The 242,861-nt window shown below is 44.6% G+C and overlaps 5 protein-coding genes, 1 long non-coding RNA gene and 4 pseudogenes across 11 annotated transcripts; 4 read left to right on the top strand and 6 right to left on the bottom strand.

Annotated features, from left to right (window-relative positions):
- The first annotated feature begins 18,076 nt into the window (after nt 1-18,076).
- On the top strand, nt 18,077-48,388 carry SMU1 (SMU1 DNA replication regulator and spliceosomal factor). Its single transcript, XM_043453143.1, has 12 exons — nt 18,077-18,227; nt 21,312-21,522; nt 23,051-23,203; nt 24,512-24,622; nt 35,330-35,458; nt 36,908-37,027; nt 38,319-38,435; nt 39,057-39,184; nt 39,992-40,118; nt 42,120-42,287; nt 46,502-46,654; nt 47,883-48,388. Exons 1-12 carry the CDS (start codon nt 18,202-18,204, stop codon nt 47,979-47,981), a joined length of 1,542 nt encoding a protein of 513 aa, XP_043309078.1. The 5' UTR covers nt 18,077-18,201; the 3' UTR covers nt 47,982-48,388.
- On the bottom strand, nt 28,463-37,942 carry LOC122431730. Its single transcript, XR_006266612.1, has 3 exons — nt 37,822-37,942; nt 32,380-32,390; nt 28,463-28,475 (listed from the first exon to the last, which is right to left on the bottom strand). It is a non-coding gene; the product is annotated as an uncharacterized LOC122431730 (long non-coding RNA).
- LOC122431729 lies at nt 29,471-30,211 on the top strand (annotated as a pseudogene).
- A 4,063-nt stretch (nt 48,389-52,451) lies between the features above and the next one.
- On the bottom strand, nt 52,452-62,883 carry DNAJA1 (DnaJ heat shock protein family (Hsp40) member A1). Its single transcript, XM_043453144.1, has 9 exons — nt 62,731-62,883; nt 61,527-61,668; nt 61,222-61,399; nt 58,832-58,936; nt 57,953-58,180; nt 55,909-56,023; nt 54,781-54,896; nt 54,384-54,484; nt 52,452-53,686 (listed from the first exon to the last, which is right to left on the bottom strand). The coding sequence occupies exons 2-9, from the start codon at nt 61,656-61,658 to the stop codon at nt 53,468-53,470; spliced, it is 1,194 nt and encodes a 397-aa protein (XP_043309079.1). The 5' UTR covers nt 61,659-61,668; nt 62,731-62,883; the 3' UTR covers nt 52,452-53,467.
- A 21,852-nt stretch (nt 62,884-84,735) lies between these two features.
- APTX (aprataxin) lies at nt 84,736-100,328 on the top strand. Of its 5 annotated transcripts, none has more exons than XM_043453635.1 (8): nt 84,736-84,829; nt 90,631-90,767; nt 92,068-92,114; nt 92,357-92,659; nt 93,267-93,326; nt 94,128-94,354; nt 99,045-99,148; nt 100,050-100,328. In XM_043453635.1, exons 2-8 carry the CDS (start codon nt 90,635-90,637, stop codon nt 100,202-100,204), a joined length of 1,029 nt encoding a protein of 342 aa, XP_043309570.1. In that variant the 5' UTR covers nt 84,736-84,829; nt 90,631-90,634; the 3' UTR covers nt 100,205-100,328. The 5 variants fall into 5 exon arrangements, with proteins under 5 accessions (XP_043309570.1, XP_043309574.1, XP_043309571.1 ...); XM_043453636.1 differs by having other exon boundaries at nt 84,778-85,354; nt 100,017-100,328; XM_043453634.1 differs by having other exon boundaries at nt 84,779-85,354.
- Nucleotides 100,329-130,797: 30,469 nt separating this feature from the next.
- On the top strand, nt 130,798-146,785 carry LOC122431627 (annotated as a pseudogene).
- Nucleotides 146,786-150,325: 3,540 nt separating this feature from the next.
- LOC122431626 lies at nt 150,326-150,887 on the bottom strand (annotated as a pseudogene).
- Nucleotides 150,888-150,945: 58 nt separating this feature from the next.
- Nucleotides 150,946-151,316, bottom strand: LOC122431685 (annotated as a pseudogene).
- Nucleotides 151,317-156,693: 5,377 nt separating this feature from the next.
- Nucleotides 156,694-180,884, bottom strand: LOC122432065 (L-gulonolactone oxidase). 2 transcript variants are annotated; one of them, XM_043453797.1, is made up of 13 exons: nt 180,717-180,884; nt 179,635-179,736; nt 177,452-177,577; nt 176,114-176,208; nt 175,645-175,735; nt 174,234-174,242; nt 172,752-172,937; nt 164,761-164,868; nt 163,900-163,976; nt 161,547-161,696; nt 160,576-160,740; nt 158,444-158,534; nt 156,694-157,676 (listed from the first exon to the last, which is right to left on the bottom strand). In XM_043453797.1, the coding sequence occupies exons 1-13, from the start codon at nt 180,717-180,719 to the stop codon at nt 157,548-157,550; spliced, it is 1,332 nt and encodes a 443-aa protein (XP_043309732.1). In that variant the 5' UTR covers nt 180,720-180,884; the 3' UTR covers nt 156,694-157,547. The 2 variants fall into 2 exon arrangements, with proteins under 2 accessions (XP_043309732.1, XP_043309734.1); XM_043453799.1 differs by lacking the exon at nt 174,234-174,242 and having other exon boundaries at nt 180,717-180,883.
- Nucleotides 180,885-188,042: 7,158 nt separating this feature from the next.
- On the bottom strand, nt 188,043-242,493 carry EPHX2 (epoxide hydrolase 2). The gene is made up of 19 exons (XM_043453463.1): nt 242,280-242,493; nt 234,866-234,950; nt 231,641-231,800; nt 229,959-230,149; nt 227,903-228,025; nt 223,407-223,481; nt 219,362-219,457; nt 218,759-218,837; nt 216,798-216,832; nt 214,531-214,557; nt 212,768-212,853; nt 207,620-207,731; nt 199,036-199,107; nt 196,758-196,791; nt 195,460-195,562; nt 194,017-194,086; nt 190,352-190,432; nt 188,648-188,706; nt 188,043-188,516 (listed from the first exon to the last, which is right to left on the bottom strand). Exons 1-19 carry the CDS (start codon nt 242,378-242,380, stop codon nt 188,438-188,440), a joined length of 1,668 nt encoding a protein of 555 aa, XP_043309398.1. The 5' UTR covers nt 242,381-242,493; the 3' UTR covers nt 188,043-188,437.
- Between the last annotated feature and the right edge of the window lie 368 nt (nt 242,494-242,861).

Here is a 242,861-nt window from a genome sequence, read left to right as displayed (position 1 = left end):
GAACACTCTGCCTCTGATTCAGGTGCTGGGGCTCCTCTCCATCTTTCACAGGCCCTGGACTTGGTGACTGGTGGGCCTGGCTGATGAGCTTGGCCGTGCTGGCTCCACGGGGCCTGTGGAGCCTCCCTATCTTGGACCTGCCCTGTCTTGCACGTTCACTGTCCACACCCTCCAGATCTTTTCGGGGCTTTTCTTCATGGGAGACAGGGCCTGCCAGGCCTTTCCCTGGCTTGCTACCAATACTGAGTGAGCACATGTCTTAGCACACTGCTGGAGTGACTGGCTTCAGGAGGATGAGACAGGAGAGGAAACTGAAGAAGGCCAGTGTTGACTGGAAGCCCAGTGTTGACTTGCTAGGTGACCACGGCCATATCCTCTCTGGTCCCCAGCCAGAAACTGGCTGAGGAGGATGTGAGCGCCCACTGGGGCTGCTGGCTGTGGTTCTAGGAAAACTCTTTGGGGTGGTTTATTCCTCCAGCCCTCTCTGCCTGTTTGAGGTTGCTGCTGGGCACTTAGGCCAGGATTCAAGGCCAGAAACAAAAGTCCTCTTTGTTAGTCCAGGAAACCAGGAAGGGGGAAGGTAGAAGGAAGGGTAGATCCAAGGCACCCCCAGGGTCAGGGCCCAGAGTCCAGAGTCCAGAGGGAACTGGACTGCAAGCCTTCCTGGAGGGACTTTATACTTTTTCTTCTTCCTTGTCTTATCACCTGGACTAAAGCTGCAATAAATCAGAGTTCAGCTCACAAGGTGAAACACAAGACTTGTGCCCAGGGCATCTGGTGGCCAGCCTCCTGCTTTCCCACGGAAGTTCCACCAGAAAACCACCACCACCATCACCGCACTTGTTGAGAGCCTGACTGAAATTATGATGAATCTATGAAACCACCCAGGCTTCCCGGGTGACTCAGGTGGTTAAGCATCTGCCCACAGTGCAGGAGACTTGGGTTCAATCCCTGGGTCAGGAAGCTCTCCTGGAGAAGGGAATGGCAACCCACTCCCGTATTCTTGCCTGGAGAATCCCATGGACAGAGGAGCCTGGTGGGCTACAGTCCTCGCGGTCACAGAGAGTTGGACACAACTGAGCCACTAACACTTTCACTTTTCTTTCTATGGACCACTATAAGCAGACTTGATCTCTTTTATTTATAAAAGATAAATGTACTATAATCCTCTTTTGGTTAGGTCTTCTTTTTATTTTTTTAAATTTTTTTGGCCGCGCCATGCTCTTTGCAGGATCTTAGTTCCCTGACCAAGTATTGAACCTGGGCCCAGGCAGCGAAGATGCCAAGTCTTAACCACTGGACTGCCAGAGAACTCTGGTTTAGGTCTTCTTTATCCTTAGGGTTCTTACACTTTTTTCCCCTAGGTATTTGGTATATATATATATTGTAATAAATAATGTTGTGGTTCTTTAGTCGCTAAGTTGTGTCCGACTCTTTGCAATCCATAGACTGCAGCGTGCCAGGCTTCCCTGTCCTTTACTATCTCCCGGAGTTTGCTCAGATTCATATCCATCGAGTTGGTGATGCTGTCTAACCATCTTGTTCTCTGCCACCTCCTTCTTTTGCCTTCCATCTTTCCCAGTATCAGGGTCTTTTCCAATAAGTCGGCTCTTTGCATCAGATAGACAAAATATTGGAGTTTCAGCTTTAGCATCAGCGAATATTCAGGGTTAATCTTCTTTAGGATTGACTGGTTTGGGTTTCCCTGGTGACTCAGAGAGTAAAGAATCTGCCTGCAATGCAGGAGACCCAGATTCAACCCCTGGGTCGGGAAGATACCCTAGAGAAGGAAATGGCTACCCACTCCAATATTCTTGCCTGGAGAATACCATGGACAGAGGAGCATGATGGTCTACAGTCCACGGGGTTGCAAAAGAGTCGGACACAACTTGATGACTAAACCACAACTTAACTTAAATAATTATCAGCACCAACTTAACTTGCTTCACTCCTATCCCTACCCTGTCTCGGATTATTTTGAATCAAATACCTGACATTATTATATTTCATTGTCTATCACTAAAAGGTCAGTATTCTTTCTAAAACCCAAATATAGTAATTAGTAATAATGCCTTAATATAAACTATTCAGTCAGTGTTCAAATTCCTCCAGTTGTTTCATGCATGCTCAGTCACTCAGTTGTGTCTGACTCTTCACGACCCTAAGGACTACAGCTTGCCAGGCTCCTTTCTCCATGGGATTCTCCAGAAAAGAATACTGGAGTGAGTTGCCATTTCCTCCAGCGGATCTTCCCAACCCAAGGATCGAACCCACATCTGTGGCTCCTGCATTGGCAGGCAGATTCTTTACCACTGAGCCAGCTGGGAAGCCCCTCCAATCATTTGGTATGTTTTTATTTATATATATATTTTTTCAGAATCCTACCTTTTCTATTGAAGGGTGTTTCCACTGGATATAGAATTGAACCTAGAAATTATTTTCTTTCAGTCCTTTCAAATAAAATTCCATTGATTATTGCTTTCCATTGTTTCTTATAAAAAGTTATTTGTTAGTTTCATTGTTGCTTCTTTCTTTTTAATGAACTTCCCTCGTAGCTCAGCTGGTAAAGAATCTGCCTGCAATGCAGGAGATCTGGGTTCGATCCCTGGGTTGGGAAGATCCCCTGGAGAAGGGAAAGGCTACCCACTCCAGTATTCTGGGCTGGAAAATTCCATGGACTGTATGTATAGTCCATGGGGTCGCAAAGAGCCTGACATGACTGAGCGACTTTCATTTTCTTTCTTTTTAAGGTAGCATGTCTTTTTTTCCTCTGGATGCTTTTAAGATTTTCTTTACTCACTGGTTTTGAGAAGCTTTGCTGTGATGTGGCTAGGTATGGATTTGTTTTTACTTATCCTATTTGTATTTCCAGGACTTCTTGAATCTCTGGCTTAATGTCTTTTTTCCGCTTTGAAAAGTTTTCAGCCATTAACACACCCTTCAAGATTTGCTTTTATCCTGTTCTCTGTCTCTTCTTCCTGGAATTTGAACTACTCATGTGTTAGATCTTTTCATCACACCCTTTGTGAATTGTTCCTCTTCTGTATTTTTTGTACTTTTGTCTCTCAGCATGTATTTCTGGTTATTTTTTAATGACATTTTCCAATTCATGAATTCTTTCTTTAGCTGTCAGGTGGTCTGGTAATGCTGTCTGTGATTTCTTATTATTGATTATTATATTTTTAGCGCTAGAATTTCCATGTAGTTTTTGCTGTTTTCTCCAGTCCTCTGTTGATACTCTCAGTCTTGTCTTTAAACGTGGTGAAAGTGTGTTAGTCACTTAGTCGTGTCCGACTCTTTGGGACCCCAGTGACTATAGCCCACCAGGCTCCTCTGTCCATGAAATTCTACAGGCAAGAATACTGGAGTGGGTAACCATTCCCTTCTCCAGGGGTTCTTCCCAACCTAGGGATCAAACCCAGGCCTCCTGCATTGCAGGCAGATTCTTTACTCTCTGAGCCACCAGGGAAGACCTTCAACATGTAAACATAGTTAATTTAAAGTCCGAGTCTTATAATTCTAATATTTGGAGCCCTTGTGGAATTGTTTCTATTGTTTATTGTTTTTGCTGGTTTTCAGTTAATCTTTATTCAGAGTACACGGGCTATTGTACTTGCAAAACACAAGCAAAAAATTGTTTACAGCAACACTTTGAGGCCTAAGATGTCTTTCTTCAGAAAGGATTTAAGTGTGCTTCTGCCAGGCTCTTGGCACTCCAGAATTACTTTATTTCAATTTCAACGATTGAGATGATTTAAAGTTGATCCCCATGAGAGCCCATGCACTTAAAATTCATCCTTACTTCTAGGGTTCAAGCTTTCAGTATCTTAACCCAAGGGAGATTCATCAGAGATTCTCACTCTGGCCGTTCCTAGCCTTCTCTTCAAAAACAAGCCATCTGTCTCCTGGTTATCTATTCTGGTACTAAAACATATCCCCCACCCCTACACAGGGAAAAAGTGATCCCAAACCCCAATTTATTATCTGTTCTGTGCGTTGTAGCAGATTCATTTTATATTTTCCATTGTAGGTGGGCTGGGCCAAACTGCAAGAAGTTTGGAAACTCCATTTACCTTCTGAACCTCAGTTTTCTCAAGATGAGGACCGAGATGTGCTCACTCGATTTGGCAACATGAAGTCATTGACAGTCTTGACATGAGCAGGTTTTGTGGAATGAAAGGCAGATTGAAATAGGTTGCGAGTTAATGAGGTGAGGGGTAGAAATAGTATTTGGGGAGCAACTTATTCTAGAAGCCTGGCTATGAAGGAAAGCAGAAAAGTGACATGGGAGGCCAACAGGGATGATGTGGGTCAAAGAACTTTGAAAGTGAGAGATACCAGAGCATGTTGGTATGTTGATGGGTATGCTTGCACTGATATATGGGTACATATTTACCACCATCATGAAAGGTATATTTCATACCCATATTGACAGGTAAATTCATAACTTGGCTTTCCATATCTGCCTGATGTGTTTTTTTTTTTTTTTGGCCAGAAGGTTTAATCCAAAGATTGTCCTCAGGCAGGATACATCCTTGTAAAGACCAGACCTACTCCCATAATTTATGTTTTAAGATAACAGAATTAGCCAGAGGGTTTAATCCAAAGACTGTCCTCAGGCAGGATACATTATTGTTATATAATCCTAAGGAATGTAGAGGAAAAAAGTAAAAAAGTTTGTCCTTTCTTCCTCCTTGAATATCCCAGACCTCTCTCTCCTTGGGGACCCCTAGACTTCTTATCAACCTGCCTAGGAAATGACTCTCTCATTCCCCCCTTTTCTTTTAGGAGAATTATGTTGCCTAGGGAAAAGGGGCGTCGTTCTCATTCCATAACTGCTTCCGAGCTGACAAGGGGCGTTGTCCCTAAATTGGTGAGGCAACATATTCTCCTAATCCTCATAGTGAGGATGTCTGATCCAGGGGCTCTAAGTAATAGTTGGAGGAGGCTGTGGCACTCATAGGAGCTTGGACAACTATTTGTAAATTAAAAGCTTTTAGACTGTTAGAAAACCCCATTATACAGTTACAGACGTAAGGCAAAATAGTCATTAAACCAAGTTAAAATCAAAATGAAAAGTCACATTATGTCCATAGTTACATCAGTCCATCTTAAGGTTGTTAGATGTCATCAGTTTAAGAAGAGGTATCACATGCGATTGTTGAAGTTACTTGCAGACTTGGAGAAAGTCCTTTCCTTGAAGTGGAGATGTCCACCATGGAACGCCTTCCACTGATGAAGAGGGGAGTGCTCCGCAGACCCAGCAGTTAGACCGATTGTGGAATGCAGCATAGGAGCGAGCCCAGGACAGGAAGGCATTGTCTTGAGGATCAAACGGCAGACTCAGGATTTCTGGAGTCAGCAGAAGTAGGCTCACATAGATTATCGGGCCCATCTTGTCCTGAAGGATCCCGGACGAGCCCCCAAGATGAAAGGTTGTTACTGAACGATGAGACGTGGGATTCTTGGCCTATGGAGGAGATGAATTCAATCCGGGGCCAGAGACGAGGCTGGATCGCTCAGAGCTTTTGTGTAATAAAGTTTTATTAAAGTATAAAGGAGATAGAGAAAGCTTCTGACATAGGCATCAGAAGGGGGCAAAAGAGTACCCTGTGTTTTTTTTTTAAATTTTACTTTATTTATTTGGCCACATTGTGCAGCTTGTGGGATCTTAGTTCCCTGATCAAGGATCAAATCTGGGCCCCAGCAGTGAAAGCGCCGTGTCCTAACCACTGGGCTGCCAGGGAATTCCCTGCCTCATGTGTTTTAATTAGTATGAGTTGAAGTGCATGGGTCCTGCCACTTTAGGAGTCCCAACTCTGGCCCAGCCTTTATCATCACATCCATAGCTGCTCTCATTTCCTCTTCTACTCACTCCTACATCATCCTTGGCCCTAGATTAAGTCCCCAGCCCCTTTAACTAATCTGATGCTTCTAACTAGGGTTCCTACCGTTAGAGTCAGCAGTTTTCAGCCCCTTCTAAAAACAGGAAGCCACCAGAGCCCTTCATATTTATTATGTACCATAATAAATTCTCGGAGTTGGGAGCTCTGCAGTGGAAATTTAAACATGTCACTTCTCACTTAGCAACACTCCTCAGCTCCTTATTTTCATCTGGCTGAAGACTACCTGTCTCTCCAGCTTCACCCCTCTCCCTCTTGCTCCCACACTGCAGGCTGCTGTGTGGGCTAAGGCTGACCTGTCCGGAAAGAGGATGCTTGGTTTGGGGAAGGCAGGGGCTCTGGGTGTCAGAGCTTGTTTGGCCAGCCTGAGCCACTATCCCAGGGCTACCCTGTTCCCCGGGGAGGCTCTGCTTCTCTTGGTGGGGAGCCCCTGGGGTGGCACCTGAGCCAGAACTCCAGTGCCAGGGAGACGAAGGTAGGAACAGACACCCTGGACCGGTGAGCCGGGCTGGGCCGTGCCAGGCCCTTTGTTTGTAACTTGGGAGAAGTTTCAAGTTTCTGTCTTTTTTTTCCCTAAGAACTGGGAATGTGCCACATGGGCACCACAGAGGCCAGAATCAACAAGAAAAACAACACCCTGGGGTAAAACCTGTTCCCTTAAGTCACAAGACTGTGGGGTGTGTGTCAAAGGTTTCATGTCTGTCACATGACTTTATGTATATATGTATTTCGTAATTGAGTATAGATACCATGAAGGGCCCTGTGGGGCTCCTGGGCACAAGGTCTTTCTGTGTGCCCCATTTCTTTGATTATAGGAAATAGCCTCTATTCAGCCTCATGACCTTCCCTGAGTTACAATGGGCAGATTCAAGCAGTTGTTAATTAGGGAAGGGTGGGGATGTGAAGTGGCTTCCCAGGAGGCGCTGTGGTAAAGAATTCGCCTGCCAATGCATGGGATGCAGGATGTGGGTTCAATACCTGGGTCGGGAAGATCCTCAGGAGGAGGAAGTGGCAACCCACTCCAGTGTTCTTACCTCAAAACTTCCATGGACAGAGGAGCCTGGTGGGCTACAGTCCATGGACAGAGGAGCCTGGTGGGCTACAGTCCATGGGGCCACAAACAACTGAACAGGACTGAGCAAATGAGTGTGTACACATGCCCGGGAGTGGGGTTGCTGGGTATGGTAGGTAACCGGGGACATGAGATCAGAGAAAAACAGTCAAGAGCAGCCCTGGGGCAAGATCCCCATCAAAGGATACACACGACAATATCTTTGAGCTGTTTTGCAGAGACTGAAACCCCCTCCAGGTGGGAGAAGTTAATGATTAATGATGGTATGCTGCCCAAGAGACTGGAGACCCCAGACCAGTTGAACCTGAAGGTTGATGATGTAGACTCCTGCTTACCTCACCACCAACCCCCTTAGAAGAATATCCATGCGCTGATCATGCCTTCTTTGAACAATTACTGTAAAACTTCTCACCATCTTCCCCAAGTGGGAACACATGCTTTGAGGGCATTAGCATGCTGTGTCCCTGTTTGCCTGGCAAAACAACACATCTACCTTTTTCTACTTCACCCAAAGCCCTGTCTCCGAGATTGGTCAGACATACGTGCAGACATTGCTCAGTTATGTCTGACTCATCGGAGACAGACTCAGTTATGTCTGAGCACTGGTGTACAGAGAAGCTGAGCTTCCAGCATCAGTATGTGCCCATCCCTGTGTCCCCGGGTGTCCCCGTGTGTGTTGTCTGCTGGGAGGGAGAAGAGGTGAGGGTCTGCACTGTGTCCTGTGTTTGTGTTTCTGTGACGCCTGTGTATATCTGCACGTATGTCTGTATTCCGTGTCTGGGGTGTATCTGCTATAAGTTTGCTTGAGTTTCTCAGCCTTCATATGTTCATATGTACTTAGCCCCCAGATTCTAGGCTTCCGCGCCAGCACTTCTTCACTCTGCTTCAGCCACTCCCTCTTTGTGGTCACGTCCCGAATCTCATCAGCAGTGGAAAGGGCTCCACCTCAGAAGTCTCAGCAATCCAGTATTTCAGGCTCTGATGTGCCCTTCTCTCTCTCCAGTTCTCTCACACCACACTTGTCTTCTGCCTCGGCAGGGCCTTGGGCAAAATTTTCGTCGCTCCCCATCTCTTCGAGCCTTGACCTCCAGGTGTATTCTTCAACGGCTCCCTCCTCAGCACCTTCACTGTTCTGTACCACATGCTCAGTTATGCCTGACTCTTTGCAACGCTATGGACTGTAGCCCGCAGGCTCCTCTGTCCATGGAATCTTCCCAGCAAAAGAATACTGGAGTGGGTAGCCATGCCCTCCTCCAGAGGATCTTCCTGACCCAGGGATCGAACCCATGTTCCCATGTTTCCTGCACTGCAGGCAGATTTTTTTACCCACTTAGCCATTGGGGAATCCCTCCCATTTCTACCCCACCTGGCTAATCCTCAACTAGGTAGTGGAACCTCACTGGAGAAACAATCGGAAGGTCGGGGGAGGAGGCGGGGAGGGGGTGGATGAATCTACACACAATGTGTCACCTATAACTGCTGCTGGGGATTTCTCTACCTGGTGCAAACTGCCTTCCCTCTCCCACTTACAGATAAGGCTTTTCCCCTGCTGCACCCCTTTCCCCCACCCCAAAGGCTTCAATTGATCTCAGCACAAATGCCTTGCCTCCCAGCACCTCTCTGAACACCTCTCTGCCTGAGGTCAGTGGGTGTGAATCTCTTCCATTTCCTGCCCCCTCCCACCTCCAAACTTGCCTGCAACTGCCCCCATTCTCCCCTCCTTTTCCTGTATCATTATGTCCCTCCTCACATTCAAGGCTGTATTGTGCGTGCTAAGTCATTTCAGTTGTGTCCGACTCTGTGACCCTATGGACTATAACTTGCCAAGCTCCTCTGACTGTGGGATTCTCCAGGCAAGAATACTGGAATGGGTTGCCTTGCCCTCCTCCAGGGGATCATCCAGACCCAGGGATCGAACCCTCGTCTCTTATGTCTCCTGCATTAGCAGGTGGGTTCTTTACCCCTCGTGCCACCTGGGAAGCCCACATTCAAGGCTAGATCCAGGCAAAAGAATCCAGCTCAGTTCTGTTCTGTCAGTACTCTTTTAATCAAAAGTGACAGAATCCCAACCCAAAGCTGCTGAAGGAGGCAAAAAGGGACCCTTTACCAGCTCACACAACTAGGATGCCCAAAGTTGTACCCTATTTAGGAACAGCTAGATCCAGGAGCTCATGTGATATCGCCTGGACAATGTCACAATGCTGTGCCTGAGTTTCCTCGTCTGTAAAATGGGATATTAGTGGTCCTGCCTACTCACAGTTTTTGTGAGAAATAGAAGCCATCATAAAGTCAGATAGTGGGACTTCTCTGGTGGCCCAGTGGTTAAGAATTTGCCTCCCAATGCAGGGGACATGGATTCAATCCCTTGTCAGGGAACTAAGATCCCACATGCTGTGGGGCAACAAAGCCTACATGCTGCAACTAAAGAAGCCTGTGCATAGCAATGAAGACCCAGCACCCAGCCAAAAAAAAAGGAGTAAGAACTCAGACAGCTCTTTGGTAGCTCTCAACTCTTTTTTTCTCTGTGCAGCAGGTTTCATTCATTTCTCTGCAATCTGACTTCCTTTGTTCCTCAGTCAAGTAAAGAAAGTGCCCCCCCCCCAACAATTCCTCAGCATATCAGGTCAGTTAGAATGAGAATATTTTGATCCCAGTTCTTAATATTTGGAAGAGAGAATTCTATCAGCATAGTATGGGTCAGTGTCCACCACTGGGCCATTCAGGAAGGGAAACATCTGGAAAAACGTAGCTGTAGACGGCCCACCCCTGAGTGAGAGTAGTTGGAAGGGGAAAGGAAAAAAATTGTGAATTGACCAGACAACCCAAAAGATGTGTGGAGAACAAAGAAAGTTAGATTGCAGAGAAAAAAAATGAAACCAGCTGCATGGAGGAAAAAGAGTTGAGAGCTACCAAGGATGTTGTCTCGTCAACTCAAAATTCCCCACACACATCCAGGGAATGAGCCTGGATCCCTTCCCTCCAAGTAGATAAAAGCCAGTCAACTCAAAATTCCCCACACACATCCAGGGAATGAGCCTGGATCCCTTCGCTCCAAGTAGATAAAAGCCAGTCAACTCAAAATTCCCCACACACATCCAGGGAATGAGCCTGGATCCCTTCCCTCCAAGTAGATAAAAGCCAGTCAACTCAAAATTCCCCACACACATCCAGGGAATGAGCCTGGAGCCCTTCCCTCCAAGTAGATAAAAGCCAGTCAACTCAAAATTCCCCACACACATCCAGGGAATGAGCCTGGAGCCCTTCCCTCCAAGTAGATAAAAACCAGTCAACTCAAAATTCCCCACACACATCCAGGGAATGAGCCTGGATCCTTTCCCTCCAAGTAGATAAAAGCCAAGCATTCCAGGTATCTAGATTTGATCCTTATTCTATGCCTTAGAGTCCCTGGAGGTTGATGGAAATTAGTCTGATAAGGAGATCAGAGACGCTTTATTTAAGAAAAGGACAACAGTGGGAACTCCCTGTGGGAAAGTACAAGAAGCTGCAGGAGCTTGTCCTGGCCTGGACCTGTGGATTCCATGCGCATAGATTCCAGATCAAAAATATGTTAAGGGAAGCCTCTGGAAGTTACAAGTGCTGACAAGTCATGGTGTGGGGAGACAGGCGCTCCAGCTCTGGCCTCCCATCTGAGCCTCAGGCTTGTGAGAAGCATCACTTTCTTTGTAAACAAAGGCAGTGCTAGCCGTACACCGCCATTGTGGCTTTGAGTCTCAGGAGCAGAATTAGCCAACAGGGACCAGACAATGATTCCTGGGGTCAAGACAAAGTGGAGGATTACAGGGGACCATCCATTCACCCCCCTGGTGGCACAGGAGAAGGATACAAACCCTATTTGTGAGAGACATCAAAGAGGGGAGGAGTGCTTCCCTACAAAACTAACCAGTACTTCAACTTGACTTTTAGTATGAATTTTCTTATTGTGTTAAGAAACATAAAGGAGTAGGGCTTTTACAATTCTTAATATATATATCAACAATAACAATAATAATATTATAACAATAAACCCATGTGAAGTGAAGTCACTCAGTCATGGCCGACTCTTTACAACCCTATGGACTGTAGTCTACCAGGCTTCTCCATCCATGGAATTTTCCAGGCAAGAATACTGGAGTGGGTTGCTATTTCCTTCTCCAGGGGATCTTCCTGACCCAGGGATAGAACCCAGGTCTCCCACATTGTAGGCAGATGCTTTATCCTCTGAGCCACCAGGGAAGCCCTAAACTAAACTCATATAGTGAAAGGCAAAAGAGTCACACAATCTGAAGAGAAACCAGAGTATAAGGAACTCTTAATCAGTGCTTACTACATGCCAGGCAGGGCATTAAGTGTTTTATACAGATTAGCTCATTTAATCCTCATAACTTTTGAGGTAGTACTATTATTATCCTTATTTTACAGCTACCTCACACTTTACCTTGCTTACCTCATGGCTTCCTCCATCTGAAAAAACTTTCAACTGCTTCTATTTCTAAGTACCTGATTGCTATACATTTTCTAGGTCATAAAACTGACTTATTTTTGAGTCAGTTCAGGCTGTAGGATGCTGGTCAGCCTATGGTTTGTTTGCTCTTGGGTCTGGTACGGGAAGCGGATAGAAGTTACACGGTATAAAACACGAGTGCCTATGGTTGCCTTTTAGGTGGCGCTGTTGGTGAGGCTGTTTTCTTAACAAGTGTCTCCAGGATAGGCTTCTGTAGCTGAGGTCTGGGCCAAGCCTTGTGTCCTCAAGCTAGAACTATTCTTTGTGCCCCGTCAGTCCCAGGTCATTGCTGTCCTTGGAAGGCACCTTTCCTTTTCTTTTCCCCTTCAGTCCTATACACTTGGTCTTGGTTAGTCCGCTGAGGACAGCATCCTCAGTCATTGGTCAAAGAAAGAAGGGAAGGGACCAGAGCCAGCATCGGTGAGTTTTCACAAGCTTGGGACTCCCTCACTGTGAGATCTGGGTGGGGCTCTTCAGTCCCTTTTTCCTACTTTCTTGTCTGTGTGATGGGACGCTTCAGTGCCTCCTACCAGCCTCATCCAGACAGGGTTGGCTGTCCACCCAAGGGTCATCCCACTAGCACCACCTACTCTTCCTTGCTGGATGATATGCGATTGTGTTTGGATGCTCAGGAAAGTGGTCCCTTCATGGCTCCAGGGGGCACATGTACATGCTTAGGCCACGCATGGTAATTCCAACCCTTGCCAGTGATGGCTTTCAACTTGACAATGGACATATGATGATGCCTTGGTCAAGAGACCAGCTGAAGATGGCGTTTCTGGGAAAGGCGTTTGTCCCTGGTAAAAAAAAGTATCCATGTGGGGAGTTCCCTGGTGGCTCAGTGGTTAGGACTTGCTGCTTTCACTGCCATGGCCTGGGTTCAATACCTGGTTGGGGAACTAAAATCCTGCAAGCAAAATAAATAAATAAATAAAATAAAATCCTGCAAGCCATGCAGCGTGGCCAAAGAAAAGAAAAAGAAAACAAGCTATCCATGTGAAGATACTCTTCTTTTGACTCTAGAGTGAGAGCTACATTGCAGTCTCTGAAGAGAACAGGCTTGCTCTTTGGGATTTACAGGAAAGCATGTTTTGTTCCAAGCTGGAACATGTGGCCTTTATTCAAGTAGGTATACAGAAAAGGTCCTTCATCATGGATGATGCAAGAATCCCTGTAGGAGTTGGGAATTTAAAAAGAGGAAGTTGAGTTAGAAGATCTTTAAACCAGGCCAGGAACAGGTAGAATTGTGTAATAATCTTTCTCTAGTCTTTGCCATGTTATCTTGATGAAATTGGTGTAGTTTAATAGAAAGGGCCAAACTGTTGCCCCATTTTAGCAATCAAATATTTACCCTACCTTCTACTTTCCCTAGACCAAGGATCTCTCTCCCATAAACCTCTCTCTACTCCCTGATACCAAACAATGTCATCTTTTCTGTGGTTGGCCTGCCCTCTGCTGGATTGAGAAGATGGGTTGCAGAAACGTGGACTTCTGGGATGGGCCAGCTCTCCAGAAAGGACATGATCAGGAGACTGGATTTCCTTTGGGTTCATTCTAGGCTATTGGTTCACCAGAAGTTAGGTCTGCGGGGCTGTGACCCAACTCTGAGTGTGGGGTAGTAATCTTCCTAATGAACACAACCGCCTGGTTTAGAGGTTAGAAAATGTGTGTGTTGTATGCCTGTTTGAGTTTCTTTATTCATGTACAGATGAGGAGATGTAAGAGACCTCATTTGTCTAGTGTTAAAAATAAACTTTCTAGACAAATTGATGGTTAGCAATTGTCAAAGCTTATCAACTTGCTAATAAGGGATTAGCAAAATAATAAAGCTTATGCTTTGGGTATAGAAAGGCTGTGGAAACTGATGAATTATGTAGCTTGGATACAGAAGACTTACATAAGCAGCCAGTTTGGGGGGAAACTCCCTAATTAGATAAAGCTTGAAGTTTGGTTACAAACAGTAACAAATGTCATAATCAACTCCCTTGTTACAAAGGAAATGTGGAGGAGGATTTGTGTTGCCAGGGACATTGGCTGTCAGTCAGAGATTAAAAATCCAATGTATCAAAGAAGTGAAGAATGAGGATACATCTACGGCTGCTACCTGTAATCATGAAGTTTCATTTCTCAAGAATGGCTTCTGAGGATCTGATTGCCATGGGTGCATAAACCACAGACCCTGTAACAAATAATAAGCTCTGACTTGAAACAGGCTACTTTGTACCAGGAATTTTTCTCAAGCAGCAAAAGCAGTGCAGCTAGAATATAGATTGTGTGTGCATGCTCAGTCACTCAGTTGTGTCCGACTCTGTGCGACCCTATGGACTGTAGCCTGCCAGGTTCCTCTGTTCATAGTTTACAACCTCCCAAACACCAAACACCTTCCCACACACCTTTTTTCCTTTAGTTTAGAGGAATTTTTTTTCCTGAAATTAGCATGATCAGAGATTGAATTTTTCCACACGTTAATTTTTCAGATAAGTGACATTTGTGTACTGTAACTTTTCGTCTTGAAAACTAAAAAAAAAAAAAAAGATCTAATTTTTACATGTTTATGAAAAAGGAATTTTAACGATGTAGAATAATGAAAAGAAAATACTATTTGTCCAGATCTCGTTACCCAGATGATGTTAGGTGAATAACATCCAAAGAACCTTTATGTATGCATATAATAGCAGACTGGGTAGATAGGTAGGTAGAATAGGCTCATGAAACTCTTTTTGAAAATCTTGAGTCTAGATATGTTTTGGAGTTTGGAATTTTTATATTTTGGTAAGATAATATGGTGTATATATACTGTATATCTTATATCTCCCAGCAGGATCTAAGTGATACATAATTTAGTATATTAACACTTCTGCATAAGAATGTTCACACTAAAAGATTTTTAAAAGACTGCAAATAGCCTCACTTAAATTCAGGACAGATTTTGCTGCTAAATGACTTATAAAGTATATAAAACATTCAATTTTCACAGTTTTTTAAATTTCAGAATTACAGATAAGGAATTGTGGACCTGTGTTTTCATAAATGGGATGATACGACATATGCTATTTTTTAGAGAAAAAGTAATCAATTTAATTGTACCTATAATTGACAGAATAAATAGAAACTGAAGTGAAACCAAAGGAATTGCCGTACTTCACATAAATGTTTCTTTATTACAAAAGATATTATTTTCTAAAATATCTTTCCAAGGTTAAAAGATGAGAGTAAGGAAAATAATAAGAGATTGGAGTCATTCTCTTGGTTGGAATAATTTCTGGCAGCGATCTTCTCAACATGTTTGAGTACTATTAGGCTTATGGCCATCCAAATATTCTGTAACTTTTTCTTTAGTATCGTGAAATTCAAATAACATAATCTACTCATATAGATATTGAAAATATTAATATAAAGCCTAATATGTAGGAAAATAAAAATAAATTAATTTGTTATAAAATATAGTTATATGGATTTCAATATTTAAATCCTTGGGCATTACTACTAAAGACATAATGAAGCAGTGAGATGCTTGCTGTGTGTATAATTAACAAGTTTAGATTTAATATAAATTATAAGAAGAGGAGCCATTCCATTCAAAATGATAGCAGAGGTGTGATGGACACTAGACCAAAACTTGGTATTAAGTAATTATATTGCCGTACACCTGAAACTAACAAAACATTGTAAATCAATAAAAAATGTTTAAAGTAATTATAGAGAAGACTTATTTGTATAAGCAAAATAGAGAAGTAAACTTAATGCAAGTAAGAATAACCTGTTAAGTACTAGGTAGAGAAAATGAAGGCATACGCTAATTGTTGAAAATGAGTAGTGTCTTCTTTTCAAGGAAGCTGTTATAATAATTTTCTATGTTGCATCATGAGATGGGATAGTGAAAAAATGTCAGAAATCATACGCCTATCTCGATGCCTGACTACACGTTGGAACAAATATTTTGACTCTTAAGACCTTTGATCTTGGAGATCTTGGAGACCATGTCTTTCACAAGTTAATGGGAAACTGAGAAGATATGAAAGAAGGAGAAGTATTTAAGAGTTTACAGAGAAGTTGTGTGGCAGACCTTTGGGGAAAGTATCAGATAAGACTGGAAACCGGTAGAAAATCTCCAGATAAATCATTTCAATGTGTAATTTGACAACATAGATTTCTTATCACTGTGCTGCAAATTTTAAAAAATTGTACAGGATGGCAATAAAATATTTTTAAAAGTAATCTTTATGAAATTCATTGATATATCTACATTTCATTTGACTCTACTAATTTAATGATGTATGGTTTCAAGTCTATTAAAAGAAGTCTCAAATCTCCCTTTACACATTTGCATCTGGTTTCATTCTATTTCCAGGAATTGTACCACTGCTGTGAAACCATTTTCAACCAAATACTTAGTTGGAAAAAAAGGCTACAAATAATTTAGGTCTTTCCAAGAAGTGAGTATGCAAATCTGGAGTCTCAAACTTTTCCTAATTAGATTAATTAAACTGTGTTTTGGCTTCAAAATCTTTCATTTGTTTAAACTCAATAAACTTTTCCTGCAAATATTGCCTGATTTGCAATGTATTAATCAGCCCTATCTTTTATTAATTTATTTAGTTTTAATTGGAGGATAATTACTTTACAACATTGTGTTGGTTTCTGTCATACATAAACATGCATCAGCCATAGGTACACATATGAATTCCATAGGTATACATAGAAATTCCAGTTGAGCTATCTCAAATCCTAAAAGTTGATGCTGTGAAAGTGCTGCACTCAATAGGCCAGCAAATTTGGAAAACTCAGCAGCGGCCACAGGACTGGAAAAAGTCAGTTTTCTTTCCAATCCCTAAGAAAGGCAATGCCAAAGAATGTTCAAACTACCGCACAATAGCACTCATCTCACACGCTAGCAAAGTAATGCTCAAAATCCTCCAAGCTAGGCTTCAACAGCACATGAATCAAGAACTTCCAGATGTTCAAGCTGGATTTAGAAAAGGCAGAGGAACCAGAGATCAAATTGCTAACATCCACTGGATCATCAAAAAGCAAGAGAATTCCAGAAAAACATCTACTTCTGCTTTATTGACCATGCCAAAGCCTTTGACTGTGTGGATCACAACAAACTGAAAAATTCTGAAAGAGATGGGAATACCAGACCACCTGACCTGCCTCTTGAGAAATCTGTATGCAGGTCAGGAAACAACAGTTAGAACTGGACATGGAACAGCAGGCTGGTTCCAAATAGGAAAAGGAGTATGTCAAGGCTGTATATTGTCAACCTGCTTATTTTAACTTATATGCAGAGTACATCATGAGAAATGCTGGGCTGGATGAAGCACAAGTTGGAATCAAGATTGGCAGAAGAAATATCAGTAACCTCAGATATGCAGATGACACCACCCTTATGGCAGAAAGTGAAGAAGAACTAAAGAGCCTCTTGATGAACGTGAAAGAGGAGAGTGAAAAAGCTGGCTTAAAACTCAACATTCAGAAAACTAAGATCATGGCATCCAGTCCCATCACTTCAAGGCAAATATATGGGGAAACAATGGAAACAGTGACAGACTTTATTTTCTTAGGCTCCAAAATCACTGCAGATGTTGACTGCAGCCATGAAATTAAAAGACTCTTGCTCCTTGGAAAAGAAGTTATGACCAACCTAGACAGCATATTAAAAAGCAGAGACATTACTTTACTGAGAAAGGTCCATCTAATCAAGGCTATGGTTTTCCCAGTAGTCATGTACAGATGTTAGAGTTGTACCATAAAGAAAGCTGAGGGCTGAAGAATTGATGCTTCTGAACTGTGGTCTTGGAGAAGACTCTTGAGGGTCCCTTGGACTGCAAGGAGACCCAACCAGTCAATCCTAAAGGAACTCAGTCCTTAATATTCATTGGAAGGACTGATGCTGAAGCTGAAGCTCCAATACTTTGGCCACCTGTTTCGAAGAACTGACTCACTGGAGAAGACCTTGATGCTGGCAAAGATTGAAGGCAGAGAAGAAGGGGATGACAGAGGATGAGTTGGTTGGATGGTATCACTGACTCGATGGACATGAGTTTGAGCAAGTTCCGGGAATTGGTGATGGACAAGGAAGCCTGGTGTGCAGCAATCCATGGGGTTGCAAAGAATCAGATACGACTGAGCAACTGAACTGAACTGAACTGATACATATGTCCCCTCTCTCTTGAATCTCCCTCTGACTTTCCACCCCATCCCACCCATCTAGGTTGTCACAGAGCACTGGGTTGAGCTCCCCGAGTCAGACAACAAATTCCCACTAGCTATCTATTATGTTTACGGTAATATATATGATTCTACTGTACTCTCAATTCATCCCACCCTCTCCTTCCTCCACTGTGTCCACAAGTCTGTTCTCTACGTCTGCCAGCCCTATCTTTAAATCTAAACTAACTAAAAATTTAAAAGGCAACATTTGAAAACCAGTCGTTTAAGAACAACTCTTTCTTTAGGGAGAATGAAAAATGCTCTAGACCAGGCGCTTAGGTTCAGACTTCTGAAAGGCCCTCGAAGCTCCGCCCCGCACAGCCCAGCCTGCAGGCCCCGCCCCGCAATGCCCCGCCCCACACGTAGTCCTCGCTCCTCTTCCGTACACACCGCCTCCAGAGCGGGCGTCGACGTCGCCGGAAGTGACATACGTGGGTCGCCGGAGGTGTCGTTGGTGCGTTGCGCGACTGGGCTGAGAGTGGAGTGGGGCCTGCGCCCGGAAAGACAACGCTATGTCGATCGAAATCGAGTCCTCAGAGTGAGTCTCGTGGTGTCGGATGTTCGCGAAGTGGCCGGGCCGGGAGTCGATGAGTTGAGGGGTGGACGCTGCTCGAGGGAGGCGTCCGAGAGGTTGGGCAGTGGAGGGGTATTTACTTCCCCACAAAGAAGCTTCTGGGATCTGACTGCTTCAGAGGCGGGCCCACAAAAGTAGCGAACGGAAAGCCCAAAGCCCGGTGGAAGGCGGCGCGGGGCTAGGGGTAGGACGTGCCCGCAAAACCTGAGTTCTAGCCCTCGCCGACTCCTGATGCGCCCTGAGACTGAGCAGATTAGCCATCCAGTCAGGACTCCGGTCTCATCTGCACAGGGGGCCGCACTCTTAACCTGCCCTCTCTTCCTGCCCTCTTGAGCACGGTGGTTTGGTGTGCTTACACGGCCCTCTGGTTTCTTCTGCCTAGCTCTTTATCGGGTATTGTCACCGGTTGCCCACCCTTCTAGCCTGTGTCGGCGCCTGGGGGCTGCTTTTCATCACAGTCTCGGTTCCTAGTACGTCGTAGAGGCTCAATAATTGTCTTTGGAATGAAAGAACGACTAGCTGTTTTATCCGGTTCCGTGTGGCGCTGAATTTTGGTTGGCCAGTGAGCTTTGTGTAGCCCCAAGGGAGGGACAGAATGTGGAAATTGGGCCAGGAGAATGATAGATTTGGGGGAGAGGGGTACTAATGAGTGACTGAAGAAAGTCTTCGGTGAACTTCTCCAGGACTCCATCCTCTACTTGCTCTTGCCAACGCTTAATAATTAAATCGGCAGACTTAACATGAGTTAAGGGAGATGACTTGTCCTCAAGATCCGCCATAGGAGGAAGGGAGGTTTATTCATTCAGGAAATATTGAAGTCTGCTGTGTACCTGCTCTAGACCCTGGGAATATGGTAGTGAATGAAGCAGACCAAAGTCCTTGCCCTTATAGAAAGAGGAAGGAAAACAGCAGACAAAAGCAGTAAGTAAAATAGGTTTACAGATGGTGGTAAGTGTTGTGGAGAAAAGTGAAACAAGGGTGATGGAGAGTGCTGGGGATGAAGACAACTAGGAGCTGGCAGGAATTGGAAAGGATTCCATGCTTCAGGCCCTGAATTAAAAGTGAGAACAGATCATTCTCCCAGCCCTGAGCTGCTGAATGTTTTTTTATTATCAATAATTGCTGTGTTAAATATTTTCTCTGCTAGTCACACTGTAAGCAGTGTCATCTTCTCTTTGATCAGCCCTACAGACTGATCTGTATACCCTACAGAGTAGGTATTTTTCTTAACAGATGAGGAAATAGGCAAAGAGACCTTAACTGACTTGTCCAAAGTCACAGTAAGTGCAGAGGTCTGATTCAAATCCCAATCTATCTCCAAAACTTTTAACTCTTACGTATTACACAAAGAAGAAAGTGAATTTGATTTTGGCTGTAGCAAATAGGAGTTCTTTGCAAGCATGGTGTCTCATTGTGGGAGTGTAAATGGAAGTGTGCTGTGGGAAACTGTGGCGCTGGAACAGCAGGATCCAAGCTGGGGTCTCTTAACAGGCCCATGAGAGAAAAGACCACTGTGAGTAGCAGTATTCAGTTCCCTTCTGCAAGAACTATTTTTAAGAAGAGGGGGTTTGCTTTCTTATCTGGGCTATTGGAAGGACTGATGCTGAAGCTCCACTACTTTGGCCACCTGTTGCAAAGAGCCGACTCATTAGAAAAGACCCTGGTGCTGAGAAGGATTGAAGGCAGGAGGTGAAAGGGATGAGAGAGGATGAAGTGGTTGGATGGCATCACTGGCTCAATGGGCATGAGTTTGAGCAAGCTCCAGGAGAATTATGAAAGACAGGGAAGCCTGGCTTGCTGCAGTCCACGGGTTCACAAAGAGTCAGACACAACTGAGTGACTGAACAACAACAATATATGCTCACATGCCACCCTGCCAGTTTGAATCTTCCTTTTTCCACTTAGCTCTGTTTCCTGGCCAAATCCTCATCTGTAAAATGGACATAAGAGTAAATGCCATCCTCATAGGGTTGTTTTGAGGAGTAACTGAGTCAAAAATGCTTAGAACAGTACCTGATATATTGTGAACACTGGTCAAGTAAACATTGGTCATTGTGTTTTGATTATTATTTCTTTCCCAGGAAAGAGAACAGACTAAATTCCATTCTGAAATCTCTTCCAATCTGGACAGTGTGACCCCTGATGCTCGTGCTGTCCAGTAGAAATATGCATGAGCCATATGTGTACTTCTAAGGCAAGAGAAGAACAGTGTAATACAGCAATGTACATGAACTTTTACTGTCTATATAAAAAATTATTCACCAGACTCCTTAATACTAAGCCAAAGACCAAGAAATTTTAATTGTATATATTTAACTATAAATGACTTGTAAATTTTCTGAATGCTGAAATGCTGAAAATTGTTGCTTGTTCTCTCAATATTTGGAGATTGTCTGGGTCCTCTTTCCCTTGGGAAAGTGTATCCACATGTTTTTATTTCACTTGTCCTGAAATTTTAGTAATAATGGCAGTGGGTAGGTGTTATTTTTGTGAGGACACAAAGCTTTGTTTTGAATTTACATCTAATATAGCTCTACTTATTTGTGTTCAACAAATCCCTGTTAAGAAGGTCTCAATTCATATTTTTTTGCTGTCATTTAAAAATGGACCAAACCATCCAGTCATTTAGAGTATTCTGTGTCAGCGAGTAGACTAGGTTTAAAATATTTTCCTAAAGTGTGCAACAGTGGAATCATATGAGTTAACAAGAAACTTGGCATAATAAAAAGATCTCTGACCTTGCTAGTGTGAGAGTCTTCTTGGTACTATCTTGCTTTCTGACTGAGAGCCACGGGACAAGTTATTTCCCCTCACTGAACCCCAGTTCTATGTACGGGTTCGAAGTAGGAACTGGGTGATCCCCAGGGTCTTCTGTAACTCAGATTCTATGATGTGGGGGGTGGGGGAGGGAAGGTTTTACTCACATGATAAATGGAAAGCGGGTAGTGAAAGGAGGATGGCTGCAGAGAAAAATAAACTGGGCCTAGTTTTGTGGCATCTTTGGTGAGTGAGGATCCCTGAGCTGAATGACATGCTTGTTTCTTTCAGTGTGATCCGGCTCATTATGCAGTACCTCAAGGAGAACAGTCTACATCGGGCGCTAGCTACCTTGCAGGAAGAGACAACTGTGTCTCTGAATACAGTGGACAGCATTGAGAGTTTTGTGGCTGACATTAATAGTGGCCATTGGGATACTGTTTTACAGGCTATACAGTCTCTGAAATTGCCAGACAAAACCCTTATTGACCTCTATGAACAGGTAAGAGTGGGGATGATGCTGATTCCTGGACCTGGGTTTATTGTGGGCCTCCCTGACCAGAGAGCATCCATAAGCATTTCTGCAAGTGTTTTGGGCTGTGACAGCCCTTAAAATTTACTCTCGAAGCTTGAGTGTTACTCTGTGTTTTTTTTTTTTAATCTTTATTTTATTTATTATTTATTTATTTGGCTGCACCGAGTCTTAGTTGCAGCATGCGGGATCTAGTTCCCTGATCAGGGATCAAACCAGGGCCCCCTGCATTGGGAGCGTGGAATCTCAGCCACTGGACCAACAGAGAAGTCCCCACTACTCCGTATTTTTATCTCTCTTGGAAATTGGTATTATTTCTCAAGTAACCATTAAATGATCTATTCTAACATCAATCATTCATACACCAAATAGTGTACTGAAGTTTAGTTCTGACACTAACCACCACTAACCAACCACTAACTTGTTGGTGTAGACCCCACAAGTTAAGGGCTCAGTCCTCTATAGGACTGTCTTTATTTCACACACCAGCAATACTTTGATGTCTTGGGCCACCCACACTTCTGACCAACTGGCCACAAACTTAAGGGTCCTCATGACCCACTCAGAATTGATATTTTAGTAGAATGACGCAGAACTCAGAAAAGTGACATAGTGATGATGGCAGTTTTATTATCAAGGGAAGAGATCATTACCAGCCAAATAGAGAGACATGTAGGGTAAGGTTTGGGAGGGTACTGAACCACAGTTTCCAGTGCCTTCTACCCATGGAGTTAGAGTTAGTCTGTCGCCTGGCATTGAAGTATTCATCAACCAGGAAGCTTCATAATTTTTCATTCAACCTCCAGTTCTTTTTTTTTTTTTTCAACCTCCAGTTCTTTGACTCTCTTTGGGGTTGGGCTAGTTCAAAGCATCAACAACCCTCAAATCATGTGGTTGGTCCTAGTGGTAACCAGCCCCTATCCTGAGCCGTCTCCATAGCGCTAACTAGGTGTGATGCAGAGGGCTCATGAATAACAAGGGTATTTATTAGTGGGGAGATTCCAAGGTTTTTAGAAGTTCTATGCCAGGAAACCAGTACATAGATCATAAAATTGTTTAACTGTACAATAGAGCTGAGTAGACTTTCTGGAAATAAGAATGTTGTGTGATTTGAAGTGAAAATAGGGAAATGGGTTTGTTTCTTTACAATCCATGTGGGTTTAGTAATACCCTAAAGAAAATTTTGGTAACTGAAGGACAGTTTCTCTGGAGCTCATGGATATATTTCCATCTTTTTAGTTTTTTTTAGCATCTTACATTTGGAATAAGAGACCTGAGAGGAGGGGAGATTGGTAGATAAAAAGGACGGATGGAAGTTATTATTGTATAACTACTTTAGTTGTCTGCGTGAAATTGCCTATGGAGAGGGAAAAGGGCATTTCCTGGTTTGTGATTTGGAAATCACTTTGGCAGACCATTTCTGTGTTGGAAATTGTACTGAAAAAGAAAACGAGTTAAGAGAATGCATTGAAACCGCCGCTTTCTTTCAATTTTACAGGTTGTTTTGGAATTGATAGAGCTCCGAGAATTGGGTGCCGCCAGATCTCTTCTGAGACAGACTGACCCCATGATCATGTTAAAACAAACACAGCCAGAGCGGTATATTCATCTGGAAAACCTCTTGGCCAGGTCTTATTTCGATCCTCGAGAGGTAAGACTGATAATGAAAAGAAACTGCTGTTAACTTTGAAAACGTGCAATAATGTGATATTTTTTCAAACCATGTTATTGGATACTTTTTATAATTTGTTTTAATTTTTACAATGATACTTTTTTGTTTATTTACATTGGTTGAAATTTGCATATATTAAAGAGGGTAGTCTTGTTCATTTTCTGAGTACTTGAGGGCCTTCTCTTTTGCGCACACCGCATCATATAGGATTATGTGTTCATTAGTAAAAAAGCAGAAAGTTTATTCTTGTGTTATTTCTATTATTAGCCTAAGTATCTGCCCAGAAGCACTGCTCTACTGTTGGTGTGTTCACTGTGCATTTGTGTCCTTAGCTCTTAACAACTGCAGTTTCCTTTTAGTTCTTTTATTTCTTAAAAGCTTATGTTTCTGTTTCTCAGCTGCTTATGCTCCTGGTAGAGCATTATGATTGATACCATTCTTCAAAACTCTTAGATATAGTTTCATTCTTTCTCAGCCAGCCTTTTACCAGAAGCTTTTCTAAATAGGAGGAAGAAGAATTTAATAGGCCCTGAGTAATGGAAAGTTAGAGTAAACTCAAGGAAACCATGAGGATAAAAGAAGGAGTTTAGATTGCCAGGACAGAATTTAAGTTAGAGTTGTTTAAGAACTTCTGGGAAGTCATTTGACTGAAAGAAATTATTAAAGATTATAAAAGAATGCTTGGCTTTGCAGATTTTTTAAAAACTGGAAAAACAACTCTGACTTTTACATAGTTTATTATTATTGACGTATACTTATTACTATGAGACTCTTTGACATATATTTGGGCTTCCCTGGTGGCTCAGAAGGTAAAGTGTCTGCCTGCAATGCGGGAGACCTGGGTTCGATCCCTGGGTTGGGAAGATCCCCTGGAGAAGGAAATGGCAACCCACTCCAGTATTCTTGCCTGGAAAATCCCATGGATGGAGGAGCCTGGTAGGCCACAGCTCATGGGGTCGCAAAGAGTCGGACACGACTGAGTGACTTTGCTTGCTTGACATATATTTATTATTTACTATTTTGAGGCTCTTTTCAGAACTAACTGTGGATTGGCTAACCTCAGTTCTGTCTCAGCTCATGCTTTTGAAATGCAAGTGGGTAGAATTGAGACATCATTTTAAAAAACTAATTAATTTGATTAATCCTCTGTTTAACTGGGTAGTTTCTTTTTATCTTTTGTGTTTTGAATGTTTCTGCTTCGTTACTGTTGCTCTTTTTCAAAAAATAAGCACATTTATATCTTTTTCCATTTCTTGGAAATGATGCTATGCCCCTCTCCTTTTTCAGGCATATCCCGATGGCAGTAGCAAAGAGAAGAGAAGAGCAGCCATTGCCCAGGCCTTAGCTGGGGAAGTCAGCGTGGTGCCTCCATCTCGTCTCATGGCATTGCTGGGTCAGGTAATTAGTCTTTGGAACTGAAATTCCTGTGGACTCCTGGTAATGTTTCTTGTGTATAAACTCTTATGTATGAGCTAAAGAAATTAACCTAAGAACTGGGAACTACCTATAGAACTGCTTGTACCAACAGCTGTGCCGTGCCACATTCGTCCTTCCTAGGAGTGGTAGTGCAGATTAGTGGTTACGGGTGTACACTCTGGAGACGGATTTAGAGTAACAATAAAATTGATTGTCCTATCTTGACATTGTTGATCATCGAGTCAGAACACCGGAAGAAATATTTGCCATAGTTAGAATCTGAGCTCTCTCACTTACCGGCTGCGGTATTGGACACACTGCCTAACTGTTTTGATCCCATTTACTCATCATGGTGTTGTACTAAGGATTAAAGGAGATAAAATGTACTTAAACCAATTGTATATTGACTGGCACCTTGTTAATACTTGGTAAATGGTAGCTGCCAGTGGTGTTTCTTTTTTATTTATTTTTTTAAGCAGTAGTAGTAGTATTAGCATTGTCATTATTATTTATAAAGCTGTCTAGAGTGTTAGATGTTACATAAATAGCAGAGTTACAGGTCATTAATAGAGATGTAAATAGCCTGTTTACACTAAATCTGCATTTTGAAAGGGGCCAAAAAGCTACTGTTAGAGGCTTACAGTGTTTCTGAAATTCAAAAATAAGCTGCTTTATTTCTTAATTTACTTTTTACCTGAGTGATAGATGTGCATAATTTAAGTAGTACCTCAAGGCTTTTACTTCCTTGGTGGCTCAGATGGTAAAGAATATGGTGGGCCACTGTTCATGGGGTCACAAAGAGTCAGATACGACTGCGTGACTAACACTTTGACTTCTCAGGGCTTTTAGTGAGAAAATAGTTCCATCTGCCCTGTTCTACCGTCTTACTTCCCACAACCATTTTTAACTCTTGGCATTTACCTTTGTAGCTGAATATCATGCTTATAATGTCATATTTTGATTTTTTTTAGAAAAAGTTTTAAACATTAACTGTTGACTTTAGTGGAAGATGATTTCTCTCTTACCTGTTCCCCACAACATGCACACATTCTTCTTTCTCTGGATTTTCAGTATAGTTATATCACAACTTTTGGTTAAATCATTTCAATGTTTATATTATCTTTACATCAATATTGTTTGTAGACAAAAAATAACTATTTAATTTCTTATGTAATTTTGATGATTCTTTGCACTAATTGCTTAATTTCTTTCTTTTGCCTAGTTTTCTGTGTAACTTTTGCTTCTTCATCCTGTATCATTCCAATAAGTGTAAAAATTCTCCCTTTCCCCCTGCTTGCTGATATTTTCCCTGAGGCCCTTCTCTCTCTTGTTCTCATGGTTTCCTGCACAGTGATTGTACTGGGAGTTGTTTCATCTTCATACTGAGAGTTCTGGGTCATATTTTTCAGGAACATGTTTTCCTTCTCATAGTTTAGAACCTTGTTTTAATGGAGTACTTCTGGTAACTTCCTAAGAAAGGGTACACAGAGGTAAGTTTTTGAGTGTTTGCTTGTGTAAGCAATGTCTCTTACCTCTTTTTTTTTTGAAGGTTTTGTTTATTCTGAAATACAAGAAAAGTTGTAGGAGTCCTACCACCCAGAGTTTACATATGCATGTTAACAAATTGTTTTGTTTCATAGAATTTGTGCATCTTTTTTAATGTATACATGAAATATTTTTAATGTTAACGTCTTAGAAAAAAAACTCTTTTATACTATAGTTAAGAGGTAGTCACATTCAGAATCTCCACAGAAGATAATATCAGGAGAGGCCATGTGTACATTCATTCTACAAGTATTAAGCACCTGATATGTGCCAGGCATTGTTTAGATACTTATGATATATCCATGAAATAAAGATGTCTTTCTTGGAGGAGTTTATATTCTTGTAGCAAAGATGGACACTAAATAGTAAACAGCATTTAGCAAATTATGGTATGATAGTAATGACTATTGTGCTTAGTCGATCAGTTGCGTCCAACTCTTTGTGGCCCCGTGGACTAGCCCGCCAGGCTCCTCTGTCCATGAGATTCTCCAGGCAAGAATACTGGGTTGCCATGCTCTCCTCCAGATTATCTTCCCAACCCAGGGATCGAATCCAGGTCTCCTGCATTACAGGCAGATTCTTTACTGTCTGAGTCACCAGGGAATCCCAACAGCTATTAGGATAAACTAAGAAACTTAGAGGACATTAAGAGAGGTGAGGCATGGTAAGTACATAGGCAGGTTGCAGATGTTTGTTAAGGGAGAGTGTTCAGTTCAGTCCACTTGCTCAGTCGTGTCCAACTCTTTGCAACCCGATGGTCTGCAGCACGCAAGGCCTTCCTATCCATCACCAGCTCCTGGAGTTTACTCAAACTCATGTCCATTGAGTCGGTCGGTGATGCCATTCAACCATCTCATCCTCTGTCATCCCCTTCTCCCGCCCTCAATCTTTCCCAGCATAAGGGTCTTTTCAAATGTCAGTTCTTCACATCAGGTGGCCAAAGTATTGGAGTTTCAGCTTCAGCATCAGTTCTTCAGTGAATATTCAGGACTGATTTCCTTTAGGATGGACTGGTTGGATCTCCTTGCAGTCCAAGGGACGCGCAAGTGTCTTCTCCAGCAGCACAGTTCAAAAGCATCAATTCTTCGGCGCACAGCTTTCTTTATAGTCCAACCCTCACATCCATACATGACCACTGGAAAAACCATAGCTTTGACTAGACAGACCTGTGTTGGCAGAGTAATGACTCTGCTTTTTAATATGCTGTCTAGGTTGGTCATAACTTCTTTTCCAAGGAGCAAGAGTCTTTTAATTTCATGGCTGCAGTCAACATCTGCAGTGATTTTTGGAGCCCCCCAAAATAAAATCTGTCACTGTTTCCATTGTTTCCCCATATATTTGCCATGAAGTGATGGGACCAGATGCCATGATCTTAGTTTTTTGAATGTTGAGTTTTAAGCTAACTTTTTTACGCTCCTCTTTCATTTTCATCAAGAGGCTCTTTAGTTCTTGATTTTCTGCCATAAGGGTGGTGTCATCTGCATATCTGAGGTTACTGATATTTCTTCTGCCAATCTTGATTCCAGCTTGTGCTTTATCCAGCCCAGTGTTTCTCATGATGTACTCTGCATATAAGTTAAATAAGCAGGGTGACAATATACAGCCTTGACATACTCCTTTTCCTATTTGGAACCAGCCTGCTGTTCCATGTCCAGTTCTAACTGTTGCTTCCTGACCTGCATACAGATTTCTCAAGAGACAGGTGAGGTGGTCTGGTATTTCCATTTCTTTAAGAATTTTCCATAGTTTGTTGTGATCCACACAGTCAAAGACTTTGGCATGGTCAATAAAGCAGAAGTAGATATTTTTCTGGAATTCTCTTGCTTTTTGATGATCCAGTGGATGTTGGCAATTTGGTCTCTGGTGCCTCTGCCTTTTCTAAATCCAGCTTAAACATCTGGAAGTTCACGGTTCACATATTGCTGAAGCCTGGCTTGGAGAATTTTGAGCATTGCTTTACTTGTATGTGAGATGAGTGCAATTATGTGGTAGTTTGATCATTTTTTGGCATTGCCTTTCTTAAGGATTGGAAATAAAACTGACCTTTTCCAGTCCTGTGGCCACTGCTTTGTTTTCCAAATTTGCTGGCCTATTGAGTGCAGCACTTTCACAGCATCATCTTTTAGGATTTGAAATAGCTCAACTGGAATTCCATCACCTCCATTAGCTTTGTTAGTAGTGATGTTTCCTAAGGCCCACTTAACTTCCCATTCCAGGATGTCTGGCTCTAGGTGAGTGATCACACCATCGTGATTATCTGGGTCGTGAAGATCTTTTTTGTATAGTTCTTCTGTGTATTCTTACCACCTCTTCTTAATATCTCCTGCTTGTTAGGTGCATACCATTTCTGTCCTTAATTGTGCCCATCTTTGCATGAAGTGTTCCCTTGGTATCTCTAATTTTCTTGGAGAGATCTCTAGTCTTTCTCATTCTTTTGTTTTCCTCTATTTCTTTGCATTGATCGCTGAGGAAGGCTTTCTTATCTCTCCTTGCTATTCTTTGGAACTCTGCATTCAAATGGGTGTATCTTTCCTTTTCTCCTTTGCCTTTTGTTTCTCTTTTCACAGCTATTTGTAAGGCCTCCTCAAACCACCATTTTGCCTTTTTGCATTTCTTTTTCTTGGGGATGGTCTTGATCCCTACCTCCTGTATAATGTCACAAACCTCTGTCCATAGTTCTTCAGGCACTCTGTCTATCAGATCTAATCCCTTGAATCTGCTTGTCACTTCCACTGTATGATCGTAAGGTATTTGATTTAGGTCATACCTGAATGGTCTAGTGGTTTTCCTTATTTTCTTCAATTTAAATCTGAATTTGGCAATAAGGAATGAGCCACAGTCAGCTCCCAGTCTTGTTTTTGCTGACTGTATAGAGCTTCTCTTATCTTTGGCTGCAAAGAATATAATCAATCTGATTTCGGTACCGACCATCTGGTGATGTCCATGTTTAGAGTCTTCTCTTGTGTTGTTGGAAGAGGGTGTTTGCTATGACCAGTATGTTCTCTTGGCAAAACTCTATTAGCCTTTGCCCTGCTTCATTCTGTACTCCAAGGCCAAATTTGCCTGTTACTCCAGGTATTTCTTGACTTCCTACTTTTGCATTCCAGTCCCCTATAATGAAAAGGACATCTTTTTTGGGTGTTAGTTTTACAAGGTCTTAATAGGTCTTCATAGAACCATTCAACTTCAGCTTCTTCAGCATTACTGGTTGGAGCATAGACTTGAATTACTGTGATATTGAATGGTTTGCCTTGGAAATGAACTGAGATCATCTGTCGTTTTTAAGATTGCATCCAAGTACTGCATTTTGGACTCTTTTGTTGACTGTGATGGCTGCTCCATTTCTTCTAAGGGATTCCTGCCCACAGTAGTAGATATAATGGTCATCTGAGCTCTTTTCCTCCCTGGCTGCTTGAAGATCAGCCGCCATCATGAACGACACAGTAACTATCCGGACTAGGAAGTTTATGACCAACTGACTGCTTCAGCGGAAACGAATGGTCATTGATGTTCTTCACCTTGGAAGAGGCAACAGTACCTAAAACAGAAATTCGGGAAAAACTGGCCAAAATGTACAAGACCACACCAGATGTCATCTTTGTATTTGGATTCAGAACCCATTTTGGTGGTGGCAAGACAACTGGCTTCGGCATGACTTACGACTCCTTGGATTACGCGAAGAGCGAGCCCAAACACAGGCTTGCAAGGCATGGCCTGTATGAGAAGAAAAAGACCTTAAGAAAACAGCAAAAGGAACGCAAGAACAGAATGAAGAAAGGCAGGGAACTGCAAAGGCCAGTGTTGGTGCTGGCAAAAAGTGAGCTGAAGATTGGACAACAGAAGGAGTAAAGATTCTGCAGTGACTGTATCTGTGGTGATTGTGCAGATTTTTCATGAAAGAGAGAGTAAACTAAGACCTTTTACATGTCAAAAAAAAAAAGTCATCTGAATTAAATTCACCCATTCCAGTCCATTTTAGTTTGCTGATTCCTAAAATGTTGACATTCACTCTTTCCATCTTCTGTTTGACCACTTCCAATTTGCCTTGATTCATGAACCTAGCATGCCAGGTTCCTATGCAGTATTGCTCTTTACAGCATTGAACTTTACTTCCATTATCAGTCCCATCCACAACTTGGTGGTATTTTTGCTTTAGTTCCGTCTCTTCATTCTTTCTGGAGTTATTTCTCTACTGATCTCCAGTAGCATATTGGGCACCTACCGACCTGGGGAGTTCATCTGTCCTATCTTTTTGCCTTTTCATACTGTTCATGGGGTTCTCAAGGCAAGAATACTGAAGTGGTTTGCCATTTCCTTTTCAGTTCTTGTCAGAACTCTCCACCATACCCATCCATCTTGGGTGGCCCTACATGGCATGGCTCCTGGTTTCATTGAGTTAGATAAACCTGTGGTCCATGTGATCAGATTGGTTAGTTTTCTGTGATTGTGGTTTTCAGTCTGTCTGCCTTCTGATGGAGAAGGATAAGAGGCTTATGGAAGCTTCCTGGTGGGAGAGACTGACTGAGGGGGAAACTGGGTCTTGTTCTGATGGGTGGGGCCATGCTCAGTAAATCTTTAATCCAATTTTCTGTTGATGGGTGGGGATGTGTTAAGAAGGCCAGGAACAGAGCCTTAGGGTGATATTTTAAAGAAAGTTATCACTGGTGGGAATGGCATAATTTGATCTGGTGCCCCATACTCTTCCACCATTAATAGGGCTTCCCTCGTGGCTCAGACGGTAAAGCGTCTGTCTGCAATGCAGGAGACCCGGGTTCGATCCCTGTGTTGGGAAGATCCCCTGGAGAAGGAAATGGCAGCCCACTCCAACATTCTTGCCTGGAAAATCCCATGGACCGCGGAGCCTGGTAGGCTACCGTCCACGGGGTCACAAACAGTCGGACATACCATTAATATAATAGGCTAAATTTCATGCCTAGCTTACAAACTGGGTATGGAGCAAGGGCCTGCTCAGCTTTTTGTTGAGAAATCATGCATAAACTAAAGAAGGGTGGGGATGGGATAATGGGTAAGGTAGTTGGTTCAGTATTCAGTCAGTCTTTAGTTCTTACACATAGAAATCAAGTCCCTACAATAGGGAAACTGGGAGGAGAGTGCCAGTTACTTTGTTCCTGAATTGTTTTTGTTGTTGCTGGTGTGTTAAAGCATAGTTGATTTACATTGATGTGTTATTTTCAGGTTATGGCAAAGTGATGCTGTTTTCTTTTTCTCTCCTTCTCTCCTGCCCTCCCTGTTTCCCCCTCTCTCTCATTCTCTCTCTATGTATTTATATATATGTGTATATACATATATGTATGTGTATATACATATATATAACTGAATATATATAATTTTTAGATTTTTTTTCTATTATAGGTCATTATAAGATGAAGATATTAAATACAGTTCTCTGTGCTATACAATGGGTCTCTATTCAAATTTTTAAACTATTTTCCTCCCTACTGTGTCCCTACTTTCTTTGAGTTCCTTTTTTTCTACCTGTTTGTTTTGGTGCCAGTGTTTAAAAAAAAGCTTCCCTCAGATTTAAGAGTGAAGTACTGAAAAGCTGAAAACTGTGTGGGGAGGGATGGAAGGTGGAGTTTGAGAATTGATAAGATTGATTGAGTGAAGGTCCTCATGTGTCTGTAGATATATTGTCTTGGACTGATCAGCTTTTCCAAAGAGTAGTCTTCTAGTTTCCTGCCTGGGGGTGGAGGTTAGAGAAATCTCCCTGTTCAGCATACAAGCTTGCACTTAATCCCCCTGTTTTCATGAAGCTTCTTACTTACACTCTGCCCCTCAGCTCCGCCTTTTTCCATAACCTGGGATCTCAGCTGTTCCAGAAAATTGACCATGCAGCTTCTCTTGAGGCTTGGACAAGGCAGTCACCTGATGCATAGAGTTGAGATAGGTCCCGGATGCTAATTGCTCTTCATTCAGATTTTATCATTGCCATATGCCCTGCCTTGTCCTTGAGGGGATGTGTGGCTCCTTCAATTCCTAAGCTTTTTTGGAATTTGCAGGGTATTTGGCTTACTGCTTATGGCTTCTTCATCCCCATCTTGTGTAATTAGGTTTCATTTTTATCTGTTCTTCTTGGTTTACAAGCTGGTCCATTCTCTTTGCAGCTTCTTAAATTTAACGTTTTTCTTCTGCTGTTACTTTTTTCATTCTCTCTGCCTTTTGGGGTTATGTACCTTTTTTATTCCTTTATTATTGTCACTTCAGTGGGGTTCCTAGAAAGAGTGGAAATAAACTCATCTTGTCCTCCACATTGAATGGTTAGATTTGAGGAGTGAGTGAGGCTTTCATTCTGGGTTGCCCTTTTAGGATTCTGGCTTCACTGACTTGGTGGAGAATATAAAAAGAAGGGCAAGTTTGTTAGGATGAAGCAGACCATCAGTGTGGGATGTACTAATTTTGAAGTTCCTATGAGACATACAGGTGGAGATGTCCAGTGTATGTACTGGGATTTGTGGCTCTGAACTTCAACTTTGAGGTTTTGGCTATGGCTATAGATTTGGAAATTGCAGTAGTAATTGAAGCCGTATATGAAAATATGACTACCTAGGAAAAGCACGTAGACTAAGAAAAATAAAAATTTGAGAAGAAAGCCATAGGGAACACTTAAAGTCCATACGATGAACAGAGAAGGGAACAACCAGAAAGATGAAAAGGGAAACCAAGAAGAATAGTATTAGAAAAAGTAATAGGAGTTTCAAGCAGATGAGTGGTTATTGTAGTTGAGAGCAGCCAAGATCATGGAGAAGATTAGGGTCACAAAGGAGTCTGGTTTTGGTCATAGGGATATCTGAGATGCGCTTCCAGTGGAAAGATGGGGACAGAAGCTATGTTATAGCAAATTAACTGAGGTGTGAAGACAGCACGTATAGGTGACTTACGAAGCTTGGTAGTTAAAAGAAGGAGATGAAGGTGATGCAGAAGGAAGAGGGCCATAGTAGCTGAAGAGCAGAGGGCAAGAGAGGGGTTTTTGTTTTTTCCTTTAAAAGATGGGAGTGCTTTGAAACTGCAAGGTAAAGAGTGCAGAGAGTACCCATTGATTGGAGATAAGTCCTCTGGTCATTACAGTAAAATATGAAAAATAAGCAAAATATGGATTTTGAAAAGAAAATAGAACAGTATTTAGAAACAATATAGTGATCATAGAATTAATTTGAAAATTTAGTAAATTTGTGAGATATAAAACATACAGAAGTTGATTGCATTTCTGTATATCAGCACTAGCCAGTTCAAATATTCAATGAGAACAGAGTTCTTGTTTATACAATATAAAAATTCTAGCCCTAACTTTTGTGAGAAAAAATGATTTTCATTTTTTAAAAAGGCAGAATCCTTTCAAAGCTTCCAGGACAAATAAATTTGAGAAGATGATAAAACATTGATTTTCCTGGATAAGACTTGACACTTGATACCAGTTCACAATGGGTTTAGAACTGTATCACAAAAGAATTCTAGTATTCATCTGGAAACATAAACTTAGAGAAGTATATTCATGAAGAAATTTTGGGAAGAAGAATGTTGAACATATTAGCCCTAGAAATAGTGAAGCATTTAACAGAGGTTCGTAGTTTAGATCATTTTGGTAGTCAGCATCCAGTGCAACAGCAGTGCAAGAAATTGACCCTATTATTTATCAGAATTCAGTACATGGTAATGAGACTGTCACAGAGCCTACGGACAGGAAGAATTACTTAGCGTATGGTGTTGGGGAACCTACTTTAGAATAGAGGAGAAATGTCACATAAGAGTCTTCCCTCATATTTTATAATCATAATTTCAGATATATATTTTAAGAATATAGATCAACTTAGGTAGTAATATATCAGACTTCCTATTACAGGACTTCCTGTGATTTAGGAAGTAGACACCAAGGTTAAGGTCAACAAATTTCATTACTTGAGAGTTTAACTTAGATGAAACCTTTAAATCTATAATAAATAAATAGATAGATTGGGGGAAAAAATTCTTTTTGGGAAACACGAACAGATACAATATCTTGATCACATTACAAAGCTTACACATTGATAAGAAAAATGTGAGCCAACTGTAGATAAGTGAACAAAGAACATGTGTAAACAGAAGATGTATATGTCGTTAACAAACGTATTAATAGAAGAGGTCAGACTAATCAGAGAATTTACTAAAGTAGGGCATAGTTTTCCACTCATTAGAGTTTTTAGATGACATCCAAAATTATTGAGTTTTGTTGCTATAACAAAGGGAAAAGAGAATAGTCCCTGTGTAATGTAACATATATTGTTTCATCCCTTCATCAACTCTAGAAATTAGGCTTTTCTCTGGACTTTTGGTTGGCAAATTAGGGATTCAGAATAGCTCAGTTGACAAACTAGGGCCGTCTGTCTCCAACGTCCATGGTTTTTCCATTCCCTATAATGCAGTTGTGATTGCTATTGTAGTTGTGTCTTTTTGGGAAAACATTTTGGTAGTGTGTCTAAAGAGCCTTAGCTGTTTGTGTTCTTTTTTCAATTCAGTAATTTCTGTTCTAGGAATCTAATTCTGGGGGAGAATATCCTGATAATAGAAAAAGCCTTACATCCAAGGCTATTCACTGCAACATTATTTAGATGAATGCAAAAATTAGAAGCAATATAAATGTCCATTAATACAATAAGCTATGAAATATCCACTAGTAGAGAATATAATGTTAGAATAGAAAATGTTAGTTATGTTGGTTATGTCATAGCATGATATAATGATAGGTGAAAACAGGGTATAAAATTTTACATAAGGTGTAACTATAGCTATATAAATTAAACATGTTGGGGGAAAATACTAAAAGGTAACATATGAAATGCTAATTGTAGCTGTGTTTGGATGTTGGGAACTATGGGAAATTTTTGTTTTTCAAATTTTATTTATAATAGGAGTCACACCTATTAAGAAAATGGCTGTAGAAACTTGGACCCATTAGCTCTGAGAATCCCCTCCCACCCTGAGATCAAGCTCTGATCCTAGAACACACAGAATAGCCCAGGCTGTGTTGTGTTTGGATGGCCAGAGATGGTGAGTCTGGATGACTCACACTTCTGTGAACCTCACCCTTTCAGGCTTTGAGCAATCAGGACCAGGTTTTAAAAGCACCCAAGTGGATTTCTCTTCTCATAGGCATTGAAGTGGCAGCAGCACCAAGGATTGCTTCCTCCTGGCATGACCATAGATCTGTTCAGAGGCAAAGCAGCTGTCAAAGATGTCGAAGAAGAAAAGTTTCCTACACAGCTGAGCAGGCATATTAAGGTAGGAGCCTTGGACTGCCCAGTTGGTAATCACTTGTTGGGGACTCAGCCTGGCCCTGTGCCAGTAGCTTGGACTGGGGAGTAGAAGTCATTCTTCAGCTCTGACAACATTCATGGTTGCTGCTGGTGACCACTGAGGTCCCTTGTGGCCTGGCAGTGGCACACCTCAGCTGCATCACCAAGTGGACATTCATTGGACATTGACCCATCATCCGCCCTTGGACTTTCTCCCAGGAATCCTGCATTTGGAAAAATGCTTTAGCTCTTAGGTTAAACCTGGGACTAAGAACCATGAACTCTCTTATGTAATTTTCCTGTTCAACATTTGTGTTTTTGCCTGCTATATGTTTGGCAAAGGACTAGGCATGGACTGGAAAGTGGGCTTCAGTGGTGTTTGATGAAAATAATTTTATCATCTTAATGGCTGGTTCTTGGCTGGTTCTTGGTGTTTTTTGGTCTAATGAAGTAATTGTTGCAGTTCCGAGAATTTTAATTGTATTTGCTGCTTCACCATCTCCTTTTTATTCCAATTTCTTTTTGGATTTGTGCTCTGATTCAGTTTATAGATTTAAAAATATTTCATAACATCTTTGGCTTAATATTTTGAATTTATCTTTTCTGGATTATATGTTCTGACTTGCATGTAAAGATATTTTTGAGCAGCACTTTTATTTACCTTGGTAAAAGCCTTGCGACAAATAGAAATCTATTAAATTATGCTGCTGGACTAAGATTTTCTATTTTAAACACTTCCTTTTGGGGCATTTAAAATGGGGCATTTAAAATGAGACTCATAATAGAGCTTTTCTCTGTTCTCATCTGTCTAATGTACTGTAGTTTCCATCTGTTAATGGAAACATCAGTGCTGATAAATGCTCCGGATACATTTCCCAAGCATTTCTGTCGGCTCTAATTAGTTCTCTTTGAGTTAGTCAGTCACACATTATCACTTGTTCAGATTAAGGTCATGAGAAGAAACAGTGATAAAAAATTTGTTTAAAAAACAATGAAGGAAAACAGCCATTTATTTTGAAAAATTGATTTATTTTCCCCCAGATTACAAAAAAATAGGAACATATGCCATATTAAGTTAGTGTGAAAATCATGTTAACAGTGGCTGATTCTGGTAAAAACTTACTGTTTGAGTTAACAGGATTATTTGTTCTAAGTCCTTTGCTAAAATAGTTTCTTTTCTTTTTCCTTTGGAAATACCAACGTCATTAAAAAAAAAAATCAAATTACTTTCAATGGTGAACCTCAATGTTAAACTGGTTGGAGAGAATATATCAAGCATTTCTTTGTGTCTGGGTACAGAAACACCCTTCCAAACTCCATAATATAGGCTGGCTATGACTCTGTGCTAGGGCCGAGCTCTCAAAAGATTAATATGGGAATTGTTTTAAGGCCAGTAGATAAAAATGCATCTGTTTCATTGTTTCATTTGAAACAGTTTGGTCAGAAATCACATGTGGAGTGTGCTCGATTTTCTCCAGATGGTCAGTATCTGGTTACTGGGTCCGTTGATGGATTCATTGAAGTATGGAACTTTACAACTGGAAAAATCAGAAAGGTAAAGTATTTTAAATATATTAATTTTTCTAGTAGGAGAATTATCTGTTACTGTTTTTAAGTTATCTGTTATAGTTGCAATTTAAATTTACTTTTTGAATGCGTAAGATGTACATCTGATAAAACATTTTATAAAACAGAACAGTTATTCAGTAAAGGCTCTTGTTCCCCACTTTTGTCCCTCAGCCAGTCAGTTCCCTTCTTTGGTGCACCTAGAGTTACCAGTTTCTTATGTAATCTTTATGGAATATTCTATGTGTATATGTAAGCAATTGCTTATTGTTTATAGTCTAACCTTTTAGTAGTACTAACTGCATTTCTGTCATCATGAATGAAGTGGAATATCTTTATATGTGAAAAGCCACCAGTATTTCCTAGTCTGTGAACTCTGTTCATATCCTTTGCCCATTTCTCTTTTGGACTACTTCTTACTGATTTGTAGGAGGTCTTTATGGTTTGAGGAAATCAACCTTGGTAATATGCATTGCAAATATTTTTCATCTTTGACTTTTGTCTTAATGTATGGTTTTGCTTTGTACAGGTAATAGTTTTTTGTATCATCATATTTTATCCATCTTTTCTCCCATGGTTTATTCTAATACTTCTGTGTTTCTTTTTGTGTTTAATTTTTGACCCATCTGGCATTTGATTAGGGTGATAAAATTGGCATAGATCCAGCTTAATTTTCCCAAATAGCTACTTAGTGACTAACCACTGATTTAAAATGTATTTAAATCTTTATGATAGAGTACTAAATTCCACTCCATGTGTAGTGGATTTATGAGTGGTTTTCACTTTCTACATTGTATATTTCTTTACAGTTTGCCTTTTTTTCTTTTAACCATGAAACAGTCTCACTTTATAATTAGAAAAAATAAAGATACTTCATTATGAACAGTAATGGATGATAAAAGAAAAATAAATATAATAATCAATACATTTTAGGGAAGGTAGCTGACTATGGAAAAATGTTTCTCATGTCATACCGTTAAATAAATTCAGATTTATTAAAGATGTACAATATGAAACTGTAGGGAAATTTGCCGAGAAAGGATTAGTAAGCAAAAGATGTAGGCTGTTATGTTTGTATTTTTTATATTTATTTGAATTGTGTAAAAAAGGTACTCCCAGTGTTATCAGTTGTTCATCAGGATAACGTTCATGACACTACTATTTGCTTTGGAGGTTTAATCAGCACAATCTACTATCCTGCTTCCAGTAAGTTTGCAGAGACCTGGGGTAACGGGTGTTTTTGTGTTATTTTGATAATTGCTTATCATTGTTTCCTTTAGGATCTTAAGTACCAGGCACAGGATAACTTTATGATGATGGATGATGCTGTTCTCTGTATGTGCTTTAGCAGAGATACAGAAATGTTAGCAACTGGTGCCCAAGATGGAAAAATCAAGGTATAAATTAGAGACATGAAGTCTTATATGTAGACATTTTGAGAATTCTGTGAAGAGCTAGTCCCTACATGGGGTTTTTTAACTACTGTTTATTGAGCATCAACTTTATGCCAGTCATTTTAGTTTTTCTTATTTAATCCTGATAACTCCTCTGCTTAGGGAGGTCCAATAATTTAAAGTCACACAGTTGGTGATAGATTTGGGACTTCAGATCTGCTCGTGCCCTTTCTGCTGTGCCACTATAGCTTACCTTATATGGTGTGTGTTGCTTTGGGGTGGTGGTCTGCAAATGCTTAGCAGTTGATCAGCTATGGCTTGTATTTAATTGCTGGTCAGATACCCTGGGCTAGATAAAATACAGAAATGGTCTCTGCTAAGTGAAATTAGAGTCTAAATTTTTGTTTTAATAATTTAAAAGGAAAGAGGTTTAAGTTTCATAGGATTCAAGTTGTCATTGTACTTTGAGAACCAGACATATCATATTCAGCTATTGGCATGCATTTTTAATGTTGTTTTTAGTACCTTAGTGAGCCCTGTATTTTGCCTGGCTCTGCAGAGTAGGAGGGGGACATGGGACACTGTATTTACAAGTTTTTACTATTCTTTTTTTAAAAAATAAAGGTATGGAAGATTCAGAGTGGGCAGTGTTTAAGGAGATTTGAAAGGGCACACAGCAAAGGTGTCACCTGTCTAAGCTTCTCTAAGGATAGCAGTCAGATCCTTAGTGCCTCTTTTGACCAGACAATTAGGTAAGTAAAAATTTCCAAACTGCCCTCACTTTTGTTTGCTATGATGAAACTTCAGAGGAAGGTACTAGTTTGTGATTTCTGTATTTTCACTAGGATTCCTTTATATGGACAGTGAGGGAATAAATGAGTAATAAATAAATGTGGGACCTTATTTCCCCAAAGTACAGCTGACACAGTGCTATTGTGTTATCCATTTGGGTCTTTACCCAGAAGAGAGATCAGAAGGGGATTTTAGCAGCACTTCATGGGCTTCCCTGGTGGCTCAGAGGTTAAAGCGTCTGCCTGCAATGTGGGAAACCTGGGTTCAATCCCTGGGTCGGGAAGATCCCCTGGAGAAGGAAATAGCAACCCACTCCAGTATTCTTGCCTGGAGAATCCCATGGACGGAGGAGCCTGGTGGGCTACAGTCCACAGGGTCGCAAAGAGTCAGACACGACTGAGCGACTTCACTTTCACTTTCCTGTTTCTCACAGTGTGGTCTGTGGACCCACCTGTATCGGAGTCACCTTAGAGAGCATGTGACAAATACAGATTCTTAGGACCCAGCAGAGACCTAGAAGTCTGTCGCTGAACAGAAGCTTGTGGTATCAGTGGCATATTTTCTTCAAGCCTCTCTGCAAAGCTTTTGGTTTTGTTTGATTGTTAGACATAAAGAAAATACTACTGCATACATAATTGCATAGTCCCTGTTCTTAATATTTTAACACATGAGCTTCTGTAATTCATCTAAAATGCTTTCAACACTTGGTTCCAACCACAGTGTACAGGATATTAATTGATCTTTTCATTTGCTTTTATTTGTGATAGAATTCATGGTTTAAAATCTGGAAAAACCCTGAAGGAATTCCGTGGCCACTCCTCCTTTGTCAATGAAGCGACCTTCACACAGGACGGACATTATATTATCAGTGCATCCTCTGATGGCACTGTAAAGGTTAAGTATTTGCTACTCATGTATTTTGGGTTGTCTATTCCATTTTTTCTATTTTGCCCTTTGAGGAGTTTTCAGTGGTGATAATGGTGATAATTATGGTGGCTAAAGTAAACTCCGGGAGTTGGTGATAGACAGGGAGGCGTGGCGTGCTGCGATTCATGGGGTCGCAGAGTCGGACACGACTGAGCGACTGAACTGAAACCTCTTTACTCTGTATTTTAGCCATAATTGAGATCTGTGACAATAATCATAATCTGTGGGTAATTCCTGTTGGCCTAGGACCTCAGATCTCAAACCTACAGGCTATATGATATACAGGAAAAGGTGTAGAGTTCTAAACTTAACTCCTGTTTACAGTGGTTACATCTGACTTTGCCACAAAGTCAAATGGTCTACCTGCAACAGTCAAATTCATGAAGGGCTCAGTAGCAGAATAAATAGGTCTCTTTTATTGCACAGCTTCACCCCACACCCGGCCCCCCACATTAGGACCTTTCTAATAGCATTAATGAGGAACAAGATGGGTGTAGAGTAGAACTAAGTCCTCTTAGTTACTTGCTATCTTCAGCTCTCAGCTGAAAGTAATAGATCTTCAGTGCCTTAAGAGATTTACTTATTTCAAGAGAGGGCGTCATTTCCTAGAAAAGATGGGCAGTCCAAATTGAAAAGTGCTAGAGATCTTTGAGACACTCCATTTACATTGTACATCTGCTTTTAAATTGCCTTTTGTAAATGAATGTTCTCTGGCAGAAGACCTAAACATCCTAACACAGATCCCTAACAGTCAGACCCCTTTCTGTGATGGCTTGGGAATTGAACCAGAAGTCTGAAGGTAGGAGATGTACCCTTCCTTAGGATGGAACGGAAATACACAGAGTTCTTGGTGCGTTAGTCACGGGGTTTGCCCTCTCTGCTGTGAATATGGGCCTTACAGCCTATAGGAATGCCACTGGGAGGTAGCTTGTACAGGTCTCTTTGTTTTGTAGTCTTTTTCTTTAGTTTTTTGCAATAGGTGGGATAAAATATCTGACTGACTTTTTCGACAGAAAACTCTAGAAGTCCCTTGATCACTGAAATGTTCATTCTCTCCTAGGCTGCTGGGCTTTAGAGAGGCGATTGGGGGAGATGATACAGTATTTATTAAGGAAATAAATATTGAGACAACTAGTGAGGCAACTATTTCCTCCTTTCTCTAGGTATTTATTCAACATCCATTTTGTGCTAGGCTCCATTGAAGGCACGGAAGAAACACAGCGTAGTCATGCCTTTGAGGTTTTTACATCATCACTGCTCACGATGTGCGTGGTGTCCAGACACAGGCTACAGTTGATTCATCCCTTCTCTAAGCATGTCTCAGACTTCAGTAACTATGATGTCTGATTTATCTGCGTCAGTTCATAATAGTGCAGAAGGACAAGGTGAAAAGTACTAGAGGGGAGAACTATTAGAAGAGGTGTCAGACTGGGAGAGGGCATCCAAGTGGCCAAGAGTAGCCTCCGCCTCATGGGTCCTTGCTTGTGACTGTTGACATTGTGACTTCTGTGGAGTGGTTCTCAGTACAAACTGAATCATTTGTGGAGCTTTTAAAAAATACACAAAGCTACATACATCCCACACTAGACCCACCAAATTTGAATCTCAGCATCCTGAGTATATAAATTTAAAAAACCTCTGGGACCGGGTAGCTTTCTGGTTGTTTATGACAGTAGCAGTGTTGACACATAGCTAATTTCAAAGTTAGGGAACTTGTTAGCCAAGAGAAATTTTGTACGAAAAGAGCATAAATTTTCTTTCTGATTTTTTTTTGTTTTTATCAGTTAATCAGCAAATAGGGGAGTTCTTTTGTATATGGCAATGCTAGGTATTTGGACTTTAAGCAGCTTTTTTTTTTTTAAATCCTTTTTTTTTTCTTTTAAAGTAACTTAATTCTCAACCCCCAGACTTTAGAAATTGCTGCATCTCCACCCCTGAATGTTTATGCCTTATATTTTGGTGTTGTAGATCTGGAACATGAAGACCACAGAATGTTCAAACACCTTTAAATCCTTGGGCAGCACTGCTGGGACAGACATCACTGTCAACAGTGTGATCCTGCTTCCTAAGAACCCAGAGCACTTTGTGGTTTGCAACAGATCCAACACAGTGGTCATCATGAACATGCAGGGACAGGTGAGTGCTCAGAATGTGCCTTTCCTCGGGCCCTGTGGGCAGGTCCCTAGTCAGAGAGACTTGGTCCTACACATTCAGTTTAGCATCAGGTATCAGTTCACGATTCAGAAAACCAGATACACTGTTTTTTAGACACTTATTTAAATTTTAAATTCTACTGTCTACAAAGCATCTTTCTGGCATCTCAAAAGTTAGCTCCTTTTCCTGGGATGTTTGTATACTATGGTCTTTCTTTTGCATCCTTTGGATAAATTAAATTCTCTCTTTTTTTTTTGGTTTGTTTTTTTGGCTGCTCTGGGTCTTCATTGCTGCATATGGGCTTTTTCTAGTTGTGGCAAGCAGGGGCTAGTCTCCAGTTGACGTGCATAGGATTCTCACTGTGGTGGCTTCTTGTTGTGGAGCGCAGGCTCGAGCAGCTGAGCTTTAGTTGTTGCCGCTCACAGGCTATGGAGCAAGGTTTCAGTAGTTGTGGCACACAGGCTTAGTTGCCCTTCGGCATGTGGGATCTTCCCAGACCAGGGTTTGAACCCGTGTCCCCTGCAGGTGGCAGGGGATTCTTAACCACTGGATCACCAGGGAAGTCCCCTGGTCTGTCTTTAAATCTTCTTCAGAACCTCACTGAAGATTTTAAGGTATAATAATTCCTCTGTGAGGGAAGGAGACACAGTGTGTGGGTTAAGAGTTTGGGATATCTGTTAGCTACCATATGATCTAAGGTGGAACTCCAGTAGAAGAGCAACAGTGTCTTCATGATGTGTGTTTGTAATCAGCACACCTGCTGGTTCCCAAAGAACCACACTTTGTAGCACCAGGGACATGAGGAGTATCAAAGTTGAGGTCTCAAGCCCTTGGATGTGTTGTGATGCTACTGAAATGTTGACCTGGGTACTTGGGGATCTTGCTGAGCATGGAGAAGACCCAGGGGCTGGTGTATGGAACTGTCTTTCCATTGCTTGAGTCCCTATAAAAGATAAATTGGTGGTGACAAACCCATGGTTGAGATGGCTGGTCCTCAGTACTGCTGGGACACTGCATAATAGCCATAGCTGCCCACTTCCTAGTTTTCTGCTTGACTTTTTTTTTTTCGTGTAACAGAGTTTTATTCAAGTATAAAAAGGACAGAGAATGCTTCTGACACAGACATCAGAAGGGGGATGGCGAGTGTAGTCTTATCAAGACCTTATATACTTTTACCAGACCCACTCCCGCATCATAAATCTTAAATTAACAAGAATAGAACTAACAATAGAGAGGTCTTACCAGACCCACTCCCCACAACATACATCTTAACATTACAAGATTAGTCAGCAGGTTCTTGTTAAGAAGGAGATACATTGTTCTAATATAATCATTAGTATAGAGTTTTAGGAAAAACATAACCTTTGAGCCATTAGCTCTGGGCTTAAAGAAAAAATGTTTTATGTGACTAAGATGAAGGAATGTGGGGGGGGGCGGAGTTTGTCCTTTTCTCCTCCTTGAAAGTCCTGGACCCCTTCCCTCCTTGAGGACCCTGGATTCCTTATCAATCTACCTAAGAATTAGTCTTGTCATTCACCCCTTTTTCTTTTAGGAGAATTATGTTGCCAAGGGAAAAAGGGGGCATTTTCATTCCATAACTACTTCCTGTTGGGATGGGGGCATTGTCCCTAAATTGTTGAGGCAACATATTCTCCTAATCCGCATATTGAGGGTTTCTAATCCAGGGACCCCAAGTTGAAGGAGGTTGTAGAAGTTGTATCGGCACAAACAACCATTTGTAACCTAAAAGCTTCTAGACGGCTAGAAACAAATCCCATTATACAGTCACAGATGTAAGGCAAAATAGTCATTAAACCAAGTTAAAACGTAATCAGAATTAAAAGTCACATTATGTCCATACTTAAGGTACAGTGAGTTATACCAGTCCATTTTAGGATTGTTAGACGTTTTCAGATTAAGAAGGGTCACATATGATTTTTTTTGGTTAATAGCTGAAGAAAGTCCTTTCCTTGAATGAGAGAAACCCACCACGTGAAGCCTTCCAGTGATGATGAAGACCTAGCATTTTGCAGACCTAGCAATTAGACCAATTTTGGAGACTAGATCAGGGGTCACCCGCCAGAGTTCTCCTAATGTCTGTTGAAAGATTGAAAGCTGAGTCACATAGTAAATTCTAAGGCTTCAGGATCTATGACAATATTGGTGCACAAAAATGGTCTGCCATAGAGACAGTCACTTCCTAGGGGCATTTCAAGCCCTCATTAAAGCTATGGGTAAAATTTTAAACCAATTATCTTGTGTTTCCTGAGTTAGCTTATGCAGATGCCTCTTAATAATGTCATTAGCCTTTTCTTCCTTTACAAAGGAAGTAGCCCACTGAACTTTCCATCTGGGATTCCTGACTTAGAAACCTCATGCTCGCCAGCAGCACTTCCATCCATATAGCGTTTGGAGGCACAGCTATGACAGGGACTTGCTTTTAGGACTCTGGCCCCATATGGAAGCAGCCAAGAGAGATGCTGCTGAAGCTAGAGTTCCACCTCATTCCCGAATGTGCTCCTAGCAAGTCTGGGTTCTCATGACTATTCCAAGCTTGGGGTCTAAGTAAAAGTACACAGTAACAACATGGATCACAAGTCCCTTGAAAGTCTATGATCCAGCTGATTAGGTTAGTGATTCTAATTCCCCAGGCAGTCATGGAATGGTCAAAGAGACCAGGAAAAGGTGACTGAGAAAGGGGAGTTTGGTCCACATGCTTCACTCATTTCTGGCCGCTCCTCTCGCAGGGACACTGGGTGCCTTTTGGCATTGGCAAGTCGGTATAAACCCCTGACAAAGCTCCCCATTTTGGAGCAGCCTTCAGTCATTACGAGGCACCCTGAAACCGCAAAGCAGGGCTCTGCTTAGTATGCTTGCTTTGTACTTCTTTCTGAACGTCTCAGGCTCTCAGTCAGTCACACACACAGGCACGCCGTAGTTAGTAAAGGAAAAGGACACTGAAAGAACAGGCAGGCTAGAGCTCTGCGTTCCTTACCTTGTTTTGAAGATCCCAGATGAGCCCCCAAGATGATAGCTTACGGTGAATGATTCGAATTCATGATCTCCAAAGAAGACTTAGCTTCGGGACCAGCAACCAGGCTTGATCACTCAAGAGCTTTTGTGTAGCAGAGTTTTATTAAAGTATAAAAAGGAGAGAGAAGGCTTCTGACATAGACATCAGAAGAGGGATGGAGGGTGCCCTCTGCTTGACTTAATTAAAAAGTTAAATTAAAAAAAAAAAAGTTAAATTTTTTTGGATTAATAAAGAAGTTACAAAAACAGGGCAGAGAGTTCCTATACACCCTTCCCCTGCATCCCTCAATGATAACATCTTACATAGCCGTTGTAGCATGATCAAAACCAGGAAATTGACATCAAAACCAGGTACAAGACTATTAACTCAAATACAAGCCTTATTTAGATTGTCTTTACATCCATTCATCTTGAGGTGGACATGAACAGCTCTGTGAAATTTCATCTCGTTTTATGTAACCATCACAGTAAAGGTATAGAACTGTTTCATCACCCTCAAAGAAACTCCCTTGTGCTGTACTTTTATAGTTAAATCCCTCTCACAACCCTAGCCCTGGCAGCCACTGAGCTGTTTAAATCCCTCTCACAACCCTAGCCCGGCAGCCACTGAGCTGTTTGACACTACTCTAATTTTTCATTTTGAGTATAGTAGATAAGAGTCACACAACATGTAACCTTTAAACCTTTTGATATTGGTTTCTCTCCACTTGATTTATGATGATTTAAGTGGTATGTAAAATAGATCAAGCAAGGTCTTCAAGAGATAGAGTTCCATTATGAATGGGGAGGACATCTCATTCTGTTAGAAACCAGAAACTAAGGGGCATGGGTCACAGAGCATTGAGAACCAGTAGCATGTGGATTTAGGCAATTGTGTATGGTAAAGAATTTGCTTCAGGATAAAATGGCTCAATAGATTAGAGAGTAGGATTGGTGACCTGGGATATGGAAAGTGTAAATTTCTGTCTGCCACTGACTTACAATAGCTTATCTTTTGTGTATTTCCCACTCAAGAGGATTTAGCACATGTGAACGGAATTGGTAATGTAATTATAAATGACAGTAAACCAGAGTACAAAATAACATAAAAGTTGTCTGTTTCCCCTGCTGCAGCGAACTACTGCTAATCCAGATGTTTTTACTTGGGGCTGTGTTGTACTTAGATTGTCAGAAGCTTCAGCTCCGGTAAGAGAGAAGGTGGTGACTTTGTGTGCTGTGCCCTCTCCCCCCGTGGCGAATGGATCTACTGTGTAGGGGAGGACTTTGTGCTCTACTGCTTCAGCACCGTCACTGGCAAGCTGGAGAGAACTCTGACAGTAAGTATTACTGACTTAAGGCCATCTACAGAAATCGTTAATGCTTGTATCTTTCTGAACTCGGAAGTAAACCTTTTTCAGACTGCTGTTCTTGTGAATCTTGATGTAAAAATATGTAAAAATGTCATTAAGTAAAATAAACAGCCCATAAGTAATTGTATGGAATTACCTCCTGTATCTGGAAAAGTCATCCTTCAGTGAGCCCTCAGCTTCTAGTGGGTAGGATGAGTGTACATAGAGGAGGAGGAAAAGGAATGTGCTTGTCTAGCCAGCTATAGTTAAACCTCCTCAGGGTGGTTGGAGAGTGACAGATACAGCAAGTTCTCTGCATGTGCTTTCAAAGGCTAGTTACTTGTCAAAATAATTAATGATTTTTTAAGCAGCATTGAGTTAGTAACAAGGAATAATTAACGCAGTTGCTGTCACACTCTACAAATTTCAGTGGCCTAACAATGAAAATTGCATCATCCTCCTCCATCTTTTAGCTGTGCCATTTGGGAAATGTGGCCTTTAAATCTTAGGAGAAAAGATAATTGAAGGGGTTACACTGGATGTTTTAAAGACTCACATCTGGAAGTGGTTTATATTATTCTGTCCATCATTCTTTTTTGATTAGAATTAGTGCTGCCAACAGCCCAAATGCAAAGGAGGAGTGGACAGGGAAAATGCAGTCGACTACAGTTGGGAAGAAGAAATGGTCTGGTGAATGTATAAAAAAAATCGTAAACATTAAGAGAACATTAAGAACGTAAACACTGAGAAGTCATCTCATGTCAAACTGTTGTTGAGTGAACTTTTGGTACACCAGCCTTGTGAAGCCTCCTCCAGTAGAGTGCAAAGATGTGAACAAAACAGAATGAGGTGGCCAGTATCCTCTAGCTGAGGAAAATAGTGAATTCACTCGGTTGAAGGAATTGTTCAGTCTCAGCCACTGTCTTGGCCTAATATTTGCAAAACGGATGATGACTGGGACCAGCTGTAGTACCAAGAGTGGTTTGGCATAAAGTGTGATACACACATTATGAAGAACAGTACAGAAAATGTCATCAGCCATCTGATAGCCTCCTTTTGAGTTTTTGGTTTGTGTGTTTAACTCTGAGGCTCCCTTAGGTTTGATTCCTTTGGTGAGAAGTAGAAGCTTCACTCTTACCCACCGTTCAGCTCTGGAAGCTTCTTCAGTGATTTGTTAGCGACCTCTGTACCCTGATTCTGTGCTTCCCTCTTCCAGGTTCACGAGAAGGATGTGATTGGTATTGCACATCACCCTCATCAGAACCTGATTGCTACTTACAGTGAAGATGGACTGCTAAAGCTTTGGAAACCCTAATTCAGCTTCTCTTTTTAAACTAGTTTGAGAGCATGTACTTAAAACGACATACTCATGTGTTGCTTTTTTTTTTTTTAAGGCCAGCTTTTCTAAGCAAATCGTCTGAATTAGGCACAAGAATAATTTTGTGAATTCATGTTTAAGTAGCAGTTACCTTTTTTTATATATTTTCAAGGTATTCACTCTAACTGGGGCAGTCACTTAATGCTGTCAATCTTTTATGCAGAGAGTGAAATACCGGTATTCTTAGGGAAAAACTGTACTCACTTTGATTATTTGAAATGCTTTGATTGAAATGGGCTTCTGGAAGTAAAACTTGTAAATAAGGAACTATGCTAAATTCACTAGCTGTTTACTGTCCCACCTTTTTTTTTTAAAGATGTTAATAAACTTTACACCTTTCTGGAGGCTTTGTTTTTAAATATAAATAAATGCCCATCTAGTTAACGTATTTACTTAGATAAAGTACCCTATTATCCCTGAAATCAGTTTCCCATAGGATCTCATTTCACTGCCCTCCCCAGGGCATTCATTTTTTCTTAAGTGCAGGATCCACTATGAGAATTCAGTTGTCATATTGCCTTTGTTTGCAGAGGAGGGTTTTTGCATTGAAAGTGTGCTGCTGTTAATGAAAAAAAAAATTTTAGAAAAGAGATTTACAAAACAAAAACTCAGCAATATTTTGCATGTGGGTCTTTTCTGTTTAGCCGATATATGTGGAATGCCTATGTTGATGTGTGAAGATACTGTGCTGGGTACCATTTTCAAGAAAGTGAGCTTTTTTATGGAGGCCTTTTATGCCCCTTAATTTCCCCAATTAGTAGGTACAGGTGAGTGAGGAGAATTTTGCAGTCTTAAAAACCTTTGTCACTTGAAATACAGCCTTATCTGTATCAAAGATGAGCAATGCCTAGCATGTAAAAATGTTGGCTGAATAATTCTTTGGCTGAAAAGATGGCTGAAATCCATCTTTCCCAGTTACACTCCCCAAATTTGGTCTTTTTACCACAAAACCTGAACTTTCCCCCAGAATGTCATTTGGTGTCATTTTGCGAGTTGAACCATAGCCATGAGTCTACATGACTGTAGCCTGCCATTCCTCTCAGTGAAGAGCAGCTTTCACTTAAGTAAAAGAATTTTAAGGTGGAGAGAAAAGAGCTCATGCAACCATTCCTTACAAAAACCAAGAAACCAGTTTGATTTAGCCCTCATGAACTGGCAGTTGAGAGGCATTCTTTGTGCCAGGGCTCATGGAGAGCAAGAATCTAGTCAGCACCGGTACACTTACTTTTTCTAGGAATTTTTAGCAAACATCTCTTCTGCTTTTGCATCTAATGCTCAGGATGGTTAAAAAGACCAATTTCTGTCACAGGATAGGGGAAAAGCAGCAAGTTAACAGGATTAGTGGTTGATAAGGGGAAATCCGGAGTTGTTTTGATGATTGGGGAAGCATTATCCAGATCTAATGGCTTAGGAAAAGTTTTCTGGAGTTGACTGTGCAAAGGACCATCAAGAGCTCAAGGTGAAGGGCTTTGGTGATCCTAGGGGGAGCCTTTCCAGGCCCTGCAGTGTGCCACAGGTGCAAGGCACGTGCTGCACAGATGGTATGGTCCAGGGAGGCCAGGCAGAGGAGAGGACTAGACAACAGGCCACTAAGTATATTTTCTTAAGGAAGTTAATGCACAAAACTGGGGAGGGAAAATGTGCCTTTCCCAAGTCTTTTTTCTTCCAGTCCCTTCCTGGTCATCTCCTCCAGTAAAGGCGGCAGGGGGAGCCCTGGGGAGAGGCAGAGGTGGTGGAGGACTTGGGTTGGGCATGGCTGAGCAGTGTGGGAGGGAACAAGGGCTCCTGGGCCCTTGCTTGCACCCCCCCAACCCAGCACCCCCAACCTGGGTTCCTAGAGAGCTACTACAGCCCATGTATTTGACACTCCTCTCTAGCACTGGGAACTCAAAATGCACATATGCTTGCTCAGTTGTGCCCAACTCTTAGGGACCCCATGAACTGGGTCCCTCAAGGCTCCTGTCATGGGATTTTCCAGTCAAGAATACTGGCTCATGTTACCATCTCTTGTTCCTGGGGATCTTCCTGTCCCAGGGATTGAACCTGCATCTCTTGGGTGTCCTGCATTGGCTGGTTATCACTGCACTACCTGGGAAGCCAGAAATTCAAAATATATGGCATTCAAGTTAACCCCTGCCCCCCAAAAGGTTAACTCCATGAGCTGTTCCATCTCCCACTCAATTGTTGCAGTAATGACTCTGGAAAACATTTAATGACCTAGTATTTCACAGCAGTTGTTTTTTTGAGTCTTAGGTATAATTCAGTGTTCTGTTAACTATTTTTCAGCTTGTATTTCTACCACTATTTCCTGAGTCCTTCCTATGTGAGCAGTGTTGTTTCTCAGAACTGCTTTATGAGCGCCAGCCTATTCTGAGTCCCATGATACAAGTGAAGAAACAGGTTGCCAAAGGTTTTATACTTACTCCTAGAGCTCACACACGTTTTCTTCCATCTTAAGGTTTGGATAGAGGCAAAGAATCCATGGGTGTTTCTCCACATTTGGTTAAGACTTATCTGAACACAGGCGGTGAGAGGAGTGAAAAGAGCATCCAAATACAGCAGTGGGGTTCAGCAAGCATGTGCAAACTTGAGAACCAGTAAGTAGACCAGGGGTCCTTTTCAACATCTTTAAGGCAGGTGTTTCAATACTTGTTCTGTTGGTCTTTGAAGATGGCTGAGATAATCAAGTGAAGTGATACTGTTGGAAAAGCAACATTATTGCTGTACTTTGCTCAAGCATGTTTTACTCGCTGTGCCTTTAGAACCTATGCTTCCTTTCCCCACATTATTTCACAACAGGAAACTACCAGTATGTCTAAGATAGGAAGCTCCCTCAGTTTGGAACAGACTTGCTATAGCAAGGGCTGCCATTCTTTGCCTCTTCCACACAGCAATTCTAACAATGGTATTACTGTTCTAGTAATTTAATGTAACTATATCCCCATGGTGGTGGTGTATGGCCTTGGCTGTATATAACCATCCTGGCTGCTTAGGGTACACACAGCTCAACTATACCAAAATATGTTTTAAAGCTTCCAAGGTAACTTGTGGCCAAGGTTGAGAGCCAGTATTATACACATGAAGAACTCTAATGCTAACTTCACAAGATTTGTCACCACGTTCCATCTACTAAGACCCTCATGGGACATAAAATTAGCTTTTTATTCCCTGCAAGTATGAATGGACGGGGGAGCATCATTAAGGAGGCATTAGGGCTGGGGTCAGGGAGCTACACTTCTGTGAATGCACTATTTCTTTGATGACCTTGGCTAGAGTTAAAAAAGAACTTTTGGTGTTTGTTCTTACAGACTACAAACCTGTCAAGTTTCTGCCTCTCCAGGTTATTACTATTTTGTTCTAGTGATGTCTAAAAATTTTTTTACTGTGGTCAAACAAAAGTAAAAGCTTACTCAACCGTTTTGAGTATGTATAATTCAGTAGCACTAACCTTATTAACTGTTGTGCAACCATTATTGTTTTCAAACTAAGTCTCCATTCCTCCCAGCCCTCGGTAATCTGTGCGCGATGAATCTGCCTAGGTAGTTCATATAAATGCAAGGCCTTTCTGTCACAAAGACATACATAACACATTTTGTTCATTCACCTGTTAAAACACCAGCATCAGGGTCTTTTCCAGTGAGTCGGTTCTTTGTATCAGGTGGCCCAAGTATTGGAGCTTCAGCATCAGTCCCTCTAATAGAATGTTCAGGACTGATGCTGAAGCACCAACAAGGTACACGGTTCTCATATTTCTTCATATTCTCACTTGTTTCCATTTTGGATTACTAGGTACAAAGTGGTATATTTCACCGAATTTTCATTTTACTTCCCTCATGACTAATAAATATTAAAGCCCCATATAACAATTTTTGTAGTTTTTAAAATGTATTATAAGACAGGTTTATCGTGGAGTTTTTTAGACCAATACTTTGTTTTCCTTTCTGAACACTTGCCTTCCCACAGATTAAAGAGGGATAACACAAGAATGATAGAATGGGGAGAGGCTATCAATTAAGACTGTCAGTATGAGAGGAAATCTGAATGTGTGGGAAATAAGCACTTCACACCGAGTTTCAGTCTGCTCTAACTCAAGTGCTGTAAGGGGAAGTTAGGTTGTGGCGTACACGTCCACGTTAGAACTGTTTAAGGCTCCTGATTACAAGAGATACAGAATCAGAGTAGAACAAGCAAAAACTCGCATTCCACTTCAGTGTTGGCAGAAATTTTTAAGCCCCCCCAATCCCATTTGTTGCTCGTTACTCATCCCTCCACTTTCACTCCCCACCCTTGTTTAGTAGTATTTTTTTGGTGTTATTAACTTTAGTTAAATGAAACTAGTTAATCTTAACTAGTGAAAAGCCAATGCTTTAACCTGGGAAAAAAAAGCCTGTGGTGACACACTGGACATGCTTTGTAATCAGTATATTAAAGAGACAGTCATACATTTCAAGAGTTGCTTAAATTCTGATACCAGATTTAAGCTTGTGAACATGACTTTAAACATACAATTAAAGCTATTCGTCATAATGTGCTATACTACCAACATTAAATTACAGTTACTCTGGAGCATAAGTTAAATGGTTTAAAGTAAGCCTGTAACATACCTACAAGAACACCTTCCTAGCTCATACATGCAAATTACTTCTCCATGTAAAGGTCTCATCACTCTAACCTCTAAGTTGCCCTGCTCCAGAAGTCACTACTCTAAGGCTTACTGTGGTCCAAAGGGGTGGGGTGGGGGGAGGAGTGGCAAAAAAAGTAACCAGGACCAATAGCTATATATATTAATAAAAGATGGCACAGCAGAAGAAGGCAATGCAATTCTACAAGTGCAAGCCCTCAAGAAGCAGCATGTTATGATAAACCCCTTCTTTACAAAGGTATCATTTCTATCACTGATACCACAGGCTAAATTAAATTATACAGCATGCCATCTTCAAATAACAATTGAGGCAACAGAATAAATGCAGAAGCATCACAATGAATCCCACTTACTACAACTATACAGACCAACACTTCTCTACATTAACTTCTTTGTCTGACTGCCAGTTAAACACAGTTTTAATTTCATAGCTTAACAATTAAGGGTCATACACTGAAGTCAATACATATAACCTGGCATTTCAGTCTAAGCTATTCCATGTACATAGCTGAAATCAATTACAAAGTATGGCCTAACAAATGCTAGGGGTAATTTTTTAAAGTCGTTTTTACAAGTATTAAACTTATCTTGCACACTGAAGTCATCATACATACAGGAAAGCCAGAGCTTTTATATTCGAGTTTATTCTTCATTTAACTTTTAAACACTACTATAGTTGAATATTAAAACAAAAGCAAGTAGTGAGCATATTATGATTATAGTCCTTCACTCAATCACTACTGCAATAAAACCCCAGCAGTGAGTGTTATTCATGGGCCTACTAAGAGGTCTGACACTGAACACCACCCCGGGGATGATGTTCATCATCCTCATATGCTTCTCCATTGTAATGGCGCCGTCTTTCCTGATTTGGATCAAAGTCCACTAATTCTACCTGGTCCATTTCATCAGTCTCTTCTACTTCCTTCCTCTCAGGCAGAAGTTTTTCCAGCAAAGAGAGTTTATCAGGAGAGAGAAAGCCATTCTCAGGAAAGTTTACCTATAAAATGAAAATTTAAATGATTTATTTCATTCCTCCTTAGACAAATTATCATTGACCCATTTTCCCCACAAAACACACTTGTAACCACACAATTATTTGGTAAATTGGCCAATCCGAGGTTAGTTAGAACAAATGGTCAAATCATCTAGTATTCTGAACCTGAGTTCAAAGTAAAGTCTTAAAAAAAACCCTACTAAATAGTAACTGCACTGTAATGATCACTTCTATTCATCAAATACATTTTAACAGAACCCAGCCTAAAACACATTCTAACCCTTCTTAATGGATATTTAAAGAAAACTATTCTTAAAACCAGAAAGCAATTTTTAAAATGTTAAATTTGTGGGTCTGAGGTGACTCAATTTAAGGTTAAGGGAAATGGCTGGACTGCTTGAAGAACCAGAGCATTACAGTATTTTGTCAGAAATTCACACTAGCTAACATGCTTCTGTTGTACTTTAAAGATACTAGTAGTAGCCTTTCATTAGTAAAATACCCACTTGCCATGCATCCCCTTCCCTGCCCCAGTGATGCAGATAAACCAACTTGATACAAAGAATGTTCAACATGACAGGAAAAATATTAGATCTAGACAAGAGAAAATATAAATCTGGCACTTCCGGCAATTCAGAAACTTACAAATTTTAATAAGCTAATCATTCTCAAACATTTCTGAAGTACTTTCTAAGCTTACCTTAAATTCAATGATTAGGCGACCCTTTTCATATGGCCTACGATAAATTGGCATGCCTTCATTTAGCACACACTTGATATCTCCATGCTTGACGATCTGACCTAGAAACAGTAAAGCCAAACTCCTTGAATACAATCATATTTTTATGAGACAGGGGAAGTAAAGAACAGAGGAACATCCTAGCTCACTGACAGGAATACATCTATGTGAAACAATCCTGGTTTCTATAATTTCATTTATAGATTTTCTAGGGGCTCACAAGAGAGTCAAGAATGCACAATTTCAGCTCAGCTCAAGGATGGTTATGTTCTGAGCAATACTGAAACGCCACTTTCCTCTATGCCTGTACTAGCAATGAACACCAGAATAAAAAGAAACACTTATCTAGTTACCATACCTGGATGAGAAGTGATGACTATGGTTCGGTTGTCAAGAGTAGATATTGGCTTCTGGAAGCCACACAACGCCTCAACCAGCTGTATGTCCATACACATGAAAAGATCTTCTCCTCGTCTGTACAATGGAAACATGGCATTTGCTTAGGGCTTTCAAACCACCAATGATTCCAAGTACCAAAATAGGCAATTCTGCTCTTAGAAACAAGTGGTATATTTCAAAAGATGCCCTTTCTTCCTCATTTTTAAAATGACCTGAGAACAGGGAACAGCAAATACATGGAACCTGCCAGCCGAGTTTCCTGGACAAGCTTCAGAATCCCTCCACACATTCTAGGCAGTGGAACACATCTCTGACTGGGTCCTGGATAAGTCAGGGTCTATGAAAAGGGGACATGGCCAATTTCAAGGGAACAGTAAGATCTCTTTATTGATGTACATGAATTAATATAGTGCCTGGCACATTGTGAACTCAACCTTTTATAACATTTCCTCCTCCTCGTGCTTGCTTTCTTTTCCAGTTCGTATTAGTAACATCTTTTCATCACACAGACCACTCTCCAGAAACACTGAGGATTCATCTCAAATGACAGCATCAAAATTCTGAGCTTGACAGCATTTCCCATTACTGTTGAGACACCATTAATTCAAAACCTGTTTTTTTAAGATGTCACTCCCAACAGTTACTGTAGTCCTATTCCAGTCAAATGTTGCAACCAAGCTTATCACGAACTCAGGAAATAAAGAAACTGGTGAAAGCTTTAAGGCACATATTTCAAAATTAGTTTTGAAAAAAATGTATTAAAATTGGGAACTAAATTTTGTCCTAGGATGCAGTCCCTAATCCACCTCCTTATACAACACATCATCTAATTGAAGCATATCCTTCAAAAACCAGATCAGGCAACAATTTATATAAATTTAGACACAAAATCAGAATCTGATTCTTTGAAACATTAATGATTTAACAATCACTTATAAAAGACATACATAGCCTCATTCTTCTGCTATACTTTTCTAGGTTACTTCAAAAAAGTGTTCTAAAACTGAGAAGCTCATTCAAGTTAGAGGGGGGGGGAAAAAATCCCTAAAAGGCAAGATGTCAGTTTGAGTATTTTATAAATTTTTACCGAGTAAAAACAGCATGGTCCTTCTGATCTAAAACAATGATAATATCTCCTGGCTCCAGTCCTGGTTCTTGGTCTCCTTCACCATGGAATGTTATCTTCTGGCCATCTTTCATGCCTAAAAACAAAAGGCTAATTTTACACTCTTAACATCTAACTAAGGTCAGTGTTTCTACTAAGAAACACAAATGCATGTTTGTGTCTAAGTCTCTGTAGATGCTCAAATTGTAAAGAATTTACCAAAAATGCACACATGCTCAGATCAATCCAATTTCTTACTAAAGAAAGTGATCATAATGGAGAACACAAATTCCAGAGGCAAACAAATCAAGCCTCAAATCTCAGAGCTGCTATTTATTACTAGGCATTACTAGGATTACCCTGGGGAAGCAAGTTGCATAACGTTCCTAAGCATCAGCTTTCCCACAGAGACCTACCTCTCCATCACAGCTCTTGTGAAGAAAAAGGTCTATGCAGGCACCAATCAGTGACTGGCAAACGTAACCATAAATGCTTTACTATTTTATTACTTTAAAAAACACTTAGTCAAATTATTTCTACTAAATGTAACAAGCGTTAAGTCAGACTTTCTTCCCTTTATTGTATTAGAATATGAAACTGAAAAATTTTTAAAATCCACACTATTTTCACTGAATGATTTTTAATCTTTTAAAAAAGAATAATTTTTTTAATCCTTTTTAGAAATTTCAGACCATGTGGTTAATGACTATAATAGAGTCAAGAATAGAAAAGTTTCCCAATAAGCAAACATTTCTTAAAGGTCAACATCTTTACTGAGATTTCTTCCCTCTGGCTCAGTTAAGTTCAGTAAGAGCGAGCTAACACCTTTACAAAAACTGCAGTAATAGCTCTGGATTTCCTGAACCAAAGATCACTGAGGTCACCCAACAAGAGCAACTTTGTTTTAGTTTCTATCCTGTTAAGTATTAAATGTATACAAAACAGCCAACAGTAGAACAAATCCCTATATAACATCAATCTAGATCCATAATTACCAGTTCATGACTATTTCATGTATTACACACTTTTCCACCCACATTTCCTACATATATTTCAAGTAAAATCCAGACATACCAATTAACCCTAATACTTTAATATGTACCTCTATAAAGAGATGGGACTTACACTAAAATATTAGTATTATACACTGACAAAAATAAACATGTCATTCATGGCTAAGTAACTGTCTTGCTACACTAGTGAAGCAATTAAACTCAGATCTAAGTTCTACCGGTTGTTCCAACAAGGTGCAGGGGCTTTCCTGGCAGTTCAGTGGTTAAGACACTCCTCTTTCACTGCAGGGGGTGCAAAGGAGGAACTCAGATCCCACATATAGTGTGGCATGAGGTGGTGGCTGGGGGTGTTTAGGCAAGTGTAGCATTCATAAATGGTTTCACTTAGTACTAAATTCCCTCCTGAGGGCATTTCATTGGTATCAAGGAGGGAATTTTACCAGACAGGGAGACATTCAAAACCCTACCAAACATGGACCAGTTAAGGAGAAAAAAAATCAAGGAAGAGGAGTACTGAGTCACATGGGGGTCTATTATTGCAGGGGCCTAAATTAATGTATATATTAGATGTAATAATAGTTTCATTTAGAAATAGCCAAGTCTGAAGGATCCATCTATGTTGATTATTTCATACTAAATTCAACAAAATTTACTCTGGGGCTGTATATACGTTTCTAAATTTCTACAATGAATATGTACTGCTATAATACATTTTAAAGGATTTTTAAATAAACTGACAAAATTAAGCAATAGGCAAAATAAAGTAAATCCTAAGAATATTTAAAGAAAATTTTAGGTTATCCAAGAGGCAGGAACAGGTATGTTTACCTAATCTGTAGAAATCATTACAAATACTCATAGTCTAAGTTCTTACAAATCAGTAAATCAAAAACACACCTATTCTTTACCCCAACAGTTCGTAACAAACTATCCCCAATTATGATAGTTTTAAGCAATTACAAACTGTAGAATTAATATAATTAATCAAAATAGAGAAGTGGCTCAGAACTCACCTTTGTCAATATGAACTTCTAGAATTTTCTTTTCTCGAACTATCTTCCTTCCATTGCAGCTTTTACATCTATCTTTAGGGCTGATCCGCTCCCCATGGCCCTGGCACTCCATGCAGACAGACTGAATTTGCTGAACCATTCCAGGTCCTATCTGATGAATTCTTATTTGCATTCCAGTACCTCGGCAATTGGGACAGCATTCTACCGCTCCTTTCTTACCACCTCGGCCTGAACAGTTTAAAAAGCATGTTTGAATTTAGTGTTGAACATAGTGATTAATGTTTTCAAGATCTGATGGAATGCTGCTTTAAAAAAACAATTCAGGCTTTTTGATAAAATATTGCCACATCAGCTTCAGTTATCATTATAAACATCTTGATTGCTATTTTTCCTCAATGAACTATTTCAGTATTTTGGATTTTAAACATATGCTCCCAAAACACAATTCTTAAGAGTACTTCAACTGTGAAATGAGAACATTTTAGTTTCCTTTCATTATAAAACATTGCATTTTCAACAACTTGTTTAAATAAAAAAAAAAAAAAAAAAACCCCAAAGATCCACATCACAGTCAGTAATTTCACAGTTGACTACCCCAAAAGAGAACATTGCTAAGTATTAAGATTATGAAGCCACTGGAGTGCCTCAAGTTCTAGAGGGGATAGGAAGTACTCATCTCTGAACAATGTTGAGTAGAAAGACACCAAATTACATCAATTCCACCTGCATTCAAAACACACACATTAAAGTGCTGATAATTTGCTGTTATTTCTGAAAGAGGTTCAGGTGGTTTTCATATTTGCACAGCGCAGTATCTGCCAGTTTTATAGATCCAGAAAGGTTTCAGTTCCATTTTTAACAACGAATGTTAAGACATACCTTCACATTTGTCACAAATCACATTCTTTTGCAGAGCTAGTTTTCTTGTTGCACCATTATATAAATCTTCTAAAGTTACTGTAAGTTGATGCACAACGTTTTTACCTAGAAAAAAACATTCCTCATTTAAAATACTGCTTGCAAATAGCCCTTGCAGCAACGAAGACCCAGTACAGCCAAAAATAAGTAAAATTTTAGAAAGCTGCATCCTGTGTTCAATGCACTGTAAAAACGGGAAAGGAAAATCAAAGATGAGCCTTACAGGGTTCACATATAATCTAACTGTGGTGTAACTTCAAATAAGGAAAACCAGGTGAGATTAAGTAACATATATATGGATATAGTTGTGGCCCTCCTACATTTATGGCAACCAAAACCATCAACTGCAAAAATCACTTGAAAAAACGTTATTTGAATAGACACATTTCACAATAGTTTAACCCAAACTGTTTTTCTGTCCTAGTATATTCCTTGACTCATGTATTATATTGAGCGACATGACCAACTACATCATCCAAAAACTCTTCAGCACACTAAGGTTGCAAAAACTAATCAAGTTTGGCCAGGGAAGCTGATATATTTATTCAGTCTCCAAAGAATATCAATTCCTACTTCTTCCTGAAGTAGGAACTGCACATTTACTGCTGAGCTGACTGTTTAAAGGCTAGGTTTCTCATTCTTTACCACAGTGCTTTCCAACAGAACTTTCTGCAGTAAGAGAGAAGCTTTATACCCTGTGCTAGCCAATACATAGCCAGTGTCACATATTGTTATTGAGCTTGTAAATATGGCTATTACAACCTAAGTAGCTGAATTTTTATTTTTCTTTGAAGAAATCTAAATTTTATACTGCCAGAAGCTACAAAGGAGTGGCATAGCTCATCTAGAAATGGGAAGTGAAAGGTGGAGATTATGTAAGAACAGAGGCTAAAGAAATGCAGTGACCTGTCAATAGTTAATAAGTTCCTAGCTAGTGATTCTTTCGCAATGACTTTATCCACCAGAAAATATATCTTTTGCTTAAGTTAAACAAGCTCTTGAACTATCTCCACAATATGTATAATGAACATTTTTAGTTTCCAATCAAAAGTGAAGTACCATTAACTATAACCTTCTGCTCCTGAACCCACCTTTTGGTTCTGTATCACAAATTCCACATAATTGGTTCTGCCATGCTAAAAGCTACCCTTCTTACTTCAGAGCTTTATAGACTTTAGAGTACAGGGAAGGAACAAAACTTCTGAAATTTAAGCAAATCTTTTTCAATATCATACTACAGAGTACATGTTTTCTGTAGTATGATATTGAAAAAGATTTGCACGTTTTCTGTAGTATGATATTGAAAAAGATTTGCTTGAATTTCGCCAATCGACTTTGATTGGAAATTGTTTAAATTTCTTAAAAAAAATAGTAAAACATACCCATTCCAAGAAAATCTGAATAAAAATATCCAGTCGTGAGACTTCTCTGGTAGTCCAGAGGCCAAGATTCCGTGCTCCCAATGCAGGGGGCCTCGGTTTGATCACTGATAAGCAAAACTAGATCCTACAAGCCACAACTAAAAAGATCCTGCATGCTGCAACTGACACCCTGTGCAGCATTAAAAACACACAAATTCCCAGTCTTTCTGAATCCAAAAACACTCAAAGAAATTTAATAGCCTGCCCATTTCTTCTATAATGGGTTCTACCCATTAGTTTGTATAAACCACAGTGGCAAGAGTAAGATGAACTCTGACCAGAATACTGTACTCCTATGAGCATATTTCTACAGTCCAGAAATCACATGTTAAAGGCACGTATTTTGATGTAATAAAACTTAAGAAAGCTTAAACAGACAGCAGGCCATTTGGAGGCAATGAACCTGTGTTCCAGTGAAGATTGATGCATGGCTATATAGGACCTTGAAAAAATTTACTTTTCACAGAATAAATCCACTGCACTTCCCACTGGCGTTGAAGATCAAATGAAATCTGTGAAAAAGGTTTTGAAAATTATGTTCCTAGACTTCATGAAGCCATATATACTCCCAACAACTTTAGATACACTTTTTAGTACTTAACTGGCTTAGCTATTTTTAGTTTCACCAAATCTCATTTAGAAAACTATTACCGGAAAAAAAAAACAACTATTACCCGGACTTCCCTGCTGGCCCAGTGGTGAAGACTCTGAGCTCCCAATGCAGGGGGCCCAGGTTCGATCCCACATGCTACAACTAAGACATGGTGCAGCCAAATAAATGAATTAAAAAAAAAAAAACTATTACCATAGGTTAGTGTACATTACACTAACAAGTAAACAAGCGTTTATTAAGTGAATTCTCAAGAATCTGCTTTAACTAAAAGGGCTAACTTTAGTTTGCTACATACATGTAGACTATGTTATTCTTACCTCTCCTCTCTCTCTGCATCCTGCCTCCTCCTCCGAAAAACATATCAAAGATGTCCATGGGGGAGCCAAAACCACCACCTGCTCCACCTTCTTTAATTGCCTGTTCTCCTCCTTTGTCATATAATTCCCTTTTCTTTGCATCAGAAAGCACTTCGTAAGCTTGAGAAATCTGTTTAAACTGTTTGAGAAAAAGGGGATAAATTTCACTCATAAAGGACAGCTACTATATTAAACATAATTTCACGTTGAATTGAAATACTATACACCTGACAAGGACTCAACTATGTTATGGGTGTACTACTTGCCTTCTCGCCTTCGTTTGGGTTCTTATCAGGGTGGTACTTCAAGGCCAGTTTCCTGTAAGCCTTTTTCAATTCTTCTTGGGTGGCATTGGGTTTGACCCCCAAAACATCATAGTAAGTGGTTTCTTTCACCATTTTCTACAGCCTAAAACAAGAAAGCTCTATTTTAACCGACTTTCAACTGATTTAATTAATAAAATCAAGAGTTCAGGGAAATCTGTTCTTTGACAAGTCTGATAAGACCACCACCTTCCTTAAGTTTCACAGAAAAAGTAACAATTCCTCTGGTAACTCACCCGTAAGTCCTAAGAGACTAACACCTAACAATTATCAGGGAATAATTCAAAAACCTCCTGTAGCGCTGGTTCCCACCTCGAAGGGTCCATACTAACGCGACTATCATCTGGATTCTTTCTGTTTTCCTTCCCAAGTAGCGACAGAAGGCAGTACAGAAAAGGGGTATTAACAAGTTCAGTCCTATTATTGTCTTTGGTAAACCTGATAAATCATACAGTTACAAGAAAAAACACTCGGGCACAAAGCGGGGGGGGGGGGTAGTGTTTTACAAAACTGATAAAGAACACCAGCTCCCCTCCCCCCTCAGTCTCTTTCTCAATCACAGGAGTAGCTCCTCAGTTTTGACCGAACCCCTCTCGCCCCCACAAGCCAACGTAGTTTACACGTTGTTAGGTTTTCCCTTGCATTCAGGTCCGACCGTTACGGTTTCCTTCCTTTCCCCTCCCAGGATGGAAGGGGTGGGAGAAACCCAGCACTCAACAAAGAGGAGGAGGAGAGATCAGAGAAACGAAAGCCGCAGCCTCCGCCCGGCTCCTCCCGCATCCCCTCGGCCCCTGGGTCCTTTCGCGCGTGCGCGCAAGATCGCCCCCACCCCACCCCCCACGCGACGACCCCCCACCCCCACACCGAGCGCCGGCTGAGGAAAAGCCGGAGGCGTCAGATCCTTGGAGACCTCAAGGAGAGGTGGAAAAAGCTTCAGGAAAGGTCTCGGGCCCACTCGCTGCGCGCCGGTAAGGGTTGCCGGGGCACCCCCACCAGCCCTCCAGAAGGGGACTCGAGGATACGGGAACCGACAACCCTCCCGCCCACGCGGAGCCAACCGCCTCCCGACCGCGGTTCTATCCAGCTTCCCGGCGCCGCCCGTGGCGCCAGACTTGGGACGAGGGGACGCGCTAGGGCTGAAACTCACCGGTGAGCGGGCCGATGCCGGTGTGGGGGAGCGGAAAGGAGCGCGTTGCTGTGCGCAGCTCGGGCAGCCGCCGCTCCTCCGCTTTTCACCCAGCGTTCTGGAAAGTTCCGGCCGGCTCGCCGCAGCGGTCGCCTTTTGTAGCCGAGCCCAGGCGCGTCACCCGCCGGAAGTCCCGCCCCTCCCTCCGCTGCCACCGCCCCGCGGTTACCTGGGCAACGGCGCGGGGGGGGGAGTTCGGGCGGGGAGGAGTTGTGCGCAAGGGCCTTGTGGGGATGGGCGCAAACCTGGGTTCGCAACGCTCGTGGAACTTTCTGGATCCCCTTCTTCCAGCTAGTGGGCCCGCGGGAGCCGGGATTGCCTGGGAGCGCTGCAATTCTGGGTCAGCTCCGTATTCCCAGACCAGTGGGGCCACCGCCGCTGGCTAGAACACGCAACACTTGGGAACAGGGCCCCGGGCAGGGGCCGTGTGCTGCAATGGAACCTCTCAGAACAAAGCCCTGCTGCTCCGCCTCCCCGCCGGCGCCTCTTTCGTCTCTTTCCTCGCCTCAAACCGGCTTAGTTTCTTAGCCTTGAGGTTCTGGGAAACCGCCGGCACGAAATGCTAAGCAGGACGGGCTTGGGACCCCGAGCAATCAGACGCTCAGTCCATGGCCTCGTAATTTGCGAAACTGCTAAACTGGAAGAGCTCTTTGTGCGAGTCTAGACCCCTATATACACTTTATTTTCATATATAGGGGTATATCTTCAACATACGTTGGGCTCAGGCAGCACTAAATGAGGAAACGTTTGCAATACTATGGTGCAAACCTTGGGCCTTGGAGTTTCTGGCCCGTCGTTCCTCCGGTTTGGTTAGCCCTGGACACAGTAACACAAAAGAATGACTAGCAAATAGCATTAATTGTTTGACGTAACGTGTTAAGTGCTACCAGTCTGTGAATATGAAACTATAGCCTGAAATGGGTCCTTTGGGCTTTTCTAGTCTTGAGCGCGGGACTCAGTGGAAATTGGGGTCTGTATGCTTCAGCAGCAAACACGGGATGACCTGGCACCGAGGAAGACGGAGATGCAAAGTTGAAAAAGCCCGCTTCACGTCGTTTGAGATGTTAGTAGGGAGACACACAAGTCGACGAACTGTAGGGGAACCCCAAGATAGAGGTCAGCATGGGAGAGGTCTGATGGGACAGAGGAAGCTGTGGGGAAGTCGCAGTTGAGTTGTGAAGAAAGGAGTGTTCCCAGCAAGGACGCAGTGCAAGGGAAGGCTGAGGTTAAGGTATGAAAGAATATGATATTTTTAGGGAATTGCAGACACTTGGATACAGACAGAGCTGACAGCTGGAGTGACGGGAGGTGAGGCTTCAGAGGAAGTTGACAAACACCCACTGGTGTATGTTCCTGAACTAAAGATTTTAAACTACCCTGGAGGCATTCCCCCATACTTAACACTTTATTATTATTATTTTTTTACTTAACACTTTAAATTGTAGCTTTCTGCATTTTCCGAAATGCACTTTTTCACGTGTCTGTGCTTGTGCTAAGGCTGACAAACACCTAACATTTCTACTCTTAGATGTTAGGTTTTTCTCTATCACCTTATGTGTAAAGGGTTTTGTTTCTTTAAGCATCCATTACTAAAAGTCTAGTATTGCCAGGAAGTGAGCTATAACTTGATAATATAAAAATCACTTAAGTCATTTATCCACCCCTCAAAGATAAATGCCAATAAAAGAAGAGCATTGAGGTGCTGAGTAGGGGGAATCTTGGCTTGTCCAGATGAGTATCCCAGGCAGAGACGCCAACAATTGTGAAAACATGAACAATTACTAGAGAACAGTAAACAATAAATATCGTTCATGTGTTATGTGGGCCTTGAAGTCCTCCAGTTCCTAATTTAGTGTAATCTGTGTGTTCGTGAATCCAACACTGGTTAACCACATGAAATACCATCAGATGGTATATATCAAATCACTTCAACCAAGTTTCTGTGATCAGTGTTGCCATGGCTAGTGTTTCTTAAATGTTACCATGTTTAGTGTTTCTTTTTGCCTGAGGAAACCAATTGAAATTCCCACAAGTTTTAGAAAGATGCCTGTGTGCTCAGTCTGTTCATCTCTACCTCTTTGTGACCCTCTGAACTGTAGCTGACCAGGCTCCTCTGTCCAAGGGATTCTCTAGGCCAGAATACTGGTGTGGGTTGCCATGCCTTACTTCAGGGGATCTTCCTGACTCAGGGTTGGAACCTGAGTCTCTTAAGTCTCCTGCATTGGCAGGTGGGTTCTTTACCACTAGCACCACCTGGGAAGCCCCTTTAGAAAGATGAAAATTTGATAAATACAAACTTGGAGATACCTTCTTGGGACTGAAACAGTAAGACTGAAATATGACACTGAAAATATTTTTAAAATCTGGTATGTGTAATTCCTTTTCTTTCTGGTTGCTGTGCTGTGCTTAGTCATGTCCAACTCTTTGGGATCCCATGGACTGTAGACCGGTAGGTTCCTCTGTCCATGGGGATTCTCCAGGCAAGAATTGGCATGGGTTGCCATGACCTCCTCCAGGGGATCTTTCCAATCCAGGGATGGAATCCAGGTCTCCTGCCTTGCAGGCAGATTGTTTACCATCTGAACCACCAGGGAAGTCCAAAAGTACTGTCGTGAGTAACTTATCCCTTCTCTAGGGGATCTTCCCAACTCAAGAATCGAACCAGGGTCTCCTGCATTGCAGGCAGATCCTATACAGCTGAGATACCAGAGAAAGCCCATAGAATATTATAAGTTAATTCTTTATTAAGAATAAAATAGAACTTTTTGGTTAAAAAAAGAAAACTATTTATTTGCTTGTATGTGTATAGATTATTTCAGAAAGATACCCCCAAACTAATAATATGGTTTCTTCTGGAGAGAGCTAGGTGCTGGAGAGAGGTGAATGGAGAGGAAGACATTTCACAATATACCTGTTTATACCTTCGGAGTATTAAACCCATTTGACTGTAGTACTTAATTAAAAAATTAAGCTTAGAAAAGTATAAAATTTCTTCCTCCCAATTCAAGCTTTGAACTAGTATCTTGTCACTCCAGAAGCAGTTAGGTGATTCTTAATTTGTGTTAAAAAAAATCATTACAAAGAATTTACTAGAAATAGGATCATACATGCTGCTTGCAATTTTCCCCTTTCATTTAATTTATTGTCATCTTATCGTGGCAGGACAAATAAGTCTAGCTTGTTATTTTTGACGAGTGTGTAATGTTTAGTACGCAGGCACTTTAACCATTCTGCTATTGATGAGCATGGTGACAGTTTACACTGTTCTGTGAACAGCGTTGCAGAGGAATTCTCACATACAGCTTTGGGCACTTCTGCAAGTATTTCTGTAAGACATCTGGAACTGAAATTGTTATGTGAATGTGAATGCAGATTTAAACTGAATAAATAACTTTCCACATCAGTTTGTGCCTGTCAGTAATGGCCAGTGTGGGGAGTTCTGTCTTTTTTTGTCTCACCTAAGTTTAAAGGTTAAAAAGTGATATCTATTGTTTTAATTTGAGTTTCTTGAATAGTGTGATTAACATCTTTCAAATGTTTACTGACTCTTCTGTCATGTGTCTATTCTTATCATTTGACTGTTTTTCTGTGGTGTCCCTCCACTGTTTTAATGATATATGATAGCACTTTTATGCTTAGGATAGTAGTGTTAATGTGTCATATGTGGCAGTTATTTCCTCTAGTGTTTTGTAGCTTTTGATTTACTACCTCTATATACTTTGACCACGTTAAGTTTTTAATTTTTTTGCCATGCCATGCAGCTTGCAGGATCATAGTTCCCCAACCAGGGATTGAACCTAGGCCCTATGCAGTGAAAGAGTGAAGTCCTAACCACTAGACTGCCAGGAAATTTCTTGAAGTTTTTAATTTTTATGTAGGTAAGTTTTAATTCTTTCTTTTTGCCTTCTCATTTCCTTTATTCTCTCTGCTTGTCCCCCTCATACTTCTTCATTTGCCATGTTTAAAAGCCTTCACCAATCCAACCTTGTAAATATGTTCTCCCAGGTTTTCTTCTGGTACTTTCCTGGTTTCATTTTTCATATTTAAATCTTTATTCCATCTGGAAATTCTTTTGATGTAAGTACTGAGGATTATTTGTAATTAGCTGAACTTTGTTATTCTCCAAATGGTGAACTGGTTTGCCTATTTTAATATTCCATTTCTCTTAATTCATGTGAAATGCCATTTTTACATGTACTAAATTTCCTTAAAATACATTTTAGTGTCTGGTAGGCCTCTTTCCCCTCATTGCTCCTTCTTTTTACAATTTTCCTGACATTTTCTAGTATTTTTCTTCTGTTACATGAGCTTAGGAGTATTTCTGGCAGATTCCCTTAACGTCCTAGTGTGATTTTGATTGTGATTACAGTGCGTTTATATACCAGTCAGCTTGGGAAGAATTAACTTGTTCATAGTGTTGAATCTTCCTCTCTGTAAACAAGTTATCTTGCTGTGTCTTCTGCATTGGTAGGTAGATTCTTTACCGCTGAGCCACCAGGGAAGCCCTTGTTCTAGTTTGATTTGCATTTATTAATAATTAGTGATGTTGAACATCTTTTCATGTGTCTACTGGGCATTTATATGTCGTCTTTGGAGAAACGTCTAGTAACGTCTTATGCCCATTTTTCAGCTGGGTTGTTTGTTTTGTTGTTGTTGAGTTGTTTGAGCTGTTTATTTATTTTGAGATTAACCCTTGTCAGTCACATCACTCACAAATATTTTTTCCCATTCTGTAGGTCTTTTTTTCCCCATGGTTTTCTGTGTAAAAGTTTGTAAGTTTGATTAGGTCCTATTTGTTTTTATTTCTATAGCTTTGGGAGACTGCCCTAAGAAAATATTTGTGTGATTTATGTCAGAGAATGTTATGCTCTCTTCTAGGAGTTTTATGGTATCACGTCTTATGTTTAAGTCTTTAAGTCATTTTAGAGTTTATTTTTGTGCGTGGTGTGAAAGTGTGTTGTAACTTCATTAATATGCACGCAGCTGTCCAACTTTCCCAGCACCACTTGCTTAAGAGAGTCTCTTTTTCCCCGTTTATATTTTTGCCTCCTTTGTTGAAGATTAATTGACCGTAGGTGTGTGGACTTATTTCTGGGCTCTTTATTCTGTTCCAGTGATCCATATGTCTGTTTTTGTAGCAATACCACAGTTTTGATTGCTGTGTACATTAAAAAACAAACAGGTTCTGATCATTTCTTCTTAAAGGTGCTTTTTGTTGCTATCACAAATGAGTTGTATGAGCTTTTGGTCTCCTTTCTTACCATTATAATGTATTTCAGTAGTGTGCTCTGTAATTCTCACAAGATCACAGGTATCCATGGAGATAGCTGGAAATAACTGGAGGCATGGTAGGAGCCAGTTTCATAAGGGCTTAAGAATTACGTTAGAATTTTTTCTTGAAAGCTCTTGAGAGATACTGGAAGAGTTTAGGGATAGGGTGATATAACCTCTAACAGCTGATTTTTCACGGGGAGTGCCTGTGAGGCACTGTGCTAAGCTCGCTGTAAATGTCATATTTTAGTCACAGCAACTTTGTTTTACAGATAATTTGATCATATTTACATTTTAGAACAACCATTTGGATGTTAATTTGGAGGATGGATTCATCGGAAGCTTTTATGATGAGAGACGAGATTAAAATTGGTAAGGCTGGCACTTCCCTGGTGGTCCAGTAATTAGGACTCCGTGCTTCTAATGCTGGGAGCACAGGTTCAATCCCTGGTTGGAAAACTAGGATCCTACAAGCTGTGCAATATGCCCCCCCCCCACAAAAAAAATAATAATAACTAAGGCCTAAGGCCTATATAGAACTGAACTGAACTGAAGGGCTATATAGTAGAAATGGAGAGGGAGGGAAGTATAAATATAAAGGTAGAATCTGCCAGGTCATGGTGACAGGATGCTAAGCTGATGGAGAAGGAGTCATGGCTGACTTCCAGCTTTCTGTCCTTAGCAAGAGGATGGTTGGGGACGCCCTTTCTGAGATGGGGAGACCTAAAAGAAGAGAAAGAGGAAACTGTGATGGGGTCAGAGTTGGAGGGGAGGAAAGATGAGGGGAGTTTTGGGGGTGTAGAATTACTGCTATACTTTTTTTCTTTAAAAGTAAAGAAAAATTTTATTAGAAAGCACAAAATGGAAAGTAAATTCTAGCTAAAATGCAATTTTAAATGGTTGTATGAATTAAATTTCTTACAACGCTTAGGTTTCAACTGACTGGGAGGCCTAGTGGGGTTGGAAATTTTCTTTTTGAGTGTCTCCGATTTGTTCTGGTTTTCCTCTTTATCTCTAGGACTACGCATGGTCTCTGTCTTCTTTATGAACTGTTCTCCCTTCCAACCCCCAGGTCCCCAGTTGTTGGTTTTTAAATAGACTTTTAATTTTGAAACAGTTTTACATTTACAGAAATGTCACAAGGATAGTACAGAGACTTCCTGTATACCTAACACCCAGTTTTCCCTATTGTTAAATTAAAATGGTACAGTTGTCATAACTAATGATCTAAAATTGTTACTGATACATTATTATTAACCAGAGCCCGTTCTTTTTTTTAAATTGAGACATAGTTGACATATGATATTATATTAGTTTCAGGGGTATAACAGAATGTTTTGATAATTGTATACACTGAAAAATGATCACCATAGCATCACCATACAAAGCTACAATTTTTCTTTAAAAAAAAAAAAACACATTTACTTATTTGTCTGCATCTGGTCTCAGTTACGGCACTCAAGACCTTTCATTTTGGCGTGTGGGATCTAGTTCCCTGCATGTGTGCTGTGCTGAGTTGCCTCCGTTATGGCCAATTCTGTGATCCTAAGTGCTGTAACCCGCCAGGCTCCTCTGTCCATGAGATTCTCCAGGCAAGAATACTGGAGTGGGTTGCCATTCCCTCCTACAGAGGATCTTCCCGACCCAGGGATGGAGCTCGCATCTCTTACACCTCCTGTGTTGGCAGTTGGGTTCTTTACCACTAAAGTCAACTGGGAAGCCCTCTAGTTCCCTGACCGGGGATAAAACCTGGGCGCCCAGGTTCACTTCCTGTTTGGGGAACTAAAATACTGCAAGCTGCAATGCATGGTTGGTAAAAAATGATTGAGAATTTCAGGATAGTGAGAGCAGAGCATTAAACCAAGCATGAGGCCCTGTGTGACGGCCCATCACGCAGCGTGTAACTGACCCTGAGTGGAAGTAGTCAGTAAAGAGGGCCAATATTAAAGCAGCGGACGTGGGATTGGAGACTAGAGAGCTGTAATGCAAGATACTAAAGAAGTAAGCCTAAGGAAGTGATTGATGATTAGATGTGGCAGGTGAGTGGGTGGATAAAATACAGAATGTTAAGTTTCAGATGGGATAATGCTATTCACTGACAAGGAAATCAGAGAAACCAGGTTAGCTTTGAGGGGAAAATCATGAGTTCAGTTTTACACATAGTAGCATTTAATATACAAGTATCTACAGAAAAAGAACAGGAGAATACAGTTAGAACTGATAGTACTTATGTATCTCTGATGTTGAGGACCAGGTAGGAAGTGGTCGTTGGTTGGGGATGTTAGCCTTTTAGAGAAAGAATCCATGCATTTCTTGTATAATTAAGAAATAATATTTTTATTCATGAAAATCAAGTCACAAAGTATTATTGTGTTTCTAAGAGAAATGGGTTGAATCTGAAAGCAAAAGTTTATAAAAGTTTGTAGTAAAAGAAAGGCATTTATGATAGAAATAGATTTGTAACCACCTATTTTCTGTTTCCAGTAATACACAAAATTCAAAATAGGCTCTTAGTGTCCTGTTCTGTAATTTATTTACTGAGCACCTACAGTCTCTGGGTTGCTCTACAGGGTGTATAATTTTAAAAGTTTACATTAAATTTTATTCTTATGTTGTATCTCTGTGTGATCTTGGGAAAATGACCAAGTTTCTCTGAGTATAGTTTCCTTATTGATAAAATGGAGATGAAACTAACTTTACTGGGAATGTGAGAATTAAATAGGACTATAAGAAAAAGTTCTTTGTAAACTCTAAATTTTGTAAATTCATATCATGTAGCTCTGCACCCTTCTTAGTGAGCCTCCTATCTCCTTCCCAGTTTCATTTCCCACAGCCTTCCTTCTGAAACTGGTTTTCTTACCACTTCCTGAACATGCCTTGGCACCTCATCCCCCTTAAGGCTTTGTTTAAATATCACCTTCTCAGTGAGGTCTACAATGTGTGCCCTATTCAAAACCGCAGTCTGCTCTTCCTCTTTAGCTCTTTGTCCCCAATCCCACTTAACTTTTACTCACCTTCACACTCAGAACAGATTCCTTACCTATTGTCTGTTCCTCCTCTACCCCCTTCCCAATAGAAATGAGATTTCCTTTGGGTAGAGATCTTTGTTTGTTTCATGATGTAACCCAGGCTTCCCTGGTGGCTCAGATGGTAAAGAATCTGCCTCCAGTGTGGGAAACCCAGGTTCGGTTCCTGGGTTGGGAAGATCCCTTGGAGAAAAGAATGGCTACCCATTCCAGTATTCTTGCCGGAGAATTCCATGGACAGAGAATCCTGGCAGTCTATATAGCCCATGGGGTCTCACAGAGTTGTGATGGAGCTGAGCGACTAAGCACAGCCCAGCAGCAATTGACTATCACTTTACTTTTTTCAGGCATATAGAACACTGCCTGGTACAGATTAGGTTAGGTACTTAATACATATTTATTGAATGAATGAATGCATGAATATGCATTGTGCCAGACTTTAAGCCAGGCACCAGGTAGATGTGGAAAAGCAAAGATGGTTCCTGCCCTCATGGAATATCCAGCCTAGCACTATAGTGGTTCTTCTGCCTGTCTAGGCTGCCCTCCTGCAGGAAATGTCAGGGTGACTAATTGCTGAGTTCAGAGCAGGCTTTCCTCTCAGCAGTGAGCATTTTTCAGATAATTTTGCTTTTAAGTTGTTTTTTTCTTTTTTTAATTCTAACAGAAAGGAAGAGGAGGGAAAAATAGAAATGTCTTCTCTTTGTGTTAGTTGCTCAGTCATGTCCAACTCTTTGTGATCCCATGGACTATAGCCCACCAGGCTTCTCTGTCCTTGGGATTTCCCAGGCAAGAATCCTGGAGTAGCCATCTCCTTCTCCAGGGGATAGTCCCAACCCAGGGATCAAACCCGAGTCTTCTGCATTGCAGGCAGATTTTTTACCGTTAGTCATTCTAAATTAAAAGTCAACAATTTCCCCCAATGCAAGGCAGAATAGTATCCCCTTTAAAGCACCAGGCCTTATAGATGGTTGAAAGAGGTCATTGAGTAGAGCTGGTTTACTTTTTTGTTCTTTTTTTTTTGCAACTTGAATGAAAAAGGTGGTTGTAATTTTTCATGCTATTGAAGAATGAAAAGATATGCAGTAAACATGCTTATTGGGGCTCCCCAAATGGCTAAGTGGTAAAGAATCTGCCTGCTAATGCAGGAGCTGCAGGAGACCCAGGTTTGTTTCCTGGGTTGGGAAGATTCCCTGGAGGAGGAAGTGGCAACCCACTCCAGTATTCTTGCCTGGGAAATATCATGAACAGAGGAGGCTGGTGGGCTAGAGTCTATGGGATTGCAAAGAATCAAACAAGACTAAGCAGGCATGCACAAACATGTTTTTTGCTGTTTTCTTTTAAATTACAAAATGCTTCATCTGTGAGATCCTGACCTATTTCCTAGGGTCCCCTCTATGCAGTTGGTCAATATGAGTTTTTATATTGCTAGAACTCTTTTCTGGGTGTCTGCCTGCAAGATGGAATAAAGAATTAAGGAAGAACACTGCTGCGGAGGTATGCAACTGAAATAAATGATTTTTAATATCCCTTCCAAATGGAGACTATTGACTTTGATAATTTAAGTTCTTAAATCCTGTTTGTCCTCATTTATTTGAATAATTCATTTGATAACATTTTGTGTATATATGTCTTCGAGGTAACTATTTTAATTCTTCACCTTAATTTGCTATAAAATATCTTCTAACTTGAGTTTGATATTCCATCTTAATTTCTTTGTCTGCAAGTGAATTTTGATATAAGCATTATAAGCATGAATTATTTTTCCCACGATCTTTTTGTGAGAAAAAAATTGATGAGAAGAAACTTGTGGAAGTAGCCTTGATCTCTTGTGAACCGTTTCAGTGGTGCCCCATAAACCGATGATATGACATGATGTAGAACTTTACTGTGCAAGACTTTTAGTGTTCTCTTGTACTAGGTAACAACTTAATTTTGTTTAACAGTTGTTGCATGGTGAATAAATTCTACAATATCCTCACCAAACCGAAGAGCCATACAAAAGAGAAACTCCAGAAATGACCCCTCTGCAAAGTCTTCTTTAATGCTCTGGATGATTTATAAGCCCTCCTGTTCATCAGCAGCACCCTGTAGACACAGTTCTATCATAGCATTTACATAGATGTATATAATGTATTATAAATATTGATGCCAATATCTTCTTTTAGAAAGGGTTCATAGCCAATTCCAAGGATACAAGAAAAGCCTCCAGAATAAAAAATTGCACACATACACACAATACATGATGCCATAAATTAAAGTGCAAAAAAAAAAAGTGCAGAGAATGAATAAATAAAAACATGGTTTTCAGGAAGAGTGAAGAAATAAAAACGACAAAATAGAGCCAGGGACAAAGTTAAAAATACAGATAGGAATGACCTTCACATTTGCTACAACTGGGCCATGAATTTGTCTCTAAGCTGACAGCCTCCTTGGTCCCACAATTCATGGTGTCCATAGATAAAAAAACAAACCCGTTACTCTGGAGAAGTAAAACTTCCGAGAATTGAGGTCAGATTGGGCTGTCTCCCAGGGATGCTCATGAAGAGAACATTGTGTTGGATGACGAGCAGTGTCCTTGACAGCATCCCTGAGAGGGTGTCTAGTTCACAAGGGTGTCTCTTGCAGCCTGATGGCAGCACACCAAAAAGTGATTCAGTGAGTTAAAGCGCTATTTCTAAGGTGGAGCATTCTCAGTGATCATCTACCTAGTACAGTTACTGGCATATAGCAGGTGTCAAAAAGTATCTGTTGAGTGAATGTCAAGTACGGAAGATGAAGCTCAGAGACTCCCTCTAAAAGGCCCCACTCATCACCAAGACTTAACATCTTGCTCCCCAACTCTGCACTCCTTTTGTAGCTATCAAGCAATGTAGTCATGAAATAGTTCTTCTACTGTTGGGGTAAATTGCCATTTCAGTTTGGTTGGAGCATTTGTGTGTGGGTGTACACACTTGCTGGTGGTGATAGTGATCGTTTTGGGTTAAGAAAGTACTGTACTCATCACACTGGGAGGTCAGATTGCTGGCGACCTTCACGTCGTTATTGGCTTGATCCAGACTCCCACACCCAGGCTGTTCTTCAGAGCAGGGGCAGGGCTGGCGACGGCACTGCAGTGGGCCTTTGCCATTGGTCTCTGTGCTGAGCATGAGGAAGACCCAGTAACAAGTCACAGGAGCACTGGCATTAAAAGGGACTCAGTGGAGAGCTCACAGCTCCTGAATCAGGGTTTCCTATAGCCCAGTAGGGTGACTGGGATTGAATTGAGCTCCCAGGTTGGGGTTCAGTCATTTTAGCTGGCAGAGTTAGAGGCTTAGGGTAGGGCCTTGTATAAGGGTCTCTCTTCCTGGTGTGTGTCACCATCTCTCATTTCTGAATGTCATCATCTTCTTGTCATTCATGTTGTAAAGGTGTTTTAGGGCAGGAATGTGTCCCTGTGTGCAACTTTTCACCTGTATAATCACAATGGTGTCTTCATCATGGTGAAGATATTCTTCATCTTCTGGTGTGTAACCTTACTTTATGCTTGCTTCAATAGCAATGGCACTACCAGACCTAGAACAGGAAACTGGGAGAGAGAGTGAAGTGGCAAAGAATATGGATTCTGGAAACTGACTCCCTGGGTTTGAATCCTGGCCCTGCAACAAGCAAGTTACTTCTTATTCTTGTTCCTCAGTTTCCTAATCTGTAAAAAGGGATAGTAATAGTACCTAGCTCATAGGGTTATTGTGAGGACTCAATTAGTTAATACCTGTAAATTGCTTAAAACAGTGTCTGTATGTAAATATTATATAATAATGTTTGCTAATAATAATAAAATAAGTAATACTGTCCTATTTGAACAGAACTAACATAACTAGTACATCAGCATAATATTGATTTATTAAAATATTGATTGAGTGCTTATTATGTGCTAGGGTCTTTTCTAGGTCCTTGAAACAATGTTGACCACGATAGACATAATCCCTTTCCTCATAGAACTAATAGATGAATGGGAGTACAGACATTAAACTAACAATTACAGTAGTATAACTGTGCACCGGCATTTCTCTTATTAGAGAAGTCGACCCTTGACCCAAGGTTCAAGCCTTGACCCAAGGTTCAGGCATTTCAGTCTTAAGAATTCCAATATACAGTAGGAACAATGCCTCTTTTGTTTTTATTTTTATAAAGTAGATGTTCTAGTTTTCTAATGCTATATGACAAAATGCCCTCCACCCCCCACCAAACTGGTGGCTTAAAATAGAGACAGTCACTTATTTGCTCAAAACTCTGCATTTAAAGCAAGATTTATCAGAGATAGCTCGTGTTTGTTCTGTGTGTTGACTACTGAGATTGCTCAACCAGGGTTGGAGGGTTCATCGAGGCTAGATCAGTCACGTGCTGTCTGCTGGCTGGGAGATTAGCTGGGGCTGTTCATCAGGACCCCTGTGCTCCTTCATGTGATCTCTCCCCATTGCTAAGTTGGGGAGAGATCTCACAGCGTGGCAGCTGGGTTCTGAAGAGGAGCACCCCGAAAGGATAAACCACAATGTGCAAACACTTATTAAGGCTCTGCTCACATTCTGCTTCTTAATGTCCCATCAGCTAAAGCTAGTCCCACGTCCAAGTCCAAAGTCAGTGTGGGAGGGAACTAGACAAGGGCAAGAATTCTGAGACGTAAGAATCAATAGGGCCTAGAAGAGTAATAGACTGCCATAGAGACAAAGGCTAAATCTCTATTTTCTGAAAGAATTATTTGTCCTTTTTCTCCTCCTCAATCACATGTGCTATACCCCCTATCTGTGAGATCTCCCCTATTTGGAGAGTGGTTAAAAACTTCTGTTACAGGCCATATAATTTAGGCCAATGTTATTCTATGATAAGTAGATGTTTTACTCTCATTGAAAATATGGTGAAAAAAGAAAGAGTAAATTTATCTAAACTGTGTTATTTTGATACGCAGAGCTGGATCTTTATTAGTGAAGAGTGATAAGGTAGGAGGGTCCCAGGGTTGTCTGAATAGTGTAAAAGTGTAGACATACAAATTTGTTGTGTATGCATGCATGCTAAGTTGCTTCAGTGGTATCTGACTCTTTGTGACTCCATGGCCTGTAGCCTGCCAGGCTCCTCTATGGGATTCTCCAGGGAAGAATACTGGAGTGGGTTGCCGTGCTCTCATCCATGTGATCTTTCTGACCCCGGGATCAAACCCGCATCTCTTAGGTCTCCTGCATTGGCAGATGGGGTCTTCACTACTAGCACCATCTGGGAAGCCCAAATTTGTTGTCAAGAGGAGCGAAAAAAACATGGTCAGGAAAATGCCACTGGGCATCCGGTCTGAATATAGTGAGAAAGACAAAATGGGAGAAACTGCAGCTAGGTCAATTTCACTGACTCACCTTTAAGAGTAGCAGAGCTCAAAGGTAAGTCAGTGAAAGGTGAATGGGGGCTGGAGCTGAGCTCTCCACACTGACAATCTCTTAAACGGAGGGGCTGGGTCTGGCTTGTTGCCTTGTCTGTCTTTAACACCTAACTCACTGCCTAATACAGAGGAGGTACTCCAAGTGGTTGTTGAATGGATGTAGACATTGAGGTATGAAGAAATTGCAGGTTGTAAACCATTCCCTCTCTTTAATATCCTGGTGTCACAAAATAATTAGAATGAACTTTTAAAAATACGTACCATTTACATGTAAATCCATGGCTGATTCATGTCAATGTATGACAAAACCCACTACAATATTATAAAATAATTAGCCTCCAACTAATAAAAATAAATGAAAAAAATAAAAAAATAAAAAAACATACCATTAAAAAAAAAATTTGTCACTCTGGAAGTCATTGGTGGTACTGGGGCTCAAAAAGCACTCTTCTGATTAAAATCCCTTGATGGCTTCCCATCCCACCTAGATATCCACATGGCTTCCTTCTTTTAAATCTGTGCTAAAAAAAAAAGGGGGGGCCTTCCACAATATACAAAATATCCTCACCACTTTCTATCCTGCTTTTTCTTTTTTTAAAAAAACTTATTTGGGCTTGCCTGGTGTCTCAGCCATAAAGAATGCACCTACAGTGCAGGAGACACAGGAGATGCGCGTTCAGTCCCTGGGTTGGGAAGATCCCCTGGAAGAGGGCATGGCAACCCACTCTAGCATTCTTGCCTTGAGAATCCCATGGACAGGAGCCTGGCGGGCTACAGCCCATAGTGTCGCTAAGAGCAGACACAACTGAAGCAATTGAGCAAGAGCATGAGGGGGTTAGTTGTGGCCTGCAGGGTCTTTCACTGCAGCACGCAAGGACTCTCTAGTTTCATCACACAGGCTTAGTTTCTCTGTGGCATCTGGTATCTTTGTTCCCTGCAGTGGAAGGTAGATCTTAACCACTGAACCACCAGGGAAGTCCCTATCCTGCTTTTTCTTTATAATGTTTATCCCTACGTGACCTGTATTTCTTTTTTATGGTCTGCCTCTCCCCACTAGATTGTAAGCTCTTTGAAAGCAGAAGCTTTGTTTTGTTCACTGTGGTATAGGCCCCAACACCTAAAACAATGCCTGATATGTCAAAAGTGCTAAAAAAGTACTTGTTGAATGAATGAATAATGTACCAAGCTATGGAAGGCTAGGCTTCATTGATTTCCTCCAGCTAGAGGCCAAGACCCTGGAGACTGTGGAATGCAGGTGTCTATGTGGGTTTCTACAGCCACGTCCCTCCTACTTGACCAGTGGGAAGAACTCATCTTGACTGTGTCAGGAGCCCAGGCCCTCCTGTTTGGAGTTACTGTTAACCATCTGTAATTGTGAGGTTGAGGGCCTAGATAGTGCAGGATTCATATAGTTTGGGAATGGTACGAAGGGCAGACCTATCAATCTTTAAGTTAGTTTTTCAGCTTCCAATCAGAGAACCTTGACTGAGTGGGTTCAAAAAATGGAAGGAAAGCCCTGGTGTTGGGTATGTGGCTAGGTAAGGAAAAAGTGGTAGATAGGATTATGAGAGAGAGATAATATCTCATTTAAAAGTAGACACATACTGAGTTTAGGTCTGTGTTTTGAAATATTTTCTCTAGTTACATGCAGACAGATTGGAGGAGGCTGAAGTGAATTAGGGAGAAAATAAGAACATTCCAGAGAAAATAGCATGAGCATCTGGGAACACAGTGGAGTATAGCAGTTAGGCCAGGGCTTCATAGGGCTATCTCTTTTTTTTTTTTTTTTTCATAGGGCTATCTCATCCATCTCTCTAGAATGCTGGGGAGGAGCGATGGAAGGGTAGGAAGTTCAGGATTGTTGGTACAAGGCTGGCAATGAAGAGACAGTAGAAGAGAAGCAGGGTAAGTTAGAAGGGCTTCCTGTGACTTTCTTCTTAGTATGAGACATTAATACTAATAGTAAGAGACCACCAGGACATCTGCAGTTTACACAAAAGAATTTCTGAATTGATATAAAAGTTCTAATAGGAACCATATGAATGCTAGTACTTGGGATTACAATGATGATGCCATAAAGTCTTGGAAAGTTAGATTCTTGAGAGAGTTAAGCTATGAAATCAACACAGGGTGGGAGAGGTTAACCAGTACAGAAAGTAGGAGTTGAAAACAATAAAGTATAAATTATAGGTGGAAGGTTTTAAAGTAAATTGCAGGGTATAGTTTACAGATACATTAGCATGTTTATACTGTGATGAATAGAACAGAACTTCTCTACTGGTGTGCCAATTATAGGTGTGACTCTAAGAATTTAAAAATATTATCATTATAAACTTAATCAGAAATTACATAGCTATTTCACCATGAATGTCAGAAAGGTAATATTCACGGAAACACAGTCAAGTTCCTCATAAAAGTAAAAAAAATATTTTATTTGGATATTTAGCCAAAATCAATACTATTTTCTCAAGTCTATTTAAAATTATTATTCCATGTAATTACAAAAAAAATATTTTTTTCCACCAAGTTCCTCATAGAATTTAAGATGACCTCAATATGCTCTGCATACATAATTTTATCTTTATGCCACAACACCAATAAATTGGAAAGCAGTAGGAGTTGTTAACTTACCTAAAAAGAGAATACAAAATATCATTAGAAGTATTCATTACTTATTTCTAATAAAATATCATTAGAAAATATTCAGGAAGTGTTTAGGTTGGATTCCCTCAGAGGCAGACACTGAGGCAAGGATTTGAGTGCAGTTTGTTTTGGAGGGGATCCCAGGAAGCACCAGTAGGGAGGGGAGAACTGAGACAGGGCTGGGAGGGCAGCAGGACAGGCGGGCTAAGGTGCACTTTACCCCTCAAGACAACTAGGGCGGGCGAGCCTCTTGGAGTCAAGTAGTATATGCTTCAAAGTTGTTTCACCCCACGGGTGTGGAAACAAGTTACCCTTCCACTTCTTTCCATCATTCTCACTACTACTCCCAGGGGCGTAAATCCCCTCCCTTCTGGCCTGTATGCAGTTCAGAGAAGGCTTTTGGGCCAGAGGAAGCCAGCAGGTAGGCGCAGGTACGCACAGTGACAAATTTTTAGATACGTGAAAGATGCAACTACGCTTATGGCTCACTAGGTTTTGATGCTTTAGAGAAGAATGTGCCTTGTCTTGTGCAGTTGATGCTGCTTCCAAAATAACTCTTAAATCATCCCACTTCTATATTCTTGTCCAGGCTGCCATCCTCCTTTGTGCTACATCAGTAAACTAACTGCTCTCATTCTCTTCTCATCCTCCTCTCAAATCCATTCTTCCTCACAGCAGCCACTGTGATCTTCATAAAATGAAAATCAAATGATGTCACTCCTAGGGTTTTTTCATTGACTATAGGATGAGCCCACATACAGTTCCTAAATGGTTTACTATCCGACCCCTGCTTAGATCTCACCATTTTCCTTTTGCTGTCTACGCTTCAGCTCCACTGGACTTCTGTCATGCCTGAAAGAATGCTAAAGGCCCTTCGGTAGGGCTTTTGTACATGCTCTTTCCTCAGGCTGGCTCATTGTATTCTTCTACCAAGTCTTCACTTGTCTGTTTCATTTTTATCTTTCTGGACTCAATTTAATTGTTCTTTCCTTAGATAGGTCTTTCCTGTGTGTGAGTTCAGTTGTGTCCAACTCTTTGTGGCCCTTTGGACTGTAGCCAGCCAGGCTCCTCTGTCCATGGGATTTTTCAGGCAAGAATACATTCCTGACACTTTTCTAAAGTCCCTCCCACCACACCCTCTCTCCTGCATCGAACACACAAACTTTCCTAGCTATATTTCCTCTCAGAACTCTGTATTTTTCCTTTTGAGAAAATCTCTGAATTAGATTGCTGCAGCCTCCCCAGATAAGTCCTCTGGCTCCAACTGCCTTTCCCTTAGGCCAGGAGTCTCAAAGAAAGAGGGGCCTTCAGGGGGCCAGACGGGTTACAGAAATGAGTGGGTGGAGACAATGGTAACTTGAGAGCACTTTGCAGCCACTCACAATTCCAGCTATTTGTTGCCCAAATTTGCTGCATTTCTTGATTTGATTTTTTTTCCTAAGAGACCAAGAATCCTGATTTTCATGCAAGATCTTCTAATGTCTAACTGTTGGAGTTGAAAAAAGTTAGCCTCCGCCAAGTGAAATAGCTAAAACAAATCTTGGGATGGGGGGAAAGAAAGTTGAAAGTCTCACACCCCCTGATTTAAAAAGTTATTACAAAGCTACAGTAATCAAGACTGGATCAATGGAATACAATAGAAAACCCAGAAATAAACCATCACATGCATGGTCAAATAATTTTTAAGAAGTATTCCAAGACCAATTAATGGAGAAAAGACAGTGTTTTCAACAAATGGTGCTGGGAAAACTGGATATCCAAATGCAAAAGGGTGACATCGGATGCTTACTTTACACGACATAAAAAATGAATGCAATCCCACTACTGGGCGTATACCCTGAGAAAATCATTCTAAAAGATACATGTGCCCCAGTGTTCATTGCAGCACTGTTTACAATAGCCAGGACATGGAAACAACCTGGATGCTGAACCACAGATGAGTGGCTGGAGAAGCTGTGGGGCACGTATGTGATGGAGTACCACTCAGTCATAAAAGGAACACAGTTGAGTCAGTTCTAGTGAGGTGGATGAACATAGAGCCTGTTATACAGTGAAGTAAGTCAGAAAGACAAATCTTATATATTACTGAATATATATGGAATCTATAAAGATGGTACTGATGAACCTATTTGCAGGGCAGGAACAGAGATGCAAACGTAGAGAACAGACTTGCGGACACAAGTCTGAAAGACTTGTGGACGGAGAGGGTGGGACAAATTGAGAGAGTAGCGTTGAAACATGTCTACAGGACCATGGGTCAAATGGATCGCCAGCGGGAATTTGTATGACACAGGGAGCTCAACCTTGTGCTCTGTGACAGCCTAGAAGGGTGGGAGAGAGGTTCAAAAGGGAGGGGACATATGTAAACCTGCAGTTCATGCATGTTGATGTATGGCAGAAACCAACCCAACGTTGTAAAGCGATTATCCCCCAATTAAAAATAAATAAATTTAAAAAATGAACTCAAAATGGATCAAAGACCTAAATGTAAGACCTAAAACTGTAACACACAGGGGAAAAGTTTCCAATAATTTCTTTGCTATAATTCCAAAAACACAGATGGCAAGAGTAAAAATAGATACATTGGACTACATAAAAATTAAAAACTTATGTGCAGGGCACAGTTGACAAGAGTGAAAAGGCAACCTATGAAATGGGAAAATATATTTCCAGGTCATATATCTGATAACATCCAGAAGATTAAAAGAACTTCTACAATGCAACAACCACAAAATAACATGATTAAAAATTGGGCAAAAGACTTCAACGGACATTTCTCCAAAGAAGATATACAAATGGCCAACAAACATATGGAAAGTTGCTCAACATCACTAATCACTAGAGAAATGCAAAATCAAAGCCACAGTGAGTTATTACCTCCCCTCACATCCAAAAAACCCAAATCAGAAAATAAAAGCATTGGCAAGAATGTGGAGAAATTGGAAAGCTTGTGCTCTGTTCATGGGAATGTAAAATGGTGCAGCCACTATGGAAAACAGGTGGTTCCTTAAAATATTAAAAACAGAATTATGAGTCAGAAATACCACTTTTGGGTATATAGCCAAAAGAAATAAAGGCAAGATCTCAAAGAGATATTTGTATAACCATGTTCATAGCAGCATTATTTCTAATAGCCAAAAGGTGGAAGCAGAGGAATAGCGTAGTGTGTGCATGCAATGGAATGGTTTTTAGCCTTGAAACAAAGTTTTGACACAGTGAATTAACTTTGAGAACATTATGCTAAGAAGTAAGCCAGTCACAAAAAGACAAATACTGTATGATTTCACTTATATGAGGTATGTGGAGTAGTCAGACTCATGGAAACTGAAAGCAGAATGGTGGCTTCCAGTGGCGGGGGTAGGAGGAACTAGGGAGTTGTTTGAATTCTGGTTTTGCAAGATTAAAAAGTTCTAGAAATAGATTTCATTACAATGTGAATGTTCTTTAAAAAAATTTTTTTTTGGCTGCAGCATGCAACTCGTGGAATCTTAATTTCGCAACTCACGTTCCCCGCATTGCAAGCTCAGAGTCTTATTCCCTGGACCACGAGGGTCAGACTAGGAATATTCTTAACACTACTGAACTGTACACTACTTAAAAGTGGTTAAGGGTGAGTTTTATGTTATTTGTATTTTGCCACAAGTAAAAATTAAAAAAAATTTATAAAAAAAGAAAAAACCCCGAAGCCCCAAGCATTTATCATGGGTTATGGCATGCTGCAGTCCATGGGGTAGCAGGTCGCAAAGAGTCGGACACAACTGAGCGACTGAACTGATGGTTTGACGCTTTTGCCTTCCATCAGTGAATTTCAAATTTAAGCACCTATTAGGAAAACCTGCTGGACTTGTTGAACATATTGCTGGGCCTGCCAGCAGTTTCTAAGACAGTAAGCCTAGTGTGAGAACTGAGAATTTGCATTTCTAATAATTTCCTAAGTGTTTTGAGGCTACTACTGTTGATCCAATGATTACACTTTTAGGGTTACTGCATTAAATAATCTGGAGTGGGTTGCCATGCCCTTCTCCAGGGTTCTTCCCTACCCAGGGATCCAACCGTCTCCTGCATCGGCAGGCCGGTTCTTTATCACTAGCACCACCTGGGAAGCCCAGCACACACGCAGCATTAGATAATACCGCAGGCTTATTCGATATTAATTTTCTATATATGTGTTTGTGATAAATCTTTGATTCTGGAGTTCTTGAAAATTTTAAGTGCCCCCCCATACCCTTAAGCCATGCATTTCCTGGGCCAGTAATATGCTATAGAGAAAGGGCTAGACCTAATAGGCTGGACATTTTTGCACAATATATGTTGAATGACCAATTGGAATAATTCAGTCCAATTTTGAATGCAAGACACACATAGTCAGGTCAGGTATTTATAGAGGCTAAGAGAAGCTTAATTCTGTGTGTGATCGTGGTGCTCAGTCACGCCCAACTCTTTTCTACCCCAAGGACTATATACCCGCCAGGCTCCTCTGTCCGTGGGATTTTCCAGGCAAGAATACTGGAGTGGGTTGCGATTTCCTTCTCCAGGGGATCTTCCCAACGAGGGATCAGACTTGCGTCTTCTGCACTGGCGGGCAGACTCTTTACCACTGTGACTCTTGGAAAGTGCCTAATTCTGAGGGAACAACAAAACTGGTCAGGTCACCAAAACAGTCTCTGTTTGCCTGGGACAGTGTGAACCACATTCCACTGCCATGAGGCCTGTGCAGCTGCTAGCTGCTCCCTGTGCCCCTGCACTTCCTGGTGTGCGCTTACTATAAACCTGCTTCTTTTCAGCTAACAGGGGCAGCTCTCCCTTGTTTCCTGAAGATCCTCCTATTTTTGATAGCTGACATCTCCAGTTCAGTCACTCAGTCGTGTCCGACTCTGCGACCCCATGAATCACAGCATGCCAGGCCTCCCTGTACGTCACCAACTCTCAGAGTCAAACTCACGTCCATCGAGTTGGTGATGCCATCCAGCCATCTCATCCTCTGTCCCCTTCTCCTCCTACCACTAAATCTCTATGTAAGGAAACGATATTTAAAAAGAGATACAATTTTTCCATCTGCCAGAATGCCTTCAAATTCTTGCAGTTCATGACTCTTAGGGAACATCCTGGAACTGTCATAAAAATCAGTAAACATCTCGTTCCAACATCCTGCTTTTCTCCTCCCTGACAGCCTCAGCTAGTTCATTCAGTGAAGACAGCATTAAAAAATCTTAGCAGGTTTCTCCACCTCTGGCCCCTTCAGACCTTTCCCAGAAAAGGAGAAAGCCGATTGTAGCTTCGAAAGGGTGCGGGAAAACTAATGCCACAAGCAGGTACTGTCTACAGCGGAAACGGTGGCTTTAAAGGTAGTGAGCTTTTCCTTACGAAGGGAAAATCAAGATGCTGCATAGCTGCCTAGAAGCGGCCACCGAGAGGATAGCTGCCTGAAGTGTCTCCCGATTCAGAGATTAAGAGGTGATTGGGGAGCCGCTCTCGGATAGAGGGGAACTGGGAGAACTCGTCGTTTTTTGGTTAACTGCCAGGAACCAAACTTGGACTGAGGCCCAGTTCGGAACCAAATGGGGCGGGTACTTCCCTATCCGGGCATCTGGCGAGATCCTCAGTCAGTCTTCCGACACTGGAAACGTCACAAGTTGCGCTCCAGTTTGTCTTGCAACGTCATCCTGCAGCGCCGGAAGTGGAGGAGTAACGTGAGCTTGTCGGCCTCAGCCGTCTGGAGGTAAGGCGGTTGCCGGCCTACCTCGTTTGCCTGCCGTGTTGAGAGCCGTGAGTGTGGGCCTCAGTCGAGTCCGCTGCTACCCCAGAGTAATGTTCCCTGAATAACACTCTCACGGCTCTTTCCCGGCAGCCTAGCAGGCGTTGCTCCACCCTCGGGCTCTAAGGCCCTGGGCTTCCCATTTCCCTCCTGCGGTGTTTCGGCGGCTGGCGGCGCTTTTGTTGGTCTTCACTGCACTTCGCGTTGGTTCGCCTGTGCGCCTGACACCTGAACCTAGCTTATTCGGAACACAAGCAGAAGAAAGATTAGAGAGTGGGTACTGTCTGACCCAAGGAGGCTTCGCAGCCTGTCAGCAGGGACTTTGTTTTCTCCAGAAACGCTCCTTGAGAGGAACTTGAGGGCCCTTCACAGCATCCACAGCTGGCCTTGTAGGAAGACCAGAAGAATCAAGCCTTTTCTCGTGCAGACCAGTGTTAGCGGTTCAACAAAGCAAGGCTATAATTTCCATGTGGAATTAATGTGGTCCAGGTTTGGAGCCTTTTGAGAATTTGAAATATATCGGGAGCCATTAGAACACTGGGGACAGGACTCCTCTCTTCAGGGAGACAGAATATTTGTGTCCTGTCACCTTCGTTGCAAGCAGTGTTGTCGGATGATCTTTTAACATTTCCTTATCATGTTTTCATCCTACCTTTACTATTAACGAGAGTGGTAATGGTGTTGAATGCTGGTTTTTTTGCCAGATGCTGAACTTTTTACATCTTAATTTAGCCCTTGTGACAACAGTGTGGTGTACAGCCATAATTAATATCGTTTTCCAGCTGAAGAAATAAAGACTTAGCTTAAATAACTGGCCTCAAATTATACAGTGAGTGGGGATGGAGGGAAGATTTTAACGCGAGCAGTTGTATTTCAGAGGTCTGGATGTTGTTCACAAATTTACATTGATTGTCTTCAGCTGTTTCTCAAGTGCCCAGTTGTTATCTGCTATTTTAGGGAGAAAATTGAGTTTATCCGATGTGCTTTCCCTCAAATTTCTACCCTTGCTTTCTCTTCATACACTCATCAAGGTTCATACCACCTATCTATACCTTTCCTTCAATATCAGAGGATGAGCTGTCTCCTGATCAAAACAAATTCCTTTACCTTTACTTCTGACCTTTCTTTTATATTTTCCCCATGAAACCGTGCTTTCATTTGTCTTTTCTTGTCTATGTCCCAGTCGTGTATAAACAAGGTCAGATTACTCAGATCCCTGCTCCTTATCCTCCAAGCCAGAAAGAAAAAGTTCCTGGTGATCCATCTTCCTTTAGCTCGCATACAGTAACTCTCTTCTTATCCAGACGTTTTAAAGAGTATTCTAAATTCTGTATCCAACTCCTCACCTCTCATTCCCTTCTGTGGTCTGGCTTTCAGTTCTATTATTCCCCTAAAATTTTATACAGTAGTCACTAGTGACTTATTATCAAACCAAATATACATTCTTTAATCATTACACTTCCCTGGTGGCTCAGATGGTAAAGAATCTGCCTGCAGTGCAGGAGACCATGGTTCGATCCCTTGGTTGGGAAGATCCACTGGAGAAGGGAATGACAAACCGTTTCAGTATTCTTGTTTGGAGATTCCATGGGCAGAGGAGCCTTGTGGGCTACAGCAATCTGCCTGCAGTGCAGGAGACCAGGATTCGATCCATGGGTTGGGAAGATCCCCCAGAGAAGGGATTGGCAACCCATTTCAGTATTCTTACTTGGAGAATTCCATGGATAGAGGAGGCTGGTGGGTCACAGTACGGTCACAAAGAGTCGGACATGACTGAGCGACTAACACTTTCGATCATTACTTTTGCTGCTTTTCAAACATGGTGATGCTTTTTACTCCTTTGCTTTTCAAGACAGTACACTAAGCTGATTTATTCAACAAACATTTACTGTGATATACAGATGAACACATCAAAGTGCCTCCTTCCCTTGAAGAACTTACATTTTAGCTTTTTTTTCCTGAGTGCTTCCCTCACCAGTAATTTCTCCTGTGGATAATCTTCCCTCCTTGTCAAAAATGTTGGGTGTTTCCAAGGCTTGTGACTTTGGCCCACTGTTCTTTTTATGCTGTACACACCGCTTGAATGAGCACATCAACTAGCATGGCTTTAACTCCTTCCTGTATGCTCCCCAATTAAAGTGTCAGCTTAGACCTCTGCTGAGTTTCATTCTCACCTCTGGCTACCCTGCTGGACACCTTCGCCTGCTAATCCCACGGACTGTTCAAATATTGTCTTCTCTGCACTTACTCTTAGCACATCCATCACTGTCTTGTTGATTTTATCCTCTAAGTATTTCTCAAATCAGTTCTTTTTTTGTCGGTATTACTGTCTTACTTTGAACCTTCTTTCACCTGAAATATGATGGCCTTCTAACTGGTTTCCCTGCCTCTAGATCAATTCCCTGCATAACTATTCTTTACACTACCTACCATCCTCCCAATGATCCTTGAAAACAAATCTGAGTCAAAGTCCTGCTTAATAATATTTAAAGATCTGTCCTTTCATTCATCCTATCTTTTCTCTCATTAAGCAAATATTTATTGTTTACTAAATTGCAAAACCCATTCGAGCTTCTAAAGTTTGAACTTCTCAACCCATCACCCAGGGCTCTGCTTCATCTGGACCTGCCTGCATCTCCAGCCTTGTATGGACCTCATACTTTAAAAGGTTGCAGCAGCCCTGAACTGCTTCTTCATGTGTGTACACTGTCCTATTCCTTTTGACTGGAATCTTCTCTTCGATTCCTTCCTCCACTTCCTGCTCCTCAGCTAATTAGGCTGCCCACTTTGACCTAATTAACCCAGTTCATATATAAGTCTCATTTTAGGCCCATCTCTTATAGGAAACCTTCCTTGACACCTCCTTTCTCCAAGGCTAGGTTGGGTATTCCAGCTTTGTGCTCCCACAAAAACCCTTTTCATAGACCAGTCATTATACCTTTCACCTTTGTTGCAGTTGTCCTGTAACAAATCTCTGTCCTCCACAAGACTTAGCCTCTCGAAGGCAGGTATGATGTATTATAGTATTATACCTGCATCATACAGTACAGTGAGACTTTTGCTGTCATAGAGCTGGCAGTTTATGGGGTTTTACTGGATGGGTTATATTGACAATTCAGAAACAGCCATCTTTCTGTGCTCCCCATATTCTAAAATACTTCATTCCTAGAAGTTGGAACTGTAGGCTGAAATGGACCAAGATACTGCTTAAGGTTAGTTACATAAGCATTGTGTCATCACTGCTTCAGCCTCTCAAGAAGTAGTAAATGGGAGCATTATAACGTCAGAACCTTAGGGAGACTGAAGCACCTGAGTGTGTGTGTGTGTGTGTAGGGCAGGAGGGGGAGTTCCTCTTATTCTGCAAAAATCAGTCATGCTCTCAGCTGCCCATTGGATTCCTTCCTGTCCTTGCTCTTCAGCTGTTCTCTCTCCAGGCTCCTTTTTATTATTCCTGTGAGTCGTCAGTCACCACATGATATGTTTCCCAATGCTTAATGAAGACGTGCTTCACTACTCATTAATCAGTTTCCATCAAGTGCAAACAGATCCCTTTGAGCACATAGCATGTAAAAGTGGGGCTTGCCTGTAGCACCATCATCGCTTGATGCCCTGGGTCAAGGATTTTAGATTTACAGCTGACTCTTCATGCTCTTGCATGAGCTTCTTCACAGAGGAGCTGCCTCTTAGACCTAACACTGGCCCACATTACGTTAACAGCCTCCTGACTGATAGCTGACTCTAGATTTCTCCACTCCAGCCTGCCTACACACAGCGTCATTTCACTCGCTGTGCAACCCAGACCCTGGCAGTGATCTCCTGTGGATTGTTAAATTTCATGGCCTATTACTGTTCTTTCAACACCTTTGCCTTGTTTTGGTGACTCTCTGGGGCAGTTCCTCTGGGTCAGCCAACCAAGATCTGCTGCTCACTCCTCACCCATGGCTTGTCACTATTGAAATCTGTACGGTCACAGATTTTGAAATGGAAAATGTCCCTTTCAATGTCCAAGTGCTTTTTGAAATGGAATGTCCACTCCCACTCCTTTTCTTCCTTATCAGTCCCCTTGGCTCTTGGCCTTTTCTCCTGCACAGTTTCCGAAGCCTGCCCTGATTACTGCATGTCCTCAGCACTCATTTGCTCACTCTGACTCGCGTTATCCTATCTTTGTAAATGGTAATGAAACTCCGATGTTTAAAAATATGGTTTCTTTTCCCTTCCCTTTGGATACAAAGCTTGTGGAGAGGGGCTGATTAAGTGCTGCCTTGCCTGCAAGAGGCATTTCTCAGAGAGAGGACATTAGAGGCTTCAGCATTGATAAGCTTCTGAAACTGAGGGAAGCGTCCCAAAGATCTAGTCCTGTCCCTCTCAGTTCCGTGCTCTGCCTCCTTACGTGATCTCATCCTCTTACCCTAAATTCTATGACATATTGATGCCTCTCAAATATATACATTCAATTAAAGACAAATATTTCTGTTTTGTGTCAGGGCTGGTCATAACTCTTAGAGCTTTAACAACCTTTGCCTTTATAAGCCTCTGATTCTCTCTCTTCCTTGAAACACTTTCAGGTTTACTTGAAACTGTGTCTCCCGAATTGCAATTCCTAAGACTCCAAATAAAACACTTTGTAGTCTCAAAAAAAAAAAAAAAAATTATTCCCCCCCATCCCGTCCCCTCTTTGAGCTTTATACTGTATATCCCAGTGTGACTCTAGCATCTTCCATAGACAACTTAATCTAACTGTGTTTCAATCTGAAATCATCCTTTCTTCACTTGTCTTTTATCCCCAAATTATGTTTTCTGTGTATTCTTCATTTTGGTTAATGAGTATTTCCAAATTAAGCATCTTGGGTGCTGTCTCCCTTGTTACTCCCGAAGTGCAGTCAGGAGTAAGTCACCCTCACAGTTTTTCCTGGCTTTTTCCTCTTCATCCTCTTTGTTCAGGCCTCTTCCCTCTCCCACATTTCTTCTCTTTCTCTTCTACTGATAACTCTATGTCACCATGAAAGTTGTTTTACAAAAGTACCAGCACCTGTAGTAGTGTCAGTGCAGGTTGTGTATCGAATAAAGGTGCTATAATCACACTTTAGAAATAGTAGGTTTGTTTATTTAATATGACAATCTTCTGGCAGATGGCAGTACAATGTATTGTTCCAACATCTGTATGTTACGACAGTTAAGGACTAGAAACCTTGATACCTGTGGAGAACATCCTCTGTTCTTATGTCCTCAGTTCTCTGTCAGGCAAGCTTGTCCTTTAAAACCAAGTGTAAATATACCTTCCTCATGAAGCCTTTTTGACACTCCCTACAGGAGTCAGTCATTCCTTTCTCAGGGCTAAGGCCATATGGCTACTCCCTTATAGTGGGCATTGCATTATGTTGTAATAATTGGTATATGAGTCTGCCCTGTTGTACTCTAGGCCCCTGAAGGATGGGGACAGTGTTTCATCATTCTTTGATCCTCAGCAGGTAGCTTAATGTCCAGCATGTACAGTATATCAAAAAACATAACAAATATTTGATTGCATAACATGATTCAGGCACAGAAGTAAATATGTTACCCACTTTATCTTCTTTGATCCTCACGACTCCTGCATGAGTCCTGTTATTATCACATTTTATAGGTGAGGAAATTCAGACTAGGGAGGTGAAGCCACTTGCCTCGAGAATGAGCAGCCGGGAAATGGCATGTGTGCTGGTGCTGGGTGTGGCCCGGGAGGACAAGTTCTAGTTTTTCCAGGGCTTCTCTTGTGTTTTGTCACTCAGAGTAATGACGCGGGTGTGCTGGCTGGTGAGACAGGACAACCGGCACCAGCGAATCAAACTCCCACATTTGGAAGCTGTCATGGTTGGGCGCAGCCCAGAGACCAAGATCACCGACAAGAAGTGTTCTCGACAGCAAGGTAATTGGCCCCAGGATTGTGGAGATTACTGTGTTTGGTTCCTTCAGATAGTGATCATCAAAGATGCACTTTCCCTGAATGCTACTGATGAAAACCTTTTCTGTGCCAAATCAAAACTCAGCAACTGAGCTCTTTTGGCTGATGACAGGGCTCTGTGCACTCCTGATTCCACCCTCTGAAAGTGGGTTCATATTCAGTGTTGGGAGCAGGCAGGTTCCATCCTGTACTATGGGGTGGTGGAGCTGAGTCCTTGCTCCGCTTTGCCCAGGGAGGTTCCTCACTGGGCAGGGAGACAGCTGAATTCTGGGATTTCCAGGTTGAAACCATGTCTGAGAAGTGATGGTTTCATCCTTTACACTTTGCTATACACAGAGGGAGCTGTCTTTAAAAGATGATGGCACCTGGCTCTTGGACTGTCTTTTCTGGAATTTAATGAAATGAAAGTCCTTAGGAAGAATTTTTACCGTGTGCCTCATTTTTTTTTTAACCTGTAAACTCCAGACGTGCTCACTGCTCTCAGGCCTCCCCTGCAGTGCGTTCCCCATGGCAGGGGTTCTTGAGACTTGGAGTCTGCAGCAGTGATCCTAGCTTTCCCCACATGTTAATATAAATGGGCAAAAGACACCGCTTCTTGCTCTCTGTCCCCATTGTCATGACAGCAGCTGTAAGGGTGTGTATGTCAGCCCATCCGCTGCCTGTCCTCCCTGGAGAGAAGCTAGGATGTCTCTCCTTTGCTCCCTGTCTCTTGCCAGAATTTTTTTGTTCACATCTCTGAACCCAAATGTTTGGTGTTAACTTCTTCCCACACATGCTCAGATTGTTCTGTCCCAGCAGTCCTCTGCACTCCTCCTACCCAAGGCCAGCTGAACTTCAGTTTCCCAGGAATGTATCTTTTACCTCTTTCTCTGTTGAAGGGTTCCGATCGTGTCATGTAATAGAAGTCTGATTTGATCCTGAGCTATAAGAGCTTGTGAGGGAATTGGGTTCCATTCCCTGATTTCAGAGCCTATAATCCCGAGTGGGTCAGGGGCTCTGAATTAGGGAGACTTGTGAGGATTCAGTGACTCTGCCTTATAGAGATACTAGCAGTGCTTGAGGGAGCATGCACACTGTTGGGTACTGTATGGAAGAACCTGGAGCCCTAGTCCCCTGAATAATGAATGATTTTGCTCATGGGTCTTTGAGGAAACCCTTGTCACATTGCTTCCTAGAGGGAGGCTTCATTGTCTTGTAGGGATAATAGGAACAAGTTGCTGGTTCTTCATGGCATTTGGGTTTACCTTTTTTCAATCTCTTTCAGTACAGTTGAAAGCAGAGTGTAACAAAGGCTATGTCAAGGTAAAGCAGGTATGTCTGTTTGTATCTTGGATTTCCATGTTCTACTTGATGATTGTCTTACACTGTTGACTTTAGAGTGTCTGTACCAGCCAGTAAAGGCTCCTTGGTCATGTGTGGAAGTGACAGAATAACAGAAGTGAATATTAAGCATAGTACTGGGCATGTAGTAAGTGGTGAACATAGGAGTAGCTGTATTACTAATGATGTTATATTACTGCTGCTATTATAATCATTTTCTGATTACTCCATAGGTAGGGGTCAATCCCACCAGCATTGACTCAGCCATAATTGGGAAGGACCAGGAGGTGAAGCTGCAGCCTGGCCAGGTCCTCTACCTGGTGAATGAACTTTATCCGTATATTATAGAGTTTGAGGAAGAGACAAAGAGCCCTGGCCTGGAGACTCACAGGAAGAGAAGGAGGTCAGGCAGTAGTGATCCTGCAGAAAGGCGTGCTGCCCCGGAAGCTGAGCCCCGCCCAGGACTGGAACCTGGGAGCAGCCCTCGCCAGTGGTGTATGCCTCCAAAGAAGGAGAAGGATGCCTCCACCAGAAAGGTGAGGGAAGAATGCTGGGCAGGTGGCATGGAGAGCAAATAAAATGTAATATTGCTTGTTTTGTACGCAGTCAAGCCCAGACATGCGTGAGGGATTATTATGATGAGAGAGTCACTTGTTTATGTCACCAGTCACTGGGATGAATATCCCTTTGTGTACTTTTCTCTTGAATTCCTTAGGTAAGCCACTTGAAGGTAGGGTGATAATGGCAGTGTGCTTCACATTGAGCTTCTAAAATAGGTCAGTCATCTGTCTCTCTGTACAAGGTTAACATTGCAACACTCTTCATAGATCCCGTGATTCACATCCTGATGTCAAAGTGGAAACTTAGGTTGTAGATGAAGTGGGAGAGGGGGAAGAAGATGCAATTCACACTCTGGTGTGTCCAGCCTCTTGTCTAGACATGCAGCTCTGAATATGGGAAGAGAATGGGAATAGCTTATGGTTTATAAAGGAAAAGATTGAGGTAAAGGGATTAATTTAATTCTTAAAGACTGACCTTACTTCCAAGTTTGGTTGATCTTTGCTGACATCCAGTGTTAACTAATGCCAAATTTAACCATCTTGTTTGCAATTTACACTGTCTTTTTTTGTTTGTTTGTTTTAGGAATCCTTGGGCCACTGGAGTCAAGGCTTGAAGATTTCTATGGAGGACCCTAAAATGCAGGTCAGAATAAAATTTTGGCATCAAAATACTTTTCACATTGTAAATGATCACTCCACAGAGGTCATAGCTACAAATGAAATCAAAGGAGATCAAATGAGATTTGTTTTACTAGGCTATTTTGTGAGATCAAGTGGTTTTTCTCATTGTCAGTAAGTTACAACTGGAATTCTTTAGAGAGAAAGCTAAGTTTTTCAAATGAGTGTCTTCTCTGCATTGTTCTTCCTAAACTTCTGGGTACTGTTATGGGACGTTATGTTAAACTTAGTGTGGTCCCTTTCAACAGAGTGTCAGTTACTGTATGGTGACTATAGTTATGGCTGCCCTGGGATTAATAGACATCATCCTAGGAGGGGTCTGAGTTCTTAAGTTACAGCCTGGGATGACAGGGGGCAAGATCTGATAGGGCTTCTTGGAACACATGTGTGAGTCATGTGATCTGCTGGGCTAGAGTGGAGGAGAGTGATTTGAATTGAGACCTGCAGGGGCTTTGCATCAATTCCACAGGAACTGTTCAGCAGTGTGCCTCTTTTCTGGGCTCTGTGCGTTATAGTGACCGAAAACACAGACAGGAGTCAACTAGGCCCGTGTTAGCGTTCTAGATGTCCCACGTGGTGACTGTGTGACCTGGCGCATGACGCAGCTCATCTGAGTCTCTGTGCTCTCATCTGTCAAAATGGGGGTCCTAAGACCCTCTTCACAGGATTGTGGCAGGAATTAAGTACGTTAGTGAACCTGACAGTACCTAGCACGCACAAGATGTCCTGGTGACGTCTGTTTCCTTCTCTTGTGCCCCTCTGCTAGGTTTACAAAGATGAACAGGTGGTGGTGATAAAGGATAAATACCCCAAGGCTCGCTACCACTGGCTGGTCTTACCTTGGGCCTCCATTCCCAGTCTGAAGGCTGTGACCAGAGAACATCTTGAGCTCCTCAGACACATGCACACTGTTGGGGAAAAAGTGATTGCTGACTTCGCTGGGTCTAGCAAACTCCGCTTCCGTTTGGGCTACCACGCCATTCCCAGCATGAGGTAAGCCTTGTGGGGAGTGCGGGTGTGTTCTGGTTCCATCTCGGCGGACAGATGAATTCAGCCTGGGTCTGCTGAGTGTGCTGGTCACCCCGAGGTTCAGGGGATTGGGTGGGGTGTTTCCAAGGCAGGTGGGCTGAAACTTGCATGCTTTTGCCTGACTTGCTTGCAAGCCTTGAGTTCCTACTTCTGCTTATAATTTGATAACATACAGTTCTTTGTTCTTCTCAAATGTAAACTCTGAGAGCCTAACTTACAAACCACATGAAGCAGCTTTATTACCTTCAGGTGAAGAACTGTCACCTGAAGGTAATAAAGTGACTTTTACCAGATTTTTCAGACGTATCAATAACCTCTAAATGATTAGGGACCATTGCTTTGAAGGAGACAAATGTCACTGACTTCTTTTATGACAGCTTAGATCTCAGATTTAAGATAAAATGAGAAAAAAGTGTAGAGACTGTTATCTTTTGGCTCATACCTGGAAGGATTCAGAAAGGAATGATTGATACTTTTCAAAGAATGCAAGCAGGGCAGATCTCCCAATTCTTTTGAGTTAAGCAACAAGTGGACTAATGGAATTTCTGAGTTTTTGTTTTGGGGTGTTTTTCTTGGGGGGGGGGTGTAAAATATACATAATGTAAAATTTATTTTAACAATTCAGTTGCATTAAGTACGTTCACATTGTTGTGCAACCATCCCCACCATCTATTTCTAGAACTTTTTTTCATCTTCCTCATCTACCCCTCATCTACCCCCAGCCCCTGGCAACCACCATCCTACTTTCTGTTTCCATGAACTTGACTACCCTTCACTTTCACTTCAGGTACCTCATGTAAATGGAATTATATAGTATCTGTTGTTTTGTGGCTGGCTTTTTTCACTTTAGGGTAGTGTCATCAGGGTTCATCCATACTGTAACATGTGTCAATTTCTTTTGTTTTATTTAATCACCCAACATTCTTTACATTTTATTAGGTGGATAATTGTGACTTAGGTTACTGGCCACTTGAACACATGAAATTTTTGTGCTACGTTTTTTCCCCATCCATACTCTTTGTTTTAAATTGAGGCATAACTTACATCCAATAAAATGCACAGTAAGATCTGTAGTTTAATCAGTCTTGACAAATGTATATGCCATGTAACTATGACTGTGATCAAGATAAAGAACACAGAACTTTTCTATCATCTCCCAGGAAGTTCTTTTGTGCTCCTTTTTCTTTAATCCTCCCCTTAACCTCCAAGTGCTGTTCTCATTTTTTTCAGCATAGATTAGTTTTGTCTCTTCCAGAACATCGTATAAATGAAATCATACAATGTCTACTCTTTTTCTGTCTGGCTTTTTTGGGTCAGTGTAATAGATTTTGAGATTCATGCATGTTGCATGTATCATGGATATACTTCATTTTTTTGTTCTTGTGTAAATACCTAGAAGTGGAATTGCTAGGTCCCAGGGTAGAAATATGTTGTATCTCATTTAAAAAATATTTTTAAATATTGTTAAAACCTTATTCACAACTATAGGGCAGAAAGTCACGCATGATCCTATTCCCCTAATGCTGCGTACCTCATGATGACAGCCCTTGACCACAGAACCCTTTTCACATAGCAGTCGTGGTGTCCACACCCTTTTCGTATAATAGATGCTAAGGAGATTGCTAAAGGCAAGAGCTGTGACTGGTGTGAGTGGGAAGCAAAATGAGCAGTAAGTTGTCAGACACATATCCTTTTATGATCACTTTTCAGAAGTTTTTTTTTTTCAGAAGTTTTAATAAATTAAACCTAGGAAGGAAAAAGTAACAAAGTAAATATTTTTTCTATTGTAAAAGTAATATATTTTCAATTTAGAAAATATAAATAAAATATGAAGCAGAACAAAGATCTTCCATCATATCACCGCTAATTAAACTCTAGACCTTATTCAAATTTCAGCCATTATCCTTTCCATTTTTTTTCTGCTCCAGGATCCCACATTGCATTTATTTGTCGTCTCCCTGATCTGTGACAGTGCCTCCTCCTGTTCTGGTTTTCACGACCTTGACACTTTTGATGAGGACTGGCTAGTTGTTTTATGGGATGGTTCTCAGTTAGAGTTTGTTTGATGTTTTTCCATGATTAGATTGAGGGTTTTGTTTTTTTTTTTTTGGCAAAATACCCCAGAAATGATACTGTGTCTCAGTGCATCATATCAAGGAGTGCATGATGTCGATCGAGACAGTTGTTGCTCCTGATGTTCACCTTGATCACTTTATTAAGGTGGTGTCTGCCAGGTTTTTCTACTCAAAGTTGCTATTTTTCCCTTATAATTGATCAGTATCTTGGGGGGAGATGTTCTAAGATTATTCTACTAAATTTTTTTCTCCTCAGACTTTTGCCCAGTGATTTTAGCATCTACTGGTGGATCTTGCCTGCATCAGTTATTGTTGTAGTGTTTACTCCATGGTAATTTTATGTTTCCCTCATTCCTTCTAATTTATTAATCGGAATTTTTCTGTGTGGGAGAGTTGTCCTTTCTCCCCCATTACATATTTATTCAATACATGTATGGACTCATGGATATTTATTTTATTATATAGGTTTTAATTTAATCTGTCTCTAGTTTCTTGCTCATATTGTTCCAGCCTTGGTCATTGGAAATTCCTTTAGGTTGGTTCCTGTATCACTTTGACATGCCCCAAACGTTTTTTGAGCACACCTTTTTTTTCTGTCCCCTTGCTTTTTGTAACAAGGTATTCTAGGCTTATCTTATATTTTTCCTGTTCTTGCTCTGGAATGAACCACTTCTCCAAAGAGCCATAGTTCCTTTTATTGAAGAATGACGTAAAACAAAACTAGATCATGAAGTTTCTGTAGAGAGAAATGGTTGGTTCCAGAGTGTCTTTGCTTCTAGGTTCTCTGAGCAGATGGAACTAGGAAATACACACATGAATTCAACCCACACGGATACATACACCCCTCTACTTATTCCTCTGTTTACCAACCTGTGCATGTGTATGAAAAATGTGAGTTCATGCTGATACTTCTGATCCAGTCCTGTTTCACAGGTTCATTGTTGTCTTCTCCTTTCCTTTTTTGTGATTTCTTTCTCCAGTAGTGAGAAGTTTGGCTCTCATTAGCTACAGTTAATTCACTTATGTATTCATTCCCAGTATAAACATAAAATAGTTGCAGAATTGCTTATCTACACTCACGTGAGAAAGACATTTAATCACTAGAGTACAGTATTTGTATAGCGTTCTTTTTATCTTTACAGAATCAAGTCAAAATACTGTTTTCCAAACTTAATTAGGTTAGTTATTTTCTTTCTGACCTCCTTCAGTGTGGTTCCCCAGGTTTATTTGTTACTGCTTGTACCATTTTAAATTCCCACAAGGTACTGTTTGGTTTTGATGATTTATTGGGGGAATGTGAAATATTATTGATTCTGAGTCAAAGCTGTACAAAAAGTCATCCTTCTTGGTTTAACAAGTCCTAAAGAGAACTGTTGGTTTTCTACCTCAAACCTGTTTTTCCCTTAAGCTTCTTCATCCCAGCAAGTGGCACCTCCCCAAACCCACATCTAATCCATTAATTGTTCCTGTTGGTTCTGTTCCAGAATATATTTAAAACTGGATTGCTTCTTGTCATCTCCACCTTTATAGCTCCTGTCTGAAACATGATTATTTTTGGTTTGGACTGCTGTGGCAGCCTCCTAACTTCTCTCATATCCATCCTTACCCTTCCTATAGTCCTTTCTCTACACAGTAGCCAGAGTAATCTTTTAAAGTATCAAGCAGGTAATAGATAATAGCATATGTGTGTGGGCCAAGTCACTTCCGTTGTGTCGACTCTATGCAACCTCATGGACTGTACCTGCCAGGCTCCTCTGTCCATGGGATTCTCCAGGCAAGAATACTGGAGTGGGTTGCCATGTCCTCCTCCAGGGGATCTTTCTGACCCAGGGGTCCAACCCACATCTCTTATGTCTCCTGCCACTGGCAGGCGGGTTCTTTACTACTAGCACCACCTAGGAAGCCCAGATAATAGCATTCCCCTGCTTAAAATCCTTCAGTGGTTCCCCAGTGTAATCAGAATAAAATTCAAACCCTCTGCTAACCTATAGGACCCTTTATGATCCAGTTCCTCCCTAGTGCCTGCTCCTTGTTTCCAGCCATTCCGGCCATTATTTTTCTTTCTGCCACTCAGTTGCACAAAGCTCCTTTTCATACCAGGGCCTTCACATGTGGTCAGTCCACTTCCTGAAACTCTTTCAGATCTTTGCTTTCTCAGCTCAAATCTCTGCCTGGGAGAGGTTTTCCATGAACATCCTAGCTACTTGAAGAGACGGCTTCTACCCCCTAGGCACTCTCCGTCCCATCTCCCTGTTTTGTTTTTTTTTAGCATTGTTGCAGTAACATTTTGAATTTTCCTTGTTCATTTGTTGACTTATTAATTATTTATCTCCCTTCATTACAGCATAATTTCTCTAAGGACACAGGCCTTTCCCATTTTGTTCACTGCTAAATTCCCAGTGCTAGAACAATTTTTGGCCCTGGTAGGTACTTCATGAGCAGTAAATATTCTTAAGTGAATAGGTGAATGAATGGAGTTAAGTGGAAACACTGTCAATATTTTGCATACTCATACTTATACTTTTTGGCATTCTGATTAAGCTAGCTTTAATGGTAAATCTTTGTTTCCTCTCATCTAGCCATGTACATCTCCATGTGATCAGCCAGGATTTTGATTCTCCTTGCCTTAAAAACAAAAAACACTGGAATTCTTTCAATACTGAATACTTCCTTGAATCACAAGGTAAACAGTGTTGTTTACTTATTTATTTTTTTAACAGTGTTGTTTAATTTTTACCTTTGTTTTAGTTTCTCAGCTATTCTTATAATTGATTCAGTTGTTTCCCTAAATAATAACTTGGCTTCAAAAACTAACATACAACTTTGTGTTGCCTATACAGAGAACCCCATTAACAGAAACTTGATCATTTGGATTTTAGTAGGATTGCCACTTTGCTGTGAGCAACCTTCTTGGGGGATGTAGAATGCTGTTATGTCGGAATCAGAAAAAATTCAATGGGGGGCTTAAAAGGTTGTCCAGAGAATTATTGGAGTTCATGGATCTGAAAGCTCTGAACAGTTTTTTCTTTCTTTTGCCAGCAGCTAGGAGGAGCTTGGTGGCTGCCTTCTGTCAAGAGTGGCTATTTAACAGGGGAAGCCTGTCTATATGTAGAAAGGAAGAATTTTCCATTGTGTATACTGTGGAACTTAAGTATGCTGGAATGTTAACTATGACCATGGGCTAACTAGGGTTAAAGCCCTGTGATAATAAGCCTTTGACATAGTAACATGGATTGCTTAGAATGTATCCTAAAGGAATGTTAATTATCTCAGAAATAGGTTGCTCAGGGAACTCCCTGGTGGTCTAGTGATTAGAACTCCATGCTTTCACTGCTGAGGGCCCGGGTTCAGTCCCTGGTTGGGGAACTAAGATCTCACAAGCTGTGTGGTGCTGCCAAAAAGTCAAACAAACAAAACCCATTGTTCAGATTTAGAATCTGACCAAGCATAGTTTCCCAACAGTGAGTGTAACCCTCAGTTTACTTGATTTAAGGATACTTGGCATATTTGGAATCAGGTTTTCCTTTTTTTTTTGTATCTTGGCTTTCCAGAGTAGCTGGACTCTGAACATTTTTCCCTTGCAGCTGTGGTTGAGATGGTGCAAGAGGCTGGGAGAGTGACCGTCCGAGATGGGATGCCCGAGCTCCTGAAGCTGCCCCTCCGTTGTCACGAGTGCCGGCAGCTGCTGCCTTCCATCCCTCAGCTGAAGGAGCACCTCAGGAAGCACTGGTCCAAGTGATTCTGCGGAGCCTGACCTTCTGTAGCACGTGTGCCTGATTGTTGAGAGCAGATTCCTGGCACCTGTTCTGGATTGCATGTGAACTTTCATTTCTTGAATTAAAACATGCATTTTTTCTTTTTTTTACAAAGCTTGTTGTATTTCTGAGTACACAATATGGCATGACCTGAAATAGTTCAGGAATTAGGAATTTGGGTTTGTCATGGGGGTGTTCTCTGGTGAGGGTGGCAGGGATGGCCTGGCCCACCATCTCCAGGAGTCATGTCAGGTCTGAGTAATGGGGAACAAAGCCTTGTTCAAACTGACCAAACACAGAATACGGAAGCAGAGAGCTGCTTATAAAGTCCTGTTCTTTACATTTATTCTCTCCTCAGAGGTAGGCGGTGCCGTTTTATCAGAGCAGACATAATGATTTCTTGTTTGCCCCGAAGGCACTGATTGTTCTCAGACCCTAATCTGGTCTGTAATCTCTCTCTCTCCCTCTTCCGTAGGGGCATTTTGTTTCGCCTGTCCCCTTCATTCCTTTCCACCATTCAAATGCTGCTTTCTCAGGAAGCCTGTCTCATCAGTTCTCCTTCACTCTGAGCAAACAGGCTGGTGACAAGGTATAGGGATGGAATTTTCTTCTAATATCAGGAGCACTTGGATGGTAAGGAGATACTCAGCAATATATTTGTTCCATTTCAGTGGTCAAGTCTTCTTGGTTGGCCTGCTTGGATCTGTTGTCTGATTAGGTAATTGAAAACTATCAGGAGTTCAGCTAGTAGTCACAGAGTCGGTTCTGATGCACAAAAAGTAGTTGTTGAATGAAAAAGTTGCGTAGAACCTCGTGGTTTCACTTTTCCCTCAGAACAAATTTGGATAGAACAGTTGGATTAAGTTGATTTATGGGTAACATCAGAACTAAAGGTGAAGGGAAATCTAAAACATTATTTTTGAACAATTGATCTATTTGGTGATGTGACTTTTTTGCTTTGTAAAAAAAAAAAAACAACTCCTGCGGGCCCCCCCCCATCCCCCCCCTACCCCCGCGCCCTCCCCATCCCCCCCCCCCCCACGCCTCCCCGCACCAAATCTTCTTAACAATAACTTCTCTCTGAAGAGAGGAAAACCTTAATCCATGGAGACCACATTTGACCTGGGTTTCTTTCACAAATAAACAAGATGCCATGGTGGTTTTTTGGTTGAGTATGAGTACAATTATAATTAGTAGTAATTAATGATTACAGCAGGTAACACTTGTCCAATTTCTTTGTTTCTGGTATTATGCTAAATACCTTTATCCAGATCTTCTCACGGTGTGTAACTCTGGGGTAGGCCCTATTGTTATGCCCCTTTAAAGGATGAAGATCTAAGTATCTATAAAAGATCCTGGGCTCCATGGTGGGTCTTGATTCTAGTGCACAGAACTCATTACATTCCCCCTCAACTGAACAGTAAAATGTAGTACTAACCAGCAGGTGTCATAGGCCTGCAGCGGCCTTGGGCCTGTGCTGATCGAAACTTTCCGTGACTCCTGTTGATTTCTCTGAGGCCGGTCAGTTCTTCTGAAGCCCTGTTTGTCCAGCATTCTTCATCTATGTCCGCTGCTACTCTTGCACTCTGGGCGTGTAGTCCTTACCTTGTCAGCCCAACTTCTCCTTAGTTCCTTCTGTCTGGCTCCACTCTGGGCCTTTGAGCCTGTGCAGTTGTCCTCTCCTGTGCTGATGCTGCCTCACCTTGTGGCCCATGGCCTTCTGTCCTGACTCAGCTGTGGAGGGATGTGGCTTCATAGCTTTTCCTTCAGAGTCATCGGGTTATTAGGCACTGTAATGCTTGTTGGTTAAGAACAGACTCTGGATTCAGATCTGGGTCCCAAACCTGACTGAGATACTCAGAGCTGAGGGATCTTAGGCAAGTGACTTACTTTCCCTGAACTTCAGGGTGATAAGGATTAAATAAAATAATCCATATAGAAGACTTAGCATAATATCTGGCACAGAGAAGGTAACTGGAGGCCTCTGCTTTTATTTTGTTGAGGCGAGTGGTGGGGATGGGGAAGGGGTTCACTTGATCTAGCCCCGTCTCTACATCTGAAGCCTTTAACCCCAGAGAAACTGTTTGTAAAGGTATAGAGTATACCTTCTATGGACTCCTGAGATCGCAATTACTAGTTTCTTTTTTTTAAAAAAATGTAAATATCTGAGTTTTACCCCAGAAGTATTGGATCACAGTCCCCTGGGCCTAGGGCTCTGCACTACTTAACCAACATTTAAAGTTTGAGAATCAGAGTGTAAAGAGCCCTTGGCTTCAAAATATCTTCCACGTCTGAAGCTTCCAGATTAGGCTGTGCCCTGCCAGGACACAAACTGCATTTTCCAGTGGGCTTTCTGGGCCAGTTGTGGGCCTTGCGTCCTTCTGCAGGGTCAGTATTACTTCAGGATCCAGGAAATCCTTGGGCATTACATGAGGGAGAGTGACTGGCGGTAGCGACCAGCCCTCCCTTTCTGGAGGGGTTGGAGGGAGCCCCTGTGGCCCCGGGTCTTAGGGGCCAGGGTGAGATGATGACTGCTCCTCTTCACTTGCTCTCACTCCCCTCTTTCTGCCCAGAGGCCAGTCCTGGAGGCTTGGCTTGGAACCTTGATTAATGTAGCTAGCTGGAGACTCAGAGCATTTATGTTTTTCCTCTTCTGAGTTTGTCTCTTTGATATCCAGGGTCAAACAGTCCCTTCGAGAACCAGACCATACTTGGGATGATCAGTAAGAGTCTCTACAAGTTCAGGGACATCTCTTGGAGCTCGACGTCTGGATGCCCATCACATACATTGGATATGGCTAGGTTTCTGAGATTCAGGGCTCATTTGTGACAGAACTGGCCTAATTGTGTTTTTCTGTTCCAGTAATACCTACTTGGAGACTTCCAAAGAGCTCTTCCATAGATGAGATTTAAAAAAAATGTACATGATAGGGAGTTCCCTGGTGGTCCAGTGGTTAAGACTCTGCGCTTTCACTGTGGCGGCCCTCCCAGGATAATGTATATATACACATTTTATATAAATTAATAGTTTAAATAAAAAAAATAAATTAATAGTTTATATAAGTCCTGAAGTGCTTCCATAGACTCCCTAGGAGTGGTGAAAAGGGTCATCACCGTGTGTCTGGGATTTCGGGAGGTATCTGGGATCGCTGTGGAGGACCAGGGGCCAGACTCCATCTCTAGGAGGTTTCTGGGATACTCCCTTGGGTGTCAATGCTCCTCCCTCAGCCCTTTGGTACATGCACATCCCGGGGGCCTCTGGCCAGAGATGGAATTGGGGCCCAGGAGCTGCTGGCTCAATTTAGCCACCACACTGCTGCAGGAGTCCTGGGAAACAGGGAAATTCTCAGTGGGTCTGAGGGGTTTGGAAACCTTGGCTGCCAGGCTCATCATAAACTGTCTAAAAGGCACTGAATGTACTTTACCCTAATCAATGTCCAAGGGAAAACTGTACTGATCGTCTGCACAGATAGATCCGCTGCATCGTGATTGTATGTGAAGACAGTGGGAGCGGCAGTATTTCTTATGTACAGTCTGTTAACAGTACAAACTGTACTGAAGACCCAGGACAGCTTGTAGCAGCTTGTCCTGTTAAAACCAAGGCGGAGATTCTGCTGGGGCCCCGGCCAGTGCACTTAGAATGAAGGGAACATTTAACTAAGCTTCAGACAAAGTGCCCAGTGAACTTTAAAGATATTGCAGAAGCATACAATTTGATTTTCTACCTAATCAATAATGTTAGCATATCAGTATTAAAATCAAGATGAGAACATCTGGTAAACTGCAATCACAGAGACTGCGTCTCAGACAGTATAACATGTGAGATATGATGAAGGAAAATTGGAAGTGAGGTGACCACCTCTGAATTCTCTTTTCAGCAAGGCTACTCGGTGAGTTTGAATAATAGCTCTTTTAGAAGAACAAATATAAATAATGACTTGTAAGGGCCAGAAAAAGTATGCAAAATATTGAGGTGTATAAGTCCCATGTCACTCCCTCCCCCAGGTGGGCTATTGTTGATATTTTTTTTTAATCTTTCTTTTTTTTTTCTTCAATTTTTATATTGTTGATATTATCACTAGAAAAAAATTACTTTTCTTTGCCTATTTAACCCAGATTTATCATTGTGTTGTAATTGGGTGGAGTCTTCTCAAGGTACAGGGCATACTGGCATGAAAAAAATAGACCAAAAGCATATAAGTCACGTTTGTGATGCCAGATCGTGTATTTTCTCCCTTAGGAATGTTCTCTTTTATCTTGATTCTATGATAGCCAGGCAAGGCAGAAGCTTTGTTAAAATAAAGCAGTTGAATATGGATGGATCCTTACCAGTCAAGAAGTCACATTTATAATGAATTCTGTTGCTGTACGAGACGGTGGGTAAGATATGATAGAGCCGAACTGGAACCTGAAACTGAGCAAGTGAATGTCTTACATGAGAGTGTGAAGAGTAGGTCTTAAACCAATGTAAGTCGCAACCTGAGGAAAGGGCTCTCAAAGTCCTTTAGCCTCTCTGAAATGGAGTAATCTATTATTCATATCTTAATCTGTTTTTTTTTTTTTAAGGCAAACAAGCTATCACCAAGGAATGAGCTTTGAGTCTTAGAGTCTCCTAATGATTAGGGTTCTGATGCTTTCAATTCAAGGAGGGGCTGATAAGTGAGCATTGTGTAAGCAATTATCAAATGACTCATCAAATCAGTGACATCCTCAAACCGCTGCCAATTCCTCTGTTGGCAGCTGCCTTCTACCCAGACCTCAGGGAAGGAAACAACCTGGGCTCCAGGCAATGGCAAAGGAGTTCTAGGATTCTGGGCCACTCACTACTCAATTCCTTTTCCCTGTTCCATTTTGCAAATTTATTTTGAGACCATCTATTTCAACTTTGTCATTTTTTAGAAGGCTGCTGGGACCTGGAGGTTTAAAGGGCTCATTTAGCAGTTTAAACCAGATCTTGGCCTGTATTGGAAGTCTTCCTGACTCTTCCCAGATGCTCTCAAGTTACTGACATCTTATTTAAGATTAAGGAATGGCATCAGGGCTAAATCCCACTTGTTTCTTGTCATACCTCATAATATTTTCTTTTTCTAAAGGTAGAGTAGGAATAAAAGGATTTAGGCTTGTATTGGAAGCTCAGCTCTGTTCCACATTAGCTGTGTGATGCTGGGGTAGTTATTTAACTTCTCTGGTCAGAATTTTATCATCTGTGAAAACTGAGCTAGGAAGTGTAATCCCAGGTTGACTGTGAGGATTAAACAATTATCAGTGTGAAAGGCTCAGGTACTCCGATGGTCTAGCACTCATCAATCCTAGTTTTCTCTACTAAACTCTGACCCCCATCTGACCGGTGAGGCCTTAACGAGTATTCTCTTGAGTAACTTCTTTTTCCCTTCTGGTTTTGGTTTCTCATATTTAAAACCAGAGCCTTGGGCTGGATAATACCTAAAGTCTCTCTTAGCTATAAGAGGGACTTACAACTTTTTAATTTAATTTTCATTTTTTAAGGTTTTAAAAATAGCATTTATTTCTAGAAGCTGACATGTGCATAATAAGAAAACAAACAAAAAAATACAGAAAGCAAAAAAGTCATCCATAGTCACAAACAATTTAGCATTTGCTGTGTGAGGGCCTTACAGCTTGCTTCAGGCCCTGGCTACTTAGCTCCTGTTGCTGTGTCCCCAAGGTCTCCTTTTTTTCCAAGACCAAAATTGGCAGATGAATTTTCTACAGCACAGAGATTCTTTACATCCCTGCCTTGACCCTAAAGGAAGTTTTAAAACAAGTCCACATCTGCCTCACTTTATACTGATTCTGGACCCTTGATGGGGAGCACAGGGCATAGCCGAATCTAGGGGTTTAAATGACATCATTAGAACTTTGCGTTGCTTGGTTCTGCTTTCCTGTGTTGACTCTCTCCAGAGGGCAACGAAAGTAGCCTTGGGCCTCAGAGAGAGAGGACAGTCCTTGTCCCTGACATTTCTGCCAAAGTGGAGAAAGGACCCTGACTCTTCTTCTTAGGTCACATACTTGGCTCTGGACTAACCACTGTATCTCTTAGGAGGATGACGCACTCTGGCCATCTTGAGGAACAGGGCCATCTTGAGGCGTGAGAGGTGGAGGGCTGTAGGACTGATGGCCCCACTAGACTTACGTGGAACAGGGAAGAGCAGTTTACAGAACAGTGTATGTTTACCACTCACATGGGCTGCACACATCATCCCAACACACTCATCACTCGCTTCACCCCATGCCATCGTCTTGGGATCTGAGACTAAGAAGGAGGCACAGTCCTGGGCTTCTGGCAGCCACAGATCGAAAGTAGCATAACCCCCTGCTCCTACTGCTGGCCTGTACTGTTTGCCTTGATTGGAGGGAAAACTATCATATTCAAGTTGAATAGTGACTAGCCAAGGACCTTTTGCAGAAACTTTTCTAGAAGCTGTAAGATGTACTCCTAACACTGACTAGAGTTGCCAGGGTCCTAAGTCACTTCCATATGCTGGCTCCCCAGTAGACCACTGGCTTCTGCTGCTCTTTCATTGGTTGTATTCTGGGGTGGGAGGCCAGGGCCAGGGCAGAGGAAGGGGCTTTGGGAGTTGCCTAAAAAGTCAGTAGAGCAGCTGGATTTTTATTTGCTACTGAGAGCATTCCCATTCTTGTTAACAAATTCTCTAGGTTAGCAAATACTCAGAGGATTGCTTAGTGACTAGGGACTGGAAAAACCTTTACTTTTGCTTTTAAGAAACCATGAAGGGGAAAATATTTGTGACAGAACAAGGGGAGGAAATAGGTCACATACTAAAGTGTGATCCCTCCAGCTTATCAGGCATAAGGGAAGAGACCCAAGATTTTGAAGAGAGGTCCCAATAGGCACCACTCTCTGAATACCCCACCTGAGAAGCTATTAGTGTATGTCTCACATGAATGAAAAAAGGTGCCCTCTGCAAATGAAAGTTTTTCGCTCACAGCCACCCCTGACTCTGGGGCTCATGTAGGTCACAGATGTGCAGCCTAAGAGGGTGGGGACCTTGTTTCTCACCAGAACACGAGGTTCTCTAGAACAGATGCTATTTCTTTAGTTCTCTGCTATGTACGCAATACAATTCAGTGTATCTGCAACTTATTAGGATCCCAGTAAAACTGGGATGAAGGAATGAAACCATGTGTCATACTCTGAAAAACACAGAGAAAACAGCTGCTGCTGCAGCTGGGTTTAATGGTCAAGTGTGTGGTCTGTTGAGACTGCATCTGGCTTTTGGAAATGTTCTGATAGATATCCTGCTACCAGTCTGTGAGCATAGTATATCACATGGATCATAATTAGCAGAACATAAACATGTTACTGGTTTCTCATGTAATGTTACTGATTATCATTCTTTGCTAACCAAAAAGGAATTGAGGCTCTTGGGGTCTTCCATATCTTTTCTATGAAGCGCTGTTTTTTTTAGAGGGTTTATTATCTTTGGCCACCAGAGGGCAGTCTTTGAACAGTAAATTTTTTTTTTTTTTTTTTTTATTAGTTGGAGGCTAATTACTTCACAACATTTCAGTGGGTTTTGTCATACATTGATATGAATCAGCCATAGATTTACACGTATTCCCCATCCCGATCCCCCCTCCCACCTCCCTCTCCACCCGATTCCTCTGGGTCTTCCCAGTGCACCAGGCCCGAGCACTTGTCTCATGCATCCCACCTGGGCTGGTGATCTGTTTCACCATAGATAATATACATGCTGTTCTTTCAAAACATCCCACCCTCACCTTCTCCCACAGAGTTCAAAAGTCTGTTCTGTACTTTTGTGTCTCTTTTTCTGTTTTGCATATAGGGTTATCGTTACCATCTTTCTAAATTCCATATATATGCGTTAGTATACTGTATTGGTCTTTATCTTTCTGGCTTACTTCACTCTGTATAATGGGCTCCAGTTTCATCCATCTCATTAGAACTGATTCAGATGAATTCTTTTTAATGGCTGAGTAATATTCCATGGTGTATATGTACCACAGCTTCCTTATCCATTCATCTGCTGATGGCATCTAGGTTGCTTCCATGTCCTGGCTATTATAAACAGTGCTGCGATGAACATTGGGGTGCACGTGTCTCTTTCAGATCTGGTTTCCTCAGTGTGTATGCCCAGAAGTGGGATTGCTGGGTCATATGGCAGTTCTATTTCCAGTTTTTTAAGAAATCTCCACACTGTTTTCCATAGCGGCTGTACTGTTTGCATTCCCACCAACAGTGTAAGAGGGTTCCCTTTTCTCCACACCCTCTCCAGCATTTATTGCTTGTAGACTTTTGGATAGCAGCCATCCTGACTGGCGTGTAATGGTACCTCATTGTGGTTTTGATTTGCATTTCTCTAATAATGAGTGATGTTGAGCATCTTTTCATGTGTTTTTTAGCCATCTGTATGTCTTCTTTGGAGAAATGTCTGTTTAGTTCTTTGGCCCATTTTTTGATTGGGTCATTTATTTTTCTGGAATTGAGCTGCAGGAGTTGCTTGTATATTTTTGAGATTAATCCTTTGTCTGTTTCTTCATTTGCTATTATTTTCACCCAATCTGAGGGCTGTCTTTTCACCTTACTTATAGTTTCCTTTGTTGTGCAAAAGCTTTTAAGTTTCATTAGGTCCCATTTGTTTAGTTTTGCTTTTATTTCCAATATTCTGGGAGGTGGGTCATAGAGGATCTTGCTGTGATTTATGTCGGAGAGTGTTTTGCCTATGTTCTCCTCTAGGAGTTTTATAGTTTCTGGTCTTACATTTAGATCTTTAATCCATTTTGAGTTTATTTTTGTGTATGGTGTTAGAAAGTGTTCTAGTTTCATTCTTTTACAAGTGGTTGACCAGTTTTCCCAGCACCACTTGTTAAAGAGGTTGTCTTTTTTCCATTGTATATCCTTGCCTCCTTTGTCAAAGATAAGGTGTCCATAGGTTCGTGGATTTATCTCTGGGCTTTCTATTCTGTTCCATTGATCTATATTTCTGTCTTTGTGCCAGTACCATACTGTCTTGATGACTGTGGCTTTGTAGTAGAGTCTGAAGTCAGGCAGGTTGATTCCTCCAGTTCCATTCTTCTTTCTCAAGATTACTTTGGCTATTCGAGGTTTTTTGTATTTCCATACAAATTGTGAAATTATTTGTTCTAGTTCTGTGAAAAATACCGTTGGTAGCTTGATAGGGATTGCATTGAATCTATAGATTGCTTTGGGTAGAATAGCCATTTTGACAATATTGATTCTTCCAATCCATGAACACGGTATGTTTCTCCATCTGTTTGTGTCCTCTTTGATTTCTTTCATCAGTGTTTTATAGTTTTCTATGTATAGGTCTTTTGTTTCTTTAGGTAGATATACTCCTAAGTATTTTATTCTTTTTGTTGCAATGGTGAATGATATTGTTTCCTTAATTTCTCTTTCTGTTTTTTCATTGTTAGTATATAGGAATGCAAGGGATTTCTGTGTGTTAATTTTATATCCTGCAACTTTACTATATTCATTGATTAGCTCTAGTAATTTTCTGGAAGAGTCTTTAGGGTTTTCTATGTAGAGGATCATGTCATCTGCAAACAGTGAGAGTTTCACTTCTTCTTTTCCTATCTGGATTCCTTTTACTTCTTTTTCTGCTCTGATTGCTGTGGCCAAAACTTCCAACACTATGTTGAATAGTAGTGGTGAGAGTGGGCACCCTTGTCTTGTTCCTGATTTCAGGGGAAATGCTTTCAATTTTTCACCATTGAGGGTGATGCTTGCTGTGGGTTTGTCATGTATAGCTTTTATTATGTTGAGGTATTGAACAGTAAATTTTTAATTTGTCCTTTATTCCAAATCTTTTTGGGAAAGTTTTATGTAATTCTTCTATACTTTATGTTTGCTTTTCTTTCTGTTTTTATTTTATTTAAAAATTTTTTATTTTTATTGTTTTTTTTTCTGTAATTCTTTTATATTTTAGAATCAGTGTTTTAAAATAAAATATAAAAAAAATAAAATATAGAGGGATTTTAAAAATAGGCTTATGTGTGTTTAATTGATCTCCTATTTAAGATAGAAGTTTGGCAGAAAACCACTGTACAGGTAAGAATATAAAACACACATGATTGATAGGGGAGGCCATTTGCTTTGGGGTTAACTAGACTAAAATTGGCTAGAGTCAGGGTTGAGGTCTGATTCTGGCACTTATCAGATGGGGATCTTGGACATGTCAAGTGCATGGTAGACACTGAAAAATATGCTAGTTCATTTCCTCCCATTTCTTAAGTTGATCCCAAGGTTAGTAACTTCTTGTTTCTATCACATATATACCTGGAAGCAGCACTAGAAACACACACTTCTCCTGGGCATATCTTTGAAAAGTGTCTTTATTTTTATTTATTTATTTATTTCTAATTGAAGGATAATTGCTTTACACTATTGTGTAAGTTTCTACCATACATCAACAAGAATCAGCCATAGGTATACATATATTTCCCCACTCTTGAACCTCCCTCCCACCTCCTACCCTATCCCACCCCTCTAGATTGTCACAGAGCCCTGGTTTGAGTTCCTTAAGTTGTAGAGCAAATTCCTACTGGCTATCTATTTTACATATGGTAGGGTATAGGTTTCCATGCTACTCTCTCTACTCATCCCAAGCTCTCCCCCCTGCCTCCCCATGTCCATAAGTCTGTTCTTTACATCTGCATCTCCTGTGCTGCCCTGCAGGTTTGTTTGTTTGTTTGTTTATTTGTTTTTTCATTTATTTTTATTAGTTGGAGGCTAATTACTTTACAATATTGCAGTGGTTTTTGCCATACATTGACATGAATCAGCCATGGATTTACATGTGTTCCCCATCCCAATCCCCTCTCCCACCTCCCTCCCCATCCCATCCCTCTGGGTCTTCCCAGTGCACCAGCCCCGAGCACTCGTCTCATGTATCCAACCTGGACTGGAGATCTGTTTCACCCTTGATAGTATACTTGTTTCGATGCTGTTCTCTCAGAACATCCCACCCTCGCCTTCTCCCAAAGAGTCCCAAAGTCTGTTCTGTACATCTGTGTCTCTTTTTCTGTTTTGCATATAGGGTTATTGTTACCATCTTTTAAAATTCCATATATATGCGTTAGTATACTATATTGGTCTTTATCTTTCTGGCTTACTTCACTCTGTATAATGGGCTCCAGTTTCATCCATCTCATTAGAACTGATTCAAATGAATTCTTTTTAATGGCTGAGTAATATTCCATTGTGTATATGTACCATATGAGCATCTTTTCATGTGTTTTTTAGCCATCTGTATGGCTTCTTTGGAGAAACGTCTGTTTAGTTCTTTGCCCCATTTTTTTTTTTTTTGGCCCATTTTTTGATTGGGTCATTTATTTTTCTGGAATTGAGCTGCAGGAGTTGCTTGTATATTTTTGAGATTAATCCTTTGTCTGTTGCTTCATTTGCTATTATTTTCTCCCATTCTGAGGCTGTCTTTTCACCTTGCTTATAGTTTCCTTTGTTGTGCAAAAGCTTTTAAGTTTCATTAGGTCCCATTTGTTTATTTTTGCTTTTACTTCCAGTATTCTGGGAAGTGGGTCATAGAGGATCCTGCTGTGATTTATGTCAGAGAGCGCTACTAAGGTGGCCGCCATCTTCCTCCTCCTGCAGGTAGGTTTGTCGGTACATCTTTCTAGATTCCGTATGTATGCGTTCATATATTTGTTTTTCTCTGTGACTTACTTCATTCTGTATAATAGGTTCTAGTTTCATCTACCTCATTAGCATGGACTCAAATGCATTCCTTTTTATGGCTGAGTAATATTCCATTGGAAAAGACCCTAATGCTGGGAAAGATTGAGGGCAAGGGGAGAAGGGGATGACAGGGGATAAGATGGTTGGATGACATCACTGACTCAGTGGGCATGAGTTTGCACAAACTCAGGGACCTAATGAAGGACAAGGAAGCCTGGTGTTCTGCAGTTCATGGGGTCGCAGAGAGTCGGACATGACTTAGTGACTGACAGCAACAATGTTCTGTTGTATATATGTACCACAGCTTCTTTATCCATTCATTTGTTGATGGACATCGAGATTGCTTCCATGTCCTAGCTATTGTAAATAGTGTTGCAGTGGACATTGGAGTACAGGTGTCTTTTTCAATTATGGTTTTCTCAGGGCATATGCCCAGTAGTGGGATTGTTGGGTCATATGGTAGTTTTGGGCTTCCCTGGTGGCTCAGACAATAAAGAATCCACATGCAATGCAGGAGACCTCGGTTCAATCCCTGACTTGGAAAGATCCCCTGGAGGAGGGCATGGCAACACGCTCTAGTGTTCTAACCTGGAGACTCCCACGGACAGAAGAGCCTGGCGGGCTCCAGTCCATGGTGTTGCAAAGAATCAGACACAACTGAGCGACTGAGCTCACACACACCGTAGTTTTATTCCTAGTTTTTTAAGGACTCTCCATAAAGTGGCATTATGTTTACAGTGACGTTAATTCTCTGATGGTTCAGTATTAGAGGAAGCATTGTCAAAGCGAGATGAATGATCCAGGGAAGAGTGATGTGTGCATTTTTCACAGGCTAGTTTCCCTCAAAGTCTCTTTCTGATAAATTAACTTAGCTTCCTCTCTGTCCTCCAGCTCTTTCATTACTTCTGTCTTTTAAGCAGGCAAAATAAGTGCCCCAACCTCAAATAATACCAAAATATTAGAGCTGGAAAGAACTTGACAAACCAAGGCTCCTGCAACTTTGATGGAGTCACAAATTCTGAGAATTTGGTGAAAGCTATGGATCCTCTCCACATATGTACTTTTTATACAAATCAATAATATTTGGATTTTCTAGGGTAGAGGTTCTCAGCTGGGGGGGGGGGTGTGTGTGTATCCCTTAGACCCTCAGCTGCTGTGTGTGTGTTTGTGTATATGTCCCTTAGATTGTTTTGAACCATCTGGTAGGGCCTTTTTCCAAACCACATACAGAAATTCTTTCTGTTACTAATGGGAAAACATGTAATACTCCTGTATTTTGGAGGCAGACAAATGTTTAATCTCTTGACTTAAGAAGTTATTAAAATTCTTTAGTCTTGGAGAAGGAAATGGCAACCCACTCCAGTATTCTTGCCTGGAAAAGTCCATGGACAGAGGAGCCTGGCGGGCTGCAGTCCATGGGGTTACATGACTGAGCATATGTGCACCAGGGTGGAGGGAGATGGGTTGGTAGCAATAAAGTGGTAGAACTAAAAAAAAATAATAATAAAATAAAATAAAATTCTTTAGTCTAGTAGCCTCTGATATCCCATTGAGTTGTTTGGGACACAGAAGTTTTGTTTCAACACCGGTGACAAACTTAAGTCTTTATAAATACCAAGAATGCTGTTTTTGTTTTCTTTTTGAGGCCACTCAGCTTGTGGGATGTTAGTTCCCCAACAAGGGATTGAATCTAGACCCTCAGCAGTGAGAGCACAGAGTCCCAACCACTGGACCTCCAGGGAATTCTCTGAACACCAAGAATGCTTATATTCCTAAACTCACATTGAGACAGTATATACTGAAATATTAATTGGTAATCTCTGGATGATGAGGATGTGAGTAACTTAAATTTCATTATGTTGTGCATATATCTAATTAGCTACTGTGAATGTGTATTTGAGGATATGAGAAAAACCAACTTTTATTAAAAGTCATAGGTCACAAGGGAATGCAATCAATATTTAGTTATTTATATTAATAGCTAGTAAAGCCAAAAATGGCCAATAATTTTAACAAGTCATATCAGTTCTTCAGGCCTCTACAGACTGAAAAACATCCGGCAAGGCCGCATTCCAAGCATTTCACAGGCTCACTTGGGCCTTAGGATGACACAAATGAAGGTAATTCATGTTCTGGGTCTGATTTCTCTATCACTAGGTTTAGAAGAGTAGATCTTCTCTGTTTGCCCACAACCACAATCGCTTTTTGCAGAGATATCAACTACATTTTGTTCAGAATTGTTGTACACAGCAACTTCCTTTTTGTATTTACAAATGTCTTTCGGCAGCCGTTGAAGTCCCACGATCTCTCTCGTGTGTTATGTGGATGTGGCACATTATTAACATATTAAGTTTCCAAATACTGAACCATCCTTGAGTTTTGGGAATGAATCCTCTTGGTTCCTAAGGGCTACTTTTAGTGTTGACTTGGACTCAAGGAGACATTTTTGATGGTGTGGGAATGGGTGATAAGGTTTATAGATTAGCTCGTGTGTGAGTGCTTTGTGGGCTGGAAACCAGACTTCAGACATAAAGTACCATGAGAAGTGGAGGAGCAAATTAGACCTGAATATCAGGAGGAGAATGGTCAAGATTTTGGTTTTAGATATCCTTTGTGGCAAAGAGTTCAAGTAGTGAGAGAAGTGGAGAGGTCACAAAAAGAAGTTAGAGAAGCTAAATCAATCTGCTTAATGGGAAGGTGAACATTTGGGGAAGATCAGCTCAGATGATAAGTAATCTACCTGCAATGCTGCAGCCAGCCAGTATATATGTTACTGGCTCTTATACAGTTACTCTTCCAGATGAACCTTCCCTCCAACTTGTCAGATTTTATTTAAAAAATATCATTAGGCTTTTGTCTTTGATGATTTTTAATTTATCATTTAAAGGGAGGTATATTAACCATATTGGATTGTCAGAATAGATTCTGATGACAGGAGCTAGGTCTCTAGTGGATATTATGGTTGTGTGTGTATGTATGTATGTAGAGAATGATGGTGGTGATGGGAGATAAAACATGGAAGGCTTTCCTTTATAGTGTCATTTCAATAGGTATTTTAGAGGAAAAAGCAAATTTACTTGGTGAGTCGGCTCTGATGAATTTTATGAGACAAAACAATCTATATTTAAAAAGGAGTCAAGGCCAAATGAGCCAGTATAGTTTGATTTACATTAAAGTGTGAATATATTATAAAATCAGTGAATGCACATTGAAGAGTTGCCATGGTAACGGTGATGTTCATGAAGTGATTTTAGATCCTAGATTCTTGAATAATGGCATGCCTCTTTATTTACTTCAAGGCATCTTTAGTGTTCTCTCCTTCTCTCCCTTGTCTCCTCAGAGGCTGGAACACAGGACAGGGACCTGTACCTGGTACAATTCTTTGATTTCAATTATTTGATTAAAAATTTGAAATCAGTTTTTAAATTCATTTAAGCAGAAAAAGCATATATATTGGTCAGATCAAAGGATGGTTCACAGAGTTGAAGGAATGTGAAAGAGGGGGTCTTCAGTGGGGTCAGGATTATGGAGCAACTCTAAGAACCTGGGAAGCAGTAACATGACATAGCTTCATCAGGGCAACCAGGAGGAGGAGTGAACTTGTATCGTTTTTGGTTTTTTATCCCTTTGTTCAAGGCTCAAATTCTAGCAAGTTTCTGACCTGCCTGGTTTACAAAAAATGTGTATATCCCCCTCCCCCTCCACCTACCCCCCGACATTTGTTTTTCGTGTAGAAAGTATTCTTACGGAGAGATTCTCATAGTGGTTTACAACCTCTTTCAGATTATGAATCATGAGCCACAGGTAAGAGACCAAAGATGGTCATATAAAAATGCCAGTTTCAGATGGAGAAACATCGAGTGCTTGAACAGTTTTACTTCTACGTGCAGGTTTCTTAAAACTTGTCTTTCTGTGGGACTTTTGTTCACACTCATAGAGCTGTGTTTTCTTGCTGTCTTGTCTTATTTTTCTTCACTCCTGAATTTTCACTAGTGAATTTCATTCATGAGGGTGTTCTGTTCTGTTTTCTTCCAGAGACCTCCACTGTGGCACCTCCCCCAGCCCTTCCTCCCTCATGGACAGTGTCCAGAATGCTATATATTTCTGGACGCCACTTTCCCCTTTCCTTCTGTCCTGTTTCCTTAGTGTATTCTTTTAAAGTCTGGCTACATATGAAAACTCTTCCCAGAAGAATGATGGCAGGTGGGGCATAGTTGCTCCCCCATAGCACACACCCACGGCATAAGGCTGAGCTGTCCCATCCCACCTGCAGACTTAAGAATGTGAGAATAAATGCTTCTCATTGCATGCCTCTCTGTTTTGGGTCAATCTGTTAAGCAGCATTTTAGGGGTAATAGTTAACTGTTATATTAGTTTTTTAGCAAATGTATTTTCATTTAAACTGGACTTCATGCCTTAATCTTCGTGCATATTTTATAGAGTCTCTTGCAGGGTAGGGGCTTCCCTGGTGGCTCAGACGGTAAAGAATCTGTCTGCAGTGTGGGAGACCTGGGTTCTATCCCTGGGTTGGGAACATCCCCTGAAGAAGGGAACAGCTACCCACTCCAGTATTCTGGCCTGGAGAATTCAATGGACTATATAGTCCATGGGGTTGCAAAGAGTCGGACATGACTGAGCAACTTTCACTTTCACTTTGCAGAGTAGGCAAAAAATGCTGAGCAGAAGGTATTTTCTGGGGTCCTCTCAGTATATACCAAGGGGCAAAAACCTACTATGTGCATGCTGGTTTCACACACTAAATAATCAGTATTTTTGTTAGAGAAGTGAAGCAGATTCTGGAAAGCCTTTATACACCACGTAGTTATCCAGAGTTTTTCCCTGCTGAGTACCTTGTCATCATGATTCTAGTATGGGTTGAACTGTGGCTCTGGTTAGTATAGGCTCCTTTGATGGGCTCTTGAAACTCTGCTTAATATGCTTTCCAGCAGATTTTCAGGCAGAAGTATTCCAAGGGGAAAGTCATCAGCATGTTCTTGGAATTGTCCTGTCTCTGAGTTCAAAACTAGTTCGTTTCTGTTTCATGTCTAGAGAAAAAATTAGTGTTTATTAAGAATCCCCTTATTGTGGCAGCAGACAGTATATAGAGGAGTGCTTATCCATCATGCATGTCTTCCAGGAGCTCATTCTTTGAGAAGACAGCATGAATTTTATTTTAACGTCGTTATTGTTTTTTATGCTTGTGAAAAATCTGCTTCTTATAAAATAGTCAAACACATAAGTAGATAACATTGAAAGTAAAAGTCTCAGCAGTCCTATACCTTAGGAAGATGACTCCTGATTCCTTAAGATTTTTTTCTAGGCATATGCAAAAATATGCTTTTTTCTTTTTTTAATAAAAATGGGGTTACACTATAAATGCCATTTTGCAGCTGGTTTTTTCTACCTAAAAATATATTTCAGATCTCTTTCTTGTTAGCTATTATTCTAGTTTTGTTATTTTTAAATTTTATTTAATTTTTTAAAATGTTTATTTAATTTTCTTCACAGAACTATTTGTAAAGTGATTCTCTTTGAGGCATAATTTTGTTTTCTTTTCAAGGATTGTATCCTAAAGCAACATAATTGGTTTTTTGCAACTGCTGAAAGCAGTAAAAACTTGGAAGAAAAAATTAAAAAAAAAAAGTTGGATGACCAAAGTCAGTGCTAGTAGGTCCAAGCGATAGAAATTCACAATCTTTCCTCAGGACTGGACCTTAGTCTGAGCCAATTTTTTGCTTTTACTTCACACTCAAATTTTTTACCTTAGTATAAACCCCTTAGTTGAAGTTAGAGGGGAGATGAATTGCTAGAAGCCTGTGTGATGAGGGCAGCAAGAAGTGACAGGTGCCATTCTGTTTGGAAGAAGAATTCAGAAAAAGACATTTCAAAAGATCCAACAGTTTGAAAAAAAAGGGTTATCTAGAGCATTTTATTGATAGTATAGACAGAAAGTATCAATTGTTTTTCAGAGTTCCTGACGGCAGTCCTAGGAAGAGAGCTTATATTCATCAAACTCCTGAGCCATAGGAAATGTTTCATTATTCATCTTTCTGTTGAAACAGGAAAATTATTATGCATAAATATGTGTAAAATTAAAAACTTAAGTGTTTAAAGGGGAAGCTCCAGTTATAGGAAGAAGTTAATAGGGAAGTTCTTTCTTTGCCTATTGAATAAACCCAATCGCCTGTTCTTTTTGTCGGGGTGGGGAAGCAACGTGAGCCCCCTTCCCGGGCTTCCTTGCAGTTAGGTTGGCCTTGAGACTGAGTTGTATCAAGGGGACGTGAGCAGAAGTAAAGGGCACCTCGATCCGATCTGGCTCACAAACAACATCCTTCTTCATTTTCTCTTGTCTGCTGGCGGGACTCTGATGTTCAGGGCAACCTGAAAAGCCAAGTGGTGTAGATGGCAAGGGCCTCCATCAACCTGGCTTCTCTTCTTTCTGCTTATCCCAGGCTGGTTGGACTTCTAAATACGCAAGAAAGTAGTTTTCATTTTGTTCAGCTATTGAGAAAATAGGTTTCTCTTTCTTTATAAATGCATTACTTCCACTAATATAGAGGAACATAGTCCTACCCCAGGGAATCTGGAACTCTGTGGAGATAGTCCAGCTCCACTTGATTATGTTTGTGTGTGTGTGAAATCTGATTACTACTAAGACGTGGTGACAGATGGCCCTGGTGATACCTTTGACACACTGCCTTCCCCACTGTCCAAGCCAATGACTGATGACTAGAATCCTGCAGGAAGCCCAGTTTTCTAGGTCTGGGCATCACTAAGTCACTGGTTTTGGTCTTGAATGGGGTCTCAGATGTCCTGGCAAACTTCAGTCTTACAACTCTTGCAATTCCTGGAAATAGTCTGATTCACATCTTCCTTGATGACTTCCAATATAGTTTTGTAACTTTCAATCTATATCCTCCACATTTCTTCTTAACTTTATTCCTAGTGGTTATTCTTTATATGTAAAGATATTCTGTTGGCAATAGGAGTGTGATTTATATTTTTCATCTGTTGCTAATAAAAAGTTAGTAACTTGTTTCATAACTAGCTCCTTAATGAACAGTCTGATTAATTCTGATTAGTTCTGATTGATTTCCCAAAGTTTTTAGACAGACTGTCATGTGTTAATTCCTCTCTCTGATAGTAATACTTTCGTTTTTCACTGCCTTCTTCTCACTCCCATTTGTCAAAATATTCAAGGCAGTGTTAAATGATATTTGTAATATTGGATATCCCTGTCTTCACCCTAAAATATATCTATATTTGTAAGAGGTTTGATTTCTCATTTTCTGTTTTTCTATTCAGGGATATATGAGTCTTGTTAAATGAAGAAAAATTGTTCTCTAAGTTTAATGCTCTATAATGGATTACACAACATGGAAATTATCTGTACCTTGAAAATGTGTTATTTTCTTTCTTTTTTTTTTTTTTGAAAATGTGTTATTTTCAAATTATGTCTACTGGGGTGTTAGAAAATCACATAGATCTTTTTTAGGAAAAAGGAAAATTGTAAGAACAGAAATAGGATTTTCCCCTTCAAGAACGGAAGTCAGCTTAACAGTAAAGTGCTGTTAGCTAGATTTTATTTATTTTTTTTTTGTTAGCTAGATTTTAAAGGTTCAAGAAAAGTCTCCAAGACAAGTGCATTTGCTTTGACTGAAGTATTCTCCAGCTTCTGCCCCGAGAAGAAGATAAGAACTTTTCTAATCCTAAAAAAATCCTGTTAGTTCTTTTCCTGTAGCTCACAATAAAGCCTTTGTTTCATCATTATCTCTGGCACCTATGAACCATTGTTTAGAAAATTATATTGTTATTATTTTAAACTCATGTTTCTTTTTTTAAAGATTTTTTTTGATGTGGACTTTTTTATGAAAAAAAAAAAAAAGTCTTTGTTGAATTTGTTACAGTATTGCTTCTGTTTCATAACTAGCCCCTTAGTGAATAGTCTGATTAGTTCTAACTAGTGGTTTTTGGTTTTTTGGCCATGAGACACGTCGGGGAGGCCTGTGGGATCTTAGCTTCCCAGCCAGGGATCGAACCCGCACCCCCAGCATTGTAAGGCAAAGTCTTAACCACTGGACTGGCAAGGAAGTCCCAGAAAATGTTATTAGTTATTAGTGGTTTTTATGAAGAGAAATAATGAATGGTTCAAACATTGTTCAGTGTTGTAATGATTCACAGTAAATTTCCAAGAGCTTCCTTAAAGGTGAATTATAACCAACATTTATATAAAAACACATTCCTGATTTCTTCTTCAACAGTAAAAAAAAAAAAAAATCTTTGCCCCCTGAAACTTAAACACAATGCAATAAATAATAGAGTGAATAATTACATGCTCATAGACAACCCCAAATTGCGATGTAAACTGAACTCGTTAAGTCAGTGCACAAAATGGAGGTAGTATAAGCTTCTTTGGCACCGGATACATTGAGAACTAGATGCACACTTCTCAGCTGTGGGCATTACCCACTTTCCTCAGCCTTGTGCTCTGCCCGCCCCCTTCACTCCACCCCTCCTTTTTGAGAAACTCACTTGCAGAGAAACCCACTCAGCCTCATCTCGCGTTAATTAACTTCCTTGACTTTCTTTTCCCTCTCCATCATTTGCCCTCCCCAGGGCTAAGCTTGAAAGCAAGTGAGGTCACTTGTGTTTAGCCTTAGGTTTTTAATTAGGAGAATACAAGAAATAGAGGATTGTCTGTTAGGTTTAAGAGAGTGTTCAGTGGACAAAGGGAGTGTATCTCAGGTCAAGTTGAAAAAATCTTTCCCACTGGTGTGTTCTGCAGTTCTTGACTCTGTGAGAATACTTTTTTTTTAGCCTGATGTGGGCACTTGAAGGAGCCCCAAGTCAGTGAAGGGTGGGAAAGGCTTGTTTCACCCCAACAGTCTCTCTCCCATCATTGAAATTCTCCTCACATATTAGTCTGGTTATTTTCTTTTGCATGTTCACAAGACATCTATGGCCATGAATCACAGTAAGAGGCTCATTATAAGAATGTGCCAGATTACAAGGTATTTTCCCCCTGTAATGGAAGATTCAAAAATTTAAAATTGTAGTGACTCAATAAGCTTCAGAGCATGATTTTTGAAGCCCCGTACCTATTTTTTGCTAATGTAAACTGGAGTTTTTACTATAAAATTAATTAAAATTGTTATTTAATTCAAGCCTTCTCAAATTTAAAACAATTGTCCCTACAGAGTTGTACTCTTCAAACTGAAATGAAAGGTACCATAAATGGATGCAAAAAGGGAATTGCAAACACAGGTGCTACTTTACTACTTGTGTGTGGAGTATGTGGGATGTGTATGCATGTGTGTGTGTGATTTGTGTGGCAAGGGTGTCTTGTAGTACATGTGTATTTATGTGGTGGGTGTGTGGTTTGTTGGGTATATATGTGTTATGTATATGTGGATTGTACATGTGTGTATTTATGTTGTATTTTTTGATGATGAGTGTGTATCATTTGGTGTAAGTGCATGGTTTGTGTAGTATGTGTATGTGATGAATATTGTGTGTGTGTGTGTATGTGTGTGTGTGGTGGTCTGCAGGGAGCTGAGACCCTGAACTTAAGAGTTTTTATTTTAAAAGTATTTCTGCATTGAGATCAATTGGTAAAGTCTTTTCAAATGTTTCATTTCCCCAGAAATCATATGGAACGTGTTTTCTTGAGAACAAATGTTTGTTTTTCAGGAAGAAACTTCAAATGTTATAGACTGCTTTAAGTGAAAATGATTGCTGAAGTACTTTAGTCTCAGCAGACCCTGTAGTTTAATTTAGCAATCAAAGGCACTTGCATTCAGAGTTATTATGCTCAGAGCTTCCAGAGGTCCCATCTCCTCTGCTTCTGACATGAACTCCATTTCCCCTGTTCTGCTGCAACCATTTCTTTCTCTCCAGAGGCAGTTGTGGGGGACGAGGAGCTTATTTTGGCATCTGTCTTCACTAACCCTGTGCCCTCTCCTGGGAGACAGTGTAGCTTAGAGGCTAAGCATGAAAGCTCTTGAGTAAGAATGCATGGGTCCAAATGCTGGCTCCACCAACTGGGTGAGGGCTTAATCTTGATGAGTTTCCTCATCTGTGAGATGGGGTAACAGTGGTTACTTACCTTGCAGGGTTGTAGGAAGGCTTTCATGAGATAATGATGTAAGCATAGTGCTCGGGAGATACTAAATATTCAGTGAACACAAACTTTGGTGACAAAGTGGGTCTTACATGGATCTGGCCGTGCTTCTATAGGTATAGGAGAAGTAGAAGCTGCTAGTGGACCATTTCTTCCAAGATTTATGGTGAATTTATTCCATTTGGCCTGCATATACCAACTATATACCAAGATTTATGAGTGACCTCTCAGCTCTTGCATCTGATTTGTTGGTGGGGTGATGAATGCTTAGAAGGGATTTTTTTTTTTTTTTTTTTTTTTTTTTTAGAAGGGATTTTTGAAGACACCAGTGATTCCAGGTCTGGTCCAATGTTAGGGCAACAAGTCCTCCAAGCAAAAGTGCTCTCCCTCACATGTTGCAGCTAGTCTACCATCTGTCTCCTGCTCTGGAATAGGTAAGTGTCTCAGCACTGGTGAACAGTACTTTGAAAGCATTAAAACCCCCCAAAACTCTGGCATGTTATATAAGTTACTCTGACTAACATGCAGTTATTTGGCACAATTTTCAGATGAAACTTCACATTTTGTTCCTGCTATTTCAGGACCCCTCTGTAGACATTAAAGTCTGAGCAGTGTATCCAGTAGAAAGTTCTGGGTGCAGAAACAGAGGATGTGGATGTAGGGCATCTGCTTTTCATTTTGTCTTGGGCCTTCTCTTGGTGGAGGAATGCAAATTGTAGATTCTGGAGACATGTCAGGTGGTTGGGGGTGGGGATACCTACAGAGAAATACCTGGAAACTTAAGACCTTGTACTTGTCTAGCACTGCCGCTGCTCCCAAAGAGTTTTGTGAAGACGTGGAGTGTCCAAGAGCTAGAAAGAGGCCAGTGGGGACTGTTGCTGAGTCCACCATACCAAGATCCACTCATCAGGACGGGGCAGCCCTGCCGGGTTTCCATCAGAACCCACATCTCCCTCTTGCTGTTTCCTGTCTTGTCTCCCTGACTGATGTCTAGGGCCCACAGGACCATCTCTAGGATTCCCTCTTTCAGGCAGTTCTCAAGCAGTGCTAATGAGAAAGACTTCGGCTTTAATCCCAAATTTATCCCACCTCCCCTCAACCCCATTCACCTTGCAAAAGGGTTTTCATTGTTTCTCCAGTAAGATTTGGATCTACATTGGTAGAAAAATGGGTGCACTATAAACCAACTACACTTCAATTTAAAACAGCATGACAAAATAAATAAATAAATAAAAAAGGATGACTAACCCAACAGAACAAGGAAATAATGTGAATAAGCAAGTCACAGAAAAGGAAACTTTACTTTAAAATGAATAGCTGAAAACTATAAACAAAGATAGTAAGAGAGTAAAATGTCAGTTTTACCCACCAGAGTGGCAAAAACTCAAAAGGACAACTACATCCAGATTGATGGTCTCGTGGGAACTGGGTTTTCTCAGAGACAGTGAGAGTTGGTGCTACCATCAGCCTGTTTATATTAACATTAACATGACATATTCTTTTACCTTACAATCCCAATTTCAGAATCTCTTATACCAATAAAAGAATAACAGTGAAGGCAGTTTAAGTAATATTTCGCTAGTTGTAGGTCCATGAAAAGCAACTCAAGAGAGACTAGCATCAGATCTTTTCCCAAAGAGATCCTATTTGGGAAAATAAGGGAAGCACAGTGGATGGACTGAATGTTTCTGGACTTAGGGAAGCCCTGAAACAGCAGTCAGGATGCCTCTGCATCAGCTCTAGGCTAATTTTATCACTTCTGATTTTATTATCCATTATTTTTCTTATGACTAAATACACCCAAATTATAATTAGAGCCTGCAGAGTGATTCTTAATTATAGGCCATGGAGTATTTACTGCTCTCATCCATTTCTAGCTTGTTCCATTTCCATCAGCGGTAGCTAAACTGCCACGCTGCTGGCACAGAGCTGGACTGTGGTGGTGGTGGTGGTGGTGGGATGCAGAAAAAAGACACCACCCAGCAAGGGAGAGACAGTGGGCAAAGCTGAAAGAGATGAACAGATAAAAGTAAAGTTCTTTACTTTCTCCTTGCCCCCTCCTCGATGGTTCCCCCACTCCAAGAAAAAACATCAAGCCCCAAACCCCAAACCTGACCGCCTAAGTTCGTGATAGAAGAAAAATGACTAAACAGCAGTGTCTGCCAAAAAGATGATGAATTCTATATGAATCAACCAAGTCACTCAGCAGCTAAATAAAAGCTTATCTCGAGTGTTCTGGCAGGGGAGCAAGTGGTCCTGCTCTGGCCTGTGGTCAGTCCTCACCGGTATTGGCAGGCCCAGGGCTCAAGAGAGGTAACCTGCAGAAGGCCAAAGGGTTGGGGAAGAATATGCAAACAATGACAGAGCAGGCAGTGACAAGCGTGGGGAAATGCTGGGAGAAATGACCAGATGCCTTTGAATAGCTGAAGGGCTAGCAGTGGGGAGATGGATTGGGTTTTCTCTGTGTGGTTTCAGAGGTCAGACCTGGGTTTGAGACTGTCCCTTGCAGGAGCCAGGCTCTGACGTCACCAAGTTCTATAGACAGTTTTCTAGATGACTTTGTGCATGTGGGTAGTGAGCTCCCTGTTATTGGGAGCATCCAAACAAAGGCAGGATGACTACCTGATGGGAATGTGGCAGTGGTGGTGGTGGTTGGTGGGGAGTTGAGAATCAAGTAGTGGAGTCTAAAAAAAAAAAAAAAAGAAAAAGGTACAAGAGGACTTCCCTGGCGGTCCAATGGTTAAGACTTTGCGTTCCAAAACAGGGAGTAGAAGTTTGATTCCTGGTCGGAGAACTAAGATCCTATATGACCTGTGGCCAAAATTGAAAACATAAAACAGAAGCAACGTGGTAACAAGTTCAATAAAGACTTAAAAACAAATTTTAAAAGGGTACAAATGAATGCATCTACAAAACAGAAATTGAATTATAGATCTAGAAAACAAACTTATGGTTGCCAGGAGTTAAGGGGAGGGGAGGGATCAATTGGGAGATTGGGATTTACAAATACACACTACTATGTATAAACTAGGTAACAAATAATTACCCGCTGTATAGCACGGGGAACTCTGTTCAATACTCTCACCTCTATGGGTGAAGAATGTAAAAGAGTGGATATAAGAATATGTGTAACTGATTTACTTTGCTATACACCTGAAACTAACACAAAACTGGAAATCAACTACAGGTCAATAAAAGTTAAAAAGAAAGAATCAACTATGGGGTGAGGGCTGCACCAATTGGCCTCCATGATCTTCTTAGACTATTTAAAATCCAGCGATGCATTGAAGGTGCACTCTTTTCCTTCAAGTTTTATCTTCTGAGCCTTGTGTGCTTAATAGCAGGAGTCATCAAGTAATTCCTCCCAGAGGACCACAGTTGAAGCTGTGAATCACATTCTTTTCTCCCAATCCCGTCTTCTCCCTTCCCCTACTTCAGTTGACTAAGGCAGATCTCCTTGCCTTGTCCTCCAAAGTCTGATTTTTCAAAAATATAATTATTACAGATTTGTGCCTCCTGTATCGGATGCTGGGGGAGTCACAGAACAGAAAAGTTACAAGGAGCATGCTCAAAGAGAATCCTTTTGGCCTTGGGCATTGATAGGATTCTAGAGAGGAGGCAATTTGCGTAGAAAATGTAGCTGTTACTGATAATTAGACCTTTTCAGGAAGATAAAGTGAAGCCCTAAGGGAGAAATACTATTGCAAATTCTGGCTGGATTTTTTTTTTTTTTTTCCTTTTCCTTCTGGGCCAATGATCTTCTCACACTTGGCATTGCTCCTGGTGAGGTTGAAGAGGACCTCAGAGATAATACATTCCAGATTCCTTACTGTCCAGGAGGAAGAAACTGAGAACTGAGGAGCGGGGGTGGAATGTGAGGGTTAAATCTTTGGTCTGGCCAGGGTCACCCAGAGCCTCCGGACAGAGCTGAGACTGCCTCAGAATTCCATGCAACGCCCCACCTCCACTTTCCCCCTGTTTTTCACATCCCTAGAAGCTCCCTCTGTGCTCCTTCCTGAGAAGGTGGGAGGCGGGTTTCTAGTCGCCCCTGGACCTTGAGCAACCAGAGACTGGATCTGAAGCTGTATGTTGAAAATTATGAGCAGGAGAACTCAGCCTCTGGTCATACAACTCTCCTCTGAGCCCCTCAACTTGCTGGTTTTCAATTGGCGAGTGGACCATACTGCCCACACCTGCCCTGTGCCCCCATCTCCCCCCAGCCAGCACGAGAAACCCTCTCGAGCCCCCAGACCTTTCTCTTAGGGTTCAAACATCCTGGATCAGAGCGCCCGATCGTTTCTTCCCCAGGAAGTATTCAGGCTATGCCCGGGCAGCTTCTGGGCTGCTTCTCTCCTTGCTAGGGGGTGCCATGACTGCTCTGACCCCTCTGCCCCATCAAAGCCCCCTGCCACAGGGAGTCTGTTGGCAAGCTTCCTCCTGCCAGCAGAGGGAGCTTGGGGCTGGTGATCAGTTCCCTTTGCAAATGGGACCAGCAGCATATCTTGTGAGGCTCCATGCTCGCTGAAAACGCAGGCCCCTTGTTCAAAAACTATTGAGAATTTCAAGACTTGGACAGTAGCTTATCAGACAACGCATGGGGCAGCAGGGTCCCATGTTCATGACGCCCACCTGGTTTGGCTGGGTCTCAAGTGCATGGGGACAATACTTACTTCAACTCTGGGAATCAAAGAGCCAGGGGGCCTTCTAATTTTCCAAATGAATGTTCTGTTCATCCCTAAGAACCTGTTTCTGTTTCCTGCAGCCTAGCAGGTCTGCCAAGGGACCGCCAGGTCACTGTAGTGGTTTGGGAAGCCATCATTTCATACTTTCTGTGTTGCATCACAACATCCCTCTCCATCACACCCCCGACATCTCTGATGCTGTTAAATGGAGCCAGAGGAGTGGCACATATGAAAAATTAACGGTCAATCGGGCAGCGGAACTGTGAGGTTTCATTTGGGAGTAGGCACCAGACGGGCGCGGAGCATCGCTCCACTGCTGCGGAGCTGGGCGCTCGCGGTGCACGTTAATTCACGCTCTCCCCTCTTGGGGCGCCGTGCCCTAGCTCTGAGCCCTCTGGGTGCGACCCCGCATCCAGCGTCTGTCTCCGCCCGAGGCTTTCGAGGTGCCGAAGCGCCCCGCTACGCCCCCCGCCTGGTACTGTACAGGACCCACCTCCCCAAATGCCCACCCCCCCGCATCTCCGCACACCCTTCCCGCGCCGGCCCGGAAAGCTCTCGGTGCTGTCTACGGCATTCTTTGGGCCTAAGTCCTGCAGGTTTGGAGCCAGTCCCAAAGTGGGCGTATGCGCAGCGGAGCGCTATAAACACGCGAGCCTCATCGTGCACTGCACGCGGCGTCGCCAGGAGGAGCCTGCGGGCGGCGCTGACGGGTGAGACGTCCCCTCTCTCCCAGTCCCCTGCGCCGAGCCCCGCCACCCAGAAGATGAGCTTAAGGGTGGGGGTGGGGGGCCGCCAGGCGAGGAGAGGGTGGTCGCTGGTAGTCCCAGGGCTGTCAGAGGGGCGCTTTGGGTGGAGTCGGAAGGTCCAGGGAAGGGAGGTGGCTGGAGCCCCATCGCCAGGGAACAGAGTTGGGGCCTGAAAATTGCTGGGGTCGGCGCACAGGCCGGGACTCGGGAGCCCCTTCGTTCATGAACTCCAATCACAGTTCTGCGGGGTAAACAGGATGAGTGTTAGTGAACCTCCTTTCGTGAAGATGGGGAAATTGACATTTGGAGAACTGACGCTGCTGCTGGAGTGGCAGAGCTGCTTCCTAACGCATCAGAGTACATCAGAGAAACGTCACACAACCTCCTTCAGATTTCAGACATCTGATTCAAACGGTCACATCTTGTAGATGAAAATCTGGAAGGATAAACAGAAAGAAAAAAATCTCCAAAGATAAACAGAAAACAGGTATCAGAATTGGGATTAGAACCCAAGTCTTGACCTTTCAGAATTTCTGGACTTATTGAAAAAAGAAGCTGATTATTACTATTTAAGAGTGGGGTTAGGAATTTAAGAGTAAGTACAGATATTAAAACAGGATGCTTTTGAGAGTTCATTATAAAAATAGTTGGAAATTACAATGTAAATGATCAGCCATGTGGGATGCAAAATAAGGTACACCAGTTAACGGACTATTACACAGCCCCAAAAGTGTGCTTTTAGAGTGTATTTGAAGGTAGTGGATGTAATGGATCCAGTTGTATGCAAATGCACAGAAAAGAGGAAAGATACCACAATGCTAATGGTTGCCTCTGGAGGGTGTGAATTACAGGTGAATTGTTTTGTTTTTCTTTTTGGTTGAGTTTGCCAGTATCTGGGGAGGGAGTAGGAGAGAAGCTTTGGGCTTTGGGCTTTGAACCCTGCAGCTTACTCTTCATGACAGTGTCTTTCCCCATGGCTTCCTCTGGGGAAAGGAGGGCCTTTGAGAGGCTTGTTTAATCAGAGCAGTTGGCAACTGGGTGCCCTAGTCTGGAGATGGGAGGGGAGGGGAGTCAGTGCAAAAGGAGGGCAATCTGGCGGCACAGCGGCTGTTCTCATACTGCCCCTGGGCTAGTATCACCAATCCCTTAGTATCGTCCGCAAGCTTGTTAGCACAGCAGTCTCTGAATCAGAATCTGGTGTGATAACAGGACTCCCCGCTAATTCCCAGGTACTTTAGCAGCAGGGAGGGACCACAGGTGGCCTCTGTGTGCCTGCTTCCTTTCTTCTGTCCCTCTCTCTACGTGCCACCTCCTCCCACTTCCCCGAAAGGTACTGTGCCCACAATTGGTCCTTCGTCTATTTTTGAAGAAGTCAGAATTTCCAATGATGACATAAGACCCTTGTGTTTACAGAACACATTCACATCTCTGAGATCGGTATTATGTCCATTTTACAGATGGAGAAACTGAGGCTCAGATCTCAGTGACTTGGTGTCAAGGAAAGAACACTGGGCTGGGGGACTGGGGGGGCTGTGTTCTCATCCGGGGGTTGCCCTGCTTGTTGCAGGCCTTGGGGAGCCCCAGCCTGTTTCTGGGTTCTGCCTTACCTCTGAGCTGATTGGGTGGGAGACAGGTCTCTGTCCTAGCTCTCAGCTCCATGACTCCCATGGCCCCCAGGCTCCTGATGGGAGATCCTGTACTGACCCCTGGGTTTCCGGACTCCTCATCCAGTGCTCCTGCCTTTGGCTTCCCTGCGTCTCTTTTCTTCAGGACCCAATGCCCTGTCTTCCAGTCACAGCCTATTTCAAAGGCTGGGGTATGGATTTCTACGAAGCCTTCACTTATGGGGGAGGAGTGCTCTGCCGGAGGGGTGTTTCTCTCTGGCTTTCTCTCTCTGCCATGACGAAGCCTCTGTCCCTGTTCCAGGCGTTTCAGGCCTCAGTGAGCAGCAGGGGCAGTACCTGGCAGACCTGAAATAGCACCTTGGCTTAGCTACCCACCTACCATCTCTGGGGAGGGCAGTGACCCGCTCTCCTCCCCCATGCTGCTCAGGGACCGCAGCCCAGCTGCCTTACTAATTGTGTCTCAGGAGAGACTTGCCTTATTCATTTTCTCCCAAGGGTCCCAGTGGACCTGTGGAGGAGCTGAGAACGGCTTCAGGGTGTGCGTCATTTCAGGAAGGGGAGAGCCCCTTCCCGTTCTTGTTAGGGGAAGCAGGTGAGTTCAGATGAGCAGTTGTGGGGAGGAAGGGTGCGGGGTGGGACAGGAAGGCAAAGAGAGGGATTTTTGTTTTGCAACAACTTCAGCTTTGGGGAAAGGATCCATTGTGTAAGACCAGCTGGTCCAGGGCTCAGGGCAGCCAGCCAAGTGATGGTGGAAGGACCCTGGGAGATGCCCTGCTGTAGGCATAGAGGGACCATCCTAGTGATGTGGGAGGACCCTGGGAGAGGCCTTGCTGTGGGCATAGAGGGACCAGTCAAGTGAAAGTCCTGCTGCTCCTCCCAGCAGGACTTCTTCTGGGGAGGCTCCTTGCCCCCCATCCCCCCCACTGCACCCCCAACCCACCAATCCCTTAGGCCTTGCCCCTCCCTGAAGACCACTGTCCCCCTCGCCTCACTCTACTCCCATTCGTGCACGCTGGTGATCATAAATGGATTTATTTCCCTGTATTGACCCAGAGGGTCTGAGGCTATCACTGCTTCAGACGCTTGAAAAGCACTTTCGGGAGGTGTTGAGGCTTGGCTTGGGAACAGTGCTGTGATTGATTGGTGATGCCAGCAACAGGGGACTGGATGTTCTCAGGGCTGCAGTCCCCACTTCAGGGGGATGGGAGAGGCTGGATGAGTGACCCAAGAGAGGTGTTTTCGGAGTTGAGTTTGTTGAGATAGATGCTGTCTCTGGATGCAGAAATCTCATGTGCCTTTTTCAGGTACAGTCAGCTATGATGGGAAAAGAAGGAGGAGGGGGAGGGAAGGAGAGGAAGAGGAGGAAGAGGGGAGGAGGAGGAGCAGGGGGAGGGTGGATTGGACTCGAGTCCAGTGGTTCCAACCCCAGATCCTTATTTCTTCTGTATTAGGCTGCTTTCCTGGGGTTCTTCCTGGTACCCTGCTGCCTCCACTTTCTTTTGAAGGTGCCCAGTGGCAAGAGTGATCCTTTCTTGTCAAGTCCCTGGGATGAAAAGGCGGTGATGTGAGCTGAGGGCATAGGCAGCAGGCTGGGATGGACACCAGCGGGCTGTCTGGCTGTTACCATGACAGTCCCCTGTTCTCTCCAAACAGAGGCGTGTCAGGATTCCAGAATTGGAGGAGGCAAGATGAAGACTCTACTGCTGTTGATGGGGCTGCCGTCAGCTGGGAGAGTGGCCGGGCAATCTCGGACAAAGAGCTCCAGGGTAAGTGACCAGGCGTGCCCTTCTGTCAGGACCCCAAGGGTCAGAGCCCATCTCTGACCTGTGCATCAGGTCTGGTTTGCCCTGCCCGGGCCCCTGTCTGAGCTCTCTGTTGCTGGTCCAGGCTCTTTGTGGTCAGGTTGGCTTCCAGGCACTTTCAAGTGGACCCCAAGCCCTTTCTGGATCTTGTATCTCATCTGGCTGTTCTCTTCCCAGTCAGCTTGGCCCAGCATGCCCCCGCCCCCCCCCCCCCCCATGAAGCTCCATGAACCTGGACCATTGGAGCCTCTGTGGACATCCCCCTTGAGTTTCCATAACGCTTTCTACCTGTGTCTGCCACCTTTCCACCTATAAAACCAATGCTCTGGGTTCAGGAAAGAGAAAATATCATTCATTAGGAGGGTTTGTCATCCTTCAGAGCCCAGCTTTTGGGTCCCCTCTTCTGCTAGGTCCTTCCTGACACCTGTCTTCCCTCTGCTCCACTCTTATCCTGGGAGCTGACCAACTCTCTGGGGTAGTAGTTAGAAACTCAGATGCTGAGATCAGAGATGGGTGGGAGTCTTATCTCCCTCCCAGCCCTCCCAGCTGTATAACCGGGGGTGAGTATCTTGATCTCACTATGATTCTTCGTCCTCATTTGTGCAATGAGGTGAAGGCGGTGTTGAGAGTCTTAAATAAAATGCACATGGAGCCTGCAGCCAGTGCTTGGCCCAGGATAAGCACCAGAGAATTTGGTAACATTGTCTCATGGTATTTGTCAAAGGATGTGGTGTGTCTGATCACAGTCTCCTTGTGGGATGGTGTAATTAAGTCAGCTTCCTGTCCCCTTCACCTGACACCATGCATTGGAACAAAGACAAAGTTCAGATGTTTGCTTAAACTGCATTCCAGAAAGGATTGTATCCTAAAGGATACTATTTTATATTTTGATGCTTAAACATCAAATTGTGCTTCCAGGATTTTTTTTTTTTCCCTTGAACATTTTCTGCAGTTGGTTAGGCTGCTTCTCCAGAGCCCCAGGGGCAGACTGGGTTATTTCTTTTTTTTTTTTTCCATTTATTTTTATTAGTTGGAGGCTAATTACTTTACAATATTGTAGTGGTTTTTGCCATACATTGACACGAATCAGCCATGGATTTACATGTGTTCCCCATCCTGAACCCCCCTCCCACCTCCCTCCCCATCCCATCCCCCTGGGTCATCCCAGTGCACCAGCCCTGAGCACTTGTCTCATGCATCCAACCTGGGCTGGCAATCTGTTTCACCCTTGATAATATACATGTTTCGATGCTGTTCTCTCAGATCATCCCACCCTCGCCTTCTCCCATCGAGTCCAAAAGTCTGTTTTGTACATCTGTGTCTCTTTTTCTGTCTTGCATATAGGGTTATTGTTACCATCTTTCTAAATTCCATATATATGCGTTAGTATACTGTATTGGTGTTTATCTTTCAGCAGACGAATGGATAAGAAAGCTGTGGTACATATACACAATGGAATATTACTCAGCCGTTAAAAAGAATACATTTGAATCAGTTCTAATGAAATGGATAAAACTGGAGCCCATTATACAGAGTGAAGCAAGCCAGACTGGGTTATTTCTCTGGGTGTGTCTGCTCCAGTGTTTGCATTTCAGAGCAGCTGGGTAATTGATTCTCAGGCCTTGGGCCTTCAGTGCGCCCTGGAGATGGAACCTGGAATGGAACCTGTGTCAGAGTGAAGCTGGGACCCTGAAAGCTGCCTGCCAGGGGGACCCCAGCCACGGCAGCCCCTAGATCCACTGGTCTTTTTGACCCTTTCAATTGGTTCCAGGATTGTATTCCCAGCACCACCTATTCACATTATCCACCTCTCTGCCCTTTTCCTGCAGAAGTGTCCACTGAGGGGAGTAAGTATGTGAATAAAGAAATTAAAAATGCCCTCACGGAGGTGAAACAGATAAAGACCCAAACAGAACAAACCAATGAAGAGCACAAGTTACTGCACAGCTCCCTGGGGGAAGCCAAGACGAAGAAGAGGTAAGGAGGAGCTCCGTGGCCCCGCCTTGATCCTCTCTGCTGGAGGGACGGAGTGGCCCTTGCTCCTCCAGGTGCCCTGCCAGGTTGCCATGGTGACCTGCCGACCTTCCTTCCCCGCTGTGTCATCTGATGCCAGGGGCTGTGGTTAACAAATAGGCAAGGTTTATTTGCTTTTGAAAGCTTCAGGAGGTGAGATTTTGGATCTGGTTTCATTACAAGCCTGCTGCCAGATTCATTTCAATAGATTTTTCTAAACCCCGATTGTGTGCAAGCTCTGGCGTTGGCTTTGGGTAGGGTCTGTCACGGTCAGGGTTAGAAGGGGGATGGCACCCTACCTTTAGGAAGCTTATCTAGTGTGGGTAATACCTTTGGGGGTACAGCAGGCACACAGTGTATTGCTCAGATCTGAGTTCTGGTCTATTTTGTAAAGAGACACCTGAGTCCAACAGTGAACATACATAACTAAACCACTGTCATTCAAGAAACTGCTTATTTGTGTTGTGCTGGGTAGCTTCAGTTGTGTCTGACTCTTTGAGACCTCATGGACCGTAGCCCGCCAGGCTCCTCTGTCCATGGGAGTCTCCAGGCAAGAACACTGGAGCAGGTGGCCATTTCCTCTTCCAGGGGATCTTTCTGACCCAGGGATCAAACCCACATCTCTTAAATGTCTCTTGCACTGGCAGGCATGTTCTTACCACTAGCGCCACCTGGGCACCCCAGCTTATTTAAAAAATCAATAGTCTTTGTCAGGGTATCCTCAAATTCTACTCCTATTGCTACCCTACCCCTAATGACAGAGATGCTGAGATGGGGCCTCTGGTCCCTAATGTGTGGGGTGAAATCATTATAAAGACTTAGAGAAGTTCTGCAGTAAAGAAACACATGTAACTTCATTTAACCCAAGTGCTTTCCAAATCCAATTGACCAGGGAATCCATTTATGTTTTTCCTGATAGCTTGTAGCACAGTTTCATGGTAGCCACTTGCAGCAATGTTGGCCTGGGTGCAGTTCTAACTTTCTCTGAAACTTAATGCCCTTTCTTGGCATGAGTAGAAATTCCCGCCATGCTGTGAGAAACCTCCTAGAGTCCACGGAGAAGTGGCAAGCCCTGTTCGGGAATATTTGTGCTTCTCACCGGAATTTGATATTTGGCAATCCAGGTTCTATAAAGCACATGATGTTTGGAAAGAGACTCCAGTTGAGGAATATGGGAACCGGAAAGAAAGGAATTGCCTTGAATTGGCCTCATAGGAGGTGTGGTGGCCTTCCCCATTTGGGAGCAAGAGGCGGTGGACACAGACCAGGGGGACAGGGGACATGGAGCAGGAGAAGATTCCACCTGGCTCCTCCTGGTCAGACATTCCTAGAGCAGCTTCATCTGGGGGTATGGATGGTCTACTTAATTCTTTGAAGAGTAAAACAGCTATTTTTCAAGATTTTAGTATAGAAAAGCAGCAGAAGAAAAGTTTCTCCATAATCTTTTTACTTTAGGACAATTCCTTAGGTATCTAAGGATACCTGTGTTTGATCTACTTCTTACTACTTTTTCTCCTCTATAGTTTTTGGACAGTGGCTGTACTCAAACTCATGAATTTTTTAACATGAGAAATGCTTATTATAATATTTAACATTTGTTACAAACATCCTTGGTAATGCTGTCCTAGCTACCATTTGTAGTACTACTATTTCCTTAACTTGTCCCCTAGTTTTGAACATCTGAGTTAACTCCAGGTTTTTTTTTTTTTTTTTGCCATTCGTGAATATTGTAACAAATATCTTTAGGCATACAGATTTTTCCTTGATTGCAGGAATTCCTTGGGATAGATTCTTGCAGAATTACTGGATCAGATGTCATGGTCATTTTAGAGACTTTTGAGCAGGTGTGATTTTGATTTCAGAAACTTACCTATTCCCATGGCATGCTGCGGACTGTGGTTGCCATAGAAAAATAAGATTCAGGGAAGCTTTGAAAGATGACATTTATTTATTTATTTATTTTTTGAAAGATGACATTTAAATTCCTGAAGTTGAGAGTGAAAAGTGGGGTATTTAGTGAGAAGAGGGAAGTCTTGGGGTAAAGACAGTAGGTGCAGTATCAGAGAAAAATGTCTAGATGGGCTCTAGTGGCCAGAAAGGACTAAGGAGCAGGATGAAGATGGCAGGATGCTTAAAACCAGATGAGAAGGGACATCCTGGTGGCAAATGTGGGAGCTTGTGAGCCAGAGCGGGATGGAAATAAGCACCCCAAGTGCCCAGGTTGGGCAGAGTTGGGGGTGGGCACCCATGCCTGCTTCTGGAAGGGGAAGCCCGTGGTTTCTGTGGCTAAGCCAGCCTGTGTCATCCCCCAGGACGCCCTGAATGACACCAGGGATTCCGAAACCAAGCTGGAGGCGTCCCAGGGGGTGTGCAATGAGACCATGACGCCCTCTGGGACGAGTGTAAGCCCTGCCTGAAACAGACCTGCGTGCAGTTCTATGTGCCTGCGTGCAGAAGCAGCTCAGGACTGGTTGGCCACCAGCTGACAAGCGGCCCCGCCCCTTCAGCGCAGCGTGGCTCGGGCAGGGGGATGAGAACTTGAATATGCTTCTTTGATTCTGCACCGAGTTCCAAGTGTGGGGATTTCCATACCAAGGGGTTCTCCCACACCAGCCGGGTGCCCTGCAGTTTAAGTCAAGTCGGATCCCATCTACCTAGAGACAGCATCAGACCCCACAGCTTCAGGGCTCAGTCCCACAAGTCCGCCCCGCCACGCCCACCCCCGACTTCACCCGCCAATCACGAGTGGCCACCTGTGCTTCTGACGGCTGGCTGTAGGTTAGAGGGCTCCATGACCGCTTCCTTTTGTTGTTGTTGAGTCACTAAGTCGTGTCCAACTCTTTCCAACCCCATGGACTGTCGCCTGACAGGCACTTCTGTCCATGGGATTTCCCAGGCAAGAATACTGGAGTGAGTTGCCATTTCTTTCTCCCAGGGATCTTCCTGACCCAGGCATCAAACCCATATCTCCTACATTGCGGGTGGATTGCCCCCTTGGGTTAAATTAATTTGTTCAAGAAGCCCACAGAACCCGGAAAAACATTTTACATACTAGATAATCAATTTATTATTAAAGGATATAACTTGGGTGACTTCCCCAGTGGCCCAGTGGTTAAGTATCTGCCTTGCAGTGCAGGGAACATGAGTGGGAACCCTGGTTGGGGAACTAGGATCCCACATGCCACAGGGCAGTTAAGCCTGTGTACCACGGTGAGAGATCCCGCGTGACACAACTAAGGCCTGACACAACCAGAGATAAATTTTAAAAATCAAAAATAAGTAAAAATCATTTTTAAAAAAGCCACCAATGGGTGACCCATTGGTTATCCATTAAAAAAAGTAATAAAAATAAAAGGATGTAAGTCAGGAACAGCCAGATGGAAGAGACGCCCAGAGATAGGGATGGGGAAGGGTGGGGAGCCTTATATCCTGAGTCAGCAGTCTCTTGTGTCTCATTGGTGCATGTTTTCATCAGCCCAGAAGCTTCCCAAGCCCATCCTTTTGGATTTCATAGAGGCTTTGTCACACAGGCACGATTGATTAAACCACTGGACATTCGTCATTGATTTAATTCCAGCCCCACTCCCCTCCCTAGAAATCAGGGGCTGGGGCGGAAAGGTCTAACCCTTTAATCATGTAGTTGGCTCTCCCAGCAATCAGCCCCCATCTTTAGTTACTTTCAAAATGTTACTTCCCTAACAAAACAAAGACACCTTGATTGCTCTTATCACGGGAAATTCCAAGAGATTTAGCACCTCCTTGTCAGGAACCAGACCATATATATATTTCTTATGATAAATCACAGTCTCACAGCTTCGTTTCACATGCTATTTGCTACAGATTAGTTCTGGCTGCATTGGAGCCCAGAGTGTCATGATCGATTGGTAATGTCTGCTATGAGTGCAGTAATGTGGGATGGTGAAAAGCACCTGTGTCAGGTATTTGCCATCTTAGAAGATTCTCATCCAGCAATTCTTAGCTGCATAAGGCAACAATTGGCTCCATGGCAGGGCAGAGCCCTGTGTCCACTTTAGCAAAAGGAATTAAGAATTTTTAGTATGTTAATATCCATCTGGACTTCCCTGGTGGCTCAGACGGTAAAGCGTCTGCCTACAGTGCGGGAGACCTGGGTTCAATCCCTGGGTCGGGAAGATCTCCTGGAGAAGGAAATGGCAACCCACTCAGTATTCTTGCCTGGAAAATCCCATGGATAGAAGAACCTGGTAGGCTACAGTTCATGGGGTTGCAAAGAGTCGGACACGACTGAGCAACTTCACTTTCCAATATCCATCTACCTTCCCCTACAGGCCTTGCTCAATTAGGACTCATGAATTTTGCCCTTCCTCAGAGTCCTGTCAGTTGGCACTTGGTTGATTGGGGAGGGGGTCAAAGAGGACAGCAGACTAGTCTCACCTGGTGGGTCTTGTGACTTTCTTGGTCTTTCAGGTCTTCCTGCTCCTCCCCATCGGAGTCAGTAGATTGGAAGGGGCTGGCCTGGACATTTCAGAGATGGGGAGCCATTCCCAGCCAGGCTTTCCACCCCCTGCTGTGACTCCTAGATGTCCCAGGTGCAGCCGGGACGGGCCTGGCTCGTCTTGACAAGGGGGAGACACCTCTGATTATCCTCCATCTCACAGCTTGAGGAGTTCCTGAACCAAAGCCCCTTCTACTTCTGGATCAATGGTGATCGCATTGACTCCCTGATGGAGAATGACCGGCAGCAGAGCCATGCGATGGACGTCATGGAGGACAGCGTCAACCAGGCCTCCAACATCATGGATGAACTCTTCCAGGACCGGTTCTTTCCCCAGAGGCCCCAGGACACTCAGTACTACTCCCCCTTCAGCTCATTCCCGAGGGGGGTCACTCTTCTTTAATCCCAAATCCCGCTTTGCCCGGAAATTGCCTTTCCCCGTGTTGGAACCCCTAAACTTTCATGATGTGTTTCAGCCCTTCTACGACGTGATCCACCAGGCCCAGCAGGCCATGGACGCCCACCTGCACAGGACTCCCTGCCGCTTCCCCATGACGGAATTCTCAGGAGGTAAGAAGGGGGGGGGGGTGAGAGCTCACAGTTCAGTGGGATGCTTTACCCGGTCAGATGGGCTGTGATGCTAAAGAAAAGTACAAATAGCTAAGGAGCTAAGGGATTGTGGAGGTAGGGAGCATTAGATACTCATAGCTGTGCCCAGGACTTGGCCTATGCCATCTGAACCCTCCCTAGCAACCTTGGGAGGGGGCTACCATCCCCATTTGATGGAGAGTGTAGGAGCATGCCCAGAGGTTCACCGGCTTCCCTGGTGCCTCAGCGGTAAAGAATCCACCTGCAATGCAGGAGATGCGGGTTTGATCCCTGGTTTGGGAAGATCCAAACTGGGATTTAGGCTGGTCAAATCTAGCCATACAGGACTTGGAACCAGTGTTCTTTTGAGTTTTTCCAGGCTCCTTCCAAAAACTGGTGGGCATGACCCTGTTTCCTCTAGAGCAGGCATCCCCAACCTCTAGGATCTAATGCCTGTTGATCTGAGATGCAGCTGGTGTAATAATAACAGACATAAAGTTCTTGAATCATCCTGAAACCCCCTCCCCCACCCCTTGGTCCTTGGAAAAAATTGTCTTCCACAAAACTGATCCCTCGCACCAAAAAGGTTGTGGACCACTGCTCTTGAAAACTAGACCCCTTTGTCTTGGAACTCAGGTGGCTTTGTGTGGACACCATGCTTATATTGGCAGTGAATTGTATAATCACTTAACTGTACAGTTAAGAAAGCTGTTCGTGGCTATAACCTTAGGGTCTGGTAGAGAATGGGCACACAGTGAGTATCTTTTGAATGAACAAGAAAAGCCAAAACTTTTAGAAGTGTCTTCTGTCAGTGAATCAATAGACACTGGTTGGCCAACCCCATCTCCTAAATGCTAGAGTTTGATTCGCACCGGGGTCTGGCTTGTAAAGGATTGGAAATACAGGAGGGTGTGGGCGTGAATGGGCCTCCCTGGCGGCTCAGTGGTGAAGAGCCCACCTCCCAATGCTGGAGACATGGGTTCAATCCCTGGGTCAGGAAGATCCCCTGGATAAGGAAATGGCAACCCACTCCAGTATTCTTGCCTGGAGAATCCCATGGACAGAGAAGCCTGGCGGGCTACAGTCCGTGGGGTCACAAAAGAGTCAGACGTGACTTAGCGCTAAACAACAAATTGACTTGAAGAAGCATTTACTGCATGTCGTAAGGTGGGGTGGGGGGCGCCCTGTGTTATAAGGAGGTTCCATATGAATCTTACTCCTGCCTTCAAGGGGCTTGCTGCTTGGCCAGGGGGAGAGAAGTGAGCCAGACAGAATGCAGAGCAAAACAGGTTATGATGCCAAAGAGAAGTATGGACAGCTCAGAAAACGTGGAGGTGGGAGAGTGGAGTGGTGAGAGGGAGGCCATACCCAGCTCAGGGGGCCCCGGGAACCACCTCTGGTCCTGCTGCAGGGAGTCCCACTGCTGACCCAAGCCTGTGTCTTTCTGCAGGCAGGCAGCCAGATGCCAACCTGCTCTGCCTGCAGAACCATCTCAAAGGGCCAGACAGCGGTATGGAAGGGCTCAGAGAGATGGGGCGGCCCATGTTGCTCTGTGTGACTTCCCTTGTGTGTTCCCAGAAAACAGTGACCGCGCCGTGTGCAAGGAAATCCACCACAATCCACGGGATGCCTGTGGATGAAGGACCAGTGTGAGAAGTGCCAGGAGATCTTGGAACTCCCTGAGTGAGTGAGTGAATGAGTCGGAGACCCCCTGGCCTCCTGTGTCCTCAGGTTCCCAGCACCTCACTGGGGCTGCCTTTAGGGCGTCAAGCGGGTGGGAGTTCAAATGCCAACTCTGCTACCTTCCAGTTGTGGCTGTTGGTGGGAGAGGGGTCCTTTGCTCAGTTCTGCCTGGATCCCCATCTGGGGTTGAGGGTTAAGATGCAGAGTTGTCCCCAAAGTTGGGAGACAGAATACAAAGTATTGGGTTGGCCAAAAAGTTTACTCAGGTTTTTCCATAGCATCTTGTGGAAAAACCCGAAGAACTTTATGGCCAACCCAATACTTACCGCATCAGTCCACGGTTAACAGGCTGACTGTAGGAAGGGCAGCCGTGCTTTAAAAAGCTGTAATCCTGTGACTTCCTCCAGTTAGTCTGTCCCCAAGGGCCAAACCTAGTAGACATCCTCATTTTTGGCTGCAGATGATGAAAATTTAGACAGTATGATGTTGTTACTGTTGTTTTGTCTCTAAGTCGTGTCCAACTCTTTGCAACCCTGTGGACTATATAGCCCGCCAGGCTCCTCTGTCCATGGGATTTCCAAGACAAGAATACTGCAGTGGGTTGCCATTTCTTCCTACTCCAAGGGATCTTCCCGACCCAGGGATCGAATTTGAGTCTCCTGCGTCGGCAGGCAGATTCTTTGCCACTGAGCCATCGAGGAAACCCTTCGACAGTGTGGACTCTGTTAAACTCTTGCCGTGTGTTTGTTACTGAACACGCTTCTAAACAGTTCACATTTACTCTTCTCCCTAGGATAACTGGGGTGGCTACTTGTCTTACAGAGGGGGAGGCTGAGTTAGAGAAGGTTCAGTGACCTGCTCAGGATTCAGGACACCCCTCCTGCGGGGTGTTTGGCGTGCATTCCCCAGCAGTGCTGCCGTGTCCTCTGCCCTGAACATACAGGTCTCTCCTTGTGGTACCTTCACTTCCTGGCCACCTTCCCTGTGGTTGGTTGGTCCCTGAGGCAAAGGAAATAGCTCTCTTCCGATGTTACTCTCTGTTTTATCAGGGGAACTGAATTCTTCCTACTTGGAGGTAACAGCTATAAAAGCAGAGACACACTTCTTGGCTCACAAAAGTTTATGCTCGGAAGGAAAGAGTTAATTATCTTTGCTCTTACTTAATTCTTTTGGGTGCCTGGGCCGGGCCTTCAGAGTCGAACGCCCTAATCTCAGTGCTGTAATTTTAGAAGCCACTGCAAAAGTACAAGTGCTATATGAGGCTGATCTATGAAGAAGTGAGGTGAGTTCACAAGTGCGGCTCTTGGGTATAGCCCATAAAATATAATAGCTAGAAAACCGTAAATCACACAGTACCTCGCAGTGAGAAAGTCACCTTAGGGCCAGAAGAAGAGACCTACTGATGCCCAAGCTCAGATTGGTGCCCCTGGTACTGATTTTTTTTAAATTTTTTTTTCCCTGGTACTGATCTTAACGGTCACTGATCACAACTTCCTGAAACACTGGTTTTCTTTTATACACCAAGGAAGATTTATGACTTCTTTTTTTAAAATTTTTTATTTATGACTTCTTATCCAAGGTGCTTGCAACCTTTGGAGCATGTGCTGCCTGGGAACTCCAGACTGAACTGTTGCAATTTCCATTCTCCTGGCATTTTGGACCAGATTGTTCTTTTTTTTTTTTAATGATAGATTTCATCATTTTTTTCAAATATTTATTTTAAAAACTGTTATTTATCTGGCTGCTTAGGGTCTTAGCTGTGGCATGAGGGGTCCTCATTGTGTCCTGTATTGCAGTGGATGGGTTCAGTTGTTGCAGCATGCAATGTGGGATCCTAGTTCCCCAACCAGAGATCAGACCCGTGACCCTGCACTGCAAGGCAGATTCTCAACCACTGGGCCACCAGGGAAGTCCCTAGACCAGATCATTCGTTGTGATGGGGGCTGCCCTGGGCACCGTAAGGCATTTCACAGCATCTCTGGCCTCCAATAACCTCCCACCCCCTACCCTGCCAGTTGTGACAACCGAAAGTATTTTCAGACCTTGTCAAGTACCCGTGGGGACAGCACTGCCCCAGGAGAGAGCCGCGGTTCTAGCTTCCATCCTGGTTCTCAATGACTGTCCTTATTTTCAGTGACTCCCTGGCATGAAGAGCTAAGGTTAGTCATTGTACATATTTCTCAACCCAGCTTATTGTTCATAATCCTATGTCTTGCCCCACCTGATGTTTTATTTTAATATAATAGAAATGATCAAAAGGCTTCCCTCCTAGCTCAGTTGGTAAAGAATTTGCCTGCAATGCAGGAGACCCCAGTTCTATTCCTGGGTCAGGAAGATCCCCTGGAGAAGGGCATGGCAATTCACTCCACTGTTCTTGCCTGGAGAATCCCATGGACAGAGGAACCTGGTGGGCATGAGGTCGAAAAGAGTTTCACATGACTTAGTGACTAAACCTAAACCAATAGAAATGATTACAACCAGCATGATGAAGCGTGCAAAGAACTCCTTTTCCTTGACTTGCTTGAGTTTCATGTGCTCTTTTGGGGATAGTTTTCAACAATTAAGGGAGAGAAAACAGTAGTTTTTAAAGAGAGCGGGCGTTGTTTCCAACCCTTGTCTACCTGACCTCCTGCAGTGGGTGGAGTGGGGGGGTGTGGGGGGACCAAAAGCAATGAACTTCCCTACTCTCTGGTGAGCTTGGCAGCCAGCCACTCTGGGCAGATGGGCAAACCTGGACCCCCTCACTTCCTGTGTGCTCGTGGTCCGAGGATCCTGGCTGGCTCTTCTGCTAGCCAGGTTCTTGGGGCCAGAATTTCCAACTCTATGGATACAGGCAAAGTTGGAGAACTTTGCAGAGCCACAGACTCAATAGGAAGAGCCCAAGTTTAAGAGTTAAAGCCTTGAGTTCACCATTCTGACCTCCCAAATCATTCATCCTATGACTTTAGGTAAACGATTTAGCTCTGTGCCCCTCAGTTTCATTGTTGGACGTCAGAGTGCATCAGACTATTAGAGATCACCGCTATCCAGAGCGTTCAGTGATGCCTGGGGCATAGCAGTACCACACAAATGGCAGCTACAGGTAATGTCCACCATTTCTGGAAATGATTCCTGGGGGCACGAGGGCAGTGATACGAGCTCCTGGTCTTTGCACATGGAGCCCTGAAATCCTTGCTTCTTGAGGTGTGGACAATGCCCCTCCTTGCCAATCTCCAGCGAGGCAGGGTCTTGCACCCAAAGAGAAATCAGTGATGTTACTGAAATAATTTAGTTCAGCTGACACTGTCTCCCAGAGCAAGACTTTTTTGATGGAGATACTATGTGTTGATTCACACTCAGGTCGGGCTCTCTGCTTTGTCTTGGGCTGACAGCGAACGCATGGTGGAAAGACGGCCCTCAGAGTAGCTCTGCCTCAGGTCCTGGCTGCGTGGCCCGATTGCCATTTGTCTTCATCCCTGTTGAGCTCTCCCTTCACATTTCTGCCATTTGTTTTTGTTCTTTCCATCTCTGGGCAGACTGTTCTGCCAATAACCTGACTCAGACGCTGCTCCGCCAGCAGCTGAACGCTTCCCTGCAGCTGGCGGAGAAGTTCAGCAGGCTGTAGGACCAGCTGCTCCAGTCCTACCAGCAGAAGATGCTCAACACGTCGGCCCTGCTCAAGCAGCTGAAGGAGCAGTCCACCTGGGAGTCCCAGCTGGCCAGCCTCACGCAGAACGACGACCAGGACTATCAGGTCTCCACGGTTAGTCCGTGCTGGCCACACCCGGCAGCTGCACTCACGGTGCAGTCTGGAGGTCGCGTGGTCCTCCCCGGGGGTGAAACGGGATCAAGATGTTCACGGGGGCATGTCTGCTTTCGATGGAGCACTTGTCCTACTGCAGGAAGCAAACACTCAGGCACAGCGGTGCACGGAGACCTCATCACCTGATGAGGTGGAGTGTCACGATCCTATTTTACGGGTGAGGAAATGGTGAGGTTCACCAGCTTACCCAGCATCTCCTACCTGAGGGGTGATCACCCTGTCTGCCTGGCTGCAGAGCTCTCTTTCCGGAGAGCTGTCCTGTCCCACGTAGCATGCCTCGTGAATTGGCCCATTGTTCTCCTCCAGTGATAAGCAGCATCTCTCTAGTACCGGGAAACCTTTCTTTTTCTCTCCCTGTCTAGCTGGTTGCTGCCCAAAGGAAACATGGCATCTCGGAAACCAAGTTTTACTTGGTGGGGCTCCCCCGGGGCTGGTCCTTTGTGGAAGGCATTTACCCCCACAAAGTAGTGTCTCTGAGTTAGGGCATTTCTGTTCACCAAGTTGTATAGTTCTGCAGGTTAGGGAAAAGCAAAGGGGTCCACAGATCCGAATGAAGCCTTACTTGAGTTGCCAGCTGAGTCTGGGTTGACCGTCTTCCCCAACCCTTGTTACCTTTTCTCCTTCCAGGTGAATTCCCACAGCTCCGACCCCAGCACTCGGTCCAGCCTCACCAAGGTGTTGTGAAGCTCTTCAACTCCTTCCCCATCACCGTGACGGTCCCGCAGGAAGTCTCCAGGCCTGACTTTATGGAGAATGTGGCGGAAAAAGCGCTGCAGCAATACTGCCAGAAGAACCTGTGAGTGTATGCCCCCCTGCCCCACCTCAGTCCCTCTGGGGCGAACAGCTCCCTGGGGGTCCAAAAAACAGGGCAGAGGCATCACTGGAGCTATAGCCAGAGCCCACACAGGAAGTTGGGAAGCTACTAGGAATTTTCTTCTTTCTTTGGAGGAAGTTCTTTCTGGGTTGATGAGAAGCAAAGTGTTGGTTGCTGCTTCTCAGTGATTATCAGCCCTCACCTTCCCCTCCCCTGTTTCTTTTTCAGGGAGGAGTGAGGCATGAAAGTTGCTTTTCTAAGTATGGGGGCATCTGCACCCACTTGCCCCTGAGATGAGCTTCAGGCCCCTCTAGAGAGTTCTGCACGTCACCAGGTGACCAGGCCCTGGGCTCCAGGCCCTTCTGACCCCACCAGCCTCTCTTTCCTCTGAACTCCTCTGAAACGCACTGATGCCTGCATTTGCTGATTACCGGAAGAACTTGCTCACGTGCCACTAACTCAATAAACCGCCTTGTAATCTGAATGCTCTGCTGTGTCCTCTTTTTTAATTTTTTTGGCTTCACCCTGAGGCATGTGGGATCTTAGTTCACTGTAGCTGTTGATTAATCGCTCAGTCTCTATTGATTTCTATTACGACCCACCAGGCTCCTCTGGCCACAGAATTCTCCAGGCAAGAATATTGAAGTGAGTAACCATTCCCTTCTCCTGGGGATCTTCCTGACCCAGGGATCAAACCCACACCTCCTGCATTGGCAGGCGGGTTCTTTACCACTGAGCCACCAGGGAAACCCCTTTTAGTTTACTGACCAGGGATCCAACCCACACTCCCGGCGTTGGAAGTGTGGCGTCTTAACCACTGGACCACCAGGAAGGCCTGGTGTGTCCTCCTTAGGTTGGTTGTTCTGTTTGTTTGTTTTAACCCACGAATGTCTTCATTTGGATGTGGGAAAAAAAGAGAAAAGAAACGCCAATGGCTAAGATGGTATAGTCTCATATAGTTGAGAATAAAAGGAGTGGGATGATGAAGTTGGTCCAGTTCAAGGATTTCTTGCTTTTAGGAAGAGACATGCCCAGCAGCCAGCTAAAGCATGTTTCTGAAAAATGAACCTTTTCCATTTTCTTCTAAAGTGGATACATACTATGATAGGGGTGAGGGTGATCTCCTGAAGGAATATATTGAAAACTATGGTGCATAAGGCATACTGGTTATTTTGATACATAATTGATATTTTTCTTCTGGAAAATGTACTCCTCCCCAGAAAACAAAATGAGGTAATTTTCTTTTAGGTGTGAGAGCTTAGAATCCCTGTGAAACCTTCTTGACTGTGGCATTGCTTGTTTACTGTCTGTTCTATACAACCTTTATATCTTTCCCTCAACCTTAAGAATTTCTCCGCTGCCTGGATTTTTCCTGATAACAATTCACCCCTCGGGGCTTCTCAGGTGACTCAATGGTAGAGAATCCACCTGCAATGCAGGAGACGCTAGTTCAATCCCTGGGTTGGGAAGATCCCCACTCCAGTATTCTTGCCTGGAGAATGCCAGGGACAGAGGAGCCTGGCGGCAACAGCCCATGGGGTCTCAAAAGAGTCCAACACGACTTAGCTCCTAAACAGGAGAGGGTGAGATGTATGAAAGAGTAACATGGAGACTTACATTACCATATGTAAAATAGAGAGCCAATGGGAATTTGCTGTATGGCTTAGGAAACTCAAACAGGGGCTCTGTATCAACCTTAGAGGGGTGGGATGGGGAGGGAGATGGGAGGGAGTTTCAAAAGGGAGGGGATGTATGTATACCTATGGCTAATTCATGTTGAGGTTTGACAAAAAACAACAAAATTGTGTAAAGCAATTATCCTTCAATTAAAAAATAAATTAAAAAAATTTCTCCCCTCACTCTGAAATATAGCTGTCCTGCAGTACCCCCAGATTGCCAGCAGGTGGCACTGGCTAACCGCAATACTTCTCTCCACATTAAGAAGCCTTTCCATTTATGAATCTTCTCTAAAGAATCCTGTTCATCAAGTACACATCAAAGGGAAATAAAAACCATCTGTCTGCACCCCAGGTCTGTAACAAAATCCACATGTAAATTAAAAGCTTAAAATATTCTTAGTTTACTATTCTTTTTCTCTCTTAAGTTATAAGCACCCTTGCCAACAGATGACAATGGTCTATTAACTTATGTCCACAGAAGCTAGTACTTTAGTATTGCTATCAAGGAAATTCAGAGGAAGGTAGGTTGTGTGTGATTCACTTAAAGATATACATTAATTAGGGTATGGTTCAGAAGGCATTTGCTAAAATGACCATAATTGTAAAGTATATATTATATTAATGTCACTTATTACATTTCACAAGTTATTTTGTTTTCCACTATGCTGCTGGATGTTGGAAGTCACTATACCCAGTTGTTACTTCTTTTTATGCAACCCCCTTTAAATTCTAGACTTGCCCCTTAAAGACAGAGCCTAGGACTTCCCTGGTGGTCCAGTGGTTAAGAATTTGCCTGCCAATGAGGGGAACATGGGTTTGATCCCTGGTCCAGGAAGATCCCACATGCCATGGGGCAGCTAAGCCTATGCATCACAACTACTGAGCCCATGCGCCTAGAACCTGTGCTCTGCAACAAGAGAAGCCACCACAATTAAAAACCCATGCACCACAACTGCTTGCCCTAACTAGAGAAAGCCCACATGCAGCAATGAAGACCCTGCGTAGCCCAAAATACCACCTGATGCAAAGAGCCGACTCATTGGAAAAGACCCTGATGCTGGGAAAGATTGAGGGCATGAGGAGAAGGGGGGCGACAGAGGATGAGATGGTTGGATGGCATCACCAATTCAATGGACATGAGTTTGGGCAAACTCTGGGAGATAGTGAAGGATGGGGAAGCCTGGCGTGCTGCAGTCCATGGGGTTTGAAAGTAGACATGACTGAGCAACTGAACAACAATAAAAGCCAAAAAAAAAAAAAGAGCGAGCCTGAAGCTGACTCTGAGTTTCATTGGATGCCTCTTTCCCCTTCCTGTTTCCCTCTTTGCACAGTGACCTGGTTTGAGGGTCCTTGGATGTCCCTCCATCCCTCTTAGAAATCCCATTCCGAGGCCCCAGAGAGCCCTGAGGCAGGAGATGAAGTCACCAAGGTATTGGATGAGACAGGGTGGGGATCTTCCAGCTGGGGATCTGTGCATAATGGGCCCTTGGTTTCTAGCTTCTAGGATCCTTGTGGCAGAGAGGTAGCAGGGCTTGATGTTCTGAGAAGAGAGGGCTTGACCTCTGCCTGGTGCGGAGGGTGGGGGTGGGGTGGGGTGGAATCATGAACCCTGCTGTCAGCCTCTGTATCGCCACTTGACTGTCTTCTGCCAGAAATCTATGATTAGATGTTGTCTCTGATGACCATGAAGTGAAATGACACCAGAGTTGTGCAATGTGCAGCCTGGGCAACTGTTACCAGGAACCCTGGGCCAACCACAGTTCTCTAATCCCTGGGCCAATTATTTTGTGTAATCCCCGTCAGTTCCCCACAATTACCCTCAGGGCAGTGGTTATTTCCTCCACAGCATAGAAGCTGCGTGGGGGGGGGGGGCGGTGGTGGCCGCAGCTTTCATGTGAGAAGTGCCTAGAGGGGAGAAGACCCCGCCGCAGTTCCTTGCGGCCCACAGAGGCTATAGAAGGAGACCCCGGGTTGCAGCCCTACCCTGTGAAGTAGCAGGGAATAGGGGAGCGGTGGGAGCCAAGAAGCCCCCCAAAAGTATGCAGAAGGCGAGAGAGCGCCACCAAGTGGTGGGGATGGGGATGACAGTCACTCAGCTCAGGACTCCCCAGGCATCATCTCTCCCGGGGCTACACAGTCACGGAGTCACAGTGATAGGATTGGAGGAAAGTGGTCAACACGTCACAGAGCCTTTGGTCCCCCTGAGGGGGCTGGAGACTTGGGCTGCTGGCAGGGCCTACGGAGGACACAGGGGCCAAGTTTAAGGCCCACCCAGGGACACCGTTCACTTGTCCGTGATGAGAAGAGATCAATGGCAGAAGCAGCCCGCGTCAACAGACCAGGCACGACCCTCCCCCGCCTCAGAGGAGCTTGGCCGGGAGCGAGGAGGACGGGGGGCGGGGCCAGCGTGGGGCCACGCCCCTCCCCACGCTGCTCCGGGTCTCAGAACGCGAGGAGGGCAGCCGGTGCGCCCCCCGCCTCCTGCACCCCTCCACCTCTGACGGGGAGAGAAAGCGCCTGGCTTTGCACGGGAGAGTGACGTTCCAAAGTACACGCATCCTTTTATTACCTGTGAGATGCTCAGGTAGTAAAACAGTCTGCTGTAGCTGTTATCAAGTGACGAGAACAGAGGTCAGAATGAATAAAATTGCTTCCTGTGTGTGCCTCCGAAGGAGTGGAAACTCCACAATAAACAGATTCCCAGAGTCGCAACCTCAGTTGAGCAAGAGCTTCAGACAGGAAGTGGACTGAGGAGAGGTCATTGCAAGTGTGGGTGTAGACATAATGTGTGTGCTCAGTTGCTCGGTCGTGTCCTACCCTTTGCAGTCCCATGGACTGTAGCCTGCCAGACTCCTGTTCATGGGATTCTTCAGGCAAGAGTACTGGAGTGGGTTGCTGTGCCCTCCTCTTCCAGGGGATCTTCCCAACTCAGGGACTAAACGTGTGTCTCTTATGTCTCCTGCGTCAGCAGGTGAGTTCTTTACCACTATCGCCACCTGGGAAGCATAGACACAATAAGAACCATTTATTTGCAGAAATGCAGAATTGAGATCAAACCCAAGTCTGACTCTGGGGTCCGAGGCCCCTGCCCCAGTGTCCTCTCATGACCGAGCATTTGCCTGGTGTTTTCTCTCTGTGACAGAGAGGCTTGGCAAACCCAGGAAGTATCAGTGTTGAATATAGATCTAAAGACAACTGGAGGACTCAGGTCTGCAGAATTTATTAATAGAACTGACGCCTGCCAAATCAGTCAATAAGAAAGCAAGTAAATGCTGGACCACATGGAACAAATTTACCAGGTTAATAATGAACTCTTTGTTTAATAAAGAACTCCCTGTTCTTTAATTTTTGGCCAGGTAGCTCCAAAATCAGGAAGCCTGTAACCTTGCTCCCAGATGAGAATGGACAACAGCAGTACTGTGTAGAGGCCGGGATTTGTGCTTACCTGTTTGTATCTGTCATCTCCAGCACTCCTGCTTATAGAACACTCAGCTTATAGAACTGAGTCCAAAGATGTACATAAGCCCTCCCCCAGTGACAGGAAAACCATCTGAAGGGCAAGTGACACTGAAGGGTCAAAAAAATCACCATCTTGGTATAAACTGTAATGAATTATAATCAATTCTGACTCAGAAATTGCTGAAGAACAGGATCTAAGAATATTTACTGGTAAAAGATAGATGTTCAAAGGTGACCTATCTTCCATCATTGCCTTTATTTTTTTTTTCATTGCCTTTAATAATTAAATGCTTGCTACTTATAAATGCAGCGACTTTAACAAATTTTTATTCTACACAGATAGAGGCAGGTTTGTGTTATCTAAATGCAAATCTAATTAGGTTTGAAATCCTAAAAGTAGAACATTAAGCTAAATGATAACTTTCCTAACACTTTTTTCAGAGTTTTTTTTTTTTTCCTTTTTTAATGGCTCCTTGTGGGAGCCTGGTTAACAATGTGCAACCTTAGAATCACCACTGATTTCCTCTGTTCGTGTGTGTGTGCGCGCACGCGTGCACGCGTGTGTGCTGGGCCACACGGCTTGTGGGACCCAGCTTGTGGGATCGTAGTTCCCCGACTAGGGATTGGATCCATGGCCCTGGCAGTGAAAGCCTGGAGTCCTAACCACTTGACTGCCAGGGAATTGCCTGTTTTTTTTCAGTTTTGAAAACCTAGATAGATGATGAATATACTTAAGCCTGAGTTAAGCATAAGTGGACACTGGAACAACTCTTTACCTGCTCCTCTCCCCCAGTAGAGGTCTATGAGCCCGTCCTTGCTGAAGAACAGCAATCCCTGTTTTCCCCAGAAGCTTTCAATACTAAAAACACTGATGCCTGAACTTGCATCTTTAAAGATGTATTTCAGGATTTGGGTGTTTCTGGAACCATAACTTTAACCCAGCCTTCCATAACAGTCTTTTTACTTTCTAGTACAGGACATTACACTGCAACAATGGCAGTGAACTGCTTCAGCTTTTTCACTTTTGCAGAAGCTAAAACAACTTCCCCAACATAGAAAGGGGCTGGAAAGTTAATTTTCTGGGAAGGAAAGACACAGCCTGGCCCTGGCATTTTAGTACCGAGGAAAGCTGAAATATGTCCATTGATCAAAACTCCATGGACAACTGTCTTTCTAAATCTGGTGTGTTTTGCAAATCTTCTTCTAAGTGCAAAGGACTGACATCCCCTGTTAATTCTGAGGTGGCCACGTCCCTCTGTGTGAAGGCCCTATCGAGTTCAGCCCAGTCTCCAACTCTGAGGTGCACGTGCTCTAAGGGCTGCCTGGTCGGTACTGCTTGGCTCAGGCAGAGTCTCCTGTGAAGCCAACCCCACCAAAGGCGATGGCTGGACATTACTGGGAGCGTTTTCAGCACTCTCAAATTCCATCGACAGGAGCTTTGGGGCTGCTTCAGTCTCCACACATTATGCTGGCACCAGAAAGTACTTTTGAGAGAGGAATATTTTCTCAAATTGAAGACTACTCAATTCAATACTAGTTCCCTACTATTGCCAGATAACGCAAGAAGTGGAGAAACCTGAATCACTCTGAAATCACAGTTCTTGCCTTTATAGGATCCTAACAGGGTCAGAGAGCTCCACAATTTGACAAGACCACTGCTGCATATCCTCAGGATGGCTGACAGGGTCTTCTCTTCATAGGTCAGAATGTCCAAGGGTAACGCAGCATCAACCTCACCAAAGAGGACCTTCAGGGCTGAAATAGCAGCTGGTTGAATTGTGCGGCATTCAGTCGGATCCCACAATCTTGAAACTCTAGGCGGACTTTCATGTCGTGGTACTCAGAGGGATTTTTGTAAACAGTTCTTTTCTATGTGGCATCTGAGGCTGGCATCTTTTTCCAGTGCTGATCACATCTATATTGAGTCAAGAGGGTGTTGGGCACTTGAAGGCGTTTTCAACTTTCTTTGGATTAACTTCTGCCACTGATTTCTCCTCTACCTGGGGCCAGGCGCATGCGCCCTGCATACGTGGTCTCCACCCCCGGCCTCTCTGAGACCGCGTTGTAGAGAGAGGCCGGGACGGTTCGCGGCCCGGCCTCGCCTTAGCCCGTGGCATCCGCCGCCAGAGCAGGAGGTACCGGAGGCCGCTCCTTGCTGCCCGCCAGCCCTCCGCCTTCTGTTTTCATTTTTTTATTATTTTATTTATTTGACTGGACTGGATTTCACTGCGGCAGGCAGGATCTATTTCCTTGATCAGGAATAGAACCTGGGGTCGCTGCATTAGGAGCAGGGAGTCTTAACCACTGGATCACCAGGGATGTCCTCCACCCCTTCTCAATTTGAAACCTACTTTTGCAGGGAGAAATCTGTTCCCTCTTGCCCCGCCCCCATCCTCCAGGGTTTCCTCCCTTTTCTGGGGCCCTTCTGGTGGCTTCAGAGTTTGAGACTAGCCAGTTTCACGCCTTTAGGGTCAGCCTTGCTTGCCTTCGTGTGTGCCCAGTTGTGTCCGACTCTTTGCGACCCCATGGATTGTAGCCCACCAGGCTTCTCTGTCCTTGGGATTCTCCAGGCAAGAATACTGGAATGCGTTGTCATTTCCTTCACCAGGGGATCTCCCCAACCCAGGGGTCGAACCTGAGCCTCCTGCATTGGCAGGCAGATTCTTTACCACTGAGCAACTTGGAAAGCCTTTTAGGTTCCTCTTGAGGAAAGCCTTCTGTTCCTCTTGAGCCTGCACCGCGCAGGATCCCGACGGCTGCCACCAGAGGGCGCCATGAGTCCCTGTTCCAGGGCTGACGGTGGATGCTGACCTTGAGAAGGACCGGAGCTGTGCTGTGGCTCCGCAGATGCTGGGCTTTGCTGCACTGTCGGCTCCCGCCAGCTGACCCACACATTCCTTTGTCTGTCTTCCAGTCCGAGCCCCTGCAGGTGGTCAGGTTGACTTAGCCGGTTTGGGGTTATCCCCATGCAGAGACACCTGCAAGTGAAGTGAGGGGGCATCCGTCTTGGTTTTTAAATGTCCCACATCTTTGCATTTGGGGAGGCTTTCTGATCGGTGGTGCATCCTTCTGGGACCCTCAGAGTTCACCTGGAACCCTCCTTTTCTCTGCTGTGCACCTGTAGGGTGCAGGGGCCAGGCGGCCACCTGAGGGGAGAAGCTGCCCACAGTCCACTCACTCCACTTGGTGAAATTTGCATGTTACTCTTCGGCTGGTGACTGCTCACCCCAAATTCGACTTTGAGAGCCGCCCACAACCCAACAGCCCTGATGCTGTACTGCGACTGAGCTTCACACTGGCCCAGGAGGACCTTTTCCTCATCCTTCCAGCCTACTTCAAAGATGCTGCAGACGATCACTGTTTACTGTTCGAAGCACAGGTTCTGAATCTCAGCGCCCATGATTTTCCGAGTCCCCTGAGGTGAGGAGAGTGTTTGCCACTGAGGCACAATATGACCCGAGGCTTGGGCCTGAGGACAGCACTGGGAGAGAGGGGAAGCCAGCCAGTGGGAATCTGGACCAGCAATGGCCAGCAGGAGGCGAAGGAGGAGAGAAAAAGTGGATCTGCAGCAGTGGTGGCTTCAGGAGCACAATTTATGGCCTCAGTATACACTCAGTCTCAAAAGGACTCTGCAATGAGAATTTGGGGGGAAAAGATGACCTTCAGGCTTTAAAAGGTCTCAAATCAAAGGAAGACTAAATTATAATTCATCAAAAGCCTGATCTAGGAAGGGGCCTCGGGTTCTCTGGTAGTTAGAAAGTCTATTTCCAGAATATTCTTTGACCACAGCATTCCAGGAGTTGACGTTTAACTGAATCTCAGGTTTTGGACTTAAGCCATTGCACTGGGTGTTCCTTAAAGCCTGCATTTGTCCTGGGTTTCATGTAAGATGCCATAAAACACACAGCAAACATGGCACTCCTGCCTAGGGCAGAAATGCCATCTAAAATTTTGAAAAATAAAACATTACTCAAAACTTTAAAACACAATTACATAAGGGAATAGAATACAAAATTCACAGATTTTAAACATTGAATTCGAGCTATTGAAAATACGGGTTTTGAGATGTACCTTGATTGAAATGTTTAGGGGCACTGTCTTTCCTAAATTGCTGTGTGACATTGAACAAGTTTCCTCAACTCTCTGAGACTTGGTTTTCTCAGTACAACAGGGAGTGACTTGGCCTCCATCTTTTCCCGAGCCTCACGGTTTAGCCCACCACGCTTTTCTTTGTATTAACATCACCAGTCCAACTCTTTCCTTATGTATTAGTCAGGTCCTCCAGAGAAATAGAACCAGTGTACATGTTTATGTTAGGCTGATGTCAAGGAGCTGGCTCAAGTCTAACAGTTGTAGGGCAGCCCCACAGGTTGGAAACTCAGCCAGCAGCTCTTGAAATAGAATTTATTCTTCTCTTAGAAATGTCAACTTTTGTTCTGAAGGCCTTTCTACTGTTGCATGAAGCCCATGTGTCGGGAGCCGGCGAGAGAAACCTCGCCCGTGACAAGGTCTGGGTTCAAGGAGCTGGCACGCAAAGGCATCCGGACCTCCAAGACCGCTCCACACGCAAAGGTGTCCGGACCTCCGGGGGTTTCTCGAGACCGCCCCACCATCCACTCCCAGGCCTTCGTCCTTTCATCTTCTGATGCTTGGCGTTCTTCTATGGTCCCTAAAAACTAGTCTGATTCTTACCTAAAATCCCTCCTTGAAACCTTTGCATGGCAGCAACACAGTCCCTGGGGGCACACGGGTCCCAATAAACAGGCCTATCTATCCCATAAGCAAAAGTAGATAGAGTCCATTACGAGATTGAGAAGATTCCTTAGGGTGTGATCAGGAGGGAATTCATGAGACCTCTGACCCTTTGGATTACATACCAGAGCTCAGTCTGCCCGGGGCTGAGCTTCCCAAGATAAGGTTTGTAGATGGCTTTTCACAGTTGACTAGCTGCTGCCGTTGAATTGTTTAAAAGTTATGGGTAGGTATTGACTGTTCTGGAAAGTTATTTATGATGTAACCCATGATTATGCACCTGGTACAATCTTATCATTCCCCCCTCCTTAAACCTCTTTAAAGGATTATTGGTTTTAGGGTATATAAGCACTGATGTAAAAGAATAAAGTAGTCTTGATTCTGCACTCAACCAAGACTTGACTCGCTTCCTTTTCTTCGCCGATACCGCTCATCCGAAGGGAACCCCTGGACTCCTCCGGGGCTGGACCCCAGCACCCATGTACATTGTTATTGTTCAGTTGCCCTGTCCTGTCCGACTCTTTCTGACCCCATGGACTGCAGCATGCCAGGCTCCTCTGTCCTCCACTATCTCACTGGAGCTTGCTCAGATTCATGTCCATTGAGTTGGTGATGCTATCTAACCATCTCATCCTCTGCTGCCCCCTTCTCCTTTTGCCTTCAATCTTTAGCATCAGGGTCTTTTCCAATGAGTCGGCTCTTTGCATCAGGTAGCCAAAGTATTGGAGCTTCAGCATCAGTACATTACTGAGGGTAATTTCCTTTAAATTAACTCACTGTAGATGCTCAGTGCTTCCACAAAATACCTTCAGAACAACCCCTAGGTTAAGTGTTTGATGAAACGATTCAGTCTGTTGTCCAGTAAGGTGACATGTGCCTACCGGCTATGCCTGGTGGTGGGTAGCAGGGCTGGTTTCCTGGGTTAGCTCAGTCAGTGATGTGCTTTTTTATTGTGTATTTTAGTTTTGGTTGCACTGTGTAGGGATCTTAGTCCCCTAACCAGGGATCCAGCCCACGGCCCCTGCATTGGCGTGTGGCGTCTTAAACCACTAGACCAGCAGGAATGTCCCAGAAGGTCCTTGTGCCTGGTTGAATGCTCTGTTGTCATCCTCTTGAAATCTGTTTTTTAATTGAAGTATAGTCGTCTTCTTGAAATTCTTCACCGTCTTGCACTGGGCCCTGTGATTCACATGGCCTGTCCTACCTAAGGTGTAGTTTTTGCTCTTGAAACCATGGACTCGGATTGTGAGCCAGTCTCTCTGGGGAAGTTGAGTCCATGGGGACTGACCAGGTCTCATGGTTGTGCCATTTCTCTGACACTTCATCACACACTCCCTGGCATGGCTATTTAATGTCCTATGAATGTTAGTCTTGTTTCCCTGAATTAGAATATACATTGCTTTACTTTTATTGGTGTAGAAAGATATATAACATAGAATGTACCATTTTAACCATTTTTCAGTGTGCAGTTCAGCGGCATTAAGTACATTCACTTTATTTTATTTTTTAATATTTATTTATTTATATGGCTGTAACGGGTCTTCACTGCAGCATGTGGTGTGGATTGAACCTGGGCACCCTGGGCTGAGTGCAAAGTCTTAGCCACTGGACGCCAGGGAAGTCCCAGGGACATTTACTTTATCGTGAAGCCATCACCAGTCTCCAGAATTCTTCATCTTCCCCAACTGGAAACTCTGTTCCAGTTAAAAACTATCCCCTAGCCACCCTTCCTCCCAGCCCCCAGCACCCACTATTCTATTTTCTGTTTCTGTAAGTCTGAATATTCTAGGTACCTCACATAAGTGGAATCATGCAGCATTTGTCTTTTTGTGACTGGCTTATTTCAGTTAGCAGAAAGCTTTCAAGGCTCATTAATTGTAGGATATATCAAAATTTCCTTCCTTCTTAAGTCTATTATTCCACTGTATGTGGAATATGAGTCCACATTTCATTTATCCAACCGTCCATCAGTGGACATGTGGGTTGCTTCTACTTCTTGGCAATGGTGAACAATGCTGCTATGAATATAGGAAAACAACAGAAAATAACAAGTTTGAGTCCCTGCTTTCAGTTGTTCTGGGTGTGTGCTCAGAAGTGGAATTGCTGGATCATGTTTTATGTTTTTTGAGGAACCTCTGTACTATTTTCCTTGGCAGTTGCACCATTTTATTACAGTTTCACCAGCAATGCACACAGATTCCAATTTCTCCATGACCTTGACAACACTTGTTATTTTCTGTTGTTGGTGTTGTTTTGAAAAGAGTAATCCTAATGCAAGTAAAGTGACATCTCATTGTGATTTTATTTTCATTTCCCTAATGATTAGTGATGTGGAGCATCCTTTCATGTGCTTATTGACCATTTGTATATTTTCTTTGGAGAAATGTGTATTCAAGTCCTTTGCCCATTTTTGACTAGTTTGTTTTTGTGTTGATAAATTGTAGGTGTTCTTTGTATCTTCTGCATATTAGCCTCTTATGAGATATATGACTAGAATATACATTTCTTGATCCAGGAGCCTGTCTTAAGGTTCTTTTAATTCCCCCAAGGCACGTGGCACCTTGTAGATATTCAACAAAAGCTTTGTGAAAGACTAGCCACAACATGTGGGAGGTCAGAGGCCACTTGAAACTGCAAAAGGAATATGAAGAGCATTTTCCAGGCAAGTCCAAGACCCTGGAGGGAAGCTGGGGAATTAGGGAGCCTTCTGCTCCCAAAGGATTACCTTGGAGATGGAGAGGAAGGAGCGGAGACTAAATGAACTCTTGGCCTTTATTAAAAAGAAGGCAAGGAAAGTCCCCCTTTCCAAACATCCCTGGAATAGACATGCTGCAGGTTGGGCTGTGGGCGGTCAGGCAGACTAGTGGACCCCCTGGAAGAGGACAGTCCCAGGACAGGGCACATGCCTCTGAGCATCTTAAAGACGCTTGAGGGTGAAAGGAAGCAGAGCATAGCACACACGACCTCTGTGTCTAAACATATGCTGGTGGGACTTCTCCCTAGGAGGGTGGGCAGGGCGGGTGGAACGTGAGAATGGCCGAGTCCTCCTAGACATGCAGAACATTTGGGGGCTTCTCTGTCTCCTGGGAACGGGATGTGGTGACCGCAGGCTTGGGCTAAGAGGATGCTGCTGGAGAGGTAAAGGAATTTGGTGCTCTTCCTTACATGGGGTGCTGCAAGGATGAAGGAGTTAGGGGATGCCCAGACCCAGGTTCCTTGCTGTGGGTCAGAGCAGCTGTGGGTGTCCTGGCAGAGGGCCCCAGGGAAGATGTCTGTTCCCCATCAGGACAGCGGGATGCTGAGCCTTCAGCCCTGTGGGAGGTGGGCCTGGAGGTGGGATGAGGTGGGCTAGGCTTGTTTTCTGTTTGTGCTTCAGTAGAACACCTTCTCCAGATAGGCGTTCAGGAACATCCCCGTGGGGTCCAGCTTTTCTCGGATGGCACAGAACCTCTTGAAGGCTGGGTACATTTTCTCAAAGTCCTTCCGGGTGCAGTTGTGGGCCTGAGGAAGCAACCGGAGACAACAGGCTTTGTTTCCTGGAGCTGGCATTTCAGCGGGGCTGCAAACCTGTGTCGGTGTGTGTGCATGTGTGATCCCCCATCCCTAGGCACACAGAGAGCACACGCGTGCAGGTATATGCATGCACACGCTCACACACATGCATGCACACACGCGTGTACCCACACCCACGTGTGCATGTATGCACACGCACACATGCATATAGGCTCATGCAGAAACCCACGTGTGGTGTGTGTGCACATATGCACACACACAAACATGCATGCATGCACATACACATGTAATGTAAAGAACCCAAACAGGAGCGAGGAAGTTCTTGGAAAGTAGAGAAGGAAGCGGTTAAAATGCAGCGTTAAAGTTCCCGTTTCATTTGCCATCGGGCAGTGGAGGGGGCTCTGGCCCAGTTCTACTGCTAATTAGTAAGTCCCATCATCTCTGAGAGACCCCTAGTTTCCTGTCTGCTGAATGGACTCATTGCCTTATCCTGCTTATAAGGTTTCTACGAGAATTAAATAAAATGAAAGGTAAGCACTAAAAGCTCGAAGGGAACATGAATGCAGAGAAGCTGGTCTGGCTAAGGTAGTGGAGGTCCTCCTTCCTATGACTTGCTGAGCTCGCGGGTTCCCCGCGAGGTTGGAGCCCTGGGCCGGCAGGGCCCTAGGGAAGAGGGGCGCCCTCTGGTGGAAGTCCTGGCTCACAGTCGCTGCCCGGCTCCCACCCACAGGGAGGCTCCGACAGACGCGTCCTACCTTGGCCCAGTGGGGCCTGCCTCCCACCTTCTTCATGATGGTCTCGTAGGCCAGCCAGTAGTCCAGCCGCGGCACGTCCTTACCATAGGGCCTGCGGAGGGGGCAGGAGGAGGTGAGGCCACGCGCTTGTCTTGTGTGGGCTCACCCGTGGTTATCAGGCATCTCGCCCAGCGCTTGTCCACAGGGCGGGATGGCGGTGACTCAGCAGCCTGCAGCTTTTGCTCAGAAGGATTTTGAAAAAGCTCACAACCTCTTACATATATTTTAACTGTCAACTGAACCTTGCCATATTTTTGTTGTTCAGTCGCTCAGTCATGTCCGACTCTTTGCAACCCCATGTGTATGAGTGTGAATAATTTTAAATTAATACAGTTTTCCTGTCTGTGTGTGTATAAATATATATACACACACACTTATCTGGGCTTCCCTGGTGGCTTAGTGGTAAAGAATCCACCTGCCAATGCAGGAGACGCAGGAGACATGGGTTGGGAAGATTCCCTGGAGGAGGAAATGGCAACCCACTCCAGTATTTTTGCCTGGGAAGTCCCATGAACAGAGGGAAAATCCCATGAACAGAGGAGCCTGGTGGGCTACAGCCCATAGGGTTGCAAGAGTTGGACATGACTGAGTGACTAAGCATAGCACATATACTTCTTTAAAGATTTGAATTTTAAATCTAAATAGTTTAAAATGTAAATTTAAAAATTTTAATGTAAAGATTATTTAAAAGATATATACCAAAAAACTTTATAACAAATATATAGACAGATATATAAATATTTCTATCAGAATCACCTCATTTGATGTGTGGAAATCACAGCCAATGTAACCTAGTTGGTCAGTCCTTGCTGCAAAGTCAGACTTACTGACAGAGAAGAGTCAGAACTCGCAAAAACTCAAATGTTATGATGCAGCCCCAGGGGAATTTTCTTGCTTCTGAATTTGCATTCTCAGGCAGGGACAAAACGGACAGACAGCTTGAGGACTGAGCCGGGCCCTAAGTTTGTCCCTGCGTGAAATAAGCTGCCTCCTGTGTGATGTGGGTTTCTGAAATTCTCTTTTCTGGCTTCCGCACCACCCCACTCCAGGACTGCACCCTCTTAAATTGTCCCTTGGGATCCCCTGAGTTTGGGGGTATTTTACAGACTGGAGAAATAAAGCATAGTAAGATTCAGGCTGGGTGAGAGGTGGTCTGTTTGTCTTTTACAAAGTCAGGGAAGGACTATTATCAGTGGTGGATGGGAAGGAAGAAAGATGTGTCTTAAGCAGGAAGTTTTAGAAAAGATGAGATTCTTAAACTGTGTGTGTCCATAAGCTTCATATGGGAGGTCATTGCCCAACCAATTCAGGACACAATAACACAGTATGAGCATAAGGCGTCTGCCTATGGCCCGGTGAAGCTGGTTAGATGGGTTACCGCGTCCAGGCATAACTCATTTCTGCTGAACTGAAACCTGGCCTCAGAGTCCTTCTCAACCCAATGTTTCCAGCTCTCAGAGTCATTGCCTAGGGCAGCACATGAGACAGCATAATATCAGTTTTGCAAAGGGTAGCTTTGCATATTAACATTAACATTTGGCTGTATGCTCAGTCACTCAGTTGTGTCTGACTCTTTGTGATCCCACAGGCTATAGCCCAACAGGCTCCTCTGTCCATGGGATTTTCCAGGCAAGAATACAGGAATGGGTTGTCATGCCCTCCTCCAGGGGAATCTTCTGGACCCAGGGAATCGAACCTGTGATTCCTGCATTGGCAGGTGGATTCTTTACCACCAGGGGAGCCCATTACGTATCACATATTAATTAATAGTATATATTAATAATAACATTAACAATTATAGTTACCATATATAAATAATTAACAATAATATTACATATTAATTAACATTAATGACCGCATTAACACAGTACAAGGTAGAAAGGGTAGTTGTTGGAACTGGAAGGAAAGAAAGACTATTTTCTGCTGCTAAGACCAGGGAAGTCTCCCAGGAGAAGGTGGCATTTGAACTGGCCTTGAAAGCTGGGGAAGGAGGGAGGGGCCCTTCGAAGCGGAGGACCTGCGTCCACAGCCCCGCCCCCTTCACTACCGGCTTCCGCAGGCCCGCCCCACCCCGCCCCCAGCCAGCCATTCACCTGTACATGATGATGTTCATGTAGCAGCTGTCACGCTGGAAGCAGGGGCTCAGCAGGATGTCGTCCCCGCGAGTGAAGCGGACCTCCACGGGGTAGTGGGCCACCACCTTGGGGTTCGCCTCCAGCATGGCCTTCAGCTCCAGCAGGGCCTCTTTGGTCTTCTCTCTGCCCTCGGCCCGGGGTGGGAGAGGGGATGGAACCCAGACCTGAGGAAGGGGCCTCCGGAGATGTCCCATGAGGCTCAGCACGGCCCCCAGGAAGCCCCTTCCTCATGGCTTCTGCTCTTAAAGTCCTTTTCACGGAAGCAGAGAGCTACCTCCTGCTCCCACCCCAGCCCCCAGGACCCCCGCCCAACTGGGGGCTCTCCTCCGGGCTCTTCTCTGGCCACAGCTGTCCCAGGCCCTGGCCTCCTCTTCTTCAGACAGGATCAAGCCACTCTGATGCCAAGATTCCTACTTTTTCTAATAGTCCAGCCCTGAGAGTCTGGTGGCCCCAGCCGCTGAACACTGACAGAGGGATCCCCTAAGCCCTGAGCACTGATCCCCCTTTTCCTGGAGAAAGACAGAGAGGGGCAGTTCAGAGAGGAAGCTGCAGTGAGCCGGGTACAGACCTAGCCTCTGTCTCAAGGGGGTCCCTCCCCATGAAGAGGCCCCCAGCCTGCCAGGTGGGCTGTGCTAACGGAGGGCCTGAACACAGGTACAGTCTTTCAGAAGAACCAGATGCTGGCCACAAAGCCCCACGTTTCAGTCTAAACCTGCTCTCCCAGCCTCACAGCTGGAGAGGGGCCCGTGGGGAAGAGTGGAGTGGACCCCATGGCTGCTTTCCCGAGAGCCACAATGGTGCAGGGACACTGAACGGGGACTCAGAACTCCCGTTTCCCCCAGAAATAACAGGTAGGATGGCTGTGAGCAGGACCCAAAGGGAGCTATATGTTGCTGACCCACCCGCAGGGTGGCCCACTTGGCCCTTACCTGGGGATGGCCCAGTCCTGGACATGCTGCTTGAAGCGGCACTCGTAGGTGAAGATCTTGTGGCTGAGGTTGCAGTTTTCCTTCTTCCCGTTGAACAGGAGCCAGAAGAAAAAGCGATTGATCCAGCCCACAAGGCCTGGCAAGAAGGTGCTGGGGGGCAGGGCATAGGGGTGTAAGTACTGGCTGTGTTGCGGGCAGTGGACCGAGTCCTTTACACACCAGGGCTTCATTCTCCACATCCTGTGCCACGCGTGCTAATCTGCAGCCTGGAAATCCCTCCAGGGAATGTGAAGGTCCCCCTGCATCACTCTCTCTGTGGCTGACCGGGGCTCCAATTATGGATTTTAGCCTAGATTTTATTCTTCTCTCCCTCTTTAATGACTAGGTTGTTTTTAATGTTAGAGTGTTTCATCTTAATTGTGATTTAAAAGAAAAAACCACATAATATAAAATTTACCCTCTTAACCAGTGTTTAAGTGTGCAGTTCAGTAGTGTTAAGTATATTCACATCACTGAGCAGTGGATCTCCAGAATCTTGCAAAAGTGAAACTCTGTCTCCACTAAAAACTAACTCCCCATTTCTCCCTCCCTCCAGCCTCCAGCAACCTCCATTATTCTCTGGCAACCTTCCATACTTCTCATCTCTATGAATTTGACTACTCTGGCTGCCTCATATAAGTGGAATCACTCAATATTTGTCCTTTTATGTGTCTGGCTTATTTCAGTTATCATCATGTCTTCAAGATTCATTCACATTGTAGCCTGTGTCAGAATTTCCTTCCTTTTTAAAGGCTGTATAGTTTTCCATTGCATAGCTATATGTCCCATTTTTTTTTTTTTAATATGTCCCATTTTGTTTAGTCATCAGTTGGATAGTTATGTTCACTTTTAGGTTATGAACACAAATGTGCAAATATCTCTTTGAAATTGTGCTTTCAGTTCTTTCTGAGATATAGTCAGAGGTGGAATTGCTGGGTCATAAGAGAAATTCTATTTTTAACTTTTTGAGGAACCTCATACTGTTTTCCATAGTGGCTGCTCCAGTTTACATTCTCACCAACAGTGCATGCATCTTAAGTCACATCCGACTCTCTGTGACCCTGTGGACTGTAGCCCGTCAGGCTTCTATGTCCATGGGATTTCTCAGGCAAGAATACTGGAGGGGGTTGCCATTTCCTCCTCCAGGGCATCTTCCTGACCCAGGGATCGAACCTGCATCTACTGCATTGGCAGGCGGGTTCTTTACCACTGAGCCACCAGGGAAGCCACATCACCAAGACCCAATCCATTATTTAGCTTTCACCGCTGCATCCTTGAGCACATGGCCCAGCTAGCGGCCCAGAGCTGCAAAGGTAAGGCCAAGTGGACGTGGTTTCCAGAAGCCACTAAGTGAGAGCCATGTGGGCGGGGCTCAGAGGCCATGGAGCTCCCTCAGAGCATGCGTCCCGGCCCGGGATGTGGCCACTGTGATTTAGAGCTCAATTTATTTGGACACTTTCTGGCTTGGACTCCACAGACACAGGCACATAAAGCTGCCAGGCTGCTGTGATGGAAGGGGAGAGAAGTCTGGCTGGGCATTTTCCACTCTCACCGCCGATCCATCATCTGATGGAGCAATGGCCTCCAGGCTGGACTCACTGTCTTTAATAAGACACCAAAGTCTCCAAGATAAAAGAATAGATGGATACACTTGACAATAAGTTTAAATATGTCTGTACGCCATAAGGGCTTCCCAGGTGGTAAAGAATCTGCCTGTCAATGCAGGAGACACAAGAGAAGTGGGTTCAGTCCCTGGTCAAGAAGATCTCCTGGAGCAGGAAATGGCAACCCACTCCTGTATTCTTGCCTGGGAAATCCCATGGACAGAGGAGCCTGCTGGCCTACAGTCCAGGGGGTCTCAAAGAGTCTGACACAACTTAGTGGCAGACAACAACAGCAACATACTTTACATATGTGTTGCATATATTATTTATGTGTATGAAACATTTCAGAAGTTTTTATCAGATGCCATTCCACGCCTTAGCTGAATATAGTGGCACTGCTCAAGGACCTGTGAGGCCTTCCTCATCACTCATAGTTATGTGTCTGGATGCTTGAGCCTGAGCACAGACTTCAGGCTGGGAAGGAGGTAAGAAACTGGACAATATGAAGGTTCACATCACCCATGAGCCAGGGTGTGCAACCTGGACATGGGTATTTTTTAAAAAAAGCTCCCCAGGATCGGAATTCACTGCTCTGGACTGTGCAGACAGACCCAGTTTGCATGTCTGAAGGTGGGATGTTGTTCTTCTGATGGACCACATCCCCGGCGGTAGATGGCAGGTGCTGGGAAAAGATACAGTGGCATTCCTACCTGATCCAGAGTAGGAACTCCAGTAAGTAGAATCCAATAGCGTAGTCCCAGAACCAGTTGGCTGAAGAGGAGGGCGGCTGGGAAGCAGAGTCTGTGGTCAGTTCCGAGCTGGAACTGAGTGTCCCAGGAGAAGCCGTGTGTGTGTGTGCTGGGGGAGGGGGGACCCGCTGGCCAGGATGACTGAAAGCCTCATTCCTGGTGGCACTGCTGATCCCCATGACCTGTCCCCTTCTGTTTCGTGCTTATGTGATCGTTTTGCTCAAGACCAAGAAGTGCCTGTGTCTCTTCTCTGTAGAGCTGATGAGCCTGGTGTCTGGCAATCACCCTTTATGAACCCCATGCCAGCCCCATACACATAGTAGGTGTTCTGGCCTTCGCCTGACTTGTCTGGTCAACATCTTCCTAAGTGCTGGCTTTATTTTATTCTGCTGAGTAGCAGCCTGTTTGCCAAGGACATGGTGATGGGGAGACAAAACCATGGGTTTCTTCCCCTGGGGGTTGGAAGGATGGGGTGCTAGAGGGAAGGTGGGATGCGCTAGCTGGCTCCTGAGGTCTGTCCTGACTGCTTAGGACTCATTAGCCTGTCCTGCCCACACCTCCATCTCTGCTTCCCACATCTGCATTGTCCTTTGACCTCCTACCCCTGTATCCCTCCTTACAGACTCACGGACCCTTACTGGGACCACCTTCCCTCTTCCTTCCACCCTCTGGCATTTAGTGCTCCTCTCTTCATGCTCAGGGATGCTCACCCTTTGCTTTTCCTCTCACCTCTCACCGATCATCAGGATGGTAATGGGCTTTAGGTGCCCTGGGAGCTGGGCATGGGGGGTAGGGGGTGGTGGGGAAGATGCCCACGGCTACCTTGTTGGTGTGGTCCTGGTAGATTACACTGACGTTCTCGCTGTGTGGGAACCAGAGAAAGCGGAAGTATTCAGATTTCTTCAGGTGACTGTCCAGGTTGTCAAGAACCTGAGGAAGGAGCAGAGATTGTGTTGGTCACAGGATGATGGTGGGGATGCTGGAAGTCAGGGTCCCCCATCGAAAGAAAATATCCCAAATGGTCCTAACATTGCCAAAGAGCATGGGATGTGTCTTATAAAATACTGGAGATTAAGTGGTAATGAATCCACCGCCAATGTAGGAGATGCAAGAGAAACAGTTTCGATCCCTGGGTCGGGAAGATCCCCTAGAGAAGGGAATGGCAACCCGCTCCAGTATTCTTGCCTGGAGAATCCCATGGACAGAGGAGCCTGGTGGGCTACCGTCCATGGAACCACAAAGAGTTGGACATGACTGAGCACATGCATGCCATGGACATTAAAATGATCCAGTTACAGGTTGACTTCATTGAGTTATGCAGAGGATAAAAATGAGTTCTCGTTTATCCTGACTTGGACATGGGTTTGGGTGGACTCCAGGAGTTGGTGATGAACAGGGAGGCCTGGCGTGCTGCGGTTCATGGGGTTGCAAAGAGTCGGATACGACTGAGCGACTGAACTGAACTGAACAATGAGTAGCACAGTAAGCTCCGTACAGGGTAAGCTGCTGCTGCTACTATCTTACATTGTCACTGTCAGCATCACTGTCATCATCACTTGTTCCCACAACCCCTGACACCGCAGTGGGCTTTAATAAGATGAACAGAAGTGTCTGGCTCTGAATAGCTCATCCGTACATGTGGAGATGTCACAGAGCAAATCATGTCTCCCTGACACCCATCAGGCTGACGCATGACAAATTCTGAGCCAAAGGAGATGCAGATTTGGGGTTTGACAGGCAGCTGGGAGGGAGAGGGAGAGTGCTGGTTTTGGAGTAAGTTCTGGATTCAAGTCCTGGCCTGGTGACTTGCCAGCGGCACAACCTTGCTGGATCCATATCCCCGGAGCCTTGGCTTCCCACCGCTCACTGCCCCCGCCCCCCCCAACAACACATGGGCAGTTGTGCAAATGAAATGAGATAATCTATGCTGAAGCTCCTGAGTAGAGTGCCTGCCTTGTGGCATGTACCCAGTGGAGAGTTTAGGTTCTGAATGTGAGCAGTCCTGGCACACGTCTGGGGATCCGGCCCTATTCCCCACCAGGTTTCCAGCTGTGAGTCTCAAGAAGCAGCATCTCTTCATCTGTAGAACCAAGACAGAAATAGCTTTCTGTCCTTCTTTTCTTCCTTCCTTCCTTCTTTCCTTCCAGGACTGTTGTGAGAACCAAGGGAGGTCATGGATGTGAAAGTAGTTTACAAGCTATAAACACAGCAAGGAGATCAAACCAGTCAATCTGAAAGGGAATCAACCCTGAATACTCATTGGAAGGACTGATGTGGAAACTGAAGTTCCAATACTTTGGCCACTTGATGCCAAGAATTGACTCACTGGAAAAGACTCTGTTGCTAGGATTTTGAAGGCAAAAGGAGAAGGGGGCAGCGGGGGATGAAATAGTTGGATGGCATCACTGACTCAGTGAACATGAAGTTGAGCAGACTCTGGGAGATAGTGAAAGACAGGGAAGCCTGGTGCGCTGCAGTCCATGGGATCACAAAGAGTTGGACACGACTTAGCGACTGGACAACAACAAAAACAGCCTGTGATTTCCATATCTGACCGGAAAGGAAGGAAAAACCGAGGTGAAACACCAAGGAATGAGCCCACCTAAAACTTCCATTTGGAGCGCCTGGGAGCAGTGGAATTTTAGAATTCTGGATCCTGGTCATCACTTCGGGGAGGACCCCTGACTTGTTAACTGATGCTTGATGGGACCCAGGAGATACAGGAATGGGCAGACCATTGTTGCCTTCCAGCGACCTGGCTGCCATCCCGAACCTCTCCTGCCACACGTCAGCCCAGGCTGTGGGTCACCCTATTCCATCTCTGCTCACAGCTCTCCAGCCTTCCCCTAAAGTCTGCTCCTGCTGACGTGGTTTAGCCCAGGTCCTTCTTAGCTCTCACTGGCTCTTCTGCACTAGCTTCATAATTTGCCCCATTTTTCATCTTTCCAGACAACATCTACAGGGAAGCATCCCAAGACACAGCTCAAAAATCCCCAGCAGCACTCCATTTCCAATGGAATCGGGCCCAAACAGTCCAGCACGAAGAGGACTTCTTCCACACACACTGTCCAGTACTGTTACCACTGCCCACAAGTGACCACGTGGAAAGGGTCAGATCTGAATTCAGATGTACTGTAATTAAAATGCTCAATTTAACCCCACCCCTACCCCCACCAGGGCTGTCTCCTTCCATTCTAAGTGGTTTTTATTTATATTACATCCATCCCAGAAGTATATTACAGGTACTGAAGCATACATCTGTCCTGAAATTCATCAAGCATCTCATTCACATTTGGTTTCTCCTCGAGGGCAGACATCAGCATATTGTTTTCTGTTAAGGGCCAGATAGTAAATATGTTAGGCTTTACGCGCTCTGTTTCCTCCCCTCTGCTGTGGTAGCATGGAAGCAGCCACAGACAATACATGAATGAGGATCACTGCGGTGTGTCAATAAAACTTTATTTATAAAAGCAGGTAGTGAACCAGATCTTCCCTGTGGGCCAGTTTCCCAAATCCTCACCCCAGAGCTGCTGGCCTAGGGACTTGGACACAGTAAATGATGCAGGGTTCTTTCTTGGTGTTCGGTTGCTCAGTGATATCTGACTCTTTGCGACCCCATGGACTGCAGCACACCAGGGTTCCCTGTCCTTCACCATCTCCTGGAGTTTGCTCAAACTCATGTCCACTGAGTCAGTGATACCATCCAACCATCTCATCCTCCGTCATCCCTTTTTCTTCCTGCCTTCAATCTTTCCCAGCATCAGAGTCTTTTCTAATGAGTCGGCTTCGCATCAGGTTGCCAAAATATCTGAGCTTCAGCTTCAGTTCTTCCAATGCATATTCAGGGTTAATTTCCTGTAGGATTGACTGGTTTGATCTCCTTGCAGTCCAAGGGACTCTGAAGAGTCTTCTCCAGCATCACAATTTGACAGCATCAATTCTTTGGCACTCAGCCTTCTTTATGGTTCAACCCTCACATCTATACATGACTACTGGGAAAACACTATATGGACCTTTGTCCACAAAGTCATGTCTCTGTTTTTTAATATGCTGTCTAGGTTTGTCGTAGATTTTCTTTCAAGGAGCAAATGTCTTTTAATTTCATGGCTACAGTCACTGTCCACAGTGATTTTGGAGTCTAAGAAAATAAAGGGCCCTATGATTCCTTATTTGAAGAGGAGGCCCTCTTCTGCTGGGCTGTAGACCCGTGAAAAGTTCAGCAAGAAACACCAGGTCCCTGTCACTATCACTTCCACCCTGACTGGGTGATGGACCCATGGCCCATCACCTCTGGGCAGAACCCTTTCTCCTGGGAGAATAGGGAACATGGTCTGGAGCTCTGCCTGGAGGATGGGACTGAGAGAGCGGAAGATCCCCCCTTCTCTCTTGTCCCAGCCTCCAGGGCCATCCTCGGTTGCCCAGAATCTTAGCAGTAAAGTAACAGTGCCCTTTCTGGGAGCCCAGGTTCCCACCCAGAATGGAGCCATGAGAGCCACTTTCACACCACACGCTGTGCCTGTCCCCTGGCATCTGTTGTTTCTTTTCCTCCCTGCTTTAGAGGGACAAGGCCTATCTTTCCCTCCATGCGAAACTCTAAGCTCCTCGAGGCGGACAGCACGTACGTACACTCCAGTTCTGTGCCCTCTGCGGTCCCTACCAGAGCATTGCGTGGTCACTGAAAGATGGAGCCCCTGCCCTGGACAGATCCCACTGTGACTCTCTTCAGGGCCTATGGACAGTCCTATCTGGGGCAGAAGGGTCCCCAGGATCATGTTTCCTCAGTCTGACTGGTGGTTCCTGGGAGCACCATCAAAGGGGGTGTGCCCCAGAGGAATGTCTTCCTTGGCATGTCATTGGCAGGAGGGGTTCCAGAGGGTTCCGTCCCCTCCAAAATTAGCCCCGCTACTGAACTGACTCACAGGACTGATCACCAGGCCTGTGAGCAGAAGCTGAGGGCTCCCTGTCCCATGATCGGGGTTGCCCAGGCGTCAGTGGCCGGCCGCCCAGGACAGTGGCGGGCACTGGGATGCTGCTGGTGAGGTCGGTGTGTCCCAGGGAGCAACCCTGCTTCCCGCAGTGTTGGGGGAGGCAGTGATCCAGGCAGCGGCTGTACTTCTCACATCTCATTATGGTTTGCGTGGCATAAAGGGCAGAGGTTGACAGCCATTTCCAAAATCCTCCAGTCTTCTCGGTGACTGTGATTTCATACCAGTTAGATGACAGAAAGTTGGGAATGCTGAGACCTTGTCATAAGAAGCTAGGGAGGCCGCCCCTTTCTTGGCCCCTCTGCCCAGAAGCACTGATTCCAACTCTTCCTTCCCCTCAGATGGCTTTGAGCAGCCTTCAGAAGCTGTGTTGAGGTGCAGATAAGAGAATCAGACCTGGGAAGCAGGGAGCTGCGTCTGAGATGGACCACACACAGCATGGGGGTGGGCAGGAGACGGAAAACCTCAGAGGGGGTGGGTGTTTAATAAATTCTTCTTGTGGCTCAGACAGTAAATCTGCTGTCAATGTGGGAGACCTGGGTTTGATCCCTGGGTAGGGAAGATTCCCTGGAGAAGCGAATGGCAACCCACTCCAGTATTCTTGCCTGGGAAATCCCATGGACAGAGGAGCCTGGTGGGCTACAGTCCATGGGGCTGCAAAGAGTCAGACACGACTAAGTGACTAAGCATACATTGGTTCTCAGGCACCTGCCTGCTCCTGGAAATGAGGTCTCATCATTTTTCTTTTTGGAAGGAAAACATTCAAGGGGAGCAAGAGTGAGGAGAAGCTGCTCCGGGGACAGTTTTCTGATCGGTCCTCTTTCCTTCCTCTCTGGACTGCTCTCCTCCGAGAGGAGCAGCCTGGGACTCGACTTCCCACCTGCATCTTACTCTTCCTCCCAAGCATTCCCAGCCCCTTGAAGGGGCCCTTTAAAGGCTGCTCTGAGCGGAGAGGGTAAAAGAGAATTGAATGCAGGGCCATGGACAGCACATGCCCCTGGGAGGAAATCTTAGGGTTGCAAATGCCACCTGCCCTCTGCGCAGTCCCTGTCTGTGGCCAGAGACTGGGCAGGGAAGGCTTGTCCACGGGTGCAGTGGACACTGATGATGGGCCTGGTGGAGACCCATGCAGCTCCGGGCGGAAGAGCAGCTGGAGCTGTGCAGAGGGGAGGGAGAGAATCCACAGAGGACCTGCTGACTCACAGAAGAGGAGGCGGCGCGGCATCCAGCCTTGTGAGCCCTCGAGGGAGGGGCTGGGGGTCACAGGGCAGTGATGGGGGACTCCACACCAGGATTCACGCCCCTCCCCAGGGGTAAGACTCAACATCCCCAGATGCTCCAGGTGAGAGAAAGACCCTCTGTCTCCAGGGTGGGGCGATGAGGCGGGGCACAGTTTTGTATCCAAGTAATGTCAGTGCTGGAAAAGACCTCAGGGTTCATCTAATCTGACCCTACTTTTAAAACGGCAAAGAAGGGACTTCCCTGGTTGTCCAGTGGCTGAGACTCCACGCTCCCAATCCAGGGGACTTAGTTTCGATCCCTGGGCAGGGAGCTAGATCCCACATGCTGCAACTGAGACCTGATGCAGACAAATAAATAATTTAAAAAATAAAAAGGCTCCAAAAGTTTGAAGGGCTTGGTCCTGGTAGGAGCCCCGGGGCCAATCCTACTGGCAAAAGAAGCAATTTCTTTATCTCTGGGTCAAATTATTCAGCTTAAAAATGAACAAGTTCTGACCTAAGTGAGAGGCCGGAAGGTGGTTCCTTTCTGGTTGAAGGTGATCTCTGCCCATCTCCTTTCTCTGCCTGAGATGCTGACCCCTTAACCTGCCCGCCGCTCCATGGACACCATGCTCACTGAGGTCAGCAGTGATCTCCTGATGACCAGACCCTGGTGTTGCTCCCCAACTCCTCACAGCGTTGGACTCGCCTGGCTGCTCTGTCCTGGACACTTGGCACTAAGGCTCCCTTCTCTCCTCACCCAAGCCCTCTCTGCATGGGTGACCACGTCTACTCTCCCGGCCAGTCGCTGAGGGGAGTGTTGACCTCTGCTTTGCACGGAATTGCACTGATCTAAAATGCAACATGTAGAAGCCCTCATCTTTGGCATGTGACTATATTTGAAGCTAGGGCCTGCTCGGAGTGAACAAGAAGCTTAGATCAGCCCCTTAACACTGATCTGGGGATGTGGCTAGTTGAAGCAGGCTCTTGAGGTGGCTCAGAGTCTGGGGTGGCTCCAAGTGGACTGGTTCTACCCTTTTGGAGCTCGCTGGCTTAGCCACACAGTATCACTGCCAAACAATTCCACGAAATGTCCTTGTAATCCTTTCTTGGGCCAAAGCATCAGGCAACTCATTTGCCAAGACTGGCCCACATGTGCTCAGCATCGATGCTCTAGGAATCAGCGCCGCATCCCCTGGACCAGCAGTCCCCAGCATTTTTGGCACCAGGGATTGGTCTCATGGAAGACAAATTTTCCACGGACCAGGACAGCGTAATGGTTTCAGGATGATTCAAGTGCATTACATTTACTGTGCACTTTATTTCTGTCATTACTACATCAACTCCACTTCAGATCATCAGGCATTAGATCTCAGGGAATGGGGACCCGTGCCCAAGAGCATCCCTGGAATCACTTGTTCAGCCACCAGTGGAGAGTTCTGGGGCTAAAGTCCCACCAAACACGATGTGTGCTTGTGTGCTCAGTTGCTTCAGCTGGCTCTGATTCTTCGCAACCTTACCGACTTTAGCCCACCAGGATCCTCTGTCCATGGGATCCTCAAGACAAGAATACTGGGTGGGTTGCCAAGCCCTCCTCCAGGGGATCTTCCCAACCCAAGGATTGAATCTGCAACTCCTGCGTCTCCTGCGTTGCAGGCAGATACTTTACCGCTGAGCCACCAGGGAAGCCCCATCAAACACCATGCCTCTGCATAAAGGACCTTCTGCATTTAAAACCTTTGCCGTGAGGTTTAATGTATTAGAAATTCCAATGGTAAGGATTTTTTAGACCAGATGCTAGATAACAGTACTTTCCATTTTTCACTGCCTAGGTACCCTGAGGAGCATATTTTAGTACTGAACTAGGTACTTTTCAAGTGTTATCTGATTTAATGCTCAGGTTCAATACTTTAAGGTAAACATGATTTACTGTTTTTGGATGAGGAAACTGGGGTTCAGCAAGGTTCAATGGCTGACTCAAGGTCACAGCTTGGGGGTGGTACTGCCAGCGTTCAGTCTGACCCCAAATTCCACCATAACTATGTGGGGCCAGTAGTGTTCACATCACTACCAACTCCATCTGTGCAGAGGGTCTACTCATATTGAATGGTGAGGTGACTATGGAGGAGCTCAGATGCTGAGGAACTTGGAACCATAGATTTGAGTCCTGTAGCTTAGCAATTACCAGGGATAGATCCATGCTTATCAGGCATTTCTGGTCTATTGCATGCTATCCATCCATCCATGCATCCATCCATCATCCATTCATCCATCCATCTGATCATCTGTCCATCTAGTCATCCATCCATGTATCCATTTATTCATCCATCCAATCATCCATTTTTCCAGCTAACCAACACGGATTTTCATTCATTCAAAAAACATTGCCATCAGAAGCCATCCTTTCTGCCTCTTATCACCCAGCTCCTCTGAGCTCCCCTGACCTGCTCACAAAGGGATACTGCCACAGTATTCTGGGGTCAAAGAAGGGCTGGTGAGGTCAGCTCACTGCCCCATTCTGGGGACCTGCAGAGCTCAGAGGAGCATGACTTATTAATGTCCTCCATTTCTCTTTTGAGGCTGAACAGTGGCAAATGAAAGACAGTACCTCTTTCAAGGTTGAGGGGAAGGTGGTCTCCTGCAGGTGGAACTGGGGCACACACTGCAATGTGACTGTGAGGATGACTCCGAGGCAGCCCAGGTGCACGCGCGCGGCCTGGAACACCTCTGCGTTGCTGGACTCGGAACACTCGAGAATGGTCCCGTCGGCCGTCAGCAGGGTCAGTGTCACCACCTGGCGGTGGGAGAAGAACCACGCTTCAGTATCCCCAGGCTTCCGGTAAAGCCCTCACTTCCCTGTTTGCCCTTGCAAGTGAGGCCCAGTGTCTCCGATTCCCAGATGTATCTGGCTATGAGTCCCACCATGTATCTGGCCCTGGGGGCTTTCCCAGCTAGGTCTCCAATCCCAGCCCGAGGGAGCCTCAGTCTTGGGGGAGGGTAGGAGGAGAAATGGAGTGAGGGGGCTGTGTCTGGGTGGCATCAGCCCTCAGCAGGGAGGGGACCCATCCATCACAGGCATTTCCATGGCACCCCAGTGGCTTGCCCTCCCCCAGCTGCCTTGCTCATCCTGTGGATTTCAAAGTCAGGATTCAGCAAGCTTGTCCTCTGCCTGGAAGAGAGCTAAGATGAGATCAGCTCCAAAGAGCCACGAGGCCCTGGGTGGAAGTGAGTGGCTCATAAAGGCAAAGGGTGTGCCTGCATCCGTGGGTGGGGAGCTGGCCCCGCTGTCCCAACACGCAGCCCTGGGGACCAGAGACCCTTGCAGGCTGTCTGCTCGTTGCCCTCCTGAGCACCATCTCGGCCAGTCCAGTCCATTTTCTCATTTGGGGACCTCTCCCTTGCCTTAGGGTCTAGAATCCCCTACTTGACCCTACCAAACTCGGAATCTCTGGGCTCTGCAGAGTGGGCCGCCCAGTTGGAGACAGGTGATGAACATCACTGTCCTTGCCCTTGGCCCCTGTTTCCAGAGGAACCCTTCTTCATTGCCTGCTGAAGTCCCTGTCCACACTCTGCTATCTGCTCACTGGGACGGAAATTGCTTTTGACATGTGCAGTTGGCAGCAGGGTGCCCAGGGTGAGAGAACAGATAAAGCTGAACTAATTCTGATTAACAGCGACCAGAACCAGAGAAGAGAAACTGGCAGAAGTGGGGCACAGTGGCCTGCTGTGGGAGCGAGGGCGTTAGGATGATCTTTATTAAAAACAAACAAATAGACTTTGTTGGAGATCTGGGGCTGAGCTGAGCGCTGGCCAGTGAAACACAGCAGCGGGGTCCAGCGATAATAAAGGCGGGCCCTGACTCACCAGCTGTGTGATCTTGGATGTGTGACTTAACCTCTCTGTTTCCTCATTTGTGAAATGAGGGTCATAACCATCTCAGAGAGAATAGGTGAAGCACTCAGCTAAGTGCCTGGGGGACAGTAGATATTAAAGATGCCAGTGTCTTCCCCTTGCTCCCTGCCATCAGCGTTAAGTGTAGAATTAAATAGAGGAGCTCTCACCCCCACATGCCAGGGCCTGTCTTGCTCACCTGGGCTTCCTAAGGGAAAGAAAGTAAAAGTGAAAGTCCCTTGTGAAAATGAAAGACTCTTTGTGACCCCATGGACTGTAGCCCACCAGGCTCCTCTGTCCATGGAATTCTCCAGGTAAGAATACTAGGGTGGGGTGCTATGCCCCCCTCCAGGGGCTCTTCCTGACCCAGGGATCGAACCCAGGTCTCCTGCATTGCAGGTGGAAGGGGTGGGGAGCTGATAGCTTATCCCTTCTCAAGGGGCTCTTCCTGACCCAGGAATCGAACCAGGGACTCCTGCATTGCAGGTGGAAGGGGTGGCTCCCGACACAAGTGTCGTGAACTGTCATTGGGCCCCCAGGCTCTCATACACACTGTCTCATTAACCCCCAATCCCCTGCAGGTTGAGGAGGATTCTCTTGAGGTAACAGCTGAAAACAGGGATGCCCAGATGAGTTAAACAACCTGCACACATGTGCACACCCAATGCATGTGGGAGGCAGGTTTTGGGCCCACATCTGAGTTCCAAACCTGTGCCCCATACTGGATTCCCATGAAGTTTAAGAAATACTTTTGGGTGGGAACTTGCCTGGCAGTCCAGTGGTTAAGACTCTGCCTTCCACTGCAGAGGGCAGGGGGTTTTATCCTTGGCTGGGGAGCTAAGATCTCACATACCAAAAACCAAAACATAAAAAAGAAGCAATATTGTAACAAATTCAATAAAGATTGTAAAAAGTGAAAGAAAAGAAAGTGAAGTCATTCAGTCTTGTCAGACTCTTTGCAACTCCGTGGACTATAGCCTGCCAGGCTCCTCCACCCATGGGATTTTCCAGGCAAGAGTATTGAGTGGGTTGCCATTTCCTTCTCCAGGGGATCTTCCCGACCCAGGGATTAAATACTGGTCCTCTGCACCGCAGGTAGACTCTTTACTGTCTGAGCCACCAGGGAAGCAAAGTGGTCCGCATCAAAATAATCTTAAAAGCTTTTGGGTGAAGGTCAGGTGTGATCCCAGGCCTGTGTGCTTGGCTCCTTCTTGGCTCCTCCCCAACTTGCTGACTTGGAAAGGCCCTTCGCCCTGCCTGGCTTCCAATTCAGAGCTTTCCCTGGGGATGGAACCCTTTGGTCTGCTTGCCCTTTTCCCCAGGGTGGCCAGGAAGCTCCCCAGAGATGAGGAACTGTGTCAACTCACACGGGGGTGGCTTCGTCACTTGTGTCTGCTGGGGACTCATGAAGTTCAGAGAGACAATGTTTCTGGAGGGTCCTCCAGAGTCTCCATCAGAAGAGAGACCCAGGTGTGTTCAAGGCCCCCACAGAGCTCTGCCGACACCATCCTGGAATGCCTGCTTGTCAGGAGCACCGATGACAAGGGTGAAGGGGCCCTGACCCATCCTCCCCTCTCCCTGGTGGTCAGCATCGAAGCAAGTGAACTCACTTGTGTGGCCAGGATGCCATGCTTGATCCCCGTGTTGTGGGTTCCAGACCCGATGACGCCACCTGCGGTCACATCTGATACAGCTCCCAGGCTGGGGGGAGGAGGAGGGACACAGTCAGGCTTCCTGGGACAATACCTCCCAGGGTTGTGGTGTGAGGCCCCTCAGAGCAGAGCAGCTGGTCCATCTCCTGCCTGGGAATCTCGTCCCCAGTTTAGCTTGCAAAGAGTCAGACATGACTTAGCAACTAAACAACAATTTCTTTCTATTCTCATATAATGGCCCCTGGACACCGGGGATGGGGAGATGGGTGCCCTGTGGGGATGGGACAGGGATCCAGAGAAACAGGTGCATCCTAAAACGTGCTCCTCTCTGGCCCCTGCCAGATCCTTGAGTGTCTGGCTGAGGTCAGGGTGGGGAGCGATGGTCATCACTGGCACCCGCCCTGGGAATGGACGAGGTGGCTCTTACTTGGACAAAGCCAGGCCATGCTTGTCCAGCTGCGGGTGCAGGTCAGCCAGGAGGATGCCGGCCTCCACGGTCACCTGCTTCTTCTCTGTGTCCACCTGCAAGAGACCGGCACAGGCTAGGATGAGCTAGGCAGTCACCCAGCCCTCGTCCTGCAGCCATGCAAGGCTGTGAGTACGAGCCTGTCTGTCCCAGCCCACAGTCAGCCCAAGCTGCCTCCTGCTGCAGGCAGCCAAAAGGGGGTGCAGGCAGAGCCCTAGAGTGCTGGGGCTCAGGGACTGTCCTGTGCAACCCTTCTGGTCACAGGGGAAAGAAATAAGGGGCAGGGAAGAGAAGAGGTTTACTCAAGGTCACCATAGGGCTGGGACTGGCGCCCAGGTCTCTTCAGCCACGTGGGAGGGTGGTTCTATGCCCTGAGACCCCCCTGGCTGCCCGGGGGTGGTGGGGAAGAGAGGGGAGGAGCAGTCTTTCCATTTCACAGCATAGAGACTAAAGTTCAGGGACTCTAAGTCACTTGCCCAAGGTCACACAAACATCGGCAGTGGAAACGAGATAAGAATTCACATCTGTGGACTTCAGAACACACATTTCACCGACCCTGAGCACAGAGCCTGGGCAAAATCAATTACTAGAGCCCAGTCCTCACTAATTAGCAATCGGAGTTAATTCCTGCCATGACTGATGTTTTGACCAGAGCATTTTCTACAGGGCGGAGATGGTTGGCCTGAGCAAATCAGGAAATAAATAGTACAGAGAAATCTAGAATCTCTGCTAGCAGAGCTGGAGGGGTGGGTACCAGGCGAAAATGACAGCTCAGAGGAGCTGGCCCTGTCGGATGGGAACAGGAGCCCTGCACGGCCTGCTCCCCCATCCCTGGCAGGCGCCTGGTTGTGGGCGGGGGAGGGGAGGGTGTGAGCCGCCTGAATGAATGTATCCCAGCACAGGGCTGGTGTCAGACTCCTGAGTCTGCGGCCAGCTCTGCCGCTGGTCAGCTGTGTGACCTTAGGCAAGTCACCCCCCCCTCTCTGATCTTCAGTTTCCCTATATGCAGAACAAGTTAAGTGCAAATCCTGGACTTGTCATGAATCCACCTTTGGGGGCCTGACTTGTGGACATCCTCTCTGTGGCCACAAGGGTGCACACAGACCAGATGTGAGGCTTGAAGGAGTCCAGGGCAGGCCCTGTGGGGAGTGAGGATGATCACAAGTGGACCGGGAATGGGGTGGGAGTCACTTTGGGACTCAAAGGCCAGGAGGGGATGAGGCATGAGGGAAAAGGAGCCTCCACCCCCACCCTGGAGTCAGGGTGCAGCAGAGGCAGACAGCTCAGAGCTCCGGGTACCTTGAGCACGCGGTTCATCTTGCCCATGTGGATCATGAAGCCGTCAGTGCAGGCGATGTCTGAGGGTGAGTGGCCACCGCCCACCACCTTCACCCGCTTGTTCTGCTGCCTGGCCAGGGCCAGCACCTGTGGAGGCAGCACCTGCATCAGCCTCAGTCCAGGCCTTTCTCTGCGAGGCAGCTGGGCCACCCAGGCGTTGCACCCCCAGTCCCCCAGGCGCTGCCTGGCTGGAGGCCGCCGTGCAGGCCACTCCGGGAAAGTGCCAGAGAGAAGGGCCAGGAAGTGAGCGGGGTGCAGGCCAGCACGGCTCAGAACAACCTTTGCACGCAGGACCTCAGCCCTCAGCTCAGTATGAAGCCTGTTTTCTCGGCATTCAAGGCCCTCAGATCCATTCAAAGCCATTCCACCTCCTAGCCTTCCTCTTTTGCCCTCTCTGCTCCTCAAACATTCCCACCCCCAGCCACTGAAGACTCTGATCATTTTTCACCTGTCCTCCCCTCATCTTCCACTGCCCTACCCCAGCTCCCTTTTGAGCTCCTATTCATCCTCCGGGCTGACTCAGTGATCATTTTTCTTCATTCTTCTGCTTGAGAAATTGGGGGCTTCAAAAAAAAAAAAGAAAGAAAGAAATTGGAGGCTTCGAATCTGGATTTAAAATCTGGCTCTGATACTATTTAATAACAAGGGGAAATTCCAAAGCCTCTCTGAGACTCAGTTTGCCCTTCTGTTAATTGGGCTAATAATCACTACCTCACAGGTATGGATGGGGACAGGTGAGACCACAGATATGAAGCAGGTGGTGCTGATCACCAGTGGTGACCATGTCATTTCCACCACTCTCCTCTGAGGGCCCTCACACACACGCATGCACAGGCTCACAGACATGTGAATCTCTCCCCTCTTTGTGCTCTGCTAATACTAGTGAAACATCTGCATCCTCTGGGTTAGTCCTATGCAAACTGTCTTAGGGTTAAGCCTTTTAAGAGCAGAGGTTGGGTCTTGTCCATTCATTCATTCATTCATTCACTCATTCATTCAACAAATATTCATTAAGTGCTTCCTGTGTGCCCGATAAAGGGCTAGGTGTGCTAAGGATGCAATGGAAAACAGGAAAAATGTGGCCTTACATCCTTATGGCGGAGAGAGAAAAAAGCATGAAAAAGTTCATGTCAGTGAAACAGCTGCAGGTTTTGAATGCAGTGAAAGAAATAAGCAAGGAGCTGAGATGCAGAAGATGGGGACATCCTCAGATGAAGTGGTCTGGAAGTCTCTGAGGAGGTGATTTACCCTGAGTGCTAAAGGATGCAAAGGTGTTGGTCCTGTGAAAAGTGAAGGGTCAGGCATTCCAGGTAGTGGGAATAGCAAGGGCTAAGATACAGAGGTAGGAAAATGCTTGGTCTGTTCTGTGATCAAAAGTAAAGAATCAAAAAAAAAAAAAAAAGTAAAGAATCCCCCTGCCAGAGCAGGAGATGCGGGTTCGATCCCTGGGTCAGGAAGATCCCCTGGAGAAGGACATGGCAACCCACGCTAGTATTCTTGCCTGGAAAGTCCCCTGGACAGAGAAGCCTAGTGGGCTACAGTCCATGGGGTCACAGAGTCGGACAGAGATCAGTGAGACTATTTTGGGCCATGGCAGGTGGGGAAGGGGTGGTGGCCGGGGCTTTGTGACACCAGTGTTGGAGAGAAGGAGGTGGGTTCTAGAAACTTCCAAGCCAGGACTTGCTGAAGTCAGATAAGGGTAAAGAAGGGACAGTGACCTACTTCCTGGCTTCTAGTTTGAGCAACCAGGTGGTTGGTACAGAGTTAGGAAGACCGCAATAGAATAGGTTGAAAGCAAACAAACATCAAAAACATCCTTCGGGGCATCAAAGTTTGCTATATCTCTGATGAAAGAAGTCATATGCCAATTTGCAGCTCAGAGAAGAGACCTGAGCCAGAAATAACAATCGGGCAGTCACTGGTGGACACCCCAGGTGGTCATGTGAAAGTAGAGTTCAGCTGGAGGCAACCGCATGGTGCTGTTGCCCGGCTAGCAATTCTGGGGTGGGGATGGGGGTCTTAGCCGGGAAGTCCTCCTCTCAGCCTCCTCTCTGGGGGCATTTCTGAGCCACATTCCTGATCCGGATGGAACTGGAGGTCTGGTGGCTGGACCATCAGGCACTGTTCTGAGACAAGATACTCACCTCTCTGATCTCCTCCACGGATGTGGGCTGAAAGTACATCTCCGGGCAACAGCCATAGGTCCTCGCCCAGTTTTGGAATTTGACCCCCTTGTACCCGTGGACCTATGTGATAGGACAAAAGCTGGGTCACCTCCAGTGAGTGGTCTCAGACTGCCTGACCCCCATCCTTCCACTGCCCTGACATTGTAGAGACGGGAGGCTGCGGCCAAGGTGCTGAGCCAGCCTCTGGGTTTGCCCTCGTCACCCCTCTGCGCCCCTGGGAAGCCTAAACACATGTCAGAAGTTCTGAAGCCAAGTGGCCACGTGGGGGCTTCCTGCTACCATTTTCTTCCATCAGCTCATGGCGGAGGGAGGCGGCTGGGGGGCTGGGCAGATCATGCAGAAAACTCAGCACTCTTAGGAGAAGCAGGGAGGTGAGATCAGGGGTGCTGCTGGAGAAAGCAGTATTTGGGTTCCTGCTCCGGTGTGGTGACCCCTCTGAGGGACCCAGTAATACAAAGTGCACTGGGCTGAGTAGGACAATGGGGGAGGGGCTGCATGAGCTGGCCCGGTGGCCCAAGAAGGAAGGAAACTGGCCTTCAGCTTTCCGGCCAGTCTTCTCCTGCAGGAAGGGGCACGTCTGGGAGGCTCCATGGCAGCCTTTCCTGGCCTGGAGGCCAAGCAGGGAGCCCTGGGAAATGGATTCCCATTTGAGGGACCCCTGCTGTGTGCCTGGGTTCCTCCACACGTCATACCTTTTTAGGCCTTACAGCGATACCACTGGATGGATGATATCAACGCTCATTTTCAGGAGCAGAAACTGAGGCCCAGAGAGGTGCAGTAACTTCCCCAAGCTCACAGAGCCACCCAGGAAAGATACAGGAGCGCAACCCAGGCCTTCCTCTTCTATCCCTTCCCCAGCGCCCCAGCGGCTCCTCAGAGCCTCGAGTCCCATTTGAAGGCTTCCCTGTGGCCACCCCTCAGCCCCACACCTGCCCAATTTTGCCCCCCTGCCCCAAGCTAGGTTCACGGGCTCAGTCTGGATGTAGCCGGCGGGGCTGACCGGCCGAACTGACCGGACCAGCGGTGCCATTTGGCCCTACCATGGCTCTAGTGGTGGGTCGGTGGCCTCGGCTGACTCCGGCTTCCTCTGGGAGCAGGGCGCAGGGCAGCAGGGCCCTGGGGCAAAGCAGAGAGGCTGGAAGCAGTGAGGTGACAGCAAACACAGAGGCTCAGGGAGGCACAGAGGGGCCCGCCGGAGGCAGATGAGCCGTGTGACGCCGGGCTCCACCCAGACAAACAGCCGCTGGGCCGGCCCTCTGCCCGTCAGCCCCTCTCAGGCAGCAGGTGGGGATGCAGCCTGCACAGGGTGGCCGGTTTTTCCCCAAAAGCTGTTGAGCTCTGACCCCAGGAGGGTCTTTGGGGGCTTTCTGGAGCTGAAGGACCCCTGGCCTTGAAACTGAGTCCTTGATGCCACAAATCAGGGGAGGTCGTGACCTGGGGCCCGTGTGTCAGTTCGTTTGTCAGAGTTGGGGGAGGATTTCCCCAGGCCGCCCACTGCTGCAGGGAGACAGGACAGGATGCTGGTGGCTGTAGGCGGGTGGGGCGGGGGGAGGAGAGGGACAAATGACGCAGCCCGGGCAGAGTCTCCTAGCTGAAGTCTTCCTTCTCCAGGCCGTAGGGCAGACAGGCCCGCGTTCCTCTTTCGTGCGTTGCTGGTTAACCTCCGTGAACCTCAGTTTTCCCTTCAGTAAAGCGGGGGCATGTGCATGTGAGCTGAGTTGTTTCAGTCGTGTCCAACTCTGTGTGGCCCCGTGCACTGTAGCCCGCCAGGCTCCTCTGTCTACGGGATTCTCCGGGCAAGAATACAGGAGTGGGTTGCCATGCCCTCTTCCAGGGGATCTTCCCGACCCAGGGATCAAATCCACATTTCTTAGGTCTCCTGCATTGGCAGGTGGGGGCACTTTTGCCTACTCCTCTGGGAAGACATTAAGGTTAGAGCAGACGTCTGAGAAGCCCTGGGACACGATCAGAGCCTGAAATGGTATCAAGCTCCCGGCTCTGAGCTTCCAGGGGCAGATTCCTTGGGACATTCTTGTCCACATCACTGCCCCTTGGCTCCACGCCTGGCACCGCCCTGGCCTCTGAGGCACGTTTGTGCAACAGAACAGATTAACCAGCACTGAGCACCTTGGCATCAGATCTGTCCAAGCCAAGAGCTGGGGTCTAGTGACAAGTGAGGGCGACAACTCTGGGGTTTGGGAGGTGAGGCTGGGCTGGAGGAGCAGAGCGTGGGGCCAGATACATACAGGAGAAGTTCTGGGATGGGGTGGTCCGAGTTGCACCTGTGTTCTCAAAACCAGGGTCTCACACAGATGCCAGGTACAGGTGTGTATTCATGTTCATGTGTGTGTGCCTGTGTGAACATGATCACATCCGCCAATTGCAAATGTATGTGCTGGGGGCGGGGGGAGGGGTGGCAGCTACATGCGCCCCGCAGGGAGATCCCAGTTAGTGGAGATGCTGCTGTTTATGATCGCTTAGAGGCCGCTCAACAGCAGAGAGGAAAGAATGGGATGGGTGCGGAATCCACAGAGCGCAGGGCCACAGAACAGAGCTGACTGGGAACAAGAGATGGAGCCTGCGTTATGGGCTGAATCGTGTCCCCTCCCCCACCCTTAAGTTTCTAAGTTGAAGGCTTAACCCCCAGGACCTCAAAAGGTGACTGTGTTTAGATAAGGGTTTTTTTAGAAATAATGAAGTTAAAATGAGGTCATCAAAATGGGCCTTGATCCAATACAACTCTGGATAAGAGGAGATTAGGACACACACACACAGGCTTCCCGGGTGTTGCTAGTGGTAAACAACACGCTTGCCAATGCAGGAGATGGAAGAGCTTGTTTCTCACACTTCAGGCAAAATGTGTCCTGTCCCCACCCACAAATGCCTCTTAAAACTATAGCTGAAGCCAGGTTTTCTCCTTTGGGCATATGCATTCCGAGGCAGAACATTTCAGAAGCTGGGCGCCATGGGTGTGGGTGCGCCTGGACTGTGCCCCCCAACTGCCGGGGGCCGCTTTCTGTTCTCCGCTGAGATGCCCTGGAGCCCGGAGTCACCCATCAGGCTTGCTTTGTTCACTCTGTGCTGCTGCCCTTGCATGGAACTCGTCCTCCCTCACCGCCCTCAAACCAGGAGCATCACTCCTACAAATTGCCCATGAAGAAAATAAAATGACATGAAAAGAAATGAAAAGATCAGCAAAAGTGGTGTCTATCAGTTAATTCAATCTGCGTCGCTGCCATCTCGTGGTTGAGGTCGATGGTTTATCGCTTACTCCTTGTCTGAAGGACTCAGCTTGTTCTATACTTGCTGAGTCTTAACTTTTTGCTGGCAAGGGAAATTAATGTTACTGTCTTGATGGCCTCTGAAGCTCGTTTTTTTATCTTTTCCCTTCCTGTGCTTATTAATCAGTGAAAATGAGTCCTTAATATACAATAAATTAAGGGCAGGAGGAGAAGGGGGCGACAGAAGATGATGGTTGGATGGCATCACTGACTCAATGGACACTAGTTTGAACAAACTCCAAGAGATAGTGAAGGACAGTGAAACCTGGTGTGCTGCAGTCCATGGGGTTGCAAAGGGCTGGACACGACTTAGTGACTGCACAACTTAACACATTTCTTTGAAACACGTGAACATCTGGAAGAGTGTTTAATGCTTTCTGATTGGCAGATACTCCTTCCTTGACCTGCTCAGCCAGATCATTCGCTTTTAAAAAGGCTGATGGGAGGCATACAGTTCATTCAACATCTGACAAAGCAGGATGGCATGGTCTAAAATTTCCCTCTTAGGGTTCTGCCTCTTAGGGTTCCTTTCCCACCTCAGTCCAGGATAACTGATGGAGACAGTGACCAAGTAATCCATCTCCTGAATATTATAGAACAGAAAGTCGCTCAGTCATGTCCAACTCTTGGAGACCCCGTGAACTGTAGCCCACCAGGCTCCTCTGTCCGTGGGATTCTCTGGGGAAGAATACTGGTGTGGGTAACCATTTTCTTCTCTAGGGAACCTTCCCAACCCAGGGATTGAACCTGAGGCTCCTGCATTGCAGTTGGATTTTTTACTTTTCTGACAGCAGGGCAAACACCTACTCACCCAACATCTGAAACATGGAAATACGGATGGAAATTAGACAAAATGTATTTAGCCAACATCGGGGAGAAACTTCCCAATTGCTAAGAAAGTATTTTATCATTTGTGGCCAGCTGGGTTCCTTTGAATGCGAGGTATGATATTTTCCACGCAATTTTTATTTCTTTTCTTTTTCTTTCTTCCTTTTTTTTTTGGTGTGGACCATATTTAAAGTCTTTATTGAATTTGTTGCAATATTGCTTTCATTTTATGTTTTGGTTTTTGGCCCCAAGGCATTGGGATCTTAGCTCCTGGATCAGGAATCAAACCACCAGTCCCTGTGTTGGAAGACGAAGTCTCAACCACTTGACCACCAGGGAGGTCCCCAATTCTTGTTTCTAAAATCTTTGAGCTTCTGATCTACATATTTTCTTCTCTGACCTACATATTTTAACCATTTTAATTTGTGCTCATGTTAACGTCAGTGTGAACAGTGGGCCTTAGAGTTACTGCCAGGCCTAGAACCAAGGCTTCATTATGCTCCAAGAGAGACAAAAATAGCTTTTTGTTGCGTGTTCTAAATAGATCCACTTTTAGAAGACATTTCTCCTGGAAACCTTGGACACGGCTAGTTGACAGTCCTGGGTGTGAGGACAGTGCCTGTGAGTGAGCTTGGCATTCCTGCTGGGACTGGAAGGTGGGTGTCAGAGAGAATGTGGGGTCTGCCACACTTCTTTTAAAAAGCTCACTAGCTGGCTCAGTGGTAAAGAACCCACCTGCCAATGTAGGAAATGCAAATTTGATCCCTCAATCGGGAAAGTCCCCTGGAGAAGGAAATGGCAACACACTATAGTATTCTTGCCTGGGAAATCCCATGGACAGAGAAACTTGGCGGGCCACAGTCCATGGGGTCGCAAAAGAGTTGGACACGACTGAGCACTCGCTCCCTCCGCAGAGGTAAAGACACTTTGTTATTTATGCCTTCGAAGTCTGAAATAAAAATAACATTTTAATATCAAAGCAGTTTGAACATACATCAAACAACTTGCACTTAACATGGCCTCTGAAAAGTATTTTTGGGAATGACCTAGACATTTTTTCCCGATGAAGACATTAAAAAAAAAAAATGACCTGCAGTCTTGTATGACTGGTGATATTTGTGTTGCAGTGCTATGAGCTTGATTCATCTGGCCCTTATTTGCCAAAAAAGAATTTCTGAACGTTTTGAATGGTTTATGGAGATATCTGGGTAGAATTCTAGAAACGGAAACAGGTCAAAGAGGTTTTCCTACTTGTGTTTTTTCTGATGAAAGATGTTTTAAGATTCGTTTTTCCAGCAACTGGGCTTCCCTGGTGGCTCAGATGGTAAAGCGTCTGCTTGCAATGTGGGAGACCCGGGTTCGATCCCTGTGTCAGGAAGATCCCCTGGGGAAGGAAATGGCAACCCACTCCAGTACTCCTGCCTAGAAAATTTCATGGATGGAGGAGCCTGGTGGGCTACAGTCCATGGGGTTGCAAAGCATTGGACACGACTGAGTGACTTCAGTTTCACTATCTTCCAGCAACTGCTCCCTGACAAATAAGCCTGGACACAGTGAAATAATGTTATCTGGATTCTGTAAGTCATCCCCCCGCTTGCATTTGAAATGAGTCCTTTAATACTCAGATCCAAAAGAGAGGAGGTGGTGGTGGAGTGGTTGGGAGTTTAAAGTCCTCAGAAACCTTGTCCTGGGATAAACTGGAAAGTTCGGTTCAGTGGCTCGTTCGTGTCCGACTCTGCGACCCCATGGACTGCAGCACCCCAGGCTTCCCTGTCCTTCACCAACTCCCAGAGCTTGCTCAGATTCATGTCTGTTGAGTCGGTGATGCCATCCAACCATTTCATCCTCTGTCATCCCCTTCTCCTTCTGCCTTCAATCTTTTTCAGCATCAGGGTCTTTTCTAATGAGTCAGCTCTTCGTATCAGGTGGCCAAATTACTGGAGCTTCAGCTACAGCATCAGTCCTTCCAATGAATATTAAGGATTGCTTTCCTTTAAGATGGACTGGTTTGATCTCCTTGTAGTCCAAGGGACTCTTAAGAGTGTTCTCCAACACCACAGTTCAAAAGCATCAATTCTTGAGTGCTCAGCTTTCTTTATAGTCCAATTCTCACATCCATACATGATTACTGGAAAAACCATAGCTTTGACTGTATGGACCTTTGTCAGCAAAGTATTGCCTCTGTTTTCTAATATGTTGTCTAGGTTTGTCATAGCTTTTCTTCCAAGGAGCAAGTGTCTTTTAATTTCATGGCTGCAGTCACCATCTGCAGTGATTTTGGAGCCCAAGAAAATAAAGTCTGTCACTGTTTCCATTGTTTCCCCATCTATTTGCCATAAAGTGATGGGACCTGATGCCATGATCTTAGTTTTTTGAATGTTGAGTTTTAAGCCAGCTTTTCCACTCTCCTTTTTAACTTTCATCAAGAGGCTCTTTATTTCCTATTCACTTTCTGCCATAAGGGTGGTGTCATCTGCATATCTGAGGTTATTGATATTTCTCCCGGCAATCTTGATTCCAGCTTGTGCTTCATCCAGCCCAGCATTTAGTATGATGTACTCTGCACATAAGCTAAACAAGCAAGGTGACAATATACAGCCTTGATGTACTCTTTTCCCAATTTTGAACCAGTCCATTGTTCCATGTCTGGCTCTAACTGTTGCTTCTTGACCTGCATACAGATTTCTCAGGAGATGGGTAAGGTAGAAATGTATTCCCATCTCTTTAAGAATTAAAACCAGAAATCTTACAGTTAGTGCTTTGGAACACTTTCTTTGTGCCAGGCACTGCTCTAGGGGTCCTGCATGTATTCACTCATTTAATACAACTGTTGGGGTCACTATGAAGAAGCAGGAGAGACTCCCATCTTGAAGCCTGTCATACATCTTAAAGAAAGGATGTGAACTGGGCCTGAACTCTGCCCAAGAAAGAGGAAACCATTGCTAACAAAAAAAAGGTCTCCTTCCCTCCCTATAGATGGCAAATGGAGATTGTAGTTGAAGTCTGGTTGCTCCTGTTAGATTAACCATGGAGACCTCCCCTCCCCCTTGATGTATGATCATTGTTCCCACCCTTTAACCTTGTTTGTTCTCCTAGCACCTGCTTGTTGTAAAGCTCAGTCACACACAACAAAGAGGTTGCTAATATGTAACCAATCATTTAGCTAGAGGTATAAAACTAAGTCTCTCAGAAACATCAGGGTCCTTGTTGGGAACTGATTCCCCTTGGACCTGCTGGATTGATAAACTGCGCTCCGCTGGCCTGTGTGTCCCTCGAGATGTGTCTTGTGACTCGATTCCACAACACAACCACGAAGAGTTTAGTGCTATTAATGTCTTTTTTTTTAACAGGGGAAGCTGAGGCAGAGGAAACCCTTTCTTGAGGTCACACTGTGATTGGTGGCCCAGCAGAGTTTGATCTGGATAGCTGGACTCTAGATTTAGAAAAGAGACAAGCTTTTGCTGGGAGCTCTGCTTGAAAAACCAGATACCATGCGTCTGAATCTAGGCTCTGTCCCACACTAGCCAAGTGACCTTGGGCAAGTTATCCGACCCTCAGTTTTCCTCATCTCTTAAATGGGAAGAATAAGAGATGGTCTGTATGGGGCTCCAGCCACACAGAAGTACTTAAAAATGAGCTTCTGGGACTTCCCTGGTGGTCTAGTGGCTAAGACTCCATGCTCCCAATGCAGGGGGCCTGGGTTCAATCCCTGATCAGGAAGCTAGATTCCATATGCCTCAACGAAGAGTTCATATGTTACAACTAAAGATCCCGTGTGCCACAACTAAGATCAGGCATAGCCAAATAAACAAAAATAAATATTAAAAAAAAATGAATGATAGCTGCTAACATTTCTAACTTACCCCTTGCTTTCTGCATATACCTAGATACACATACCCTTTTTTATCCTAGTTAATTTATATTCATCAGAATTCAGCCTGGTGACACCACCTTGTCCACAAGACTTCCCTGCAGGAAGAGCAGCGAGGGAGGTGAGCATAAGTTACTGACGACATCAGGCCAGGGGAGCAGGGACACAGGGTGAAAGGCTAAGTGTGGCTGGCTGGTGGCCCCTCTGTCTGACAGCACAGAACAGATCATTTTTATAACATCAGAAAGTTCTACCCGACAGCGTTGTTCTAGGCCATGCAGAGCCTTGCAGACACAAGAGCAGAGGGAACTGGGTTCACCCGAACAGGATACTTTCTTAGAACTTGGGAGGAACTGCCTTCCTCCCAAGAATGAAAACAGCAGTACCACCATTGCCTTTGCTTTATTGAATAAAGGAGCTCTCATCTCTGCTGAAAAGCTTCTCAATTGCTGATTCTGCATCATCAAAACAATGAATCGATCCGTTAAAGAGAAATCACCCTCTGATCATCTCATTCTGTCCCCCACAGAACACTAACCATCCTCAGAGACAAATTGATGCCTTTGTGCCCAGAGAATTAATCACATGTGATTTTTCCCATATCTAAAATTAGGTCAAACTTGACTCATTTCATTGAAAGAAAATCACTCTTGGCTGCAAACCCCTTCTGAATGATGCTGCTGGTTGTAAGAAACACATTTTAAGCTTCATGTGGGTACCAGAGCAGTGCTCCAGCAGATGAAGAGGTCAGAACACCTGCTGGCAGCTGATGCATCACACCCTAAAGCTTTGAGACCACCGGCGGGTCCCGGGCATCTGTCTCCAGCCACTCAATGAGGATCCGATTCAACTCGGTGGGCCTGGAAAGGGAACAGAAGGCGATTCCCATTTATCTCCACCCACTCACCTGGCTCGCGGGAAGGCAGGGGTGACAAAGTGAGGGGAACAAAGAGCCCTGATGTCCCCCACCCAGGGACCTCCATCTCCTTACTTCTCCATCTGTGTCCAGTGTCCACAATCCTTTATGTGTCCCCTTTTCAGGTGCGGAATCTGGAAGAAAACCCCACCCAGAAAAGTAAATGGCAGAAGGCAAGTTTTCTGCTCCCCACAGGCCACCCCACTGAAAACCCCACATTATTTACAAAGGAAATGACCACTGCTCAAGCTCCTACCATGTGTTAGGTGCTCTAAACACACTGCATCATTTAACCTTGACCATGATCCTTTGGGTAACTTGAAGGCTCAGAAAAGAAGCTAGGTGACTGGCCCAAAGCCATACAGAAAGTGGCTGAGCTAAGACTCAAATTCAGGCTGATCCATACTCATCACAACAGATTGCCTCGCTTCAGAACCATTAGGACTTAGTCCATTCGCTGCCTGGAAAAGGCCAAGTCAAGCTTGGTTGACTCTTGCCCTGCAGCCATGATCTTGTCCCCTCCCCAGGCTGCCTCCCTCCCCCCTGGTGGTCTGCGTGCAGGGCTGTTCCACCTCTCTTTGGCACCTGAACCCCCAAAGTAGGTCACAGCCCTTTCTTGACTGGTTCCACAGTCCACAAAGGGCGTCCTTTGCAGCAGCCCTTGAAACACACTCTCTCTGTTGCACGAGATGATGCTAACAAAGCCACGGCCAAGTGCAGGTGAATGCTCTCAGTATCCAGCCCTGATGCCTGAGCAGTCATGGTGACCCCACTCACAGACCTCCCAGTTCCCACCAACCTCCAAGCTTTTGGCAGAGAACACTTCCAAATCATAGGTTTGACTCTTGAGAGTCTCTAGGACAGCAAAAAGATCAAACCAGTCAATCCCTGGAAATCAACCCTGAATATTCCTTGAAAGGACTGGTGCTTAAGCTGAAGCTCCAATACCTTGGCCACCTGATGTGAAAAACTAGATGCTGGGGAAGATTGGAAAAGACCCTGATGCTGGGAAAGACTGAAGGCAGGAGAAGGGGACGACAGAGGATGAGATGGTTGGATGGCATCACCGACTCAATGGACACGAGTTTGAGCAAACTCCAGGAGTTGGTGATAGGGAAGCCTGGCATGGACTGACACAGCAGTCCATGAGGTCACAAAGAGTCGGACGCCACTTAGCAACTCAACAGCAACAACAATTCCACTTCAGTGGTCCCCATGCTCTTAGGTCCATGCAGCTCAGCAGCTCCCAGTGGGCTCAGGGAAACCCTGATGCCCATGGGTTCCTGCCATCCTCTGAGCTCTTTTACCTACCTCACCTCTCAACACCCCATCTCCTCTCCCATTCGCTCTCTGCCAGGCAAGCCTTAAGAGTTCCTCAAGCCCAGAAGTGCTGGTCAGCATTTCTGTGAGGCCCCTGCTCCCAGCTGTGTCCCCATCCTCCCAAGCCTCCTGGGTACCGCATTAACTGCTGACCATGAGCTCCTGCAGTGGAGGCTCTGTACCTTCTTCATCTTTACTTCCCTGGTACCTAGCACTATCCCAATGCGTCTCAGTGCACTGTAAAAGCCCATGAGATGAAAGAGTGAGTGAGTGATGAGAGACTGCGGCAGGGTGGTGGAAAGGAAGTCTTAATCGCTACTCCCAAAAGGCGACTATCTCACTGTGGAGGAAGGCCTTATCAAGCACGTGGTTTCCTGAACATCCCACTCTGCATCCTCTGGGACACCTGAGCCCTCTGCCAGGAAGCCCCAATGACCCCAAGCAGGACTGTTCCCTTACCCAGTTCTCCATATGCTTGGACATATCAGGAGTGAGCACAAAGTCCTTCTCCGCGGTGACCATCAGGGCCGGAATCAGGATCTGGGGGGAGATTAACAGGAAGTAGAAGCGATCTCCATGCTTGGGGTACCCCATCACCCAGGAAAGGAAATGTTATTTTCACGCCCTGTGGCTTCCTCCACTATTGTTTAGTTGCCAAGTCATGTCCGATTATTTTGTGACTCCATGGACTGTAGCCAGCCAGGCTCCTCTGTCCATGGGATTCTCCAGGCAAGGAAACTGGAGTGGGTTGTCATTTCCTTCTCCAGGGGATCTTCCTGACCCAGGGATGGAACCTGAGTCTCCTGCACTGGCAGGCGGGTTCTTTACTACTGAGCCACTCTTAACTCCCCCCAAAAGACCCCTCACAGCAACACTGTGGTCTGGCTTTGTTTTCACCACATGCTTTGTGCGAAGGAGGCACCACTATTATTGAAGATCTACACTGACTGTGTAAGAGATTAGAAAGTGTATTAATATATCTAGGTCTCTGGCCCTGGTGCCTGGCACAGAGCTCCTGAAGCCCTGGTAAATTCCTAAGTAGTAAGAGTGTTCAGAGCATCTTTTGTTCTAATGAGGTGACTCTGGGTGGGTTCCTGGGTGGGGGCTGGTCACCAGAAAGACAAAGCCAGGATTAGAAGCTTGGGATTTTCAGCCACCTCCCCCTCCCCCACAACGTCTGGAAGGGGAGGGAGGGAGGAAGGGCTGGAAGTGGAGTTAATAATTGATCGCGCCTACATGAGGAAGTCTCCATGAACATCCACCCAACTCCAGAAGCATGGAGTTCAGAGAGCTTCTAGGCTGGTGAGATCCACGCCGAAAGGGTAACACGCCACAGCCCCAGGGAGACAGAGGCCCCTGTGCGCGGGACCCTCCCAGAGCTTGCCCTGTGACTCCCTTCATCTGGCTGTTCATCTGTGTCCTTTATTAAATTCTTTTATAAACTGGTTAGGGTTAGGGTTCTCCAGGGGACCTTCCCCACCCAGGGATCGAACCTGGGCCTCCTGCATTGCAGGCAGATTCTTTCCTGACTGAGCCACCAGGAAAGCCCGAATAACACCTTATAAACTGGTAGACAAAAGTGCTTCCCTGAGTTCCGTGAGCCACTGTAGCAAGTTAATAGATTCGGGGGGTGGGGTCCTGAGACCCTCCAATTTATAGCCAATCGGTTGGGAGCACAGGTGACAACCTGAATGTGGGGTCGGCAAATGAAGTCGAGGGGTCAGTCTTGTCAGACTGAGCCTTAACCTGGGAGCTCTGATACCCTCTCCAGGTAGATGGTGTCAGAACTAAGTTACATTGTAGGCCATCCAACTCCGGTGGCAGAGAACTGCTTGGTGTGGGGAAAACCTCCACACATTTGGTGGTAACAAGTGTCAGAAAGAAAGTGTTTTGGGGACTTCCCGGTGAGTCCAGTGGATAAGACTCTTTGCTTCCAATACAGAGGGCTCGGGTTCGATCCCTGGTTGGGGAACTAGACTCCACGTGTCGCAGCTAAGACCTGGTGCAGTCAAATAAATAAACAAATGATAAGTTTTTTTTTAAAAAAAGAAGAAAGTGTTTTGTGTGAAAGTAAAAGAGACACAGAGAAGGAAAAGACTGTTTTTCTCAACATGGATGGATTCAGGCATGTAGTGACCACTCAGGTTCCGTGCATGTGTGTGTAAGTACATGCATGTGGTCTGCTCTGGGGGCTGATAAAATCAAATGGCACCAGGAAGGTGGAAGATGCCCTTGGATGGATGGAGATTGACATTCCTTTTCTCTGAGTTGAACGGGTTCTTCAGAAGGGCAGCCAGAGTGTGACTGGGCCAGCCACGTGGTGCCCAGTGTGACCTTCGAGGCAGCAAAATGACTTCAGTTTTATCCATTGATAAACGGGGCACTGCCAGATCTAGAGAAGCCCCCTTTATTCTTGTTCTCATGCCACCATTACAACTTCCAGACAGCGTTCATTGTCTCTGGTTAAGGAATTTGCACTTTTTTTTTTTTTTCTTTTACCTTACCTACAATGCAGAGCTGTGTGCTTCTCACTGCTCCCCCTCCTCTGAGGGGTGAAGACCCAGGGGTGGTTTTGTGGCTGAAATGAATCCTGAGGCTGCTGTGGGGGGTGTGTGGAGGGACGCCCCCCACAGTGCTCCAAGTGAAAATGTGAAGGCGTAGTAGAGGTGTAGAAGGAGGTGGGAGAGAAGAGCTGGAAGGAAACCTCAGAAGAAGGGGTCCCCAACCTTAGATCCCTGGGCTTCACCTCCCTAAAGACCTCATTCTCATCCCTCATGCTATGAGAGAATCTACCAGTCACACTGGGGTTTTGTCCATCGCAGAGTAGAGTGATGATTGGCTCAAGAGCATTAATTAAGCCACTACTATGTATCAAGCATTGTTCTAGCTCAGTATTTCATATGCATCAACCCACTGTATCCTTACACAGCTTCTGAGCAAGGCACCACTCTTGTCATTTCCATCTTAAGCAGCCACAGAGAACAGAGTGGTTAAGTGCCTTGTCCAAGGTCACACAGGGATTACAAGGCAGTTTCTGCCCGTCCTGTCCTTTTTTCTTTTAAGTTTATTTATTTGGCTGCCAGGTCTTAGTTGCAGTACATGGGATCTGTAGTGATGTGTGCTCAGTCGAGTCTGACTTTCTGCAGCACCATGGACAGCAAACTGCTAAGCTCCTCTGTTCATGGGATTCTCCAGGCAAGAATGGCGGGTTGCCATGTTCCTCCAGGGGATCTTCCAGACCCAGGGATCGAACCCAGGTCTCCTGCATTGCAGGCAGATTCTTTACCGTCTGAGCCACCAGGGAAGCCCAGATATTTAGTTGTGACATGCAAACTCATAGCTGCGGCATGTGGAATCTAGTTCTCTGACCAGGGATCAAACCTGGGTGCCTGCCCTGGGAGCATGGAGTCTCAGCCACTGGAACACCAGGCAAATCCCTGCCCCACCTGCTCCTAACGACTATGTTTCACGTTCTCCTGCCTGAATACCTGATCCCGAGAGGTCGGGACCTCGCTTGTTTTATTTGTCTGGTGCCCCAAAGTCTAGTACAGTTCCTGGCACATAGAGGATGTTCATTTTCAACCGAATCAAGGAGATGACTGGGGTTACCGAATGAGCTGGGGAACGTGAAAATGCAATTCCCCTTAGATTTTTAATGCTCTGAATGTAAACCTGGGACCCCATTACTCCGTTTGCTGACCTTGAGACTGGAAACCTGTCTTCAGCTTGACAAATGAAGAAAGTGAGACTCAGACTGACTTAGTCAAGGTGACACATCCAGGGGTTAAAGTCCTATCTCTCCTGTCTCTCTGAGAGCATGTGATGCTCCTTCTGTGAGCTGGGGGCTTCAACCTAGTGACCTCTGGGGGCTGCCCTGGATCACCTGCACCCTGAGCTGGGACTCCACCAGGAGACCTGGGTGCAGTCGCCTGGCAGACCCCTGTCCCCTCCGCCCCACCCTCTGCCATTCCAAAAGAAGCAGCGCACGGAGGTCCTCAGAGGAAACCCTGCAATGGAGGTCTTCCCAGAGCAGTGGGCAGCCTGTCCACCCCTAGCTCTGACCAGCCAAGTGGGGTCCACGGATGCCTGGGGGGTGACTTGGGCGAGGACCGCATGGGACTCACCTTCCTTCCCATGCCTTTGCAGCCCCACTCCCAGTTCCTGTCCATGTTTCGGTACCAGTTCAGAGGCCCCCTGGAAGGGGAGGGTTGGGAAATAAAAAGAGGAAAGCTGTTAGGAGATGTTTGTGCTACAGACCCCACCAGCAACCAGCTCAGCGTAGAGCCAGTCTTCCCACGAAGAGCCAAGATTCTGGCAGGGGGTCGAGAACACAGCCCGGGAGTCATGCCCTGGTGCCTTATATGCCTGCCAGGCTTTATGGAGCACAGCCTGGTGCAGGCATGGCCCCGGACTGAGAGCTGACACTCTCTGAAACCAGCATGAGGGGACACAGAGAAGCCAGCCCCACAGAACTCTCCACTTCCTCCCAGGGCTGTCTCAGAAGAGGGTGGGGAACTTGGTTTAGTACCCTGCCAGCCAGAGCCACTCCCCCTGCCCCAGGAAACCCACAGAAAAGGGATACGAGGAGATGCTTCCTCCTAATGGGACACCAGCGAGTGATGCCGAGGCGTCCCCACCGGACTAGCAGGGTGGCCCCAGGGCTGTGCCTGGAACATCCTCCCAGTTCTCAGGCACAGTAGGGGTTGGTGCTGTTGGGCCCTTGAGACTTCTCCAGTATAAACGAGGGCCTGGAAAGACCTTGGACAAACCATGTGTCCTTTCAGCATGCACGCTTCAGCTGTCTCCATGGACGGTAGCCAGGCTCCTCTGTCCATGGGATTCTCCCAGCAAGAAGACTGGAGTCAGTTGCCATGCCCTCCTCCAGGGTATTTTCCTGACCCAGGGATCAACCCATGTCCCCTGAGTCTCCTGCATTGCAGGCAGAGTCCTTACCACCGGGCCACTAGGGAAGCCCCAAGGGTGTGTGCGTGGTGTGCTCAGCTGCGTCCGGCTCTTTGGGACCCCATGGACCATAGTCTGCCAGGCTCCTCTGTCCATAGGATTTCCCGGGCAAGAGTCCTGGAGTGGGCTTCTAATACTTCAGGGGCTTCTAAGTTTCCCTCCTGTGAGAGGAGGGGCTGGGGCAGACTGCCTCCTACGCTCTTTTCTAGAGCACATCTGTGTCCCAGTCTGAGGCTCCTAAATTGCTACCCACTTCAGGAATATGTATGCAGTTGTGAGTTTACGTGGGTTTTTGTGTTCTTCTGAAGTAAGAACTCACAACTGTCTTCTGATCCTGACTGAGATCACGACTGAAGAAAAGCTGAAAACATGTGCCCTGAAGGGACTCCTAAGCATAAGGAGAACAAACTGAATTCTCCAAACTAGACCAGGCTGAGCATCGTCAGTAAAGAGCCTCCTGACACTGGAAGCATTCAAGCAGAGGCTAGCCAGACATTCACGGGGGCTGAGCTGGAGGATCACAGGGCTTCGCCCTGCACCGTGTAAGCAGAAGACCCTGTCTGCCCGCCTTCTCTCTCCTGCGTTCGGGGCGGTGTCCTCTTTACCTGAAACCAGACTTCTTGAACTCCTGCACGTAGAACTGGATGTCCTCCTCAGTGACCATCCTGCTGAGGGTGGGCTCCTCTGGGGTGTTCACAAGGATGCCTCCTGCAAAAAGCCACTTGTTTCTTCTCCACCATCCCCTTCCCATTGTTCTTCACCACCATCCCCTCCTCAGGGTCAAATGTCTGAGTTACAACACCTTGGTGTCTCTTGAGACCCTCCACCACTTCTCCTTGTCTTATTATTAGGCTGCTCTTTGCCTCCTCAAGAGACTATACGGCAGAAGTCAACACAATATTGTAAAGCAATCATCCTCCAATTAAAAGTAAATAAATTAAAAAAAAAAAACAGACTGGGACTCCCTGAGGGCAATGACGCTGTCCCATGGGTTTGGATACCTGCTCCTGCCTTACACCATGTGTACACTTTAAATGTTTGAGGAATGAAGGAATGAATCAGTGACCCTGTGAATGAGTAGAGCGGTGAAGGGAGGGAAGGGAGAGGTGTTCCTGACCAGTGACAAGAGTTTAACCCCAGCCTGGCCACTTTGGGCAAACTCTGGCACTCTTGTAAGACTCATTTTTCTCATCTGTAGAACAGAGATAATAGTGAGAGTTTTCAGGGATGTCATGAGAATTATAAACAATATATCTAAAAAGGCCTGCCCAGTGTCTGATGCACAGAGCAGGTGCTCAAACAAGTGGTAGTGATCATCGTTATTAATACAAAATACAAGGGAATCATGGCAAAGTCACGGGCTTGGGGCCAAGCAAGGTTCTCTGGAAACAGTGCTGGATCCAGGAGCTGAGGGGATGGGCATGTGGTCTGCTTCCGGCTCTGGCTCCTCGCTTGTTTCCAAACTGGGAGGGAGAACAGGGGCTGTTGGACCAGAGCCTGATGGAGGGGAGGCCAGGGAATTGTGACAGAAGTGACCTGGCTGGGGTCTGGCCTGACTTCCTCCCTAGCTGGACCAGGTGACCGTGCAGAGGTCAGGTTCTATCCTGGGTCTCTGTCCTAATCAGTAGAGGATGCCTTGACAAGCTCTGAGAGTTCTCCAAGCTCTTGGCTCTAAAACTCTGTGGCTGAAAGGAAGCCAGGGCCTCATGGTCACCCCGGGTCAGGGTAAATGTGATTCACCAGCAGAGGCTCTATGTTAAGCATGTTAAGCGTGTTAAGAGTTCAGACTGGCAAATGATTGCTTCTGCCCACAGCCGGCAGATGGAGAAACAAACATTTAACGTTCAGCTGGTTCCTGCCATGGCCCCTCCTGTCTCCCTTCCCTTCTGAGAATGTCTCTTACCCATTTCACAGACTCTGCTTACGGTGATAACATTCTGGAGGGAGAAAAGTTAGAAATGATGTCATGGGTCAAGCAAAGGAAATACGAATGAACAGGACATCTAAAAGCTCTGTGAGTGCCAGTAGACCATACAAATATTCTAAACGCCCAGAAGAACTAGGCTGGTCCTGAGTGGTCAGAATAGAGACAGCTCCCACCAAGCTCCAGGTTATAGCTGCTCCTGGGTGCTTGCAGGTCTTGGCAACATAAAAACCTGGGTGTATCAACCAATAGGAACAAGAGATTAGGCCTTAGGCCTATGGCAGGTGGGAAGTTAAAAGTGAGATTGTCCCCACCATCCACAGTGAATTGAGTCAATCTGAGGTCATGAGTTAAAGGGTGGACTAGGAAAAACCCTGGAGAAGGAAATGGCAACCCACTCCAGTCTTCCTGCCTAGAGAATCCCATGGTCAGAGGAGCCTGGTGGGCTGCCGTCTACGGGGTAGCACAGAGTCGGACACAACTAAAGTGACTTAGCAGCAGCAGCAGGAAAAACCCACCCACCATGATAGAGAGAAATCAAAGGAGCTGTCTATTCAGTTTGATACTAAGAAGACGCTAAAAACACTTCCTTAGGAATTCACAGCTACAAGTCTGCTTTTGCACGTATTTGAGTTTGAATCCATACTGTGAGATCTGGAAAGCCCCAGTAAGTGAAGTAAAACACAACAGTAGCGAAAGGGAGCTTGGGCTGGTAAATTCTACCAGGAGGCCTGGCAGGAGCAGTAAATGCTGAACCACCCGGGAAGGGCACTCCCTCCATTCCATCTGAAGCAAGTTGGAGCAGATTAAGTACTACTGAAGATGAGCTTGCAAACCAAAATTACAGAACTCTCTCCCCTACCCCCACATACACACCAAGGCCCCACTATGAGAGAGAGCAAGCCAAGCAAACAGTAAACAAGACTCTTCAAGAACACTAAATAACAGAACCTGAACAGAGAGAGAATAAAAAATAAGTCTGCTTAAAATGATTAATGTGGCTTCCCTGGTGGCTCAGATGGTAAAGAATTTGCCTGCAGTGCAGAAGACCCAGGTTCAATCCCTGGGTGGGGAAGATCCCCTGGAGAAGGGAATGGCAACCCACTCTAGTATTCTTGCCTGGAGAATTCCACGGACAGACTATGGGGTCACATGGAGTCAGACTAAGATAGAAGAAGGAACTGAACAACAAGACTAGAACCAAGACTCTACGGACAAAGATCTGAATGCTTTGAAAAATAATCAAATACAACGTTCAAAAATTAAGAAAAAACAAAAAACTGTTCATTGAAATTAAAATTAAAACCTCAAAGATGGGTTAAACTGTGGATCAAACATGACTAAAAGACAAATACTACACCAGAAGGTAGACTTGAGACCGATTTCTTACAAACAGTGATAGAAGTTTCTAGAAGAAAATAATTGTCAACCTAGAATGCTCTGATAAACTGTTCCTCAGGCCTAAAAGCAAAATAAAGATATTTTCTAGGCCCAAAAATGATGAGTTTATTCCTAACAAACTCTTATTGAAAAAACTAAAAAAGAAGCTACTTCAGGAAGAAAGAAATTGAACTGAATATGAAAGAGTGAGGTGCAAGAAGTGCTCAGCAAAGAAAGTGGCAGAAATTGGGACATCTGAGCAGGCACTGAACAGACAAAGCAACAGTGACTCCTAACACATAAGACAGGACAGCGGGATTACCACGATAAAGCAGTCTAGGCTCTTGCGTTGTTCCAGAAAAGAGTTAGAAGCATCAGCTCATTCTGTACCTTCATAAGCAATTATGCAGATGAAAATGATAATGGTAATAATTTCTTAACTGTCACCATTATGATCGGTTCAGCTCAGTTCAGTTACTCAGTCGTGTCCGACTCTTTGCGACGCTGTGGACTGCAGCACGCTAGGCTTCCCTGTCTGACCAACCCTGTTTGACCAACTCCCGGAGCTTGCTCAAACTCCTCTCCATCAAGTCGGTGATGCCATCCAACCATCTCATCTATATACATACGTTTCAAAGTGTTCCTGGTGTGTTTCAGTCAGGACAAGACCTTTCCCCATTATAATGAAGGGACCAGTGGGAGTGAGGACCCCAATCACCCTGACCACAGAAGTCAAAGAAAAGAAGGCCAGCTGCTAACTGCCAGACGCTGACACCCCCATCCTCCCATCCCCGAGTCCTCCCATGGGAGGTATCTGGGGACCTGCACCCCTGCAGCTCCCACTTTCTGCTGAAAACCCACACCCCACACTCCTCACCTCATCGTTTGATCTGAAGAAGCTTTTGAAAGTCCGATTCAGGTTCTTTTCCAGTTCAGCTTCAGCCACTCCCTAAAACAACCAAGAAAGCAAAATGAAAGATGCGGCAGAGATCTCGGAAAACTATCTGACCCAAAGCAAGAAGCCTGTGACCTCTGTCCCATCCAGCCCAAAATTCATCAGAAGTGCATGATTTTGAATTTTCATATTGAAAAACACTTTTTTTTTTAAAGCTTCAAATAAAATACGAGATGCTGACAGTGGTCCCCTCCACCCCACCCTGCACCTGGGAGGTAGGTTTATGGCTATCACTTTCTTTTCTCTTTCTCTAAATTTTTACAATGAGAATGTAATACTTATAATTTAATCACTGTATTATTATAGGCTGGGGCAGGAATGAAGTGTTGGGGGCTGAAGGGTGGTGAGGGGAAGAGGAGGGTTCCGAGGAGGCCTAGAAGCCAAAGGCGGTTCCATCCACGGGTCTTGAATTGCCATGGTAACATCAAAACCAACTCCTTTGACTTGGACCCAGGTTGTCTCCCCAAGAACAGGACAGTAAGGTGTCTTTGGTTAAGAAGCTGGGACGCACATTATTTGTACTCCCAGTTCTTCCCGCCACATGAGAGCTCAAGTTGATACGTTGGACTCTTTCATCCATATCTGATTCTTTGGTCATTTCCAAGCCAAACCAAACCCTGTACCAAACCCTGCCTTCTCCTTGAAGCCCCACCTCCTCCATCACAGTAAAATAGCTCTGCTCTTCCTGGATCCTACAGGGTCTTTCGTTTGCTCTCCATGGTCCACCCTGAGAAAGCAGGAAAACATCCACTCCGGGGGCATCTGTGACTGGTCCTGGATGGACCAGAAGCTGGATGTAGTGAAAGGTTTATTTGTCTCCTGCAAGTAACATTCCCAGAGAGTGTTACCGAAAGGTGGGTGTGGGGTCTGGCTACTTGCTGCTCGAAAGCCAATAAACAGGCCAGGTTGGTGGAAAGGAAAGTTTGCTTCATTTCAGATGTTGACAACTAGAGGGGGAGGGTGGCAGATGTCTGTCCAAAGGCTGACTCCCCCACCCCCACTGGCAACCAGTGGGCAAGAGCTTTTATAGACAGAAGGTGGGGGAACTACATGCAGAAAAGCACAGTCATCTCTGACAGTCAACTTTCAAATTGGTTACAGGTGGTCCAAACAGCATCATCTTGATTATTTTAGGTACAGTCAGTCTTCAGTTCCAGGGTCCATTTGTTTCCATTTCTCTGAGCTCAGTTCTTGGAATTGTGGCAACTTATGTCATGGCTATAGTTTGGTTATCATGTAGTTAACATCTTCTACCTGGGATTTCAGTATCTATAAGACAACGGGAGATGACTCAGAATATTATCTACAACCCTTGAGAAAGAACTAAAGGTCCTCAACTGTGCTTAATGAGTACATTACTGTTATTTGGTTTCCTCTGACTCTTTTCCTTTGCTTTAACTGTTTCTCACTTGTCTGATTAAACTTATTCTCTGACTACAGTTTTCCACAGACAAAAGGCTGGCAGATGACATGGGTGGGGTTGGGGCACAGACCCTAGCAGGGTCCTGCTCTGTTTTAAGAGGAGGGTCCTGTAAGCCAGGCTGGCCAAGTGTGCCGGTGGCCCTTGGACCCTGAACACTTTAAGAGGCCCTGCTACCCTGCGCTTGCTTATTGTGTAGGTTGCACATCACGAGAGCTCTGGATTTACGAGAGCGGCACTGCAGGCAACGAAACATTTATCATCCAGCAGCGCTGCATCGGCGGTTTGAGGTTTTCTGATGAAAGCAATGTTGGCATGTTAATCACAATCCCTTGAGAAGCATGAGATTCCTTCACGATGGAGAATCAATTGTGGCCTTCAGTGACGTGATGAAATGTTGAGGCCAGAAACAGCCATGGAAGGCAGTGCATTTTGTGTGCTCAGTAAAGGCCCCTCATGTTACCACAGGTCATCACTCTTCTTCGTCTTCTTTTTTCCCCCTTTTTATTGGTTTCTTTGCTTTCTTATTTATTTATTTTATTTTTGACTGGGCTGGGTCTTCACTGCTGCTCAGGCTTTTCTCTAGCTGCGACAAGCCCCCAGAGGCTACTCTCCACAGCAGTGTGTAGGCTTCTCCTTGTGGTGGCTTCTCTTGGGGAGCACAGGCTCTAGGGCTCCCGAGCTTCCGTATCTGCAGCATGTGGGTGCAGTAGTTTCGGCTCCCAGCCTCTAAAGTACTGGGTCAGTAGTTGTGGCCCACTGGCTTAGCTGCCCTGCAGCACGTGGGATCTTCCTGGATCAGGGATCGAACCTGTGTCTCCTGCATTGGCAAGTGGATTCTTTACCACTGAGCCACCAGGGAAGCCCCATCATTCTTATTTATTGTGAGCAGCCCCCATCTGGGAAACAGCTTGGTGTTCATGAGCTTCGGATGTCTCAGCATGTGCAGGAATCTCCACGGGGTCAGAGGTCTGGACAGGCTGCAGAGCTCAAACAGTCCGTAAAAGAGCAAATGAATATCAAAAGGGTCAACCAGAAAATCGAAGAGAACACAAAGGTAAATAAGTCTGTCCACTCACGTGAAAGCATATCAGATCAACAGGGGTGATGAGGACAAAGGTGAGGGCCAGAGGGGGGAGATCAGAGCATCTGTACGCTGGTGGTGTGCCCTGTTGATATTCTCGGGCTCTCTGTAATTTATAAAAGGTGATACTCTATTTTTAAGTCCCACAGACCAATGACAAGCCTCCTGTCAGTTCTCTGGATGGGGCTCCTCCCTTTGTGCTCCTGATCAGAGGGATTAAAGGATGAACTTTGGAATCCAACAAACAAGGTTTCAAGCCCCACTGAAAGGTTAATCACTCAGTTGGGTCCAACTCTTTGCAACCCCATGGACTATAGCCCGCCAGGCTCCTCTGTCTGTGGAGTTCTCCAGGCAAGAATACTGGAGTGGGTTGCCATTCCCTTCTCCAGTGGATCTTCCCAATCCAGGGATCGAATCTGGGTCTCCTGCATTGTGGGCAGATTCTTAACTGAGCCACCAGAGCAGCCCCACTACTCCTCCTTATTAACTGGGCAACTTAATCTTCCAGAGCCTCAGTTTCCTCATCTGCAAAATGGGAGTTTTATAAGGATAACAGGAGATAATGCCCGTTTCTGATCATGCCTGGTACAGTATACATAGGAGAGATGACAATAAATGGTGATTATTGTTGTTATTGTTGCCTCCATAGTTAAAAGTGACTCGGATTTTCTTTTGCTCCATTTTCAAGGGCTTTTCCCTTTCTTTGTCTTTTAGCCACCACCATGTTGGACTCCTTTTTCCTATTCTAACTACCTAGCAGTTAAAAGTTATTTGATTGCATGAGAATTGTCTAGTTTGGGATCTGTTCCCCTCACAAGCCTGGGGATTTCTTAGGGACACACACTGTATCTTATTTATATTTTTATTCCCACTGTGATAGCCTGGGTAATAAATACATCCCAACAAAGGCCAGGTGGATGAGAAGGAGAGAGGAGAAAAAAGGAAAGAATGTGAGATAAAGACTTTGGTGGGATTGTCTTGTAAATGACCACATGGATTGTGGCTTTTATTTTATTTATTTATTTTTAAATGAATAAAATCTTTTATTTGCATTGTAAACTGTTAGATTTCTTTTCTTTCTTTTTTTTTACTTTGTCCCCCCCATCTCTTAACATATGCTTTCTAGTTTATTTATTTATTTAGTTTTTCTTTTTCTTTTTTTTTCTTTCATTTATTTTTATTAGCTGGAGGCTGATTACTTTACAATATTGTAGTGGTTTTTGCCATACACTGACATGAATCAGCCATGGATTTACATGTGTTCCCCATCCTGAACCCCCTCCCACCTCCCTTCCCATCCCATCCCTCTGGATTATCCCAGTGCGCCAGCCCTGAGTACTTGTCTCATGTATCCAACCTGGACTGGCGATCTGTTTCACACTTGATAATATACATGTTTCGATGTTGTTCTCTCAGATCATCCCACCCTCGCCTTCTCCCACAGAGTCCAAAAGTCTGTTCTATACATCTGTGTCTCTTTTTCTGTCTTGCATATAGGGTTATTGTTACCATCTTTCTAAATTCCATATATATGCGTTAGTATACTGTATTGCTGTTTATCTTTCTGGCTTACTTCACTCTGTATAAGGGGTTCCAGTTTCATCCATCTCATTAGAACTGATTCAAATGTATTCTTTTTAAGGGCCGAGTAATATTCCACGGTGTATATGTACCACAGCTTTCTTATCCATTCGTCTGCTGATGGGCATCTAGGTTGCTTCCATTTCCTGGCTATTATAAACAGTGTTGCATGGCTTTTATTTTTTATTTTTTTTGCCCTCTACTGTAAGCTCCTATTCACCAAAGAAAGTGTGAAAGAAAATGCAGATTTTATGGCAGGACAAGAAAAATTTAGACATAAAATTTTTTTTTCTGTGCCTTTTGGCCTCTTCTCCCCCCACACTGTGCACTGTGTATCTTCATTAGACATGGAACAAACCCCCATCAGCAGAAATACCTGCTCAACCACAAAGAACAACATTCTTCTCACATCAACAAGACAACCCCTTAAAAGACAACCTTGACCTTGTAAGGGGCCACGATGAACCATGATGATTCACTAGATTGTGTAAACTGTTGATAAGACATCATTTAATATACAGCCCTCTGTCTCAAAAACTGTAACTGTGTCTAGACCTCTAATCGGTAGGACAGTTCTCAGAATTTTCTGAGAGACTGTTCCTGGATTACAGTCCTCAATCTGACTTGAATAAAATTTTGCATTTCTGGGACTTCCCTGGTGGACAAACCTAGACAGTGTACTGAAAACCAGAGGCATTACTTTGCCAACAAAGGTCTGTATAGTTTTTCCAGTAGTCAAGTACAGATGTGAGAGGTGGACCATAAAGTAGGCTGAGCGCCAAAGAATTGATGTTTTCAAACTGTGTGTGGGGATGGAGAAGACGCTTGAGAGTCCCTTAGACAGCCAGGAGATCAAACCAGTCAATCCTAAAGGAAATCAACCCAGAATATTCACTGGGCGGGCTGACGCTGAAGCTCCAATACTTTGGTCACCTGATGCGAAGAGACGACTCACTGGAAAAGACCCTGATGCTGGGAAAGATTGAGGACGGGAGGAGAAGGGAGCAACAGAGAACAAGATGGTTGGATGGCATCACCGACTCAATGGACATGAGTTTGAGCAAACTTGGGGAGATAGTAAAGGACAGGGGAGCCTGGAGTGCTGCGGTCCGTGGGGTCGCAAAGAGTCGGACACGACTGAGAGAGTGAGCAGCAATATGCTTAAGTACAGGAACACTTAAAAGTATAGTTTTAAAACATCTGGGAAATACTCACCAAGCTGTTCATAGTAGCGAGTTCTACAGAAGTGAAGGGGGATCTGACTTTTTATTTTAGATAACTCAGTACTTTTTTTTAGATAGCAAGCATGAAATACCTAAAGAATAAACGATGTAACAAACCACCAGCAGTCTCTGTAGCTGAAGGAGTTACTGTGTTCTAGGGATTAAGAAAGATTCAAAACATCAAGGGTAATGTGGATGTGGATGTCGAGGTTCCTTCCTTCTATCTCAAAACCATCTCTCTTAATTACCTGTAATTTCCCCCCCTCCCCATTTTCTCTCTATCCTCTAGTTTCTCAGCTGGTTAAACACCTGAAAGTGTGTCTGGTGCTTGAAATCTGCCCATAGCTATGGTTTTACACACACACACACACACACACACACACACACACGTGCACACCCATGGGCACCATAAAATCTTCTCCAAAGAAATAAAAATATAAATACATTGCTAAGGAGAAATAAAGAGGAAGCAGTGTTGGGGGTGGGACAGGACAGGGTTAATAGGACACACTGGACTTGCTAAGATGTCCCCAGGGTCAGAATCTTAAGATTAAATAAGATGGAACAGGTCGTACTGAAGTCACCCAGCCGATTCTATTTGTCTTTGCTGCCTTGAGCTGCCACCGCCTTCTCCTCCTCCTCCGCCTTCTTTTCTTCCTACAAAAAGGTGGAGATCATAATCCCTTCCCTGAGAAGAAAAACACAGCTTTTGATCTGAGTTTCCACCAGACTTGGCGAGTTCCCAGGACAGGACAGTACATGTCGACTAACAGTTCAAAGAGCTGGATCTCAACGTGGCGTTTGTCTAAGCTACATCCTGAGGTTCTCCGAAAGAACTTGAGGTGGGAAGGCTGGGGACAGGAGCGTGGACCCCTGAGAGCTCACGGACGCCACCTGCAGGCTGGAGAGAGGTTGCGGCTGGGGCGGGGAGGTAGGAGGGTTTGGTGGTGGTGCAGCGTAGGTGAGAAAGGGGGACTCCCAGTGCCTGCCTGCGTGCTGAGTCACTCAGTCGTGTCCGACTCTTTGCAACCCTATGGACGGTAGCCCGCCAGGCTCCTCTGGCCATGGGATTCTCCAGGCAAGAACACTGCAGTGCGTTGCCTTGCTCTCCTCCAGGGGATCTTCCCGGCCCAGGGATCGAACCTGAGTCTCTTACATCTCCTGCACTGGCAGGTGGGTTCTTTACCACTAGCGCCACATGGGAAGTCCAGGGCTCCCACTGCCCACCCCTGAATCAAAGAGTTGCTTTATGTTGTATTTATTGGCCTGAATTCAGCTTATCTTTAAAGCTATTACCTGGATGAAAACTATCCAACCAGACCCACCTTTTTCAAATGAGGAACTGAGTGTGGAGACAGAAGCGGACATGGCTTGTCCATCTCCTGCCTGAGCAGGGAGTATACAGGCTGGAGGGACTCATCAGCCGCCATGGTTTCTCCTTAAGACCCAGCTTGGGGCCCATCCTACCAGCCCCAGATACTGGATTCACTCAATCTGGTCTTCTAGTAGCCAGATCACTAATTTGAATATAGAACACTTCCCTGGCAAGAAGCTTTGTCCTTAGGAACAAAGCCAGCCCCAAACAGTGACCACAGAACAATAAAGGTACTGATTTTTTCCACAATGACTGTAACAACCTTTGAAACAAAAATCATTGCTCTACAATTAGTAAGCATCGTTCCCCCTCCCCTGAAGTCACTCTGACCTTGAGCTTATCCTGGGTTGCCCCTCCCCTCCCTGCTCGGATGCATGGGATGCACAGATAAAGTCCAAACTCCCTTTGAGTGTGGCTGAAGAGGAGGTGTGAGGGCTTTGAAGACAGACAAGGCAAGGTCAGCATCCTGACCCAGTCGAGTGTCTGGTCTCAGGCCACTGAGTAAGACTCCTTGAGCCAGCTCAGCTGAAAAGATGGGAGAGAAGGCCATGTGATGATGCAAACAGAACCACCTGGCCTAACAGGCATCCAAACAGCAGGAGTTGCAACCCAAGCATCCATCAAGGGAAGAATGGATGAGCCAAATACACACAATGGGATACTGCGGGCATGAGTGCATGTTCAGCTGTGTCCCACTCTGGAACCCCATGGACTGTAGCCTGCCAGGCTCCTCTGTCCATGGAATTTCCCAGGCAAGGATACTGGAGTGGGTTGCCATTTCTAACTCCAGGGGATCCTCCTGATCCAGTAGACGTGGGTTTGATCCCTGGGTCAGGATCCCCTGGAGAAGGGAATGGCAACCTGCTCCAGTATCCTTGCCTGGGAAATCCGATGGACAGAGAAGCCTGATAGGCTACAGTCCATAGGGTCGCAAACAGTCGGATACAACTTAGCGACTGAGCACATAAACACACACACACACACACACACACACACACACGAGCAGCAGACAGGCAAAGGCTGGATGATAGATGTGGTGAGATGCTGTCATGATCTTTATCAATAAACTCGATCCATCCTCCTCTCTTTGGAGTGTTAGGGAGCATCATTTATCCTTTCTGGAATTACCCAGACACAGCTTGGCATCAGAGTGCAGAGCCCACAAACGGAGGAGGATCAGATGAGGGCAGCTGCAGGGGGGCAGCCAGGCGCACGACGTTGCTCTCAGGGAATCCAGGGTCAGGTGGAAAGTAGCCACATGCATCACACAGCACCCAAACCCTCAGAGGCAACTCTGGAAGGCATCCTTGGCTTTGAGGCACACAGGTGATACCTAGAAGCCTCCCACATCTCTCAAAGGACATCTGCAAGGGGCCTGGTGAGGGGCTTTTAGGCTCCAGTGCTGTCTGTAACTATAAACATCCCTCCTCAGTACACAGAAATATCAGGTCCCAGGCAGGAAGCCAGGAGGTGGTGCTCACAACCAGAGGTGGGTTTCACCAGCTGCTCAGCCAGAGAACTAAGAAGAAGTGGCTCCAAACGAACACTCAGCCCCCGCTTCCCCATTTCAGAGGAGCGGAAGAACCCCCGTCCACCACACTGCTGTTCCATCAACACCCCAAATACACACACACACATGCAGAAAAGTGTCATCACCCAGGAAGGACCAGCTGAGCTCAGCTTCACCTGAGCCTACTTGTGAACACCTTTCTCACTGAAGCCACAGAAAACTCAAGAGGGCAGAGATAGATCAGACCATCAGGGAGGAGGGAGGAAGGAGAAAGAACAAAACCCTTGGTGGGCTGGCAGGACCCTGAACTTACCGGTTCCTGGAAGTAGAGCTGGTAATTGAAGGCAGGGTTGGCCTTGATGATCTCCATGGAGGACACTTTGGGATTTGACGGCATGAAGGGAGTATTCAAACTGGCCACTGCCCTGTGGGAAGAAGAGGCGTCAAGACACAGACCCCATAAGAAGACAGTCTGCAAGGACCAGAAAGAATCTCATGTGTCAAAACGTGAGCTCGGAGTGGTGGAGTGCCACATACATGATCTCACTCCAGCAGCGCATGGAGAACTGGACCTAAAACTAAACCACCCTTCTTGACTCTCCAGTCCTATGTTTGTTTGTTTTTTTAATTTAATTTTTATTTATTTTGTATACCCCAATATAAAACCAAAGACATTTTTTACTGGGGTATGACCAATTAACAATGTTGTGGTAGTGTCAAGCAGACAGCAAAGGGACTCAGCCTTACATATACATGCATCCGTTCTCCCCCAAATTCCCCTCCCATCCAGGCTGCCATGTAACATTCAGCAGAGTTCCCTGTGCTGGACAGCAGGTTCTTGCTGGTTATACATTTTAAATATAGCAGTGTGTACACGACCTTCCCAAAGTCCCTAATATCCCTTCTCCCCGGCAACCATAACTGCAGTATTTCTCACCTACTTGCCTTCGACAAAGACAGCCACACAAACATGCCCTCATGTACGTTACATGCAGTATATCTATCTCGATTAGAATAAGAGCATAGCGTTCTAGATTTTAAAAACAGTCATTTTTCCTTCCTTCCTTCACTCACTGTTTCCTCTGTGTGGAGTGTAATTCCATGCCACATACCAGGGGAGAGAAAACATAAAACCAATACTCCAGGAGCTTCCTGTGGTCTAACAGGAAGCCTAGACAAATACATGCATCTGTGCTCAGTCGTGTCTGACTCTTTGCAACCCCATGGACTGTAGCCAGCCAGGCTCCTCTGTCCATGGGATTTCCCAGGGAGGAATATTGGAGCGGGTTGCCATTTTCTTCTCCAGGGAATCTTCCTGACCCAGGGATCAAAGCTGGGTCTCCTGCATTGCAGGCAAGATTCTTTACCATCTGAGTTACTAGGCTTCCCATAGGAATAAAAGAGAGGGTGAATTTGAAAGATCCCATGAATGTAGAACTAACAGAAGTTGGCCAAGAACACAGTTAGCTTGGCTAGTTGGCAAGAATTCCATATCCCACTCTTACCTTGGGGAAACTTTTTCCTACGAAAGAAACAGATATATAGGGTACTTTCTTGGTGGTCCATTGGTTAAAGCTCTGTGCTTCCAATGCAAGGGGTGTGGGTGTGACCCCTGGTCAGGGAACTAACAACCCATATGCCACTAGGCACAGCACCCCCCCCAAATAAACAGTTAAAAAAACCCATTAAATTTTTTTTTAAAAAACAGATATATGAAATTAAAAAAACCCAGATATATGAAATATATTTTAAAAAGATATATAAAATATAAGATATATAAAAAATATACCTATTTTATATATAAAATAGGAGCAATGGGATAATCAGGGCAAAAGAAATAATCAGAGGAAGGACTGGTAAGTCTTACTCCATACCAGCCAATAGAAATATAATTCAAATCATATATGACTAAAAATTTTCTCCTGCAGTGCAGGAGACCTGGGTTCAATTCCTGGGTTGGGAAGATTCCCCTGGAGGAGGGCATGGCAACCCACTCCAATATTCTTGCCTAGAGGATCCCCATGGATATAAGAGCCTGGCAGGCTACAGTCCACAGGGTCGCAAAGAATTGGACACAACTGAGTAACTAAGCATAGCACAGTAGCCAAATTAAAACCAGCAAAAAGGAATATGTGAGGTTAATTTTAAACAATATTTAATATTAATTAATTTGACATTAATTTTAATTTAATGTTAACTGAAACATTAATATTAACCCAATATATCAAAAATATTAATAATTTTGATATGTAATCAATATTAAGAATTATTAAGAAGCTATTTTACATTCTTTTTTTCTTTGGAATCTGGAAGGCATTTTCTACTTATAGTAATCTTAGTTCAAAACTGGCCACATTTCAAAGGTTCAATAGCCATGATTAGTGCAGGTTATGGTATAAATAAGTTATATTTATGCCTATAGGCTTCTAATGATACCATAGTGAACCCATTTTAAGTGTTATTTAAGTCACAAGCCAAGAAACTGTAACTTTTACTAAATATTCTGGACAGAATGGGGTTTTTTAAAAAATCACTTTGACACATTATTTATTCCATATTAAAAAACCATCACTAAATGAGATGATAGCATGTAAATATTTAAAGACTAATTAGTACATATAAACTGCATTAAGATTAGAAAAAGCTGAACCATAGCTCCTGGCAGCAGCATCCTTAGGTGATTGTTAAAGACAGGATAGAAAACAAACAAGTGAGTATACATCCTTATTTTAAATAGGTCCCCAAAGCTTATTTCAGTAGAAAGGCAAAACCACGATTCAAAGAAATATTCCACATCAAATGTTGCCTTTTCTTTTTCCTTCACTCTTTGTCTGAATAGAAAGGCAGAGATCAGTGCTGTCAACAATATTTTTTAATAAAAGATGCTCCCAGACCCAGAGATGCACCGTCCCATTCTCTGGAGGCCCAGAGATGTGAGACCCTGAGAGTGTCTCAGCTCCCTTACAACCTCCCAGGAATAAGTAACAGGGCTGATTTGATGAGCGCAGATGGAGAAGCTACTGCTCCAGAGTCAACAGCAGACATGGTGGAAACGGCACAAGGAGAAAAGAAACAGGAAACCAGAGCATGCCTGCGTGTCTCAGATCTGATGTTATTATGCACAAAATTTCACCTGGCTCATGTTTAACTTCTAAAATTCTCACAGGAGAGAAAGAGACAGAGAGAGAGACTAAGTTTAGTAGAACAACAACAATGTGGAGACCATCTGTTGTTGCTCTATTTCTTTTTGTTCCCTTCAAGAAGCATCTAGGGACTTCCCTGGTGACCCAGTGGTTAAGAGTCTGCCTTCCAATGCAGGGTCTGTGGGTTCAATCTCCGGTCGGGGAACCAGGACCCCACGGTGCTGAACGGCAACGAAGTCACAACTAAGGCCTGATGCAGTCAAATAAATAAAAAAGGAAGAAGAAGTAGCACCTAACACAGTCTCCAGAGTAACTTTTTGGTGAAACTGATTCTTTTTTTTTTTTTTTTTTATCTTTTCTTTTTTTTAATTTACACTTATTCCCCATCCCGATCCCCCCTCCCATCACCCTCTCCACCCGATTCCTCTGGGTCTTCCCAGTGCACCAGGCCAGAGCACTTGTCTCATGCATCCCACCTGGGCTGGTGATCTGTTTCACCATAGATAGTATGTGAAACTGATTCTTAAGAGCTTATTTCTTACTTTGCTTTTGAATGAGAGAGAGAGAACAGAGAAGCTGAAGCGATCAGAACAGAGCACAAAAACTTTAAAACTATTTTAGGAAATGTTTGATTTTTTTCTGGTCTTTGAGAGCACCCAACTGTTTGAACTGGGGTTGAACTGAGCATAAATATCTTGAAAGTTTCTCGAGTGTTTCCATTTGTATAAACTCTGCCAAATAAAAAGTGATTGGGTGAGTTAGGGAAACAGAGATGACTGCTAAGGATGATGTTTTAGTTAATTTGCTAAGATCGAAGGCTGAAATGGGAGGTCAGACAGGCTTTAACTGCAGTTACCAACTCAAGTGGTGTGTGGCCACAAAGACCGCCTGACTCTCCAGGTTCAAAGCAGGTCATCTGAAAGCTCCCATGGGTGCCCTGAAATGCCATTCTGCAATGATTATGAGTGATGTGATCAGGATCATGAAACATCACTCCAACCTGACTTCCGTACAGCATTCTGCAGGTGGAGTAGCCGCGCGCGCGCGCGCGCGCGCGTGCGTGTGTGTGTGTGTGTGTGCGTGTGTGTGTGTGTGTTCAGTCATTCAGTCATGCCAGCTCTTCGCAACCCCCTGGATTGTAGCCCTCCAGGCTCCTCTGTCCGTGGGATTCTCCAGACAAGACTACTGGAGTGGGTTGCCATTTCCTCCTCCAGGGGATCTTTCCAGCCCAGGGACTGAACCTGTGTCTCCTGCAGCTCCTGTATTATCAGGCAGATTCTCTACCACAGAGCCACCTGGGAAGCCCTGGAATAGTCGGGTAGGAGTGGCAATCACCACTTTGTGGTTGAAGAAACCAAGGCCTAATGGGTGAAGTGGGTTGTCACATAGCCAGTTCAGGGCAAAATCGAACGCTGTGTTTTCTGATTCCAACCAGGGCTAAAGTCTCTCCTGGTCCTCAATTCTATGAAGCTGACATCCCTGCTACCTCACCCACTCCCCTCAAAGTCCACCCTCATGGTCCTGCATTCTGGCTACTTGGGCACAGCATTATTCACTGCATTACTGGTGACTGAGACAGGCCTTGTGCCTAAGACATTAGCTCATTAAACTGTCCCTACTAAGAAATGGAATATTTTCTGCCATATCAGTAAACAAAGGATGTCAGTCACCAGCAACTGCAACCCTCCAAAGTGAGCAGGTGAGCCCTGAGGGAACTCAGGAAAGAAAGAATACCTACCATCTAGGAGCCACCAGACTGCAGCCACTCCCTATGCTGAGCCCTGAGAAAACTCAGGATGTAAAAACAGCATGCTGGCCTTAGACAGCTGAAGTACGTGTCAAAGGAATGATTTCAGTGAGCCCAGACTCTTGCATCTTCCCATACATGGAAAAGTGCTCAGTTCCCTAACTTGAGATATCTCATTTTCTTTAATTAACAATCAACTTAAAAAAATTATTGGAAGATAATTGCTTGACAATATTTTGCTGGTTTCTGCCATACATCTGCCATCTGTTGCAAAACTGCTATACAACCTGGCTCCCCCTCACCTCCTCAGAGCAGTTTCTCAGAGCTATCTGAAACACTGTCTCCAGGCTGCAGTCCTCACTTTGCTGCAAATAAAACTTGCAACACTTGAGTTGTGAACATTTTTTTCAATGCTACTCACACACCAGCGGGCTAAGGGAATAAGGTTTTACCTTCTCAGATAACAACCTACCATTTTCAAGATGTTTTGTGGAACTCAAGACCCGAGGAAGCATTTTAGGGAATTCAAGTCTAGTCTGACCCAAACTATTGATGCCCATTGCCTAATTACCTCACTCTCTCGGGGTGGAAGAGAGCGATGGTCCACACCAGCATGCCGCCCCAGTCATGGCCAATGAACACAGCCTGAGAGATGCCCTAGGAGGACAAAGTAAGGGGAAGAGTGTGAGCAGGTTCCTGGGATGGGGGATAGGTGCTGAGAGCTGGAGACCTGGTTCTCCCCTGAGGTCCAACCATAGCAACTACTTCCAAAGTCCACTGTCTTGAAACCTCTGTCCCCACATGTTGGGCCCCACAGACCTGCCACACAAACGACTGGCCTTTTAAATCTTCTTGGAAGACTGAGGCCACTGGCCATGAATTCCCTCTCTACCTTCTCTCCAATCAAAATTTTTTTCACCTTCTTTCCTCCTATTTGTCTTAAAGTTAGAATGACTCCCCTCCCCTTCCATGCTCTTCTCCCATTGAGTGGTTATTATTCTGTTCCCCATTCTTTTGGGATCTTTTCTCATCTAAGTAGCTAGGAGAGCCTCAAAAGCATCTTATATCTCCTGATTTCTCCCTGCATCTTCCTCTTCTCTGCTGCTGTAACCACGAATGACCACATTCCCTTCCATGAAAGACCTACTGTGTCACAGGCTCTTCTAACACACATTTTGCAAATGAGAAGACGGCTCACAGTGGTCAAGAGACTTGCCCACACTGCACGGATGATAAGTGGTGGAGGTCCCAGGTGGAGGTCAGACCCAGGTCCCCCAACCTAAGGACTTCCCAGGTGGTGCTAGTGGTAAAGAACCCACCTGCCACTGCAGGAGACATAAGAGATGCGGGTTCAATCCCTGAGTCAGGAAGATCCCCTGAAGGAGGGCATGGCAACCCACTCCAGTATTCTTCCCTGGAAAATCCCATGGACAGAGGAGCCTGGTGGGATAGTCCACAGTGTTGCAAAGAGCTGGATACTACCAAAGTGACTTAGCATGCAGACAGCCCCCAACCTAAAATTGGGCTCCCTCCTCTACCTTACCTACTGATCATATTTAGGGCCTTCAGATCCTTCCCAGTTCCACTAGAAGGAAGTGGGTAGGGCACAATCATTAAAAGAATGATACAACCATTGAGAACAGGATATCACAAAAATCTGTTAGAACGTGCTAGGCCCAAGATGGCAAAAGGTTCGACCTTCAGTAGACCTTGAGCCTCATTATATGCTCAAACATTCCAAACCACGTTAAGTGGAGGCATTAGATTTTAAATATTTCAAAAGAGGTGTAACTTTTAAAAAGTTGTGTAATACTGTTGTTCAGTTGCTAAGTCATGTCCAACTCTTTTGAGACCCCATGGGCTGTAGCCCGCCAGACTCCTCTGTCCATGGGACTTCCCAGGCAAGAACACTGGAATGGACTGCCATTTTCCTTCTCCAGGGGATCCTGCTGACCCAGGGGTCAAACCCACATTCCCTGCATTGGCAGGCTGATTCCTTACCACCAAGCCACCTAGGAAGCACTGTGGGAATATTAGGATATTTTCCAAACTTCTTAACCTGGCACTAAGGCTCTCCACCTGGCTTAAAGCCAACAAAGATATCCTATCCCTCGGAAGATGCTTTTCATAAAACAAGAACCAAAACAAATTCATCTGTGTATTCTCCAAACCTGTCTTTGTGGTCCCTTCCCACCCACCACCCCCACTTCCCCGGCTTGTGCCACTCCCTTCAGAGCTCTGACAGATGACAGCTTCTAGGGTTATATCTTTTATTTAACTGCCCAGCCCCAAACAGAATTCTCCAAAGAGATCAGTTCAAGATAATTAACTTACCAACTTATCCAGGAAGGTGATCATGTCCTAAGAAAGAAAACACACAGCAAAATCAGAACTGTGGCCATCCAACTCAGCAGCTTCAAGGTTAGAATTACTGTGTTTGCCTTTGTTACAGTCTGAATTGTGTCCTCCCCACCCCCAATCCCACCCCCAAATTCATATGCTGAAGCCCTAACCCCTGGTACTTCAGAATATGGCTGTATTAAATATCTGAAGGTAGAGTCATTTAAAAAGTGATGAAGTTAAATGGGGTCATTAGGGTGAACCTTAATCCAATATAAAAGGGAAAACAACTACGGCTTCCCGTTTCTCAGCCCCGCTTCTCTGAAAAGACTCCCTTGTCACACCATCTCTGCTGTCTGAGCCAACGCAAAGGGCCTCTGCTCAGTACAATGGGTCTACAGAGCTGCATATACGGGGCCCATACGGGTGGGGCCCTGAGCCAAGAAGATTAGTGTTCTTATAAGAATAGCCCCGGACAGCTGGTTCTCTCTCCCTGCCGTGTGAAGACACAGCAAGAAGGCAGTCACCTGCAGGCCAGGGGGGCCCTCACGAGAACCTGGGCCTACTGGCACCAGATCCCAGACTTTCAGCCTCCAGAAAGGGGAGAGATACACTTCTGTGGTTTAAGCCCTCTGGTCTGTGGTGTCTTGTCATGTAAGCTCGAGCTGACTAATGTACACACTAATGGGGAATTTAGCTGAGGGATTCCCAGAAATTCCAGGACCTGCAAAGTGGCAGCACCCATGAGGTTCCTGATGAGGAACCAACAGACTGTCTGATGTAAGAGCATCTCTAAGGGGTGAAGGGTGCAGAACTGTGGTCCAGCTACAGTGACTGAGGTGACCTAAGTCCTCCATCAGCGAGAAAAACGATTAAGGAGGAATGTGGGAAATGAAATAAATGCAGGAACCCCTTTACCTTCTCCTCCTAGCTGATACTGTCCATACCACTCCCTTGGCACTAAAGTTTTATTCATAGCGTCTCTCCACTTCCTTCTTTCTTTATTACTCCCTTGATTTCCGGGTTCTCAGACTGGTTCCTCAGACTTGCCTGAGCACGGGCTGCTGTTTCCTGAGTCCACAACTCTGCTTTGGAAGCAACTCAGAGCATGGGCTTTGCTTTTTGGCCACTTACAGAGGCTGTTCACAGGCCAGGAGAAGTCAAGGTCACCAATTCCAGGGCAGCCAGAATCCTGTGCTGTTCCTGGGACCGTTTCACTTCTAACAAGAAACAGCATCATTCTCACAGTTCCCTGAAGGATCTCTGGTCCTGGGGAAATCGTTTCCAGAAGGAAGGTCCTGGATCCATACATATTCTCAGGGGTCGACCCAGGTAACTCTCCACTGGAAAACTCACTAAGTGTACTTTTTCTGTATGACAGGTTGGCTTATACCTGGGCAGGCCACGGTCCCCTCATCCTGCCAGTAAGAAGCATCTGTAATTTTAGCATAACCAGGGGCATCAGCAGTTTTCAGGCCACACAGAAGGCTGTTTCTTCCTCCTGGTCCCTCCAGCCTCTGCTTTTGCTCTAGGGCTGATGGAGGTTTGGGTGCAAGCTCTGAGATGAGGGTCCCCCTCCTAATGGTGCTTATGCCTTAGAATAGGAAGACCACTGCAGTCTCCAGTCCACACACTCACTCCCAGGGTCTGACCAAAAATGTCTTTACCAAAATAAAGTGATATTTTAAAAATTCTCAGGATGGAAAGGTGATATGGTGGTGTGGTTAAGAGCAGAAACAGGGGAGCTACTACAGAATTCAAACCTGGCTCTAAAACTGTTGACCTCAGGCAAATTATATGACCCCTCATACTCAATTTCCTCTTCCATCAAACACTGAGAAAAATACTTGATATACAGGGTGTGTGTGCATGCTGAGTTGCTTCAGTCATGACTCTTTGCAACTGTATGGACTGTAGCCTGCCAGGCTCCTCTGTCCATGGGATTCTCTAGGCAAGAATACTAGAGTGGGTTGCTATGCCCTCCTCCAGGGAATCTTCCCAACCCAGGGATCCAACCAGCATCTCTTATGTCTCCAGCTTTGGCAGGCAGGTTCTTTACCACTAGAACCACCTGGGAAAACCTACTTGATATACAGTAAATGTTGGCTATTATTTCAAAATATTTCAACTTTCAGAAAGAACTTATACCCAAATGCTGTGAAATGCTGCATTCTTAGAACTTAAATCACACTTCTGTTTTTTATCAATGAAAACACAGGATGGAAAAGAAGTTACAGATGTTACCCAAAGACACTTCTTACCTTGCTTAACACTTCCAAGGAGTATTCTTCTATTTCTGCAATTATAAATAAAAGAAACATTTAATTTAATTTGTGTGATTAAAAATTACCAACAAACTAAAAAGGCCTCTTTGCAAAAAAAAAAATGTATCTTATTACATGATTAGAGTGATATAGTCTGTACAAGGGATTCAGGGAAGATTACAATAGAGATGAATAAAAGTAAACACTTAAATAATTAAAGAAAAAACCCTTAGACATCTTTCCTCAATATCTGGACTGAGTCCTTCCTTTTATCTAAAATGCTTCTGTGTCGTTCAAGAGGTAGTAAGCTGAGGCTGAGTTGACATGATGACATTTAGGGAACAATCACAGAGGCACACGCTTGCCATGATAGGCTGAGTGGCCTGGAGGTGGCCCCTGAGTGCCTGAGACCCCCAGCCCATGTCAGCGGGCTTCCAACTCAGCATGGCAGGGCAATGTGAATGTGGCTGCAGCAGCTCAGGAAAGGGGTGGTGAGCCACCGCCTGGGCTCTCTAGGCTGCTAAGAGCATCCTTGACGACAGAGGGACCAGCGACTCTGCTCCACACCTGACTGCTTCCCATTCCCTCCTCCACACGGCATTCTTGAAGGTTGGGGGCTGAGGATCCCTCTGACACTGATAAAGACAATGCACTCTTAGGCAATCCTGTGGTTAAGACTTTGTCTTTCAATGCAGGGGGTGCAGGTTTGATATCTGGTCAGGGAGCGGAGATCCCACATGCCTTGTGGCCAAAAAACCAAAAACATAAAACAGAAGCAATGTTGTAACAAATTCAACAAAGACTTTAAAAATTGTCCTAATTAAAAAAAAAATCTTAAAAATACAATGGATTCCTCTCTTCCCAGGGAAAATGCTCATAAACCCACATGTGGTCTCAAGGGTTCACAGGCCCTGACATCATCAGATGGGCTCCCACTAGGACCCATAGATGCTGGGTTAAGTAAGAATCTGGCCTACAAATTACTGTATGATTCAGCAATTCCACTTCTGGGTATATAAGCCAAAGAACTGACAGGAGGAATGCAAAGAGATATTTGTACACCTGTGTTAACTGCAGCATTATTTACAATAGCCAAAAGGTGAAGCCATCCCAGTGTCCATCAATGGATGCATGTATAAACAAACTGTGGTCTATTTACACAATGAAATATTGTGTGTGTGTGTGTGTTCAGTCCCTCAGTGGTGTCCGACTCTTTGCAACCCTATGAACTATAGCCCTCCAGGCTCCTCTGTCCATGGGATTATTCTGGAAAGAATACTAGAGTGGGCTCCTAGATCCTCTAGGAGATCTCCCTGACCCAAGGGTTGAACCTGAATCTCCTGAGGCTCCTGCATTGGCAGGCATATTCTTTTATCACTGATCTACTGAGCCTCCCACAATGGAATATTACTCATCCCTAAAAAGGAAGGAAATTGTGATACAGGATATAACATGGATGAACCCTGACGACATTATGCTAACTGAAATAAGTCAATTACAACAAAAGGATGGATACTGTATGATCCACTTAGATGAGGTACCTGGTCAAGTTTATAGAATCAGAGAGCAGAAGGGAGCTTGTGTGGGAACTGAGGGGAGGGAGAATGGGGAGTCACTGGTTAATGGTACAGAGATTCAGTTCTGCAAGATGGAAGAAGAAGCTGGATGGTACCAATTACACCCTATATCCTCACTGACTCACAGGAAACTCCCTTGGGTCTCCCAGCACAGATCGCTGGGTTTCTCACATTCATTCAGAGTATGAGGACCAGAGTCATCTGGGGCCCAAAGTGCGCAGACATGGACACTGCAGGAGCTGGGAGGGGAGGGGGGGAGTCAGACCTCCTGGAAGGGCTGCCTGCTCTGACATGGGAACAGGTGAAGACAGTGCAGTTGGAGAGCTCAGACAGCCAGAGGGCATGACCAACGCAGGAACAGCTGTAAAACAGCTAACTCACCAGGAGGAGCGGAGGACTCTCCGTAGCCTTTCATATCCACAGCGAGGACCCGGAAACCCGCCTGGGCCAGAGCAGGGATCTAGAACACAAACATTTCGGACCCCCCCCCCCCCCGGTGTGGCCTCATCAGTATTTTTTGGACACTCCCTCTTTGCTTCTTATAAATGGCTCGGTTCTAAATGCCACATGACACTACCTGGGATCCTTGCCATGGGGTTGGAATCTCACTGCGATGGGGCTGCCATGGATGGTGGTAGGGTTTGTACACTGCACCTAATGTGCCTCTGCACCTACCAGAGACAGCAGCTTTCCTAGCAAAGACCTTGCAGATTTTTATACTCGCTACAGAGACTTCCCAGCAGGTGGCATAAAGCATCTTGAGGAAATCTACCTTTATGAAATCTGCAAAGGGAGTATAGGAACCAGCATAGCTCTGAGCTCAGAAGCCATCTCTGACCCCAATATTTCAGCGATATCGTGGTCATCCTTGGGAGACGATGCTCCACAGCAAGGTGTCAGCTTCTTAATGATGTCCAAGGCTGGGTCACACCATCTTCTCTCCCCTCACTTGACCGGGGTGTACCTTCTCCCAGTTTCCCTTACCTGGTACCTCCAAGAGAACCAACTCTCAGGAAATCCATGGCAGAGGCACACAACAGGGCCGGAACCCAGCTCCACAAAATGCAGACGCACCCCAGGCTGTTGAAGAGAGAGGGCAGCAGGGAGTGATCACAGCCTGCAGGCCAGAGGGAACCAACGCCTCTTCCCCAGACACATTTCAAGGCTATGGTTTTTCCAGTGGTCATGTATGGATGTGAGAGTTGGACTGTAAAGAAAGCTGAGCGCCGAAGAATTGATGCTTTTGAACTGTGGTGTTGGAGAAGACTCTTGAGAGTCCCTTGGACTGCAAGGAGATCCAACCAGTCCATCCTAAAAGGAGGTCAGTCCTGGGTGTTCATTGGAAGGACTGATGTTGAAGCTGAAACTCCAATACTTTGTCCACCTGATGTAAAAAGCTGACTCATTTGAAAAGACCCTGATGCTGGGAAAGATTGAGGACAGGAGGAGAAGGGGACGACAGAGGATGAGATGGTTGGATGGCATCACTGACTCAATGGGCATGAGTTTGGGTAGGCTCCAGGAGTTGGTGATGGACAGGGAGGCCTGGCGTGCTATGGTTCATGGGGCTGCAAAGAGTTGGACACGACTGAGCAACTGAGCTGAACTGAACTGAACTGAACTGAATGTCGGAAAACAAACTGACTTTTCCTTCCTCCCTAAAAGGCCCTCATTCTGTCACGGTTTCTGGTACCATATGTATTGCATATGTTAAACTAGGGGCTGGGGCTTTCCTGGTGGTCTAGTGGTTAATAATCCTCCTTGCAATGCAAGGGACACCAGCTCCATCCGAGGTCTGGGGGGATCCCATATGCCACGGGGCAACTAAGCCCGTGTACCACAGCTAATGAGCCTGCACCCTAGAGCCCATGCTCTGCAACAAGAGAAGCCATGGCAACAAGAAGCCTGAGCATCACAACTACACAGTAGTCCCTGCTTGCCCCAACTAAAGAAAGCCCTCAAACAGCAACAAAGACCCAGCATAGACAAAAATGAAATCAATTAATTAATTGAAAATAAAGTAAACTGGGGCTGATCTTGTGCAGGGCATAATATTCACATGAAGGTGCAGAACACCATGATTGTTCTGTTAAAAGCTGTTTGTCTCCTGAATGTGAATTTTTCCCCCAGCTTTGCTATGCTTCTGGTCTTTTGTGAACTACACAGGTGTGCCCAAGCCTGCTTGGGCTGAAAATCCACCTTCTTCTCTTCTCCTTGGCTCCTGCTGACATTTTCCAGGCCTCTCCCAACCTCCTTGCAGAGGCGTGGCCATGTGGCTGGCCAGCACCGCCTGAGTGCAATAGCCCTGTGCTCCCTCTGGGCCATAAACCTCTCTCGCACCTGGTTCCCCCTGGCCTTTCCTATCTGTACCCGAATGGACTGGACCGTGAGGAAGGAAGAACCTGCAAAAAGAAGAAGCCTGGGTGCTTGAATGACTGTGAGGAGACAGCCCACTCCCAAACCACACCGGATTGTGCTGCCAGACAGAAACAAACTTGGAGTCAAGCCACTGAAAGTGTGAGCCTACTCTGACCATTACAGCAGGGTCTAAGCAAAAGAGATAAAGCAATATATAGTCAAAGCACCCTATTTTCCCCTCAAAATACATATCTTTAAATTCCTAATGGAAACAAAAAAAAAGCTCCATCTTATGGAAATCTACTTGGAACGACTCTATTTCACTGCATCTCATACAACTCCAAGGTGAGCATTCCAAACTGGAAGTTTCACTCATAATTCCCAATGAACTATTTTGCTTAAGAAAACATCAGGCTGATGTTTCACAAACTATTTCATGGACAATAGTCTTTTTTTTTTTTTTTAATCAGAATATGTTCTATAGTCTTTCCTTTAGTACTTGGCAAAGAAAGGGAATTGAACTTTTTTGTTTAGGCAACAGTTAATATGCTTTAATTTGTAAAACTTGAATTTTATATGTAAAATTGTTGTTATTTAGTCACTAAGTCATGTCTGACTCTTTGGCGACCCCATGGACTGTAGCGCACCAGGCTCCTCTGTCTGCGATTTTTCCGAGCAAGAATCCTGGAGTGGGTTGCCATTTCCTTCTCCAGGAATTGAACTTTAAATTCTATACTCCTTTATATTGAAAAATGTTACAGTACTGTTGCCCCCTTTCTTAATGGATCTTAACTAAAAGGTTTGTTCTTTCAGCTGAGTAGCTCAGCAAACACATGCACTTTCCCATCCTTTGAACAACTTGTTAACACAAATTGTCATTAAGCCAGAAATCGGAGATCTATTATTAGCGCATTTTGAGTTTCATTGACATCAAGGCAACAGTACCCGCAGAGCCTGGGTTCCCCAGAGGCCACTACCCAAGTCCTTAAGTTTGGGGTGAGGCCAGAGGAGGTGGTTAGGCAGCTCTGAATCACACTCTTTCAAGGTCAAATAGGAATTTATTGAAACTGGCTGGATATGCAAACATCAGGAGGATTATGAGAACAAATCCTATCCACAGGGCTGGAGATGCAGGGTCACAGCCCAGACCCCAGCCCCAGGCAAGGAGCCCCTCATGCTGCTTCAGTATTAGAGATGAAGTCTAGAGGGAGCTTATGAAACCTTCACCACTCCAGGAGTACCCAGGACCTCACTCACTGATGCTCACCAGAAGCGCCCTTTCTCACTGTTCAAATCCCACTCATCCTCTGATGCCCGCTTCGCCACTGAACCTCATCCCCAGCAATTACATTACAGTCACTTTCTCTACCCCCATAGAGCCCATTCTGAGTACCTGAGTCACTGCCAGTAGGGCCACACCCCGTAATGTCACCATGGGAAATATTTTCCTGGCAGACTGCAGACTGCACAAGCCCTGAGGTCATGGAAGACCTCTATTCATCTAGGTTATTTCTTGGGGTGCCGAGCAAACAGCGAATGCTCCCTGAATATCCCTGTGGCTCTCCTCCAGGGCATCAGACCCCCAGCCCCCGCCCCAGGTCCCAGATCTGCACAGCTCAGGACACCTGCTCTCTTTGTCCTCATCTCTCTTGTTTGTGGAGCATGAGGCACTACACCCCATGATCAACACAGGATATTTCAGTTAATCCTTACAAGAACTCCGAGACCAGGTATTATCACCATCACATCACATAGCTGTGTATACTGAGGTTCAGGACATTAAGAAATGTACCCATATTTGCAGACTTAGTAAGTGCCAAAGCAGGATTCTAACTGGTTCTTTCTGGCTCCAAAGAAACTGTTGGGTTTTGTTTTTGTGTCAGCTAACCCATAGCTACACATGCTTTCTTAGTTAAATGGTCACAGTGCCAAATGAAGAAAGATCCCGAAATGAACCTGAGTAGATGTCCCAAAGCCCTGCCCTGTATGCCGACTGGGTCGGAAGTCAGGGCCCCTCTGCACATGGCCTTGGTCTTGCCGCAGCCCTGATCCCTGGGCTTAAAACTGGCTGTCTCCCTTTTTCTTTCCCCTGCAGGTTCCCCAGGACCAGTCTGGTGCCTCCCTGCACCTTTCATATCTGGCTCATGCCTGACACAAAGGAAGGCCCCAATCACACCCGCCAGATGAAATAATGAAATTAAGTGCCAGACACACAGACTGTGCAGGCCGAGCAAGGCCCCCACGTGGCCTGCTGTTTGGTGGGAATCTGACCACACTGGCCCACATCTGTTGTCGAGTTTTGAGGAATAATGCTTTTGTTGTGTTGTTGTTTAGTTGCTAAGTCATGTCCAGTCTTTTTCGACCCGATGGACTATATAGCCCACCAGGCTCCTCTGTCCTTGGGATTTCCCAGGCAAGAATACTGGAGTGTGTTGCCATTTCCTCCTCCAGGGGATCTTCCTGATCCAGGGATCGAATCCACATCTCCTGTATTGGCAGGTGGAGTCTGTATCACTGAGCTGCCAGGGAAGCTGGATGCTTGTGGGAAAGGCCTTTTCCCTATAAATGGTGGGTGTGCAGCTCCCTGGGAGATTTCACAAGCGTCTCTTGAGTCGTCTTACATGGGCTGGCTGGAGAGGACTCGGCTGACGGCGAGAGCGCACGGACTCACCTTTATGGGCACGTATCCGTGGGTCACGGTGCTTGGATCACATGAGATGGGCAGGGGGGCTGCAGTTTGGAGAAGCTGAAAGTAAGAGACGCACAGTAAGGGAGACGGCTCTGCTTCTGTCCACAAGAAGACCTCTGAGCTCACAAAGTATCACAAGACAGCCCCAGCTTGTGCCATGGCCTCCTGAGCCGACCAGGTGACTGACCTACTGGCCCCATCTCCCCCAGGGTCACAGCCAGGCTTCACTCCCTCCATTTCCCCTCGGGTCAGCGGAGTCTGGTAACCGAGTTCTGGCCAATGGGTAGCAGACAAAAGAGTATGGCCCGTGCAACTAGAGGTGATCAAACTGAGAGAAGCAACTCAGACAAAGACAAATACCATCCTGTCACTTACAGGCAGACTCTAAAATATGCACAAATGAACCTGTCTGTGAAAGAGAAACAGACTCAGACAAAAAGAATAGACTTGTGGTTGCCAGTGGTGGGGGCTGGGGGGAAGAGAGGGATGGATTGGAGTTTGGGATTAGTAGATGCAAACTATTTTATATAAGACAGATTAAACAACAAGGCCCTACTATATGGCACAGGGAACTATATTCAGTGCTGTTGCGTAGTCGCTAAGTCATGTCTGACTCTTTTGAGATCCCACGGACTGTAACCCGCTAGGCTCCTCTGTCCATGGGATTTCCCAGGCAAGGATACTGGAGTGGGTTGCCATTTCCTTTTCCAGGGGATCCTCCCAGACCAAGACTCGAACCTGCATCACCAGGATTGCAAGAGGATTCTTTACCGCTAAGCCACCAGGGAAGCTCATGGAAAAGATTTTAAAAATGCAAGAAAAATAAAAGAAGAAGAGTGTGGTCTGACCACCAGACCTGTGAAAATCCACATGCGAATAATGGAGGGAGTAGACTGTGAAATTCACCTCCTTTTAAACATGGAAGAGTCTGCCTGGGAATCTGTAGAAGGTGAGACTGGTGGGTCTCCACCTATGCAGTGTTCAGAAAGGACCCAGGGTGTGGTGGCAGGGACGGGCAGCTGGGTGCCTCTGACAGTGATGAGGGAGTCAAGACAGCCCCCAGGGCCAGTGTACCCTGGAGTCCTTTTTCTAATGTGTCCCCAACTTCCCAGGTCACACACTAGGGGGTGTCTCCCTGATTCCATGAGTGGGAAAGGTTCCTACAAACACATGGTTCTCCCATGTTTTTGTCCAGCTTATAAAGCCCATTCATGACTGATTCTTATAGCCTTTCTGACAGATAAGAGGCACTTCCCTGTTTAAAAAGGAGTGATTAGCATTTTCCCTTACACCTTCCCCATGCCCCTTTGGAGGACAAGTGGGACATAGCTTACTTTCCCTATTGTACAAGGCCGGTGTGTGTGGCTCAGATGTGATGAAGGGATAAATCTCGTAAGTGGGACCAGCAAGTGGCCACTCTAATTCCAGGTTTGGTGCTTCCTTCTCTGCTGCACAAGGCTTCTGGGCTTGCGTAAAGACAAACCAAGCTTGGGAGAGATGCTCTAATGTGAGGTCATTGTGCTGTGTGTGCTATAGTAAGCTGCTTCAGTTGTGTCCGACTCCGCAGTCCTATGGACTGTAGCCCACCAGGCTCCTCTGAGTCCATGGGATTCTCCAGGCAAGGAAACTAGAGTGGGTTGCCATTTCCTTCTCCAGGGGATCTTCCTGACCCAGGGCTGGAACCTGAGTCTCCTGCATTGGCAGGTGGGTTCTTTACTACTGAGCCACTCTTAACTCCCCTCCAAAGACCCCTCACAGCACCACTGTGGTCTGGCTTTGTTTTCACCACATGTTCTGTGTGAAGGAGGCACTGCTATTATTGAAGATCTACAATGACTGTGTAAGAGATTTAAAAATGTATTAATATATCTCGGTCTCTGCCCCTGGTGCCTGGCACAGAGATCCTGAAGCCCTTGTAAATTCTTAAATAGTAAGAGTGCTCATTGAAAAAGCAAGAGAGTTCCAGAAAAACATCTATTTCTGCTTTATTGACTATGCCAAAGCCTTTGACTATGTAGATCACAATAAACTGGAAAATTCTCAAAGAAATGGGAATACCAGACCACCTGACCTGCCTCTTAAGAGATCTGTATGCAGGTCAGGAAGCAACAGCTAGAACTAGACAAGTAACAACAGACTGGTTCCAAATAGGAAAAGGAGTACGTCAAGGGTATATATTGTCACCCTGCTTATTTAACTTATATGCAGAGTACATCATGAGAAACACTGGGCTGGAGGAAGCACAAGCTGGAATCAAGATTGCCGGGAGAAATCAATAACCTCAGATATGCAGATGACACCACCCTAATGGCAGAAAGTGAAGAAGAACTAAAGAACCTCTTGATGAACGTGAAAGAGGAGATGAAAAAGTTGGCTTAAAGTTCAACATTCAGAAAACTAAGATCATGGCATCCAGTCCTGTCACTTCCTGGCAAATAGATGGGAAAACAGTGGAAACAGTGGCAGACTTTATTTTCTTGGGATCCAAAATCACTGCAGATGGTAATTGCAGCCATGAAATTAAAAGACGCTTACTCCTTGGAAGGAAAGTTATGACCAACCTAGACAGCATATTAAAAGGCAGAGACATTACTTTGCCAACAAAGTTCTGTCTAGTCAAGGCTATGGTTTTCCAGTGGTCATGTATGGATGTGAGAGTTGGACTATAAAGAAAGCTGAGCACTGAAGAATTGATGCTTTTGAACTGTGGTGTTGGAGGACTCTTGAGAGTCCCTTGGACTGCAAGGAGATCCAACCAATCCATCCTAAAGGAAATCAGTCCTGAATGTTCATTGGAAGGACTGATCTTGAAGCTGAAATGCCAATATTTTGGCAACCTGATGCAAAGAACTGACTCACTGGAAAAGACCTGGATGCTGGGAAAGATTGAAGGCAGGAGAAGAAGGGGATGACAGAGGATGAGATGTTTGCATGGTATCACCGACTCAATGGACATGAGTTTGGGTAGGCTCCAGGAGTTGGTGATGGACAGGGAGGGTTGGCATGCTGTGGTCCATGGGGTTGCAAAGAGTAGGACATGACTGAGCTACTGAACTGAACTGAACTGAAGAGTGCTCAGAGCACCTTTTGCTCTAATGAGGTGACTCTGGGTGGGTTCCTGGGTCGGGGCTGGTAACCAGAAAGACAAAGCCAGGATTAGAAGCTTGGGATTTTCAGCCCCCTCCCCCTCCCCCACAACGTCTGGAAGGGGAGGGAGGGAGGAAGGGCTGGAAGTGGAGTTAATAATTGATCGCGCCTACATGAGGAAGTCTCCATGAACATCCACCCAACTCCAGGAGCATGGAGTTCAGAGAGCTTCTAGGCTGGTGAGATCCACGCCGAAAGGGTAACACGCCACAACCCCAGGGAGACAGAGGCCCCTGTGCGCGGGGCCCTCCCAGAGCTTGCCCTGTGACTCCCTTCATCTGGCTGTTCATCTGTGTCCTTTGTTAAATTCTTTTATAAACTGGTTAGGGTTAGGGTTCTCCAGGGGACCTTCCCCACCCAGGGATCGAACCTGGGCCTCCTGCATTGCAGGCAGATTCTTTCCTGACTGAGCCACCAGGAAAGCCTGAATAACACTTTATAAACTGGTAGACAAAAGTGCTTCCCTGAGTTCCGTGAGCCACTGTAACAAGTTAATAGATTCGGGGGGTGGGGTCCTGAGACCCCCCAATTTATAGCCAATCGGTTGGGAGCACAGGTGACAACCTGAATGTGGGGTTGGCAAATGAAGTCAGGGGTCAGTCTTGTCAGACTGAGCCTTAACCTGGGAGCTCTGATACCCTCTCCAGATAGATGGTGTCAGGACTAAGTTACATTGTAGGCCATCCAACTCCGGTGGCAGAGAACTGCTTGGTGTGGGGAAAACCTCCACACATTTGGTGGTAACAAGTGTCAGAAAGAAAGTGTGCGGCAACTAAGACTTGATGCAGCCAAATAAATAAATATATTTTTAAAAGAACAAAAGATGCCTCCCCTCTGGCAGAGCAGGCTAACCCCTAGCAGTCCCCAGCAGCATCTTGGTGGGCCTCCCTGCCTCCTGAGAGAGGAACAGGTTTACTTTGGAGCTTTCCCTCTGACTGCCAAGAGGGTGTGACCCAGGTGGAACTAAACCACTATGCCTGAGAGCCAGCAGCATCACCAGGCAGATCAGAGAACAGGGCTCCCGACCACTTCAGGGAGGACCCGGCAGTGACATTCTCGTATTTACTCTGAATGCGTGACTCTGAGGGCCTTGCTCTAGTCTTGGTCCCCTGCCTCTGACCAGTATAGATTCTTGCTCTCCGAGCATCCTTTCCCTGTTCGCTGACTGCAGAGAAGGAAATAGGAAGTTTGTCACAGACATCATGCTGGTTACAGGAAGGGTAACAGTCTCCCACCCAGCAGGCCCTCATCTGGAACCCCGCGTGTTTTGTTGAGCGTGGCTAAACACAGGCAAGTGAGGAAATCCGACTCAGCACAGAGAGAAAAGTTACCTGCACCCCGGTTACTTTCTCCAGCTCCTTCAGGGCCGTGTCAGTGTCGTGGACGAGAATGGTGACCGTCCCCATCTCACGGGCTGGCTTCAGATTAGTTTCAAAGTTATCTAAGAAAACCACCTGAATGCAAAGGGCATGAATGGTACTGTCAGTTTGATTAAAGCAAAACTCAAGCATGAGGACCACTAGCCTGAAATATGCTACAATGTGGACAGTGGCTGAGGTTAAGAATTAGTAATCTCAGGACTTCCCTGACAGTCCAGTGGTTAAGACTTTGCCTTCCAATGCAGGGGGTGTGGGTTCTATCCCTGGTCAGGGAGCTAAGGTCCCACAAGCATCTCAGCCAAAACACCAAAATGTAAAACAAAAGCAATGTTGTAACAAATTCAATAAAGACTTTAAAAATGGTCCATATAAAAAAATCTTAAAAGAAAAAAAAAAAGGATTAGTAATCTCGTGATCAGATTGATAAAATATTGAGTTATTTTTCTCTCCATGTAACTGTTCACTCTTAAAATTAATTTTGTAATTAATTTAATTATGTAAGCATACATATAAACACACAGTTAGATACATATGTTCCCTGAATCTGAAACTGTAAGATGAAAGAAGCATATAAACTTACAGATGAAACTTAAAATTCATCTAGGAAAATCAACATGTATGAATAGACCCCCTCCAAAAAATGTCTGGAATAGACCTATAATAAGATCAGATAAAAAAAGGTTTCATAAAATATGAAGCTACAAAAGGTAAAAAGAAAAAGTTTTGTTCTAGAAAAGAAATAAACATATTAACGAAATAGAAGAGTCTAGGAATAGACTCATACACAAATGAGAATTTAGTTTCTAATAAAAGTGTCATGCCAAGTTGGTAAGGAAAAGGATTACTTAAAAGATTAATTATTTCAACTGTTTTGGGGGAAGAAAAGTTATTCCTTCCTTCACTTATTCCCTATATAAATTCTGAATAGATCAGGTCTAAATTAAAAAAAAAAAAGATCCTTTGGCACTTCCCTGGTGGTCCAGTGGTTAAGAATCTGCCTGGCGATGCAGGGGACACTGGTTAGATCCCTGGTCAGGGAACTAAGATCCTACATGCTACAGAGCAACTAAGCCTGACTCTGCAACTACTGAGCTCACACGCCACAGCGAGAGAGTCTGTGTGTCACAATGATCAGCTTATGGGTGAAAGGGGCCGACGAGACAGCGTCAGACAGGAATTTTCTCTCGGTCCAACCACCTCTGTGGAGAATAGAGTAGTGAAACACAACAAAAGCAACATTTTAGACCAGATAATCTAGAGACGGCATGAAGGCTGGATTCAGGGGAGTGGGGGTGCCTATAAGGAGACTCCTGCAGTATTGGATCCCCTTCCTGCACAGTCTTTGGTTGGGTGACTGACTAGCCTGTGGTCTTGGGAAAGTCTATGTTTCTTTATAGGAAAATGCAGGCAGCTGGTCTGGCAGCTTTGGACAATAATGACTGTTTTAACCAAGCTCTCCAGGCTATCTTCCCGACCCAGGGATTGAACCTGCATCTCTGAAGTCTCATTGTGTTGGCAGGTGGGTTCTTCACCACCATTCTGAATGGTCTGGACAATAATGCTTGTTTTAACCAAGGTCCTGCAAAAAGCACAGAGGTCAACCCGAGGCCCATCTCTGGTAGAACTTCCCAGGCTGAAGGGGCAGGTGAAAACCCTTTAGAAGTCCTGGCCTGGGAGAAGTCGCCCCTGCCACCAGACATTGGACCACTCTGCCAAATCGCAGGTGTCCCCCACCTGTTCACACTTCTTTAAAATTTTTTTTAAAATTTGTTTATTTGGCTGCATCAAGTCTTAGCTATGGCACCCTGGATCTCTCCATTGGGGTGTTCGGGCCTAGTTACCCCACAGCATGTGGGAGATAAGTTCCCCAGCCAGGGACTGAGCCTGTGTCCCCTGCACTGGAAGGCAGATTCTTAACCACTGGACCCCCCAGGGAAGGTCCCTCAATTTTTCTTGATTGCAATCACTCTAGAACATTCTTTTCCATTGAAAGGCAGTGTCCACGTACCTCACCGGGGCTGGTCTTCAAGGTGTCCAGCACAAACTTGTAGATCTGAGGGTCGGGCTTGACCATTCCAATCTGGCACGACTCAATCAGGAAATCAAAGTGTGGCTTGAGCTCACACAACATCTGGGCCAGGCGGCCTCGCTCAGCACTGTCATCCAACCAGGTGTTGGTGAGGATACAGGTTGTAAATCCTAAGCAAGAAGGCGCCAGTGAATCGGCCAGCTACAGAACTTTGCTCTGAGAAGCTCCGGGTGTCCCACTGAGGGGGCCCAAAGACGGGGCCAAGCAGGGTTCTGCTCACTCACATCAATCTCCTGAGGCCCGGCTTCTCAACTGACAAGTTGGAAAAGCACCATCTTTACCCATCAGCCCTTTCTGATGCAGACATGAGAGCCAGCTAATGGTGTGCACCAAGGGCTTTTGGATGGAGACGATACAACCCTTCATTCCTTGCAATTGCAGAGCAAGAAGTTGTGACATTTGTCAGCTCATCTGATCAAAGTGTTTTAACTTTCATCAGCCCCTTGGATCCTTACACCTCTGGGGCAGGCAGGGCAGGCCTTAGCATCCCACCTTTACCAACAGGAAAATGAAAGCTCAGACAAATTCTAAGCTGCCCAGAGCCACACAGCACAGGTAGAGCCAAGCAAGGCCTAGAATCCCACCTTCTGACTGCCACTCCAACCCTCCACCCTCCTCCCAGTCCATGTTATTGCAAACTTTGTTAGTGTGTGTGTTTGTGTGTGTGTGTTCAGTTGTGTCTGACTCTTTCCCGCCCTATGGACTGTAGCCCTCCAGGCTCCTCTGTCCATGGGATTCAGAATACCGGACTGGGTTGCCATGCTCTCCCTCCAGGGAATCATCCTGACCCAGTGATCAAACCCAAGTCTCCTGCATTGGCGGGTGGGTTCTTTACCACTAGTGCCACGTGGGAAGCCCTTTCCTTCTTTATACCCAACTGCATTTTTACATAAGTGTAATCTTAGTGTTCTGACAGTTTTACCATTCTGCTTTTATTATTTAACCTCCTGTCTAAAGCATTTTGCCATATTTTAAATCATCTTTGTAATTAACAATTAAAATTTCTGTGATAAATAAATAAGTAAATGCCTATAGAATGGACATGATCTCATGTTCTAGACTGTTTGACACCACTTGAACCCATGTCAGCCAGCTCATATAGCTCAACCACTGTGACATGAAGAGGCTGAGAAAATCATGGTTGCTTAAAAGGTTCTGTTTTCGGGACTTCCTTGGTGGTCCAGTGGTTGAGACCATGTGCTTCCACTGCAGGGGGTGTGGGTTTGATTTCTGGTTGGGGAACTTAGATCCTCTGTGTTGTATGGCATAACCAAAACAAGATAAAATAAAAAGGCTTTGTTTTCTAATCACTGTGACAAGAGGTTGGGTCATTCAGGTCATTACTGGTACCATGGTAGGGGGAGAATTTTGTTCATGAGGCATAAATTGCTAATTAAACAAAATTCTTTCTTACAGCTATTCTGATAGTGCTGATTTTGGCCATTCCCTAAAACTTACTTTGAAGCTGTGTTTGAAGAACAGCTCTCCATCTAGGCCCAGAAGATTCCTGATCTCAAACCACATTTCAACATACTACGACCTGACCTTCCCAACGGTTCTGTTGCAGTTAGGTTGGAGAATGGCCAGTATTGGAGCCTTACCCTTCTTTTTGAGAGTGACAGCTGCTTGAAGCATGGGGTAGTTGATCTTTCTTGCTGAAAGCACCTTCTCAAAGATTTCCTTTATAGAGAAATTCTCTGGGAGGCAGATTCCAGAGTCCTCGGAGCATTTCCTACAGTCTTCTTCCATGAATGGCACCCACTGCAAAAGTGAATTGATGAGGGACTGTCAGTCGGTACAACCACTTGGGAAAGATTTGGGCAGCACGTACTTAATCTGAACACACACATTGCCTGTGATCCACCAGATCTGTTCCTGGATACACTGTTGTTCGTCACTCAGTTGTGTCCGACTCTTTGCAGCCCCACAGACTGCGGCACACTGGGCTTCCCTGCCCTTCACTATCTCCCAGAGTTTGCTCAAACTCATGTCCATTGAGTTGGTGATGCCATCCAACCATCTCAGCCTCTGCCGCCCCCTTCTCCTTCTGCCATCAATCTTGCCCAGCATCAGGGTCTTTTCTCAGCATTAGGGTCCTGTACATATACCCAATGGAAATTGTCTACACATGTCAAAAGACATGAGCCAAAGTGTTCTAACAGTGATATTCCCAAGAGCTCCCAATTGGAAACTACTCAGACATCCATCCCTATTACGAGCCTACTTTTGTTTCCCCCAAATTCATGTTGAAGTCCTAAACCCCAGGACCTTGGAATGTGACTGTTGTTGGAGAGAGAGTCTTTAAAGAATCATTAAGGTAGCTCAGATGGTAAAGAATCGGCTTGCAATGCAGGAGACCTGGGTTTGATCCCAGGGTTGGGAAGATCCCCTGAAGAAGGGAATGGCAACCCACTCCAATATTCTTGCCTGGAGAATCCCACGAACAGAGTAGCCTGGTGGGCTACAGTGCATGGGGTTGCCAAAAGTCAGACACGACTGAGTGACTTTCACTCACTCACTTCCCTAAGGTAAAATGAGGTCACCAGGGGCCCTAATCCAATCTGACGGGTGTCCTTTAAAGAACAGGAGATCAGGACTCAGATGCACACAGAGGGACCGAAGAGTCTGGACAGGAAAAGGGGGGCCGTCTGCAAGCGGATGAGAGAGGCCTCAGGAGAAACCAGCCCTGCTGCCACCCCGATCCCGGGCTTCTACCTCTAGACCTCTGAGAAAACGAACTTTTGCTGTTTAAGTCACCTAGTCTGTGGCATTTTTTTTAATGGCAGCACAAGCAGGAGACTCGAGTTTGATCCCTGGGATGGGAAAGACTACCCTGGAGGAAGAAATGGCAACCCACTCCAGTACTCTTCCCTGGGAAATCCCATGGACAGAGGAGCCTGGTGGGCTACAGCCCATGGGGTCACAAAAGAGTTGGACACGACCAGAGCGACTGAGCATGCACATACTGCAAATTAAAAAGTCAAGGTTGTAGTGATAATAATAACTACTATTTCTTAAGCACTTATTACATGACAAGCACTGTGCTAAGCACTTTCCAATCTTCATTACAACCTAGGAGATGGACAGTGTTATTCGTCTCATTTTATAGATGGCAAGACCGACTTTGAGAGCTTCTGTGACTTGGTATGCTCACATGTCTGTAAGTGGGAGCCGTGACCCACATCCCATCCCTAGACTCCAAAGTCGGCCCATCACATAGTTATTAATTAGCAAAACTGCCTCTGACCCAGTGGCTTGGCCTGAAAACAACTACTCTAAGGATGACTATCATTAAAAAAAAAACACGAAAATAATAAGTTGGCAAGGATATGGAAATACTGGTAACCTTGGGTGTGTTGTGGAGAAATGTAAAATGGTGCAGCCACTATGGAAAATCATATGGTGGTTCCTCAGAAAGCTAAAAAGTGAAACTGCCCTATGATCTACTATCCCACTTCTGGATATATACCCAGGAAAACTGAAAGCAAGGTTTTGAACAGATATTTGTACACTTGTGTTCATAGCAGCACTGTTCATGATAACTAAAAGGAGAAAGCAACCCAAACATGCTTTGAAAGATGAATGGGTAAACAGAGTGTGGTCTATCCATACAGTGGAATACTATTCACCCTTAGAAAGAAGGAAATGGTGACACATGCTACAGTATGGATGAAACTTGAAGACTTCATGCAAAGTGAAATAAGCGGTCACAAGAGGACAAATATTGCATTAGTGTTAGTTACTTCATTTGTGCCCTATTCTTTGTGACCCCGGGGACTGTAGCCTACAAGGCACCTCTCTCTATGCGTGGGATTCTCCAGGTAAGAATACTGGAGTGGGTTGCCATTTCCTCCTTCAGGGGATCTTCCCGACCCAGGGATGGAATCCGGGTCTCCTGCATAGGCAGGCAGATTCTTTACCGTCTGAGTCACCAGGGAAGCCCATGTAAAGTATCTGCTGCTGCTGCTGCTAAGTCACTTCAGTCATGTCCGACTCTGTGCGACCCACCAGGCAGCCCACCAGGCTCCCCCATCCCTGGGATTCTCCAGGCAAGAACACTGGAGTGGGTTGCCATTTCCTTCTGCAATGCGTGAAAGTGAAAAGTGAAAGTGAAGTTGCTCAGTTGTGTCCTAGGGTAGCCAAATACATAGAAAATGCAATAGTGGTTGCCAGGGGCTAGGGGTAAGGTGGGGTGGGAAGTTGTTGTCTAATGGGTATAGAGTTTCAGTTTTTGAAGATAAAAAGAATTCTGGGACTTTCTTGGTGGTCCAATGGATAAGACTCTGAGTTTCTAAAGCACGGAGTGTAGGGTCAATCCCTGGTGGGGGAACTAAGATCCCACATTGCATGTGACAGAAAAAGAAAGAAAGAAAGAAAGAAAGAAAATACAACATATCAACTTAAAAAAAAATTTAAAAACAGTTCTGGAGATGGATGGTGGATTTGGTTACCTAAGGTGAATGTACGTAACATTACTGCATTGTATAGTTAAAAATGATCAAGGCGGTAAATTTCACGTGATGTGTCTTTAACTACAGCTTAAGAGGGAAAAAGAGCTACTCTGGCTGCTGTAATTCCCTGGCACACATTTTCAAGGGCTTGGGGAATTTCCTAGTCACTGGGGCATGCCCCTCTGCTTGGCTCAAAGAGACAGTAAACCAGCCTGAAATGTCTCCACACCAGTCTTGTGAGTTAAGTGTTATAAGAGGTAAATGAATGAGGCAGACGACGTGGCCCTGCCCTCACGGAGCTTATGGTCAGTGGGGGAAGATGGGTGGGCAGGCACAGAACATCTCCTCAAGGGGGTCTATGAGATGTCACTGCACCTGGGAAAACGTGATCTCTCCCCTCATCACACGGGTGCTGGAACCATCCGGGCCTCCTTTCAGGAAAGCTTTACTCAGAAAGCCTCTGCAAGACACAAAGAAACATCAGGAACGTTTAAATGACTTCATCACAGCAGCAGGTAGGGGACAGACACCTTGATGGTGGACTTCTAGCTTCTGGAATTGCTGTTGAAAACACCCAGTTTGCAGTCCTTCTTTACGGTAACCCTAGCTGATTAATACATTGGTTCATGTTCATCCTGTGTATGTGGCCCAGAGGAGAGGCAGACAGAGAGAGACCAGGTCATTACCCTCTTACTTTCCTACATTACAAAACAAAAGCTTCCATTCCACTTTCTTGATAATTTCTCACCTCCCATGGCTGGCTAGGTGACATCAGACAGGTAGCAGATGGCACATACAACTCTGTTCCCTCAAATTCCTGGCCGATTTTTCTAACCTGTCACATCCTATACCACTGCGTTCGGACATTGATTTATAGGCCTTCTTAGTATAGTGCTCTAGGCAAAAACTTAGAATGGAATGGAGTTGGCAACCCAGTTGAAAGTATTAATATTTAACATTCTGTGTTAAGAGGACAGATATCTGGGAGTTTCATATCTGATAAGTCAACAACCTTTAACCCAACTAATCCTCTTGCAGGTAACAATGATTGACATTAAGACATAACATAAAAAAAAAAAAACCCTACTATTTATAGCCTTGCTCAATTTTCCAACATCAACAATGGCTTTGGCACATCTTTGCCATTGGTTGTCTTTTTTCAGATATGACTTTATTAAATTATACTTACATGTCATCAAACTCACAAATCTTCAGCATACGAGTCAATGACTTGTAGTAATTTTTGTAGTGGTGCACAAACCTCACTGTGTTATAGTTTTAGAACATTTCTATCTTCCCTGGTGGCTCAGATGGTAAAGAATACGCCTGCAATGGGGAAGACCTGGGTTCGATCCCTGGGTTGGGAAGATCCCTTGGAGGAGGGCATGGCAACCCACTCCAGTATTCTTGCCTGGAGAATCCCCATGGACAGAGGTGGGCTACAGTTCATGGGGTCGCAAAGATCGGACATGACTGATTGACTAAGTACAACATGGCACATCACCTCAAAAAGATCACTCATGCCCTTCTCAGCTGCCATCCACTTTTAAGAAGCAACACAGAGTTCAACTCAACAATCTTTCATTGAGGACCTATGGCGTCAAGGCATTGTGTCTGGTGCTGTGATAGATAGATAGACATGATAGAAAAATGAAAAAATATGGATATATTCTTAGGGAGCTCCTAGAGGAACAAGTGAGGCAACATATAAACAAATAACTATTACACCCTGGATGAGTGAGATGGAAAAGCACAGGAAAAATTGATTTTGCTGCCTGAAATTGGAGGTAGGTAAAAGAAGAGGAATTGAAGGAAGAATGTAGCTGCACAAGAAGGAGAGGTTGATAACTCTCTAAAACAAAAGGAGGCAATATTTTTTATTGGCGTCTCAGAGAAGCAACTGGAGATAAGTTGTTGGCACTGGAAAGCATGACTTTCAAACTTTAAGGTTGCTTAATAAAAGCAGGGAACAGTGAAATGGCTATCACGGAAATGAAACTAGTGAATCAAAAGACCCAACAAAATGTCCAAGGACAAAGAGTAAAATGATGAAGCAATTAAAATTAATGTGCAAGCAGGGAGGTCAACTTGGTGCTCTGTGATGATCTAGAGAGGTGGGGGGTGAGGAAGCAGGTCCAGGAGGGCGGGGATATATTTATACACAGAGCTGACTCATTATATTGTACAGTAGAAGCTAACACAACATTGTAATTATACTTCAGTTAAAAAAAAAGATTAAAAAAAGAATTAATGTACAAAAAGATAAGGCCTATGGAGGCCAAATTCCTTCAGTAAACAAGAAGAATCATAGAAGGAAAGATCAGAAAGCAACAGTCAAAGAAAAAATGGGAGAAGATGTTTCCAGGCTAAAGAAAAATCTGAGTTCTGAAATCAAAGGTGTTCAACCAAAAAAAGTGTTCACCAGTCAAAATTAATGAAAAAATAACCACAGCAGATAGAGGGTGGGGAAATGTTTCAATTCTTGGGATAAGAAAGTCTAACAGACAACATTTTGGGTAAAAAAAATTAGACTATCCACAAAGAAGAACAATTCAGACTGACAACAGCTTTCTATGCTTGCAGCTTTAAATGTGAGAAAATGGTAGAGTAATACGCACTAGACATTGAGATAAAAAGATGCCAAGAAAGAATGCCCCCCAAGTCTATCCCCAGACAACTTATTTTATGTCCAAGGTTTTAGAGATCTTGGTTGATATTCATAACTGATCAAATGGGCTATTTGTTCTATTTCCATGTTTTAAATTCCTGCTCTTGTTTTAAATTCACCAATAAAGAGTGAGCCCATGAAACCATGGCCCCCATACTGAACCCCAATAAAAACGGAACCCAGGCCCAGGCTCTCATTCTCTTCATATCCTCACTATGTGGCCCCAGGTGTGCTGTGCAATTTCTGGGTTTCATAAGTAATAAATCTTTATTTTTTCCGAAGTTCCCCAATGGCTACTGCTGAAGGGTGTCTTGTAATCACAATAAGAACCTCAAGGAATGGCCCAAACAGAACATTGGTTATTGGTAAGCTGAGACCCACACAAATCAGGTTCAGGCAGGGAAAACTAATATAGTAGTTTGCCATCATGCCTTTCCTGGAAGAAAAAAAAATATAAGAAAGACTTCCAGTCAACTTAAAGATAGATCAAAATAAAAATCCTGAGAAGCGGAAAGAAATGTTTTAAAAGAAATTGCAACAAACAACTGTCTCATTCAAGAGAATTATCATATGGCCAGTAAGCACCTAATAAGAAGCTCAATATCATATTCATCAGAGAAACACGAATTAAAGCCACGGTGACAGAGCACCAGGCCGGGCTCCCCGTGTGATATAGCAACTTCCCACTAACTATCCATTTTACATACAATAGTGTATATACGTTGATGCCACTTTCTCTGTTTGTCCCACTCTCTCCCTCTTCCTCCAGGTCTACAAGTCCATTCGCTACATCTGTGTTGCCATTCCTTCCCTGCAAATAGGTTCATCAGTACCATTTTTCTAGATTCCATATTTAGGCATAAATATGCATTTGTTTGCATCTTTCTGACTTATTTCACTCTGTGGGATGGGGGGGAGGGAGGGAGGCTCAAGAGGGAGAGCATACAAGTACAACTATGTCTGATCTGAGTTGAGTTGTTGTATGGCAGAAACCGACACAACATTGTAAACATTTAAAAACAAAAAAACAAAAAAAATTAAAAAAAAAACCATGAGAAAACACCATAAACCCACCAGATCTGCTAAATTTAAACAGATTGACATCAAGTACTAATGACAATATGGAGAAACTAAAACTCTCTTATATTTCTGGTAGGAGCAGGATTTGATACAACTGCTTTAGAAAAACTGTATACCTACTGAACACTTTTATATTGACAAAGGGCACAAACCTTTGTGCAATAGAGTTACAAGGCACACGATGTTATGCACTGATGAAAATAGTGTGAAAGGAAAACCAAAAGAGACCCTGATGCTAGGAAAGACTGAGAGTAGGAGGAGAAGGGGGAAACCAAGATTGAGATGGTTGGATACCATCACCAAATCAATGAACATGAATTTGAGCAAACTCCAGGAGATAGTGAAGGACAGGGAAGCCTGGCATGCTGCAGTCCATGGGGTCGCAAAGAGTCAGACATGACTGAGCGACTGAGCAGTAACAGTAATGAACAAGTGAGTGGTTTAGAATGGAGCCAAGAGGCTGCTGAGGACACATGACTTTATACGTCTCAATCTGGGTGAGACCATGTACTGTCCTATGTACAATCCTAGAAGACGTCAGAATACCTGCCAGAAACTCAGGATACGTACTAGACTCCCTCCCCAAAGGGCAACTATTTCCTTTCTTGAATCAGAGCACAGCCTCGTGGCTTTTGCCTTAATAAGCCCTTGACTCTTTCTCTTCCCCAAAACACTCTCGGTTTTACCCAAATTTGTTTCTCCTGAATTGCAGTTCTTAAGACTCTCAAATCTTAAGCCCTTGACTCTTTCTCTTCCCCAAAACACTCTCGGTTTTACCCAAATTTGTTTCTCCTGAATTGCAGTTCTTAAGACTCTCAAATCAAGCACTCTGTTCTTTGCAGCCTTGATGCTATTGAAAGAGGGGATTGTACCAAGGCACCACTCTGGGCACTTATCTGTTTCTCTCTCCGTCTAAAATACCACTGAAATTATACAAAAGATAGCCTTAAAAGTTTTTTAAAAAATCAATTTCAGGAACTCCCTGGTGGTCCAGTGGTTAGGACTCTACGCTTTCACTGCCAGGGGCCTGGGTTCAATCCCTGGTCAGGGAACTAGATCCCACATGCCACCCCACAACCAAATAAATAAATATTTCTAAAGAAAGAAATAGCAGAAGAGATGACAAGTAAAAAACATAAAACATCATGGTAGAAATCAAAAGTTCCTAGAAATCAAGAAGAAAGTGACAATCAAATACAAAAATGGGCAAATGGTATAAAAAGGTAAACACCAAGGGAAAAAAATATAGATGACCAATAAAAATGAATAGCAGAGAGGAAAATGCAGACTGACACAAGATAATGTTTTTCCCTCTACGTCTGGCAAAAGTTCAGGAGAGTCATCTCCACCATAGGGAGGATCTGGGCTGGCCTACTCCGGCATAGTCAGGGCAGGCACAGCATATTTTGGAGAATAGCTTGGCAGAATCAGTCAATATTTTACACGTAAATACTACTTGCTTTTATTTGGCAACTCCATTTTTAGAAAACTACCCTATGGAAATATGACAGTGACATTATTTGTAATAGTGACCACTAACAAATAAATGTCCACCAACAGGGGAAAATGGTTAAATAAATTACGGAACTTCCATATTGTGGAATACTATGGAGTGGTTAAAAAGAGAAAAGTAGGTCTATGCAAACAAAAAGACATCCAACTGTTGAATGAAATAAAATGGTTAAAATAAATAAAAAGTTAAAACATAGAACAATACATGTACTAGAATTCTACTGTTTGTTTTAAACCTACCTGTCTACCAACCTACCTACCTACCAATTTATTCATAAATGTGTCTGCATTTTTCAGACTGTAAAGGTAAAATGGGGGATATACCATATATTAAGTAACATCTCCAGGAGGACCTGTGGCAGCCTGTGTAATTAAACTCATGAATATATTTATAGTGAAAGGTGTGACTATTTGGGGTTTCCTTGGTGGCTCAAGTGGTAAAGAATCCACCTGCCAATGAAGAAGAAGCAGGATAAGCTGGTTTAATCCCTGGATCGGGAAGATCCCCTGGAGGAGGATATGGCAACCCACTGCAGTATTCTCGCCTGGAGAATCGCATGGACAGAAGAGCCTGATGGGCTACAGTCCACGGGGTCACAAAAGGGTCAGACACAACTGAGAACACATGCATGTGCACATGTGATTATTTACAGTAGTAGGATAGATAATGGTGATAAATAATCTCATGTTTGTTCAGATCAGACTTGCCACCAAACGAAGCCAGGTCAGATTTTGCTGCCAAAAGATTATGAAATAAATAAAAACAAAACCCTGGGTTTTGCCTAAGTGATTTATGTATCAGCTATGATGTTGTCCAGGATGTGGAGAGGAACAAGAAAAAGGGAACAGGCACTTCTGTTTTCTGTCCACAGGCTAATAAGATCAAAAGCATGGACTCTGACTTCCGGGGTCAGCTAGCTTTGCTGTACTGTTTTGTGACTACTGGGAACAATCCTCGCCATGGTCACAGAGATGGTGTGTGAGTCGGTGCCACAGTGGATGAACAGAATATCCCAGTACATTGGTCTTTCTGTGCATGAGACCTGAATAATAAAAAATGGATCAGGAACACAGTGGCCCACCTATCTTACGTGTCATCTAATCTAACCCATACAGAAAATTGAGGGGCGGTATTTTCTTATTTTAAGACTGAGGTCTCAGTTGAGTTAACAAGTCAGGTTAAGCAAGGTGGCCCAATGCTAAGTGTTAGAACTGAGATGTTAACCTGGGTCGGACTCAAAGTCCAGTGCTGTTTGAAATTCTGTACATTTGTGGGTTCCATCGTGTAATGGTTAGCACTCTGGACTCTGAAATTTTGTCCATTTGTAAACTTGACTACCTGTGACCTGTATACTCACAGATACACTCTCAAGTATATGCACTGGTATACTGACAAGTATTCTTGTGATTTGTACATTGACAAGTCATGTTCTCTCCCCCACTGATGAGGTCACAGGTGTAAACATATCACATACCTTACTCTCTTTTTATGTCTTAAAAAAAAATAATAATACAACTTACAGGCTAAAAAAAGTGAAACAATACCATGGTTAAAAGAACTGCAAGGAAAGGCAATCAAAACTACAGTGAGATATCACCGCACATCTGTTAGAATGGCTATTATCAAAAGACAAGCAATAACATGTGCTGGCAAGGATGGGGAGAATGAGAAGCCTGCCTGTACTATTGACTGGAAATGTAAACTGGTGCAACCACAGGGATATTTCGGAAAATTTCTTTCAGGCATCTTCAGCATGTAGCTGTTTTTCCATAGTTGAAATACTTTTTCCATAGTTTCCCTGCTGTATAAATAGTTGTACATTCTGGTGGGGTTTTTTTTCTGCACTTATAACAGATATTTTCTGATGTCACTGAAATCTCATCCTGAACATTCCGGTTACTGGTTATGCTTCCTAGTTGACCATTTCCCAGTAGTTATGTTTGGGGGCTGTTTCTGCTTTGCTGTTGACACTGTGCAAGGCACAGGACTTTTTTCTCTAAAAACCTTCAGCGCAGCTCTCTTAAGTGAAGTGAAGGTCGCTCAGTCGTGTCCGAGTCTTTGCGACCCCATGGACTATACAGTCCAAGGAATTCTCTAGGCCAGAATGCTGAGGGGGTAGCCGTTCCCTTCTCCGGGGGATCTTCCCAACCCAGGGATTGAACCCGGGTCTCCCTCATTGCGGACGGATTCTTTACCAGCTGAGCGACAACGAAAGCCCCAGCCCATTCCATTACAGAGAAGTAAGTGGGCAGCAGACACCTCAGGGAGTAATTTCTCTGACTTTAAGAAAAGATTGCAATATAAAAGTCAATTTTGGAGTCCTTAGAGAATCTTAAATACTCAACATTTAGAAAGACAGTGGATCTACTTAGACACACTGGTATTTGAGGGCCGAATAATTGTTCTAACCTTCCACCCAGCGCTCTCGCCTTCCAGCAATCTGAAACCAGTTCTGCGAATCTCGAAAAGCAACTTCTCCAAGGAGTGGCGCCCCAGCCGCCCGGACCAACCCACGCGGGGTCCCTTACCTGGGCAGCGCCAGCTCCTCCTCGGCGCGATCCCAGAAACTGGTGACCGAGGGCAGAGTCAGGACCCCGACCAGGTCGAACACGGCCGCACGCAGCGCCATGGCGGTCTTTCACCCAGAAACCAGCGAAGAAAAATCTACGAAAGCCGAGCGGCCAGACTGGAGTAGCGGGCCACCAGGGCCAGCTAAGTCGAGCTTGGCCCCGCCCCAGCCCGAGCCTCGGCCCCACCCCTTGCCTTCAGACTGGACACACCTCCGCCCCGCCCCTTGCCCTGACCCCGGCCCCGCCCCTGCCCCTCCAACACGTCCCCTGCCCCTCCAACACGTCCCCTGCCCCGCCTCCGCCACGCCCTGCCGTACCAGTCGTGATCGCCACGGGTCGCCAGGAGGTCCCTTGGGGCCTCCCTTGATGTACCCGCACCGTCCGAGGCCCGGATTCCATCTCCTTGCCTCCTGGCGCCTGGATCTGGGGCTGGAATCTCGCTTCTGAATGCATCATCTTCTGTCCCCAAAAACGAAAGTACTAAGAAGATCCCCTGGAGAAGGAAATGGCAACCCACTCCAGTATTCTCGCCTGGAGAAT

Source organism: Cervus canadensis, chromosome 30, assembly GCF_019320065.1.
Source record: "Cervus canadensis isolate Bull #8, Minnesota chromosome 30, ASM1932006v1, whole genome shotgun sequence".
In the NCBI taxonomy this organism is placed as follows: domain Eukaryota; kingdom Metazoa; phylum Chordata; class Mammalia; order Artiodactyla; family Cervidae; genus Cervus; species Cervus canadensis.
This window is presented reverse-complemented; position numbering and strand designations above follow the sequence as displayed.

Coding starts and splice junctions, on each gene's coding strand:
- EPHX2 (XM_043453463.1), bottom strand. CDS start 242,380: ATGGCGCTGCGTGCGGCCGTGTTCGACCTGGTCGGGGTCCTGACTCTG. Junction 234,951..242,279: donor GAGGAGCTGGCGCTGCCCAG/GTAAGGGACCCC, acceptor TGTGTCTTGCAG/AGGCTTTCTGAGTAAAGCTT. Junction 223,482..227,902: donor AGAAAGTAACCGGGGTGCAG/GTAACTTTTCTC, acceptor TCTTACTTTCAG/CTTCTCCAAACTGCAGCCCC.
- SMU1 (XM_043453143.1), top strand. CDS start 18,202: ATGTCGATCGAAATCGAGTCCTCAGA. Junction 24,623..35,329: donor TCATGGCATTGCTGGGTCAG/GTAATTAGTCTT, acceptor CTCTTCTCATAG/GCATTGAAGTGGCAGCAGCA. Junction 35,459..36,907: donor AGCTGAGCAGGCATATTAAG/GTAGGAGCCTTG, acceptor CATTTGAAACAG/TTTGGTCAGAAATCACATGT.
- LOC122432065 (XM_043453797.1), bottom strand. Junction 163,977..164,760: donor ACCAGGACCACACCAACAAG/GTAGCCGTGGGC, acceptor TCTGCTTCCCAG/CCGCCCTCCTCTTCAGCCAA. Junction 157,677..158,443: donor GCAGGCCCCACTGGGCCAAG/GTAGGACGCGTC, acceptor TTGCTTCCTCAG/GCCCACAACTGCACCCGGAA.
- DNAJA1 (XM_043453144.1), bottom strand. CDS start 61,658: ATGGTGAAAGAAACCACTTACTATGATGTTTTGGGGGTCAAACCCAAT. Junction 58,937..61,221: donor GATGCAGAGAGAGAGGAGAG/GTAAGAATAACA, acceptor GTTTTTTTCTAG/GTAAAAACGTTGTGCATCAA. Junction 54,897..55,908: donor GACCATGCTGTTTTTACTCG/GTAAAAATTTAT, acceptor TCCATTGTACAG/ACGAGGAGAAGATCTTTTCA.
- APTX (XM_043453634.1), top strand. Junction 92,115..92,356: donor GCTATGTCAAGGTAAAGCAG/GTATGTCTGTTT, acceptor ATTACTCCATAG/GTAGGGGTCAATCCCACCAG. Junction 94,355..99,044: donor CACGCCATTCCCAGCATGAG/GTAAGCCTTGTG, acceptor CCTCTCATCTAG/CCATGTACATCTCCATGTGA.